Source organism: Podarcis raffonei, chromosome 1, assembly GCF_027172205.1.
Source record: "Podarcis raffonei isolate rPodRaf1 chromosome 1, rPodRaf1.pri, whole genome shotgun sequence".
NCBI classification, from domain to species: Eukaryota; Metazoa; Chordata; class Lepidosauria; order Squamata; family Lacertidae; genus Podarcis; species Podarcis raffonei.
Genome location: NC_070602.1, coordinates 29,195,198 through 29,407,523, shown reverse-complemented (window position 1 = coordinate 29,407,523; position 212,326 = coordinate 29,195,198). Strand labels below are relative to the sequence as shown.

Below are 212,326 nucleotides of genomic sequence, written 5' to 3'. Positions count from 1 at the left end.
AAAACTTCCCCTTGTATAGGTGATTTTTGCATTAAAAATGAGCAAAAAGAGAAGACATGAGGAGTGGCTTTTTTTGTATGCAGGGAGTATTCAGACATGTAGTCCTTTACTTGCATCATGAAGTGATAGATAATCGTTTATCATTTTCTTTTTCAGGACAATCTTTCTCCATTTTCTTCCGTTGATTGAATCAATTGGTCTTTAGTGTTTTGTGGGTAATGCGTGAGCAAGCTGTGAGCTTATGCAGGATATTTGAAATTGGTTATTTGTTTATCAAGAAGATAAAAGCATTCTTCCTTGGCAGTTTTGGATAATCTCTGAATATTTTTGTACTTAAAAAAAAAACCCTGAGCTAGTTCTTCAGGCACCGTCACACAAAGAGGAAATCCAATCACTCTAAGTAGGTGCACATTCTAATAATAGAATAGTTTTGCTTTGATTATAGAATTACCTCGTGTTCTGGGGCACATGGTATTATACAATTGGGGTATTCTTCCTTTGTCGCAGCCTCAGATTTTGATTATTTAGTTAAGAGCCACAAGAAGCAGATTATTTTGAATCAAGAGAACAAATGCAGATAGAAGGCAGATATAGACACATATTTCCCTTTTGGACAAGACTTGTGATCCAGTGATTAAAAGAAAAAGTAGGTTGGAAGTCAAGGCAAATCATGTTCAACATCTGTTTCGACAGATAGCAGAGCACTGGAATTAAAAGTGATTACATCAGTGAAACAAATCCTAAGCAACAGAGTAAGCCATTAAAACCATCAAATGCTCAGTGTAACATTGTAACATTGTGTATGGGTGGGTAGAACAATGAAAAATGAAAAGTAAATGGGACTTCAAGAGAACTTCATTCAGAATTAGTTTTGATAGACTCAGTATGGTTAAATGTGCAAAAGTAAGACAGACCCTTGCCCAGGTTGCATGAGTTATATATTCTAACATTCCAACATTAGTGCTCCTGTTCTGATTATCCTAGCTTAGTGGGAAATGATGTTTTTAGGCTGCTGTAGCACCACAACATGGTAAAACGTCACATTTACACAACTGCAATGCATACAAAAGTCCTAATGTTGAACAATTGGCCAATTAATGTACTTATAGTTGTAGCAACACCCTAGAGGTCCCAGGCCCTTAGGAAGTCAGATTAGCCTTAACCAGAGCCAGGGCCTTTTCGACATTGGCTCCAGCCTGGTGGAAAGCTCTATCTCATGAGGCCAAGGCGCTGCAGGATCTGATTTCTTTTTGCAGGGCCTGTAAGACAGAGTTGGCTTGGAATTTGATCCCCTCCCCCTCTTTCCTTTCTCCTTTCTCCTTCTGTGATGGAATTCCTATTTGGGGACTTCCCTGGCTTTTTTCTGGCCCACATAGGACTAGTCTGGATAGTTGGCCTTGATGAAGATTTGACGTTTTCATCCCAAAAAAAGGTTTTGATTTGAGTTTCTATTGAAATGAGGCTGCATTTTAATGTTGTATTTTAATCTTGTTTTTAAGTTGTATTTTAATCAATTGTTTTTATACCTGGTGTTAGCCACCCTGAGCCCGGTCTTGGCTTGGGAGGGCAGTGTATAAATAATATTTATTATTATTATTATTATTATTATTATTATTATTATTATTATTAAAATATATTGTGGGAACAACTTAAGGATTTACATTAATCTTGTAATCTCACTGTATACAAGTTGTACATGTGACAATAATGTCCAATTTCAAATTAAATTGGAATGCCACAGGGTTCAGCAGCCTGCAAGGCACATGAACATTAGTGGGTACTATTTACTGGACATTCTTCCCTATCTGCTTGGCTGGAGGCTGAAAGGAACTGTTGGGCAGGTCTCCTGCATGACCTCTCCTGATTTGGATGTTTCAAAATCTCCGTAAGCCTCCAGTACTTTCTTCTCCCTAGGAAACTGGCCCTGTAGAAAGTCTGCCCCTGAAACTTCCTACCAAGTGAGGGAAGTGCAAAACAAGCTTATTGGTGTCCCAGAAAGAGCATCTCTATATTGACAATGCTATGGCTCAGTAAAAGATGCTCTGTTCTCTTTCTTGATTCTCCTAGAAAATGTATTTTAAACTTTTAAAAAAAAAAAATCTGTTTAGCATCATCATAATTATTCTAGCACAGCTTTAGAAAAGAAATCAGCTCCATCTTCCTGGAAATGGTGATGTTTGTCATTATTCTCCTTTCTGGTGGTAGGGAGGCCCGAGTTAAAAGCCAGCTGTACAGGAAGCTTCATCCCTCACACCTGCAAATGTTTCCCCTTGTCATCAACACTTCCATTGTTCCTAATGAGCACATTTATCCTTGATTATTGTCAGTGGTGGCAGTGGAGAGATGTTGGGGGGGGGATCCATTTTATGGAGGATTTTGATTCTTGATAAAGATATTGAATGTGAGCTGGGGTATGGGAGGAACTACTGGAGGTTTTGCCTATTATACGGGAAAGGGAAGCAAACGTCGTAAAACAGCATTTTTGCCAAAGTGAGCTGATGGGCAAAGTGCTGCATCTTGAAGGTCTAAGTCCTACGTCTGCCACTGTGTAAAGTGTTTTGCAGATACAATGAAGCCACTCTTATCTTCCTTTCTCTATGGCTTGGTTGCATTTGACGTTTAATGGACAGTAAAGTAGCCCAATACAAAGGAGGCCAGCCCTTCTTGCCTTTTAATAATTTTGCATGAGAGGGAAATTCAGCAAGGGTAGCTCGTCACTCAAATTCCCTCTTGTTGTCATCCATCTGTCTTGGGCGACAGTGGAAGTGTGCACCTTTGGGGGTAAAGTCAAACCATTCGATAGTTACAGTGCCTGCTGTGGCTGTACAGAAGGATATGGGAGAGACATGTGTTATTACAGGTGGGGCAGATGAAGGTGTCCTGTTTTGCTGCTGCAGGTACACTATGGCATTTCTTCTGTCTGCACTCTTCCCAGTGGTAGTATAATAATAATAATAATAATAATAATAATAATAATAATAATAAAAAATAAAAAATTTATACCCCGCCCATCTGGCTGGGTTTCCCCAGCCACTCTGGACGGCTTCCAACAAAATATTAAAATGCATTTGTCTGTTAAACATTAAAAGCTTCCCTAAACAGGGCTGCCTTCAGATGTCTTCTAAAAGTCTGGTAGTTGTTTTTCTCTTTGACATCTGGTGGGAGGGCGTTCCACAGGGCGGGTGCCACTACCAAGAAGGCCCTCTGCCTGGTTCCCTGTAACTTGGCTTCTCGCAGTGAAGGAACCGCCAGAAGGCCCTCGGCGCTGGACCTCAGTGTCTGGGCAGAATGATGGGGGTGGAGACGCTCCTTCAGGTATACTGGACCGAGGCCATTTAGGGCTTTAAAGGTCAGCACCAACACTTTGAATTGTGCTCGGAAACGTACTGGGAGCCAATGTAGATCATTCAAGACCGGTGTTATGTGGTCTCGGCAGCCGCTCCCAATCACCAGTCTAGCTGCCGCATTCTGGATTAGTTGTAGTTTCCGGGTTACCTTCAAAGGTAGCCCCACATAGAGAGCATTGCAGTAATCCAAGCGAGAAATACCTAGACCATGCACCACTCTGGCGAGGCAGTCTGTGGGCAGGTAGGGTCTCAGCCTGCTTACCAGATGGAGCTGGTAAACAACTGCCCTGGACACAGAATTGACCTGTGCCTCCATGGACAGATGTGAGTCCAAAATGACTCCCAGGCTGCGCACCTGGTCCTTCAGGGGCACAGTTACCCCACTCAAAACCAGGGAGTCCTCCACACCTGCCCGCCTCCTTTCCCTCCAAAATGGTACTTCTGTCTTGTCAGGATTCAACCTCAGTTTGTTAGCCGCCATCCATCCTCCAGCTGCCTCTGTTGGTTTGCAAGCCCCCTCCATAGAGGCTGGCCCCTCTCACTGTCCTCAGAGCTTGCTTACCAGTAACCTCCTCTGGCTGATATCTCGGACAGACCAGGGAGATTTTGATAGGCGACATTTTCCCAAGCGTGGGTAAAATGCACAACCCCTCCCTCCTGCTTCCGCAGGGGAAAGAAAATAAGTCAGAAATCTATTTACATGATGTTTATTTCTGACATTACAGCACTAAAGAAAAACACGTCCTTTCAGTTCAGTTCTTCTAGCAAGTCTGACAAACTTCCTGAACATGCGCACACGGAAGGTTTCAGATTACACTCTTCACAGAGACTTATCCAGCCTGTGAACGTCCTGGGAAATTCTTCTTTCCCACAGATAGGTGCATCATGTGATGTCAACAATCTGGCTGTCTGCAGCGGTGATGTTTCCATATACTGACAGCCTCCAGACAGGGTTATTCCTTTGCTGGTCATTGCTGTGGATACACGACCTCTCTGTCTTCAGGCACTGTGGTCGTCTGCAAGGGATTCACATAAAGTGGGGTTAATGTTGTCAGCCTTCATGCCATGTTTGCAGACATCTTTGTGATGCAGAGTTTTTCTGCCAAGAGGCCTAGTGCCTGAAGTTAGCTCCACATAGAACCCATTGGAGTTTCTGCTGTCTTCCATTCTGGCCTTCCTACCTGCATCTGGGTCTTTGTTCCTAGTGCAAACCTTGAGCAGGTCAGCACAAGCATAAGGCTGATGATGACCCCCTCCTTGACTATTGGCAGCCTCTTAGGGGAATTTCAAAAACATTGTCTCATTCTGACCTCACTTAGGGCCTCACTGAGGGTTACCAGTGTAGCAGAATAGTAGAACACCTATGTTATGGTCTTTGTTATTGGCCCTAGCAGGATTCAGATGTGAGCAGCTGGGGTCTGTAGAAAAAGATTTCCAGTGAAGGTTTGTGTAAATTAATACTTTAATACTAAACTGTCTTTCACCTCCTAAGGTGCACTCCTCCATTGTTTCCTGAGACAGATGGATGCCAACAACACATATAATGATACATCAGTGCAAACCCTGACGTAGAACACCAAACCAACAACAACAATTTTTTTATATGCTGCCCATCTGACTGGATTACCCTGACCACTCTGGGTGGCTTCCAACAAATGAAAACACAACTCTGTTGCACCCACTTAATATATCTATTATAGGTTTTCTACCCCACCCTTCAAGTGAATTATCAGACTGGCTTCCACCAAATATTATACTGTACTGGTATATTAACAAATTACTATAATATACTGGTGGCTCGGGGGTGGGGCAGGCAGGTAGCAGTACAATCCTAAATGCGTTTACTCAGAAGTGGACTCTGATGTAAACACAACACAGTCTAAGGCACTGCTTTCAGTTTATGCAACCGGATATTTTAGAAGACAGCAAAAGCCACCTCAAACCTAGGCAGCATTGATATGCAATAATTGTTTAGGATGGCGACTGCCTTGAGGACCATGAGGATTGGGAAATTGTACTTCTAAAACAGGAGTGGGTGATGGGGTTTTAAAAAATAGTTTTTAAATCATTATTTCATTCTATGCACAACATTCTATACACAACAGAAATGACAATTAGACAAAACTTTAAAAATGAGAAACAAAATTATATAATAGGTAGAATGAATAGTTTACACATGTTAAAACAAGTACTGACTATCAACTGTATCAAATCATTAATTATATTTCCAGATTTGCCGGGCTTCTCTTGAAAGCAGGAGCGGTTTGTCCTGTTTTCCCCACTAGCTTTCACAGAGCACGACATGCTTGCCTATTGCAAAACTACCAGCTTTGTTGCTGATACAGGTGAACACATGTAAAAAGGCTGACCTACAAACAGGTGTCAGCGAAGGCGGCCTCTCCGGCTGACAGCAAAACGCGCCGGCCCTTCACCCTCCCCCTCTTCCCTTTCAATGAGCTCGCCCGGTGGCTCCGGCCCTGTAGTTTTTCGGAGCCCAGGCGCCCCTACAGATCCTGGGGCTTTGGCATCCGCGAGAAAACTACAAGTCCCAGCATCCCCGGCAGGGGAAAGCCTGTACTACGTGCGGCAAGCAGGGGGTGGGAAACAGAGGGGAGGAACCTTGGATTCCGCCGAATAAAAGCGTCCCTGTGCCCAGAAAGCCGGTAAGTGTGGAGAGCGGCGCTGTCCTTGTTGGCTGTGGCTGGACGGCTAGATCAGGGGGACGGGGACGGGGCGGGCAGAGGGTCCCCTTTGGAGCCATTCCGGCGGAGGGACAAACCTTTGTGGAATCTAGAACGTCGAGTAATGAATGAGAAGACAGCAGGGGGTTCGAAGGGGCCGAAATGGGACCTCCCCCGCACGTCCCCGTAGCCCAGTCACGAAAGTAAATTTAGGGTGCTTCCGTATCAAACGTTTCCACTTCACCAAGGCGCTGCAATCCTCCGTAGCCCCCCTAATGGGACCGGCTTCTTTCAACGCTCATTTCAGTGTGTCGATCTGCCCAGTAGCACCGTGTCCTGACCTTTTAGTTTTTCCAGAAGTGCTCTCAGTCCCCCTTGATCTTCGTGTCCCCTTTTTACTACCGTATTCAGTCCCCGGCTCGCTTTACGTAAGAGCTCGGCTGTTCATTCACTTCTGAAGTGCTACCTGCCACCCACTTTCGCCCCACCCACAAGAGCCCATCTGAAATTTCCCTGCTTGTAGGTTGGGGGAAGCAAGATCGGGTGATTTGTCAACAGCTTCAGGTACTGCTGGCCATGCTCCTCCCATCGTGTCTCCGTTGGAAGGAGAGTCAATGGTGAATCTCACAGATCCATCTTTGGGAAAAAGAAAGTTTTGCACTGAAGGCAGAGGCCAGTTTAGTGAGTGCTGTTTGCTAAACTGGAAAATGTTGGTCTTCCTTAAGGATGAACACATTTAGGCTACAGTCCTGTGCCCACTTACCTGGAAGTAAGCCCCAATGAACTCAATTAAACTTATTTCTGAGTAGGTATGTATTTTGTTGACTATATCTCATAACCAACGTTCATAGCATAGCGTAGCCAATGGCCAGAGATTATGGGAATTATAATTCAACACCTGGTGGACCACAGGTTAGCCACCCCTTTGTTAGATGGAATGAGGCACAAAGTTCTTCTTGCATGCCTTTAGATGGGCTTGCCACTTGGGCATCCAGCCAGTTGAAAAGTGTATATGGAAAGCCTGTGCTGATGTCTCTATGCCCTTTTTGAAAACCAACTTTTGGCCTTTTTTATTAATAAAAGTTGGCCTAATTCTCCTCCCCAATATTTGTGTTTTTAGTTAAAAAAGTATTTCTATACAGCCATATCATAAAATATCAGGGCGTTGTGCAACAGTAAAACATAAAACACCATTAAAAAACATTGCAAATAATAATTAAAGTGACTGGCTAAACAGCTGCAAAGGCCAGTCAGCACAGAAAGATCTTCAAGAGACCCCTGAAAGTCAAAAGTGAGGATACCTGTGTACCTTTGCTGGAAGAGTGTTCCACAGCATGGGAACAGCAGTGCTAAATGCCTTACTTGTAGCTGAGGCCTATTGGGTGCCCTTAGCGAACACATTTAAATGGTAAGGATTTTGATCATGCTGATATCGTTGCAGGATGGATCTCTTGTTATTCTCGCTTCCTACAATTACATGATTTAAATGGTAGAGATAGGTTGCATCACTGTGACTACAATTGAAACATCTATGCTAGATTTATAGGAGCCCCTTGCTATTTGTCTTTCCTTGCCTTTCTACTGGAAATTAAAGGACCACCAACGTGGATGGTTTAAAAAGAGGATTGGACAAATGCATGGAGGACACAGCTGTCAACAGCTACACACCACAGTGTGTGTCTGAAGACCAGTTGCTGGGAGTTGCAGGTGGGCAGAGTACAGCTGTGCACATGTCCAGCTTGCAGGCCTTCCAAGGGCATCTGGCCGATGACTGTGATAACAGGATGCTGGAATAGATGGGCCATTGGCATGATCCAGCAGGCTCTTTTTATGTTCTTATGACTCAGCAACATTGAACCTGCTTTCTAAAAGAGTTTTGCTGCAGGTGCTACATAGCATCAACTGTGAGACTGTGGAAACAAGGACTGGAACAATCCTAAACACCTAGCAGAAAACTTCTAGCGCACAAAGTCACTAATTGACACCAACAGTTTTAATAATGAAATGAACTTACACTGGCACTCTGGTTCTCACATCTTTTGCAATTGCAAAGCTTCAGTAGGATTTCTGCTGTTAAGAATCGGGGTGTTAAAAACATACATACATTTACGATTCCCTCCAGGGATGTCATAGTCGCTCGTTTACATGCGAGAAGCACACTGATGCCTTGTGGAAAATTTCGAAAGCAATTTATTCTAACTGTTGTTTTCACCTTATATATTTTTAATAACTCCATTTTTATTGCAAAGAGAAATTAGCACAAAACCATGTGTCTTTGTTGCTTAAAAGCTCAGCTGCCACTCTGCACCCCCCCTTGAAGCCGCCATCCTGTGGTAGGTGTTGCAATTAGTGGAGATGGCAATAGTCGTGATGACACAAATGGCACAATATGGCTTCAGGTGAGAATAAACAATGGTAGCAGATGGAGTTTTCAGGCACAGGTTCTTAAAAAATAATAAAAGGAAGGAGGTGGGGGAAAGAGAGCTGAAAAGGAAGGTGGATTTCTTTAAAAGCAATTGCTGCCAAAAAGAACTAGGCCTCAACAGCTACTATAAAAGGAAAGCAATAGGAATCAAAATGTTATTCGTTAAAGAAAAATATGGTTTTGAAGGTCCCCACCCACTGAGTGCAAACCTAAAATGGAAGATTCTGTGACCATCCTAGCTAACGTACGGTACTTGGTGGTTGCTATAGTTAAGAAAGACTTTGCTGTAAAGTTTAGCCTACATATGAACAGAGGAGGTTGTCTTGTACTCACTGAGCCTGAGACCATTGATTCATCAAAACAGAACTGCTTCCTTTAATTTGTAGTGACTCTCCAAGTTCTCAAGCAGGGATCTGCTGCATGAAATCACTTTAACTGGAGATGCAAGGTCTTTAACCTGGTTCCTTCTGCACATGAAGGAAAATTTGACATTGTAATGGGAATGTCTGGGATTCCCATTCCCCAAATCTAGGCCCATGCACCCTCCATTTGTCTTGTAATTCTCATTCTGACAACACATTTGAGAATCTCTCTCACATCTGCCCCATCAAGTCATGACTCCTGCTTTATTTCTCCTCAGTGTTTGCTGCCATGGCCAGAAGGGCTTTAAAACTCGCATCGTTGGCCACTGCAGCAGCAGCCACCACTGGGTTTTACCTGTATGGCAACAAGCACCTGGATCCCAACGATTTTGGAGTTGTTCGAGTAGGCAGAGCATTTGCCACAGTAAGTTTCAATCTGGCATCTTGTGTGAGGGAAAGCATAAAGTCATCTTGAAATCCACAGGACTTACATGTTGCCATGTAATAAACCTGATTTGAGTATTTCTGGTTTACAGCAGGCGTTTTTCATCAGGGATCCATATTTTAGAGCACTTGTGTTGTGACATTTGATGAAAAAGGGAAACTCGTAAAAGGAATATAGAAAGAATCTAGGGAAAAGCTGATATAAAATATGACAGAAATTGTGCAGGAGGTGGGTATCAACATTATTTTAATCGAAAGTACAAAAATCACTGGAAGGACAGATTGTTAAGCTGAGGCTCCAATACTTTGGCCACCTCATGAGAAGAGAAGACTCCCTGGAAAAGACCCTGATGTTGGGAAAGATGGAGGGCACAAGGAGAAGGGGACAACAGAGAACGAGATGGTTGGATAGTGTTCTTGAAGCTACCAGCATGAGTTTGACCAAACTGTGGGAGGCAGTGAAAGACAGGAGTGCCTGGCATGCTCTGGTCCATGGGGTCACGAAGAGTCGGACACGACTAAACGACTAAACAACAACACAACAAAAATCAGTATGCTGGGACCTAGAGATTTCTATTAAAGGAATGCTGTTACCCATTTACTGAGCACTTCTGTCATTCCCTACCCACCCCCCTGCAATAGAGCAGGGATGGGGAGCCTGTGGGTCTCCAGATGTTGCTAAACTACAACACCCATCATTACTGACCATTGGTAATGCTGACTGGGGTTGATGGGAACTGGAGTCCAACAACTTCTGGAGGGCCACAGGCTCCCTAACTCTGATAGAAGGATATGAGTGTTCTTGCTTCCTGAGACGATTGGATGGATAGGTTTAGGTCCACTGTTCTCAAGGTGGAGAGCAATCTTAAGCAAATGTTACAGGTACATTGTGAACACCATTCCTTCTGCTTCCATTCTCCCACAACCTGCCTCTCTAAGTACAGGCTCAGATTTGCACCAGATCCCTCCCTGCCAGCTCATTGGATCCCCAGTAGTCTGGTGTTGTTCTAATTTACATTTGTCACCTTTCTGTTTTCTGAGAGATGGTATGTATGCACCTTCAAATGCTGTCAGAGATACATCAGCTGCAGTTTTCCTCGTCTCTGCCGCTCTGTAGGAGAAACATCACCTGCTGCACTTCTGCCCATTGCAAAGTTGTTAAAGGCACAAAACCTGTGTCAGGAATAGGGTGGAAAAGCAACCTTAATTAGATTGCATAATCTTACAGATACAAAGCAGTGAAATGATCTAGCAAAGGGGACAATTCAGAAAAGACCGTTTTCTGTCTCCTGAACCATCTGGACCTATGCTTTTGGTGTGTGATAGGATCATTATTTGTTGTCTTGGTATCCAAGCAGTATCCATGCTAAGGCCTAATATTTAATCACTATGACAACAGGTATGATGTCACTATAGTAGATTGTGATGCCACCAGCTTTAGGCTCCTTTCTCTTAGGACTTCAGACTGTTGAGTCCCTTGTTGATGAACATCTGACAGGCCAGGGCAGACCATTGTTTCCACTGAGTCCCTGACTTCAGGTTCTGCATGTCTGAATTAGAAAACCCCTGATCTATTTGTCAGAAAGGTTGTACTATTAAGATTATTCCCTAAAAGGTAGTCCATAATTCTTGTAATATTTTTTTACACTTGCCCCATATATTTTTAGGTATGGGTGGGCAGAAAGTAGATAGGGATCTACTTGTAGATCTCTGGATGGCTTGTAGGAGATCAGGAAGGGTTTTTGACTCACAACTCTTTGACAAAATGACATTTTCATTTCAGCTGCTGTAATGGAGAAAAGGCTGAAACCTGGAAGGGACTTTTTGGTAAAGTCATTTTGAGTTCTGTAAAAACAAATTCCCAGGATGAGAATGTGCTCAGAGACAATCTGACCGTTCTGAAGCCTGGCCACTCCTGTTTTTGGGTAAACCTGAATTTGGAAATGAGTTCTGAACAAAGTGTCAAAGGTTTTAGGAGGAAGGTGAGGACTCAGAGTGCTTGGGGTACGCTGGTAACTTTCTGAACTGAGAATGCATTTCTAGACGGGTAGAAGTGGGAACATTGAAGCCCAATGGCTTAAGAAAGGACCATACTTCTGGATCAACCACAAACTAATTTTAGTAAAAAAAGAGCCATAGGATACTTTGCTTATGCTGTTGTTTCTGACTTGTTTTGCAGACAGCAATTATTACTTTTGACTACCTCACTTCTCTCCGGAGTGTTTCACGTGGGACAGAAGAATATGAGTCTGTCAAATCACAGGTAAAGGGCCAACAGGAGGGGGAGAATACCTTACCAAAGGCCATTTTCAAAGCAAGCCCACCTGATTGCTGGCTTTGCAGTCTTAAGGGCTGGAGAAGAAATGGATTTGACTTCCCACAGCCTGGAATGATGCATAGAGTTGGTAATTCAGCAAGGTCAGATGTGAAAACACAGATTACTTGATCGGGTTAGCAGGAATCCTTAGGTAGAGCCACTGCAGGGAAGATCAAATGTGTGTGAGAGAGAGTTGGATTGGGGCATGGGTAGGCAAACTAAGGATCCGGCTCAGTCACCTTCTAAATCCGGCCCACGGACGGTCCGGGAATCAGCGTGTTTTACATGAGTAGAATGTGTCCTTTTACAGTGGTGCCTTGCAAGACAAAATTAATTCGTTCCGCGAGTTGTGTCGTCTAGCGATTTTTTCGTCTTGCGGAGCGCGGATTCGCTGGGTATTAACGGCTTTAAGAAAAAGGAAGCAAACTCGCAAGACGTTTTCGTCTTGCGAAGCAAGCCCATAGGGAAAACCGTCTTGCGAAGCAACGCAAAAAACCAAAAACCCTTTCGTCTTGCGCGTTTTTCGTCTTGCAAGGCATTCGTCTTGCGAGGTACCACTGTATTTAAACTTCATCTCTGGGTTATTTGTGGGGCCTGCCTGGTGTTTTTACATGAGTAGAATGTGTGCTTTTATTTAAAATGCATCTCTGGGTTATTTGTGGGGCATAGGAATTTGTTCATCCCCCCCCCCAAAAAAAATATAGTCCGGCCCTCCACAAAGTCTGAGGGACAGTGGACTGGCCCCCTGCTGAAAAAGTTTGCTGACCCCTGGTTGGGAGAATGAAAAGCAAAGTTATGTGGATCCAGCTTCCTGAAGAAATGAGAAACGACTAAGCAAACGAAGGACAGCATCTGGTGGAGTTGTTTGGATGTTCCTGAGAAGTGCGATTTAAAAACAGAACCTGACACATTATCCATTAATGATAAAAATTACGATATTTCTCCTGATGCCTTACATTTCTTATCCGGAGTTGCTTCTGTTCCTGGAGCCTCTTGTTGAAGGCTGAATGGTGGCAGCTTTGTTCTTTTGTTTGTTAGATTTCATGCCTGCCCTTCACCACAAGATTACCGGGTGGGTTGCAACCATATAATCGTACAATGTTAACATTGAATAAAATTATTTAGCAAAGCATATATATCTCAAAAAAAGGCGTGCTTATACATAAATCTTAACTGTCAAGGGCCAAGGTTAGGAGGTGTGTCTTCAGCAAAACTCCAGAAGCTACATAATGGAGATGCTTTATACACTTGCATGGGGAGGGAGTTCCATTGTTTGGATGCTGCTGCAGAGAATGCTCTCTCTGGGGCCACCATCCCCCCCCCCAAGTTTTTGAGTGTGGGGGAACTTCCAAGAGGGCACCTTGGAACACCAGAGAGGATCTGTGGGAAGACTTTAAATATTTATTTTAAAGTTTTTTTAATCTCCTTTTAGGGTAGCTACTCCCCTGAGGTGGCTTCCATTCAATATAAAAATACAAACCCAAAATAACAGTTGCTGAAACCATCGTACAATACTAAAAAATAAAACTGCAAGTTAAACCGTGGGGAGATATCGAAGGAAGTAATAATCAAGAGTTGACCTATTAACATTGGTGGCTCTACTCTGAGTATGACCTTCTTAATGGGTGGGGAAACTGCATCTGGCCAGTGGTCTCGATCCTTTGATTAGTGGGTGGGGCTGCCCCCCTAACATCACAATGATGTTATGTGAGAAGACACTTTGGGCTTCAAAGTACAGTGCAGGGCTCTTTGCGTGTCTAGGATTGTGGCAGGCAGGGGGTTAATGCTTTCCTCCCCTTTTGTGGACCTGATGCACAATAGTTTAGCTGATGGTGCTATTTGCCCTGGGGAAAAAGGTCCCATTGATGCTAATTGGATCTTTCTTTCTTTTCTTTTTTTTAAATTTTTTTATTAAGGATTTTCTTGTTTTACAGAAGTGTAGTGCCTCGTATTTTTTCTTCTTCTTCCATGTAACATTTTTACAAATCTGTTTCATTTGTTGAGGCATTAGGGGGAGAAGAAAAAAGAAAGAAAAAAGAAAGGGGGGGGGGTGGAGAGAGGGAAGATGGATGGGGGTGGGGTTGGGTGGCAGTGTTTCTATTATGTTTAATGTATGTAGAGTTTGGTGTCAGCGTTGCTTGTGTTGTTCACTTGTGTTCCTTTGGTGGTGAGAGAGGTTGGGGTTGGCCTAGGGTGTGATTGTTTGCTTGTGATTGGCTGTGGTGATCTTTCTTTCTAAAGCAAATAGTAGCTTCAGAGAAGCAAATTCTATTCGGAATCCCAGTAGTGATGTATGGAAGTGAGAGCTGGACCATAAAGAAGGCTGATTGCTGAAGAATTGATGCTTTTGAATTATGGTGCTGGAGGAGACTCTTGAGAGTCCCATGGACTGCAAGAAGATCAAACCTATCCATTCTCAAGGAAATCAGCCCTGAGTGCTCACTGGAAGGACAGATCCTGAAGCTGAGGCTCTAATACTTTGGCCACCTCATGAGAAGAGAAGACTCCCTGGAAAAGACCCTGATGTTGGGAAAGATGGAGGGCACAAGGAGAAGGGGACAACAGAGGACTAGATGGTTGGACAGTGTTCTTGAAGCTACCAACATGAGTCTGACCAAACTGCGGGAGGCAATGGAAGACAGGAGTGCCTGGCGTGCTCTGGTCCATGGGGTCACGAAGAGTCGGACATGACTAAATGACGAAACAAAATAAGCAGGGGAGGAAAGTGTTAACCCCTGCCACCCGGCTGCAATGATACCAAGATTTATCTGTTCTCACCCTTTCTCCATGGTGGCTGCTACTTGCATTATTTAAAAAGTGCACAGTAAATGCAAAGATGCATTTAATGCCATGCCTACTTTGTGCCTGAGAAGATGCTAAGGTAATATACATATATATTGCCACCTAAGCAACTAACTGGAAAGTTAAACTGAGAGCATCCCAAAAGAGTGATGAAAAAGAAAGAAATGATGGTCAGATTAAGTTATGCTGTATGCAGTTCAGAAGACACCAGGGGGAAGTTGGCTGGACAACTGCTGTCCATCTCACACTGCAGAAAGAAGTGGAAAATCAGTAGAAGTAGCAGCAACAGCAACTAGAGAGTTTTGCAGCAATACATGACTTGCACCCAGATTCATTGGAAACGTGACCTGCGTGTGTGTGTGTGTGTTTTTTTCTCTTTCTTTCTGGAGGCAGAGGGTGTGGCACCCACGGCTCTTGCTCCATAATCCAAATGTGCACACAGTCCTGAGAAGGCTGGTGCCCCTTGCTGTTAAGGGATGCAGATTTCTGAAAGATCTGAAGCTTCTAGACTGCAATCCTGCCATTCTGGAATCTTCATTGGCCCTAGTGCAATTGATTAGGAGCGATAATGACCTTGACACCTTTACCTACAGAAGAGTTGATTGTGGTTTCCTTCTGTGCTGCAGGCAGCTTGTGGTTGGATGGTTGTTGCCAATAGCCCCCCCCCCGAAGCTTTGACCCTTGGCCTTGTGTCTCCATGGCCTCATTAACCTCTGTCGGGCGCCGGCTGATGTTTTTTCGGTTAATGTATGGGGGAAAGGCTCAGTTCATCTCAGCTGCATCCTTCTTACTTGGCAGCCTAGTTGTCCATGATTCAGCATTCAAGCCTTGCCAAGGTTAGTGGTTAGTTAGTGCAAAGCGTATCAAGAAGATTTTTGCTGTGCTCTCTCTGTGTGCCTTCAAGCCTATGGCCTTGAACCTTCCCAAGCTAGACCTGGATGGATAGAAACCTGATGTCCAGCAGGCTGTTCAGTGCTCTCTGTAAAAAATAAAAATACTTAATTGAAATCCACTTCACTCTCTGGTGGACAGTGATCAATCAAACCTGTAATCACTACTGGACTTCCTTAAGAAGCTGAACTCTCTTTTTAACCGTAGCAGTATGGCTTCCAAGTCATGGTGAAGGAGAAAAAAAAGGCTGTGCAGGGTTGGAGTATTTCCTTTGTTCCGCTTCCTGTGTGGAAAGCCTTAAACCAAGCTGGTCTTCTTTTCTTTCGTTCTGCCCTGATAATCCCCCCCCCTCGTTTGCACTGACTGCCTGTTTCTTCTTAGCATTCCCTTAGTATAGCAATGCTGCCCAAACCCTTTTCTTTTCCTCTTGAATTGAAATAAAATAGTCCCAAGAAACTGGTTCTATGAATCTTCTAATACTGGAGTTTCATATAGGGCTGCAATACGTCTGGGTTTTCCTGGACGCATCTGGGAATCAGGCAGCAAAATGGCATCTGGGAATGTCTGGGAAAACTGGCAAGTAGGGCAATTGTTTCTTCTTCCAAAAAATGCTTTAAAAAATCAAAGTAAAGCCCCCAAATGTTTTTTGGGGAGATGTTTCCAAAAGAAGTTCAACAACTTTGACCCAAAAACAAAGGAAAAAAGGGGGAAAAACAACTTTGTCCTGATTTTCACTTTTGGGAATATGGCAACCCTAGTTTTGTATGCGCTTCCTTCCAAAACTTGTTTTGTGGTACAGAATATTATTTTGGTGTGCAAGAAATGGAAATCTCTGAGTCGCCATATGAGAGACTTTGCTCTCATGCTTTTAACTAGTACAGGTACACTCTGTTTTTCACTTCTCACCTTGTAGCTATTGCTTTACCCCTGGAGATGGTGTCTGCTGTGATTGTGGACAATGCCCTGTAATTAATAGTCTGTGCTGCTTAATAGAACAGGCATAAATGGTAGTTGGGAGATAGGAAACCTCAGTGCCAGGCCCGGTCCCTGAGCCTGCTGGGGCCAAACAAGGACATCGTCATTAGGAAACAATTAGACAGAAAGAAGATTAAGCAGGGAACGGGCTCCCCATGGGCACCTAGCAGGCTCCTATTTAGCTTCAAGGAAACATCATCAGTTCCTCTCTGTTTTCCTTTCATGTGTGAGCTGCTCTTGCTGCTAATTCTCACAGCCGGGCAGTTCCTAGCACCGCTTTATGGGCAGCAAATTGGGGGACTATTTACTTCTTTCTGTAGGGAAATGAAACCAAACCTGCTTGCTTGGATTCTCCAGAAATATTAAGCAAGCATCTTTCTCCCAGTTAACTCTTTTGGCTTCAGAACTGCTGTGTCAGGGCCATTTGGGGAGGTTAATTATCTCTTTTATTTTGGCGAGCAGAACTGAGATATTCTGTACTCCTGAGGTACTGGGTTTTTTTGAGCTGAAGTTATCTGAGCAATTTGTTCCGATGTCGTGTGAGGAGCTGCAGTGGGAATTTTTTTTATGATGTCAGGAGAATGCTAGGCTGATCCTGCTGAGTTTTTTTGTCTCCTCAACTCAAACTAGGATTTGACTGCTGACAGTACTAATGTACTAAGAATTGGAGGAGACTGAACCTCAGCCAGTCCCTAAAACTGGGAGCACTGCTAACACCACTGCACCTTTTAATTATTTCTTAAGCAAAACCTGAAGTTTATATATTTATTCATTTGTATGCCGCCCATCTGACTGGGTTGCCCCTGCCACTCTGGGGCAAAGTGGGTCACAACAACCATATATACATGTAAAAAGCACATAGAAATTTAAAATTGGATCACCTACTATCATAGAAAGATACTTTCTTGATTGCCTGAATAAGCTTGGTGGCACAGAAAAGTTTCCAGCAGACGTTTAAAGGTTAAAACAGAGCATCCCACAGAACTGGGCTGAGGACTCTGAAGGCTCGGTTTTATGTCACTGTCAGATGAGTCTCACCAACTTGGGGAATGACCCTCAGATAATTTCAGTGAATGAGCTGGAATATAAAGGTTCATTCAGTCCTAAGGTACCCTGAACGTAAGCTGTGTGGGGCTTTGTAAAAGAATACAATGTCTCCAATAACTTCAACAACCATTCCTCCATACTAAACAATAATAAGTTTTTCCATCTTTGTCCACACAAGAGTTTCTCAGCTATGATAATTCATTAAAATAATATTCCATAGTTCTTTACTTATTATGTATTTATTAGTTTTTACCTGGTTCTGTATCTTCTGTTCCCATTTCCTGTTGTATTTGCCATAGTTTTCCATTTTGATTTTTAAAAAATAGTCCATCCATTTACGCTTCATCTATCCCCCCCCCAAGAAAAGTGACAGAGGTTTGATAGCTTTATCATCTGAATTGATTCCAAGTTGTACACAGAGACCTTTCACTCTCAACTCTATCACTGCCAGCTCAGGATGTCTCTTCATCTCTTCATCTCTTCATCCATGACTCCATTCCACTCCTGCAACTTCCCAACTCTGCCATTTGGTTGTTTCATTTCTCTAGTCTAGGCACTTATATGAAGGACTTCTCCATTTCACCATCTGTTGCCTCCAATTTTACCACCTCACCCTGCTGTTCTGGCAATCCTTCATCCATATTGTTCTCTGAAGTCTCTGTGTCCTTCCATACTGTTAGTAGAACAGTTATTTAAACCATGTCTAATTTAATTCCCAAGATAGGATTGAGCTATATGCCACTCACAAAGAAGATACTTCTCTCTGGTTTGCAGGCCTGCACTTGGTTCTATTTATTTATTTATTTCATTTTATCTAAATCAATAAATAAAATTCTGCTTTCCCTGATTTATTCCCATATGTCACCTCCAGGTGGGGCTGTTCCTTTGTTGTTGGATCAAAGATAGGCCTAATAGATTTATCACCTTAAAGGACTTCGGCCCTTTCCATGACAATTAAAAACAAAGCAAAACTGGTTTTCCACCCTTGGGGCTCTTTTCATGTTTGTCCCAGTTCACTGCCAGCATTGTGATGTCCCCTTCTCTTGTACTGGATTGCGAAGTGGCAGTGGTGGGGATATATCTTTGCCGTGGTGACAGGCTGCGCTTGAGTCTCTCTCTCTTGTTTTTAATCTGGAGAGTTTTGGGGACACGTGGCTTTCAAAGAGGTGTACAAAAATTAATAGCCAACAACAATGCCATATAGTTTTCTATTCAATAAAGATTTCACTGATAATGAGCGCCATGTGTACATTAAAAGAGGTGCGAAGGCATATTTGCAATTTGCCAGTCAGGAGAACATCAGTTAATCATCTGCCCTATTAATTCTAGTTTCCTCAATTTCCCCCCAATGGAAAACTTTCCATTGTAGGGTGACTTTGGGAAAGTGGTTTTGCCTTGTCTTGAAATCTACCCTAAATGTAAACTGCTCTTTTGCAAAAGGAAGCCATTCGAATGAAGGCCCCAGATCTACCCAACCCTATAGTTTGATACTCCTCTCCCAAATAATAGGGTCTTTGTCCAATAAATGCAGAGATATTACTCATTTGCAGTATAGGATCCAGATTATTGCCTCCACTCCCACTCAACACTTTTTGTGAGATACCAGCACTCAAACCCTGGTATGCTGTCGCTAGAAAAAATTGATTCTGCTCCCAAGCCAGCTAAGGTTATATTAAGCCCAGGTTGCACATAATGGTAAGACAAAGTCCAAACAAGCAATGCCAGACCATTCATGAGCAGTGCACCCACCCTGCTTCTCCCTCTTATGTGCCAAGAGGAAACAAATCACAGTGCTGGCTTAGCGAACCAGCACTCATGGTTTGTTTCTCTCCAAGCAAACCATGACAAGTAAACCAACAACAAAGCAATGGCTTCCACCAGTTCTAACCCAGTGCTGTGGTTTCTTGCCTCCCTGCACAGCAAAAGCTGGGGTGGGCACAGTATGAGCAGCACTCACCAGCGTGCTGCTCATCCCCAGTAAACCATGGTTTGTTTGGACTATGTTAACAAGTGAATTGCACCACTTTGTGGGCTCATCTGCATTACCAAAGGCAGGAGTACAGATCCATTTCTGTACTGTTGGATGCCTCTGCACGGCAGGCTTCCGCTCAGCTTCCCTCCGTGGTTGTGTATCCCCTTCTGTGCTGAAAGGCACAAATGGTTATTAAAAGGGCTGTGTGTGTGTGTGTGTGTGCGTGTGTGCGCGTGCGTGCTACAAACAGTGTTTTTAGCTGTCTGAGTACCAAATGGATTTTTCAGGCCACAGGAAACATCTCAGCTTGCAAAGCAAAGGTCACTGTGCTCTTGTTAGGTGACATTGTACGGATTGTTGTTGATATCTGGACCTCTTAAATTTCTATCTACCTTGTAGAAGTTGTCCTAGATTCTGAACATCACTTGGGGAGGGGTGAAAGAAGAAAACAATTCTTAACCCAAAGGGATGGCTCCTAGTGTGTGTGTTTTAAAAGGCAGTGCAATTTATTTAAGAAAATGTACCATGTAGCCCTCCCTACCACTGTAGTCACAGTGACTCTAACGTCTTTAACTGTCTGTATGGTTTCTGACAGAAATCTTCGTTTCCAAATAACTATCATAACTTTACTTGGAAAAATAAAACTTCGCAAAAATGAGCAGCTCAGGGGGACGCTCATGCAGCAGTTACTGTGGCCAGATACAACATAGGACAGGGCTCCTAGGCCTCTAATAGTTGTGTAGAACTGGGAATTTCGGCATGTGTAGACTTCATGCCATGCCTGCTGAAATTCCCTCTTCTCCACAGCTGTTAAAAGGGTAAGATCCTTGTACCCATTTGTATTGGGCCACCATAGCAGCTGATAAGGGTGTCCATTCAAACATGGGGATGTGCCATAGCTCATATGCTGTTTGCCAATGCCTTGAACTATAACTCAGTACCTGGGGTCCTTTAGACATGGTACAAAACCAGCCAGACTAACTTTCTAAGAAAGCAAAAGTGATAAGTTGTTCTATTTATTATTAGCTATAAAAAAGGTAATATAAGCTCTCCATCTGTAAACAAAAGTCACTCGCTTTGTAGCCTTGCTTTGAGGAAGGACGAAGGAAGGCTTGTATTTTTTAATTTAAAAATTTCAATATGCTAAAATGAAAATCACCATTTCATTTTGAGATATTTGCACATGCTCAGTGAGTTGTTGGGTCAGGAAAGCATTGATGAATTTATACACAGACTATGAGAGAAGAAGAGGAACAGGACTAAATTGTTTCCCCCTGGTATGCTTACCATATAGAAAAGATGTTGGACTGCTGGTATTAGACCTGTTGTAGCAAGTTAGCCACTGGATCATGTAAAGGATTTTTGCAAGGATTGAATAGCAGACTTAGCATAAATTCTTTGGGCTTCTTCTGCTAAACCAGTGACCTTATCAAAATCTCCCTAAAGTGTATCAGATGAAGGGAGGTGCTTCAGGCTAACACACAATTAGCTTACCTGTCAAGCCAACGTCTTCATTTCACCCTGCTCCGTCAGTGCCAAGGGGATAACTGAAATTGGTATTGGCTTGTAGATGCTTCTCCAAATTAGGGAAGGATCTTAAGGGTGATTCGCACAACCATTGGGTTGATTCATATGTTCGCTGCTTTGAAGCCCTTCTGGTGGAAAGGCTTGACATAGTAAGCTAAATAAATAAATTAAAAAATCGGATGCCCACTCCTTGCCCGTTGCCAGCTGCTTGTGTGCAGCTGCTGCCACATGCAGGATTAAGCTTTGTATGAGTTACTGCAAATGCTGGGAAACTCAGTTTTCAAGTGTTGTGCAAAAGGCTTAGTTTCACACATGGCAGCAGCTGTGTGTGGTTGGCTGACAACTAGGGGTAAGCTGACATGGGCAGCTTTTGGAGTGGCTACCCTTCCTGGTTGTGTGAGTCAGCCTTCAAGGGTCCACCTAAATGTTGGCAGTTAATCTAAGACCTTGGTTAACCTGCTTAGATGAAAGGTACACCCTACCCCCCACCCCCAAGCTACAGCAACTGCGGATTTAATTTGGAAACAATAAAATGGAACTCTGTGTCTGTAGCCTTTGCCTGAATAACTGAGTTGTCCGGGTGATTGATCCAGTAAGATGGGTAAGAATGAGTGTGTTTGCTTCTGTAAATCTAGGCAATCATCTTCGAACAAGGCCATATTGAGCTATACTTGGGAGCATCCCAAAGTCTGGAGATGGTTACAGGATCATAGCTGCAGCATACAGTACTCTTGAAGGGCACATATGTTAAAAGAGTGGGTAGGTGAGCTAGGCAGTGGCATAAAAATCCTAAAACTGACATTTCCCGCTTTCTTCTTCTTCCTCCTCTTCTTCTGTCATTTGTAGCTGAGTAAGATTGTCTTTCATGAACACGGTCCTAACAGTGAGTCTGTAAGTGGCTGTTCTCCAGTTGGGGCGCTCGCAGGCCAGGGTTCTCCACCTGTCAGTGTTTATACTACTTTTTTTAAGATTTGCCTTGAGAGAGTCTTTAAACCTCTTGTTGACCACCAGCATTACGCTTTTCGTGCATTATATAGCCAACGTGTTTAAAGTATGTTTCCGAGCACAATTCAAAGTGTTGGTGCTGACCTTTAAAGCCCTAAATAGCCTCAGTCCTGTATACCTGAAGGAGTGTCTCCACCCCCATCGTTCAGCCCGGACACTGAGATCCAGCGCCGAGGGCCTTCTGGCGGTTCCCTCATTGTGAGAAGTGAGGGAACCAGGAAACCAGACAGAGGGCTTTCTTCGTAGTGGCGCCCACCCTGTGGAAAGCCCGCCCATCAGATGTCAAGGAAATAAGCAGCTATCCTATTTTTAAAAGACATCTGAAGGCAGCCCTGTATAGGCAAGTTTTTAATATTTAATGCTGTATTTAATGCCCAGAGTGGCTGGGGAAACTCAGCCAGATGGGCAGGGTATAAATAATATATTATTATTATTATTATGGAGGCCGTGTGCCATTGGTGGACAAAGCTAGAGGTAAAAATGGATGAAGCAATGGATGTGACCCTAAACTTTGTGCCGTAAGGCTACATTCCATCCATGCAAATGCCACAGGTTTCTACACATATACACACGCTCTTACACTCATTTTGCCTCCTAGGCAAACAGGAAACAGTTGTTGAGGGAGTACACGGAGCGTGTCCAGTGAGGGACGTGGTCTGGCATACAGGTGTGGCTTGAGGAAAGTCCCAGGGGTGGGATAGTGAGGCACGGAGGGCCACATTTAATCCTCAGGGCTGAGGCTTCTTGCACTGGTGTAGACGGATAACTTAAGATATTACATACACTGATGACAACAGAAAGCAGTTGTTGTTGTTGTTGCTGTTGTTAAAAAACAGAGTCCAGGACAAACTGGGATTTTTACTTTAAAATAATTATGTGAGAACAGTATTTTTTATTTGCTCCTTACAATTCACCAGGCTTCAGACAGCAGTTGCTGTTTCTTCATCGCACGCCAGAAGGAGAGTGAATCTGTTCCCTGTTTGGGGGAAAGTTGAAATGGTGATAACATGCTCATAATGAAGAGCAGAATGGCTGTACTCTCCTCTTTGCATCACTGCAGATCTTTTTTTTAAAAAGTGTGGAGTTAGCAACTCAAAGGGGAGGCTTTGGGAAGTCTGCTGCTATATTCCACAAGAGTTAAATCTTCCAAACTGTCGCCAAAGCAGCCCTGCAAAGTTACATTTTATTTCAGAATGTACCCTTAGCTTTGTTTGCTGAGTTCTGGAAGGCTTTGCACAATACAGATGGTCAAGCTATGGCATGGCTTCAGCGGCAGTCATTGGCAAAATCCATGTATGATGATTTGTGGGATTTTAAATAAATCCAAACCCACAATCTCGCCTTGTAGCAAGTGTGTGCCCCCCTCTTTCTCGCTCTGTGTTTTATCTTATCTAGCCCACCTTAACTTGCTTGAGATTGAGTAATTGTGGAACATATGTGCAATTAATGGATGTTTCTTAAATATATAAACTGTTGACTGCTTGTAAATTGTGGGACATATGTGTAGTTAATTAAAGAGGAAGAGAGGCATAGATTAGGCCACTACTGCACCAACCTCCCCCCTCCTGCCATTCCCCAGTGACAGATGCCCCCCCCCAAACCTGGAATGCTTTAAAAAAAATGTTTATATTCAGTTGGAAAATGTCGTTTCAATCACAACATGCCTCGTAATTAATTGCATAGCAATTCCAGTGTGCAGCTCTGTCACCCATGATAGGGACAGGGGAATGGGGGAAGGTGTTGATATTTTTGTTGATGGTTGAACATTTGTTTTCCTCATCATTTTGACATCAGAGGTAATTGCCATCCCTGAAATATTTTTCTTGCCGCTATTACAAGGGAACTGTTAGGGACAAATTAATTATGAAGTCTCTTGCTATGGCAGATTAATAGGCCGATGGAAGAGATTTCTTCCTGTCTTCTACAACTTTTGGCTGGCAGGGTGTTGGGCATTTATGTACTAAAACATCAGGCTTTTCTCAGACACATGATATAAAGCATGTTATCTATATACAGCAGCAAACTAGCATATCAGTTTGTTGCCGAGGGCAAATTGAAAAATTAAGAATAACAATCATAATGGGCCCAACCTGACAGTAAACAGAACCTTTCCACTGCAAGCCAATTCCATTCTTTTTAAAAGCGCTTGTGTCTACCAGGTTCTTTTTGCAGAAATAGGTTCTATAAGGCACCACCATTGTGCATGGTGCAAAGGGATTGATCCCTGCCCTGAGGGGCTTACAAACCAAAATCTGAGATGGGGAGGGAGGGAACTGGAGTCACGGTGCTAAACTAGGGAAGAATATGCAGGCATTCCTGTTACATGTACTTAGGCTTAATTTGGAGAGGGAGGATGAGTTAAAGGACCACTTTCCTCCCCTAGAATAGGGTTGATCTTCTCAAAATGTTCCTGTTGCATGTTCAAATTCAGTAGAGAAGGCTCTGTCGAGAGAGGAGGTTGATTATGTGATGGAGAAGACAGATACTTTCTGTACCACCAAGGCCTTTGTGATCAGATACTGCCCACACATTTCTTAAAGGTCCCCCTCCGCCCATATTTACAAGAGTTAGAAACCTGCCCTGTTAAAGGAAAACATTATTTAGGCTTCCATGGCAACTGCCAGATTTGGAATCAGGTGCCGCCATGGAGACCAGGCTAGCGAATTCGGTAATATTTCAGGTACAGATCAGACTGTGACTTATAAATGGTATTGAGAAGCAAATTGGCTATTAGCTCCAATTTTGCTCTTGTTGTTAAATGGAATAGGTTACATCCCCCCCAATTGCTAGATCTTTAATGCAGACAAGTGGGCTGCAATATGAGCCAGGGCATAGTTAAGCTGCTATTCTCCATGCCAGCTTTCCCTAACCTGGTGCCATTTGGGTGTTTTGCACTAGAAATCGCATCCGCCTCAGCCAGTACACCCAGTGGGAATTGTAGTCCAAAACACCTGGGCGGCATTGGGATTGAGGAAGGTCGCTCCGTGTCAACACTTGACATAATTACATTTTACCCCATTAACCTGATACCTAACCATAGAAGCAAACTTGGAACATACAGTCTTATTTTTAATTAACCCACGGTAGAACTTATGTATGCTTAAACAGCAGAAGCACGATTGGGTTAGCAATTAAGGATTTGATAGCTTATTGATTGCTAAAGGAAAGAAACCCTAATAAGCTTTAGTAAACATGCAGATTAGTCTGGCAATCTGCCTTTTCACTGATGCAGCAAGCATAGCAGAACAGAGACATGCTTTGAATGTGGCCAAACCCTTGGCCAAGTAGGGTATTAAGAAATAACAAATTAAACAGTTCATTTAAATAAAGAACAGCAAATTTAGGAATGCTGGAAGCTGCCTTATATTCAGTTCGGCCATTGGTTTGTCTAACCCAGTATCGTCTCTGCTGACTGGCAGTGTCTCTCTGGGGTTAAAGTGGGATCAAAATGCTTTAAATATATAGTGTGGATAAGCCCATGCTCCCATGGGGCTGCCCTACTCATTCTGTACTATACTATAATTTACTTGGTTCTGGAAAGCAGAATGAGCCATGCAATCAATTAATGCTACAGCCTGACAACAACTGCTGAATATTTAGTGGTGGTCTTTGCATCTGGGGGTTTTCCTGTTGTTATTCTGTCTCTCACAGCTACAATAAACCTACCATTAAAATTATGGATTGGTCATTTCTTCGTCAGAGGGCAAACGGGCAAATTTAGCAGGGGATCAAATACTTTCCCCCCTCACTGTACCTGACTTTTTACCATAAGTGGAGCTTTAGGTCAAAGCAGAAGCCCTTTAAAGGAAGTCTGTTTTCTCACACGCCGAAAAGAAGTCGTGTAGAGTCTTTAAAAATACCCAGCTGCCCAAGAGTTATTCAGAGTTCTAGGTAAAGCCAGTTTTTTGGTGATTAGACATCTGTGTTCATTGATGCACCACAATCCATCCCATTTCTCCCTCTTACTTCATTAGCATATTAAATGCCACCAAAATACTGACAAATCTGAGGACATTCAAAGGAGAGCAACATAAAATGATCAAGCAGCTGGAGGGATTGATCAGTGGAAAATGGAGTTTAAAACATGGAGGGGAGTAGGACAGGGGCGGCTAACCTGCGGCTAGCAATGAATGAATCTGTCAGTTACAGTTTTTCTCAGTTATTCATTCCCCCCCCCCCCAATCTTCAGGTCAGTTCCTTACATTGACTTGTGATCTTGTTAAAAGCCCACATGAATATTCACCTTTATTTTAGTGTGAATTTCTCCTACTATACACATTTTTTGCCCAGTGTGCACATTTCTCCCCTGAAGTAATTTCCTCTCGTATAATATATGCATTTTAACGCACCCCTTTGGTATACATTACCTGGTTGGAGAGTTGCATTGCAAAATTCAGAGAAGTATGAACGTCAAAGGATTTCTGTGTTTCACAGTTTGCTTATTGTTTCCGATAGTGCAAATTAAGTTGGCACGCCTTTAAATGTGAACCAGACTGCATGTCTCCTTCCTACCTGCAACCCCCCAGATATTGCTGGCCTCTCAAATCCTGTCAGCCTGAACCTGCATCGCCAGTAGCAAGGGATGATGGGCTTTGTAGTCAAACAACGTATGAGGAGCCACAGGTGCCCCCCACCCGGTGTAGGTCTTGTTTAATGCAGCGTGTGTGTATTTTATTAAAGCTAGTGAACTTACGAATGCAAAGCAGGGTCAGGGCAATGCTCTACTCAGCTTTCCGTCGAAGGGTCAGAGCTTGAACTCCTTGCCTGATTTTTACTGAGGCCCAACTCCCACTGACTCTGACTGAATTTGCACGCAAGTACGGTCTGTTGTGTCTGTTTCTGAATAAGCAGCTGCCTTAAGGAGAGAAGGTAAAAAGCCATTGAGGTGAAGGTAGTTGGTGAGGTTGTTTCTTTGTGTTTTCATGAAAAAGGATTGTGCCAGCAGTTCTCTTCAAAATCTCTGAAGAAGCAAAAGGTCACCTTCAGCCTCAGTATTTTGCGTGTACTGAAAATTTAGGTTTGCACAATTAAGTGGATTAAAGTGTACTATTGCCCTCGTAACAAATCTACTTAAACAAAACAGCAGCATACATTTTGCAGTTAGGAAAGTGATGAGGAAATGCACTAAAAAGTGTGGAATGAATATGCATTTTGGGATGAATATGCAGTTTGCATTTCTTCCTGCATGTGATAAACTTGACTTTGTTGGGTGCCCAGTTTTAGGAATTACTTTTGCTAGTGTTCTTGGTTTTGCGTGTTCCTTATTCCTTGTTTTCATGGCCATGATTTAAGGAGAACTGTGTCTAATGTATTATTGTTTACAACTGCCTTGAACTGAAAACTACAATCACACAGGATCCAGTTGCCTGAAATGCTTTGTATGGTTTTGCTGCGGCTCTTCTTCCTTTCCATATCATCTGTGATGTACACTTGTTCACATTTTAATTTGCCAAAGCAGCACGCACACATTCAAATAAAAAGTTTTCACAGCCATGAGGCGGTTGGAGAACCAAACACCGTCCTCTGGACACTTCATTGCTAGACTCGTCAATCAGCATTATTGGCTTCCTTCCTAATATGAGGTAATGTCATCCCATTTTTGGAAATCCATTTTGGTTCATGGGTTGCCCTTAATTGGAGAGATTGTGCAAATGACCCTCTGTTCTGTCCTCTAACCTTTCAGCCCCATTAATTTTAGCTGAGCTTGGACCAGTTGGTGGTTTCATGACGACAGATCCTCTGTCTAGAGAACAGGGGAGGTCAAATGTTCCCACCCTTTATGCCTTTCTGAGAGGAGGACGGCAATAAAAATAATAGGCTTTGAAGGCAAGTCCCATCCATGCCAGCTGAAGTATGGTAGGTAGGCTAAGCTTTGGAAGATTCAGGGTTGCCAGAGGTCAGAATATTTGAAAGGTTACCATAAAAGAGAGGGAGAGAACAAATGTTCTCAATTGCCAATGCAGGCAAGACCTGGGAAGTACCGGTATCTGCTGGTGGATTTGCAGGAGTCTGGTGCATCAAAATATGTGGGGTCTGCTTTCACAGGCAACTTTTCCCACCAGGGATCTACAGACCTGGGGCAGTGGCAGCACTGTTTGCTCCAAGGATATAACCAAGCCTTTCCCTTTCTTTGCACGTTGCACACTTAGGTCACATCTACATTACATGTTTAAAGCACATGGCTCCCTGCAAGGAACTGTAGTTTACCCACCACAGAGCTCTGAGCACCCTTAAACTACAGTTCCCACAATGCTTTGTGTGTGTGTGTGGGAGCCATGTTCATTAAATGTGCTTGAAACGTTTGGTATGGATGGGATCTAGATTGGAGTGCAGGAGAGATGCAGTGGGATTTAGAAGGTGGTGGTTTTTAATTCAGAAGCTTATCAATCAGCTTCCCATGTGGTGGCCATTATGTAAAAAAAGTGTGGTTCACAAGACAATCACATTGCAAGAATGATTGAGAGCTGAGCCAGATGTGATGTAGAGAGAAGAGATCCATGATTAGGATTTCTTGCAGTTTTTGTTTTAATTAGCAGTGTCTTTGGGAGAGGTTGCTCAAGCCTTTTCTCCTATGCCCTTTCTGCAGTGTATATCTCTCATACTCTTGAAATGCTGTTACCTCCGCAAGAGAAAAGGAAGAGAGGAAGAGCATTGCCAACCTGTTGCATCATATCTGGCTTGACCCTAGTAGAAGGGAAATTATGTTATACACATTCAGTTTTAGAGACACAACAGAGACCATAATTCTAAACAAATGCATTTTATAAATGAGAAGTTTTACTTGCTGGTTTCTCTGCATAGGAAAAATGAACTGTTCAAGACCAGGAGTTAATCCAAACTCTCTAAGCCCAAATCTAGAGTTCTAGTGCAGAGGTGGCTATCCTGTTGCTGCCAAGATGTTGCTGGGCTCCAAGGCCTTTCATAGTTGACTTTGGCCATGCTGCCTGGGGGCTGATGGGAGATGAAATCCAACATGATCTGGACAGCCACAGGCCAGCCACCCCTGTTCTGAAGACTGGGCTACACTGATAGATGCAGAGATGTTAGGTGGGCTGAAGTCACACGGCTTCCCCAAGGAATCCTGGAAAATGTGGTTTGTCAAGGGTTCGGGGAATCATATCTCTGTGAAGAGGTAAACCATAATTCCCAGGATTCTTTGAGGGAAGCCTCGTGCCCTGAATACGTAGAAGTGACCTTTAGCTTGGGTAACTCTGGAATTGGATTGCAATCTCTGTCCGTGTGTCTGAGAATACCATGGGCCAGATAATTGTGAAATGGGCAGGAGCAGTTCAAGAGCACTGTGGTGGACCATGACTTGGTGTCCTGCTTTGCTCTTGAGCAGTTCCCATTTGTTTCACTGAGTCTTGCGCTGGTGAACTGCCCAGAGTGTTATGTTCTTGGGTATGATTTTTTTATTTTTTAAATTAGGCCTGGCTTCCAAGATTTTCTAAAGAGGCCTTGTAAGAAGGGTTCCATTGTTGCCTCATTTGGATGTAGATGGGGAACAGCTGCTCCCTATACACATTTCGCTCCTCCCCCTTAACAACCCCTATTGATAACTAATCGCAGCCCAGACGCTTCTATTAGCTATTTACCCAAAATCGAGTTGGCTAATGAAAATGTTTCTAATTAATACGAGGCAGATTAAAACTCATTACAGCAAGGTCGTTGGTAATGAGAGATAATCAGAGCGCAAATGACCGAGCTTGGAGCAAAATGAAGATGGAGCGCGAGCCAGGAAATCGGCACCAGCTGTGTGTGCCTCCAACGGCAAGGGAGGAAGGGAACAGGGCAAGGGGGCCGGAGGATTTGTGCAAGCATTGCTGCAGGCTCGGACGGGCGGTGGCTTAGTCTCTCTCTCCAGGTTCCATGGCCCATTTGGGTTGGGCATGTGCCTAAGGTGCTGTGGCTGTGGGAGTGCAAAGGTTTGCAATAGCAGTGGTGACTTTGGAGAGTCAGGATGGGCTTTTCTCTCTCACACACCCCACCTGAAGGTGACCTGAAGTCCCTCTTCAAAGGCCTCCTTTCTAAGTGAATGGGGGATGACCACTGCAGGACTTCCATTGCTACGTGTTCCCCATCTGAGGTTGGCTAAATAACAAGCTGCTTTAAGAGCAAAGAAAAGGATTGCTAGAGTGAAACGGCTATGAGTTAGCTGTGCAACCTTTTCCCTACATGAAGATAAATCTCAATATAAAAAACCCAAAACGAAACAAAATCCATGAGCAGTTTGAAGACAATGCCAAAATTTATTTTGTCACCATCAAGTGTTTTGCTGTGGAGTAACTTCCATAGACGTGGCAGTTTTTCAATATAAATAGGAACACTTTTTTCCAGACATGGTGATGTATGAGGTTTTCTATGGGGAGCTTATTTTGTGTAGGAAAAAGAAATCACATTTAAAGCAATTCTTGGGACACATTTATACTACAGAGAAACTTGTCTTATAGTCATTACCTTTCCACAGAGAACTGTGGCTGTATTTGGGGATCTAGGGATTTCTAACAGAATCTGCAGTGTCCTTGCCAAACTACAGTTCCCAAGATCATTGGAGGGAAGCCATTACAGTTAAATTGGTGTAAAGCCAATATAAGCTTGAAGCTTATATGACACTAGGCACAAGATTCTTGCACAATCTTAGACCAGTAGTTCAGAAATGTATAGCCCCATCTCCTGTTTTGAGACAGAAACCTTTCTATTTATACTCCCTGAGAAGGTTAGCCAACCCATATAATCACAATTACATTGTGCTTCATAGAATCATAGAATTGTAGAGTTGGAAGGGACCATGAGGGTCATCTAGTCCAACCCCCTGCAATTCAGAAATCTTTTTGGCTAATGTGGTACTTGAATCCATGACCCTGAAATTAAGAGTTTCGTGCTCTACCAGCTGAGCTATCCCACAGGCTCAAAGATGTGCTCTGCCAACACATAAGTGCCAACTTCAGTGCCTGGTCAGAGGTGCTTATAGCAGGGTTGCTGAGTTGAACAACTTTGAACAATGAGGGTTTTTTTTTGGTATTTTTAAGGAAATTTACCAAAAATCCAACACTTCTGTCATGATTTCCATACTCCTGGGTTTCCCCAGACAATTTTAACAATTTTTGTAAATTCTGTCCAGACGCTGTTTCCGATGGACAGATCCCAGATATGTCTGGGAAATCCTGGATGTATGACAGCCCTAGCTTATGGGGCAAAAAGGTGTAAGCTTATTTGACTTTTTCGGGTTTTATTTTGTGTGCTTGTGCGCTCACACTCGCGCACCCACACCCACACCCCCCATATAAAGCAGTGGCTCCTTCAGTGATGTAATTTACTTCTTTTAAATCAACCATTTATTTTTAAAAATAAAATTTGTAGGGGAAAGCTTAATAACTCAAGCCCAGTAAATCCTCAGAGCCCAGAAACCAGAGGGCAAACAAAAGCAACCCAATCCAACATACACCTTGCCTTTTTTGTTGTACCACAAAAGTTACGATTCGTATGTCAATCATGTGATTTCTTGGGCTTGACTAATGCTTTCTATTATTTTGACTCTGACACGGGTGGCACAGTCTCATTTTTCAGTGTCATTGTCCTCGTAATCTATTCTACGTTTTCATTTCTGTCCTTTTGTTTTAATGCACCCAAGCACCCTGTTGCTGTTCCAGCGGCTGCTGTGTTATAAAGAAACATCTTTACTGATCTGAATTCCATCTGCCATGGGGCTGCCAGCTCCCCCAGTGTGTTTGACTCCATCTGGAATTTGCCATAATCTTTTCAAAGTCCAATGTAATGCAGATATATAGGCTTACACTGCAGCTTTAACCAGCCACAGCCATGTTGTACTACCTAGTTCTGAGGGCAGAACCACATGTTACCAAAAAAAACATGCGTTCTCAAACCTTATGCTACTGTAACAATATTATGATGGAGTAACAGACTACAAAAACATGTGGAACTTGAGATGATGCTCAGGTCTGTTGATGTGAAGGCTATAAGGTAGAGGAGAAGGCCCTTAATTTATTTTGTGTTGAAGTCAAGATAAAACTGCATTATCTAGACCAGGACTGGCTCACCTTGTTTGGCCTGAGGGTATTTCCCTTAAAAACAAAAAAGCCTTTCCCAGCCTGGTGCCTTTTGCAGGTTGTTGAACACCTACTTTCATCAGTCACAGCCAATATAGCCAATGGTCAGGGAGTTTGGGACTTGTAGTCCATTAACACTTGTAGACCACCAAGTTGGGATGGATGTTTCAGATAATGCACAGGTGTTGGTGGGTTGCAGGCATGGTTTTAGAAGAGTCATTTCTCCCAGTGTAAGAGAAACAGGGGAATACCTCGTTTAAAAATAATCAGGGGTCACCAGCCTTTTTGGGCTAGTGGGCACATTTGGAATTTTGAGAAAATGCCGTGGGTGCCAGTCACAAAATGGCTGCCGCAGCATGTTTAACATAATGCAAAATGGCCACCTCATTTAAAAGAGCAGAGAGAGAGAGGACCATCAGCACCTCCTGTCAGTGGGTAAAACCACCAACAGGCACACTTCCGTGGAAAAGCTCTTCAAATCTTTGCTCTGTTCAGAATGGAAAGGAGGTTGGGTGTCCAATCCTGGCATCTAGTAAAATGTGACTGTTCAGTGTAGGAGAGGGCAAGCCAGTTTAAGCAGGAACTGAGCAGGAAGCATGAACAGTCTCTCATGCAGAATGGATGCAGAAGGTTATTTACTGAGAACTTTTGCAAGTACCATAGGAGGTACCGGTGGGCATTCTGGAGCTTGCCAGTGCCTTGTTGGTGACTGCTTTGTATTAAAGAATAATCTGTTGTCTGTTGAATTGAGGGTAACGGCTGCCATGGAAGTGCAATTCCCCTGCCATTGTGAGTGTTGTTCCAGAACTTTGACTCAAAGAAAATGGAATTCTGTTGGTGCCCTGGCAGTTTCAGAAGGGCTTTAGATCTGGATGGAAGAGGAGGGGAAACAGTTTTTGCTGACTTTCCCTCCCAGGGCTTTTTTTTCAGCCAGAACTCACGGAAACTCAGTTCCGGCACCTCTTAGTTGGGCACCATTGCCATTATAAAAGAACAAGGGAGGCATTCATGGTGAGTTTCAGCACCTCTTTTTCTAGAAAAACAGCACTGCCTACACCTTTCCTGTAGTGTTCCCCAACTCCCCTGGATCTATTTGTTTTTTGGGGGGAGTGGAGGTGTTGCTGAGGGCTGCAGGGCAGAAAGAATCCTGCCCCACTCCAAGCACTTGTAGATTTGACCAAATAATTGCCACTCCAATTTTAATACTGCCCATGTCCTGCCCATATCTATGTAATAAACTGCACATTCAGGCATGACTCTTAAGGTTAATGATCCCAACATCTGTTCAGGTATATGTGTGTATCACTGCACATATGGAGATGAGGACATGTGGTCTTTAATTAGTTAATATAACCAATTAATTGATTAACCGCTGCAGTCGTAGTCTAATATGTATTATTTGTATTATTTTTTATTTGTTTTCTACATTACCCCTTGTTCAACTCTACAGCTGAAGTCAGCTCAAAGTATTTTGCTGATTATGAGAAAGGGGAAAAATGAAACTATGTGAATGGCTGCCATCATTTTATTTAATTAAAATTTGTATAGCCTACCCTAATTCAATTTTGTCTCCAGGGAGGGTACAATGGTGTTTCTAAAACAACAATATATAAAACAGCAGTAATTACAGCAATTAGTGATTACAGATGTAAGTCGGTTTTGGAATAGACATTGGGTATATATCCTGAATCAGTCAACCCCACTGTTGGCTGATAATTCCGTGTGCATGCACACGAAAGCTTATACAGTGGTACCTCGGGTTAAGTACTTAATTCATTCCGTAGGTCCGTTCTTAACCTGAAGCACCACTTTAGCTAATGGGGCTTCCCTCTGCCGCCACGCCACCAGAGCACGATTTCTGTTCTTATCCTGAAGCAAAGTTCTTAACCTGAAGCACTATTTCTGGGTTAGTGGAGTCTGTAACCTGAAGCGTATGTAACCTGAAGCGTATGTAACCTGAGGTACCTAAAACTACTCTGTTGGTCTCTAAGGTGCTACATTATAATTTTTTAATTCTTTTGGAATGATTCTTTTAAAGACCTTCTTAGATCATATAACTTTTTTAAAGACTTGATTCTTTTAAGGGAGTTTTTAGGTTTTAAAAGAGAGTCTTTTTAACTATCTTTTAAAAGAATAGTTTTAATTTATTTTGATTACGGCAGACCAACACGGCTACCTACTTGAATTCCGTCAGGGTTGATCCTGGGATTAAGGATCCCCACATGATGCAGATCATGTCATAGGGTGATCATACCAGATTTCCATTTGGGGTGTTCTGTGGCCCGTAAGCTATTGGAAAGAGCCTTACTGGGCTACCCTAAATTTTGATCCAGAATCTGGGGGTGGGGCATGCACTCACCCCTTAGCATTCGACTGAAGAATCCAACCCAATGGCTTTACCTGCCAAAGTTGTGACAGTTGCTATGAGGAAGGCAAAAACCCCATTTGTCGGCAAGCAAATTCCTCCGTGGCCCTGAGTAATCCCATAGCAAGGCCATATAAGTGCACTGCCCACTTACCTCCAGGCAGAGCCACAGTATACCAGGTGGGATGACTGACCAGGTACGTCACAGCGCAGCCGGCTTTATGCCCTGGCAACGGACATGACAGAAGAACATCCCTGCCACGTCCATCGCCGAAGCACCCCCCCACTAGGGCCATGTTGAATTTAAATTTTGGCGGGCAATTCTGCCAATCCTTGTGGTTGGCTGAGATGAACTGTGACATAAGCCAGTAATGCAGGCTAAGGGCTGTTTGGCTGTGGGGGGCTGCAACTGCTGCTGCTGCTGCTGCTGTCTGGATACGGTAGGTGGTTCAAGAGAATTTGGTGAGTACCAGGTTGGAAAAAGCTGTAGTAGAGCATTAGTTGAATAGAGGGAGGAAGTACAGTAGCCCTGCTTTGAATTTGTGAAGAGAGGGTGCTTAGACTTTTCTCAGTGTTCCCATACCACTAAGGCTGCAGTCCTCTTCACATGGACCTGGAAGTAAGCCCCCTTGAACTTGATGAGACTTATTTCTGAGTAGACATGGATAGGCTTATGCCATGGGTCGGCAAACTAAGGACCGAGGGCTGGATCAGGCCCAATTGCCTTCTAAATCTGGCCTGCGGACAGACTGGGAATCGCCGCGTGGATTGCCAGCGTGCGCGTTCTTTCCCTCTCCCTCCCTCTCCCACGCACGACGCCACTGCCGGTGCCGCCTCCTCCCTCCCTCCTCCTGGCTTCTCTCTGCCCTTCCTAGAGGAGGAAGGGGGCTGGGCTTTGTTGCTGGCAGCCCCTCTCCAGAGCCCTTTTGTGCGCCGGTCATTGTTTTGCTGCTGCCGCCAGGCCCTGCCGCTCACAAGACACAGGAGCCGTGGTTGGCTGAACACCCCTCTCGAGTGGCCGCCATTTAAAGCAGCCCCTCTCTGGAACCCTTTTCTGCGCTGCTCATTGTCCCTCCTCTGCCTTTCACACCCCCCCAATATAGTCCAGCCCCCCACAAGGTCTGAGGGACAGTGGACTGAAAAAGTTTGAGGACCCCTGGCGTATGCTGTAGTCTGACCTGCTGGGAGCCTGAGGGCCCCGTTCCTGCCTCTCTCTACCTGGCCCAGGGCGGGGCCTGGCAGGCTTCATAAGAACTGCTGTTTCTGCTGCCACTGCCCAACAAGGACTGGGGTATTTGGGAGGAAGTCTTGTCGGGAGTTTTTGCTGTTGCAGATATTATTATTTTTTATGTTTATTTTTATGTGGAAACTCTTCAGTTTGGTTATGTAGTTTTTGTTGTGTTTTATTTATTTTTATGACTACTCTGCTGTGTTTGTAACTATGTAAATATTTTCATATTGTAAGCTGCCTTGAGCATTGTTTTAACTGTGGAAAGGCGACATACAAATAAAATGATGATGATGATGATGATGATTATGTAGAGTTTATTTGATATACCACTTGATTGTAAAAACAACAACAACAACAATTGAAACGGTTTACAAGAGGAATAAAGCAATAAAATTACCAGCAATCTCAGTTAAAAACAGTTATTTAAAAGATCCAAAAATGATGAAAATTTACAATAAGTTACAGAGATCAAAACACATGTAAACATTCTACTTATCTGGGTAGGTTTATCTTAACATAAATGTTTTTAGCAGGCACTGAAAAGCACAAAGTGAAGGCATGTGCCTGATGTCAATAGGCAGGGAGTTCCGAAGAGTGGGAGCTGCCACACTAAAAGAACTATAACTCATATCATCCCTGGGGGTCCAGCAACAGTTGGAGGGTCACAGATTCCTCATCCCTGGCATAAGGCAACATCATATCTTGAACTTAGAGCTAGTTTAAAGTGGGGCTGGCAAACCCCCAAGACAGGCACATCTTGCCACAACTTCTAAGCTAAAACACATCAAGTTTGAATGTGGCAAACATATTTTTGCAAGCAGATGTATCAGATAGGTATACCCCCTGGGGGAGTTGGGATTGGTTACATCTCCCTTTTAAGGAGAGACTGGTTTATGCTGAGACTAACTACAGACACGTTTGCTGTTCTTATAAACCACATTTCTGCATCCTTCTAAGCACGTGTGAGTATCTGTGCTACTATTTGATTGACTGACTGATTTTGACTGATTGATTTCTACCCCACCCTTCACAGAAAAAGATTTGCCAGGGCACGGTGACTCAGGCAGGTTCGCAGTGCTCTGTGCAGAAATGCTTACAATGAAATTGGCTTTTGTGAATTTCATTCAATGAAAAGGTCAACTTGTATTAAGAGTGAAAGTCAAGAAAATCCCCTGGGCTAAATGCGGTTGGAGATCTAGTGAAGTGCAGGCCTGGCTTTGGATATGAGGGACTCTGGTTCAAATACAATCGTACCTTGGAAGTCGAATGCCTTGCGACTTGAATGTTTTGGCTCCCGAACGCCACAAACCCCAAGGTGAGTGTTCCGGTTTATGAACGTTCTTTGAACCGGAATGGCTGACAGAAGTTCCCATGGCTTCCTGCAGCCAGTTGGAAGCCGTGCCTTGGTTTCAAAATGTTTTGGAAGTTGAATGGACTTCCAGAACGGATTCCATTCAGTTTCTGAGGTCTGACTGTGCTTGTATGAGTGCTGTATGGTTCCTCTTGTTTTTCTAAATAAAATAACCCAGCTTGTTTCAGTATCTCTTCCTTTGCTAACCTTTATGCCTGGCCTGTTTTCTATTGCTTTTCCTCGAGGCAGGATAGCCAAAAGTGACTGCAAATATACCATCAATTTAGGTGACGACACTGATGGTATTTCTTGTGATAGCAGTCATATCTCAGAGGGGAGGGAACTTCGTAATTGAGGTGTCACCACTGAGAAGGCTCTCCTGTTACAGCATAGCATATATCAGAATGTTGCAGGGCCTCTCTCATAGATCTTAACAGGGACAGGCCTGGGCAACTCACTGTCTCTCACCCTCACAAGTAAAATGGGAAAGTAAAAGGCCTACAGTGACGAACAGGTTTAAGGATTTAGATTTGGTGGACAGAGTGCCTGAAGAACTATGGATGGAGGCTCGTAACATTGTACAGGAGGCAGCAACGAAAACCATCCCAATGAAAAGGAAATGCAAGAAAGCAAAGTGGCTGTCCAACGAGGCCTTACAAATAGCGGAGGAGAGAAGGCAAGCAAAATGCGATGGAGATAGTGAAAGATACAGGAAATTGAATGCAGATTTCCAAAGAATAGCAAGGAGAGACAAGAAGGCCTTCTTAAACGAGCAATGCAAACAAACAGAGGAAAACAACAGAATAGGAAGAACCAGAGATCTGTTCAAGAAAATTGGAGATATGAAAGGAACATTTCGTACAAAGATTACCATAATAAAGGACAAAAGTGGTAAGGACCTAACAGAAGCAGAAGACATCAAGAAGAGGTGGCAAGAATACACAGAGGAATTATACCAGAAAGATATGGATGTCTCGTACATCCCAGGTAGTGTGGTTGCTGACCTTGAGCCAGACATCCTGGAAAGTGAAGTCAAATGGGCCTTAGAAAGCACTGCAAATAACAAGGCCAGTGGAAGTGATGGTATTCCAGCTGAACTATTTAAAATTTTAAAAGATGATGCTGTTAAGGTGCTACACTCAATATGCCAGCAAATTTGGAAAACTCAGCAGTGGCCAGAAGATTGGAGAAGATCAGTCTACATCCCAATCCCAAAGAAGGGCAGTGCCAAAGAATGCTCCAACTACCGCACAATTGCACTCATTTCACACGCTAGCAAGGTTATGCTTAAAATTCTACAAGGAAGGCTCAAACAGTATGTGGATCGAGAACTCCCAGAAGTGCAAGCTGGATTTAGAAGAGGCAGAGGAACCAGAGACCAAATTGCAAACATGCGCTGGATTATGGAGAAAGCTAGAGAGTTCCAGAAAGACATCTACTTCTGCTTCATTGACTATGCAAAAGCCTTTGACTGTGTCGACCACAGCAAACTATGGCAAGTTCTTAAAGAAATGGGAGTGCCTGATCACCTCATCTGTCTCCTGAGAAATCTCTATGTGGGACAAGAAGCTACAGTTAGAACTGGATATGGAACAACTGATTGGTTCAAAATTGGGAAAGGCGTACGACAAGGCTGTATTTTGTCTCCCTGCTTATTTAATTTATACGCAGAATACATCATGCGAAAGGCTGGGCTGGATGAATCCCAAGCTGGAATTAAGATTGCCGGAAGAAATATCAACAACCTCAGATATGCAGATGACACAACCTTGATGGCAGAAAGTGAGGAGGAATTAAAGAACCTTTTAATGAGGGTGAAAGAGGAGAGCGCAAAATATGGTCTGAGGCTCAACATCAAAAAAACGAAGATCATGGCCACTGGTCCCATCACCTCCTGGCAAATAGAAGGGGAAGAAATGGAGGCAGTGAGAGATTTTACTTTCTTGGGCTCCATGATCACTGCAGATGGTGACAGCAGCCACGAAATTAAAAGACGCCTGCTTCTTGGGAGAAGGGCAATGACAAGCCTAGACAGCATCTTGAGAAGTAGAGACGTCACCTTGCCAACAAAGGTCCGTATAGTTAAAGCCATGGTTTTCCCAGTAGTGATGTATGGAAGTGAGAGCTGGACCATAAAGAAGGCTGATCGCCGAAGAATTGATGCTTTTGAATTATGGTGCTGGAGAAGACTCTTGAGAGTCCCATGGACTGCAAGAAGATCAAACGCATCCATTCTTAATGAAATCAGCCCTGAGTGCTCACTGGAAGGACAGATCGTGAAGCTGAGGCTCCAGTACTTTGGCCACCTCATGAGAAGAGAAGACTCCCTGGAGAAGACACTGATGCTGGGAAAGATGGAGGGCACAAGGAGAAGGGGGCGACAGAGGATGAGATGGTTGGATAGTGTTCTCGAAGCCACAAACATGAGTCTGACCAAACTGCGGGAGGTAGTGGAGGACAGAGGTGCCTGGCGTGCGCTGGTCCATGGGGTCACGAAGAGTCGGACACGACTAAACGACTAAACAACAACAAAAGGCCTACAGGTTTGATGCAAGAATAAACAGGGTTATGTTTACAAAATAATTTTTTAAAATTAAAACAAGCTATATCAGACAATTAATAGTAACGATAGTTCAATCATCACTACTTATTTTATTCCACCGCTATATTGTGTCAGTCAGGGCATGACAAATGTTTTCCAATATGTTGGGTTTTGACGCTAGTGTAGGCTTCTCATTTCTCAGTGTCACTCCAATTTTAATAAAGCAACTGGCATTATATCATTGGTGCTATCTGGTGCCTTTCATAATGGCTCACAGTGCCAGAATAAACAGCAATATGGCTTCAGAAATCTTGTTACCCCCTAGAAGTTCCACATCTGCTTTCTGAGCTCAATCTGAATCTAGTGCATTGGCAGATGTTTGGGTGTGACATTGTTAAGGTGAACCTGGCCATGCCTACATGCCAAGCTGGCACAATGAAATCCCATTAATCCTCTGTTGCTCATTCAGCTCAGAAATCCAATCGGGCCCCCAAGATCACCCAGCAGACCTGGGCAACCCACCTCAACTCCTCTGCTTTAGAGCATCAGGAATCAATTCAGGCATTTCAGACCCTGCCCAGTCTGTACATGGAAGGAGTAATGGCACCTCCTTCCTCTTCAGACCTCAGTTCCAGGCCCTTTTTAGTGTGTAGGGCATAGGAGCCAACCTCTAAGGGCTGAGGGGTCTTTGCCCCCCAATAAAATATTTGAGGGAGCTGGGGCCCCCCAAAGTTGATGGGCATTGCCATTCAACTGGTGTGTGTGCACTGCGTCATATGATTGATTATGTGGGTCAGGTCTTACCTGGGCCCCCCAATAATTTATCACCCTTGGGGTGATAAGCAGAGTTCTTTCCATTTCTTTCTCGTCATGCTGATGACATCTCAATTCACTCCAGTTCTAGTAATAACTATTGGGCATTTGAGTGGAATTCAACTTGGAAGTCAAGTACAATGGAAGCTTGGTTCTCAAATGTCTCCGTTGATGAATGTTTCAGAACCCAAATGCCAAAAACCTGGAAGTAAATGCTTCCTTTTTCGAACACGCCTTGGAAGGTGAACGGCTTCCGCTGCATGTTTTTCGATTTTCGCCGTTGAAATTGAGATTCTCCCTTCGCGCCTGGGTTGTCGAATGTTTCAGAAGTCGAATGGTCTTCTGGAACAGATTACGTTCGACAACCGAGGTTCCACTGTACTGGAAAAGTTTAGGCAGTGTCTGATCATTGGCCATGTTTTTGCATCTCATGCATTGATTATTTTCTAACTGTGTGTAGGGGACTTTACCAAAGTCCACTTGAAAATATTCTGCTTAAAAAATCTTCTCTTTTCTCACTGTCTCTGTTCTTTGCTAGAATGTTCACAAACTAATAAATTGGAGAGGAAATGGTTTCCCCCTCTCCTTTGGCAAAAGCTATACTGGTTTGTCACGTATCATATTCAGTGAGGTGATTTATAGCTCTGTCATTAATTATTGTTTCGGCTTGTTTATTTGCTGCTGAAGTAACTGAGAGCCCTGGGATGGTTCTGTAGCTAAAGGATAAAAGAAAAAAAAAATGGAAAAGAGGAAACCAAAGTAAAGCATAAAACAGTTCAGGGTCAGGAGACCTAGGTTCAATAACAGATCAACTGTCAACTTACAGTGTGACTTTATGGACAGAAATACAGCGTTCAATACTGGTGACTGGGAGTTGCCACTGAGACCATATAACACCGGTCCTGAAAGACCTACATTGGCTCCCAGTACATTTCTGAGCACAAATCAAAGTGTTGGTGCTGACCTTTAAAGCCCTAAATGGCCTCGGCCCAGTATACCTGAAGGAGTGTCTCCACCCCCATCGTTCAGCCAGGACACTGAGATCCAGCGCCGAGGGCCTTCTGGCAGTTCCCTCATTGTGAGAAGTGAGGTTACAGGGAACCAGACAGAGGGTAGTGGCACCCACCCTGTGGAAAGCCCGCCCATCAGATGTCAAGGAAATAAGGAGCTATCCTATTTTTAAAAGACATCTGAAGGCAGCCCTTTAGGGAAGTTTTTAATGTTTGCTGTTTTATCAGGTTTTTAATACAGTGGAACCTCGGGTTGCGAACGTGATTTGTGTGGGAGGCGCATTCGCAACCCGCAGTACCACGTCTGCGCACGTGTGTGACGCGATTCAGTGCTTCTGCGCATGCGCGAGTGCCGAAACCCAGAAGTAACCTGTTCCGGTACTTCCAGGTTCGGTGTGTCCGTAACCCGAAAATGCGCAACCCGCAGCGTTCGCAACCCGATGTATGACTGTATTCTGTTGGGAGCCGCCCAGAGTGGCTGGGGAAACCCAGCCAGATGGGCAGGGTATAAATAAGAAATTATTATTATTATTATTACCACTTGGTTTGACTGGGCTGATGAACAGTAGTGTCCTCTGTGTCTATTATCTAGGTGGTTTTGCTGCTCAGCAGAGATCAAGCAAATAATTCCTTCAGACTGTGAGCTGCCCTTGATGGTGTTTTAACTCTACTTCCAGAGTCCCTAGTCTGAGTCCCTTGGCATCTTAGATTGTGTTGTTTCAGATCCATCCCAATCTGATGACTTGTTACATTTTAATTGGTCAATTTACCCTAGGCAGTTCTGTGCTCTTGCAGCTTAAACTCTATTATATTTTTTAAGTTGCTGGAGTGAACAGTTCATCTTCTTTATCCCCATCCTTTCAGATATTTCAAGGCTATCATCCCTTCATATTGGTTTCTCTAAACAAGGCATGGCTGGTTTTTTCTGTCTTTTCGTTAATATGATTCATTACAGAAGCTAAAAGTAACTTGAGCAGTAGGAGCAACTTCCAGGGCATTTTCAGAATGAATTGTTTGAATGTCATTTCAGTGCACTGGACACTTGCATGCTACGTAGGATAGAACTGTGTTAATCTCATTGCTGAATGTTCCTAGTATAACCTACAGGCTGGGAATCAGTAAGATCAGCAGAGTAAACAGCTGGAATTCCTATGCCAATTGCCACCTTTATCCTGCTTTTTCTTAGAAGATTCATTGAGGATTCCTTAACTTACGTCACTCTTGAACTACCATTCTCCGTATTTCCAGTTTAGGACTACACCAATGCATAAGTTGTACAAGGAAACTCTAGTTAGAACACAGCCTTAGGGTTGAAGTAGACAAGATGCCATGCACACAATTAGAAATTACATTAATGCCTTAAAAAAAATGAGGCATGGTGGTCCATTTGGGAATCTGGTAGGGGTGATAGTCGATAAGGAGGCTTTAAACCTTTGCTCTCCACTGTACATAATATAAATTCCCTCCATTGCAAAGAAGAGGTGAAGCAGGCCTTGATTTGAATTGGGACCACCATGAGGGGCAGAAAGGTTAGAGCTCTTCCATCCTCATCCTGCCCCCGCCAGGATTTCAGTCTGGATTGGGGCCCCTGCTGTGACCACTCTTTACTGTTTTAAAAGCCATGCATGCAATAGATAATTGTATGAATGGCATCTTGTTGAGCTTGACCTTTAGTCTCTCTTTAATTCAGTCATAATAATAATAATAAAGTACATAATGCAATCAGTGAATAATGTGCAGGATGTTTGTTTTGTCAAGTAGCATTAAATATTATCTGTTCAGTAAATGCTTTGGAAATGGCAAGAAACAAACTTTTTTCCTCAAGTTATTTATTGCATTACTTGCTGGACAGGTTGAAAAAAAGCTAGTAGCTTGAATTGTATTTTGCAGCGTCATGGCCAGGGATTGTTAATTACCATGTCAGGTACACACAATGAACTGCAAATGGCGTTCAAAATCTTCTTTTTCTTGTTTGGCTGGAGTACCTGGCCTTACAATGTCTTTTGTCAACATGGCTGCCATCTGTTCTGTGGCCTGTTCTTCAACCTGAACATTTAAAGGAGGGAAAATGCTCTTTCAGTACCTATTTCCATGTTGGTGACCAGTGTTATAAATCCGCAGGAATCCCAGTGGGACTTGCTCGCATGAACTTCCTCGTCTCTGGATTGAGGCAGAATCGCCATATGGCAGAACCATGCTTCCTTTGCAGTGACACTTTGGCTGCAAGGCAATCACTTGCTAGTAACTGGCAGTTAAATAAGATTTTGAGCTTACATTTTAGGAGGTGAATCAACATTGGGGTCAGATGTCTCTTTTGCTCCCTTGGCTCAATCTGGTGCGCTCGCATGCGGGCCTAATTGTGTGTTTGCTTTGTGTGTGGAGTGTGGGTGGGTGTTCCCAGTAGCCCTGACACTCTGTACAGTTCCTGAAATTTTGTTGTTGTTGCTGCTGCTTTCTCACCACGAGCAATATCTGGGTTGAAGTGGCGTTTTTCCCCTCAAGTGTGCCCAGCCTGCCCTTCCTTTCTCTGAAATGCAAGTTAATTCCGGACAGCTATAGATAGCCCCTCCCTGCTTTTGCTGCTGATCCCCCTCCCTCCGCTTTCTCCTCTGTTGGAGACAGTGTCGAGGACAATTATCCAAGCTGCATAAAAGCTGTTTCCCTGTAATGGGCTGAACTCCCTGTACTGTGACAAACTGCCCAGCTGCTCTGGCTCCATCCCTCTCTTTCCCCCCCTCTCTTCTCTCCCCCCGCCCTGTCTGCACCCTTTCATTTCCAATCCATTCCAAGCTTTCTTTCTCTCTTGATATCTCTGTCACTCCAAACAACCACATCAAGGGAGCAATGTAAGGCACGCTGCATAGAGCTACTGTACTCATGACCACACATTTCCATGGCAGAAGCTTCCTGCTCCTTGCAAGAGTATTATTTTTCAGTCTAGAGCTGAAAGCTGCCTTTTTGCACACTGTTGCCCAACCGCTGCAAGGGGGTTTGCAGAGGCAGGTGGAATGGCAGCTTCTGCTTCCAGCAGCCCAGTGTAAGGAAGTGGTGAGCACCAGGCTTTCAAGGGACTGGAATCCAAATATCTTGCCTGCATGTCTGTGTACCTCTTTAAAGGTGGGGTTACACAACTTTCTTCAACCTGAGGTCCACATGCCCTTCTGGGGACCACATGACGGTGGTGGGTGGAGTCAGAGTCAAAAGTAGGTGGAGCAAATAGGGGCATCATAGAATTGTAGAGTTGGAAGAGACTACGAGGGTCTTCTAGTCCAAGGAATCTTTTGCCCAACATGGGGCTTGAACCCACGACCTTGAGATTAAGAGCCTCATGCTCTACTGACTGAACTATCCCAAGTCAATTCTTTTTCCTTTGTACAGTAGGCTAGTTTCTACACACACTCACAACCACTCTCTGTCCCCAATCAGGGTTCAAGGACGCATTCCAGAAAGGCAAAAACATTTGGGGGAGGGTTGAAGCAAGGGCACTGAGAGGGGAGGGTGTGTGGCCTGGGGAAGTCTCAAGGGATAGATAGGCCCAGAGAGCTGCATTCAGACGCTGGACCTGAGGTTCCCCACCCTGCCTTAAAGCACTGTCTGCATGGTGCTTATTGAGGAAACTAGATGTGGTCATGTAGAACTTCTAATGCCTGCAGTCTGCATACGCATGTAGGTACTGGCCCACATCAAGCCCTGGTCTGCAATTGTAGGGGCATCCTGGAGAAAACAGTGTCTGTTTTCCCCAAAGATGCGTCCTGTTCTAATGGTAAACACTGGGAGCCTTATGGTAACACACACCCAGAACAAGCAAAATGGCAGCCTGGGAAGACAAGATAGGTAGCATATGGTTGGAAGAAAGGGATTCAGTCAAAGTTTTGGATGTTTCTGAGTCTTTCAACCTCCCTCCCTCTCTTTCTCCCCCTCTTCAGGTGCATCTGCGCTCTGCAGAACGTCTCCGAGACCTGTGTTGTGCCAACCGGGGCACCTTCATCAAAGTGGGGCAGCACCTGGGGGCTCTCGACTATCTCTTGCCTGAGGAATACACTCGCACACTCAAGGTGCTGCACAGCCAAGCCCCTCAGAGCAGCAGGCGAGAGATCGAGCAAGTGATCTTGGAGGACCTGGGCAAAGGGGTAAGTGTGACAACAGGCATGTGTTGACTTGTCTGCCAAGCACAAGCAATAAGAACATAAGTATAGCCCTGCTGAATCAGGCCAATGGCCTGTCTAGACCAGCATCTCACAGGGCTCGTCCACACTACTCCATGCTTTTGAGGCACAGGTCTGGCCTTTCCAGGTGCGTGCCTGAGCAGTTTGGTCCCTTGCTGCATTTCAGCGGTAAAACGCGGGTTTTCCTGAGGAAAGTGCTGGGACCAAAAAAAGACCTGCTTGGATGCTGATCTGGAAAGCCCGAACTTGCACCTAGAAACATGGCACAAAAGGAAGTGTGAATGAACCCACAGTGTGTAACCAGATGCCTTTGGAAAGCCTGATAGCTGGGCAGGGGAAGAAACTAAGAATTCAATATAAGTTATTAACAGATGTTAAAGAAAGAGGGGGCTTCGCCCTGCCAGACTTGAAACTGTACTATGAAACGTCTTGACTTTGTTGGTTAAAGGAATGGATGTTGTTAGAAAATACAGATTTGTTGGATTTGGAAGGTTATGATAATAGATTTGGTTGGCACACATATTTATGGTATAATAAGACAAAAGTCCATAAAGGATTTGGAAACCATATATTCTGAAGATCTCTATTTGAAATATGGGATAGGTATAAAAACCTATTAGAACGTAAAACACCACAGTGGCTGTCTCCATTAGAAGTGATGAGTGTGAAAAAGATAAATATGAGTAAAAATTGGGTTACATATGTAAAATTAATACAAAAGGAAGTAAATGGAAAATGAAATCTTATGAAGAGGTTAAAGGATATGTGAATGACTGGCTGCACTATCGCCAAATCAATGAAATGTTTAAACAGGATTTGAGAGAAAAAGGATTTGATGATAATAAATCAAAATTTGAAATAGAGGTATTGAATAATAAGTATAAAATTTTGTCTAAAATGTATAAATTGCTGTTTGAATGGCATTTGAAAGATGAGGAGGTAAAGTCGGTGATGATACACTGGGCCAAAGATTTTGGGTATAATATACAGTTAAAAGACTGGGAAAAACGGTAGAAAGAAGGATTAAAATTTACTGCATGCAATGCTTTGAAAGAAAATGTGATGAAAATGATGTATAGGTGGTATATTACACCTGTGAAATTAGCTAAAATGTATAAAACAAGTAACAAATGTTGGAAATGTGAAGAAAAGGAAAGAACTTTTTATCACATGTGGTGGGAATGTAAAAAAGTGAAAAACTTCTGGAAAATGATATATAATGAGATGAAAAAGATGTTGAAATATACATTTATTAAGAAACCAGAAGCATTTTTACTTGGCATTGTAGATTATATTAATAGACAGGACTGTAAGTTGTTTTTATACGAAATGACGGCAGCAAGAATATTATTGCACAAAAATGGAAGCAAGAAGAATTACCAACAAAAGAAGAATGGAGGATGAAATTGATGGACTATGCAGAACTAAATAAATTAACAGGAAGGATTCGAAACCTGCGGGATCAGAGATTGTTAGAAGACTGGAGTAAATATACGAACTATTTGAAAAGTAATTGTAATGAACAGATTACGCTAGTAGGACTGCAAGAAGTTTTGTAAGGAGGATTATCTGAAATATTGCAAGAAAGACTATGAGGAGAATTATTAGTTAATGACAATTAAGAGTAATAGAGAAATTAAGAAATGCAGAATAAGTGATAAAGAATGAAAAATCATCAGAGGTGTTGATGGAAGTCTAAAACATTGTAAAAGAAGTTATGTTATATGACTGTTGGAATGATATGTTAAAAAAACCAATAAAGTACATATATAAAAAAGGAAAACCTGCTAGCTGAACAAGTGTGCAGCAGCCACTTGCAATTCCCAGCCACTTGTATTCAGATGCAAAATGCCTCTGATTGGGGAGATAGCACATAGCCATCATGGCTAGTAGCCGTTTATAGCCTTGCCTTCTATGAATTTGTCTAATTTTGGGTAGTACAGTGAACTGAAAGCACTAAACAGTGGTTTGTTGCTGCTTTCTGGTAATAAATGCATGTCCGCTTATTGCTAAGGACACAGGCATTGTTTTCTCAACGTAGTGCTTCTGTTGCAGAAATATTGCATTTTTGCAGTGCTGAAACTGGAGTATTTTGTCACTGCGAAAATGCAGATTCTTTCCCCTAGCTCTCACAGCTGTTACTGTTGAGATTGCTGTGTGCTATATGCAGCATAATGTGATTGTCACAGACCTCTGTTGGTTATTGAGTGCACCATTGCTAGCAGTGAGTTATACCTGCCTCTGCTGTAAACGTGCATCACACTTTATAACGCAGAGGTGGCTAATCTGTGATTCTTTAGATGTTGCTGAACACCTAACCATCTCTGACCATAGGCCAAGCTTGGCCTATCGCTCAGCATCCAAAAAACCAAAGTGCTGTACCAACAAGTACAAAATAACCCCTCTGCAGCGCCATAAATCCAACTCAATGGTGTAACATTGGAAAATGTTGATCACTTCTCCTACCTGGGCAGTTATCTTTCCACAAGGGCCAACACTGGTCCCAAAATCCAGCATCGCCTGAGCTCTGCGAGTGCGGCTTTCTCCCGATTGAAATGCAGAGTATTTGAGAACTGGGACATTCACAGGGAAACCAAAACGCTTGTTTACAAAGCTATTGTATTACTAATCTTACTGTATGCTTGTGAAACATGGACCACTTATAAACGCCATCTCCAACTCCTTGAAAGATTCCATCAACGGTGTCTCCGAAATTTTTTACACATCACTTGGGAAGACAGGCAAACTAATACCAATGTACTGGAAGAAGCAAAGATCACAAGTGTTGAAGCAGTGATTCTTTAACATCAACTTCGTTGGACTGGTCATGTTGTGCAGATGCCTGATTATCGTCTTCCAAAGCAACTGCTCTATTCCGAACGTAAAAATGGAAAGCGTAATGCTGGTGGTCAACAAAAGAGGTTTAAAGACTGTCTCAAGGCAATTTTTAAAAAATGTAGTATAAACACCAACAATTGGGAAACACTTGCCTGTGAGCGCTCCAATTGGAGAACAGCCTTTACCAAAGGTGTCATGGGCTTTGACGACACTCGAACTCAGGACGCAAGGGAGAAACGTGCTAAGAGGAAGGCACACTTGGCAAATCCACCTTGTGATCAGAAGCCAATGTCCCCACTATGGAAGGACGTGTGGATCCAGAAGTGGCCTCCACAGTCACTTATGGACTCAGTGTGAAAACCTTGCTGCAAGATAGACCCAAAAGAGAAAACAATAGAACACCACTAGTAATCACACACAGCTCTCAAGTTAAAACAGTTCAACGCATCATCAGAGATTTGCAACAGCTCTTAGATTAATGACAGCTCTTTTTCCAAAGCTCTGGAAGGAAAACGTTGAATTGCCTACAGAAAGCTACCCAATCTTAAACAGTTCCTCACACACAATAATACAACAACCAGACCTAACATGGACACTGGCACAAGAGCCTGCAATAAATCTAGATGCCAACTTTGCTGCCACATACACCTCGACAGCATCATTATTGGCCCCAATAACATCAAACATACCATCTCAGGCCTATTTAATAGTTCATCTTCCAACATTATATATGCTATCAAATGCCAACAGTGCCCTTCAGCTCTCTATATCGGACAAACAGGACAAAGTTTACACCAAAGGGTGAAGGTAAAGGGACCCCTCACCATTAGGTTCAGTAGTGACCGACTCTGGGGTTGCGGTGCTCATCTTGCTTTATTGGCCGAGGGAGCCGGTGTACAGCTTCCAGGTCGTGTGGCCAGCATGACAAAGCCGCCTCTGGCGAACCAGAGCAGCACACCGAAATGCCGTTTACCTTCCCGCTGGAGCAGTACCTATTTATCTACTTACACTTTGACGTGCTATCGAACTGCTAGGTTGGCAGGAGCAGGGACCGAGCAACGGGAGCTCACCCCCTCGCGGGGAATCAAACCACCGACCTTCTGATCGGCAAGCCCTAGGTTCTGTGGTTTAACCCACAGCGCCACCCGCGTCCCTATGCCAAAGGATAAATGGGCATAAATCTGACATCAGGAATCATAAAACAGAGAAACCAATAGGAGAGCACTTCAGTCTCCCAGGACATTCTGTGTAGGATCTTAGAGTGGCTGTCTTCAGTGGCGGAGCTTCATGCTCTGGCACTGGGGGTGGAGAGCAGGCGGAGGCATGGCTAGCGTGCATCCCGGGGGGGGTGTGTGCATCCCAGGGGCATGGCGTGCTGCCCACAGGGGCATGGCGTACCTCCCAGGGGCGTGGTGCGTGTCCTGGGGGCGTGGTGCCCAGCACGGCCGGGGGGAGCAACCGTGATAGCACCCCACCGGGATCATGGTGCCGGGGGTGGTGTGCTCCCCCGCCCCCCTCTGCCTCCGCCAGTGGCTGTCTTATTGCAAAAGAATTTTAGAAATACACTTGAAAGAGAAGTTGCTGAATTACAACTCATTACCAAACTAAAAACTATGGAGAGACCTGGTCTGAATAGATATATTGGATTCATGTCCCATTATACATACTAAAGCTAATTTTGGTCATATATCCCTTTAAAAATCCCTTGCCCTTCCCTGTGGAACCAACTGCCATAACAGTCATCAACAGTTATAAGGTTGAAGCGACCTCTGCTTCAGAGTATCTGACGAAGTGTGTATTACACACGAAAGCTCATACCTTGAAAGCTTATATTTAGTTGATCTTTAAGGGGCCACTGGAATTACTAAAAAATATTTTTTCATCTTTCATCTTGTTATTTATTATTTATTCGTGTTATTATCAACACGGCTATCCACCTGAATCTGTTAAAACTGTGCTTATGGAAGACAATCTTACTCAGCTACAAGTGATCGCCAAAGAAGAGAAGAAGCAGAAGCAGAAGCAGAAGCAGAAGCAGAAGCAGAAGAAGAAGAAGAAGAAGAAGAAGAAGAAGAAGACGATGACTAGCAGCCAGGACTGATGGGAGATAGAGCCCAACAAAATCTGGAGAGCCCATAGTTTAACCTGCTTTGTTTTAACATCTAATACAGGGATAGCTCTTGGGAGTGTAGCTTGTAAGATGCAGCTGTGGGAGTCTGTTGTTTTTAGCAACTGGAGACAGACAATATTTGCTGCACAGAGTTTCAGAGTGTATTCATGTCTTCTACCTTACTGAGAACGCCCAGTTAGTGAAAAATGGGCTAGGTGTGAATTGTTGAGCCTGGGCTACAGAACAGATACGAGTGGCACAAGTGGAACAAAAATGGAACCCCCCCCCTCGGGAGCCCATTCACTGGACAAGAATAATGGGGGTCAGTTAAATCTACAATATTCATCTGATGTTCATGTTCTCTGGAAAGGGAAGGGTTAAAGTGATAGTGTTAACTCCTAGAGTTGGACTACAGAGAAGGAAAATTATAAAGACCATAACTGGGGGGTGTGTGTGTTAATTATTTGGGGGAGGAGCTGGATCACCTGAGGTCGGTGGGAGGCATGAAACAGAAGCGGAATAGGGAAAACATAGACATTTTTGTTCATTACATGACATCATGCAGATGCCCATTAAAAGAACACCTTGTGGCTATTTCACAACAAGGGCACTATGTAGAGGCAGCCATGGGATCTTGTTTCCTGACCTATAGGGTGATGACCAAGGCCTGGAGGAGACACTCTAGCAGCACAAAGCAGATATCAGGTTCCAGGTACCAAAGGAAGGATCTGCGAGACCCAAAAGATCGCCCACAAAAGACGGGTGTTGCTTTGACAATGGCCTGAGCAAAACTGGCACGCCTATGGAGTGACCAAGCCTTAGCTACAAGGCAGCAAGTTTTAAAGGGACCCACTCTAGCAAAACAGGGCTCAGCAGCTCAGTGTCTCATCCATGTCTCATCCATGAACTCTGGCCCACAAACATTCATATGGTAATAAGGTAGAAGGCCGTCCGTGATTTGCTGGTTTGGATCAATACTGTCTCAGACATTTTTACTGCAATGCAGCCTGCCAAATTGTCTTCTATCTCCTGTCTGACATCATCTAACCAACTGTCTCTCACTGCCCCATCTATGCCTCTGTATATGACCCAACCCATTTAACTGTTCTGTACCCACTTTAGACAAACTCCTTAGCTCATGAACACTGCTCAGCCCCACTGATACATTGGTGGTGCAGCTGCTGAGTTTGCTGGCAATCAGATGAAAATTGTAGATTTAACTGACCCCCATTATTCTTGTCCAGTGAATGGGCTCCCGAGGGGGGGGGGTTCCATTTTTGTTCTACTTGTGCCACTCGTATCTGTTCTGTAGCCCAGGCTCAACAATTCACACCTAGCCCATTTTTCACTAACTGGGCGTTCTCAGTAAGGTAGAAGACATGAATACACTCTGAAACTCTGTGCAGCAAATATTGTCTGTCTCCAGTTGCTAAAAACAGCAGACTCCCACAGCTGCATCTTACAAGCTACACTCCCAAGAGCTATCCCTGTATTAGATGTTAAAACAAAGCAGGTTAAACTATGGGCTCTCCAGATTTTGTTGGGCTCTATCTCCCATCAGTCCTGGCTGCTAGTCATCGTCTTCTTCTTCTTCTTCTTCTTCTTCTTCTTCTTCTTCTTCTTCTGCTTCTTCTGCTTCTGCTTCTGCTTCTGCTTCTGCTTCTTCTCTTCTTTGGCGATCACTTGTAGCTGAGTAAGATTGTCTTCCATAAGCACAGTTTTAACAGATTCAGGTGGATAGCCGTGTTGATAATAACACGAATAAATAATAAATAACAAGATGAAAGATGAAAAAATATTTTTTAGTAATTCCAGTGGCCCCTTAAAGATCAACTAAATATAAGCTTTCAAGGTATGAGCTTTCGTGTGTAATACACACTTCGTCAGATACTCTGAAGCAGAGGTCGCTTCAACCTTATAACTGTTGATGACTGTTATGGCAGTTGGTTCCACAGGGAAGGGCAAGGGATTTTTAAAGGGATATATGACCAAAATTAGCTTTAGTATGTATAATGGGACATGAATCCAATATATCTATTCAGACCAGGTCTCTCCATAGTTTTTAGTTTGGTAATGAGTTGTAATTCAGCAACTTCTCTTTCAAGTGTATTTCTAAAATTCTTTTGTAATAAGACAGCCACTGGCGGAGGAAGAGGGGGGCGGGGGAGCACACCACCCCCGGCACCATGATCCCGGTGGTTTTATCCTAGTATACACATTTTGGTATGCAATTTCGCCTAATAAGCACATTTAAAACAAAAAACAATCTGCCCCAATATTTTTTTAAAAATGTTGTTTTCACAAACATATGCACACTTTACCCTAGCATAGACACTTTTGTACACAGTGTTTGGCTAAGAGAAGTGCAACTTTTGGAAGATGCCTTTGCGTCAGTTTGCACCTTGTTTCAGAAAGTGCGAATTAGGTAAGTTCGCATTGAAAGGTGAACTGAATTGAATTTCTCTCTCATCCCTAGAGCAATGGTAGGCATAGGAATGGAACATCAGAGGCAATATAGATGGCCTGTGGCAGAACAATGGAACCAGGGCCAGTGTCAACATTAGATGGCTGCCTTAGGCAGAAGATGCAGAGAGGCTGGGAGGGACAGCAAGGTGCTGGAGGACACAGCCTGCCCTGCCCTGCTAAGCTACGCTGCAACCCTCACATGTGGTGGAGGATGCTGTCCCACTGACAGTTTTGAACTGAGGTACCATACATTTAAAGCTGTATCCTATCACTTTAAACAGTCATGGTTTTCCCCAAAGAGTCCTGGGAACTGTAGTTTGTTAAGGTTGCAAAGAGATCCCTATTCACACTGACAGAGCTACAGTTCCCACAGTAGTTTAATAATCCCTCTTTCCAGGGTAGTGTGGGAATTATAGTTCTGTCAGGGGACTAGGGGGTCTCCTATCAAGTTACAGCACCCTTAGCAAACTACACTTCCCAAGATTCTTTGGGGGAAGCCATGATTGTTCAGAGTGGTAGGCGGCAGCTTTATAGTGCAGATGGGGCCTAAGACTCACCTGCCAGGCCAGTCAGCTTCTGTATATGGAATGGAAAGAGACGCCATTTTGTCTTTTCCCTCAGTTAGCAACACGTCTTGAGGCTGCCCTACGTGGAGCTCTCCCTCAGTAGAATGGCAGGCGCTGTTAAAATGAACTGCAAGCTTGCTCTTGGTAAAATGCTACACATGGGCAAGTTGTGCTGGCCTTTTGCTGCACTATAACCATTTCCAGACAGCACTGTCAGCCCTTCCTTTTCGAAAGCCCCCTAATTAACCCTGAATGAAAAACAAATAAATCCCCATAATAACCACATAAATAGCTGTTGCCGTTTACACCAAGGCCATGTGGTGGCAAGGAAGGCTATGTCAACCATGAGCGCTTTATGGCTGGTAAATCAGATTACTTTTCCCCAACTTCATTTGTGATCATGCTTCAAGTCTCTAGGGTGGATTGAGAAGGGTCGGCAGTGAAGAATGGGGCTGCAGGGTGTGTAGGCGTTTGGAGGTGGTGAGTGGGGTAGACCTACCTGTAATGCCATGGGGCAGGGTGAAATGCAGTCAGTGCAGCAGGATTGGAACATCTAGTAAATCTGGGGTTGTTTGTTTGTGGTGCAGGAGTGCATATAAAGGAACATGCTGTCATGGGTTCACCTTGTGGAGAGTGAATGATGTTGCCATAGATTGTGTAGTTCAGATTGGCGAGGGCACATCTGAGTAGGTGGGCAGGCCCCCAAATAGCCTTTTGTTGGTAATGTGAGTAGAGATGGGGGAATTTTAGGGTTGTGGGGTATAGAGAGATAGGCCTTTTCTCAGCCAAGGCCACATTATTCTGCCCAAACTGTAGCCTGACCCTTACTGAACTGTGACATCATAATGCAATTTATGACCACTACTGACACTTGCTGTTCAAATAATCCTGCCTGCTTTCTGAACAGTGTTGTGTATGAAGCTGCCTGGTGCTGAGTCAGACCGTTGGTACATCAATATTGTCCTAACTGAATTGACTAGCAATGGCTCTCCAGAGTTTTGCAGGGGAAATTCACAGCTGGGATTGACTTTGGAACCTTTTGTATTCAAAGGAGATGCTCTTCCACTGAACCACACCCTTCTACCATTTTAATCAGAGATACTGTGGATTGAGCTTGGGAATTTTTGTCTTCAAGGTGTGTGCTTTGTCATGAAGCCCAGCTGGCAAATATTTGTGCTTTTTAAGTGTCTGGTTTGGCTGTGGGTGGGAAGCAACAATAAGTTTTAGAAACAATGGCTAAGATACCAGTTAAAACCATATAAACCAGATAACTCTGCTAAGACCTTTGCCCGCTACCACCTCAGTTCCAGCTGCCAGTAGCTAACACAAATGAAATGTGATTATTGCTTTTGGAAGGTGCTCATTTTTGAACCTTGGTGGGTCTGTAAGGGAAGAGATGTGTCTTGGACTGTAAATTCTTAGTAGATCTTAGAAATTATGATTGGCCATAAACTGAAGACTTATGTTGGGTCAAAACCTTGTTTTCTCCTGCTCCGGAGGTTAGGACTTGAACCAATGGGTCCAAGTTCCAAGAAAGGAGATTACAAATAAACATCAGGAAGACTTTTCTGGTGGGAAGAGCTGTTGGACAGTGGAACAGATTCTCTCAAGAGGTGGTGGATTCTCCTTCCTTGGAGGTTTTAAAGCAGAAATCGGAACGGTAATCTGTCTTGGAAGCTTTAGTGGAAATTCCTGCATCGCAGGGGGTTGGATTAGATGATCCTTGGGATCCCTTCCAACTCTACAGTTCTATGATTCTATGAGTCTACGATTCTGAGGGCTTTATGGATTAAAACCAGCACCCTGAATGCCTGTAGCAGGGATGGAGAACCTGTGGCAACCACCTCCCCAATGCTGCTGGACTACAGCTCCCATCAGTGCCCATACTGGCTGCAGTGGATGTGAGTTGTAGTCCAACAACACACATGGAGGGCCAAAAATCTTTCACCCCTGGTCTGCAGGTAACCAGCACAGACGCTGGCCATTGGAAGCCTCTTAGGAGTACATTGAGTTTGGTTGTGTTTACCCAGAAGAGGAAGAATGTGTATTGTTGCTCGATATGTCTTCGATGAATTGATAAACGTATTCGATGAATCTATTCCCTGGTGAGCCCTGCCATACATTAAGTCCTCTCTGTATTATTCATGGCCTCCCCAAAATTGTTCCCCCCCTCACTCAGAACTCTGGGGAGAGATAGAAAGGCGATATATTAAAATACGGCACATGATTTTCTCTCGCTCTGCTTTGGCTGTGTGCGGCTTCTGCGACGGGCCTTTTCTTCTCTCTTGAATACGTTTTCAGCCGCTACTGATCTGCCCTGGTTCCTTTCAGCATTTCAGGCGCTAGACAGAGCCTTCTATGCCTCATTGATTCCCAGCGAGGCAGCTCGAATCCCCTCTCAGCTGCAGACTTTCCTTTCAGCGTTACTTTGCCCGCATGGGCAGAGCCAGGGTGATATTTAATTTTAAAGAGACAGAGAGAAAATGACAAGTGTGTGTGTGTGTGTGTGTGTGTGTGTGTGTGTGTGAGAGAGAGAGAGAGAGAGAGAGAGAGAGAGAGAGAGAAATAATAAATGAGAATAGTTAGAAAGATATAATGCAGGAGGGGTATGGGTTATGGTACTGAGTAAGTGGTGTGGGCTGTTAGCTTTGAGGAGTGATTTATACTGGAATGTGGAAACAGTGCTGGGAACCTCCTCTCTGTTGATGGTTTAGGATGGGATCTTATTCAGCCAAAGGGCCACATTTTTCTCTGGAAAACTGTCTTGGGGCCACATACCAGGGGTGGGCAGGGCCAGAGGCAAACACATGCACCACCAGAGGCAAAAGTGGGCCAAATAACGAATGTGAATTTTACCTTTGTACAATAAGGTTCATTTCTACACTCCTCCGCACAGTCCTCTCTGGCAATCAAGTGGCATTATTAGAACTGAAGGCACCTTCTAGTCAGGCAAAAACACAGAGTGAATGAAGTGAATGAAGCTGAGCCTGTGAGGTGCCTGGGCCGGTGAGGGTTGTGTGGCCTGGGGAGAGTCCTAAGGGCCAGATACAGAGGATTGCAAGGCCACATTTGGCCTCCAGGTCTGAGGTTCCCTACCCCTACCTCAGGAGTTCTTAGCGGTTTTCCTTATTTATTTAACAGTGCCATTATATTGCCTGCTATTGGAAAGAAATATTGAAAGCAGCTTCCAGAGATAAAATATACATGAAAACAATTTTAAACAGGAAAAAAATAATTCACAGATATTAGAGAAATTCAGGGCAGAAGGATCCAGTGGTGGTGGCTGGCCGCTAGCGAAAGCCTGAGGAAACAGATGGTTTTTTAAAATCAGCATTGGAAGCTCCCAACAGTCACCTTTGATTTTTTTTATTTCTTAAATTTGTAATACTGCATGTATTATTAAAGCCCTTGTTGCTCAAACTCCCAGTTCCTAGTCTTCACAAGCAGCAACTATTGGACCTAGATGAGGATGCACACCACCCCCAAGTGCCCTTGGTTGCCAGAAGGTGCTTCCAGCAGGCCCAGTAGGGCCTGGATGAGCACCACAGAGCACATGATGAATCTAGAAAAATCTAGAGCCTCATTCCTCTCATTTTAGTTGTGCATCACATGGATCACTCTTATTAGATGAAGCCAACAATCTTGGGTGGAAGTCCATTCGATTACTGCTGGGATAAATTTAGCCCATGCACACATTTGATTGGCTATTGGTTATGTTTTTATATTTCAGAGATGTACTTTTAGATCTTTGAGCGATTGTAATATTGTTTTTCATGATGCTGGGATCCTATGGGAGGAAGAGAAGGGAAGAAATACACATGACAACAGCAGCAGCAATATTCCATACTAATATTCAGCATTGTGCTATGGTGAATGTTCCATCTGCACAAGCATTGGAGCTTGCCAGAAGGAATGGCCCTTCTCTTCTCCCCTTGTGCACTGTACTGGGGGTTCTCTCAACCCCCTGAGCCATGCTGTATATGCAGAAATCCTTGCATAGTGCTTCTTCTGACAGGCCTGCCTAGGTGAATCCTACCCTCTATTTCTAAAATTAATACTCTTATTAATGGGGAGGGGAGAGTTCTACAAACATAGAGGATTAAATGCTTTGCTACATCAACATTTAAAAGCTAAGATGCACTCTAAGGGACACTGATTATGTTTTGTAGTCCTTTAATGATCTGGAGTTAGAGACATCTGGCAATTCAAAAACCAAGGATTTTAAAATACTTATTATCCTGCTGTTCTGAGAAGCTAGCGTGGAAGCCTGGTGGTGCCCAACAACTATGAAAATCACTATATCTGGAGAATATAATTGATCCTGTAGGAGGTCAAAAAAGCAATAAGCAATGGCCGGTCCATTGCCTTTTTTGCTCCTGTTGCTTTGACCTGCTGTAAAAATTAGTGTCCAAACTTTTGGCTGTTGTTTAAAATAATATATTTACAAACATCCTTTTTATAGTATATTTTAGAATATATTTACTTAAGTGAAAGAGAAAAACATCTGCAAATGTTAACATGGAGTTTTACAAGGTTAAATTTGACAATGGGTAGTGAAAATATCAGAAACGCTGTTGTTTTGTGCTGGATAAATAAATTTTGGTAATACTCAAAAGACAGTACAAAAGTATGTGATTAAATTTTAGAGGCCATTTACAAAAAGTCTTCAGGTTGAGTGTTTCAGGGTTGACCTCATTTTCAAAGAGTGAAGATTTTATCCCTTATCTGTAGCCCAGCTGTGATGCAAACTGGCCAGCTGAGCCAGAGATCCACAGGATCCTAACTCACTGGTGGAACTTGAATTTGGACTGTCCCTTTAGATACCAAGGTGACCTTGCTGATGACAGAAGAAAGTATCACATGTGGAAAAAAACAGAAGCAAGATGACTGTTTGAAAATCAGTCTTCTCCAACATAGTGCCCTCCAAATACTTTGGGTTTCAACCCTGATCCATCCTAGCCAGCATGGCCAATGGTCAGAGCTATAGTGCAAAATATTCGAAGGGTACCAGATTAGAGACGACAGGGCTAGGTGTTACAGAGCCTTAAGATTTCTAGTCTTATCAACCTACTTTTTATTCTACAGAAGAAATGAGATAGCTGTGGAATTAGCCCAGGTAGTGGAAGCCACGCAACAGAAAGATGTATAGATAACCTTGGCAGAGGGCCTTCTCGGTAGTGGCACCTACCCTGTGGAATACCCTGCCATCAGATGTCAAGGAGATAAGTAACTATAGAACCTTTAGAAGACATCTGAAGGCCTTAAACATCTGTTTAATGTTTGGTTATGTTTTTATATATGTTGGGAAGCCACCCAGAGTTGCTGGGGCAACCCAGTCAGATGGGTGAGCTACAAGTATTAAAATGATGATGATGTTGATGTCACTGAACACATGGGCCTCTCTTTCCCACCAGTGCTCAGGGCAGCTCTGGCTTCAGGCTTGTGCAAGAGACTTTCCAGTGGGTCCTCCTGAACTATGGCCCTTCAGTGAGGCCCACCCCTCCTTCAACAAGAGTGCTCGGCTCATTCATCCACAAACTACTGGTCTCCCAAGTAATGGAAGGGGAGAGAATAATGAGGATGAGGGCTTGTCCTGGGTGGGGAGTTTAGCTCAATGGGCCTTGCTTTCCATGGTTTCCGGCAGCTGCCCACCTTGGCTGTGAGTGTAGTGTGCTAAGGCACTGAACTGTGGGCATGAGATATGGAGGCAGAAGCAACATGATTTAGGGCTACGCTCACTGTAGCATTGTGTTGTTCCGAAGAGTGGCTTGTTGTCCCTGGATAACCTCGCAGAGAGCCTGCTCAGAATATATTGCCGAAACCTCGTGACCCTCAGAAATGTGAACATTTTTCAAAGAGCAGCCCAGCTGACAAGGTTCTCGGCGGAGTGACTTTTGAGAAGCGGTACAAAGAATTTAAAACTAGGTACTAGGCACCGCGATAAATTCTTCATTTAACCTCATTTTATCTATGCATGGGCTAATGTGAAATGTAGGTTAGGGGGCACATCTTGCCAGAGGGTTCAAATTCCTACCATTCACTACCTATGACACCCAAACGAAATAATAAATCTAATGGCAGTTGTAAGTATCTGTTTTGTAGGTGGGGGGTTCTTCTGCACATTTGCGATTTCACAATGCAAGTATTTCACTAGTGATAATACTGAGTCAAACAATTGGCCCATCTTAGTATTAGGGGTCTTGTGGCAAACTGCGTAAGGGTGCGTTAGAATTCAGAGAATGATAGAGCTGGAAGGAGCCTTGGAGGTCATCTAGAAAAGCCCTCTGCTCAGTACAGCATAGTCTATTTTGAATGGCTCCTGATTCTGCTTGTTTTCATCCCCAGCGCTGCGTAAAAACTAAAGTTTACTGATTAAAGTAGGTGGTGGTGCCAGCAAGAGCTCCTTGGATGAAAGGGGAATCTCTGGCTTGCGTCTTCCTTCCTTCCTTCCTTCCTTCCTTCCCTCCCTCCCTCCCTCCCTCCCTCCCTCCCTTTTTAAAGCAAAATGAGTAATTGTTATTGCTTTGACCCTGCAGCATTCCTTTCTGTTTGGAATCTTGGGAGTTGAACTACAGGTCTCATAATCTTACACAGGAAATGCTAAACTGGTCAGGAGAGAGTCCCTGGAATCACTGTCTTGAAGTTTTGATGTTGGATGTTTTCAGGCTAAGCAACCTGCTGCTCAGCCAGCCCTTCTCGATACTGTCTCTTTGCTGGTGACCTGCTTTCTGAGGCCATTTTATTTGGATCATATCCTATTGGCTGGGTACTGCTGGACAGGTGGGGAACAAACCTGTTCACTTGGGGATTGTGCAAACACAAATGGCTGCTTCTCTATCATTTACTTCTTTGGTATGTTTCCCTAATGACATAAACAAGTTCCTTTTCTTTATGTAAGCATTCGGGATAATACGTACAGTGATACTATGCTTGACCATTTCTCAACTGCTCTGGCAAAATCTGGACAGTTGGCAGCTCAGGACACCTCCATATTGTCGATATTTTGCGGGAAAGATTCAAGCGCCTACCAGGAAATTTAGGTTTAGAAAAGTGACAGGGATAGTGCATTGAAAAGTGTGGAACGAACCAGTGATTAATGGGATGACATAAAATCCTGCAAGCAAATCAGGGTGATTGCAGGATGACGAGGCATTGTCACAAAAGCTGCCAGTAAGCAAATCAGAACAAATGCTCAGTGAGGACTGGACAATGTGCAAGCAGATCAGGATGAAGTCTCAATAAACAGGTGGTCTGGGGGAGTCCTCGGTGAATAGGGCAGTCTCTTTGCATGACTCCCCTGGAAGTCCTGCTCCACAGTGACCAGTAGATGGCCAGCTAGATCCACCCTGAACGGGACCGGTTACGGAAGTTGCAGGACCAGCATGCAGAAATCTGGATGTAAATAAACTCCCCGCTTATTTTTGTTTTCCTTTATTTAAAATAGTCCTCTTCTAGTAGAAATCTCCTGGTGAGATTCTTCCTCTTCCTCTTCCTACCCGTCTTTGCTGACAGATACCAATCGTTGCCAGATGCTGGTGTTTTTGGAGAAATTCCATAAGAACATATGCTGAATTAGACCGTTTTGCCATTGAACCCAGTGCGGTCAGCAGCAGCTCTCCACCCTCTCAAGCAGAGATATATTCCCATTACTTGGTACCAGAAGTCTTTTTTTGGGGGGGGGGGTTCAGTCTGGAAAATTCAGGAACTGAACCCAGGATTTTGAGTAAGCAAAGCATATGTTCTCATCACTTAGTCCAAACTGAGATAATCAAATATTTGTATACCCCTTTTCCAAGCCATGCTAAGCCAAGCTATTTTGTACATTTTTCTGACATTGTTGAACATCAGAAAAATATACATAATGAAACAGAGCATTTCAAGATAATGCACTTAAAAATTACAATACGTAACAAAATAGTCATTCGCATTTTAACAGGCTAGTCAAAACACCTTATCTTAGTAAAGATGAAATCACCTACTAATATTTCATAATGAGGCCTGAGAACAGAAATACAAGAAAATGGCAGCAAAAATAATGTGTCTTCTCAAAAATTAAAGGTTTTCCACAGCAGCAATCTCTAAACAAGATTGTACACTGACAGCTTCTAGGTCACCTTTCTCCAACCTGGTGACCTCCAGCAGAGGCGTAGGAAAGTCAGGTGGTACCTGGTGTGGAAAATTTCTTGTCACCCCGCCAACTGATTTTTATTTTTTTGCCTGCAATAATGGTTTTACGTTATTCCATATTTTCTTACAAAGGAATGTGGATTCTGGGCCTCTGATAACAAATAGGCGACTATGGACAGATACTTAAATCTACAGGATGGATTGTGTTTTGGCTTGTGTTATTTTATTTATATTTATTGTTTATTTATTTAATAAAATTTATTTTAAAAAACTTACAAAGTGGTTTACCCCAAAACAAAAAAAGCAAAAAAACACCACAGCAGTAAAATTAAGAAAAAGTAAAAATCCTCCCTTAAAACATACAAAAGCTAAAATATTAAAATTTAAATTACCTCAGCTTCCTAAGCATCTAGGTATGCTTGCCCGAAAATAGTCTAGCAAAGGCATGTGCTTTGTTGCAATAGGTGAGGAGTTCTAAAGTGCAGGTGCTGTCACAGTAAACAATGCAGTACAGATGTTATGTGGAACCTGTAGTAGTGCTTGAAACTACTGAAGGGGAGGTTTTATTTATTGTGATTTCGCCATGCTCTGTATTATCTGAAAAGGAAAACATTTATTAAAAAACAGGACTGCACAGCAGCAATCTAGTCTCATCATGATCAGTGGGACTTATTCCCGAGCGGACGGTGCATAAGATAGGCTGCAATCCTATGCACCCCTTACATCCAACTTGTACCTAAAACTCTGCACAAGCCTGCACCAGAGAATTGTAGAGTGGGAAGGGACCCCTGAGGGGCATCTAGCCAAACCCCTGGGGCAATGCAGGAATCTCAACTAGACCATTCCTGACCGATGGCCATCCTTTTTCTGTTTTCCCCCTCAGCCAGGACACACAACAGATAAAGACACAACAACAGAGACTGGAGGTTTGGGAGGGAAGCCCAGCAGAGGGTAGGGCAGTAGGGTGGTTCATAAAAAACTTTAAAAAAATGCATGCTCCAAAGGTCTTATCTTACTAAACTAGGGATTATATAGCTATATCTGAAAATTCATGCATATCAGTGAATATCTTGACCCTGCTCCACTGAATTGAAATTTCAGCCTTCATGACATAGGAAAACGGGCAAGTAAACAGCTATTTTTATGGAGGAGGGTCAAGATATTAACTGATATGCATGAAATTTCATATATAGCTCTATAATCCTTGGTGTAGTAAGATAAGTCCTTTGGAGCAGGCATTTTAAAAAAAAGTTTTTTATGAACCACCCTAGTAGGGCAGTAAGTGTTCCTTGATAATTTGCCACCCCCTCCATGATGGCACCTGGGGCGGAACGCCCCCCGCCCCCCTTCCTACACCCCTGACCTCCAGATTTTTGGGACTCCAGTTCTCATCGACCTCTACCAGGGATGTTCAGGGGTTAGGGATCATGTGAATATTAGTTGCTGGAATCCACAGGAGGGGAGGGTGCCCTTGTGCTTGGGTCTTGCTTACAGGTTTCCCACAGGCATCTGGTTGGCCCCTGTCAGAACAGGATGCTGAACTAAATGGGCTGTTGGTCTGATCAAGCAAGCTCTTCTCATCATCTTACATTGGAAAGGCACCAGTAGAACTTTAGTTTTCGCACCCATTTTCACCATAGATTGGGAATGCTTTTTGAGCTGAACTTTGCAGCCTGTTAGTGTGTCAGTGCAGCCTTTTAGGGTAAGCCCCCTCTAATACATGACTCATAATGTAAAATACAACTGAAATGTATGTGGCTCATAACAGTATTTCCTTGGGCTGCATTGGGACTACTGCCTGCTATTCAGAGTGTCTGTGTAGCACTGTAAAATTGCTTTCTCTCGCTCTCTTTTGGCAGTCTTTTCAGCATTACTTGCAAAAAAACGTTTGCTTGCTTATTTGTTTAACTGTCCTCACTTTCACTTGCCCTTAATGATGTCATCAGGTTCGATTAGCAACATTGTGTTGTGATGTCATCACTATGTGGCTATTCCAGGATGGAGGAAGTAGAAGAAACTGCAGGAGAAAATAATAACCTAGCAGCAGCTGAGGAAAACAATGGCCCTGCATAGAGCTGCAGTGGGTTAGATGGGGAAACCACTCAGTATAAGTGGTTTTCAGGAGAAATTTCCATCCCACAGATATAGCTGCTTTCAACCCCCAAATCAAAACTGGGAAATATTCATTGCAGCCTGTGATGGGATGATGAGCTGCTTGTGCGTGAAATTCCTAGTCCCTCAGAGTTTGGCTAAGTCCACAAACCTCTGTCTGTAACGGAGCTCCTTAAGCATGGCTCCGTCAGTCGCTTGTAGAATCCGACAGTGGGCGTTTACGGAACTTCTTCCAGCATAAAAGTTCTTTAACGGAAACGCGTCTTCTGGACTCTCGGCGCGACAGTTTCCGGCGAGGAGTGGGTGTCCCTATAGGAGGTCCTGAAACCTCCCCACTGTTTTCGCTGGAAGTGTCTCTGAGCCATCCCTCCGACTCACTTTCCCTTGGAGCTCCTCCTCTCCCCCTGCTGGTTCCCTCCTCAGCTGATAAGTCTCTCCCAGCCTCTGTGAGCCCTTTCACCTCCTGTTTTTCCGATGGCAGTTCCCTGACACAGCCCTAGTATTTTCCCACATCAAATATGGAAGATTTTGCATTCTAATCTCAACTTTTGGGACTTTGGGATGGAGTCTTTTTGTTTTTGCTTGCCGCCTCAGTTTATGAAACTGAGAACCTCCATCCTTTGACATTTGAAACTTTCAGTGCTTGCAGTAGAATACTTGAAAGTGCAGCTGTATTATGGCCTATTAGCTCAAACGCCACAAGGCATTCAAAAATAGAATATTACTGTTTAAAATCTCATTCCTTTCAAAACAGTTTTGATTTTAGGTGCCCAGCTCATGTTTTCAAACCGTTCAGGATTCACCGTCCTTAAGGAGTGAGGTTAGCCTTTATTGCAGTCAGGTTTCCAGTCAGAGGAAAAACGATGGGAAATAGATTATGCAAGAAGGCAGATGTAATGTTTTTGGAGCAGTGAGGCGGGTCTGGTAGTAGCCTAACAGCATTTATTTTGAACATTACTGTCCCCTCCTCAGTATTGACCTCTGAGAGGAAATAGCAAACAAACCAGAGTTCTGCAACTTCTTAGCAACAACCTGCTGTCAATGGCATCAATTGGCTAGATATTATGATGTCACAAACCCATATCCTATAAGCCAGGAGGGAGGGACCTTTTCCAGGCTGAGGGCCACGTGACCTCATTGACAGTGTTCTTGGGGCCACATTCTAGCAATGAGTAGGGCAAGAGGGAAAAATAAGCAGAGCAATGTGACTTCAACTTTTGTACAGTGGGATGCAGTTCAGCCACACAAAAGGCAGAGGGGGTCTGTGTACAGGGGGTCCTTGAGATATTTCACTACACACTATTATGCTATAGAGTTACTTGCCTAATAAATACCCTTTCCTCATTGAGTCCTAGAATGGCTGACTCATTTCAGCCTCTGCTTCCATTTTGGTGGCTTCTGCTTAGAAGTGGTTTTTCATTTAAAAGTCCATGCATTCCATTTCATCACTCTTCTGCCCCAAATTGAGGACTCAAAGCTATTGGAGTGGGTGGGGCCACTTTCCCCACCTCCTTTGTTAGCGTCTCCCAGTGGGTTTGTTGAGCTGTCCAAGCATATATCAATAAAAACCACATTTATATTAAAACTAAAATGATGAATAAAAAGGGAGGGGGCGAACCCTTCACATTTCTCCATAATAATGTGGGATATAAAAAGGGAGATTTTTATCAATTATGAAAAAAAAGGATTTCAGCCATAAAAAGGTAATTTAAAGAGTCAGAGATAGATGGGAAGGAGCATTAATGTCAGCCAGAACAAATGGGACCACATTAGTCAACTGAAAGGTGGCATCACCAATGCTGCGCTTTCAAGCGAAGCGCCTACTTTTGGAGCTCGCAGAGGCCTGCCCCACCCTAAAAAGAAGAGAGGTCTTTTGAGGGCAATCTCGGGCAAGCTGCTCATTTAGTGCCCAAGTCCTACCTGGTACTGATACGGGCGTTTGAGGTCAAGCCTCATCTGTATCTCAAGCCAGGCATGGGGAACCTTCAAATGTTGCTGGACTCCAACTCCCATCAGCCCCTGCCACCATGTCCAATAGTCAGGGATGGGGGGAGTTGTAGCCTAGCTACATCAGGTGGGGGGTGTGTGTGTGTGCTATAACTCTTTCGGCCCTGTCCTAGGACAGAGAAGTCAGCACATAGAGAAAAGGTTCCGCAGGGGTTCTAATGCTTTAGGGGTTCCCAAAGTGGGCAGTGCCACTACTTGAGGGGCAGGGTGATAATCTGGGGTGGGGTGCTAAGAGGCAAGGAGGTAGCAGGAGGGTGCTGGAGGTGTAAATGACTACCAGACTTTGAAAAGTTGGTATTGCTGGATCCAGTTCATCAATGTTGCTGCCTTAATTAAACTGAGAAGACCATGAAGTTTGGCTAAATGGACAAATATCCTGTCCTTGTATGTATAAGGTAGCTTTCTTTCCCTGCATGTAAGGTTAGTGGCTGAATTTGCACAAATTGTAGTCTCCCTGACCATCCGGAAAAACATACGATAACACCCGTCAGCCGTGCATCCTTCTCTTTCCCTTTGCAAATTATGCCCCCGGGGAGCAGCGGCAGTGCTGGGCCCATAAGTGCAAATGATTTATGTTAACCGTTGGAACGATAATGTTGAATCTGTAAAGTGCTAATCTATTTTTATGTTGATTATGAATAGGCCAGCTGTGCCTACTTCCCTATTCATAGAGTTTAGCGAACAAGCCCATTTTACAGGCTGGGCTTGGAGGATGATTTACATGCGGGCAGATGCTGCTTTCAGGGGAGTAAATCAGCTGCGCTGTGCTCCCGAAGTGGCACACAGGCAGCTCAGCGAGGATAAAGGTGGGAAGGGAAAGAAAGAGAAGAGAAGGAAAGTGTGGACTGAGAAAGGAGGAAAGGAAAAAGCAAGTGCAAATGGAGTGGAGATGTCAAGGAAGTTACAGTCGTACCTCAGAATTCCGTTCGACTTCTGAAACGTTCGACTACCAAAGTGCGGTTTCTGTTGGCTGCAAGAAGCTCGGAAGCCCCATTGAATGTTCGGCTTCCAAAAGAACGTTCGAAAACCGGAACACTCACTTCTAGTTTTCAATCATCCGGGAGCCGAAATGTTCAGGAGCTGAGGTACGACTGTACATTGCATGGCTAAAATTTGTTGCATTAGCCTAACCATTTAGTTGGGGACCACTCGCTGAATTGGATGCAGATTCTGTGAACAAAAGGGCTTGCTCTGTTCCTGGAAGGGGCTGAGATCCAGTGGGTCTAGTTCTCACACTGTCAAGGAGAGCTCACTGCAGGGGTTGGGATGAGCAGGCGAATATCCGCTTCCTGCAGCACCAGCACCCTGTGAGCAGAGTTCTGCTCCTGGGAACTCTGGATCGAACCCCTAACGCAACAGTTTCAATAAACAGGTTTTAAAAAGAAGCCCTACACACAGTGTTTATTTAGCTTATTGGCACACACCTAAGTAAGATTAATTAACACAAGCTGCTCTGATGGACTGAAAATAAAACTGCCGATATCATAATGCCTTTATTCAAATCTGTGGTTGCAGCTTCCCTTGGAATACAGTGTATAGTTCTGGCCACCACATCTTAAAAAGTATGTGGTAGAGCTGGGGACATGTTCTGAAAATGTGTGTGGCATGGGGAAAGGAGAATAAGGAGAGTCCCTGCACCCCACTCTCTTATAATAATAGCTGGTGGCCTGGTTTTAAGAATGAGTGATCATGGTTCAAACAACAGAGGACTGGTCTTTCCTACCAGCTCTTCTCGCTTCAAAGTGCAGTACTTTTTAATAGAGGTAGTTTAATGGAGCTGTGGAAGATTATGTTTTTAGTAATTCAGTTATGACACATATGGTGATTATACATGCTTTTGTGAAACTGACCTATCCAAATGTAACTCTGCAGCAGCCTGCAGCAGGCCGTGTTACAAATGTAAGAAATAAACATTATTTCCTTCTACATTGCCCAGTGACTTGAATGCTGATCCTTAGGTCTGATGATTTTCTGCATTGCTTCTTCCATACATGACTATTGCTAGTTTTGATACGCAGGGCTGTCATAAGCATATGCGGTGCCGGGGTGCAAAGATCCGCCCGGTGTCCCCCCTCCCAGGTTGCCCAGTCCCAGGAACGCAGGAGGGCGGAGCCAGCCAGCCGTCTCAGCCTCTCGCTGGCTCGGTCGCCCCTGAACTTGCGGCGCAGAGCCGCCCGCAGTAGACGAGCCCGCCGTGGCACTCCGATGGGCGGGCTATTCCCTGGACTCAACTCTCGGGCCCCAGACTCTTGGCCTGGTGCCCTGAGGGCCCGGCGCCCGGGTGCCCTGCACCCCTAGCGCCTATGGGTAAGACAGCCCTGTTGATACATCATTCATTTCTGTTGACTGATAGCAGAAACAAATGAGCAGAGAGCCCATGTATTGTATCTGTTGCTAGAGTATACCATTTCTTACTACTAGTGAGGAAATGACTGAATGCTCCCTTACTAGACAGATCTGTTAATTTCGCTTCTCTGTTTATCATTTTTCCAGTCTTAATTTCAGGTCTCCACATTTCTTTAGTAGTCAGCAATTTTTAGTAAAAAAAAACCTCATGAAAATTCAGTAGCATTTTACTGTGACTTTCTCCTAACAAACCCATTTTTATATGGAGTTTTGATTAATAAGCACATTTTTACAAAAGCAATTTCCCCATATATAATGCATTTTTGGTGTGATTTTTATGTATGTGCATTTTTACACAAACTTTTCTCTATAAATTTAATAAACAATAATAATAGAGGTTTTTTTGGAATGCATTTTAAAATTTGAACTGCATTGCAAAATTCAGAAAAGTGTAAATTTTAAAGTATGGCTATATTTTGGTTTTCATCTTCTTTCAGAAAGTGCAAACTGACTTTCTCCTCCATCTCTACTAATAGCAACATAGGAAGCTGCTTCATTCCATGTCATACTGTACATCTAGCCTAATATTGTTTGCTCTGGCTGGCAGTGGCTTTCCAGGATCTCAGGCAGAGGTGTGTGTGTGTGTGTGTGTGTGTGTGTGTGTGTGTGTGTGTTTGTGTGTGTGTGTGTATGTGTGTATAGCTATATCCTAAACTCTATCAAAGCTGTTTACAGCAAAAGTACGTAAAAAACATACAGCAGAAACTATATAAAAATAGTTTCTATTAAGAAAAAATAGTTTCTTAAATGACGAAAATACAAAGAATGTATAATATACATGGCATTGCAGTGCTATTTTTCTAGAAAAAGATGTGCAAGAACTCACTCTTTTTCTCTTATAATGGCAATAGCGCCTACCTGAGAAGTGCCGGAACTGAGTTCTGGTGAGTTCCAGCTGGAAAAAAAACCCTGCATGGCAGAAAGATCACAGAGAGCTGAAGACTGGATAGTTCTACAACATTTGGGTAACAAAACATGTGGTTCTGCTGAAGTTCTTGCTTTGGTAGAAAGTGCAAATAAAGTGTAAGTCAGGAGTGAGGAACAGACATTGCTGAACTACAGCTGCCATCAGCTTAGTAGCTATGGCCATTGGCCAGGAATAATGGGTGTTTTAGTTCAGTAACATCCGGGCAGCTTAATAGTCTCCACACCTGGTGTAAGGTTGTGTTCCTTTCCTTCTCCCTTTGTGGTGTAAAAGAGATTATTTGTCGGAGTGACAAGGTAAGTCATAGCCAGGTAAGTCATACTCAGAGTAGGTCTATGTATTTCAGTAGGTCTGCTCTGAGTATGGCCGACATTGGAGATCATGTCCCATTTCCCACTGGCAATCAGGAAATCAAGGCCAGAATCTTGCTTCAGAAATTAAAAGAGAGACTATCTGCTGCTGCTTGCTCTTACTTCTAAAGCACATTTGTTTTAATTGCTGCTGCTGTGAAACTGCACCTTCTGAAAGAGCTACAGTTCCAATCTATCTTTGAGATTGGCAGACACAACTCCATCCTGACAGGCATGCTAGCGCAAGATGTGCATAAGATAATATTTCTCCAAAGAGAGAGAAGACAGTGGATTTAATGAGCATTGTTCAGTTCAGGTGGGAGACAGCTGGAGACAGAAGAGCAAATTAGGCAGAGACAGACTTGACATGGCGGGGGGACCTACCCCCCACCCCAGATCTAAAAATGCCTTGACTTTTGGCAAAGGCAGAGTCAGAAGGGCATTGGTGACATCACAGGTCACCAGGTTTTTTATACATGGAATACTGAGGAATTTAAAGGTAAAGGTACCCCTGCCTGTCCGGGCCAGTTGTGACCGACTCTAGGGTTGCGCGCTCATCTCACTCAAGAGGCCGGGAGCCGGCGCCGTCCGAAGACACTTCCGGGTCACGTGGCCAGCGTGATGAAGCTGCAGCTGGCGAGCCAGCACCAGCGCCACACACGGAAATGCTGTTTACCTTCCCTCTATAAAGCGGTACCTATTTATCTACTTGCACTTAGGGGTGCTTTTGAACTGCTAGGTGGGCAGGAGCTGGGACTGAACGACGGGAGCTTACCCCGCCACGGGGATTCGAACCGCCGACCTTACGATCAGCAAGTCCTAGGCACTGAGGTTTTACCCACAGCCCCACCCGCGTCCCCCCACTGAGGAATTTACTCGGTGTTATATATCATCTATATAATATTTTCACATAATTTTCTCTCAAACCGTAACATGCTATAAATTTTATATCCACATTCCACAATCGTTCCCATGCTTCCACATATACATTATAATATATCTATTACCCAATGCATCACTGAAGATTTTAACTGCTCATCCTTTGTCTCTCATTCCAGTAATATACATTTTAGACATCACTTTAACATTACATTGCAACAGATCTCTCTCCAATTATGATATTTGTTCCCCAAACCCTCGTTTCCTATCTCTCTTAAAGGCTTCATTCTAATGATGATATTGTATCCATCATGTTAACTTTCTTGATAAGTCCTTAAATTATTTCAATTTAAACTTGCCTCCCTCCTGTTTTAATAAATTTCTATAAGTTGTCCAACATTCCATCATATTCTTTTTCTTTACCGCTATGGCTTCCAGCAGTGAGAGCCAAAGTGGTATTTTTGTCTCCAATAATTTCTTTATATTTATCCCATACTCTATACATTCCCCCCCCCCAATTATATGATTGGTAAATCCTTTGTGTACTTTCACCTTTTCATACCACAAATAGGCGAGCCAACCAAAAATATTATCATGACCTTCTAAATGTCAGATATGTGGATTCTCCAATGTCATCCATTCCTTCAACCAACAAAGACAAGATGCTTCATAATATAATCTCATATCCGATAGGGAGAAACCTCTCTCTTTTGCATCTATCAATATTTTATATTTTATTCTCAGTTTTACACCTTGCCAGATATATTTAGAGATATCTTTTTGCCATGCATTGAAACAATCTGTTTTGCCAGTCACTGGAAGTGATTGAAACAAAAATAACATTCTTGGTAAAACATTCATTTTTATAGTCAACACTCTACCTAACAGTGAAAGTTTGCAAATTTCTTTTGATATCTTCCCAGGTTTTTAAATAATTATCTTTATATTATTTGCTGTTAACCATACACCTAGATTCTTAATCTTTCTTTCAATCATTCAACCTGACACATCTTGTAAATTATTTTTACTCTTATCATTCATATTTTTTATGAAGGGTTTGGTTTTGTCTTTATTAATCTTAACACCTGCTACATCTCCAAAAAATTTTTATCTCTTGTAATACTTTTGAGATTGACTCTGTTGGTTCTTCAACAGATATCACCACGTCATCTGCAAATTCTTTTAGTTTCTATTGCCTCTGTCCCACTCATACCTTTAATTTCTTGATTACATCTTATTCTTTGTGCCAGTACTTCTAAAACTAATATAAACAACAAGGGTGACAATGGGCAGCCTTGTCTCGTTCTGTTAGTTATTTTGCAATTCTCAGTCAGGACATTGTTTACTATCGGTTTAGCTGACTGTTCAGTATATATATTGCTTTGACTCCTTTTATAAAAGTGTCTTCACAGATCATATATTCCAAAACTTTAAACATAAAATCCCAGGAAACATTGTCAAATGCTTTCTCTGCGCCTAAAAACATTAAGGCTGCTTATTTTTCATTTCTCACTTGTAAATATTCTATTATATTGATTATATTCCTAATATTGTCCTTTATTTGTCTTCTTAGCAAGAATCTGGCCTGGTCGTAATGAATTACCTCTTTTAATACAATTTCAGCCTATTTGTTAATATATCTGCAAAAAGTTTATAATCGTTATTCAACAAAGATATAGGTTGATAATTTTTGAGCCGCTCAGGATCTCTATCTTGTTTAGGACTTAAAGTTATATACGCATTCTTCCATGATTCTGGAAGCTCACCTGTATTTAAAGTCATATTCATAATATCTTTTAATAGTTGTATTAGGTAATCTCGTACCTTTTTATAATATACTGCTGATAGACCAACAGGTCTGGGTGCCTTCCCAATTTTTGCCTGTGAGATTGCTTGCTGGAATTCCATCATTGTCACTGGTCCATTCAAAATTACGGGTGAACTGCATGCATTATTAATTAATACACCTTCAGGATATTCCCAACAATAAGGAATTTTGTTGTATCTCAGTGCATCTGTCTGGTATTTATAATTCGCTCTTTTCTTTGGGGAGCCAGTGTGGTGTAGCGGTTAAGAGTGGTGGACTTGTAATCTGGTGAACCGGGTTCGATTCCCCGCTCCTCCACATGCCGCTGCTGGGTGACCTTGGGCTAGTCACACTTCTTTGAAGTCTCTCAGCCCCACTCACCTCACAAAGTGTTTGTTGTGGGGGAGGAAGGGAAAGGAGAACGTTAGCCGCTTTGAGACTCCTTAGGGTAGTGATAAAGCGGGATATCAAATCCAAACTCTCCTCCTCCTTTAACAATCTCATCAGGATTTCTTTCGAAATTATTATTTTCTGCTCCTCACTCCTGTTTAGGACCTTCATGTAGTGTTTTTTTCGGGGGGGGTGCAGGGGTACGCATACCCCTAAACATTTTGTGAATCTAAGTTTGGCCTCATTGAGGGGCAGTATTTCAATGAGTCGGAAAATGAGAGTACCCTTAAACATTTTTTTTTTAAATAAAAAAAGCACTGCCTGCATGGATTGGTAGCTGCCTGCTGGAAGAAGAGATGATCTACGCCGACCACCTCATACTTCTGGGTGGATCCGCATGGCATCTCAATAGGGTTTCAAGATTCCACAGTGCAAATGAGCAGACCCTGCAGCAAGCACTGGTCCGCCTTAAATTTTCCCAAGTGAAGGCTATTGCCTTTGCATTAACTTTTGCTGCCCATGTGGGCAGAATTCTAAGCGTTGCCATACAGTTGCCATGAGAAAATGTATTTACCTGTGTCTTCCCAGGATGCGTGACAGTCTTCCTGCTAAAAGCTATGGGTGGTATTCAACTAGGTGTTGCTCGGAGTAAACACATTGAAATTAATGGCCCTATTTTAGTTATTTTCATTTATCTCATAGGGCCTACTCTGCGTAAAACATAGTTGAATACTTCCATAGGGCCTCAAATGTTCAAAAATGACACGGACAAGCTAAATTAAAATTAATAATGCATGTGGTTCACCCGTAATTTTGTATTGTTTTATATTAAGCTGTAATCATCACAATTTTTTTTAAAAAATGTCACCACTGTAAGCCTCTCAGGAAAGGACAGGAGACATAATGTTGAATTGTGGAGAAATTCAGTATCTGGAGAGATAGGATAGTAAACAGGCCTTGATAGATAAGAAGGTAGCGTGACACAATGTTGGTTTATTTGTCTGGATTTTCCCAACAGTCTAATGGGTGAGCTAGGATTAGTATTCAGGCCAGTCTTTTTAGAGTAGCATGGTATACATGCTGTATGTGCACTCCAGCTAGGTATCACTGCTGCTCCCATTTCCTACCTCTTCCCTCATGGCATCATCACATTAGGGCATTGTTATCAGCCCAGGATTACTGATTTTTATTGCTAGTGTTGCATTTTATTAAGTATCTGGCCTTAATCAAGGTTATTCTGTGTGTTTGCCTGAGCACAGATGATAAGCAAGAGTAAATTGAGATGGAATAAAGAGCATGTTCCCTGAAGCATCAATTTGTAGGGGGGGGGAATCAAAACAAAACAGGGTAACGGCCAGCACTATGTTATATGCCAAAGCTGTGTTAAGTGGAAAGCAAGACTGTGTAGTCTTTGCTCGTTAAAAAAAAAGAATCATTTTTTATCACAAAAAGTTAAATTTATAAATGATACAAGTACAGAAAATATGCATACCTTTATTTGTTTTGCAGTTTTATTCTGCTTCTGCTCAGCACAACAATGAGGGGGTTATGCAGACCACTAAAGTCCTGCCTTCTGACCACCGGAAAAGCAGGCTGTCTTCTGACCTCTTGAGATTTTTTCAGGCATTGCCAACACAGTTTCAAGACAATCTATCCAGCCCTAGTTTGAAGTTTCTCTTCTTTTGTTTGCTGTTATGCACAGTTACTAGGGAGCCTTGTATTTAAGCAGTAGCCTGGTAGCCATATCTGACTAGGAATTCAGTGTAGATGAGTGAGGTGTGTCTTGCAGATAGTTCACTGCACCACAGCAGGTGTTAATTCAACAGCCTGTTACTGTAAAAGGTCAAAGGTGTGCCCATTTAATGTATATTTTAGCTCTAATCATTACTGACCATAATTTATTAATTTTATATATTAAATTTAGAAAAGAGCCCAGGTCGGCAAACAGCAAGAGACAAAGCAATAAAAACATCTTAAGAACTATCCCAGCACAGACACGGAGTGGGAAAGATCTCAATTTAAAAGGCTTGCTGAAGGAAGAAGGTCTTCAATAGGTGCTGAAAAGAAAACAGAATGCCTGTCTAGTATTCAAGGGGAGGACATTGCCAAGGATAGGTGCCCAAACACACAAGGCCCAATTTCTACGTTGGGCAGAACGGACCTCCTGATGAGATTGTTTCTGCAGAAGGCCCTCACTCCAGCATGCAGTGATCAGTTTGTTATTTAAGGGGTCAGATAACCTTTCAGGTACCCTGGTCCCAAGCAATGAAGGTACCAATGAAGGTACCAGGATGTCAGAGTATACCTCTGTATACCATTTTTCAGGAATCACAAGCAGAGAAAGTGCTATTGCACTCAGTCCCTACTTAAGGGTTTCCCATAGGCTTCTGACTTGTCTACCCTGAGAACAGGATGTTGAACTAAATGGTATTCGTCTCATCCAGCTGGGCTGTTATTTAGAGAGACGTTTTGTACAGCGTCTCAGTTTGGGGTGAGAAGCAACTGTATCACCCACATGTTAGAAAATTATTATTTTAAAATACCTAATAGATATGCACTTTTGACAGCCAAGTTAGGGTCTCATCAATTAAGCTCTGCATTCATTAGTCAAGAAGAAGTCCAATCAGATTTCACAGGCTCAGCCCGGCTTCTATAAATTGTGGGCTGTTTGTTCTGACGTATGATGAATTATTCTTCATAATCCACTATCGGCTGCAATAAATCTAATCTTTCAACTTCTGCTGTCTTAATAACTCCTAGGGTAACAATGCAACACTTGATTTCTGAGCACAGAATGCACAAATTGATGGGGGAACTAGAGGATTTCATTTACTGCCCAGGTTTAAAGTTTAGAGTGGCTGTAGCTTGACATTTGCTGTCACAACAAGCCTAGGTCTTGCAAAAGCCCGTGGAATAATAAATCTTTAATTTCAAGTGCTGAGTACAATATATAGTTTGGAATAGGGTCAGGGTCGGTACATTCTGGCGGTGATCCTTCACAGGAGGATTTTATGAAACTCCAGAAGCTCCCTGAGACCTGGTGTAGTAACAGAGGAAGCTGCTTTCTAGCATCTTACAGTATTTGTCCATCAAGCTCAGGGGGTGGGGAATCTTTTTCAGCCCAAGGCCCACGTACTGCCATTGGCAACCTTACAAGAGCTGCATGCCAGTGGTGTCTAGGTCCAGGGGCAGAAGTGAGCGGAGCATGTGACAGTAGATTACATTCCAGCCATGCAGAAGTCAAAAGTTTGCATCCTTCACTCCATGTTCCATCCAGGCTACCAAGAGGTGTTACCACATATTCCATATAGAACATATTCCAACCAGGCAAAAGCACTCAAGCAAGGTGTAGAACAGGAGGTACTGATTGGTGTGGCCTGGGGAGAATCCTGCAGCCTGAATAAAGAGGCTTGGACGACCAGAACTGAGCCCCCACACTCCTGATATAGCCAAATATTGTCTACTCCGTTCATCAGCCGCTCTCCAGGGTCTCAGGCTCTGTGTCGCAGGGCAGAAGCATTGCCTCTGATTTAGGGGGAGGTGGACTTTATACATTCCTCCTCCTCCCTGTTGTGTTGGAGCTGTGGCTTCCGGTGGTGCAAGATACAGTTTTAAGGAGTTTGAGACCATGCTTTTCAGGCTATCTCAAGCACTTCTGCGTTGCAGAAATGGGGGTGAGGGTGAGGATATGGAAGGAAGCCCATACTGTGGCAAAGAAAAAAGCAGTGGCCCACATTATGAAGCTGGTGCACTGGGGAGTGTTGGAATATATAGACAGTATATGAGAGTATATGAGAATGATTTGCTCTGCTGGGTCTTGCAGCTCACACTGCTGTGTTATCTCAGCAGCACACCTGTTCATGTAGCTTCTATATCTTCCCCTTCCCCACCATTCTTCAGTTCCTGGAGACTCCACCGATCCTGTTTGGTGCCTGAGCTCTTTCCTTTCCTGGCTTTCCTATTCTTACTTCCCTTATGGTCTATCACTGTAGTGAAGTAGTCACTACTGGCTCCGTTTACACATAATGCTGAGGCAAACCATGACATTATATCCAAACTTGGGCTCGTGGTTTGTTTGCCTCAAACAAGCAACACGTTTTAAGCCAAGGACAAATATTGGTAACAGCTCATGGTTTGTTTGGAGAGAAATAAACCCAAGCTCAGGTGTGACAAGGGTGGCATGTCCTGTTTTGCCACTTGAAGCCACCGCCTGTGCCACCCTGCCTGCTGCCTCTGCTGCCAGTGGAGAAGTGATGCCAGCATTGGCATCAGTTTCAGGTGAGACCTCACCGGTTTCAGGTGAGATATTGCACACTCTGTGATGCTGGTGCTGCTTTTCTGCTGGTGGTGGAGGTGGCAGGGCAGGTGGAGACGCCTCTGGGGCCCCACCTCAGGGACATCCGCTGCCTGAGGCCATGGCTTCACCCCACCTAATGGCTGTCCCGGCTTAGTTCACAGCAGGAGCAGGGAGGACTAAAGCGCCTGTGATTTTAGCCCAGCATGCTCTGCTTTCACCTCTAGTCCATATGTTTAACTTGTTACGAAAAAGGAGCAATGCAGAAGCAAGCACCAGGTGGCTGGAATGGTAAACAGGATGTGGGTGTTATTGGATTGTACCGTGGGAACCAGGAACAGTCTATTCACTGCTCTGAGAGCCGGATGTTACCTCAGAGCAGCACATGACCCTGTACTGGAAGTACATGGGTGGAGTTTATTCTCTCTCTGCACTGGGAAGCAAAGTGTACAGACATGTTGTTGGCTGTTTGCAGTTTAGTAGCGCAGAGAGCTTGCTGGGGAGACCATGCATTAAAAAATAAAGGACTCAAAAATAACTTAAACTAGGTTTTAATAAGAAAAACAAAAACTCCTTTTACACTAAGTACATTAACAACCAAACCAGACCCAACCACCAACCCATCCCCCAGGGTAATGGGAGAGCTAGGTGCTGCTCCTTATATACTACACCCAAATGCTGACACACCTTAATCAAATACAACTCAGCAGCACCTGCTATGCTTCACAGCTGTAAAGCTGGGTCTCGTTATCTTACTCTGGCCCTTGCTCTGGCCCCTTAAAGACATACACATTGGGTGCAACAATGATGAACCTTTACATTTAAATAAACCATTCAACATTTCCCCTGCGGTTCATCATTGTGGAACAAAAACATAAAGCATATTTTGTACATGTCTTTCATGTGTAACCTTTGGAAGTGCTTTAGTAAAAATGTCCGCAATTTGATTGTCACCTGGAACATATTCAAATACAATCATTTCATCAGCAATTAGTTTCTTTACAAACTGTAAACGTAACCTTAAGACTCTAGTGCGCTGCGTATTGGTCTCTGAACACAGGATAGCAAGTCCGCTCTGGGAATCAAGGTAAACTTTTACTGGTAGTGTTACTTGCATCTGTAGGTCTGCAAATACTTGCAGATACCATTCTACATCACGAGTGGCCTGAACGCATGCACATAATTCACTCTCTGTTGTGGAGAGACAAATAATGGTTTGTGTCTGGGACTTCCATTCAAATGGACAACCGTTATAACAAAACACCATACCAGACACACCCCTGCAATTATTTTGTTCCACTGCATGAGATGCATCGCAGAAAATTTCAAAACCTTTGTCAATACATGTTGTAAACTGCAACTTATAATGTTTGGTGTGTTTAAGGTAATTTCTGAACATCATTGTAGCTTTTTGGCTCAAAAACTGCCTTATTGGCATACACAGTATTAAAATGTTCATCTGCAAAACGTTGTGGCTTCTGTCTCTTTCTATCTGAACGTCTCAGTCCGGAAGGAGAGTCAGACTCCTCAGACTTAATGGGACTAAGTGAACCACTAGTTTCAGGTTGTAAATCATTGTCAGATTGAAGAGATGCCTGTAGGCTAAGCTCACGATCAGAAAACTCAAGAGAATCTAACCTCCCCTCGGGTGCCTGTGACTTTAAATCATCAAACAAATCAGATTCAACAGACTTTTTGTCTTTTTCCATTAATTCAGAAGCACCATTTCCTGCTGCTGCTGCTTCTTCCTCTTCTTCCTCAGTATTATCTATACCATCAGTATCTTGGAAGACAGCAACTCCATTCCAATTTACAGTTTGTATCATGCTTCTGGTAATATGAAATTTGCCAGTTGCTGGTATGTAAATTCTGTACGCCCCCTGCTGGTAGCCCATTAATTTTCCCTGGACACTACGTTCACCCAATTTCTGCTTAGCGGGATAATGCATAATTACATCTGAACCCCAAATACGTAGGTATTTCAGATTAGGGCGTTTTTTAAACAGCTTCTCATAGGGGGTGACATCTAAACCAGAATGATAACTGCGATTTCTAACATAACAAAACGCATTAAGCGCTTCAGCCCAAAAGTCTTTGGGCAGATTAGCATCGTGCAGATAAGTTTTAACCCCTGCTTGCAGGTCACGCTGCACAACTTCAACAAGCCCATTTTGCCAGGGACTTCGGGGGCAAGATAACTCATGAGTAGTCCCCTGTGCTTCCAGGAATTTCTCAAAATCCTCAGAAACAAATTCCCCGCCCCGGTCAGAAAATAGGTTCTTAATTGGTTTGTTAAAGTGCGTTTTTACCCAGTTGCAAAAAACTTTGTACTTCTCAAATGCTTGGGACTTCTCAGCTATTGCATAAGTCCAACAATATCTACTATACTGGTCTATCAGAGTAAGCCAGTACTTAGAACCTCCTAATGATGGTGGGAGTGGCCCAACTAAATCACAATGTACACGCTCAACAACAACAACAAAACTTTATTAGCAAAGCCAACAGGCCACAGCTGTACAAGAGTTAAAAGTAAAAATAGAGATAAAAGGAGGAAAAGAACAGGCAAAAGATGGTCCGTCGGATGAACAAGTCTGTCACTCAGATGGTGGCCCTCAATTTCGCAGCTCTCTCGATGTACCTCGCGACCTTCTCTGTTATCTGACTTTCCGTATCAGATAATAGAAAATACAGTGTAATGTCTGATGAACGGCCGGGGTTGGAGAGAATGAGTGGAGTAATAATCTCATTCCTTAGGTCTTTGTAGAGGGGGCAAGAAAGAAGGACGTGAGACACTGTTTCCGTGTTACCATCTCCACATGGGCAGAGTCGTTTTTCAAATGGAGTCTTTTGGTAACGACCTTCGAGTACAGCAGAGGGAAGAACATCCCATCTAGCCAATGTAAAGGCACGTCTGTATTTCGGGATGGTTAGTTTAGACAAGTATGAAGCTGGAGAGTCAAAATGAGAAGGGGGAAAGTAGGTATACCATGGGCACAGTTTCTTTAAGATGGTCAGGTTGTTTTGTCGTTCGATGTCTTTCAGGCGCTGGCCTATTAGACTCTTTGCTTTGATGAGGCCCATTGATAATAGGGACTGTGAGTGCAGACCGCATGTAAGGAGTTTTTGATGCACGGTTTTGAACCACTTGCTTTTGTGAGAGTCTTGCATTACTAAAGGCAGTAGACCAGGTGGATTCAGATTAAGACGAAGCCAATAGTTGAATGTTCTCTGCCAAGTCCGAGTTTCCACAGATGGAAGGCAGGCCTCGAGTCTTAATGCTGCGTTGGGAACACAGGGGGGGACACCGAGAATCTGCCTTAGAAATTTAGACTGGACAGACTCAAGACTGGAGCAGTGGTTCCCCGTCCAGATTTGGGCCCCATACAGTAACTGCGCCAGAGGTTTTGCTTGATAAACTTCAAGGGCTGCTGGGATGTATCTGCCCCCCTTCGTGTAGAAGAAGCGGGACAGCATCTTGATACTTTGAGCTGCTTTTTCTTTGGCACATTTTTGATGGACATCCCAGGACCCAGTCGACTGGAAAACGATACCCAGATATTTGAAGGCTTTGACTTGTTCAATTGTCTGGTTATCCATCCTCCAGCTATACTGTCTGTGTTTCCTTGCAAAAACCATAGTTTTGGTTTTCTGATAGTTTATTGCAAGTTGCTCTCTCCTACAGTATGCTGAGAATTCACTTATGAGCCTATTTAAGCCTATTCTTGTTCGAGATAGGAGTATCGCATCGTCAGCGTACAAAAGCACTGATATTGCTTTGTCAGCCAGTTTGGGGGCGTGGAAGTCCGGAGATGACAAACAGTTAACCATATCGTTGATGTAGATGTTGAATAGAACTGGGGCCAGGATGCAACCTTGCTTGACCCCCTTACTGACAGAAACTGGTCCTATAAGATGGCCGTTTAACGAAGTTCTTACATGCAGCACCGTGTCTTTATACAAACAGCTCATCAGAAATAATAGTCTTTTGTCTATACTTGATGTGCTCAACTTATCCCAGAGTCTTACACGTGGAATTGAATCGAAAGCAGCCTTTAGATCGATAAAGGCTGCATATAACACCCCACGGGATTTTTTGGCATATTTGTCAATTAGATAGGCTAAGATGAAGCAATGGTCTATGGTGGATCTGCCTTGCCTGAAACCCGCTTGCTCTTCCGCTAAAATGGCTTCAGTTTCCAGCCAGCTAGTTAGCTTGGTATAAAGATGTTTGGCATATAGTTTGCTCGGTATAGGCAGAAGGCTGATTGGTCTATAACTCGCCGGGTCTGTCATGGGTCCTTTTTTATAGATTGGGATAATTATTGCCTCAGACCAACCATCTGGGAGTAAACCCGTTGAGTCGATCCAAGAAAATAAAGACGCCAGCAGGGGGGCCCACCAGCCAATGTTGGACTTCAGAAGTTCGGCAGGGATGTAATCATTCCCTGGGGCCTTGTTGTTCTTTAGTTGTGCAATTAAATTCTCAACTTCCTTCGCAGTTACTGGTGGCCAATGAGGTAGGTCCTCCAATTGGATGCATAGTTTGTAATGTTGGGCTTCCTGGTCATAGAACAAAGATTGAAAATGGCGCAACCACTCCATTGGTTCCACTGTACAGATGGAATTAGTACGCTCCTGGTCCAGTAGACCAGATATGGTTCGCCAAAAACAAGTAGTATCTTTCTCGTGCGATGCCTTAACCAAACTGTGCCAAGCGGCTCTTTCAGCTTCCAATTTCTTTCTCCTTAGTAATTGTTTGTAAGACCGTCTCAGATAAATATAAGCGTTAAGTAGGGGGGCAGTCCCTGATTTCCTGTATCTCCAGTAGGCTGTTCTCGTTTGTCTCCTTGTTTGCCTGCACTCCAGGTCAAACCAGCTAGCTCCGTCCTTTGCCCTCTTTGTAGCGGAGCAATGTATCACTGTTGTTAAATGGGGTTTCAATCTTTCCAAAAGTAATTTAAAGCGTTCCATGATCGCAGCTACTGAATTGCCTGATACGATAGCGGAGCGAATACGCTTTAACTCCACTGACTGAAGAAGGAGGGTTAGATTTTCATTCAGTATTGGGGACCATTTAAGTCTTTTGGGGGCAGGTATAACCAAATTTGCAGAAGGTATATATTGTGGCTCGACAATAGAATAGTCAAAAGGCCGACCTGCAAGCTCTAAAATTAGAGGCAGGTGATCACTCAGAATATTGTGGCCCACTTGGAACTTCCTTACAAAGCTGTGAGCAAATCTTGAGATTAAGATATAATCTATAACGCTTCCCCCAGCCTTGGAGAAATGGGTATATTCCCCGGGGCGGTCCCCCTCTATATTGCCGTTTAATATCAGCAGTTCCCTCCGTCTGGCAGCCTGCACCAAGCAGAGACCTGAGAAATTACTTCTGCTATCTTTGGACAGTCGTGTCGCGCCAATATCCGTCAGTTCTTCGGGGTCCATAAATTGGTTGAAATGAGTGTATAGACTGTTGTCATCTGTTCCTATGCGAGCGTTGAAGTCTCCGCACACAATGGTCAGGGCAGACGGGTAAGTAGATTCGAGAGGCTCTAAAAACGCCTCTAGCTCAGCCCATGTAGCCTTGACAACGGGGTTTTTTTGGCCTGGGGGAATATAGACATTGACCAGCAAGAGAGTAGTTCTCTTGAAGCTAAGTAGAGCGGCTGTTGCTACAGAATTGCAGCTAGGTAGGGCTGTTAGAGAATGCGCCAGCTCCGTGGAAATGAAGCAAGCTAAGCCACCACTAGATCTGCCGCCCCTCAGAGATGGAGAGGCAGGCAGGTAGTGGCAGTTATACCCATTAAGAAATATAGGGTCATTCTGCCATGTCTCCTGAAAGAAGATGATGTCAAATTGCTTAAGGTAACACAAAAATTGTTGGTTATTTTTCTTGGCGTGCCAACCCGCGATGTTCCAAGACAGCACTTTTAGGCCCCGGGCCCTTCGGGGAGCTGGATCTATGACACCACCATGTCCAGCAATTCTTTGGTGTCTAAAAAAACACACCCGTTGGCTCTTTTCGGGGCTGACTGCTTGGAGAGAGTGTAGTGGTCCTCTTTTCTTGGTGATTTGGGGCTAGTTTTTGGAGTTAAAGGGGAAGCTAATTCACTCGGAGACAATTTAAGATAGCTGTGCCAGGAGCTTTGAGGTTTCACACCTTGATTTGGTCTTACTTTATTGTACATCACAGGGGGCTCAGATTGTAATTCCACGTCTACACATTTAAAGGTGCCTCCCACTGTCTTCTTATCCACCAGACATTTGGGAGATATGGGTTGCACATAAGGGTCCTTCATTGTCTCACCTTGATCATCCTTTTTTTCTAGTCTGCTTCGAAGTAGATCAAGTCTTTTCAGGATCTCAGTTTGAGCTGGGGAATGCAGTGACCAAAATCGCTTTATCAGCGAAAGTTCTTCTTCCCAAGCGGAGTCCTCACTATCCCACGTGAGAGGCCCGACGCTAGTTGGATGAGAGGCTTCCTTTTTTTCATTTGGTGCTGTTTGGTGGGGATGATCCTGCTGGAGCTTATGCTTTCTATTTCGATGGTTTTGGTGGTTGGTTTTTTCCCCTTTGTGAACTTCCATTCCTATGCTCTTGGGCCCCATCAGAGAGGTTGCAGGTGCTCTATTTTCAAATATTCTTAATAGGACTATTCTTTCTTTTTTGAATAGGTTTTTAGCTCTAAAGATGAAACTGGCCAGATTATGATCTAAAAAAGTAATCAATGCTCGTACCGAGCAATCATCTTGATGTAGATACTCTATAGCGGCTATGTCAATTGCTTTTACTACCCCCGGTAGAATGCCACTTATAATGGACAAAAAGTGGTCTATACGGTCCAACCCTGCATAAAATCTATGCGGTTTAGGGTAGTTAGCAAAGACAAGCTTTTGTGGGATTAGGACTAAACTCCATTCTCTTTTGGGACACAACATCTGTCGAACTTGGGAGGAGTGGTTCCCCTCAATAGTTTGGGTCGCCTGCTCACCTCTGTCTGCAGATTCTGTGCTGGCCATAAGAGGACTCTGGGGCGGTATAACTGCAGATGGATTAGTTCCTTTGTCCCAGCTCGGTGTTGATTCTTCAAAGCTTGATTTGGATTCTTTTATGGGTGTATCTACTTTACATGTCTCTTTGATGGCACTCGAGTTGGATTTGTTTGTTCCACTTGTGGAAAGAGATGGAAGAAGGTTAAAGAGCTTCTGCCAATATTTTTTACAGGTGCGGTGAGTTATCTTAAGCCGCCTTGGGTTTTTCATGTTTTTGCTTTTCTTCATCTTAGGCTTGGCTTTTTTCCTCCGGGGTTTGCTGGGGAGAGGTGGATCCGGGCTGGCTAGGGGATTTGTATTCTGGTCTGAAGCGCTCACATGTTGTTTGAAATTATCCACTAGGGTCAGGAGCAGCCCGTTTGTTATCGCTAAGAAATTTTTAACGTTAAGGAGATCCTTAGAAATCTGGTATATCTGCTCCTGAGGATAATCACCCCACATTTTTGTTCCGCAGTCATTGGCTTTCAGCCAATGGGTTGAAAGATTACCTCCAAGTTCCAGCGGTGACAAATGAGGATTGGCATCAGGTGTGTTGGCTGTGTTAACCTTTGTAGCATTCTCTGCTATGGCAAGTTCTTGGGCCAGATTTGTTGGGTGGTTTGTCCTCTTGTTGTCTGTTTGCAAGTCCTTTAGCTGTGTTGACCAATCCAACACTGTGAGTGGCAAAGGCATAGCAACATCTAGGATACTCTCATTCTGAGTTCTCTTGCTCGAGTCTTTTTGAGGAAAGTAGCTGGTAATTTTACTTTGTCTCCTTCGTCGCTCCATCGGGCTCTGCGGTGAATTAGGCAAAATTCCTTGGTCCTTGTATTTTTTCCTAGTGAGGACCATAGTGGGTATATGGGTATATATGGGTGTATGGTAGGGGGTGCTTGCTTAACGACGGCTTATCTCTTGTTCTAAGCTGGAGTAAACAGTAGCAGAAGTGCCGATTTCACAATGTACATGACTGAAATGGAGTAAATAAAGTGTGCCTGTGAAGCATTTAACTCTGTCTTGATGGCCTTTTCATCACTAAATATAAGAGTTTTGTACACTCCATAAAAGTCCTGTCTGCATTACAAACATCTCAAATTTTAAATATATATATATATGAAGGCAGATCTTTCTTACCCTATAGGATTTTAAGTTTATTTTATTTTATTTTTAGGTAGCTCACCTGAAAGTAGTTTTTACATTCTGAGCGTTTTCTTTTAAAATCACAATTCTAGCAGACACTTGAAAACCTGATAAGCTCTCCTTGCCCAGTTGTCTTCGTTTTGTTCTGTAGAGCTATAAAAATGACTAGCGGCAACTTTGTTTAAAGAGGTATGAAAATCTCACGTGACTAAGCAGCAGAAAGTGAGGAATGCCAGTGATTATCAGATGGAGATAACAAGCTATATATAACTTTTGATTCAATCAAAATTAAGTGGGGATGGTTAAATTGCTCTTCCCATATTTTCTGATCAGCATGTTTAATGACTTCCTTCCCTGCATTGTGCTCACAATGTACACGCTCAAATGGCTCAGTTACTTTCCTATCTGAGCACCTACCCTTGCGTGCAACCTTAATCTTATTCTTGCAACAGGATAGACATTGCATAAAGAATTTACATGGTTTTAAGTTGAGGCCATTAACAATATTCTTTGTCTTAATTACATCAGCAAAATTCAGGTGTCCCAGAATTCTGTGTGCCTCATGGACACACCCGGAATGTGGCCTTACATTCCTCAACCCCTGGCTTGACTGTGCTGCTCTGCAATTTATAGGCAATTGTGAGTAGGTGCGGAAATACAGTCTATATAAACCATCAGATTCCCAGGCATACAATAGACGTTTGTTCCCATCGAAAAACTCACACATTGACTTTAAGAAACGCACAGTTATGCCTTGACGAGCAAAGCACCTTACTGACAATAAATTGTCCACTGACGGGCAGTAAATGCAGTTCACTATTGTAATGTTTAAAGAGTCAAGTTTAACAGTACCCCTGCCAAGCGACTGCAAGACTTGTGAATTGGCTAAATGTACATTACCAATTTCCTCTTCGAAAGAAATAAACAAGCTTCGATCATTGCAAACGTGCTGAGATGCTCCTGAGTCCACAACAAAAGACTTCCACTTGGCACGTTTAAGTCTTTTACGATCTGTTGTCCTAGCATGGAAAACTCGCGGCTCGTTTCTGTCTCTACTATACGATGTCGGCTGCTGGGCTGACGACCGTGACTGACGAACAGAAACAGGCTTGGGAGTACTTTGCTTTCTTTTGGATCTGCAGTCCTTTGCAAAATGTCCTTGTTTATTGCAGAACCAACAACGCTTTGCAGCTTTAAATGCAGTTGTATCACCACAAGTTTGCATATGGCGTTCCTCATTACTGCTTGAAATAGGAGTGCTTATGGCACAAGCCTCCCTTCTGTCCAACTCGCCCAACAATGATGAACCTTTACATTTAAATAAACCATTCAACACATGTTTCTCTGTACTGCTGAAAGACAGAAATAAAGACATGTAGATATATTTCTGTCTGTCTCATTCCCCCTCCCTGGGGGAGGAGTGGTGTGTTCTTTTCACGTTAGAAAAGAATCGCCGAAGAGACCTCCTTTGATCTTGCCGGGAGTCGCTGGCAGGGGAGGTCATAAGGAATCAAGCCGGGCACCTGGAGGGTGGCCAAATTCCTCTGGACTAAGAGCTAAGCTGGAGGCTCTTTTGGCTTGAATTCCGACAACTGGTAGCAGACCGATGGTTATCTGATCTATGAGAATCTGCATGAGAGGTGAGAGGTCGATGAATCGTTGCCATCCTCTGCACCTAAGGAGATAAAGAAAAGCGTCTGCCTGCAGCCAGAAGCTGAAACAGACAGCTGGACACTGAGAGGAGTGTGTTTCAAGGCAACGGAGCCAGAAAAGGTATGCAGCATTTTGGGAGAGAGAAAAGTGAACGCAGAAAGGTTTAATTCTCTGGTTCACGAGAAAGAGCTGCATTTTAAGAAAAACAGCTCTGAAAGAGCAAGCTTGCATACCAGGAATTCCTGTGGTGAGATAAGGAGTTCCGTCCTGAGCAGGTTGCTAGGCAACGTCTGCCAGTTAAAGAATGGCTAAAAAGAGCCTGGGAAATCGAAAGTGTATCTGCGCAGCTGTGCAAGGGTTTTGAAAAAACAGCCCAACAGTTTGCCTGCCAGTGAAGCAGTAAACAAAGACTTTTGGAGTTTTACTGGCTTGAAAAGTGAAAGCTGGCTTGAGATTGAGTGTAAAGCTGACCCTTGGATTCAGCATGGATTCCAAGAAGGCGGGAGGTTTGCCCTATCCCCCTCCCCTCACTAATGACAATTATTCATCTTGGTCTATAAAGATGAAGGCCCTGCTGCAGAATCAGAGGGTCTTTGACGTGATTGAGAACCCCATCCCAGCAGCACCAACCCGAGGTTGGGAGTCACAGAATCTGAAAGCCAGAACGGCTATAATTCTGTGTGTGTCAGATGACCAATTGGTGCATATTCAGGGTTTGGAATATGCACGGGAAAATTTGGGATATGCTGAGAAGAACACATCAGAGGGATGCTGGTTCTTCAGCGTTGCTGTATTTTGAGAAGCTGACCAATCTGAGGCTTGCGCCTGATGGAGATGTTCAAGCGCACCTGACGGAGATGAAATATCTGCGCCAGCAGATGGTGGAACGCAATTTCCGTCTGCAGGAGGAAGTGTTTTGCTTCATGATGATCAACAGCTTAAATCGGACTTACAAAACGGTTGCCAGTCAGCTTGGTTCCCTCCCGGCTCAAGATTTGACCGCGGAGAGGGTGTGTGCCGTAGTTCTGAATGAACAGGACAGACTTGCTGCACTGGAAATAAAGGACAGGGGGAGGGAGGAACGGAGTTCTAATTCCCCCGCAGATGAAGCTACTGGAGAAAAAGCTCTAGCTTTGGACTTCCGGGTTAGCGCCAGCGCTGAATGGCGGATTTCTCCCGGAGCTCCGGGAGAGATCTGCTTCGCGGGTTCGGGTCCCGTAGCTCACGGCGGAGCAAGGACCCTTAAAAGTCACAGGCGCGTAGCCTGTGAACCGGAGACTCGGCGGGCACCTTTGCCCCCCCCGACGTTGTGAAATAGCCTTTTTAAAGGCTATAGATCAGCGGAGGGTGCGTGGAGCGGTGCTGAGAGTCGCTTTCACCCAGCCTGCGAAGCGAAGCCGCGTCGCCATTAGCGGAGAGCGCTGACTTCTTCCGAAGATTTTGGATTAAAAGAGAGCAACTTTCCGTGAGTAGGATTGAGCTTGCATTAAAAATTGGACACTAAAATTAAGGAATTTGGGCACCGAGACGGATAAGCATTAAAAAGGAAGTCTGCTTTCCGTCCTGCAGCAAGATTAAAGCGAAAGGCAGCTAAGCTGTAACTTTTGACAGGAGAGTTTACGAGCCAAGAACCCCAACACCAAGTAAAGAACTCCCCCCCCAGAAGGCAGGAGAGGGGGGGAAGAAGATTTTAAAGGGATTCCCTGCCTGTTTTAAAGGAGACTGAACTGTTTACCGCTGCTTATCTACCTGGGGGTCGGACTGCCGGAGGAAAGGAACCGGCTAAGGACGGTCGTTACAAAAAAGGTTAGAAAGTAACTGATATATAGACTTTGGTTACTCTCAACTTGAAACATCGTATTTGGCTACATAGTAAGTTATTTGCAGGACACTATTGATTTGGATCTTTTACAAAGAAAGGGACTTGGAGGGCTTTTGCTTTTTGGAAGTGTGGGAACAATTCAAAGTTTAGGAACTGACTTTACGCCCTCTAGAGGATTTGGACAGTTTCAGCAACCAAGTGGAATTTAAAACCTGAGAACTTTTCTCTATTGACAGCTTAAGAGTGTGGGAATGACCTTGAACGAAAGACTTTGTTATGGCAGATGGTAAACAGAAAGAAGATTCACAAGAAACAACTTTGAGATCTGGTAGACAATACAAAGTGGACTCTTCTATGCAAAGAAGGGCCTCTGTATCAGGGGCCTCGGGAACTGCAGCTGTCACAAAGGCAAGAGTGAAAACAATGTCTTCGGAAGAAGCGTTTACAAAGGCCTTGGGAAAAATAAGTGATTCCTTAGAGGAATTAAAGAAGCAAGGTGCTGAAACAAATAAGAAAATTGAAGAAATTTCTGGGAAAATTGATTTAAATACTAAAAGTATAACTGACCTCGGGAATAAAGTGAACTCCAACGCAGAAGCAATTGGGAAACTACTGGAAGATTCATCTACAACGCGAAAGATAGCTGAAGAAGCCAAGGAAATTGCTACTGCTGTCGAAGGGAAACTTCCACCGGTGTACAGGAAACTGGATGAGTATGAACTGACACTTTCTATGCAGGATATGCAACGCAAGGAGAAAAACCTAAGGATTAGACTTGTGCCGGAAAAGGAAGGAGACAACTTGGTGGATTATTTAACAAAAGAGTTTTCTGACTTCTGGAAGCAAGACTTGAAAGAAGAAGAGTTCAAAATAGAGAGTGCATTCAGGTTGGGAATAAGGCAGAGGAAGAATAGACCCAGAGATTGCTTGATAACTCTAAGATCCAAAGAAGAGAGAGATAAAATATTGAACCTGCACTACCAAACAACCCTTCGAATTGAGGATTTCCACATTGAGATCTTTAAAGATATCCCTAAAAGTATCTTGGATGCAAGAGGTCCTTACAAGGATTTGGTGACACTACTGAAGAGGAACTACATACTATTCAGGTGGGAGTTTCCCCAAGGCCTGTCTTTTAAATACAAGGGGAAGAAAAGAAGAATAAAAACAGTGAGTGATAAAGACAAGTTCTTGGGAGAACACGAAGAAGACCTACAGAAAGAGACCTATCCAGGAGAAGGACATCCTTCAAGACTAGATACGGACACAGAACCACCGACAAAGGACGAACAACAATTGGGAGCTGTAGGAGGAACTAAATAACCCCATCATGGCTTTGCAACTTCTAACTTGGAATTGTAATGGTCTAAACAATCCCCGAAAAAGGAAAAATATATTTCATGCTTTAAAGAAAGACCAATTGGACTTGATTTGTTTACAAGAGACCCACGTGACAAGAGCACATAGAAAACTATTAATAAATAAGAGATTGGGACAAGAATTTATATCTTCAGACAAAGTAAAAAAAAGAGGAGTGGTGATCTACGTAAAGGAAAATTTGCAGCCGAAACAATTTTTTAAAGATGACCAAGGAAGATATCTGGCAATTGAAATTCAATTTCAAGGAGAAAAATTCTTGATAGTGGGGATATATGCACCAAATGAAGGGAAAGCAGAATTTTTTAAGAAGTTGCATGAGACTTTAATGGACTATATGGATTACAAACTGATTATGATGGGAGATATGAATGGAGTAGTTTCAACAAATATGGATAAAGCACAAAGACAGGTAGTTACAAAAGATGGAAGACTACCAAAAACTTTTTTTGAAATGACTGACAATATGGATTTGATTGACATTTGGAGAACAAAACACCCATTAGAGAGAGAGGGAACCTTCTTTTCTGAAGCCAAAATGACATGGACTCGGATTGACCAAATTTGGGTGACTAGCAGTATGGCGTCGAATATAAAGAAAGTGGAAATCTGCCCAAAAACTCTCTCCGACCATAACGCAGTAAAGATGGTGATGAAGCAAACAACAACTGGTTCCTTCAGATGGAGAATGAATGACACCTTATTTAGAGACGAGGAGATCTGTAAAAAGGCCCAAAAAACTCTGAAAGATTACTTCGAAATCAATCTAGGGACTAAAGTAGAAAAAAGAATAGTATGGGACGCAAGTAAAGCCGTGATGAGAGGGTTTTTGATACAACAAAATACATTAAAGAAAAGAAAGCAAAACGAGAGGAAAGAGAAAATCTTGGAAAAGATAAAAGAAGGGGAAAGGAAATTAAGACTGAAGCCAAAATCGCAAGAGATTTTAAGAGAAATTAAATTGTACCAAACACAATATATGGAACTGATGAATCAAGAAATAGAATGGAAAATTAAACAAATGAGACAGAAGACTTTTGAATCTGCAGATAAATGTGGCAAGTTATTGGCTTGGCAAATAAAGAAGAGACAAAAACTCAACACGGTAACAAACTTAGAAGTGGAGGGAAAGAACATATGCAACCCAGTGGAAATTAGGAACTGTTTTCAGAGCTACTTTAGACAACTGTATACACAAGGGCCGCAGAAAGAAACAGATATACAACAATTCCTCGAGAAAAATGGGCTGAAAAAGATTTCGCAGGAAAGTAAGACAATTTTGAACCAGGAGATATCAGCACAGGAAATAGAAGATGCCATTCAAAACATGACGTTGGGCAAATCACCTGGACCGGATGGACTGACTTCCAAATACTACAAAGTTTTGAAGGAAGGGCTTATACAACCTTTGAAGGAAGTCTGCAACGAGATCATGGAGGGGAGAAGGGCACCCGATACGTGGAGAGAGGCTTACATTACACTTATACCAAAGACAGAGACTGAAAAGACCCAACTTAAGAACTACCGACCCATCTCCTTATTAAATGTGGATTACAAAATCTTTGCTGATGTTTTAGCAAAGAGACTGAAAAGAGTTTTGATGGAGGAGATTCATGGAGACCAGGCGGGCTTTCTCCCGAAAAGGCATTTGTCGGACAATGTAAGGAATATAATTGACATTTTGGAGAAGTTGGAAGTGAACATAAACACTAAGGCTGTTTTGATATTTGTGGACGCCGAGAAAGCCTTTGACAATATTTCTTGGAGCTTCATGTTGAAGAACCTCCGGGGGATGGGGGTAGGCCAAGGGTTTGAAAATGGTATAGGTGCAATATATTCTGAACAGAAAGCAAAATTAATTGTAAATAATGTGGTAACAGAAGAGTTTAAGATTGAAAAAGGGACACGACAGGGGTGCCCTATCTCCCCATTACTTTTTATATCGGTCCTGGAGGTTTTACTTAATATGATCAGGAGGGACCAGTTGGTTAAAGGGATTCAGGTCGGAGTTAAACAATACAAACTGAGAGCATTTGCAGATGACCTAGTACTTACATTGCAAGAGCCAGAAGCTAGCACGAAAAGAGTTTTGGAAATAATTCAAGAGTTTGGTCAATTGGCAGGATTTAAATTGAATAAGTTAAAGACTAAGGTATTGGAGAAAAATTTAACACAGATTGAAAAAGAAAGGTTTCAGAATGAGACGGGGTTGACTGTGGTTAAAAAAGTGAAATATCTGGGTGTGAATATGACAGCTAAGAATGTGAACCTATTCAAAGACAATTATGAAAAAACTTGGACAGAAGTGAAAAAAGATCTGGAGATCTGGTCAAATCTGAAGCTTTCCTTGTTAGGTCGAATTGCAGTTATAAAAATGAATGTATTGCCAAGAATGTTGTTCTTGTTCCAAGCATTACAAATAATGGACAAAATGGACTGTTTCAAGAAGTGGCAGAAAGATATATCTAAATTTGTCTGGCAGGGCAAGAAGCCCAGAATAAAATTTAAGATATTAACGGATTCAAAGGAAAGAGGGGGGTTTGCCCTGCCAGACTTTAAATTGTACTATGAAGCGGCAGCTTTCTGCTGGCTAAAAGAATGGCTGCTTCTTGAAAACACAGACATTTTGGATTTGGAAGGATTTAATAATATTTTTGGGTGGCATGCATATTTGTGGTATGACAAGGTTAAAGCGCATAAAAGTTTCAAAAATCATATTGTCAGGAAAGCACTATTAAATGTCTGGGTTAGATATAAGGACTTGCTGGAAAATAAGACTCCAAGATGGTTATCACCAATGGAAGCTAAGGCAGTTAAAAAGCTAAATATGGAGTCGAAATGGCCAAGATATTGGGAAATCTTGGAAAAGGAAGGGGACAAATTGAGATTGCAGAGTTTTGAAAAACTAAAAGGGAAGGTGAGAGATTGGTTACATTATCATCAAATAAATGAAGTGTTTAAATTAGACAGTAAAATAGGCTTCCAGGTGGAAAAATCAAAATTAGAGACTGAACTGTTAGAATCCAGTACTAAGAATTTGTCAAAAATGTATAATCTGCTGCTGAAATGGAATACACAAGATGAAATGGTAAAATCAAGTATGATTAAATGGGCTCAGGACATTGGTCATAACATCATGTTTGCTGATTGGGAAAAGTTGTGGACCACCGGGTTGAAGTTTACGGCGTGTAACGCCTTAAGAGAAAATATAATGAAAATGATTTATAGGTGGTACATAACCCCAGTCAAGCTTGCAAAGATCTACCATTTGCCTGATAATAAATGTTGGAAATGTAAAGAAAAGGAAGGTACATTCTTTCACCTCTGGTGGACGTGCCCGAAGATTAAGGCATTCTGGGAAATGATTTATAATGAACTGAAAAAGGTATTTAAATATACTTTCCCCAAGAAACCAGAGGCCTTTCTCTTGGGTATTGTCGGCCAGGGGGTGTTAAAGACAGATACAATTTTTTTTATGTATGCTACAACAGCAGCTAGAATACTTATTGCAAAGTACTGGAAGACACAGGATCTACCCACACTGGAAGAATGGCAGATGAAGGTGATGGACTACATGGGTTTGGCAGAAATGACGAGCAGAATCCGAAACCAGGGAAGAGAAGCGGCGGAAGAGGAATGGAAGAAGTTTAAGGACTATTTAAAGAAGTACTATAAAATTAATGACAGTTAGAATGATGTTGGGCTTAAAATAAATGGTTACTATTAGTAATGGTTAAGACAAAGAGAATAAGGATGACTAACATAAATTTATAGTAAAATAAGGGAAGATTCGCTGAATAATTATAAGAACTTGGAATACAGAAACGGGAAGCGAGAGGAAGTCGAGGAAGTAAGGTTTAAGAAATTAGGACATGAAATGGTACTTGTTTTTTTTTTTTTGTTCTGTTATTGTTTGTTGCTTGTTTATGTATGTTTTGTTTGTGTTATATAAAAATTCTTTAATAAAAAATATTATAAAAAAAAAGAGAAAAAGCTCTAGCTTTGAACGCTGTCCAGTGTTACAATTGCGGACAGGCTGGGCATCTTCAGCGGAACTGCAAGAAGCCACGTCAGCCTAAAGGAGCGAAGGGCCGCTCAGCAAAGCTTGAGGCGTCAGGCAAAGGTCACACCAAGACTTCGGTGAAACCTGGAAAAGCTTTGATGGCGAAAGGAACCACGCCAGACGTTGGGAACTCGTTTATTATTGACACGGGAGCCACGGTCCATATGTCCCCACACAGAGGGCTCTTTTCATCGTTTAAGAAGCAAAGCTTCACTGTGACACAGGCCAACGGTCAGGAGCTAGAAGCGGCCGGCGTGGGGACTGTCTATCTTAAGAGTCTGGACTTGACAATAAACAATGTTTACTTGGTTCCTGAATTGAAGTTCAATCTGCTGAGTGTTTCGCAGATTGCAAAGAAAGGACTGAAACTGTCCTACGATGCTGAAAGCTGCAAGATCTACAAAGATGGAGAGTTATTTCTTTCAGCCAGGGAGAAGGATGGACTTTATTTGTTGACTTTTGCACAAAGTGATTACATGGAATGTAATTCATCTGTGTCTAACCTAGTTTCTCTTGCAGGTGTGAGCAAGAAGAAGACCGGGGTCAACAGGGCATTTCAGCGGGTGTATGCTGATGTGATTGGTCCTCTAGAACCATCTAGAGGCAATGCAAGATATTATCTTGTGTGTGTGGATCATTTCTCTAACTATGTCTGGGTTTATGTGTTGAGAAAGCCACAGGAAGCCTTGGAGAGGTTTCAGGAGTTTTGTGACAAAGTTAAGAGTATGCATGATGCTAACATTGATTGTCTATTCACAGATGAGAAGCAGATTTTTCTTTTACAGGATTTCCAAAGGTTCCTGCAGATGAAGGGGATCAGACACAAGATTGCTGTTTCAGCGGAAGCGTGGAACAGGGGTGTCTGTGTACGGGTGAACAGAGAATTGCAAAAGGGGATGGAAGCGCAATTGCTAAGTTCACATCTGCCACATGAGTACTGGGCCGAGTCTCTAATGTCGTTCAGTTATACGAAAATGAGAAAGGTTTCAAAAGAGTTGGGAAGTTCTCCTTTTGAGAAACTGTTCCACAGAAAACCTTCTGTTGCTCATTTCAAGGTTTTTGGGTCTCATGTGAGAACAGAAGCTCCAGGTGGAGTAAAGAATGCCAGAGGCATTTTTGTGGGGTATGAAAAGGGTCTCTACAGAGTAATTTTGTCTGAATCTGGTCAGGTGATTCTCACAAAATTTCTAGAGAGTGCTCCTGAACAGGAGAGAGTGATAGTACACACATTTCCCACTGAGGACGATTCAGATGATGATGATTTCACTGATTTCAGCTGTACAGAAAGTGATGACACTGATAGCTCGGAAAGCTCAGTTGTCACAGTCATTGAGAGGAAGTCTCACACAATAGATAGGCCTTCACAACTGAAGGATGAACCACTGTTTACCATTGGAACTGGTTCTCCAAAGAGTCCTGAGACTGGACCAGTGAGCAGAGAGGATCAGCACGTAGGTCTGAGAGAGTTACAAAGGGTCAACCACCCAAGAGGTACTCAAAAGAGTTTGCTAACTTAGCTGTTGCATGTGTTGCTGTTGTAAACAACCGAGGACAGGTTGGAGCTGTGTCTAAGTCAGAGACAAAGACACAACAGAGAGTTGCTAGCCAAGGTAATGCAGATGCACTCATTCCTTGGAAACCAGACAACCAGAGAGGTACACTGGGGAAACCAGTGGCGGGGAGTTCCAAGGGTGGAACTGAAACAACAGGGGAGTGTTATGTGTATAACAACTGTTTGTTTTCTTCTCTGGACCATGCTTTGCTTGCTGCAACACGCATTGATTCTTTTGGGGGAGGATGTTACGAAAAAGGAGCAATGCAGAAGCAAGCACCAGGTGGCTGGAATGGTAAACAGGATGTGGGTGTTATTGGATTGTACCGTGGGAACCAGGAACAGTCTATTCACTGCTCTGAGAGCCGGATGTTACCTCAGAGCAGCACATGACCCTGTACTGGAAGTACATGGGTGGAGTTTATTCTCTCTCTGCACTGGGAAGCAAAGTGTACAGACATGTTTCTCTGTACTGCTGAAAGACAGAAATAAAGACATGTAGATATATTTCTGTCTGTCTCATTCCCCCTCCCTGGGGGAGGAGTGGTGTGTTCTTTTCACGTTAGAAAAGAATCGCCGAAGAGACCTCCTTTGATCTTGCCGGGAGTCGCTGGCAGGGGAGGTCATAAGGAATCAAGCCGGGCACCTGGAGGGTGGCCAAATTCCTCTGGACTAAGAGCTAAGCTGGAGGCTCTTTTGGCTTGAATTCCGACTGGTTTAAAGTGAATGTAAACAAGGCCAATGTGTTGCTATGATTAGATTAGGAACTGGAAGAAGATCGAGCACCAGCAATTGTAATGGAGAGTTTTGGCGGGAAACTTCATCTGGCCTTAGCTTGCTAGATCTCTCCACTCATCACTTCCAGACAAAATGGAAGCTGTTGTGCCAAAGTAATATTGAAGAGAAGGCACAGTGGAGGCAGCTAGTGTTCTCTGGTAGTACAGATGTTCAAAAAGATTTCTGTGTGTGCTGAATGCCCTAAGCAAATTGAGTATATAATTTAGGAGTTATGGGGAGGTAGAAGAAGCCGTGGAAGCACCTATATTCCATTTATCCATGCCCAGTGGATGCTCTGTTCACCATCTTGTTTTACTTCATTACAGCCTGTATGCTTTTCAAATTCACCTCTGTAAACCTATGGGCTAGAGGCTTAGTTTAAAAAGAAAAGGAAGCAAGCTGAGATTTTCAGAGTGTTGTACCCAAGTGTTGGGTTGTAGCCAACTAATTTCTACTCATAGTAAACCCGCTGAAATTGATATACCTAAGTTAGGCAGGTCCGTTCATTTCACTGGGTTGTATCCAGTGCTAGAGTAGACCCATTGACATTAACGTGCATGACTAACTTAGGTTCATTAATTTCAGTGGTCTATGAGTAGAACTTAGCTGGATATCATCCAAAGTGTCTACTCTGAGTAGGACTAACGTTGAATACAGCCCGGTGTGACAACAAATGTGTGGAATACTCTCTGCTTTACATTTGAGGCAGGACCCTTTACTCAAGTGTAGGGGTTTCAGGTGTAGGTAAAAGTCACTTGCGGCTTTTACCCACCCAAACAGCACCCAGCCCACGTGAGTAGTTCCCTCAAGCCACGATCTGACTCTCTGCAGAATCAATCATTTGCTTTGGCGGTGTTGGTGAGGAAATGAATAAATCTGAAAGTGAAAAAGAAGAAGAAACAACATCTAGTAAACTGTTTGAGGGGAAAGAAATTCCTTTCTGAAGGCAAGAATGTCAAAAGGTTTGAATCATGGATCTGCTGTAATTAAAAAACACATAACTAGTCGTTTTCAAATGTGGTTGTTCTACTTAATTGATTTTGCCGCCGGAGGAATAAAATAAATAAATAAAAGGCGCCTTGCCTGTGAATTACTGGAGGCGGCTGAGACTCCGTTTGAATCTAATTGCTGCAAATGTGCCAGTTTGTTGCTGGTAATAGTTATTGTAAAAGAAGCAGGGGTGGGGGTGGGGGCGATGGGGAAAGAGAGGCAGCGGTGTGTGAGGGGAGGGAAAGTCACTGCCAGCAGCTGCATGTAGGCATGTAGGCCTCCTTCAGAGATGGTGTTTCTCTCTCCCCTCCCCCCGCAGCTTCATCAACACAAAAGATTTCTGTTGAATGCTTTGCATGTAGGCTCTGCTTAAAAGTGTTTTATTCATATTTAATTGCCGGCTTGCCGCAGCTCCCGTCTTTAATTACTGTGTAAAAAAGTGGGATATAAAAATGCACCAGCATTCCATTTGTTTTCTTTTTCCCCCATTTCTGCATAAATTATGTGTTCCTTGACTGCTGGCCCTGGTGAGATTCGTGTATTGTGTAAGCAGGGAGAAGGCGGTCTTCTTCTAAGCCAACTCTATTGGCCATTTTTGCTTTAACATTGGGTTGGGCTTGTGGAGGGGAGGCAAGATAGCTCTGGAAGGTTTCCCCAGCTATACAATAATATTTCTGAAGGGCAGCTTCTGCACTGGAACCCCACCGGTGTCTGATAAGCCTCATTTCATACCTGCGAGCTTTATCTGACTGATCCAGTTTTGCTTCCTTCCTACGCAGCCTTGTATTTAACAGTTCGCCTGGTAGCCACAGGTGGCCAGGGATTCCATGCAGGCCAGAGGGGTAGTGGGGGAGAAACAGATTCCCTTCTCTGTCAGCTTACATGCAGTGTTTCTCAAAGCTGGGCCTCCAGCTGCTTTTGGACTACAACTCTCATCATCCCTAGCTAGTAGGACCAGTGGACAGGGATGATGGGACTTGTAGTCCAACAGCAGCTGGAGACCCAAGTTTGAGGAACATTGGCTTGGAGGAAAATCAGAAGGTGCCTTGTACCAATTCAGTTGCAGCCATGATGAGATGAGAGCCAGTGTGGTGTAGTGGTTAAAGTGTTAGACAGGGGGAGACAAGGGTTCAGACCCCCCACTCAGCCATAACTCTCGCTGGGTGGACTTGGGCCAGTCAATGCCTCAGCCCCATGTACTTCACAGGGTTGTTGCAGAGACAAAATTGGGGGAGTGTATGTCACCATAAGTTCCCTGGAAGAAAGGTAGAATTATTATATAATAAATTATAGTAATTAGGAAGTTGCCATATATCAAATCATACCTGTGGTCCCCCTCCTCTGTACTGCCTACCATGACTAGCAGTGGCTCTACAGGGTTTCAGACTCAGAAGATTCCCACTTTTACTTGGAGATGCTGAGGATTGAACCAGGATCTTTCTGCATGCAAAGTTCATGCTCCACTGCTGAGCTTCTTCAAGAAGCTGGCTTGGGTTTTGTGCTGGATGTGAAGAAAGGAGACCCCCCTGCCTCACAAACAGCACGGAAGTGCAGAGGGCTGTCAGAAGAGAGATGGCGTGCTCTGTTCCTCCATTGCCAGCCTCCTTCGTAGAAGCCTTTCTTTTCTTTCGCTAGCCTAACAAGAGGCTAGAAGGCATGGGGCTTCCCCTCTTCCGTAACTTTTGTGGACCTCTTCACATAGCTCTAAATGCCGTGTAGCTTCTGCTTGTTAAATCATTCCCTGTGATTTTACCTGCTACCTGCCAGGAAGGAATTCAGTAGTTACAGCTTACCCCATTATGGAGCTGCTGTGACAGGAAAAACTTCGCCTACTATCATTTTTTCCTTGGCATGCAGCTGCTGAAAGCGCAGGAGCACTGCCAGAGCAAAAAGCTGACAACCCTACCCAGACTGACTTCCCACTTTTGCTGAGGAGCTTGCCTATTGAAAAGGCACACACCTTTTCTGGCTGAAATATACTGAGAGAACAGGAAGCTTGGGTTGCAGTCCCCAGGCTGTCAGGGCTCTCCGTCTGTCTATGGTAATTAATGTCTCTCTGCATCCGAAGCATACCTGCGGGCTGTTTCTTAGGAGGCTGACAGCTTCCCTTCTTTCTTCCCCTTGCAGATTAATGAGTTGTTTATAAGTTTTGAAGATGCTCCATTGGGGGCGGCATCCCTGGCCCAAGTCCACAAGGCTGTGCTACACGATGGGAGAACCGTTGCAGTGAAAGTCCAGCACCCGAAGGTTCAAACACAGAGTTCAAAGGATATTCTGTTGATGGAGGTAAATGGCTACATTCATGTATCTGCCCCCATTACAAAACGGACATGTGTCACCTTTGGCACAGGCAGGCTCAAAAGCTGGGCTGGATCTTCAGAACTCTGCCAGCACCATGCTTCCTTTTGCTTCATTGAGGGTTGTCTTTAGTTTGTTACATGCATGAGAATCATGGAAGCACAGTCGGAAGGGACCACAAGGGTCATCTAGTCCAACCCCTGGCAATGCAGGAATCTTTTGCCCAGCATGGGGCTTGAACCCATGGCCCTGAGATTAAGAGTCTCATGCTCTACTGACTAAGCTATGCTAGGCTCCAGATTTTTTTTTCCAGATTCTGCGGAAAGAGAAATAACATGGGTAGAAGTTAGCGCTTGGCTAACATTTCTCAGAAAATAATTTTATTGATTGATTTCATTCATGTATAAATCATTTCCCACAAGACATCCCAAAGCGATTAACGGTAAAAACATCAACAAACACGTCAACAATAAAAACAATTCCAAAGCCATTACAGATACAGGGTCCTGTTTGGTCCTGATGGTCCTGTTCCGCTAGCTGAAAAGATGCATGCTAGCAGAACAGAACTTTCCCCCATCTCCTCTGCCCTGTAAACCCTTATAATCGGCTCTAGAGGGTAGGGAAAACCTTTGGAGAAGATTAGGGGTGGAGGGAAGAGGAAACAGAAGTGGAGCAATGAATATAAATGTTTCCTTTGAACAGAAGGCTAGTTTCTACACACATTCGACACATGTCTCCATGTCTTCCATCCAGTTAAGGAAGGGGCATTATCAGAGTTTTCATCCAGGTGCAAACACTCAGGGTGTGGTTCAGGGCCAGTGAGGGCTATGGCCTGGAGAAACTTTCAAGGGTCAAACATAGCAGCCTTGAAGGCCACATTTGGGCCCTGGGCCTGAAATTCCCCAACTGTGCATTAAAACACAATAGTAAATCCACATACCTGTTTTTCTATCCACCTTTACTCCATCAATCATCATTTTTATTAGATGGGCTGTTTCCACACTAGAGCTTTTTGCACAGCTTAGGCACCACTCTTCCAGTCATCTGAAGCCACTTCTGTCATTGGAGCTAACTGGAGAGGAGAATAGTGCTCAGGGAGGTAAACTGTGGCTTAAGCCCCCTTCACATGCACACCCCTATCACTGAGAAATTAGAAGCCACTCCCCACATCAAACTTCTCCCATCATCACCTAGCTTGGCCTTCAGTGTTGGCTTCTTGTTGCTGCCTGGTACTGCAATGTAGTTTAGGATCCTTTTGGAAACTTACGATGTGACTACTTGGTTCCAGGTCCTTGTCTCGGCCGTGAAGCAGATCTTCCCAGACTTTGAATTCATGTGGTTAGTTGAAGAATCTAAAAAGAACTTGCCTCTTGAGCTGGACTTCCTGAACGAAGGGAGGAATGCTGAGAAGGTGGCCCACATGCTCAGAAAGTTTGATTTTCTAAAGGTAATGTGTGCACATGCAATCTGCATGTAATCTTATGAGCGTCCAAGTGAGCGTAAGACTGGCATTCAGTAGGGGCAGTGTTGTTATTAATTTGCTATTGGGGGTGTGTGGGTGGGGTATCGAAAGTGAATGTAATTCTGCTGATGCTGCTGAATTAGATATTGTAGGGATATCATTGGCCCTCACCAGAATAGCAGGGAAGGGTATGTGTGTGTCTTACATTGGTCCTGCAGGCACTGCCTGGAGGAAGAAAGAGGTAGTAATTTTTAATGACTAGTTTTGGGCGCCTCAGCAAAAAAGAGGCAAAGAACACAGCTGGGACACTATTCTCTGCACAGCTCAGTAATTTCTGTGCTGAACGATTATTTCAGCCTTGGTACAACAGCTCCACGTAAACTCGGTCCTCCAGGAAAACTGAGTTCTAGAGCACTGGGTGGCCTCTTGATGCACAGAATGTTCTCTTGAATTGCCTGACTGTTGCCTGAATATTCAGGCTGAGAGCATTCTGGGGTGGTAGCCAGCAATTCAGAATCAGTGTCTGGACCTGACATTATAAGCCTGGCAGTGTGGATACTAGGAAGGAGCATCATAACCATTTTGTTAGAACTCAGAATGAGTTTAAAAAAATAACAACAAGAACCTACAGCAGTGCTTGGAAAATGGAGACATCCCTATCCTGCTGCTGCTTTGCTGAGTCTACCGCTTGGCACTGTAATGAAATAATGTCTGATGCCACAGTTGGTCATGCGGCTAAGGGCATGCTTCACTGGAAGTTTCCTGAACCCTTGGTTTAGTACTACTTTTATTATTATAGTTCTAAACCAGAGGGGGAAGGAGGTCCTACGGGAAGCAAATATCCTTTTTGCTCTTTTCAGCAGAAAGCTAGTTGCATGGCTGGCATTGACAGTGGCCTGATCTGCTTTGGTGTGCATTGCCAGGATCAGCTGGGGGTGAGGGTGGGGATCCACCATTCTAAACAGTTCAAGATTTCTTTGCAGGATTGAAAGGTAGGGAATCAAACCTAATAATCATCTTAGGGGTGAGCTGCTCCTTAGGACAGATTTCAAGTCCCCCCCCCCACTTATTCTTATCAACTATAGTGGTACCTCTGGTTATAAACTTAATTCGCTTCGGAGGTCCATTCTTAAGCTGAAACTGTTCTTATCCTGAGGCACGCTTTCACTAATGGGGCCTCCTGCCGAGAACGTGCCTCTGGCGTGCAATTTCCATTCGCATCCTGAGGCAAAGTTCACAACCAGGAGCAGCTACTTCCAGGTTAGCAGAGCTTGTAACCTGAAGCGTTTGTAACCAGAAGTGTTCATAACCAGAGGTACCACTGTACTAGGCCGTCAGAAGGCCCCTTTCATTATTTCCTCACAACAATGGAAAGGAACTGAAATAAAAGTAAGAGCAGGGGTTGCATTCCATAAAAATTTCTCAGTAGTGTATCTCTATGAGGTAGGCATTTGAATAGCAGTTGCTGGAAATCGCAAGTTGGGAGAGTGCTGTCCCACTCATGTCCTGCTTTTGGGCCTGCCATTTTGGCATCCTAGTTTTATTGTTGCAAACGGCTTAGAAGCCATTTTGGCATGTCAGGGGTATAGAGATTAAATCATCCCCATCGTCAGCCTTTGGTTGACTGCTGTGAGACTAAATGGGCCTTTGCTCTGACCCACTGGGACTCTTCTTATCTGTGTGCATATATATATATATATATATATATATATATATATATATATATATATATATAAAACACTCACTCCCCTATAGCAATCTAGGCCAGTGCAATCACACATGGTTGCCAGGTTGCCATGTGCACACTAATATGAGTATACTGCTACCATAGGTATAATCCAATACATAGATTTGCATGTGTGAAGATAGAGGCTGAATTCCTCAGCTGCCATTGCTGAGAAATGGCCAACTTTGTAGAGTGCTCATATACTGATGCTGCCACATTTCTCCTGCACATAGACCTATAGTGGTCTGTGCACTTGCCAGGTTCATGCCTTCATAAACGATTGTAGGCCCCTGCACAGGAGCAATGTTGCAGCTCCTACATCGCATGAGCCAGGCTGCTCCCTCTGTGCTGTGTGTGTGCCCCCTCTGCTTTTGTGTACATTCATTGACACATGTACACATACCTGGTTATTGCAAACAGGCACACTTATGCAGGTATGTCTTTGCCTACATAAGCACTTGTGCAATTTGCTGCTACCCTTTTGTTTCTCTCAAAAAACATTAGGCAAAAGCCTTTGCTTATACATTCAGAGCCCCATGAATGTAAGAGGAGCCTGATGAATCAGGCCACTATGTCATCTAGTCCAACGTCCTGTTCTCATGGTGGCCAAACAGATGCCAGCTCTTTCAAAACTTGATTGCAACCCAGCGACACTCTGCAATGCTTCTTCCATGTGTAATGCTAAGCAAACAGGCCTTAAAAGGGCGGAAAAGGCCAAAGGCTGATGGCTTGTCCTAAGCGAATGTTTATCAAGAGTGTTGCGCCTTGGAGAGCAGCTCTGCTGCTGCTGTAACAAGTAAGAGTGTGTGGAGCAAATCCCCATGGAGACAGCCAATCACATCCTCTCTGGGTTAAAGAGCCACTGCAATATCGATTCAGGGAATAATAACAAATTGCTGCAAAAATGGCTAAATAATAGATTTCCCCTGTCCAACCCGTCGATTCCAAGACGTTTTCATCAACCCCAAAGGCAACAAGGGAGTTGTTTCCTGGTAATTCCCCCTACCCCCAGAGTTAAAAAAAAACCAACAACAACACCCATAGCGCAGCAGGGAAGTGGATTTCTTACCATGAACCCAGTTGAGCTTGTAAAGCCAGAGATAAATTGTTTCCATGTGCAAGCATTAGGGCCAAATGTCTGTGCATCATTTAAGCTTTCCAAGGACTATGACTTTGTGCGAGTGAGACTTATGCACAGCTTAATAAGGACCATTGACTGCTGCTGTAAATTTTGGAATGGGGATAAATGTTGACGCAGGGTTAAAATAAGCTACAGGCTTTGGTATCAGTGGATTTAAGAGCCAGCGCATGGTAACAGCAGGTGCTGGGAAAGTTGGGAATCGGTGTGCTATCAATGGCAACTAGCCACAATTGCTATGCTCTGCCTCCACAGTTGGAGGCAGCAATGCTGCTGAATACCAGTTGCCGGAAACCACAGAGAGGGCAGTTCTCTTGTGCTCAAATCCTGCTTGCTTGTTAACCACGGGCATCTGGGAGGACAGGTGGGGCATTGGCCTGATCCAGCAGGCTCTTCTTCTGAACAGCTTTAGGTACCTTCCTTTCATTTTGAATGCATGGCTTCAGCAAGTATTCTGCAATGTGCTATAGTCTGAGAGAAGGTGAAAAGTGCTGTAGTTCTGTAGCGCTTGAGAAAGTGAGTTTGCAAACCCAGACTAAGGAGCAGTGGCACAGAAATGGAAATTTCTGTAATTTTGGAGCCAGGGCAGAGGCTCCCCACTCTGCATGAAAAAGAAGTTGGAGTGGGGCATTGAAATATAGTTCTCTCAATCCCAAACGTACCTGATTATTTTAACAGGCAAGTGTATGTGTATAGTTGGAGTAACTAACCTTTGGCTCACCTGATGTTGTTACAGTCTAGCTCCCACCAGCCCCAGGCAGCATGGCTGATGGAGAGGGATGATCGGAGTTGTAGTCCTAAACTTCTGGAGAGCTATAGGTTAGCCAACCCTGGTGTATAGGATTCAGCCTACAATCTTGTACACATTTACCCGGGAGTAAGGAGCATTAAATTCACTTTTGTTCATTCATTCTTTCACTTCATAAATAAGTTCCAGGAAGCAGAGCAAAGCAGCTGAGACATCTCTCTCTCTCAGTGTTCTACTTCCTGTTCTTTACCCAACTGGTGCTGTGATGGGAGTAGTTGGAAAACCACAGTAAGAAGATGAAAAAACACCAGGGGGAGACAATCAGTAATTGGCCAACAGTGGTTGGAAGACAGCTGTTAGATGCACCTGATAGAAAGACCAGGAATGAAGATCAGTTAACACATAGGTTTATGGAAGGCGGTGTAAGACTCAAAGAAAGGGATTCTGGCATCTAGGCCCAGGTGCCTTATGCTCTGGCCCAACCTAAACTCACCTTGCCATGCCTTTTCTTCTCTTGCATTGCTGACAACTCGAACTTTGCTTCTTGCTTGCTTTTATCAGATTACATTGCATGCCTCAGGGCCTTCAGGCATGTGGTTGCTCCCTTTGGGCTTTGTCCACTTGCCTGCCTCAGACTATCTTGCTTACCTCTGGCCCCTTCAGCTGCCGTCTCTAGGAGTCTCTGGCCTATCCATTGAGCTGCTTGCAGGCCTGATCTCACTTGAGTCCTGACAGGCAGATGAAATGGAAGATGCCGCGATTGAAAATGGTGCTCTGTATGCAGGAAGGGACTTAATGATCTCTCAGGATTTTTGCAAGGATCCTCCTATTTATGAGGCACTACCCCCCCCTGCCAATAGCTGATGTGATAGCCTGGAGGCCTGTGCATGGGTCTTGTCAGCCTGGCTGCATCTGTGCTCAGAGGGACGCTGCTGAAATACAGATTAGGATTATTTATTACTGACAGAACAATGCTGTGTGTGCACTGTGCATAACAAACAAGAGATGTGGGCTCTCCCCTGGACGGTGGTTTCTGCAATTCAGACATATGCAACAAGTTGTTGTTGTTTAGTCATTTAAAGGTAAAGGTAAAGGGACCCCTGACCACTAGGTCCAGTCACAGACGACTCTGGGGTTGCGGCACTCATCTCACTTTATTGGCTGAGGGAGCCGGTGTACAGCATGTGGCCAGCATGACTAAGCCACTTCTGCTGAACCAGAGCAGGGCATGGAAACACTGTTTACCTGGAGCGGTACCTATTTATCTACTTGCACTTTGACATGCTTTCGAACTGCTAGGTTGGCAGGAGCTGGGACTGAGCAACGGGAGCTCACCCCATCGTGGGGATTTGAACTGCCGACCTTCTGATCGGCAAGACCCGCGTCCCTCTATTTAGTCATGTCCAACTCTTCGTGACCCCATGGACCAGAGCACGCCAGGCACTCCTGTCTTCTGCTGCCTCCCGCAGTTTGGTCAAGCAACCTGAAAAGGGTTACATATTCACCATGCTAGCTGCAGATTCATGACATGCTCAGACACACATTTGCAGGTCTTTGATAATGCCATGTCCTCAGGTGAATCCAGGCACACTTGTATAATAAGTATGTGAACAAAGAAAAATGCCTTAAATTGAATGAAACCATTGGTCAGTCAGTATTGCTTAGACTGGCTGGCCGTCTCTCTTCAGGGTTTCAGACAGGATTTTTCCTGTGACTTACTTGGAAGTTACAGGCATTGAACCAGGGATCTTCTGCACACAAAGCATTTGCTCTACTACCAAGCTCTAACTTATGCATAAAGACATAGAAGAAGAGCCTGCTGGATCAGGCCATTGTCCATCTGGTCCAGCATCCTGTTCTCACAGTGGCCAACTAGATGCCTATCAGAAGCTCTGAAGCAGGACCTGAACACAGCAGGACTCTCCCCTCTTGCAGCCTCCAGCAACTGGTATTCAGAAGCATACTGCCTCCAGCTGTGGAAGTAGAACATAAGTAGCCACTGGTAGTTTTCTCCTCCATGAATGAGTCTCATCTTAATAAAACCATCCAAGGTTGTGGCCATCACAGCCTCTTGTCAGTGGCAAATTTAGGGGAGCACAGCCAGTTTGGTTGCACTGGGTGCACAGCCTTGGGGACACCACTTGGGATGCCATAACTGTTACTTAGAATGGGTGCAAGAGGTACGGGGGCACTGAATTTTGGCATCACACAGGACGCGGCTGAAATTTGAGACCCCAAGGTCTGCCACTGCTCTTGTGGGAGCAGATTCCATAGTTTAGCTGTGTGCTGTGTGAAATACTTCCTTAGCACTCAAAGTTCCTTAGCACTTAGCTTATAACCATTGTCAACAATACTACTTGAGATCAGTGGACTTTAGCCCACTATTTTCAGTGGATTTACTTACCATTATACTTAGCTGGATTTCACCCAGCTAAGTTTGGAGAGTGACGTGCATCTGTCTGTTAAGCAAGCAGAATGTTACGTTTACTGGAAGTTAGTTCAGCTAGCATAGCATTGAGGAAAAGTTAGTCAGGCAAGTTTGCTCCATTTGAAAACCAGAAAGATCCAGCTTGCTTGAACTGGCATAGAAATCACTGACTCTGCTTCTGGGCCGCTTAAAGAAAAAACACAATATGCTCTGCTTTTCCTCTAAAGCATGAGTCTGCAGAATTCTGGGACCTTTCCACTGTGTCTTTTATTCATCATTCAGGTTTGGGTCTGTAAGGTTGCTGGCTGGCTCCTACAAGAAACAGAATGCTGGCCTTTATTTTACAGGGCCGATACAGTAAGGAAACCTCAGTCACAGAGACTAAAAGAACACCACAAGATTTCAACCCTTTCCTCACATTTTGGCTTTCATAATCATTCCAACCATATGCTTTCTGACACATTCAAACACACACACACACTGAAATGATGGTTCCAGGACCAAGGTGGAGAACTTACAAAGGTGGCCTAAGACATTTTGCTGCTTGAGGCAAAGGACCAAGATGGCACCCCTCCTTTCCATGCATACAAGCTGACTAGCTGTTGATTCTTGCTTCAATGTGGGTGATGAGACAGTGTCCTCTACTACTTTTGAGGGCAGCAGGCTAGTTTAAGGTATGCAGGGCAGGTTGCTTGGAAGGAACACAGAATTCTGTCCTCCATTACTTTCCTGTCTCCCTCTGTATCAGCTGCCTGAGGTAGCGGCCTCCTTCTGCTTAATGGTAGGGCCTGCCCTGAGCGCTTACTTATGTCAAGTTATGATAAGGCCTTTGTCAAAAGTTTTGTGTGTTCTTCCTTCGAGGACTTGGATGAGCTCATTTCTCCTACTTCTTGGCACTTCATGCATATACACTTTCTCTTCTGTTCCCCTTAATCACACGGTGTTCAGAGAGTTGTATTCTTTTTTCAGATCCCTAAGATTTATTGGGAGCTCTCAACAAAGCGTGTTCTTTTCATGGAGTTCATGGAAGGTGGGCAGGTGAATGACAAGGCCTACATGGAGAGAAATTGCATCAATGTCAATGAGGTAATGTTCCCTCTGTCCAGATCTGTCCGTCTTTCTATCTACCCATCCATCCATCCATCTGGTATTTATAGGCCATGCCTTAAACATTTTACATTAAACAATTTAGAATGTGATAGCAATAAAAACAAAAGATGTAGGAACCCTTTCTGCATTCCACAAAAGCACTATTTTTGGCCCACAAAATGAAATGAATGAAGTTTCAGCACAGCTTTACATACAGTTCCATTCTTTGTTAATAAGTCCCGGTTCTTTCTTTTAATTTATTTCCTAAAGGAAAGATGTGTGCTTAGAGATGTCATAGTCTGTTCCAGATGTGGTCATATTTCATCGCCTGGTGAAATGATTCCTGTGTGCTGGGTGCACATAGCTGGCTTTTGGGGGATTAAAGTGTTTGTGTCCGATGGGAAAGGAACCTAGTCTTTATTTGCAAGAACCGGGCAGGTTCAGCCTGCCATCCTTGCCTTCCTCCAAGTCAGTGAATTCTGATTGAATCACTGCTGCCTACTTTCCCCCCTGTGTGCTATTGATGAGTGTCGAAATGCCATTTGGTTGACTAGCTATCAAAGAGCTCCGGCACAAAATCAATTGTACTTAATCTGCCTGTCCGCCTGTCTCCGGAGTCTGGACGCTCCCTCCTCTCATCTTTTTTTATTCTGTGGCAGAGTTCACTCCGCGTCAATTATAGACATTCCAAAATATATCCAGAGGGGGGAAATAGTCATGTGTTCATTGCCCTCCAAGAGGTTACGTCTTTATTCTCCTACTTCCCACTAGAAGGAATTGCTCACAGATGTAAGTAAGCTCACACAAATCACATTAATGCACTAATTGCCAGTAGCATGAAGGGAAATTAGTACTTAGAACCATTGCCTCATTGCCTTCCTATGCTTCCAAAGCTATCATTTAGATGCACTGTATATAACAGTTCCTAGCATTCCTGTCACATTCTGGTGTGACCAAGAAACCCTACCATGCAAACTGTTTGATGGGGCCATGCAAATGAAGGGGCAGGACTGTGCAGAGAAGTAGACTTGGGTCTCTGTGTCTGCTGTCATTGAGTTCACCAAGGGCCAGGGAGCAGATCCAGCACCAACCTTTGTGTTGACCCTGAGTGCGGCACTTTCCATTCCGAATACATGTTTGCTGTTCATTCCTGTGTAGTAAAGGAGAGCCATTCACTTGGGGACACTGTTGCAGGGAACGCAAAAGCACTCACTGACAACATGGGAGGACATATTGTCTCACACTATGCAGAGGTCCTTGATATTTACGTGGCTATTTTATCTGAGAGAGTAAAGTTAGATTTATTCCATCTTCTCAGGTCTTTGTTGCTTTGTCGCCAGAGAGGCTTGCAATTTTGGAGGTATAATTTGTTAAGGTTACTGGTTATTTGTACCCCCAAGTATCTTAATTTTGTATGGCAGAGTTTTATCTTTGTGATGTTAGTGAATCCTTTTTGGATATGAGAGGGAGTGTTGAAGCACATTGCCTCAGATTATCAAAGTTCACCTGAAGGCCTGATACCATTGCAAAAGTACTGAGTTCTTTGATCCGTGTCGTTGCTTTTATAATGGGGTCTGGTGTCGTGATCATCAGGTCATCTGCAAAGAGCCCTAATTTATTTGTTTCAATTTTAATTCCACACCCTTAATATTAGGGGCTGCCCGGAGTCAAATTGTTAAGGCTTCCAGGGCCTGGATGAATAGAAAGGGAGACAGTGGGCATCCTTGTTTTGTGACTTTTTGGATTGTGATGGTGGTGGAGTCCATATTGTTGATTCTGCATTTAGCTGAGGCTTGGGAGTAAATTTGTTTGAGGGTTTGTAGTACAGAGGGATCGAAATTCATACTGGTTAATACTGCTAGTAGGTATTTCCATTCTAAGCAATCAAAGGCTTTAAGTGTATTGAGGGATATAATTGTCAGTGAGCTTTTAGTTGTTTTGCTATGATTGATCAGATTCAGTAACTTCCTGATGGGATCCGTTATGTTGTGGCCAGGGACAAAGCCAGCTTGGTCTGGGGCTATTAGTTTGTATAGGAAGGCTTTTAGGCGATTAGCCAGGATAGATGTGAATATCTTGCAGTCCTGATTTATCAGTGAGTTTGGGCGATATGATTCTACTATGAGGCTATCTTTGAATGGTTTTGGGATAGAGAATATTTTGGAGGAGTGCCAGGTTTTGGGGATCATGTCATGTCATTAAATAGGCAAGTCATGTAGGACGCCAGGGTTTCCTTGAATTTTTTTATAGAAGTCTGCTGTGAAAAGCAACTGGGCCTGGGACTATGCGAGGTTTCAGATTTTTGAGGACCATCTTAATTCCTCTGGGGTGATAGGACTGTCCAGGGATTCTCATTCCTCTGCAGTTAAAATTGGCACAGATAGTCCTGCTAAAAAGGTTTTGATTTCTTGCTCAGATGGGTTCTGGGAGGGGTATAGATTAGAGTAAAATTCCGCAAATGATTAATTTATTTCTTTGGAGGAGAATGTTGTGTTTCCATCCTTTTTTTAGTAATGCAGTGTATTCTTGTTTTAAGAGATTTTTTTCCTGCACCTGTTCACTAATAGTCTGGAGTTTTCCCCTTCATACTCGTAAAATCGTTCTTTTGAATATAGGATGTTGATCGTTGTTTTATTAATTTCTAGGGAGTCAGTCTCCCTCCAGCAGGGATATTCTTACATTCTTTAGGAAATATTTGTGGGGAATGTTCGTCTGTGAACGGCATAGCCTACCTGTTAATAATATGAGCTGTGTGTATTTATGTGTGTACTGTTTTTCCACACATGCATACCCACACCCTTAAAAAAGCTTAATATGTATAAATATATAGAGGGGAGAGAGCGAGAGTTAGTGGTGTGGCCAATCTATAAAAGTGGGCCTCAGCCATCACTCAGTGGTAGATTACATGCTTTGTCTACAGCGTTTATTTATAAGACACCTTTCTCAATCAAATCTACCACCAAAAAACCAAAGAGATCTCAGCCTGGGGGAAAACTCTTCCTGGGGTCTTGGAGAGCTGCTGCCAATCAGAGTGGGGTGTGCTGGGCTTGTCTCTGTGTAAAGCAATTTCATATGCTTTCAAAGATCTCAGTTTTTCTCAGCTTTGCTACCTCATATAAATATATGAAAGTCCCTTTTACTGGCTCAGAACATTGTCCCTTCCACCCAGCAATGCCTACTCTGCCTTGCAGTTAGTCTCTTAAGTCTTTCTCAGCCCTGCTGAGTGCTATTTTGTTCTCTTTTTTTAAAGAACAAAAACAGACACTGAGTGTGCTGGGGATTAAACACAGAGCCTCCTCTATGTTCTAGCATTGATCTGCAGTCTCTCTGTGGACCCACAATGGCAAGCATGCCACCTCACTCTCCCCTGAAAGAAGCCTTGCCATTTTTTTTTTTGCTGGGAGGGGCTCAGAGGAATCTGTGCTAAGCAGGCTTTCTTTTGTAGAGCAACACAGCCTTGAAAAAAGCAGGCTGAGCCTCTCTCCTCTAAATGGAAAGGATCCCTGAGGTGAAAGCTCCCTTCAAACCAGGTTACTGACATTTACTTAATGCCGTCTGTAGCGGGATTATCATTAAAGCTGCCCAAAAGCACATTAATCTCCCTGGATCCATCCGAGCGCCGGACTGTAATGGCATTTAATCAGAGAAGCCTTTGATTTCTAAAGACAAGTGCAAACACTGAGATATCTGCCTGTGGAACAGTTACTTATTCATGTGCGAGTGCGGCCTAGAATGAGAACATAGCTGGAGGACTAAGGAAAGGCGGGAAAAGAACTCGAGAAGACGCATCATGAATGTAGAGGGCAAGGCAAAGGGAAGGAGCAGGGACGTGTGTTTGGGAACGGAGATCTTTAGGCAAAGGGGCTTTCCCTGGATCAGGCGGCCGGATAGCGTTGGATAATATAGAGACAAGCTGGTTGAATGTATTAAAATCAGAGAGTAGCCAAGTATTCTCACTCTGATCTCCAGCCCCTGTGGTCCAGGGGCTACAAGGATATTTTTGCATATAATTCCTCAGGATCCATCACAAAAATGATGTTACAGAGCTGCAAGGGCTTTGTAGTTGCAGAGCGCATGAACTCAGCTGTAGTGGTCACATTACGTCCCGAGAAAGGAGATACATGAACGCAGCAGGTGGGGGGAAATTTGCAGACCAAGGGCAATATTCCCCTCTGGACGACCTTCCAAGGGCCACATGCTGGTGGTGGGCAGAGCAATAAATTTTAATGTTGCCTTAGTACACTAGGCTAGCTTCTTTCTGGGACCTCCATCCAGGCAAGCAACAGGAGTTTGCAGAGTTCAAGAAGACATTCAGCCAGGTTGGGGGTGTGAAATAGAGCGGTGACAATAGAACTGAGATGAAACCTGCCCTCAAAAGTAATGATGATGATGATGATGATGATGATGATGATGAAGTGTAGGTAGATGGGTTCCCATGAGGCAAAACACAGTGATAACAGCAAGAACCTTAAAAAAAAACCTGCATTGAATTCTTTAAGAGACCCCAGTAACCAAAATCACATGCAGTTTTATTAAGAATAAAAGAGAAAGGAGGATGTGAGTGGACAAATCAAAATTCTGAAGCAAAAGGAGCTCTGTGGTTCAAATCTGATTGATCCCAAGCTGTTTATTTACAACACAACATTCTGGACTCTTTACTCCCTAAGAGTAAAGCAGCAAGGACAATGAGCTGCACATTTCCTGATGGTCAGTGATAAATAGGGGACCCAGAGGCTAGCAGCGAAACCAGTGGGCCCTGGTCTGAGGGACAAGGACAAAGGCTTGCATCCCACAGTTCACTTTTAAGGAGTCTCTCACCCACGTTGGTTTGAGTGACAGCTGCCACTGCAGTCACCAGTCAGAACCCAAGTCACATTAGGCAGGTAACCCTTGTGACGCCTGTTGAGAAGTGAGGGGATGCTAGATGCCTCCTGAGGTCAGTGGGAGATGGCGACCTTGGTGTTAACTGACAATCCGGATTTCCCCCAGATTTCTGCAAGACAGGCTCAATAATTGATCTATGGATTTGGAGGCTTGGTGGGAATTAGATGCTGGCCTTGCTTGAGGAAAATGGAGGACCAAGTAAACAGGGTTTTGTCAGTACATGTGATTTTCTGCTACCACCCCAGAAACACAGAAATAATATTTTATGTTCTGTGATGTGTTAGAGAGATGGTTCATGTCAAGCAAGAATTCTGATTCAAGTAATAAAAATGTAAGTGCATCATCACAGGTATATGTGCTCTGTATCGCAACTATTCTCTTCCCCTCCTGCGTGACGACTGAATTCAAGCTTTTCACAGCAGAGTTTTGAAGCCTTTTTGTTCCCTCTGTAAATAGTCAACAGCCTTTTGTCCTTCCTTAAGCCTCCTTTTCTCAAGATCTCAAAGCACCCCTTCAAACATCAGTGGACTTTGTCAGGAAATGGCAAGATTCTGGAACTGGCTTATAAGATTCTACCAGCTAAGAACATGACAATAGCTTGCTGTATCAGGCCAAAGGCCCATCTATTCCAGCATCCTGTTCTCACAGTGGCCAGCCAGATGCCTGTGGGAAACCAGGGAGCAAAACCTGAGCACAAGGAGGCTCCCCCCTCCCGTGGCGTCCAACAACTGGTATTTAGAAGCATTACTGCCTCCAGCTGTGGAGGGAGAGAATAGCCATCATGGCTAGTAGCCATCAATAACCCTCTCCTCCATGAACCTGTCTAATCCTCTTTTAAGCCCATCTAAGTTGGCCATCATTCCTGGGAGAGTGAGTTCCATCATTTGATTATGCTCTGCATAATCTGTCCTAAACCTTCCAACATTTGACTTCATTGGATGCCTACAAATTTTAGTATTATGAGAGATGGAGAAAACTTTTCTCTATCTACTTTCCCCATGCCTTGTATCATTTTTTTATGAACGTCTATCATGTCACCTCTAAGGGCTCATTCACACTTCTGCTTGTCCTGCGCCTGAAAAGCACAGGGCTGAGCAGTTTTGCCTTTGACCCACCGCTTTGCCCCCCTGGAAAACCTGCTCTTTAGCACTAAATCAGAACAAACAGCAATCCATGGAAGACCTGATTGCTGTTTGATCCAACTTGGCTTGGTGGGTGTTCGCAGGGGAAAGTGACAGGGCAAATGGAAGTGTGGATAACTCCATTTTAGTTTAGAAAAAGGCAAGCAAGGGCTTATCCACACCCCAAATGCTGCAACCATTCTTCATAGGGGAGTCACTCCATCCCCTTGATCATTTTGGTGGCCCTTTTCTGAACCTCTTCTAACTCTGCAGTTAGGAACTGGGAGCACTGAAGAAGCAGAGTTTGCCCTCAGACCTGAAAGCAAACTTGACCATATCGCGAGATTCAAAGCTAGGAAATCCTACTGCCACTCCCTTTACCATCAGTATATTCTTTCTTGTCATATGCCATCTCAAGTGGGGTGATCTGGGCAGTCCAAGTGGAACTGGTGAATCACTGTTGCAGCATGCCAAAAGATAGGCCTAAGTTGGCCAGAGACCGTAGAACAGAATCATGTGAAAATGGAACCACTGCTTTGACCCATATCATAATGATACTTTAGGAGGCACATAATGAGAGTGTGGAACTCAACTCCTGACTTGAGAATCAAAGTCTCATGTTGTAGTACAGATCTGATATGAGGTAGTGGACTGGATTATGACATGTGCTGTAAATTAGATATCAAAGACTGGTTTGTTTGTTTTTTACGCTTTCCTAGATAAGTATCACATCAGGGAGAAAAGTTTAATTTTACTTGGAGTTCATTTTACCTGGGGTAAAATGGCACCTTCCCCTCCTGCAATCTGAAGTTGAACAATTTGTTCTTCCGCATCATTTGGTTACAAGTATAGACCAAGTTGAAAATGCTGGTTCTCTGATTGTTTTTTTTAAAAAAGCGGGCCTTTCTCCCCATCACTGATGAACCAGGGTTGTGGGGCCAGTTGCCTAGTTGTACACATTACTTCTTTGCCTTAGCCAAGCTTTGCAACCGCAGTGCAAATCTACCTCCATAATTCCTCACCAAAATATTGTTCCTTCTGTGCGTTGATCTACTGTCCTGTTTTCTGATGGTGCTTTCTATGTGGTTCCATGAACAAGGGATATTGCAGAGTTGAGATGATGCGCAAGCAAGTAGTGTCAGGGCCCCTAGATGTCACACAACCTTGGCTAATTTCACACCAATGTGACTGGGGACCTGCAATGGCAGGGTGTTCGTTTTTTTAACCATGCTCGCTAATCCTATTAACCTTCGATTAAAGTTCCAAAATCAATGCTATTCTTTTGGCCTGAGGAGGTAATATTGAGCCCTGAGAAATGAGCTACCTCACGACCTTTACTTTTAATGAGATCAATAGAAGTTAGTGTCGCCGTCTCTTAAAATAATTGGCAAATATTAGGGCTGAATTCGGGCCAACAGCTAGTATCTGTTCTAAATTGAAAGAGACAGGAATAAATAGAGGAAAGACACAAACAGATCTGGTCTTGAGCTCCTTGTTCCTTTTAGGATTTTCGAGTGCTCAATGTGGATGATATGGTCAGCACAGGCACCATTCCAGAGGTAGGTAACGTGAAACACCCACAAGACACAATTGTGCACTGGTTCACATATTGCCAGGTTAGAATTTTGTTGTTGTTTAGTTGTTTAGTCGTGTCCGACTCTTTGTGACCACATGGACCAGAGCACACCAGGCACTCCTGTCTTTCACTGCCTCCCGCAGTTTGGTCAAACTCATGTTTGTAGCTTTGAGAACACTATCCAACCATCTCATCCTCTGTCATCCCCTTCTCCTTGTGCCCTCAATCTTTCCCAACATCAGGGTCTTTTCCAGGGAGTCTTCTCTTCTCCTGAGGTGGCCAAAGTATTGGAGCCTCAGCTTCACGATCTGTCCTTCCAGTGAGCACTCAGGGCTAATTTCCTTAAGAATGGATAGGTTTGATCTTCTTGCAGTCCATGGGACTCTCAAGAGTCTCCTCCAGCACCATAATTCAAAAGCATCAATTCTTTGGCGATCAGCCTTCTTTATAGTCCAGTTAGAATTTTACTCTTAACTATAAATCAGTTTCTGGCCCTCAGAGGTTGGAGTTAAGCAATGGGATACCCAACACATACCTTAATCAGCTTAATGATTGGTGTCCTAGAAACCAGCAGAGCATTGTATTTTCTTTGCAAGGGCCCTTCCTGTGCCCTTTAGAAATTGTGTTCTCTGGGAACTGCAGGATACCTGAGCCGCCACAGGTCTGGGATTCCTGGAGGGGTGCAGATTCTTTCTCAGTGACACCTTGTTGGGAGTTGTCGGTGGCAGAATCTGTTAACCGAGGGCCACTAAGTTGCTTCTGGTCAAGCTGGCAGCCAACCAGCACCCCCAAGGCCACTGGGCACCTGTCCTCAGGTGGAAAGGCTTTCCTACCCTGGGCAGCCTCCCCACATGACACAGGGCAGCTTCCAAGGTGCAGATGGAGCCGTCTTAACAGCTGCAGTTATCCCTTTCCTGCAAACTGCTCTGGATTTGCTTCACTTTGTTCTTTCCTGTTTCCTGGATTTGCACAGCCCAACATACAAATTCTTGGCTTGGATATCATTCTCCCCATGTCAACTGATGGCATTTTGCTGCAGTTGCACGTACCGTATTTAATGTTATTTCTTTTGTCTGGAACAGCAGCTATTGGAGATTGGTTCCTTGAAACATTGCCGGGTCCAACAGTCACTGTCCCAAGCACCAAAGTTGAAATAGGTTGGAGTTTTATTTGACAGGGCATCAATCCTACAGATTTATTCGCATGTAGTAGGCTGTCTTTTCTCTAAGGAACTTTGGGAGCTGTAGTCCTGTGTGTTGGGAGATGGGATTGCTGACAGACAATTCTGTAGTGTAGATATACCCACTGGAGCTATGAGGAAAAAAGATAAAAAGTCAGGTTCCCCAATTATTATTTTTTTTACTGGTTTGTCCGCAGTTTGCAGCATCCTCAGCTTCTGCTTTGATCCCAATACACATGAAATTCAAGCTTTTTTGCTTCGCACTGATTGGCCGATTGGTCCAGAGAATTAAATGTTGCAGCTGCTGTTCCCTAATTAAATGAGCATTCATCCTGTCATTAATACAGTGTAATATTTTGACATTTATCTTATCTTTTCTTTTTTTAACCATTGGATTTTGTTCATGCCTGAAGGCAAACTCAAAAAGAGGCAAATACAGCCAGAGTAAAGTTTTGAGTGATATTTCACTGGAAATTGTTATTCTCCAGTCTCTTGACAGGCACAGATTCACAACTGGCGTCAGATTTATTAGCACTTTAGGCTAAATATGTACCTAACTGTCCATTTAAGATCTTCAAGGGCAGATCTCCTACACCATCTAAGATGCCAGAGAGGGGTCCTTCCCATTGGTGGCACCCCAGTTCTCCCCAGAAAGGTTAGCTTGACACCCACTTTATGGTTCTACTGATGCCAAGCAAAGACCTTTTATATCTTGCCAGTCTTATTAGATGCACTTTTAAACCTGCCAACCATTTTACATTTATTACCTTGTAATTGCATCTTAATTGTTTTATCCGGTTTGTAAACCATCCATGGGACTATGATCAAAGAGCGGTATGAAGCCACCAAGAGTAAATAAATGCAGACTCTACTGCAAATTCACAGTTGCATGTGCACAGTCATAAAGCAGCATATCTGAGCAGGCATATTTGGATACACTGGCATGCACAGATGCTTTACCATACTTGCTTTCTCATAAGCGCACCCAGAGCCTCCTCAGCTTGAACAGGGAAACCCACAGGGAGAGATGGGCTTCATAGCTGGGTGACATTTGTATGCTGCCTCTCCCCACAGACTGGGCCCGGATAGTGCCTCTTATTACTGCAGTCTTGTGATTAATGTTGATGAACGAATTTAAATTTCTGCCCTTGCTGTCGCTGCTGCCTGGCCCTGATGTGCTCAGAATTGCAGCAAGCTGCCTGCTTTCTGGGATGCAGCACAGGCAGGAGGAGCCTGTGTCTCTCTGCCTCCTGCCACCTCCTTGAATAATGAGCAGCGTCCATGAGAAGGTGTCCACGAGGTCTCAGAAGATGGTGGTTTTCCTTAAGAGGGAAATTCACGCAAGGTCAGCTGCCGTTGTGGTGGGATTCCTCCCCTTCAGGCTTCAGCTTCTGAATGCAAACTGTTGCCTGGGATTCCATAAAGCAGCGCAAAGGCTCTCAGCCTTGGTCCACAAAACACGTACAATTGCAATCCTAGGGTGCCAAAACTTGTCCTCCAATTCTCAGGTTTTTCCTCCCTTCATCTGCAAAAGAGTTTTTCTGCTTTTCTGCCTTATTCTCGAGGCACTTGAGAATTTCTTTAGGATTTCAGCTGGTGTGTGGTTTTAAGTTCACGATCTTGTGAGACGACCAAGGTTGTTTGTGGGAGGCGGAGTTATTGTTTTGTGCTGTTTTTCACTATTTCGTGCTTCTATCCTGTATTTCTATCTTGTGAACCACCCTGAGATCTTCAGTTGAAGGGCAGTATATAAATTTTAACAACAAACAACAACAACAACCTTGGTCATCTAAAAGGCTATAGAATATTAACCAGCCAACAATCTGGTAGAATGAAGGCACCAAGTGAACCTCCCCAGGGAGAGCATTCCACAAATGGAGAGCTGCTGCAGAAAAGGCCCATTCTCATGTTGCCACCCTCCAGATGTCTCATGGAGGTGGCACATGAGGAAGGGCTTCAAAGCATGATCACAAAGTCCAGGTTGATTTATATGGGGAGTGGCAGTCCTTGAGGTAGAGCCAGTGTGGTGTAGTGGTTAAGAGCGGTAGTCTCGTAATCTGGGGAACCGGGTTCGCGTCTCCGCTCGTCCACATGCAGCTGCTGGGTGACCTTGGGCCAGTCACACTTCTTTGAAGTCTCTCAGCCTCACTCACCTCACAGAGTGTTTGTTGTGGGGGAGGAAGGGAAAGGAGAATGTTAGCCGCTTTGAGACTACTTAAAGGGAGTGAAAGGTGGGATATCAAATCCAAACTCCTCCTCCTCCTCCTCCTCCTCCTCCTCCTCCTCTTCTTCTTCTTCTTCTTCTTCTTCTTCTTCTTCTTCTTCTTCTTCTTCTTCTTCCTTGTAAGCATTTATGCAGCACTTTGCAGCCTCCCTGGCTGCCTGCGCTTCCTGATCTGGAAAAGCCCCATGGCAGCAATTACTTTACAATGTTTCCCCTGAGCTTTAGTTGAGGCACACGTCTCAGGGAAGCTGCAGAGCACAGACTGCTAGTGAGATGATTTGTTGAATTAAAGAAAAGATGCTCACCAACGCCCCTTGGCCAGTTCAAAAATAAAGTCAGCGTAACAAAAAAACGTGGATGAGACTTTTGCTAAAGTTTTCCGTCCCCTTTGATAACCAAATGCAGTTTCTTTCCCATTTACTGATGGAGAATGGTTAAAAAACCACATACACATGCAGGATAAATGTTTGGCACAATACCAATTCATATTCCACCAGCTCCCTTTCCTGAGTACCCAAAGCCTCCTGGGCCATATTCTGGCCTCTTTTCTAAACACAAGTAGAAGAAGCTGACATTGAAAGCATCCTTTATGAGTTTGTCTTCACTCTTCTGTTTGCCCGACCCAGCCCACCCTCCTCTACTCTAGTGGCAGCCCTGGGACCAAGAGATAAGTGCTAATTAGATTAAAGATGCTGTCAAGGGCTGACCTCTGTGGGACTATAGGCAGAGGCCCTAGAGGGCATTGGCTTCTGGCACTCAGCCATTGTGAGTAACCCAATAAAGAAGTAAAATATACCAATTGCTCTCTGTTCCCTCAGGGAGTTTTCAATATTTGATCTGCTCCCAACCTTCTGTGCTGAGTCAGCTTCAGATCTGAACATTCTTTCCACTGCCTGCAAGTCAGCTCTTCCACGACTCTTTCCCTTCTGCCTTTAGATCCCATTCTTATTTTCTGTGGGTGGCCTCTTTGGTTGCTAACTGTGCCTGTAGTCTATGCAGCAACCTTAACTTTGCAGAAACTGATTCCAACAATGAATCCCAGTGACTGCCGGCCTATCCTGGGTTTTTAAAGCTTGCATTAGTTCGCATACCTCTAAGCCCTGGGGAGTAAACATTGACATTATGACCCCCGCCCGAGCTGTCATCAGTCACCACAGCTTTTTTATTATTTATTTTTTAAAAATGATATTTATTATGCAACTTATAAAGAATCAGAGCCTAAATTTGCTTGTTTTCCAAATCCTTCCCAGTTCCTTTTCTCTTTTGCATTGTGTATGTTAGACCGTAAGCTTGTGTTGTCAATCTCTGCATGACACATAGTAATAATGACAACAGTAATATATTGTTAATAATTATGGAGTATAGCACCTCTCAGGCCCATCATGAATTTGATCATAGGAGTTTAAGAAGATGCTTCTACCTTTTCTGATTTTACATTTTAATTTTGAGTACAGTGGTACCTCGGGTTACAGACGCTTCAGGTTATGTGTTTTCGGGTTGCGCACCACGCCAAACCTGGAAGTACCGGAATGGGTTGTTTCCAGGTTTCGGTGCTCGCGCATGCGCAAAAGCACCAAATCGCGACCCGCGCGTGCACAGATGCACCGCTGCAGGTTGCAAATGTGCCTCCCACACGGATCACGTTCGCAACCCGAGGTTCCACTGTATTTATAACATTTATAACATGAACTTTATGTCTGCCATCCCGGTAAAAGACCACTTGGGAGTTTCTAGAGATATGTTTTGATCTGCTAGTTCAGTGAAGGGGACTGTTTCAAATGATACTGTAAAGATACACCTGCATGTCAGGTTAGGAAGTGAAATAGAAGAATTTGGCATTGAGCACAAGATGCTCTGCAGTGGAATGTCTGCCGTGGAATCCCAATGGGTTGCAAGGGATTTTGCAACATGTTCTAGGTGCATAGAACCCTTCCAAATGGCTGCTGTAACAATGACCTAGAACACAACCAACACTCTCCTGCAGCTGTCTGCTCCAGAGGAAAATCAGGTTTTTTTGGGGAAAGTTCTCCTTCCAGGAAGATGCCATTATTAAGGAGTCTTTGATGAGGATCCAAAACACACCAGGATTTCCTAGACCGCCATTTGAAAAACCATGGACTGATATAATTGTTTCTTTTTACTCTGACTCTTTCCAGAGCTTTCAAAGATGAGGTCAAGGTTTCTTTATCTTTTCTTTTTTTTTACATTTGTGGGAAGTAATTTCTACAACACAATATTGTGTCAACGTATGGTCTGGATTCCTGGAGTTTGAAACACGATTCCCTGCTCACGGCTCACCTCACCCACCCTTCTATTATTTTTTTGTTCTTTCTGTTTCTCTGCATTTGCGTTGGGGCTACCTGGAGGAAAGAGGTCAAGAGTCGATGACGGGTTGTTTGATATTTTGTATGAAAACAGTGATTGCTTTATTAAACTTTAAACCAAAAAGCAGAATATTATAGGATTAAGTGATGATGGTGCTGACGAATGGCAGCAACAGGTCCAGCAGATTTAGTTTTTTGCAACCTTCTGTGATGAAATAAATATGCAAAATTAGCTGCAGCCCTCCAGCTCATGCTACGTTCCTGACTCCAGTGCCATCCCATCAGGGTGCAGAAAGTGTGTTCCATACTTGTGCATGCTTGGTGTGGCAATCCATGCAATGTGCTCCAGAATCCTTCTCCTACATGGAAGTGTTGGGTCTGAGGTTTGTTGCTGGTGCCTGTGCAGACTCTCCTTCCTTACCCCGAAACACTTTGAAAGTTGGTTGCTTATACTATGTGCTTGTTGATGTGTTAAGGATGTTTTGTAATAATTGTCTTTTAATTGCCTCTTGGGCAACCTGCTGCGGGGCTGTTTGTGTCTTGCTGGGGGAAGAGGTTGTAAGGCAATGGCTAATGTATGTGTGCTGTTTGTACGTGCTCTTTTGACGCATAAGGGGGGGGGAGTGTATTCACACTCCCCAGTGAAAGTGAGATGCAGAGCTCTGGGACCCTTCCCTGCCTCTGAGCATAGCTGTCAACTTTTCCCTTTTCTTGCGAGGAATCCTATTCGGAATAAGGGAATTTCCCTTTAAAAAAAGGGAAACGTTGACATCTATTCCTCTGAGCTAGCTTTTAACTTTAATAAAATGGTGTGGCGATAAGGGGATGATTGGGGAGAAGGGTTGATGAAGGGGGATCACAGGCAGTGACAGAATGATTTAAACAGCCTCATAGTGCTGCTTCATCTTTGCAAACATCACAAATCAGACTAACACCTGACTGAGCAAGGAGGTGTGGCAGTAACAGCAAGGAAGGGGCAGCGAAAGGCTGATGTGCATTAGAAGCAGGAGGAGGGAATTGTGGCTACTATCAGAAGAAGCATTTATATCATTGGAAAAAACATTTCCCATGGCGGTGTGATGGCATCACATCAGAGACAAACAATTGCTAACGGGCTGTGAGAGTGGAACCAAATATTATGGTGAATGTGGGGCTTCCACTGAAACGGGCAGCCTTGTGTCAAGTTCTTGCTCCCTCTTCTTAGTCATAGTAATGTCCTGCAATACCATTGTGTGTTTTCTTGCCCTACTGCTGTTTTCACGGGCAGTTCTACTCTGATTTCGCATGACAAAAAGGAGACCAGCAAACACTAATAGGTATCTTTAAAATTGCAAGTGTTTGCTATAATGGGGGGAGGGATTGAACCCACCAGATCTTTTGGTCACAATAAGCATATTTGTTGAAACTATAGTGTCTGTTAAAAACAACAATTTCCTGCATTATGTGTCATATTAATTATGCTCACCTATGTTAAAGACAGTGTTCTTTCATCACTTATGAAAGCAACCTGTGTTATCTCACTGAAACTCATGCGAAAAGGTTGATGCACTTTGTCTGCACTGGGGCCACTTCTTGTACTTCTTTCTATCATTTTTAGGCATGCACATAAGATAGATAGATAGATAGATAGATAGATTCTTTATTGTCATTACACACGTGCAACATTGCACAAGTGCAACGAAATTGGATGCCATCCCTTAAAAACAACAAAAGCAAAACAACAACAACAACCAACAAACCACATTCCAGCCACACCCACACCCATCAATCTCCCAGGTCACACTATCGAGTTACAGCATTCAAAAGGGCCACAGCTCTCGGGTAAAAACTGTTTTTCAGTCTATTTGTCCTTGACTTGATGTTTCTATATCTCCTGCCAGAAGGCAGTAGTGCAAACAGACTGTATCCCGGGTGAGATGAATCCTGCAGGATGTTGTTTGCTTTCCTAAGACAACGGGAACCGTACAATTCTTCCAAAGATGGGAGAGGTTGACCAATAATCCTTTGTGCTGTGGTTATGACCTTCTGGAGCACCTTCCTCTCCCTAGCTGTACAACTGGAGAACCAAGCACAAATACAGTATGTAAGAATGCTCTCTATGGAGCCTCGGTAGAAGGACACCAGCAGTCTCTCACTCAGATTGTTCTTCTTTAAAAGTCTGAGGAAATAAATTCTCTGCTGGGCCTTCTTCACCAGAGCAGTGGTATTTGCGCTCCAAGTCATGCCCTGATCGATAGTTACTCCCAAAAACCTGAATTCCGCCACCCTCTCCACCCGTTCCCCATTGATATGCAAGGGCTGAATGTCCGCCTTTTTTTTCCTGTAATCCACCACTAATTCCTTGGTCTTAGCCGTATTAAGAGCCAGATTGTTCTCTCCACACCAAACACAGAGCCGCTCCACCTCGTCCCGATAGGCGGACTCATCCCCTCCTGAAATGAGCCCTACCACCGTAGTGTCATCAGCAAACTTGATGATTTTGTTGCTGGAATAGGTGGCTGTACAGTCATACGTATAGAGAGCATAGAGCAGGGGACTCAACACACAACCCTGTGGTGAGCCGGTGTTAAGGCTAAGGGCTGTGGACATATGTGACCCTACTCTAACCCTCTGAGAACGTTCTGACAAAAAATCCAAAACCCAGAGACAGGTGGAGTTGGAGAGTCCAATCGCCTCTAGCTTGGACACCAATCTATGGGGGAGGATAGTGTTAAAAGCTGAGCTAAAGTCCACAAACAGCAGCCTCACATAACTCCCCGGCTGCTCCAGATGGGACAGAGCAGCATGGAGAGTAGTGGTGATAGCGTCCTCTGTGGATCTATTTGCCCTGTATGCAAACTGGTAGTATATATTGTAAGTGTAAATGCACACACATATTCACAAGGACACTGCATCTCTCTGTTGAGTGACCGTTCAGTTTTATAACTCTGTACTGTAATATATGAAGCTGCACTCAGATGGGAATTTCAGTTCTGCTTTTCATGATTCCCCTTTCCACCTTCTTGGCTTCCTGCTAATTCCTGCACTTTCACCCATGTTAAATCTTTAGGTAGATGCTCACACATTTGCCCCCTCTTTGGAGAGCCTAAGAATGTGAGGAGGATGCCTGCATTTGCTACCTACCTACCATAGATATTGGGGGCAATTCAGCATGGTGCTAAGGTGATGGTCCTGTCAGGTCAAACATTTCATCTGGCAGATGGAATGGTCCCCTCTCTCCTCCTCCTGCACACTGTTCTGAGGTTTTTCATCACCCCCTCCTAGTAAATTTCAGGCATGCATGGGGGAGAAGAGGAGTGAACATCCCATTACACAAACATAACTTCTTGCACAGGGTTTCTGCTGACACCGCGACTCATTAGTTGAATGCTGCCCTTTGTTCCCTGGCACGTGGGCTCCCCTGCCCATAGCCCTGTTGCTTCTCAGAGTCTAATATGGTGCCCCCCTTTTTTGTTCAGATATCTCACAACTTGGGGAAGATGTACAGTGAAATGATATTTGTCAATGGCTTTGTGCACTGTGACCCACACCCTGGCAACGTGTTGGTGAAGAAGTGTCCAAGTACAGGCAAGACGCACATTATACTTCTGGACCATGGGCTCTATCAGGTAAGCAGAGAGCAGTGAGAGGACATGGGGAGAGAAGGAGGGCTGCCCGTACTGAGGTCAGAACTTTGCCAGGAGGAATTATTTTGCCACAGTAGCAGATGGCAACCTTTTTCTTTCCCAGTGAGGTTTTTGTATCTACGTTATTCTGGTTTAGGAACCAGAATGGATGAAGAGGAGACAGGTGCTTTGATGATGCAGGAAACAGGCAGGCAGTAGGAGAGGCATGGGAAGGAGTCCACAACCTGCTGCCTTCCAGATGCTGTTGGACTACAACTCCCATCAGCTGTAGGCAGCATGGTCGGTGGTCAAGGATGATGGGAGTTGTAGTGCCACAATATCAGGGTAGTGCACCAGGCTGCAGAAGGCAGATCTAAGGTGAGGGTGCCTGAGTAGCACCAACTCGTAGCCTGTGGGCTGTGGCTCATAGAGAGGAGGTGGACAGCTGTCTCAGCTGTGGGAATGGCTGACTGGCTCATTAGGAAAGATAAGCTACGGGGCCCAGCAGAATGAGTGAGCAAGACTGTCAAGAATATGAGCTGCTGGACCCACAGCAAGGAGGGCACCATATCCATATTCCACCTGGGGTGCAGCTTAGAACTATGCTGGAGTAGTAGCCAATTGCCTCTGTGAATTAAACAAGTGACACAGGCCAACCTATTTCTTATTCATAAAGGTACCCCTGCCCGTACGGGCCAGTCGTGTCCGACTCTAGGGTTCTGCACCCATCTCACTTAAGAGGTCGGGGGCCAGCGCTGTCCGGAGACCAGCGCAGCACACGGAAACGCCGTTTACCTTCCCGCTATAAAGCGGTACCTATTTATCTACTTGCACTTAGGGGTGCTTTCGAACTGCTAGGTTGGCAGGTGCTGGGACCGAGCAACGGGCGCGCACCCCGCCGCGGGGATTCGAACCGCCGACCATGCAATCGGCAAGCCCTAGGCGCTGAGGTTTTACCCACAGCGCCACCCGCGTCCCATTTTCTTATTCATAGTTGTCACTTAATCCCAACTGTTTTCTTCTCTTATAGAATTTTGTATTTTCTGTCCATAATGTTATTTAACAGTGCTTTGTGGGAAATTCCTCCTCCTCCTCCTCCTCCTCCTCCACCTCCTCCAGGTCCTGTCAGAGAATGTCCGCTTGGACTATTGCCGGCTTTGGCAGGCCTTGATCAAATCTGACATGAAGCGTGTCCAGAAATACAGTCGTCGGCTGGGAGCGGGCGACCTGTATCCCCTCTTTGCCTGCATGCTCACTGCCAGGTCTTGGGAGTCAGTCAACAGGGGCATCGACCGGCTGCCAGTCACTAAACAAGAGGTACATCTTTTATTATAGCTGTCTAGTAGGTTAATGTAAGTAATAAACAAGGAGAATGCCCTAAGAACACTCTAGTGAACAGTCATAGATGCCGCAACTAAAGAAGGTCTGCATAGGAGCGCAGGAACCTGCCTTATAGTGAATTAGTCCATGTATCTCAGTACAGACATACCTCAGATTTATGGCGGATTCAGTTCCAGACCACTGCAATAAAATGAATATCGTAAGAAAGCGAGTCACACAATTTTCTTGGTTTCCCAGTGCATATAAAAATTATGTTCACACTATATTGAAGTCTGTTAAGTGTGCAATAGCAATAGGGTTGGGAGGGGAAAACCTGGCTCCGGACCTAGACATCTCTACTTCCGTGGCCAAAAGAGGCGGGGCAAAGGGGAGCTCTTCCTTCCTCTGGAGCAGTTGGGCTGCACCCGTATCCTTGTAAGGAGCAGCAGGAACAACTGTGTGGTGGGGACAGGCTCTTGTAGCCTTGTCTTGACCACAGCAGCACAGTCACAGTTCCTCTGGTCCTTCAATTTGGAAAAAAAGCAATATCTGCGAAGCGCAATAAAGCAAGGTGTGCCTGTATTGACTGCACTGACTGGCAGGAGCTCTCCAGGGTTCCCGACTGCCACCTTTCCCAGTCCTACCTGGAGATGCCAGAGGATGTGTGCCCTGCCACTGAGTTATGGCCCTTACCCAGTTCTTGTGCTATATCTTATGCAGAGGCCCATGTAGGAGAGCCCAGGTTTCTCAAGAGGGAAGGGCCGTTCCTCCGTCTTAGAATACATTTGCTGCATGCAAAAGGTTCCAGGTTCAGTTCCTGGCATGTCCCATTAAAAGAATGCTCAGTTTGGGAATGATCTCTGACTGAGACTGTGGAGAGCTGCTGCTGCCGCCTGGAATAGACTGCACTGGACTTGATGGACCACTGGTGTTGTTCTGTATAGGGCAGCTTCATGTCATTTAGATTCTCCTTTGACTCTCTTCTGGATTTTACTAATTAGCATGCTAGCTGCTAGAGGATGTGGAGATAGCTTCTGTGTTTGTGAGATGTTCACCAATGCTCTGGATTCATTGAAATGTTTGCAGAGTGTGATGGGCAGTTGTCTCCAGCAACAGACCACAGAGGGTGGGTTTACACTGACTATATTTCCTATTCGTTGAACCTGGGCTTCTATTTGTTGAGCTCTGGATTGGCCTTCCCCGACCTGCTGCACTTAAATTGTTTTGGACTGTGTCTCCCGTCTGACCCAGGCACCATGGCCAGTGCTCAGAGATGATAGGAATTATAGACCCAAACATTTGGAGGTACCCGGTTCAGAAAGGCTGTTCTACAGAGCAAGCCCTCTTTGCAAAATCTGTGGTAGATTATGGCTCAGGGATTATGGATCAGCTCTCCATTGTGAACCTTTCTCATCCCCATTTCACTTACCGTCTGACTGTGCCAGGATGTGGAAATCCGGACGAACGCTGCCATGTACCTACCTCAGATCACCAAGCTGCTGAACAGCGTCCCCCGTCAGATTTTGCTGCTGTTGAAGACCAATGATTTGTTGAGGGGGATTGAATCAGCTTTACAGACACGGGCCAGTGCCAGCTCCTTCCTCAACATGTCTCGCTGCTGCATTCGAGCTGTCTCCACGTGAGTTCCCTTTGCCCCTTGAGGCACGATCCTTGGCTGTTGTTTAGCTAGTGATTCCTACTTCCTGGTACCCTGCAAAGGAGCTAAATGTAGGCCAGAATTCAGATCCATCTGGATGTGGAAGATTTACCGGACCCAATCACTGCTGTTCTGTTTTATGGTGGAAGTGGAATAGCAACTCCCTTTTGAATCTTCTAACACTTTGTAGCCAAATGGATAGTCCCCCTTTTCCCAACACCATTATTACTTTTTTTTTTTGAGGGGGGAGGCAGAGTTAATTGGGATTATTATTTGGGGGTAAGCACTCCCTCCACACCTCACTGCACTTCAGATCATGATTGTCACCTGTGATTTGGGGGCGGGGTGAGCAGGGAGGAGGAAAGAAAAAGATATAAAGTAATTCTATTTGGCAAGAGGCAATGTGATAGAGCTGACTCCTAGAGGGGAGGAGAGATGGACCATAGAAAATGAAATGGCTAGAGCACAGTCTCTACAAGCTATTACCAGCCTACAGGATACAGGCCTGAACAGCTGTGAGATGGGCCATCTCATCTAGGCCATAGGAATCTGAGCAGCTGTTGCATTGTGTAAAAAACAAACAAACAAATTTCTGAGCTCAATAAAACTGAAGCTGAATAGGGGAAACATGAGAAGAGGATGTTTTGATCGCTATGTTGTGCAAAAAGTGAGTGGCAGAACGTGGCTGTTCTACAATACATGTCCAGAGTGTGGAAATAACATTGGCCATGAAACGTTTAACATCCTGAGGTGTCTTCAACCATCTTTATAAATCTCCTTTAAGGTGGCGCAAGCAGAGGAGAAGGGTTGAGAAGTTGTCGGTTTGGGGTTCAGTTCTTTATTTGAGTAATGAATTTCTACCCCCTTCCTCCCCTTGTTAAGAGGGGGCAGTTGGTTTGCTTCCTCAGTTCTGCCTTCATTGCTACCCTATGGTACCCACTGTAGAATTGTCCAAAGTTGACAAAGGCTACTAGTAACACAGGTGGAGGTGGCAGGTGGAATGAAAAGGTAGAGGCCTGCCTGGTTTTTATGAAATACTTCCCCAAGGGAGGCTCACCTAGCACTTTCATAACATAACTTTAGGTGCAAGGCAAAAACATTTCACTTTAACCAGCCCTTTGGTTGATCAACATTCGATATCCTTTTAAAAGTATTTGTGGGAAGGCAGGGGGTTATTGGTTAGTTCTTGTTCTTGCTTTTAATATTTATTTTGTCTTCTCATTTTGCATTTTTATGTTGTGAACTGTGATCTTTGGATGAAGGGTGGTATATCAATTTAATAAATAATAATTTTGGCCCAAATGGGGTTCAAATGTAAGCCAGCAGTGACTGGGGCAGTGTATTTCACTTGACCCAAATTTATGAATTGGTTCACACAGTAAACTCCACCAGAATTGCTCTTTCACTGGCTTCCTGTTGCTGGGCTTTGTCCCTGTAAGACAGGGGTGGGGAATGTTCCCCCCCCCCGGCTGGCCAAATCTGTATCTGCCCCTCCCCTCACGGACTGATTTCGAGATCTCAAAATTGCTGCAAGATCTCACACGTTCCTTTTCTGTGTTTTCTCCAGGCACCAGAGGAGCAAGAGTGACTCACTGTACAGGAAGGCACAGATATCCATCTCTGAGGCCCTGAGCTTGTGGCAGATCAACTTGTACGAACTTTTCCTGCGGCTGAAGGGGTCCCAGCTGGGGAACTGGGTCATTGCTTTCCTGAGCTGGATGCACCATTCCTCATAGTGACATGAACTGGTGGCAGAAGCTGGGCCTGATTATATCCTTGCCTTTCTCAGCTGCGGCATTCTATTTATTCTGCTGGAGTTTTCTGGGTCTGTTTTCATGTAACACACGGTGCTGTCCTTGTTGCCTTTTGCAGGGTCACTTTCTTTCTGAGGCAGAGAAGGCGAAATCACAAAACAGCATCTAGAGCTCAAGGGAGCCAGAAGTCTCATGCTTCCAGATATAGTTCAGGATGGTGGCAGCTTAGGGAGAAGGTTGCAAATTTCTCTGTCGGCAGATCTCCAGCTGAAGTCCTAAAGAACTGCACAGGACCAACGAGCTTCTAACAATACCATACAGGTTTCCTGAGCAGATACTGCAGAATTGTTGCATTAATTCCCCTTCAGTTCTGCTGAAATGTTCCAAAACAAAATGGATTTTGCCAAAGAATTGAAAGCCAGAATGTCTAAACAGTACTCCCACTTCTGGGAGATTTTGAACGCAAAGGCTGGGAGTGAAACCAGTGAGAATTTCTTTTCTAATTGTCACCCTACCCCTCTCCAGGTGACAGTTTTTAAAAAACAAACACAACCACAGACATGTCTAGTAGCCATGGAATTCAAGTAACCTGTTTTGGGCCTCTCTGGTTGTGAGGTTTGGGAAATTTGGGGATATTTTAATTGCCTTAATTACCTGAGATGTAAACTAGAGGCAGCAACACCAACCTGCAGTGGAAGTGTTCAGAGAGAGACACTGTTGAATGGCAACACATTATTGTCTGAGAACTCATTCACAAGTCAGTGCTGGTCATGTTTTGTGTATTTGCAAGGGGAAATAAACAAGAGCTTCCTCCCTTTGGGAAGTAAAAAGAGCACATGTGCCTATTCGGGTTTTTTTTTTTTTTAAACAACCTTTCTTACAAGAGTAACCTGTCACTCTCTCTTGTGTTGGCAGTGAAATTGGATCTATTCACCAGCTCCACAGATGGAAGCAACCATTCTGAAATCCTATAAATATGGACCTACTTTGCATAAAAGGGTTTTCACTAATGCCTCTTCCTTGAGTCTATAAAGACAGTTTGATAAAGGAGGAACAATAGACTTGTTCCCATAATAAAAAATATTAGCCTTTGCGACCATTAATTAATGACCATTTGGAAATCATTATCATCCTCCAACTGCTGTAAACAGCTGAAGAGCACTCACATATAGAGAATCTGCAGGAATTCTCTATTTAGAGATTTGCTCCAAATGCAGGAATTCTCTATTTAGAGATTTGCTCCAAATGTAATATGACTGCACCCCCTTTTTACTTGTTTAAAAAAACAACCCAAAAAACACAAAACCTTTAACATGTACAAAAAGTCTGTGAAATTTTCCATGATACCACTGATAACCAGACATCAGATTATAAATTAGTTTCAGTTTGTTTTTTTGGGGTGTGAAGAACCATTCATGATAGACATTTTAAAGATTCTCTTTCCAGTTCATTGATATAAATCTTTTAGGTATATTATACCACAGCCATTGCCAGACTTTTGTTTTTATTGCTACCCCTAAATCTTCCCACCATTTTATTTGACAAGCCGTAGGTCTTATCAGCTAAGAGATTTAACACTGAATAAATTCTACCAATTTTACAGTCTTCTACTGCACCCGGTACACGAAACTTATGTTAGATCTCTCTGACTGAGAACTGCATTTGACTGAGGGTCAAAACAAAACATCTGATTGGAAGGTATGGGGGGAGCTGTTGAATTCGTCCTAGCTTTTGATTGCTCAACAATGCCACTTTCAATAAAGTCCTTCAGGACCATTCAACCTTTGGTCCTCTTCCAAGCAGACACAAGGCCACGTGTCTTTTCTGTTCATATGTTACAGAAACATGAGGAATGCTGGAAGTGCTCAACGGGATTTTGTAGACTTGCCAAACTGAAAAGACCGCTGTTGCACATGTCCTCATGTCTTAGTGAATATTGTATTATAGCATCTGGTTCGTGAAAGGGCTAGAGGGCTGTTTTATACGAAGGCACGCTGTTTTGTCTACCAAGCCCAGTATTGACTTCTTTGAATGGCAGTGGCTGCTCAAGGTCCCAGGCAGAGAAAGGTTTTCCCCATCACACGCTGCCCAGTCTTTTCAAATGAGAGTGCCAGCGATTGAAACGGTGACCTTCTGCGTGCTCCTCCGATAGTGAGTGGGTCTAGAAACAAAAATTAGGCGGGGCAACAGATGTACCACTGACCTTTGTATAGTAGGCTACACACCATGTAAAAAGTCAGTGGTCCTAGGTATACACATGCCCCTCTCCATCCAGGTATGCAAGAAGCATTGTGACAGTTCTAGCAAGGCAAGAACACTTTGTGGAGGGGATGCCGAGTAAGGCCAGTGATGGATATGACCCAGGGAGATTATGGGTGAGAGGACCCTCCAAAGCAGTCTTTTTTTCCCTCAGGGGGTGGGCAGAAGAGGGAGAATTGATCAACACCTCTTCCCTCCCCATTAAGCTAAAGAAGCATTAATGTCAGCTGAGCGACACTGCCAGATATATCTCTCTTATTTTGTGTGTGTTTCCTCACCTGGGTTTTAATGTTTTATGCCTGAAACTAGCTGTAGGATGCCTTCTTGGTAATGAAGAGAAGGCTTTAAATATTTTTCAGAAGCGATCCCATTTTTTCCATCAGTGCTCACACATTCCTGCAACCTGGCATTTCAGCTAGAGCTCTGAGGGCTTCCGAGTGCCCCAAAGTTCCCTTTTTCTCATTTACGTGTCATATTCTTTCCCAGCAGGAAAAGAGAGATAAATGGGAACTTCCACTCTCTTCTTGTGTTTGAAGGAGGAAGTAGGAACAGAGAGGAGGGGGAGTGTGTAAGTCCGAAGCTCATAATCACATTTTAGATCAGATTTAGGCAGTCGCCTGAATTGGGCCTAAGAGCTGGAGCCGTAAAATCTGTCATTCATCTCTTGCTTTTGCCAATAAACTAGGTGGTCTTAAGAAAGCCACAGTCTCTTAGCCTTTGCCCTCCCCCTGAAATCTTCTCTATGAAAATTTTGGCTTAAACAAGTTGTTATAAGGATTGCAACAACGTAAGAGCAATGCTTTGAACATTAAAAAGCACAGAATAGATTATTATGGTTAGTCGTTCAACCCACATTTCACGCATGCCAATTTGGTTGTGTGAACTGGCCCACACTGTAATCCTAACAGATTTCTGTTTAAACGTCATACATTTCTTTCCTGCAAATCCAGATTCCTGCCTTGTTAGTTAATGTGTCAGAACTGGAACTGCTTAAGGATCTCACTAGCTAAGCTGGTTTCCTTTTGTGGTAATAGCAGAAATGCAAAAAAGGACTTAGCCTTTTGTGTTATCAAATGGCAGCTTTCAGGGTTAGCGTAATAAAGGGTCTCCCTAATTCATTTTGTCTCCATTTTGGATTCTGGAACTGGCTATTCGAGATCAACTCTTCCGTGTTCCATATTTTGGAAAAAGTTCTTACTGCTCGCTGAGAACATCTTTCTAGATGCCTGCTGTTTGCACAACAAAGTCTAACCTTTCAGGGGCTACTTTTCAAGGAAAATGACATTTTATTTGGACTGCTCCTTCTGTCTCCACTGACTCCCTCTGCTGGCCAACAACATAATATCAATCAAAGTCCAGGGCATAAAAATGTTTGCAAATCCTGCTGGCATTAAAGCATATTCCAGATGCCAGTGTTGCTTTAGAAAGAAATTCTAAGCACACGTCTTTGCTTCCTTCAACTCCCTCTTCAGAAATCATGTTTTCCCAGAAACTCTTTAGAACAGCCCCTGGTCCTAATAGGCCCCATGGCAACTAAATCAGTGTATATGTAATTGAAGTCATCACATTTTCTTCCCCTGCCTTCACTCCCCTACCTTCCTCTGTTGTTTCTCTGTGTCTATTTTAAGATGTTAAGCCCCTTGGGGCAAGGACCTGTCAAACCTGTACTTTGCAAAGTGCCATGTCTAGAGATTGTACCATAATAGCAATAATTTCCAATTTATACAAAATGTAAAGGTAGCCAAGCTGACACGTAAGGGGAAAAAAAAGCAAAAATGCATACTCGGACAATAACCAGAATACCATAAAATAACATGTGTGAGCTTTTGAGTTCCTCGGAATGGCTGATCTCGTGTTTTCTCCTTTCCCAGTGGCCTGGGTGCAGCCTGAAACTTGCAAAGCACTCAAAGGAGCCTCATTTGAATGCCTGCTATCTCTTCACACACTTTGCCCTAAGACTCTAAACAGATGCCGACAAGGATAGCTTGAACAACAAGCCTGCACATCCACCCTGCTCAGCTTCTGCTTTTTGGCATTTGGCTTGATGGGAGTTCTGGGGCAGGCAAACGCTTGCTCACTAGTTTCTGACATTTTGGTTGGCTCAATAAAAGTATCGCCCTAATATGGATTTTGGCGTAAGCATGGATGAAGTGCAAAATATGGCAAAAGTGCAAAATGGCCGAAGAGTGGAGTAAAAGTGCTTTAAATAAATAATAAAGAAGTTCTTAGTTTTTGTACATGTATGGGAACTCTTGCACATCCATGCAACAGATGTGAATGATAACCATGGGTTAATATGGGAGAAACTAAAGGAGTGCTGCCAGAGACAACACACTGCAGTGGAACTAAACTTACCCCCTGCTCAGTGAACCCAGTGCCTGGGATAAGGGGCAATTTTATTCCCTGTATAGTTACAGTGTTTATATGCATAGAATTGCAGAGCTGGAAGGGACCCCGAGGACCATCTATTCTAGTTCAACACCCTGCAATAAAAAGATAAAAACGGAAGTATTGTGGGTGAGCATAACATGTGTGGGACTCACAGAAAATAGGGGTAACAGCAAATAATATACCTAATCCAGAAGCCCTAGGCTCAGTGTCAGAATCAATACTTAAATGCTTGCAAGAGTTAAGCTCTCCCCTCTAAGACCATCACTTTTTAAGGAAACAGACGTATCTTACCTTTCCCTAGTCTGCTGTCTTGTAGGGAGCTTCAATTGAGAGCAACGTGGAGTATGAGAGAAATTGCTGGAGCCTCACGCTGCTGATTTGACCCATGCAAAACCTTTACCTTAAATAAGTGTCTGGGTCTCATTGACTTCTATGTGAAATGGGAGAGGGGAGTGCATGATGTGCAAAAGAGATACACACATGAAATGATCCCTATCCCTTTGAAATGTACAATTTAATGTTTGTTCCTTAGTACTATTGCCTGCATGAGGTGAATAGGGCAAATTCCCACATTGGTGGGGGGGGGGACCAACCTTTATCCACTGCAAATTGCATGGTGTCATAAATTAAGTCATAGTGGGCATCAGTGTTTTTTTCTGGAGTCAAACTCATCTCTCAACAAACTGATTAACAGGATTTCCGGGTGGCCAAATTGTTTACCAATGAAATCCTCCTTGCACTCTCTGGAGCCAGGAAGTCCGATGTTGCACTCTTATGTCACAAACAGGGTAAGGATTGAAGAGAGGTTGAGTCTACAATGCAAGCAAGGTCGGTGCCGTGATCCATTTAACTGAGCCAGAGAAAAGTTAGGGCAAGCAAACCTCTGTTTCATCCTGAACCAGCAAGAATTACCAAGAGAACAATTAGGACTTAGATCTCAGTGCAGGGCTTCTATTTTACAACTCTTCAGCCATTTTAAAAAGGTTTTTGTTTTTTTTAAACCCAGGAACAAGTGCTAATGTTCTCTGTTCCACATCAAAGAGCCATGATCTCATTTGATGTCTGCAAGGCCTGCCTTAGGGCATGGCATTGCTACTTCAGGACTATAGAGCTACTTGGCTGTGGATCTTGCAAAAATTATACTGTTGCTTTCTAAAAAAGAACTTGAGGGTCTTTGTATCCCAAATGAGGAAACATTGCTTGTAAGAGAATGGCACTGATTGGCTGGGGAAAACAGAAGCACGAGGATCTGCTGGATCAGAATAACAGAAGCATGAGGACGTATGAGTTAGATGGATCAGGCCAGAGGTTTACATGGGTCTTACATTCTTCTGTTTTATCTAGTCCAGTATCCAGTTTCCCATCATGGCCAATCAGATGCCCATCAGAAACCTGCAAGCAGGATAGGAGATAATAAATGATGAATAGATGGATGAATGAATGAATGACTATTAGGCAACCTAAATACTTATTCATGGAGTGTGGATCCTTATGCAGTTTAAACGACAGCATCCACATATAAGAGGGAGGTTATCAGGGGAGTCTCAATGTTTCCGGAAACACAGAAATCGTCAAGCGGAAAACTCTAGAGAGATGAGAACTGAGCATGCTTAGCATCTACAGAAGCTGGAGTGTTACTGGGATCTGGGAAAGAATGGAAAATAGAGGTGAGAGTTGAATGGAATGGAAAATCTTGGAAAAGGGCACAGCTGGCCGGCTGGCCCTGTAAGCAGGAGGACTCTACATTGCAGCCCACTTGCAGTAGCTGTAACTGGAATCTTCATGTTCCAAGGCTTTATCACTCTGGTTATCATTTGCTGGCAAGCAAATACCAGGGGATGGCTATCATCATCATGCTCTGTCCCCTGAGCTTCTAGGGGCATCTGGCTTAGACAGTTTTGGGGAAAAACAGTGAACCTGAAGTATTTATTTATTTCTTAACAGTCAGAGCTATCCTCCAGGAGTTCTTGGCCTATCCCTGAAACTAGCAAGGAATACTGGCAGCAGAAGAACAAAAACTGCAGTGACTTTACTCAAAGGCCTGTTGCAGAGAGTTTATCCAGTCATTGCACAAGACAGCCGAGGCTGGTGCCCCGATGCACGCAATGGGAAGCGGCACTTCACAGAATTAATTTACGGAGTACATTGCCGCATGTCGTGGTTAAGGCCACCAGCCAGATGAGTTTAAAAATGGCTACTGACACATGTGACACAAATGGCTTATTACCCAATAAACAAGGGTCTTATGTATTTCAAGTAGAGCTGTACGTGCAGCAATGTAGTCCGTAAGTTAATTATGTGAAGTACTACTACTTTCGTCCTGAACCGACTGTCAGTCAATTTCATCGCATGACCCAGAGTTCTAACGTTTGGAAATGGAGAGAGGATAATTCTCTCTACTCAATCTCTTCTGGTTAATAATTTTAATAAACATGTATCATGTCCCCCCTGCCTTAGGGCCAAAATTGATGGAACACAAGGGATGCACGAACAGCCTCCCAGTGTGTGTGTGTGTGTGTGTGTGTGTGTGTACGTTTAAATGCAATGCAGCTTCAGGCTACTGCATATTTGATTAGAACAGTGGGGTGGAAAGCTTAATTCTTTGTCTATGTGGGCTGTTTCCTCAGTCAAAATTCACTCAGCTGGTTTTCCACTTGCAAGGTCTCCATATGTTTCCCCCTACAGGGAGAAAAGCAACATGAGGGGAGTGGTTTTGATGGGAAAGGGCTCAGCAATCTCTCTCTACAATCAAATTCACAGCGCCCTCGCCACCTGCATCTTAAATCCAGGAAACTGTCATGACATTTACTGGTCCAGTCTATCTTGGTCCAATTCATCTTTTCTTTTTTACTAAATTAGAAAGTTCCATCGTATGGGAGGGTGATGCTCTGCTTGCTTGATCATTGTAGATGCTCCTTTTGGTATTTTCTCTGGCTCTACAGTATTTTTGTGGGCCATCACATGCATGGCTCAGAGGCAAACCTGGCTTTACCACTGAGCGCACACTTAGCAGCGAGCTGCTGCCAGTCACAACTCCATGATGAGTATGCCTGTGTATAATGCATCTGCTTGCATATTTGTTGCATTCATACACATGCTTATTACGCTTGTTCATTTGGCAAGGCTGGCCGAGCTACTGCCCTCCAGATGTTGCTGAACTACAACTCCCATCCTCCCTTGCCATTGGCCGTACTGGCTGGAGCTAATGGGAGTTGCACCTCAGCAGTATCTGCTACAATGCAAGAGGTGGCATTTGACTTTTTACACTAAAGGAATGTGTGTGGGGAAGGGCAGTGCAAAGCCACAGCTTCCTTGTGCTCTGTTTCCTTCCACAAATGTAATTTTGGGACTTCTTTCAAAGTTTGCATTTCCAGACTTGCATTCGAGAATGAGGGCCAACTAGATGTGGTGTTAAATGTTCCTTTGCATTTAACAAACACTTTCTGAAAAAAGAACTGCAAAAAGCTGCTGCTTAGGCATGTGTGATAGCCCTTTCTCCCTCTGTTTTTGGTCCTGGGCTAAGCTGCTATTTGTATTGGGTGGAAATCCCCCAGCAGCTGCTATTTTCATTTTTTTTTTTTAAATGTGCACATCAAATCACAGAATCACAGAGTTGGAAGGGACCTCGAGTGTCATTTGGTCCAACCCCCTGCAGTGCAGGAATCTCAACATGTGGTCTAATTTGAAACAGTACCAGACCCTGCTTAGCTTTGCAAATGTGCTAGCAGTTTTATTGCTGCATGGAAGGACACCTTCAGCGCCACATCTAGTTAGGCCCCCGAGCAACAAGCTGACTCGGGGAAGAACCACGGCTCAGTGGCAGAGCACATGCTTTGCATACAGAAAGTCTCATGTTCAACCCTGACAGCTCTCATTTAAAAAATGGCAGGGTACAAGTGATGTGGAAAGCCTTTACCTAAGATTCTAGATTGCTGCTCATAGTAAGGGATACTGGGCTAAACAGATGGGCAGAGCGATTGCCAGTGGCTTTGGAGTGGGTGACTCAGAGCGATGTGGTGGCATGGGAGGTGAAAAGGTGGCGTGGTTTCTTCATAATTTTTCACTACATCAGCTCTGACAGGTCCAAGGAATGCTGAGGCCTCCTCCATAAAACACCCTGTTTCAGGGGGTTCTAGTTAAAAGGTAAAGGGACCCCTGACCATTAGGTCCAGTCATGGACGACTCTGGGGTTGCGGTGCTCATCTCGCTTTACTGGCCGAGGGAGCCGGCGTACCGCTTCCGGGTCATGTGGCCAGCATGACTGAGCTGCTTCTGGCGAACCAGAGCAGTGCATGGAAATGCCGTTTACCTTCCCGCCGGAGCTGTACCTATTTAACTACTTGCACTTGATGTACTTTCGAACTGCTAGGTTGGCAGGAGCAGGGACCGAGCAACGGGAGCTCACCCCGTCGCGGGGATTCAAACTGCCGTCCTTCTGATCAGCAAGGCCTAGGCTCTGTGGTCTAACCGATAGCACTACCTGCGTCGCCATTACTCAAATACAGTGCTATTTTTCCAGAAGAAGAGGTGCCAGAACTCACCATGAATGCCTCCCTTGTTCTCTTATAACGGCAGTGGCGCTCACCTGAGAAGTGCCAAAACTGAGTTTTCCAGCTGGAAAAAGAAACCCCTTGCTCAAACAAGTTGTGCTGCAGGTAGCTTTCTACCTGCCTGGCTAAAGGCAGGGGCTTCCTGTGACACAGCCCAACTGTCAGGGACTGTGCAGAGGAGGAATGGTGGAGACCGCTTCCCCAGCCTGACTCTTCCAGGGAAGAAGGAAACAGTTCAGAATTACAACAGGGTTTTGAGGGAGGTCACAGCTCAGAGGCAGATGGGGGGGGGAGCTGGAAAATAATGGGAGAGGAGGAGGAGGAGGAAGCACCACCAGGAGAGAGACAGCTGATGGACTCAGTGTCTTTAGAAAGCATTCCAGACCCCCACCCCAGAACCTGGCAGGCATTGAAAGTAGGAGAGCAGAGAGCTCAGAGGCAGAAGGCACAGCTCAGCCACCGTAGCGATGATGTGCATCATGGGAGAGACAGAGGGGGTAGGGTTTCACTTGGAGCAACACCATTACTCCAAGAGGCTGCATTTCTAAGCCTCTCTCTGTGAATATTGAATAAAAAGCATCGGTAAGAACTTTCCTTGTCTTATCCATTCCTGGCAGCCTACTGCGGGGGGCTGGATCCTCTGACGCTTGATAGCACCCACAGGTGGTGCCACTGTCAGAAAGGCACCTATACACCATATTATCCCCCAGCTGTCTGCATCAGGACCGGTGGTGGTAGGATTGTGCTCAAATAGTCTGGTGGTATAAATTCCTCTACTCCTTACTGGCTTCTGATGGGTGTAAAGTGGCAGTCTTGTAATAAATATCTCCCGTTTCACATTTCCAGCCTCCTCATAGTAGTTTTTTTGGAGGGGAAAGGGCATATTTCCCCAGCAACTTATTTCTTGCAAGCCCCATTAACATGAACAAGAGTTACGCAGAAGCACAGCTGTTCATTTTTCAGCAGGGTGCCTGCGGTTCACTTAAGACTGAGCCCTAAGCTGCGATGGCATACGGAGCCACTATCACCTTCCATGCTTCTTTGGAGAGACCTCACCGGAGCCAGGATACACGACGAGCCTCATACAGCAGTAGACAAAGTAAACCTGAAAGGGCCAAATGCTGTTTGCTTCGTCTAATCCCTAATCCTTCTGTGTTAGCCGCTTGAGGTGGTAATTACCATTCCACTTCTGTCCACGGCTCGGGGAATTATCTTTGGCTGATTTGCTGCAATGTTGCAATGTCCAAAGCAATAATAACTTTGTTGGCATTCCAAACATGAAGCGAAGTCTATTTGAAAAGCAGCACGAGGACTCGCATGGGTCTCTACGCTGCCGCTGATATTAGTACTCCAGTTGGGAGAAGTGAAAAGGGCATCTGGGAAGGAGAACAGAAAAACAGAAGTGCTCTTTGGAGTAAATAATATCAAGCAGAGAGTTTGATTTACATGTGTTAAACCTTTCTGCACTAGATTTATCCATTTGCGCTCTAGCTTAGATGTTCTAACAGACAAAATAGATCTGATAACTCAAGAGATTCCCCACCTTGTAGGCTAACATGCTTTCACTTTGAATGTGATTTTTCTGAGGTTTTCCTTCCTCTGTGGAGTTTCAAAGCTTGGCTGCTTTGTTTCTCCCTTCCTTTCATGCAACTTCTTCATCTCCCTCCCCCGCCCCCTGTGCATACTTGTAGACAGTAGGAGTTGTCAGTTGTGTCAGAATGATGAGATGTCAGATAAAAAATAAAAAAAAGCATGCCGGTTTTGCAGTCTAGGAGAGGAAGAGCAGAGCTTGCCTCTCCTCCCAGGCTCCTCAGATGCAAGGATCTCCGGGAGGTGGGACAATCTGGGAATGTCTGGCCTTGCAAGGCATCTGCCAGGCTGCTGTATAATAATCAAGGTCAAGGAGGTTGCCCTTTTAGGGTAATTGTATGCAAATTTATCTTTGGTGCACATGGCAATAGTGGGAGGAGGCGCAATGTGTGCACTGGCTGAGGGTAACCCACCTGTGTGAACCCACCTGTTGCTCTCCTTAATAGGAGGTGACAAAATGGGTCATATGCAGATGTCTTCTTCTTTGGCGATCATTCATAGACGAGTAAGATTGTCTTCCATGAACATGATCTTATGAACACAGTCCGTAAGTGACTGTGGAGGCCAGTTCTGGATCCACACTTCTTTCCAAAGTGGGGACATAAGTTTCTGCGTGGGAGTTGATCACGGTGAGGGTTTGCCAAGCATGGCTTCATTTTGTCCTGAGTTCGAGCATCTTCAAAGTCCATGACAACTTTGGTAAAGGGTGTTCTCCAGGGTGCACAAGTAGGCAGGGAATACACTCACCACTCCAAGCTTCCTTATCAGAGTTCACTGCCTGGCCCTGGAGGCAAAGGCTCCAGCATGCAGAATAGCCCGCAAGGAATTTAAGAAACATTATACTGATGCCTTTCCGTAAGCCTCCCCTGTAGACACCACAAAATGCCAGGGATGTATAAGTTACATGGCTTGGAAGTTGTGCCTCAGTGAGTTGATTCCTTGGCTTCTCAGTGTAGCTTCTCAAGGAGAGGGAAGGGCCATTGGAGGCAGGGAGGTTTGTGTGGGGTGCGGGCACAGCAGTGGAGCCAGTCCAGTGCCCCCACCACTTGCACCCACATCACGCTGACTTCCCCTTCACTTGGCTACCAGCAACCTCTGCACTGGGAAATCAGGTAAGCAACACTGCTTCCCTCTGCTCAGCTCAGTGGCTGCTTCTGCAATTAAGCACCAACTTGGTCAATGGTTCCTGATGTAGTATTCCACGTTGTTGGACAGCAACTCCCTTCAGCCACAGCCACCTTGGCCAGTACCATCTGGAGGGCACCTCACTGACTTCCCTCCAATGGGCAGAACCCTTCTAGCCAGAAGTCTGGGCGATCAGGAAGAAACAGCTCCCTCAAAGCTCCTCCTATATAAATCTTAAGACCGATGACTACTGTTTGGTTTGAGCACATTCTCATCTAGTGAAGTTGATCCACCAGTGGCTTCTCAGGGCTTCACTCCAAAATCAAGATGGCGCCTGAGATGAGGGATACAGCTTTGGTTTAGCCTCATCAGATTGCCCCAATTTAGGGCCTGCTTTAGTAACGTGTATGGAATTTGGTGTAAGCTGTGGGATTGCTCTCAAGACCATCCTGTTGTTGGCGTTCAGCACTTAACTTATTCCACAGGGCCTATGTATTTCTTTAAGCTGTATGGATACAAGGCTTTCTTACACGAAGGAGGACGTATATACGAAAATGGGGATCAGTCCATATGATGGCTACAGCTGTGAAACTAGCATTCAGTGTCCCATCACTCCACCCCCGGCAACCTCTCTGGCAGCTAAAAGGAACCTTTGAACGAGAGCTTATTGTTTTCAAATTTGCTCAAATTTGCTCAAAATGACTTGCTATTGTCATTCATATACGGATGAGTGTATCAGAGCACATTTTGCTTGCAAAATGTGTATTAAATGTTTCTTGTTCATGTACCTGCAGTTCTCAAGATTGTGATCGGCTGAAATAATTGCTTTTTTTCCGAGGATGGGTGCCCATTGGAACTGCTTGCTGCGAGGCGTTAAGTCCTGCAGAGAGACTAACCTCATGTCAGCTGACACCCTAATAGTGTCTCCAACTTTAATAAAAGGAGGATTGAAGCAATTGCTAAGTGGTTTCTGAGAGATAAAGCTATATGCCAGGAGCACAATAATATATTACTGCCATTAAAGAAATTATGGAAAATAGTAATTGTACCCATTGTTATCACTATCTTGTCCTTCAACGTGCTTTAAAAACAATCCATCACATTGATAAGGCTGAATGAAACTCCTGGCACTTAATAAATAGAGGGAAGGATCTTTCTCTCTCTCTCTTGAGGCATTTAGTTTTCAACACAGAGTATGCAACTTCATTTCCCACTTCCATCCTGTAGTAGAATCATGCCTTGTGGATGCCAGATGTGTCTTTGCAGCAGAATTCCACTTCTTTATCCTCCCTTTGCTGAAAAACCTGGGGGGGGGGGGAATACCCTTTGCCTGAACAAAAGGAATTCTGAGCAAGATTATGCCAACCCTCCGTAGGCTGAGGAATTTATTTTGGTGTATCAATGCATCTTTGATACACTTTAACAAGCCAGATGGGCCTGGAAGAAGGTGGTATCCAGTTTTAGCTTAGCCTTGGGTGGTAAAAGTCAGCAGAGAAAGCTTTGTGTTTCTGCTAGCTGTGGGAAAGATGCAAATGTTCAATAAAACAGTCGTGTAATCTTGCTAAGAAGGAATTATTGGCTTCTTTAGCATGTATTTTCCAGAGAATGAGTGCTGAAAAAAGAAAAGGCACTGAAAGGCCTATTAGTGATTGCTGCTCAACACCTAGTCCAGAGATAGTCAATGTCAATGAAGCACGTGAACGTAAGCAGGTACTTGCTTGGTGTTAAATAAGGATCAGGCAGACTCAGCAATGGAGAATAAGAAGGTGAAGTTTATTGCCAGGCAATAAGGACCCAGTTTGGAATCTCTTCCAAAAGGAACTGGGACCCCGATTGACAGAAATCCAGAGGTCTTATACCTGAGCAGATCACAGCAAATCATAGATCATGAGACAACCATGAGACAGTCATGATATTGTCAGCAAAAGAATAGCCAATTAGCAAGCTTCTAGCCATGCTACCAGCTCCTGGTCAAGCACTGGTCAAGCACGGAGTTCTAGTTCTGCTTTCCGATGCTCGCAGTGACGCTCTGTCTAACCTCTCCCCTAGTTATGACAGGACAGGGAGTTTGGAGATTTTGCGGTTTTGCTCTTCCTGTTCTGTGGATTAATTTAGCCTGTATCTGAGGGGATTTTGTACCAGAATCTCTGATTCACGTCTTCCCCATGTCCAGGGTACACAGATGTTTGTAGGGGAAAGGTCAGCTCCTAATTTTGCTGTTTCAAGCAATATGCAGTTAGCTAAGGCACAGTTTCCCTTTGATTCAAAATGGATTATAAAATACTGTAAGCCCTGATTATGTGTGAGCATATATGAATATATTGATTACTGATAACTGATTATATGGATAGCACAGGGGTAGCCCTTCTTCCTTGCCTCATCAGCATTTGTTATTTTGGCTTTGCACTTCTGTTTCAAAGAGGAACTTGGCTAGCTACTCTGTGGGCATCTTTTTCATATGCAGAAGAAGCCAATGTGGAAGTATTTATTTATTTAATTATTATTTATTTCATAAAATTTATATACCACCTGATTGAAAAACAAACAAACTCCCGAAGCAGTTTACAAAATGATAAATTTATTGATCAGCTAGGAACCAATAATCCACTAGAGGGAAGTAGGATGAGGCAACAGAGGCAATGGGAGACCAATATCACCTCTTACACCTCTCCATTAATCTTCAGCATAGGGCCTATGACTTACCTCAGGCTCAGCGGTTAGAGTCATGTTAGGAGTCATTACTGTCCCAGAAAGTGTAATAAGCACATCAGCTATAGTCACAGTAGGCAACTACCACATCTACAGTATGTCAGGGATGAGGGAGTTGGAGTACAAGAATATCTTGGGGGTCATAGGTCCCTATTCCTGGCTTAGATCATTATTGACCTGGCAAACCTGTTGTCCTCCAAATGTTGTGGGGCTCCCAGCAGTAAACCTTGGCTGTTGACCATGCTGGCTGTGGCTTATGGGAGTTGGAGGCCACCATGTTGGCTACCCCTGTCATGGATTATTGGATCCAGCAGGGCTCTTATTATGTTCATAAGAAGCTCAACCTCCCTTTCCCCTAAATGATGGTGAAGGAAGGCAATGCCCATGACAGGCTGCAAACAGCTCCGTGGGGTGGAGTTTGGGGAGAAGGTGGAAACATTTCAGCCTTCCCGAAAGCATACCTTTCACCTTGAAAACATTCAGAGGCCCTACCTAATACCCGCAGCTTAGGCCACATTTATATGCATTGTATTTGTAAACATGCTCAGGGGTTATTGGTCTTTAGGATTTATGTTGACCATGACCATGAATTCTGCCAGTTGTTGCTAATATCCCAGCAGCTGAGAACTTCTGTTCTCTTCAACTCTAGCCAAGCACCATGGGCTACTGGACTTCCCACTTTTCTGTGTGTTTCCTAGGCCCCACCTAGTTCTTCTCAGATGGCAACAGTATATGGCAAAGACAAAAATTACCTTGCCACCAAGTTAAATCAGTGCAGCTGAGCTCTCTCTCTTTCTCCCCTCCCTCCCCCCCATAGCACTTACCTGAAATTAGCTGTGGTCGGCGGTTTTCAGAGGTGAACCTGGTTGCGATTATGAATGCACTTCTTGTTTGTCTTTTCACTGCTGAAATCCTGTCAGTGAGGAGAAGTGATAATAGCATGCTATTAAGTTCTTTCTGTATAATGTAATTCAGGAGTCAGGAGGCTGTTTGGTCATTTATGCCTTTGAAAAGCTCAGAATAATTTTCAGTTATTATCTTCCATTTTAAAGAGCCTGTTTCAAATATCAATATACAGACCACCACCCCTCTACCTGCTGCTTCATGCTCTGTTTTGTGATTTCCTTGCATCTATTATTCTTATGTGCTCTGAATTTCCAGGGATGTCAATTTAAAAAAACAACCAAAAAACAATCCTGCATCACCTTTTCCCTTAGTCACTTTTTTATATTGACTGTAGCAAGGGACTAATATTTATTTAGTGCCTGTAAACTGAACTCAGAGTTTCATGCATCCTGGAAATCAAATAAACACCCATTGGCTGTGGTAGCCCTGAATGCTGGCTCAGGCCTCTTTAACAAGAGAAAGGCCCAGCTCCTTGTCAATTCCTGTCAAACCGAGCAGCCAGGCTTATAACCAATTTAATGGGAAGTTTATTTTTCCCCAGTGCCATCTGATAGCCATTAAAATAGTTGGTTGAGTATTTAGTGCCATTTCTGTTAGGTTATTTATTGAAAGTAGAAATGCTAGAGGGGCTGGATAAAGCCATGGGGCTAATTCAGGAGCAAGATCAGCTCTGGAGAATGTAGGGTTATATTCTGTTTAGATTACAGGTGTAATGAATTTAGGTACCTGAGCTTAGTCCTAGGGACACATAAATCCATATCAATGGGTTGTCGTGATTTGTCATTTCTCCATGTTCTGCAGTGGCACAGTCACAATTAATCCAGCAAAGGCAGCAGTTTCAAAATGCAACATTTTTGGTCTGTTGTGGCATTTGGGAGCAGAGTGCCCAGTTCTGGGTACCACATTTTTACGAGTGGCATTGACAGGCTAGAAGAAAGGACAGAAAGCACAGCAGAGGATGGAAATAAGCGCAGAGCAAGATAAGTCTCTCTGTCTCCAGGTTCCAGCATCAGCCAACACATTATCACACGCAGCCCCCCTTGGCCTATTGTTAAACTTCACTGGATATAGGATCACAGGCCTGGAAGGGACCAGGGATATCATCCAGACAGACCCCTTAAACCTATAACAATAAGAAGAGCCCTGCTGCGTCAGAACAAAGGCCCATCTCAACCATAATTCGTTTCTTGCAGTGGCCAGCCAGATTCCTATGGGAAGCCAGCAAACAAGACATGAACACACAGCACTCTCTTTGGAGTCTTTGGGGAGGGCCTTCACCAAGAACTTTTTGACAGTTTAAGTACACAAGGTCTACTGAACTGCTCCTACGCATATGCTTATTGACATTCTGAATGAACTAAAAGTTTAGCCAGGCAGGACTTAGCCTTGCAGAAGTCGTGCTGGTTCTTCTTCAGCAAGACTTCTTCGCCTATATGCCTGGTAATTCTGTCTTTAATAATGCTTTCAACCTGTCTTCCTACAAAAGATATAAAGCTAACCACCTGCAGTTTTCCAGATCCCTTCCCAGTCGCTAGGTATGGAGGCTGATAGTAGGGAAAAGTTACATATTTTTTTTAGCTTCAGCAGTTTTACATTTGAGTTATTTAAGAACTCTTCAGGTAGATGCCATCTGGACCCAGTGATTTGTTTGTTTTTAATTCATTGTTAATAATAATAGTAAATTATTTATACCCCGCCCATCTGGTTTCCCCAGTCACTCTGGGCGGCTCCCAACATTATTAAAAACTTCCCTAAACAGGGCTGCCATCAGATGTCTTCTAAAAGTCAGGTAGTTGTTTATTTCCTTGCTATCTGATGGGAGGGCATTCCACAGGGCGGGCGCCACTACAGAGAAGGCCCTTTGCCTGGTTTTAAGGCATAGAACCATCTCTTGTCACCACTACTTGCCCGGTTCCTCAGACTCCCCTCCTGAAAAAGCGATTTCCAGTACAGGGATCTGCGCTATACCTTCTGCGGCAAAGACACTCAGAGATCTAACCTCCTCTGTGGACAGTTTCCAGCCTTTAATGAATTTAAATACATACATTTTTATGGTCGGTCTTAATGTTTTTCATAGAATCATAGAATTGTAGAGTCTGACCCCCTGCAATACAATATGCTCCTCAGTTTTTTGTTTGTTTGTTATGCACCCTTTGTTGTCTGCTTGCACCTTTTGTTGTTGTTGCCAGAATTTGTGTTCCTCTTCATTCTTCTCATTTGGGCAGATCTTCTGTTTTCTGAAAGATACTTTCTTGCCTCTAACAGTTTCCTTGTCTCAACACACATTTTGCCTCTGTCTTCACCCAAAAGGAAAGCAGTGCCCAAACCAGGCAAGGAGGGAGCTGCAGCCCAAGAGAAGAAAAGAGGTGATAAGAGAACACCTAGCTACTGTTTTTTAAAGCAGAGGTTGGATGGCCATCTGTCATGGATGCTTTAGTCAAGATTCCTACATTTGCAGGGGGTTGGACTAGATGACCCTTTTATTGCCCCACCTCTACAATTCCATGATTTTATGATACTCCATTAACCACACCTTCAGCTTCTTGACCTTGGTGATACTCTCTTGATCTGTGGTATACATTGCAGATGAGCTTCTTTTATTGTGGTTACTGGCATTTCCAAGATCCATCTTTTTAAAAAGGAAGCTTTTGTGGACAGCAACAGCTAGACCCTTATTTCATTTTTAAATGGGTCAATGAGCCACCTGGGAGATCTCAGTGCTTTTGAATTGCTGAAGCTAAGCAAATGTGGCCCCAGTTCCCGGATGAGAGACCCTGAGAGCCTCATGTAAGGCCCTATAAATGTTCTGAGGAATAGTGTGATGAAATTAAAGTACACAGCATTCCTGCCAGTATTGTCTGGTGCTAGTAGAAAGAGAATCAATTCCTCATTTCATAGCCTGTGTTTATCCCTCTGAAGAGTCTTCAGTGCACACAGCCAGATGCTTATAAATAAGCCTGTCCGGTCCAGTGTCCATTGCAGCAAAGCAGGAGACACACATAGATACCAATATGTGCTGAAGGATGATCAGAGATGAGGGACTAGTGTGTCCTCTGACTCACTCTGAAAACCATGCAGGTATCAAAGGATGCTTGTGAAGAAGGACCACAGCTACTGTAGAGCATCTGCTTTGCATGCAGAAGGTCCCAGGTTCAACCCCAGGTGGAGAAGGGGAGGCGAAGACAGGCAAATCCTACCACACTGGACTTAGTGGGCCAATGCTACCTGGAACAGGGACACCCCATATGGTGCTCTCCAGATGTCATTGAACTCCAACTCCCATCAGTCTTGGCAAGCATGGCTATGGTAGAGCAACTGAGGGGGGACCAAAGGGAAGTGTATCAAGTGCAGCATTTTTGCTCTATCCATGAAAAGCTGCCCTTGCCAGATTCTAGAGTTGCTCAAGGTCCTAGAGTCTGGTTGTCCTTTGCATCCGATCATCCTCAGAAGAAGAAAGTGGGTGGAAATGGACGTCATAGGACATGTGAGTGGGCCCCGTGCTGCGTGGATAAATTGGGGTGCCAGGTATGAAAGAAGCTCATGTCACAATAGACTTATGAGCTATTCAAAGTATAAAATAAATGATGTGAACATTAAAATAGAAATAGCCATAATTAAATAGTAGTATGTTGTTGTAAACTGTTTTGGGGAGGGGGCTGCAGCTCAGTGGTGCTGAGCACATCTTTTGCACGCAGAAGGTCTTGGTATCAATACACGGTATCTTTAGGTGTAGCACCCTGCTTGTGGTTAACGCTTAGCTGGAATGAAATATTCAACGCAGCAATAGAGAAATTAAAATAATAATTTATTTGTCAGACAAATAAATGTGAGGCACAGTGGTATATGGTTACCAAGCTCTGGCCTGGTCTCCTGCCATTATGGCCAGCACTTATATTCCCTCAGCTCAGCCCCCTTGCTCCTCCTTTGGCTGCCTCTGTCCAATCAGCCTGGTTAAAATTCCTATTGGCTGTTTGCTAGAACCAATCATAAAAGATACACCCATTTCCTATTACCTTTTATGGGAGACAAAGAGCTATATTTCCTTCTATTTATAATTGGCAAATAAGTAGTCATATATCTTACATTTACCTCGACCAGGCACCTTAATTACCAGATAACCTTTTGCCCTAGACTAGGCGCCTTAACTAACATTTCATCTTTTGCCCTATTGCCCTATTCACTCCAAAACAGATGATGGCTAATTTTATCTGAACAGATCTTTTTGTTCATCTCCCCACACATTATCAATGAAAGATCTCCTTCTTTGGAGGTCATTAAGCAAAGGCTCGACAACCATATGTCAGGAGTGCTCTGATGGTGTTTTTCTTGCTTGGCAGGGGTCTGGACTCAATGGCCCTCGTGGTCTATTCCAACTCTTCTATGATTCTATGATTCTATGATTTCTTACTTTCTAAATCCTTTGCATAATTACATTTAAGCCAATATTTCATACATAACATATATAGATTTTTAGAAGCAAAGATCTTGTCTAAGTAAAAAGGAACTTAGTAAAAGCTAGGTTCTCTAAATTCTCTGAAGCTTCAAAGCAGCTTCAGAGAGAAGCCTCTTCCCTAGCCAGCTGCTGTTTGTATTAGCTCTTGCCCTAGACCTTAGGAAGATGTGGCTCAAGTTTAATGGGAGGCACAATAATTATTACTATTTAATTGTGTTTTTGCAACCTTGATTGTATTCTATAATTTGTATGGTCAGTGTGACCTTTTGCTCCTAGCCTGTAATTTCCTTTTACAACCCTGAGACACTGCTATAGATCAGGGGGGCCCTTGATCAAGAAGATAAACAGCTGCCAGAGTATGGTTTCTGCCTGGCATGAGAGATACAAACATTTACAAATATATTTCTTTAAGGTCATTTTTAGAATACAGGAATCTGATCAAAATATAAGCCTTGATTAAAATGCAGGCTATGATCAGATGCCTCATTCCCCCCTTTCAAGCTCAAGGACCTTCCCAAGTGTCCTTGATAGCTTGACCTTCATCATATTCCTGAGGTAAAGCTCTGTATAGGGCCATGATATGAGGTAGAGTTTCATTTGAAATCATCTTGCTAATTGTACTTCTAAAACATGAAATGATACATGGCACCATACACAAAACCATTACTACTACCGTCAAGAAAAACAAGCAAGACAATAGTATCCCTTTGAGTCCTGCGACATTTGGTAACCAGTTGGTGAGCCATCCCATATCCCATCCTTCCCATGTTTGTACTGGGACATGTGCTATATTCTCCATCTTTGTGGCCAACACACGGATTGCCTCACCATTATCAGAAATGTTAAAGCAACAGGCATTCCCTGTCAAGTTCAAGACTCCACATAGGCCTCCCTGCCTGGCAAGTACATAATCCATTCCCATTATCAGCTGCAAAATGGCGGCTCTACTTTCATCCAACTGTTGTGCAATAAGTCTCAAACTCTGGGCCGTTGCATTGGTTACAAGTTCCACTACTGCTTGCAATTGAATTATTCTGTTTAGATTATAAATAGGATCCCGAGCCCCTTGTATGAGCTCATCAGGATTCCAGGAGGCAGGTTCATAATAGGCTATAATGCGCTCTGGTGGCCAATCATCAGTATCGCTCCAACTTTGGGTACTTCCTCCTGCTATATGAGAAATATCAGCGTTTCTTCGTGTACGCTTGGCTGAACTAGTGGGCATAATCCACATTGGTGGTAATACCCATCCCAGGAAACAAGTCCCACTCCATTTGGAAGGGAGTTTCTTGTATGCCCATTCTCCACATATCCACCACAACCATCGGGTCTGAGGTTTTTGGTACGTGGAGTGCATAAGGCGAAATATCAAAAGGGGCATAGAGCTCACAGTGCAGTATGTTAGATTGCCTTTTTCTGTCACAGTTATGTTCCACACCATTTTCCATGCATGAATAAAAGGAGGTGCACAGGGCAAGGTATTCCGAGTTCGATAGGTAGTACCGTTTGCCCAGGTTTGACTATTCTTAATATAATCCCAAGTATAGTGGCAATTTGAAGAGCCTATCATGGTAGAATCAGCTGCCTCTGATGATTTATGTACACAGAATTCCCTTTGTACAGGTATAACTCGTATTGGTTTAGTTGAGTTCCATCCGGGGAAATTCTGTACTTCTGTTTGGTGTGGCATTTCGCTTACCATACCAATGGCATTTAATGGTATTGGTAATAAGGGCATACCTCCCTCTGAATCATCTGGCCCAAGAGAGCAAACAAGGCAATTGGTCCTATTTGTAACATTGTAACATCTCAGCTAAGCCTACCCACATATTGTGGTCATGGCGGAATCCATATTTAGCAAATTTGCTCAAATTCAAGGACCCTTCCCCTTCCCAAGGGATCAGGATTAACAATAAAATCATGTTGATGTCTAGTATATGCATTCCTTCCACAAAAGATTACCTTATTGTGATAACAAAAAAAATATTAGCCCCAATATAATTCCTCCAGTGACAGAAATGGGGAACCACCAAGACCAAAACATATATCCCAAGGATCCCCAATGAGTAATATCTCTGATAATTGTTCCACGGGGGGGGGGGCAGTCAATCAATTGTATAAGAGAATCTTCCCGTTCACAATCGCTGGTTCAGACGCTCCTCAAGCTTCAGGCGTGCGCAGGTCAGCCAGCTTCCAGGTTGTGGCTGCAGCAGGCCAGTCGTCTAATGTTGCCCGTGACCTAGCCCGTTCCCCGTAGGGCTAGATACAGGGGTTTTTGGAGAGAGTCAGTTTTAAAGGATTAAAGGGGTCACCTTTGCACGTCCAACTGCCTTCGGACTTCTTCAAACGGGAGTGATGAATCCAGGGGGTCACCTCAGCTACCTTCACCGCTGTTGGAGTAGAGAGCAAGATGGTGTAAGGTCCACGCCACTTAGGTGCAAGTGGATCACGTTTCCACTCTTTCATCCATACGCTATGCCAGCCTGGAACTGATGAATCGGCTGGGCAATGCTGCAAGGCGTGTGCTTGAGGGCCCACCTGTTAAGATAAACAACAACAACAAAAACACGGGAGAGAGACAAAAACACGGGAGAGAGATTGCACTTGTCCCTGTGTCACATGGTCTCCTATTTGTTTGAGGTCAGCTGGAATATCCTGAACAAAGGAGGGCGGCCTCCCATACAGGAGCTCAAAAGGTGACAACTTAAGTCTTTTGTGGGTGCACACTGAACACGAAACAGTGTTATGGGTAACACATCACTGCTGTGGCCAGCATTACCATCTTTTCCTTCTGCCACTTCTTCTTCTCTTGTTTCTCAGCCTCATCCCTATTCCGATAAACTCGACGTGCAATGGCCATAATTTGGCTCATCAGCATCCCTTCCCATCCTTCTGATTTCTGAATTTTCTTACGAATGTCAGAAGCACACTGGGCCACAAAAGTAGCAGTAATCATTCTGCTGTTTTCAGGGGCTTCAGGGTCAAAAGGAGTCCATATACGATAGGCTTCCTGCATCCTCTCTAAAAAATCTCCCGGACTCTCATTTGGTTTCTGTTCTACTTCTGAGACTTTAGACATATTAGTGGGCTTCTGGCATGCCCTGCGGATACCTTGCACAAGCGTCTGGCGGTAGGTGGTAAGCCTGGCCAGGTGAATTGCATTGTTTGGATCCCAATTAGGATCTTCCAAGGGAAAGTTATCCTGGAGATGACGGGCAATATTAAAAATATTTCCCACTCTGGCCTGCTCACGCAAATATATCTGTGCCTTTTCAATTATGTCTCTCCTTTCCTCAGTGGTGAACAGAGTATTCAGGAGCTGGCGACAATCTGTCCAAGTAGGACTATGAGTATTTACTATTGAAGTCACCAAGTCCATCATAGCCTGAGGTTTTTCTGCGAAAGATGGGGTGTGTGTTTTCCAATTCATCAGATCCGTAGTTGTGAATGGAATGTACTGGAGGGTCGAAGTTCGAGGTGGCCGTGGTCTGGGTTGCCCGTTAACCAGCACAGGCTCCTCAAGTGCATCAAATACTCTTCTAAGAGGGGCTACTACGTGACCTTTCTCTTCGCTTTGCTCTAGGGGCCTCAAATCATAGGGGATGGTATCTGTCCCAAGGCGTTCTTTTAGCAGCTTTATACGCCTTGCTGTATTGCTTGCTGACCGATCAAGGTCTCCCTGTAACTTCTGTAATAATTCTCTAGGACTTGGATGTACAGGGGTTTGGGGTGGGCAATTGGTTGTTCCACTAAAGGAGACTGTAGATGGAGTTCTACTGGGACTCACAGGTGGAATAACCACTTCTGCTTGGGCTTTATTATAGGACTCCAAGGCCTCCTGAAGATATTTATCATAATCTATCAAGGAATCAAGTTCTGTGACTCCACCCCCATTATTCGTTCCACTTTCTTGCCTTGGGGTTACAACTGGTGGAGTATTTGGATTAGGCTCCCTTCGATGTGGAGCATAGGGTGGAGGTGGAAGCACCTCTTCCTCTGGTCCCTCAAAAATGGGTTTGAGTTTATTTGGCAAGATTCCTTTCCTAGCTTCGGCTTTTACAACCAATAATTTGCATCGTTGGACTTTGCATTCCCTTATCCATGGAGGATTTTTATTTAATGTGCTCAGCCAAGAATCTATATATGAAAATTGTTCTGGGCACCCTCCAGTTTCTTTGGCGATGTTAGACCAAAGTTTGCTTACTAAATTTATATCAAAGGTTCCCTGAGATGGCCATTCAGTATTTTGTTTCGGCCACTCTAATTCACATAACGTTCTCAAGCGCTCTGGCGTCATTTTGACTCCATATGCCCCTGAGAAGGCTTTCTTAAAATTATTTAACATACATTCAAGAGGTGTATTTTCCCCCTTTGAACCTCCAACTCCCATTATATGGGCCTGTGAAGTATCCACTCAGTCACTCACACACTCGCCTTACTGGGAAACGAAGTAGTACCCACTCCACACTTACAGATTGTACTTTCTCACACATACAATGCACTGGATACTTCACCACACTCTACCTCCCAACCTTTCCCTTTTCCCTACACCAGATCACCATCTGATGTACCCAGCCATGTAGCGTACTCAGTTTCCCCTTACTGAGACGCAGAAGTTTGATCAGGACTTCTCTTCCTCCTAATTAATTGGAGGGCCAAACCCTTTGTGCACTTACCCTTAGCTGGTTCCCAGTTTATTTCTCTGGTTACCCCCGGTCCGTCGCCGTCGGTGGGCAGGGTATCAGACAGACGAGACTTCTGCGTTCCCCTGGAAAAAATGTTCCAGTGCGCGCTGGGTAAGCAGTCAGTGGTCCTCCCTCTTGTACCCTGCCCAGTAAGGCGAAGGGGCTGCGTTCCAGCAGACCACTTATCCGAGTCACAGAGGCACCATAAAATGTAGCACCCTGCTTGTGGTTAACGCTTAGCTGGAATGAAATATTCAACGCAGCAATAGAGAAATTAAAATAATAATTTATTTGTCAGACAAATAAATGTGAGGCACAGTGGTATATGGTTACCAAGCTCTGGCCTGGTCTCCTGCCATTATGGCCAGCACTTATATTCCCTCAGCTCAGCCCCCTTGCTCCTCCTTTGGCTGCCTCTGTCCAATCAGCCTGGTTAAAATTCCTATTGGCTGTTTGCTAGAACCAATCATAAAAGATACACCCATTTCCTATTACCTTTTATGGGAGACAAAGAGCTATATTTCCTTCTATTTATAATTGGCAAATAAGTAGTCATATATCTTACATTTACCTCGACCAGGCACCTTAATTACCAGATAACCTTTTGCCCTAGACTAGGCGCCTTAACTAACATTTCATCTTTTGCCCTATTGCCCTATTCACTCCAAAACAGATGATGGCTAATTTTATCTGAACAGATCTTTTTGTTCATCTCCCCACACATTATCAATGAAAGATCTCCTTCTTTGGAGGTCATTAAGCAAAGGCTCGACAACCATATGTCAGGAGTGCTCTGATGGTGTTTTTCTTGCTTGGCAGGGGTCTGGACACAATGGCCCTCGTGGTCTATTCCAACTCTTCTATGATTCTATGATTCTATGATTTCTTACTTTCTAAATCCTTTGCATAATTACATTTAAGCCAATATTTCATACATAACATATATAGATTTTTAGAAGCAAAGATCTTGTCTAAGTAAAAAGGAACTTAGTAAAAGCTAGGTTCTCTAAATTCTCTGAAGCTTCAAAGCAGCTTCAGAGAGAAGCCTCTTCCCTAGCCAGCTGCTGTTTGTATTAGCTCTTGCCCTAGACCTTAGGAAGATGTGGCTCAAGTTTAATGGGAGGCACAATAATTATTACTATTTAATTGTGTTTTTGCAACCTTGATTGTATTCTATAATTTGTATGGTCAGTGTGACCTTTTGCTCCTAGCCTGTAATTTCCTTTTACAACCCTGAGACACTGCTATAGATCAGGGGGGCCCTTGATCAAGAAGATAAACAGCTGCCAGAGTATGGTTTCTGCCTGGCATGAGAGATACAAACATTTACAAATATATTTCTTTAAGGTCATTTTTAGAATACAGGAATCTGATCAAAATATAAGCCTTGATTAAAATGCAGGCTATGATCAGATGCCTCATTGGTAGAACTGGGGAAGACTCCTGAGGTGGAGTGGAGGAGCCTCAGGCCCTGCCTGGCTCTCAGAACTGTCTCCAAGGCTGACTCGGCTTGACAACCCGAGTATTTTTGCCTGGCTGGAATCTGTCCTTAAACCCTGATCATACTTCTTACTTGTCTAGGGGTGTGTGAGTCTCTGCAGAAACTAGCCTACAGTGCACAGGTAAGATTCACATTAGTTGCTCCGCCCACTTTTGCATCTGGCCCTGCCCACCACTGGCATGTGGCCCTTGAAAGGTTTCCCAGAAGGGCTTGTGGCCCCAAGCTGACAAAGTTACCCACCCCTACTGTGGAGACAATACTGAGAGGCAATAGAAGACAACTTTCTCTGTGGAGAAAGCAAAGTCACGGCAACTATTCCCTTGTTCTGGATGGGTTCCTTCTGCCCCTCTGATCGCAGCCTCTCTAGATGAGTTATGGGCCAAGCTTGATGTAGCATCACTCTTTTTCATTCTGCCTTTGTCAAGTGGGTGCTTCGGTGTGTGCGGTTAATGGATATTTTTGCTCTGAAATAGCCCCCAGGAAAGAAAACAGGAAGGCTCCTTAGCAGGTGCAACTACACCAGCCTACACTGCAGGCGTGAAAACAGATAGATGTCTCCAAGAGAATGCAGCAAAAATTACCATCCCAAACTGATGTACTTAAAAACAAAAAAAAATAAAAACCAGTCTCTTCTCTGCTGTGTACATGCATAGGGCAATACTAGAAAAAGGAGAGTTTTATTTCATTAAGTTAATTGGAAATGGGCGATGAACTATCAGACTAAACATTGCCTCTGGGTCCTGGAAAATGCTTTGCTAATCCCTGCGTAAAGAGGTGGGGGGGGGGAGGAGAGACACAAAAGCTAAACACTGATTTGGTTCTTTGCACACCAAGTCTGAGGTTGCTTTTTTGGAAATGTCCTTGCCTTCACTCTTGTGTTTGTGTGCTCTCCTCCTCCAGCCCTTTTTCAAGCGAATTGCCACAGCTGAGCAGAAACTTTGTCCTGGGCAAAATTAACATTAGCTCCTCAGGCAAATTAAAGCTTTCGGAAGGCGTGGCGGGCAGTATGGGCACACCCAAGACATTTCACTGCTTGCCCTGAAACAAGATGGGCAAGATGACAACCTTTTCCTATTCCATGTGCACAAATTGCCCAGATTGTCAGCTGAATCCTGTTTTAACATTGGGGATGAGACACCATCTTCTACACACCTGAGGGCAACAGATTGGTTAGGAGGCGCAGGGCAGGCTCTGTGGCACACATAGAGCCTCCAAGACCTATTGCTGCTCACCTCCCCCCTCCCCCATCTGGCCCCTGAGGCAGGTGCCTCACTTTGCCTAATGGTAGGGCCTGCTCTGGACACACAATTGCTTATACTGTATTGGTAATTTTCTACACCAGGATTGAGGAACCTCAACCATTGGCAGACGTTGGGATTTCAAATTTCTCTGCGATGCCAAAATTCATTGCCCTTCTGCCTCTCACCTCCTGTTGTTCATCATCGATGATAGTCCCCTAAATCTGCCTCTGCCTCAGCTCTCCAAAAAGCCGGAGAAGCACCAGGGTCAGATGGCAGCAGTGGCGTCCTCACAGTGGTGGCGCTTTTGCTTGCCAGAATGAAGATGGGGCAAGGCAGTGGCAAGGTCAGGAGAGCTACAGCCCTGCAGTGTGATTAATTTGGATTGCTCGGTGAGTACAGGGACACAGCCCAGAATGACCACTCAGCACTGCCCTTGGACTCACTCTGAGTCCCAGCAGGGTAGCCTAGAGGTGACACTAAGCACAGTTCCCACGTACACTTCCCAGGTCCGCCCCCCCAATGCATGCATACTGGGGGCATTATAATTAACCTGATGGCACACTGTGTGGGCCCAGCCATTGGCCCAATGCCACCAGCTGGGCCACAACCTTACCATGCCCTGCCAGGGCTTGGGCAGTTATCTCTGCATGCCACAAACTGGCATCAGGACAGGAGAAAGATTTGCCTTTTAATTTCAGTCCTCTTTTTATTCTCTGCTTTTCAACTTTATGCTGCATCATATTTTGCTATTTTATGTCACAGTGATTGAATTATAGCTTTTTTATGTTGTAAGGTGCCCTGAGAACTTTGTCTGCAGGGCAGTCTATAAATTCTGTTAATAACAATATAAAATATTACACTGGATCTGTGCACTGCATCAGAACCCCACTACTATGTGCCCCAATGCAAGTGTGTGTGTGTGTGTATTGCATGCTCTACCCTGAGCATTTTTACTCTGCCTCCAGATGCTCTTGCTAAGGTGCTTACCAAGCCATAGCTCTTCCATGTGGAAAGGAACACCAAGGTGCTTTTCCAAAACCTGGTGCCCTTTGAGATGAGAGAAAGACTCACTGTCTCTGTACAAGCTGAATTCCCTAAAACACAAGGCTGGGGAGAGACAGCTGTTTCTAAGAGAGCTAGAATGATTTGCAAGAGGCATCATTTCCCCCGTGTACACACACATTTCTTTTGTCCCACCGTCAGCTCCTGTCAAACAGTTTTTACAGGTTTTTGAAACAGTGCAAGAAAAACCCTGCCAAATTGGTTTACCAGTTAAAACTGGGATGTGTTTACACATCACAAGCAGCGATCCCTCTCCCAATTCTCTGACAAAAAAACCCCTCTTCAATTTTTCACCTGTTACACTTTGCATCAAGTCATAGAAAACCGGAATAGAGTTTATTGCATGTACTGAAAGCATTTGGGTAAGGGCAGTGGGAAATGGATCTGTTATATAGCAAGATGAATTATCTGTGTGGGTCTAGCCAACATAGGATTCTATACTGCTGATATCACCATTACTTTCCTGCATGCTAGCCTGTGGTTGGGGTTGCTGTGTCACATGGAGGATGGAGCAAATTTCTTTTCTCCTGCTCTGGAGGCTGGGACCTGAACCAATGGCTTCAAGTTACAATAAAGGAGATTCCGAATAAATATCACTCAGAGCTTTCTGAAAGCAAGAGCTGTTCAACAATTGGAAAGAATCCCACAAGGGGTGGTGGACTCTCCTTCCTTGGAGGCTTTTAAGAAGACGTTGGATGGCCATGGACACTTTAGTTGAGATTTCTGCATTGTGGGGGGCTGGACTAGATGACCCTCAGTGTCCCTTCCAACTCCACGATTCTCTGCAACCCCAAATTAAAGGGCTATCTTGTAACCATACCGGCTTGCAATAGGTTTCCTAAACACCAGGGGGCAAAGAGCCACACCTCCGCTTGACACACCGGGACGGTGTTAAATTTGCATGCCCAATTTTTCCTTGAAATCTTCCTTGATGTCTGTTTTGTTAACATTCAAAATAACCACTGCCGCCTATGACTTCATCCCTCTATATCCTCAGCCAATCAAATGGCAAGAGTCGGAATGAGAAGTTGGAGCATGTGAGAGCGCCAGAGGATTTTAATCAGTCCTGTTTGTGGCAGTTGGCCAGTTGGTTGATGGGATTATCTGTCCCTTGCATGAAATGATAATCTTCAGAGGAACAGACTAGGAGGAGGTGGCAGTGGAGTTAATCTCTATTAAGCAAGGACAGCACCATAGAGGGAAGCCAAGGGGAGCAGGAATCTAAGAAACAGAACTGCACTCAAGAGGAGATGATATGTAGGAAAAACTAAAGCAAATGGGCACACAGGAAACCTAAGCACTGTTGGCTGTGAAAGAGAGCTTTCACCATTCCTTTAACTCTTATAATTGCCTTCCCAAACATCTCCATATGAAACAACTGTCAAGGATCTGGCCTCTTTGAGCCCACAACCAAGTGCCGGCTGTTAAATTTGTGACCTTTTGCTGAGAAGGAAATAGCATTCAGTACATCCCATAGAATAAGGTAGCTGCTGTGGCCCTCCAGGTGTTGTGCAACTTCAGCTCCCAGCATCCCCAGCCAGCATAGCCAATGGTCAGGGGTGATGGGAGATGTAGTCCAGCAAGTTCTGATGAAACACAGGATCTCCATTCCTGGCCTTGAGTCAGCCGTTTCTGCCTCTGCTAGAAAAAACGAATAAGAAACCCCTGAACTGCCAAAAGCTGATGAAGACCCTTCAAGAGTGCAAATGGCAGAGATATTAACAGAAATAGATTTTCCAACCCCTAAAGCTAGGCCAAAATTTATACACTTTTGGCCATGTACCTTGGAGTGGAAGGGTGTTGGGAAATTATTAGCTTGGTTGTACATGCTTAGTGAAGCTGCTTCATTGTTGGGGTGAATTCTTAAGGCACATAGAAAAGCAAAACCTCTCAATTAGAGGGTCTGCAGTCTCCCATTTGCAGCCACACAGGCCTTTCCCCAAACGAAAATGACTTTAGAATATATGGGTCTCTTTTTATGCTTGGTCAATTATCTGATACTGCCAGCAAAAGGGATCATTTCCACCAGCTGTGGTGGTGCTATTTATGATATGGATGCCTGCCCACTAGACTAAAAGCCCATTAGCTCGTTTTACAAGCCAATTCTGATTATAGGATTTATTTTTTTAAAACACTTCATATTGTAATTTCCAATTTGACACAGATACGTGCTTCTTCTTACTATCATCTTTGCCTTTCCCACGTTTCAAAAAAAGTGAGGCCTACTATTTTTTACTTCTTGGTGTTTACAGGCACACCTGAGGAATGTGGAGGTGACATCTCTCTTCTTCTGCCACTCCTTGGTGCAGAATCCTAGAGGCAGCAGTCTGCAGATGTCCTGAGCAAAACATGAAAAACCAGGATTAACTGAGAAGAGAAATCATGGGATAAATATGGACATTTGTATGTCTCACACAAAAGCCCAATGGGGAAAAAGGGGGAGGGGGACACATTGTCTTGGCAAGCCTTTGGTGGAATTCAAGATGGATCCTCGAACAATAGAACTATGTCTGAGACGGAATGTGTGGAAAAGGCAAATACCTATTTAATTAACCTGAGACTGCGAGGGGCATGTAGATAATGGCAGTAGAAAAGTCCCTCTTTCTAGGACTGCAAAGAACCGAAAGAAAAGGGTTTCTAGAAACCATCCTGCCATTGCTTACAGATGGGACAAAATGGGAGCCAGGCCAGCCTGCTCTTATAATAATCAGGAGCTCGTTAAGAATTCTAATCGGGCAGAAATATTTTCCTGTCAGCTCATTACAAACTATAACAAGGTCACAGCTCTGGGTTGTGGATGGCTTTTTCTCCTGCTAGAGATAATGAGTGTGTCTGCTGTGAGAGCTTTTGCTGGGTTGTTTGTTATAATATGCATGGAAGTTGGCATCCAGACGGCAGCTTCCTTGCCTGGCTGATTTAGGGCTTTAGCACTAAACTAGAGGTGTGCATTTTTGTGTTTGTGTGTGTGAAGTTGCCTCAAGGCAACAGTCCCAAGCAGGGCAGGGGTTTTCTATATCTTTTACTCTTTGGGCCATACCACTTAAACTGGTCATTATGACACACCCAGTTTGCCACTTGGGCTAGCAATGATTAGCACAGGAATTGATGCAGTCCCTAGCTGATTCTATATCAGCTCATTTAGCATTTGAAAGTGAACAAAAAACCAAAAACCACCCCATTTCTGTTTGGAAATGCGAAAAAGAAAGATGGGTGGGGCAGGCAATAAATAGGGAAAGGCTGCCAAAACCGTTATTTTCCTATGACATAACCAGCAGCCCAATCCTAATTGCTTCTGTTCACATGTAAATCCTATTTAATTCAGTGGGGCTTATCTTCAGAGGTTAGGATTGCAGAGTCGGTGCAAAGAAGACATGGTGTGCCATGAGGAAAAAAGGACATCTTCATCTTTGGGGCTGGCCCAACCATGAGGCAAGGGAAGGCAACTGCTTTAAATTCAAAGTGTTGGTGTTGACCTTTAAAGCCCTAAAGGCCTCGGCCCAGTATACCTGAAGGAACGTCTCCAACCCCATTGTTCTGCCCAGACACTGAGGTCCAGCGCCGAGGGCCTTCTGGTGGTTCCCTCACTGCGAGAAGCAAAGCTACAGGGAACCAGGCAGAGGGCCTTCTCGGTAGTGGCGCCCGCCCTGTGGAACGCCCTTCCAGCAGATGTCAAAGCGATAAACAACTACCTGACATTCAGAAGACATCTGAAGGCAGCCCTGTTCAGGGAAGTTTTTAATGTGTGACTTTTTAATGTATTTTTAATCTTTGTTGGAAGCTGCCGAGAGTGGCTGGATGGGCGGGGTACAAATAATAATAATAATAATAAGAAGAATAAGAATAAGAATAATAATAAATTAATTAACAGCAGGACCCATAGGGGCAGCAGTTCCACCCTCCAAGGAATGCATTGCCCGCTGCCACTGCCGCCATATGCTCCTTGGAGGTTGGTTCTGCTACCTCCTTGGCAGCCCCCCCTCCCAATATTGCTTCTACAGCGGCCTCTCAGTGAATATGAGATGCTGCTGGTATCCTCTCACCCCCAGGGAAGAAATGGCAGGGGTTGCCCTCTGAGGTCTCCTGAGCTCTAGGCCCATCCAGTGTGATTCAGAACAGGCTTTCCCCCCTTGCAGCAGCCTTTGATTCTCACTTCAGCTGTTGAGTAAGGTTGATTTGATTGCTTCCCTTGTTCCTGCAGTACATCGTCACTCACCCCTTCTTTCCTGGCAGGGAGGCACGCCACTCTGTGGTTCACCTCAGGTGCCATAATGCCTTGAGCAAGCCTTGTGTGAACTACCCCATTGCTGAATACATATGACCAGAGCCAAGGAACTGGACTTGTTCAGATCAGTAGCACATGAAAATTAGGGCTTCCTTCCCTCTGTCTGGTCCCAAGTTTTGTTTATAGTGTGGAGTTGGGGAGGGGGAATTGTACATTTGGAAAGCTGATAATGTACAATTGGAAAAATGGGGGTGGGGGACTAAACGCTTGATGTGTTACGGATTTAGAAAGCACTTAAATGCTGTATTGTTTTTAAAACTCAATTGGGAGCCGCCCAGAGTGGCTGGGGAAACTCAGCCAGATGGGCGGGGTATAAATAATAATAAAATAATAATAATAATAATAATAATAATTATTATTATTATTATTATTATTATTAAATGACAGGCAATGTGAGAGACAAATTATATAAGGGTAGAATGCATTCAGTTTCCATACTTAAACTGACCTTGTTCTTTTTGGCCAGAACCTCCTCTACTTCACCTTCACCTTTAGGCAGGTAACACTTTGTCATACCCTTGTAAATGCCCTCGAAGTAATCCTGTTTTTGCACCTGATACTTCTCTTGCTCTCTGTGTTACTGCAGCCAATGCAAAATAGCTGGTCTGGAGGTCTGCTTAGCCCACGGTGGCATAGTATAATGGAAGTAAAATTAGGAGTTTTCTGCTTCCACAAATAGTTGTGCCTTGGTTCTACTTTTGAACTCATCATTTGCACTAAAAACATATTTAAAAATTGATTAGTATATATTTGCCATAATATGTGGCTAAAACTGTATAAAAATATTTTTTTAAAAAACAATTAAATGTTAATAGAATTAAATCAATCTATCCATCTATTAAAAATACAGATAATCACAACAAAAACAGCATGGTGCCAGCTTCCTCATTAAAAGCAGCCAGTTTATAACAGAAGAATAATTTTGCTTTCTGTGAAAAAAATCATTTTTGATTTTAGTACAAAACTGGGATAAATTGACAAAACCAGGTAAATAAAAGGTAGTATTTTGACACTTCAGGTGTATATTTTTAGGACCCCTCTTATATTTATGAATGTAAGTTGTCTTAAACTCTTTATAATATTATGTTTTAAAGTTGTAACCTGCTCTGAGACCTAGGTGAGAAGGGTGGGTAATAATAATCATTGTAATAAAGAGTACGTCCACAACAAAATATGAAGAAGCTTTTAAAGTTCCTGTTGCATTCTCTAACACTGGTACAAGTTCAGAGTTTGTGTGCCTTGGCCATATTATTTGAAGCAGCTATTTGAGTTTTTCTTGCTGCTTTTCTTGCTAGCCAAGTACAAGTTCCACTGCCATCTACTGGCAGGGAATTCAAAACTCTGCATAATCAGCCCTACCCTGGAAAGAAAAATGCCTGTTTTATCCTTAAAGGGTAAGGCCAAATTAACTTTGGGGTGGAGGCAAGAGAGCTGCATTTGCTTTTTCACGTGTCTCCTCTGTTTGTGAGTAAAGTGAGTGCTGGGGGTGTCTAATTCTTAGAACCAAAGGTCTGCTCAGGTGAGGGGAGCTGCCTCTGGCCTCCTCCTCCTCCACCTTCCCTTGCTGTTCTCTGAAGTTTCAAACCGTACGACCCCAACTTGCACTCCCAAGGCATTTTGGTATTGGAACTGGACTGGAAGAAAACTGCCTGCAACAATAAGTATGGGGAGGCTAGGGAGGTGGGGGGGGGGAGATTCTGTTCCCCTCTTCCATATGCATTTTTGGTACTTGTAAAAATTAGACACCCCTAGTAACTGGTTCAGGAATGTAGGAAGCCACCTTATACTATAGCAGACCACCAGTCTATCTAACTTACGCCAGACCCTTTCTCAGCCTGAAATAGACAGACAGTGAGCATGTGCAGAGTATCTCATTCTTTATCATTCAGTATGCAGAACAACCCCACAGGAATTTGGATATGTGGGGGGAATAGCTTCCAGGTATGAGGGTGTGATGTTCGGACAGAACTGGGCTACAGCAATTCTTTTTCTTTTAAAAGGATGGCCTAAATTCCTAAAGCTGCACATGTATATAAAGGTGCATTAGATACCATCCTCTAAACACTTTCGAACACTAAAGTGCAGCATTTTCATTAGGTGACCAAGCACTCAGAAAGATGCCCGCCATTCTGCATGTTTGAGCCCACATTTATGCAGCAACCACCATCCTCTTCCTTGGCGGTTGGTACCTGTTTAAAGTTACTCTGCAAAGTTGCAGCAGGCAAGGATATTTTTATTTCTAGAGCACTCCCCACCCCCACAGCTGATCCTAGACTAGAGTATGCCACATACATATGAAATCATTTCACAAGATCTGAGTCTTCCCCGCTCTCTTGCGTTTATGAAGTGCTGCTCTCAGAATTCTCCCCTCGCCTTGGCACCTGTGCTTTCCACCCACTTGGCAGAGACCGAGATGCCTTGCAGAAGGCTGGCCACCAGTTCCTTAATGAGCCTTCAGCAACCTGATTCTAGAAATCTCATTTGTGTTGCCTCTGGCTTGCACCCACTTCAGGTTACTCACACAGAATGTTTTCAGGGAGCATTTATGTGAAGTTGGTTGCTGATTTCAGGGAGATATATGAATTCCTAGATTACCGTGACTCACAGTGCTCCAAAAGCCACTAGTGTGCAGTGAATTCATTTCTAGGTTTTTATTATTCTCTGCATGTAGAAATAAATCACCCAGCTAAGGATGCCGCAGATTTTCAAGTGGAATGTAGGGAACTGCTTTCAGCCAAGTCAGGCCCTTGGTCCATCAAGCTCATTGTCTTATGCTGACGGGCAGTAGCTGTGCAGGATTTCAGAGAGGGGGCGCATTTGGAGAAGCTGGGAGTGGAACCTGTGATTCCCCCCCCCCATGCAAAATATGTGTGCTGCCTCTGAGCTACAGCCCTCCCAAAGGTGGAAGTATTTATGTGAAAGGGAAATGTAGACATGTGAGAACCATGGGCGTAGCCATGGGCAGCAAGAGCTGCCCCAGCAAACCAAGTAAATAAATAAATAAAAATACTTAACTAAAAGTAGAAATCATAGAAAGGTTTTGACAGATTTTTCTGAGCACTTGGGGTGACAATAAAGTAATTTGAAGCAACTGTTGTTGAGACATTTCTTTCTGAATCTGCTAGAGAGGATGGTGACAGGTGCGTGTCCTGCACCCCCCCCCCAAATAAATCCTGACTTTGCCCATGGTGAGAGCCAACATACTCAATTCACTAAAATAGGCTTTGGCAGCATTTAGAATAGTGTTGATTGCTTATAAAAGAAAAATTAAGAACCTGCATTTTACAATTCAAAAATACCTGATATGCAGAAGCACCATATCTGGAGGAATAAAATTTATTCCATTTCTGCAGTTTGAAGCTGCAGTTTTAACAAATCAACATGAGTGTTAAAATATACTGAGTAAATGTGAGAGTGCAAATGTGCTTCCACTCTTTGCCTAAACCTAAAGTCAGAGGCCATCTGGAGTCACTTCTCTTTGGTGTGTGTCCCCATGTTACCACCTGCTCCTGCACCTTTAAGAGCAGGGGAACTATGCAGTTTCACAAAGGCAAGCCTTCCCCATCACATTACCTCCCATGCCAGAAAGGGGGAAAACCCACACATGTTGCATTTCTTTATATAAAATGTTGGCAACGTTTGTGGCAAAATTTTGAAAAATTCAGATTTGGGTTAGGAACTGGAAGATTTAGGGAGTGGAATTATTTGTCCTAGCCACTAGGTGGTGGCGTAACTCTGAATGTGACAGAAGTGGATGGCAAGTATGTGGAGCAGCAAAATGGATGGTTTTTCAAACAACCGACCTTCCAGCCCAAGACCTCATCATAATTAAAGCAGAACTGTAGCCACCCCTCCTCTTCAAATACATAACCCAATACCATAGTTTGCGTGTGCACACAAAAAGTGCAAAGGCCCCTGATGGCATAGTGGTTATGGTTAACAACAACAACAACAACAACAACAGCATCTTTGCTGCTATTGCTCTGCATTAGCATAGTGGGGATAATATTATGTTCAACTTTCACACACTGAAGGCCGAATATAAACCTGCTGTAACTCTCTCTCTCTCTCTCTCTGTGCCCATAATATTTCAAATTCTTCAGGACCAAGTTGACAGAAGGCTATGAAGAGTCTTTGCTTTCTTGTCAGCAAAAAGTACCTCAGGGGGGCTCACTGTGTTCTTTCAGGAGGTGAGAGGGAGATTGTGTGCCCTCATTTATAGAGGTTGGTCCTCTATTTGAATGAATTTTTGGGTCCACATTCAGTTTAATGATAAGAAACGTATAAGAAAGGAACATGGGGTCCTTATCACCTGGACAGCAGACTGAGCAGATGCAAAAGCCACCTGGTCACTCTATGATGAGATACATATTGCATTTCTAGTTAATTATCATAATTATTTCCGGATCTGTATGGGAACATGCCTACTCATAAGTAAGTAGGCAGAATCTCACTCTCCCTGCATTTGCTCTAGACACAGAGTGACTTTGTGAAAGGGGTTCATGGGCCAGGCCATTCAAACAAGAACACTCCCCACCAAATCATAGGACCCAGTAAACTTGGCAGCCAGCCATTAAGAAAGCTACAGCTATATTTTGAAGCTCCTGGCAGGATAACCGAGGGCCCTGTATACCTGAAGGAGCGTCACGCCCCATCATTCAGTCCAGACACTGAGGTCCCGCTCCGAGGGCCTTCTGGCGGTTCCCTCACTGCAAGAAGTGACGTTACAGGGAACCAGGCAGACAAACCTGGCCTTCTTGGTAGTTGTGCCCCCCTTGTGAAATGCCCTCCCATCAGATGTCAACGAGATAAATAATTATGTGACCTTCCATAGACATCTGAAGGCAGTCCTGTATTGGGACACTTTTAATGTGTGATGTTCTGTTGCGTTGTTGCTGTTGTGTTTTTCTGTATTCCGTTGGAAGTTGCCCATACTTTTGAGATACAAAAATACCGTCTTCTTCTTCTTCTTCTCCTTCTTCTTCTTCTTCTTCTTCTTCTTCTTCTCTTTAATGAAATAAAAGCTTCAGATAGCCACATTCCTCATGTGCCACAGTACAAGACTTGCAATGAAATATTTATTTGCCTGGACAAGAATCAAGTTTATTATTCCTGAGATTTCCCCCCCATAACTGACAGTTATAAGATGTCATTAACAGATAGAATAACTGAAGATCAGAATAATATTACCCTCTATTGACGCTATTCAAAATTAAATGTAGGTTTGTTTATTTGCTTTCTGATACACTGAGGTTTAGAAAACTTGGATGAAACCCCAGAGACTGTAAATTGAGTTGTCATCTGAACATTCCTCCAAGGATCCAATCACTTGTTCAGATTCCATTCACTCAGAAGGGAGGATGTTAAAATCTGAACACAGCTCAAGAAATGATTTGTTGTTGTTGTTTTGGGCAGGTGATTCTGCTCCCTGCTTTAGGACTGACCCCAAACATCTTTCCTCTTAGGCACAGTGGGGGAGTTCACAACCCCAAAAGAATTTAGGATTTAACCCAAATTACCCACAAATTTGTGGCCTTGTCTCAGGTGGCAAATAGAAAGGGACATTTCCTTGAGATTTTCAGAAGAGGGAATGAAATTCACCACCTTGCTATTAGCTGTAGTGACAAGAGTCTTCCTTTTTTCTTTCTTTCTTGCTGTAACAAGTAGCAATAGTAATAGAACACATCTTTTACAACCCACCGTGTTGCTTCCCCCAGAAGTAACATTATTCTAAGGCATTTGGGGTGGGCAGGAAAGGCGTCTGCCATCAAACCATTGACTCTTACTGGTGGCTGCCATTTTCCTACCCATGATGCCACATTGAGGACATGACAGGGAAAATAAAATGGTGGCCAGCCTGTTGAACAAACTGTTCAGCAGCAAAGGATAAGGGAATGCACCTATTGCTGTTTTTTGTTTTTTTGCTGCTGCATTGTTTTTATGTCATGGCTATTTATTTTCCCTGTTCAACACGGTTGGTTAGTTTGGTTTTTTTTGTTATTAACTGAAGATTGATTTTGTTGTTGTAACTTCATTTTGATCTCCTTTGTAACCCACTATGATTTCTATTTGAAGAACATACTTTTTTTTTTTAACCAAGAAGCAATAACTGGAGATGCTGGGGTCTGAAGATGCAAAATAATACTATTACTGCCACTGCTATTACTACTAATAATAGATCACAGAATTTGCATTTTCTTGATGCAGTATTTGCACTGTCTTCTTGAGCATAGAATAATACAGTTCTGGTCAGTATTGATGCTGAAGGTCAGGGTAGCCAACATGGTACCTTCCAGGTGTTGTTGGATGCCATCAGCACCTAGAGCAGGCATAGGCAAACTCAGCCCTCCAGATGTTTTGGGACTACAATTCCCATCATGCCTGACCACTGGTCCTGTTAGCTAGGGATGGTGGGAGATGTAGTCCCAAAACATCTGGAGGGCCAAGTTTGCTTATGCCTGACCTAGAGGGTGCTATGTTGACTTCCCCAATCTATGGCAAGAGTCTTGACCAGGATTCCCAACATGGGAGCTGTAGCTGAGCAACATCTGGAGGGCACTTCATGGGCTAGCCCTGTTACAGATAGACAGTATCCAGCTGGGGTCCAGGACAGCAGAGTGGCAGCAGAAATAGCCCAGCGACAAACTACTACCATTTGAAAGACCTGCAGCACATGAGATTGTCCGGAGTCACCTGTCTCCAGGAACTCTTCTCGTTGGGAGACTTTTGTGGGTGACCTGAGAGACTGTTTGGAAGCTGGAGGTTGAGAGGAAGGGTGTGTCAGAAGGAAAATGAATTTATATAGATTTATATATATTAGTAACTTTGTATTGTTGTTGATGTCAGCATACATCAGTCTTGAGAGACAATGGCTCCAGGGGTGAAGCCAAACTGCTGGAGAATCACAGCACCTGCTGTGGCTGCAGAGATTGGTAACTTGTAACTGCTGACTCCCTTGTTGTTTTTGCTGTGTCAGCAGCACCAAAGTGACCTCTCTGGGGCGCAAGCCCTGGGCAGTGTGTATGGAGGTCCTGGGCTGCCCAGGCAACCAGACTGCCACCCCACCTGCCCTCACTGGTGTGTACATTTGGCACCAGTTTGGCTGCAGGAGTTGCCAGAAGGAATGTAACGTATGTAACTGTGTGGGGTTTTTTGTAATATTTTGATTAAATTGTCTGCTGCTTCTTTTTTGTACACCACTTAGATATCTATTTTTATATATTAAGCGGTATAGAAATTAAATAATCAATCAATCAATCAATCAATCAAGCCTTAAGGCTTCATGGCTATGAATGCAGCATCTCTCTATATGAAGTGGTACCAAATTACCACATGAGTGAAATACTGTGGCTGCCACCCTAAGCAACCTTGCTAGGATTGCTCTGTAAGGCTTGCAGGTGCTAATTTTCCATGTTTGGACATTTACAGTGTCTGAAGGCTAGCAAGGCTCCAAATGGCGCATGTGCTGTGGGTATAACAAAACACTACATGTTCCTTGGACAGCAACCCCCTTCTCAGCCTTTTCATTTCCGTGTCCTGTTCTATTTCCAAGGAGGTCAGACGATAAAAGGCTTTCCTTTCTTTTTCGGTCATGCTGCTGGGGGCCTATTAGAGGTCTCCCCATCAGTAAATAGGTGGCAGTAGAATTGGGGAGGGGGTGGGAAGGATGAGGCGCAAGCACCTGTCACTGCTTGAAAGCTTCTTGATTACTGGGGCTTTGCTGCTTTGAAAATTGCCAATTTTGATCCCCTTTTCTCTGCTTCTCTCCCATCCCACTCGGAGCTCCTCTCTCTCTCTCCTTTTAAAAAAATGTCACTGAACGATTAGATTTGCAAATAAGCAGGCAGGAAAACAGCAACAAAAGGGAGCTGGAGCTGAGGAGCAAGCAGGTATAATTACTGTAATTAACTCGAGCAGCAGGGGCACAGCCAGAGTCAGTAGCAAGCAAGGCAGTTGCTGCTGAGAGAGAGATAGCACAGGCCAGTGACTGGAGAGGAGACAGTGGCAGACAGGCAAATGTAGGCATCCCATTCTCACCAACCTCCCTTATCTGACTCAACTCCTCTGGGAAGGAGCAGCTTCAAATGGCCACAAGTAAGGTCCTGGGACTACAGAGTTGGTCGAAGCGTAATCCACATGTCTGGACTCACCTGATTCTGTACAGCAGCTTTTGCCAATTTGAAATATTTTTAGAAATGTGGCTTATGACTTAAAATATTTGCACAATTTTGCTTTCAGCATGGTGTAAGGTGTTGGACGGCAGGGCAGGACCCAAATGTGCTCCTTTGGGTTTTTCAAACTGGCACAATCCACTGGAAAATTCACTTGCCCAAGGCGTATGGAAACAAGCAGGTAATGTGCAAGATCAAAGTTTACAGCGTCATTTTTCTTGTGTTTAGTTTTGCAGAATCAGACAGAGAAATATTTTGGCAGCATCGGGAAAAACAAGCAAATCTAAGTAGTATGCACTCCCCTAATGTAGTCAACAAAGCCCTTCAGATAACTATGTGAACCGTGTGTGTATGTGTGTGTGTAATAAATATGAATAAATATGTCTCTGGAATTTTATTGCACCTCTTTGAATTCACCAAACTTACTTAGTTGGATGGATTTGCATTTGCAACCAATTTAACTGTGTTGGGAATAAAACAACATTCTCATGTTTCCACTTAAGCAACACGTCAGCAACACAGAGAGATACAAATATCTCTGCCTAACTTGCTGAGCTGTACAATTACAATGACTAGTACAACTATGGCTGTGTAGTTAGCCACCTGATGAGAAAGACATGAGCACACAACTTGTTAAGTCACACTGTCAACAACGGTTGTTGGCAGGCGTTTGCTCGCCTTACGATGGCACTGCATGTGGTACTCAGAATCCAAAATGAGTTTGCCAGCAATTTTTCTGTCTTCATTCTGGATTTGTGGAGGATATGATGCTCTGTGATTTGAGACTGTTACCACATGGCCTTGTCTACAGATGCTGTTACACATGGCCACCCAAGGAAAACATGCACCAAATGCGCCATGGCAAGAACCGGGTTTTCTAAAAGGGGGAATTAGCAACATATAAAGCCAGAGTTTAGAGTAATCAAAGTTGTGCCTTATTTCTTTGTTACCTTTATTTTCAGATAATGGAGGTCAAGCATTGCTTAGAGAAATAGTCATCTTCAAGCTTGCAGAAACAAGTATGGAGATGGCAAAAAATGGGAAGTCAGTAATACCAAACCAAGTTGATAGATAGGTGTTCTTTGTCAGAGGTTACCATTAATTACAGAGATGCATCTAGGCACACCCCCCGAAATATGTACCTGTTTTTTAAATATATTTCAGTTAGTGAAACATGCCCACAAAGGGAATACAGAACTTAACAGTTCTCCAGGAAAGAAAGGAAAATATCAGCTGATGGTTGTGGTCCTAAACATTCCAGTTTAGGCAGTCAAATGAAAGTGTCACTTTCTCTCCACAGGTTTCCATGTGTCAGTGGAGGGGGAATACAGCGGTACCTTGGTTTACGAACTTAATCCTTTCCGGAAGTCCATTCTTAAACCAAAACGTTCTTAAACCAAGGCGTGCTTTCCCATAAAAAGTAATGGAAAATGGATTAATCTGTTCCAGACGATGAAAAACAACCCCTAAAACAACAATTTCACATGAATTTTACTATCTAACGAGGCCGTTGATTCATAAAATGAAAGCAATAATCAATGTACTGTACTGTAAAATCAATAAAACAGCATTGATGATTTTTTAAAAAATGAAAATGTGATTTTTTCTTACCTGCACTGATGATAGTCATTGTTTGGATGGGGAGGTCAGGGTGCTCTTCCGGATTCACAATTGGTGACTCCTCTCCTGCCAGTCCTTCCCTGGCTTTTTTTACACCACTTCCACCTGGTTCAGACTCACTGGATCTTTTCCTTACCTTACCTTTAAAGAGTGTGAACCTGTGGTAAGGTCAGCCCTTATGCTGCGCATCTCAGTCTATCCGGAGTGAGTCAGTCGATGGGAAACAGGTGAGGCGCCTTCTGCCGGAAAGAATGATCTATCTGGGTGTTGGATCTGCCCATAATAAAAGGATCTCTGGCCGTCCAGGTATTGTTGGATTCCAACCCCCATCACCCCTGGCCTGGGTGTGTGGCGGGGCCTACCTCTGTGCTTACCTAGGCCTTCCGTGGCTGGGGCCCACATGTTTGCATTCTAAAAAAAAATCGCAAACCAGAACACTCATTTCCGGGTTTGAAGTGTTCGTAATCCAAATAGTTCCTAAAGTAGGCTGTTCGTAAACTGAGGTACCATTGTACAGTGGTACCTTCAGGTTACAGACTCAGCTAACCCAGAAATATTACCTCGGGTTAAGAACTTTGTTTCAGGATGAGAACAGAAATCACGCGGCGGCCGCGCAGAAGCGGGAGGCCCCATTAGCTAAAGTGGTACCTCAGGTTAAGAACAGTTTCAGGTTAATAATGGACCACCAGAACGAATTAAGTTCTTAACCCGAGGTACCACTGTACTATGCTCAGTTGTCTTAAGTCAGTAAAATGATACCATGTTGTATAGAAGGCATGAACAGATCAGTGTTCCTTTTGTGAGATGGTTAATTTGTTGATAAGCATGTCTATACCATATGCAAAGAATATTTGAACCAGGGGGGGCCACCAGGTGGCGCGTTGGAAGATGGCCGACAATAACATCTCTCTGACCCATACGAGGTAATTCAGGGGCTGCTATGGGAAGTAGGCAGCCTTCCCTTCCCCCCAGGAGGTGGGGGGACCCTGTCTTGCCAGCGGTGTTCATAATGCACCCCCTGATCCGAGAGATGGGGGTGCCGAACACTTGGCACGAGCCCTCGGTGAAGTCAGCTCTTCCTGACGCCGATTCCAATTAGCACGTGCTGGTTGCTTCAGCTCGGAATTATATTTGGAAACATATGATTGGAAATGAAGCTGAAGCACATATATCAAGTAAAGCTCGACGATAAGGCTGCTGAGTAATGGATCTCTGTGACCGGGAGCGACGGATGGATAAGTAAATCTTTTGATGTGTCACCACTAAGAGACTGTATGTTTGGAACGAAGGGGGGGTGGAGGAAAACCCCCCTTTTCCCCTTTTATATGCTGTGATAAAATAACCCTCCACCCCAGAAAGAAACAAGATCGTCGCGTTTTTTAAGAATCATAAGCAGGATTTTAAGAACTGTGTGGGGATGGATTACAACAGGAGAGAAGATTTGAACGGTGAGAAAGTGGAAAATTTTTATGACGCAGTTAAAAAATGGCGTCTCGCCAAGACAGGCTTGCCGGAGAAAGAAGGACGGGGGAGGAGAATCAGGAATGTTGGAAAGAGAAGGAGTGTCGGAATTGAAAGTTTGACCTGACAGAGCCCTCTGACCTATTTGATTTATTTGGCTAGCCTGGAAAAATAAAGGACAGACCGAAGATTAACCTTGTTTATGGAAGTGTTAAACAGAGGCTGTCCTGGACTGATATAGCTTTTGAAGAGTACAAAACCCACACAGAGACGCCAGCTTTCAGTCTGCTTGTGAGAATCATCAGAGATCGCAAAGAAAGGAATATATGACTACAACAAGATGAGAAAGAAAGTAATAAAGGACTATCCGGATTGAACTGGATAGAACTGATTAATTAATGCAGTAAAATAAGTGATGTCTGGACTTATCCGGAATTTTGGACTCGTGCGGAGCTTGATATATGGGCACCCTCAAAAATTTAAAATTTGGCTGTATAATTTAGAACCAATGTGATTTGAATAATGTGATGTGATTGGCCTGTTAATAAAAATTATTTTTTTAAAAAAAGAATATTTGAACCAGGCACCTTGAAATAACTTCTTGAGGGGGACAGTTTCCCAGTGGCAGGGGAGTATGATTTGCAGTAACCTAAGGCTTATTTCAGGGTGAAACACCCCAAGCGGAAACTTCCAGTTACTTATTCATGGGTTTATTGCCAAGGAAATGATATAAATGGCGTGGAGGGATCATGCTTGAAAATAGTTTGTGTGGAGTGGAGAAGCCTTAGACTGGATATTATGTTTGGGTGGCTTTCTCCAACCTCTCCAGGTGTTTTGGACAACATTTCCCATTTAGCCAAAGCCAGCATCAGGAGGGCATCAGGTTGAGTAAGGTTGTACCAGTGCATCTCAAACCAGTGCATCTCAAACGTAGCGATCAAGCACCTGGGTGCTGCTGCTGCTGCAGCAGCCCCAAATCATGTTCCATGAGCTGGTTCTGCAAGGTTGAGTAAGGTTGCACCAGTGCATCTCAAAGGGGCTTTGAGTCTCTGGGTGGAAGTAGTGTACCAGATTGCTCAAGGCTTATCTTGCATTGCAAAACCCTCTCTAATAAAACTTCAGTCTAATGGGTTATCCAATGAAGCTGAATGGTGGGAGATGTGGGACAAAAACCTCCAGCATATCCAGGTAGGGTTGTGTATACTTCCTGCCTGAAACCCAGGAGAGCTTCTACTAGTCAGTGAAGAATACACTGCTGAGTGGAGCCTTGGACTTCTGCCCCAAACCCTACCCTGATACTTCCACTGCTATAGATATTGTGTGGAAGCCAAAATGAAGGTTTGGGCATGAAATGATGCTAGTGTGTCTAATGAAGGATGGATTTGGGGCGTGCCGGTGATAATTTTGGTGATCGGAGGCATGCAAGCTGGGAACCAGGAACTAATATAGTTGGTTCTGTTTCACTTGTTATGGAAACCCCATTATTTCCTCTCTATTGCAGAATCTTCTAGGGACAGCACCAATGTTTTATAGCAGTTGTGGGGGCTCTCTGGATCCTTTACATGGTTTGACATTGGGGTGAAGTTGGATCCCATGGCCAGGAGACAGTGAAAAGTTTCCTTGTGCTGCTGGACCCTGTCCCTTACTCATGGTTGTATCAATGCAGCAGAAGATCGGATTGGGCCGTTAGGCTCCTTTCTGCGTGTCTCTCTCTCCCCCCCCCCCCAGCCAGTGCTGAAAATAAAGCCAATCAAACTAGGTCAGGTATTCAAATATTTGGATTAATTTGGTATTCAGCCCAGGTGATCTGCCTCATGTCTTTTTTTTGCTGTGCTAGCTGTGAGAAAGAGTACTTTCCTTCCCACTGATTTAACCCGTCTGGTTGTTTGACTCTTTATCTGTTGTGCTTTTTTTGCTTCTTCTTCTTCTTCTTCTTTTATAATTCAACAGACGCAGAAACTTAAGAGCTTAACACTTTGCAGGGAACTGTCAAGGAACCTCAAATTGCAATTTTCTGCTTTTCTCGTCACCAGGATAATCGGATGATAAAAGGCAGAAATGCTGATTTCCCTCCTTTACATTAAAATAAGTAGTGCATTTAGGTATTTTTAGAATGTAAATGCGACAAAATGCAGAAGCTGCTAAATATAGCCACCCCGATTCTCTCCCCCCCTTCAATCGCATCAGTGAAAAAATGCCCCCCATGTCTCTGTGAAGGAAATGGAACAACCCAGGAGTATTTGATGGGATGGGGGCGGGGGAATCAGAGAACCACTTCTGTACCATTATCTCAGAATTATAGTGCAATGTTATGCTGGGCAAGACTCTTCTGGAAATCTGATGGCACATTTGTTATCTTTGCCAATAGGACAAACTCCACTAATACTGGAATGGGAACTGTGGGGAAGGGTCATAACTCACTGGTTCATTTGCATGAAGGAGATCTCAGATTCAACCCCAGCCATATCCTTGATGTAGGGCCAGAGAGTCCTCTGCCTGAACCCCTGGAGAGCCGCCAGTAGCCAGTGCTTACCTGTCAACTGTCCCGGAAAAAATAGGGCATCCCGTTTTGTTTCCTCGCGCGAGGACAGCAGCCAAAATGGCTGCCGCAATCTTGTGTGATTTTGGCCTGCACTTTTTTCATGCATGCCCACGTGTTCTGGGGCGCTGTGCCTTAAAAAAGCACTTTCTGTGGAGGACACACACACAATTTTGTGCAGGTCATGTAACTCACACAGGAGTGCGGACCTAGAAGATGGCATCCCAGATATGGGCTGCCTTGTGTTGGAAGGTATGGCCAGTGTAGTCCATTGGTAGCCAACATGGTGGTCCACCTACTTTCCCTGACCATTGGCCACACTAGCAGGAGATGATGGGAGCTGGGGTAGGCAATACTGAGCTTGATGGATCAATGGTCCACCCTGGTATGAGGCAACTTCCTGTGCTCATGTAAGTGAGCAAAAATGTGACCATAGTGTATAGTATTTGTGGTAACAGCAAGACATTACACTAATTTCACCTCAGGGTGTTCTTGTGTTCCCCAACGATACATTCCCTGAGAGGCATGGCCTAGCATCCTGGCCTACTAAATGCAGGTGGCAGTGAAGAGAGGGGTTAGAAGCTTGACCAGTGGCAGAAGCCATCTTGGTTTCCCTATGTATATCATGTGGGTTAAGCTCAAGTGCACGAAGCAAGAAAGACCCAAGTATGTGAAAGGGTAGCTCAGTCCTAATGGGCCTCTCCCTTCCCCCTGTTTCTTTTCTGAAGGCAGAGGCTGACTCCAGCTGTTCTCACTGCCGGATAGGCTTGTCACACTCCATTAAGTCAGTCATGTCTCACAGCCTGGGCTTGCCACTCCCCGCACCCCCATTTGGTTTGTGATGTACAACAGGGAAACACAAAGGCTTTGCTAGGCCACGGCCTTTTCTTCATCCTCTCTTTCTCTCTGCCTTGCAAAACTGACAGGAGTAGGAGCAATGTCAGATTTCAGTTTGTTTAAAAAAGAAGAAGAAAGGAAGGAAAGAGAGAAGGGGAAGAAGAAGCCAGAGTAGCTTATTTTTGGTGTTGAAGTAGCATTCTCCAGCAATCGGTCCTGGTGCAACGGGGCTGAGGTGCTCCAACGAGAGGTCCCTTAAATAGTTCACTTCTCTGTCACTGGGCTGTGCATTGGGGCCCACTTGCAATTCATGGCAGGAGCCACACAGTAGAAGTCATGTAATGTTTGCTTTACAAATGTGACCACTGTTATAATTGCTAGCTCTGCTGGACACTAGCTGCTTTGACTGTGTAAATGACACTTAGATTAGGTGTCCCTCTTATCTGGCTCCCACCACCCCATTTTGGCCAAATAATGCCCCTCTGTACTATTCTAGAAACCGTAGCTGCAGAAGGAATCACAGAAGGTAAGGGAGCCAAACCCCTTCTGCTTCCCCAGCTTCATGCCTTCCAACATTTCTCTGATGAAAATAGGGACGTCCCATCCCATAATGATAATTTTACTATTTATACCGCACACATTTTACTGGCTTGCCCCAGCCACTCTGGGCAGCTTTCAACATATATAAAAACATAATAAAACATTAAACATTAAAAAAATCTCTTCCCTATACAGGATTACCTTCAGATGGCTTGGGGGTTGGATAACTCCATACCCTCCAATGAAAATAGGGGTGTCCTAAGGAAAAGTGGGACTGCACTGGAAAAATTAGAAACTGGGACGGCTTCTCTAAATCAGGGACATCCCTGGAAAAAGGGACTGCACTGGAGGTGAAAGATGGTGACAGTGATATAGAGTCATACCTCGGGTTGCGCGTTTTTGGGTTGCGGACCGTGCCGAACCCAGAAGTACTGGAATGGGTTACTTCCGGGTTTTGGCGCTCGCACATGCACAGAAGCACAAAATGTCACCATGCGCATGCGCAGAAGCACCTAATTGTGTCACACGCGTGCGCAGATGTGGCGTTGCGGGTTGCAAACGTGCCTCCCTCATGGATCACGTTCACAACCCAAGGTATGACTATACTATAAGTTTTTACTGAGCACCATTTCACATAGCACAGAAATGTGAGACATGTTTCGGTGGGAAGTGAAGTTGTTTTATTTATTTATTTATTTATTTATTTATTTATTTATTTATTTATTTATTTATTTATTTATTTATTTATTTGGAACTCCCTCCCTAGGGAAGTTTGCCTAGAACAACCACTCCACGCTCCTGAGCTATTATCTAACAACATCGTTTTAAATGTCATCTTACGATCTGCTCAAGGGATGAAAAATCCTTTGATCCTAAAAGAAAGACTTACTTAAATGAACTTATAGCACTTTTATGCTTTCCATTAACAGTATGTTTTGGGGAGCAGTGTATGAAAACAACCTCCCTCCATTAACTATAAACCTACAACATAAAATCACATAAAAATGCAGCTATAAAAATACAACAAGACAAACAAATTATTACATATCCCTTGCTCTCTATTTAGAAAGTGAAGAGTTATATCTGACTGATATGTTCACATTAGTGTCTTGAAGCTCTGCGAGGTCATTGCTGTGTTTTCAAGTCACTTTCTTCCACTGTTGTGCACACCAGAGCAGCAGAGTTAGTTTGGGGCTCATTTGGGAAGGGGTGTCAGAGAAAGAAGGGGCTTGGAAACTTGTGAATCCAGGTCCCACAGACACATCCCTCCAATGTCCTGTTTCTGGGCAATTTCCTCTTCCAGTGTCCTCTGACACACTGAAGAGGCCTCTTTCTCCATCCATGGACATTCCTTGCCACCAGCAGAGAGGGAGTTTTGTAGCATCTTAGCCCTCCATCCACACCTGCCTCTACCTGCTCTCCCAATTAACCCAATATCGCTCCCTAATTCTTGTTTGTCCTTAGGGACTGTTTCTCGAGTGTGTCCCTAATATCCCACTATCTGCAATTTCAAGAAATAATAGAAGACATTTTTGTTCCATTTTGTGTTCTGTATTGTTTTAAACTGGGACTTAATTTTTTTTTTTTAGCAATTCTAGGTAAAGGTAAAGGTAAAGGTACCCCTGCCCGTATGGGCCAGTCGTGTCCGACTCTAGGGTTGTGTGCCCATCTCACTTAAGAGGCCGGGGGCCAGCGCTGTCCGGAGACACTTCCGGGTCACGTGGCCAGCGTGACGAAGCTGCTCTGGCGAGCCAGCACCAGCACAGCACACGGAAATGCCGTTTACCTTCCTGCTATAAAGCGGTACCTATTTATCTACTTGCACTTAGGGGTGCTTTCGAACTGCTAGGTGGGCAGGAGCTGGGACCGAACGACGGGAGCTCACCCCGCCACGGGGATTTGAACCGCCGACCATGCGATCGGCAAGCCCTAGGCGCTGAGGTTTTACCCACAGCGCCACCCTTAGCAATTCTAGTGCATCTTTAATTTTGCCTTGAGATGTGTATATGAAAAAATAAATAAGCAAAATCTGAAAAGCCATCTTAGTGGTGTGTACTGTTATCACATATCTGGTAAGTTTTATTTTTCAAAATAACTTCCACAATTTCTTTCCAATGTAGTTGTGCTTTTTGCTCATTCCTGCCACCTATAAAAATTGTCTGCTCACAGAGAAGTGCATCTCCAAGATAAACTTTGCTTCATTTTAAGGCTATCAAATACCTATGATAAAAATGTTGACATGGGTTTCCCTTAGCAGAGAAGAGGTTGATATTTCAAGTATTTTACTTAAAAAAAACACAACCAGCAGTGCTCCCATTTCCTCCTAATTTATCTGTACTCTGCAACAATTACTCCATTTAACTTCCAGCGCTGAACATTTTTTATTCTCCTTTATTTTTGTCCATCATTAACAGAACTTTAAGCTCCGCCCTTGTGCAATGTTCATTGTCTTTTGATTTCAAGAGTTGGCAGCCATTTGGGATGAGACCTCTGCTTTCTTAGACTTGCTCCCTCTTCCCTACATAAAGTGTTGTCTGCTGGTTTGTTTTGCAGTTGGGGGGGCACTAGGCAACAAAATGGCTGATATGAGCTGTGTGGACTGTGGGCTGTGTGGCAGAATATATTACCCCACCTAAAAAAGCAGGAAAAGAGACAGGAATACAAAATAGTGCAGGTATCCCCCCCTCCGCCAATCAATAACAAAAGGACACCACACTAATAATAATTATTTTTTATTATTTATATCCCGCCCTCCACAGCCGAAGCCAGGCTCAGAGCGGCTAACAACAATAAAAGTAACACAGTTTACATAAAATCACAATCAATTAATTGAAATGCATTCTAAAATCAATTCATTCTAAAATCAATTCAAAATGTAATTAATGGCAACCATTGGGCTAGAGTTCTATGTGGATTACTGAAGGAGGGGGTCAGACTGTGCCTTGGCCAAAGGCCTGCTGGAACAGCTCTGTCTTGCAAGCCCTGCGGAAAGATGTTAAGTCCCGCAGGGCCCTAGTCTCTTGTGACAGAGCGTTCCACCAGATCGGGGCCATGGCCGAAAAAGCCCTGGCTCTGGTTGAGGTCAGCCTAACCTCCCTGTGGCCGGGACCTCCAAGATGTTTTTATTTGAAGACTGTAAGGTCCTCCGTGGGACATACCAGGAGAGGCAGTCCCATAGGCACGAGGGTCCTAGGCTGTATAGGGCTTTAAAGGTTAAAACCAGCACCTTGAACCTGATCCTGTACTCCACCGGGAGCCAGTGCAGCTGGTATAGCACCGGGTGAATGTGATTCCGCAGTGAGGACCCTGTAAGGAGTCTTGCCGCAGTATTCTGCACCCGCTGGAGTTTCTGGGTCAGTCTCAAGAAAATCACTTTGCAACTCTCCTCTGCCCAGAACAGAAGGGAAGGAGGGTGTTCTCTGTTGACAGTCAATAAATATGAGCTTGTTTAAAGGGGTGTCTTCAATGTAGGAGAGGCTGAGCAGATGCAAAAAGCGACTGAGCAGCAAGAGTATACAGTCACGAGTATTGTGGCTTTCTGAGGGGATATTACCGAGACCTTCCACTGGTGCTGTAGGAGGTATTGGTGACTTCTGCCTTACACAAAGCCAACTTAGTACTGTAAATAAATGGTGCTTGCCTTGCCTTAAAGAGTTCTGCCTTGGCCCTCTGAAGCCCTGGGATTGTAGCTGCAAAAACTCCTGGCCTCCACCTCCCTTTCTTCTTCCTCCAGAATGAGGTTCCCTGACCCCTGCGCATTAAGTGTTTCACTAAATGATGACGAAGTGCGTTGCTGGAGTTCACTTCAAGTGCCTGGGGATCTAAAATAAATACCACCATGTAGTAGATTTTTATCCACTGCCTTGCTGTAATCCCTGTCTGAATCCCTTCCAAATAGCAGTCGGGCGGCTGCTCGTACAAGTCAAACATTGATTCAGCTGCCTTTCGGAAGGTATTCAGGAAAGGAGTCGGGATAATGGGATTTCTTGGCTGCATGGAGAAGGGTTAAATTCTTTTTGTGGGGCTCCATACAAGAGTCTCTCGGCCCGTTACATGCATGAGGAAGAGGAGGAGGAGGAGGTATTTATAGAAAGGAAAATTGCTTAAGCAGTGAAAGTGGCAACTTAAGGAGCTCTCCTGCTTTTCAAGGAGGATGCGAAGACCAGGTAGCTCAGTGCCTGGGCTGGGGAAAGGATGGAGAAAGGCATGCGAAAGAAGGTTGTAGCAAATGGGGCTACCAGATGGGTCTTAAAAGGGCAGCTCTCCCTCCCAACATATGATTCTATGGCACATCTGTTTAGAAATTCGCCACTTTGCTGCAAAGAAATATGCAGAGGCATGGATATGAATGCCCAATGTACTTTACAAGCACTCAGAAGTAAGCACCAACGAATTCAATGATGCTTATTCCCAGGACATAGGATTGCAGTCATTGTGGTACTCATAAACGGGGTATTATGATACATACTGCTGTTCTTTTGTGTGTTTGTGTCTGTTGGTCCTCCTGTCTGATTATCAGTCTATCTGTCTATCTGTCTATCTACTTATCTACCAACCTACCTACCTACCATCAACCATGGATGGACACAGCCGCTTGCATCTTTGGACTCCCCTTGGGGTGTGGCTATGGCGCTTCTTAATTTCAAAATTTCCCACTACAACACTGACCTCCCTTATTGCCTGCAGCATCATTCTGTGCCATACTGTGCGGCTGTCCTCGCATATTAGCCTGGGATGGGCTTCTACAGGTGTAGTCACGTTGCTAAAATAAGACAAGGCTGAACACGAGACTGGTGGATCCATCATTTTGCAGGTTGCACCAGCCTTTTCAGATGGGCAGAGGTTCTACATGAGCAATGTGATGGCAGACTTCATTCAGCAAAAGGAGGGAACAACCCCCTCACCGTCACCTGCATGTTGCATTAGAACTCTGGGAGTGTGTGATGGTTGCTAATGATTTTGAATGTGAGTTCAGCAGGGCAGGAACATTTGCCCTAGATTTTGTTCAGCTATGAATACAATATTGATGATTAAAATAACACCCCATTCTCCCGCCTACAGTATAACCCCTATAACATAGCCCAATGGAGGGTGGGGATTTCTTGCAGCAGTGGTCCTGGTGATTCTTTTAGATGAGAGGACTACCAAGATATGCTTTGGGGGAGAGGAGTTGCAGACTACCCTCTTATTTTTGTCTGGGATGACTGCCTTCAAAAATTACCATGTTTGATGGCCTGGGATTCGGACTCGGATGCTGAACCTGAGGGATCCCAGCCTGCACAGGATTCCCTGCCTCCAGAACCAGCTGAGCCAGGGCTGGGGCATGAGCCTGAAGGGTCCTCACCTGTGCTGGATCCTCAGGTGCAGGCACCAGCTGAGTCTGCTCTGGCTCCTGAGGTGATGGAGGACCCATTGCCTGCACGTGCTCCACTCTCGGCCCCGTCAGAGGAAGCTGAGGTTGCCTCTGGGTCCAGTAACCCTCCAGCCTCTCCTGAGCTGCAGAGGCTCAGGGCAGAGAGGCGGAGGGAACTAAGTTCCCGCGGCAGGAGGAGTGCTCGCCTCCAGGCCAGGAGAGGCGAGTCACCAGATGATCGGGGCTGCCCTATTCCTCGGGGCAGATAAAAGCCAGCCAGCCCCAGTCCCAAGTTGCAGGAGCAACATTGTTGGTTGCTAGTTCCTGCCTGAACCCTGTCCTGCCTGAGCTCCTGACCCGCCCTGGCTCCCTGCTTGCATGCCTGTTCCTGACTTCACCTGACTCCCTGCCCTGCACTCAGCTTCAGCTACTACGGATTGCCTCCTCGTTGCACCTTTGACCACAGACCGGACTTGGACCTCGCCTCTCGGGTAACCCATGGGACCAGCACACCATGGGAAAATTATGGTGGCTGCCATTTCCCACGAAGGAATTCCCTCCCCTTGATACTATGCTATCACATAGCGTCTTGCTGAGGGGATGTTTGGGTGTTGCCATCAGCCACTGGGAAGCGTGTTTCATTCCCAAACATACCCCCGGTGACCCAGCTTAGCTGACTGCAAATGGGTAGTGAAATTACGGGGGAGCATTCCAGATCAACTTTAAGCAATTCTAATCTACGGCTTCCTTGATGCCACAACTCCTCTCAACTCTGCTTGAAAAGGGCTCTCTTCCTTACTGTTCTCCCTAGGGTGAGGTTGTTTCTGAGTTGATGGTTTTTCACAGAAATTTCATGAAATGTACAGTAGTGACACTACTCCTTCGTAATACTTAAGGTGTGATCAGTCCAGCACAGCTACCCTAAGTACAGTGTAAGTAGAATGATGCGATTAGTCCCTAATTTGGATTTGACTGCTTGTGATGACTCTTTTAAAGCTCTTCTTCATAAAAGGAAGACATCTTTGTGGGCTTTTTTTTACACCGTTAACTAAATATACTGTATTTCTCATTACAAATGCCTTTTACTTGGTGTACACACGTCAGCTTTGCTTGACACTGCTGAGAGTGTTAACTGTTTTGAGGTGGCTGAGAAATTATGTGAAAACTCTGAATTATGTGTGGCTGTTCCTGCCTTGTGGCAGAGAGATGGTACTAGAAGGATGGGTACTCTGATTCTGATACATGATCATCAGATCTTAAGCATCCATGGGCACCTGGTTATTAGTGTGAAAACCATCCTGGCCTTTCCCCACACTATAAATACATCACTGAGGTGAACTATAAATAAAACCAGCTGAATGAGATCTGATTCATGAAGAGCAATGTGGTCCATGAGCTCAAGCGCAGGAAACCTAAACCCTAATGCATATTTCCTAAAAGAGAAGTGTGCAGAATCAGTGCTGTAACTAACCATTGCTGCACTTGGTACAAACCATATATTGTGTGCCCCCGCCCTGTTTAAATTTGAACCATAGCTTTTGAATTAGAATGAAGTAAGAAATGTCACAATAAGTGGCGCCTGGTAACATGTTGACTTGGTAAGGCTGCAAGTTTTAACTTTGCTGTTTTCATCACAATAGGACTTGCACAGCACTTATTGAGGAAAGTGTGCCAGTACTCATGCGCAGAGTGCCACTTTCACCTCACTTTAAAAACACACACACCCTCCATCAATTATTCTATGCACATCTATGGACAAAGAAAGAAGTTCCATGCAAGAGGGCCCAACTTTGATTTTCAGGCAAGATTGACTCCATTTCTCTTATTTAGAAATTAAGGCATACCATGTGACATGGGTTTTCCAATTCATGTATTGATTACACCTAAAACTGCATTGCCAAAAATCTAAACAAGCACACAAACTTTAAAAATGTGAGTTGCACTGGCATGGAGTTGCACAAGCTTTCCTTACCTAAGAAGCTGCTTCCTCCTCCCCCAGCCTCCCCTGCTGGAGGCAGATTCTCTCTCCTTCTCCATACTCTGAGCTAGTTTGAGTCGGGGGGAAGTTTAACTATTGTTATATATTTATTTATACTCCGCTTCCCCCCCCCCAACAGAGACTCAAGGCGGCTTGCAGATAAAAATGAGAACACCTAAAAGCATGGGGGGAGGGAAATAATTAAAATATAATTAAACATTGATAGAATTAAAAGTATATATTCTTTGCTGTTCAACAACTTCTTCCTCCTCCTCCTATGATGATGATGATGATGATGATGCCCTGCCCTTTCTGCTGACAGGGACCCAAGGTGGCTTACAGAAAGAAATGAGAACAACTAAAAACATGGGGGGGGATCATTTATAAACAGTTAAGCATTAATAGAATTAAAACTATCTCTATATAGGATTTATTAAAAGCATACAGATAACTACCACAAAAACAGCGCAGCACCAGCCCTTTCCTTAGAAGCAGTCAGTTACCAAAATCCTGTTGCAACAAGAAGGACAACAAGGATAACCCTCTTGCCGGATCCGCAGCGGCCCTTCCCTGCTCCTTCTAATGCAAAGCCAGTTCTCCCGGACTCCATCTATCTCGATAGATAGAGCATAAGCTGTTGGTTCTGCCAGAGTGGAATCAAGGAAGTCTATGCCTATGCATTGTCCCAGCTTATCATTTTCCTCTTCTATTTTTTTTTTAAATAATATTTATTAAGATTTTCAGAGATACAGAAAGAAAAAGAATAGAATACATTCAAAGCCTTCTTTTCAAACACCCTCTTTCCGGGACTCCCTCCTTCCCCCACCCCTACCATATTCCCCTATCGTATTGTTGGCTCCACAAGTTCTCAGTTCTAATTAAAACTTAATTTGTTACCCTTAATAAAAGACAAGAGTTCTCTCCCCAGGGCCCACCCCCTTTCCATTCCACAATTTCCCCTTTTTTTTAGTGATAAAGACACCTCACACAATAAAGAAATAAGAAACAAGAAATAAAAAGTATAGTAAATGAAAAAAAGCCAATTCAAAAAATAGTTGACAAGCCTTTGGATTCTAGTTCTCCCCCCCCCGTCCCCGGTTTAATTTCCCCCTGACCACTAATCCATATTGTCTGCCTGGAATTCTTAAAGTCCATAAATCACATTTTCCCCCCGATTCCTTGCTGGCTTTTTTCTTTTTATAATTATTTTTAAAGTTATTTTTAAACCATTTAATTTCCAATCTTTAATAAAGCTCCCCCCATTGTTCTTTCCAAGTTGTAGTCCAGTTTCCTCTTGTTCCGCTGCCAAAACGTTCTAATTCAGAAGTTTAGTAGGTCTGCAGGGATTATTGTTATTCAGGAACAAAAACATACGTTCAGTCCCTTCCTTTCTTCAATAGAAAATTCTATTGTTTAGCTAAACACCCTGTAGACACAATATTGTTTCCGTTTCGCAGCTTTCCCAGAAGATAACCAGTCCTGTAGAATTCCAATGGTATTTTTCCACTTACGACCTTCTTTGTAATGTCCCGAAACTCCTCTAGGGGGATTGTTGTAACTTTGTTTTCTCTAGTCCAAAAGTCCGATTGTTATCCATGTTTTCGCCATTTTATATCCAAGTTTTGACAAATTGTAACAAATTGTAGCAAAATTAACCAGCAAAGTCCTCATAATCAAGTCCTCTTTAAATTTCGGACTTTGACAGCTACTTTGACAGCTGTCAAAATCTCCTTCGCTTTTCGCCAGGCTCTCTCCTCAATCACCCCGGTTCCCAGGGGGGGGGTTACGTTTTCCTTCTCCCTCAATTCTTCCTCCAGCACAGTTCTTGTAGTTTCCCATCGTGGAATTCTTAGTTCTTATCAGCAATTCAATTCTTTTTGGACCTTGGTTTCCCAGTCCTTGTTTTGGAAGGTTTACAGTAGGGAGGGGGACTGACTTCCTTTTTGGATCCCCCCCCCGCTCGTATCAAATCCGAAAAAAAAATTCTTTTTTTCTCCTTTTAAACCCGGTTTCCAAATTACTCACGGGTTGTTGTTACAAATCCGAATTCTCAATGGAAGAAGTCAGCGCTCTCCGCCGGATGGCATGCGGCTTCGCTCGGCAGGGATAGCAGAGGACTCAAAGCACCACGCTTCTCCCCGGCACCCGATCCGTAGCCTTTAAAAAGGCTCCTTCACGAGTCGGGAGGGCGCTAGCAGTGCCAGCCGAGTCTCCATGTCCACGGCCTCCGTGGCCGTGGTTTTTAAGGGTCCCCGCGTCGCCGATGCGGTAGGACCCAGCCCCTGCCGAGCAGGCTCCCTCCGGAGCTCGGAGGGAGTCCGCCATTCGGCGATGGCGCCAACCCGGAAGTCCTTATCATTTTCCTCTTCTAGAGTCCCCAGAGCTATCTTGTTCTCTGGTGTTGTTTTGGCCCTTCAAAACACTGCCCCCCACCAGTAATGAAAGTAACAGGCAGCATCCGCATGGCACACTACAATTCTGAGCCCAGAATCTTCCATGCTTCCATGGTGACCTTTGTAACGTGTGACCGGGGACATGTGCCGGCTTGGTAACAAAGAATTACTAAGTACACACATTGCCCACTTTACAGAAGGAATGTAGAAGTCACTATTCGTTTTCAAAGGAGTTCCCCCTTGTGACATGCCTCATTTTCTATTGGTGAGAATTTGGAGAGTATCATAGAGGCCAAGAGTGAGCTTTGTTGTTTGAGTAGATGGTGCATCTCTCCGAAGGATGGAGAGTACGTACCAGGGATTGTTAACTGAGCTGAGCTTGCTGGAGGAGACCAAAATGAAACCAACAGGGTGATAATGCACACACGTCTGGCTTCCTTCTCTTAAGAATCATGGTCAAGGCTGAGCCAATGAAAGCTCTGGGGTCATCTCAGGAGCACGGAGGGGGAGGAACAGAGCTGTCCACTCACAGAGAGAATGAGAGGCTTTTGGCTGTTCAGCACTGGAGAAAGAAACTGACTCGCCTGGAGCTTGCAGCCTTGCTTGAAAATGATGGAGGCTGACAGATCTGGGATTAATCTAAAAGTTTCAGCTCTTTGCACACCAAATGGAAATTTGCCTGGAAACCATAGTGTGTGAGCCGAGAGTCTCATCAGAGACTCTGCTGGGAAGAGGGGCCTCGTGTTGGGGCTTCCTTGCACCCCCATTTTCCGTACCCTAATGCTTCGGTTGCCGGCATGCAGAACTAGAAGCCAAACATGAACACCTGTCTAGAAAGAAATCAAATAGCTTCCCTTTCTATACAAGTTTGCCGACATCATTTCCTTAGCTAAATGACTTTTAAAAAGAAAAAAAAGAAAAAACCCTCTGTAATTAGATGTGAGGGGCTATGCTGCACAGACCATTCTTAGCATCTGCAACAGTACCTAGTTACCAGATTGCGCACAGTCCCAGCAGATGGAGGATTAAAAGGGACAATTATGATGGCAAATAATTGTGCCTGTGATGGTGATCCTGCATTTAAGGGAAAACACAAAAGTGCACCTGCAGCATCAAAAGCAGAGTTGTAATGAATCTTGCTGAGGCAGACCTGGATGTTACCCCTCTCCCTCCGTCCCACACTGGCAAGCCAGCCCCCATTAAAACATTTTGGCCACTGTCCAAAGTCATTGTGTGCAATTAATACCCATTAATATCAATGGGACCGAAGGAGGCATAATCATGGCTAATTTCTCGAAAGCAAGGTGCAGAATTTGAGTCTGTTTTGCGACCAGCGATGGGTGATTTGATTCAGCTCAATTTAAAACTGGCTGGGGAAGCATTCATGAAGAGCTTATCTGTTGTCCATTTAATTCTTTCCCGGCACATAATGTTAGTGCATGCACACTGATGGGACCAAGTGCAAGCTCTATTGAGCATCAGTTGGCTTTGGGGTGCCTGGTCTGCGGATGCTGCCTTCATGCTTAGAATCTTGTTTAGCAATCTGAGCTGGAGAAAAGTTTTGCAAAGAGATGGGTTTGTATTATGAGATTGGCATTAGGAGCTTGACAAAGTCATATGCCAAATCAAAGAATAACTACAAACTTTTGCAACATCACTACTTCTTTCCCCTCTGGATTTTTTTTTTTTTAAAAAATGAGTTTATTGACAGCGTACGAAGGTAAGAGGATCACAAAAGAAAGCAATGTATCAACATAAAGTGACACAGAGGCTTTGAAACAGGCTTAAAGATCAATTTATTTTATGTTGCTTTTCATAGAATCATAGTATTGTAGAGTTGGAAAGGAATCTCTTAAGACGGATGGCCATCCAACCTCTGCTTAAATACATCCAATGAACAAGGGTCCACCACCTTCCAATATAGACCATTCCACTGTCGAACAGTTATTTACTCAGAAAGATCTTCCGGCTGTTTAGTCAGAATCTTCTTTCTTGTAACTTGAAGCCATTGTTTCGAGTCCTACTCTCCAGAGCAGGAGAAAAAAACATGCTTGCTCTATCTTTCATCTTTGAAGATGACTATCATATCTCCTCTAAGCTACACTGCAGACAGTGGGACTTGAACTAGCATGTTTAGGATTGCACTGGATTAAATTGCTCTGGATTAAAAAAAATAATAGTTGTAATGATAGTTTTATATTGGTGGGGGTTGATGCCTATTGTGTCTTGTGAGACAGGGAACAGGGTCTTTGCTATGAGTGTGTGAGGGTGAGATTTGCTCACCCCCTAGCTGTTTCTGGTGGTGCTGCCCCCCTCCACTTATGGAATCAAGGGAATTCTCTATTGACTTGCATGGGGTGAGAAAAGCTATATCCTCACAATTGTTGGGGGGCAGAAGTAGCAGAATTGGACAATCTCACTTACCCTTTAAGAATCATTTTACCCTAAGGGTCCTTGGTGGGCTACCAGCCATTTTTTAAAGGGGGGAGGCCCTGCAGTTTGTTCTTTCCCCGTATGCAAGTTAATGGAGAGAAATCTCTAATCATTACACTGCACAAGTAGGGGAAAGAATTGGCTGCTATCCAAAGTGTTTCTAGTGATGAGAAGACACCTCCCCCAAATATACATGTTTGGGTCTGCAGCCTCTCTCTACCACAAGCAAATGGAGCAACTTTTACAGAGGAGCAGACAAAAGTGGAGGGAGGAGAAAGCAAGGCATGGATAACAGGGAATGACTATGATCAAGTGGTTACATCTTCATCTTCTTTGTTGATCACTCTATAGCAGGCTTCCTCAACCTCGGCCCTCCAGATGTTTTGAGACTACAATTCCCATCATCCCTGACCACTGGTCCTGCTAGCTAGGGATCATGGGAGTTGTAGGCCAAAAACATCTGGAGGGCCGAGGCTGAGGAAGCCTGCTCTGTAGTGAGTGCCCTTCTATGCACCCTTCTTATTGTGCATTCATGAATATTTGTGCTCAAGACAGTATCAAGGTTGTTATCCACAATCCTGCTTCCTATACTGTTTACATCTGCAATGGTTCAAGGTAGACATACTGTTTCACTTGTTGCACTAGAAGAACAATAATGTGGTGACATTGGGAAAGCATTGCAAAACAACCAATACAGCAGAATGTGTGGATGGTCCAGTATAAATCCATCACAAATGCCCTACTATTGTGTCAATGGCATGTTGCAGAAAACACCCTCAAGCGAACAGGAGCCTGGAGGGAGCCTATGTTAGGAAAAGGCCATGATTTGTATATGCATGTTTCTTTGATCATTGACCTAGTGAGCATGAAACTGTCACTATTTGGAATCTGAGTATTATTATTTATTATGCAGTACCATTTACCTAGGGACGCGGGTGGCGCTGTGGGTTAAACCACAGAGCCTAGGACTTGCTGATCAGAAGGTCGGCAGTTCGAATCCCTGCCACGGGATGAGCTCCCATTGCTCGGTCCCTGCTCCTGCCAACCCAGCAGTTCGAAAGCACATCAAAATGCAAGTAGATAAATAGGTACCGCTCCGGCAGGAAGGTAAACGGTGTTTCCATGCGCTGCTCTGGTTCACCAGAAGCGGCTTAGTCCTGCTGGCCACATGACCCGGAAGCTGTACTCCGGCTCCCTCGGCCAATAAAGCGAGATGAGCGCCACAACCCCAGAGTAGGTCACGACTGGACCTAATGGTCAGGGGTCCCTTTATCTTTACCTTACCATTTACCTGGCATATTGCAGCGTAACGTATGCAAAAAACAAAAATTAAAAAGGCAGGTCCTAATGTCATGAAAGAAGCAGCCTTTGGAATCATGATAGATCCCACTTATGATTAAAAAGAGAGAGAGAGAAATCCCTGCTAAATGCCAACAACGCCATCAGCCGCACCCACCACAGTGCCAAAGATTAGCAAACCAGCAGAAATAACTATCATTACCATCAACTGCTCCAAGACACAGACAGCCCAGAATATTCTGTTCCAATTCAACAATACCAACACAGTCAATGTAAACATAAAAGGACTGAAAAAATCACATTGTAGTGAAGAGCCCAATCTTTTAATTTACTGTGTCATTATGGGATGTATTATTTATATGCATACAAAATATGTTTGGGCATGATTTTGTTTAGCAATGTATACCATGTAGCTGATCTGATTATTTTAAAGACAAAGGGCCACAAATAAGCTGGTGGAAAGTACCCCAGTTGTGTTGATTGGTGTGGAGAGACGCCCGTTTACGCCAGTGGAAGAGCTGGCCCACTTATGTCAATCTCTAATAGAAGCTTGTTTGTATTTCTAATAAGCCAAGACATTTTGATTGTGTAATCAGCTCTGCATTCTTCTCTCTGCCTGCGCAGGGTATAATTGTAGCTCTTGGATGATAATTGTTATTAAATTATTAAATAATGGAGGATTGGAAGGTCACTTTAAGGTTGTGCTTTGCAGACTTCTTTGGTCTCAAGCGATGAGGGAGAAAGTACCATTGAATCGAAATGGGAGTGCGTTGGTCTGCTGAGCACAAATTGCACACACAAGCAATTGTGAGTGTACCAGTGCCATTTCAAAGAAATACAGTTTGCCTCTGGAAAATGCACCTCCTTTTGACACTAGCAGCTCAGTCATTCTCGCTTCACTAATCTACAGACTGAGTCATGCTTTTGGGAGGACACCATCATAGTTTTATCCCAGTTCCCAGGAATATTTAGAAGGCCCTGACTGCAAAACATTAGCAATCTTGCTCTGTGGTCTGGAACAAGGGACATTGCACTGTTCACTAGGCTTTATGGTCACTCCCACGAGTGACACAGAGAACATCTTTGAATAGCTAACATCTGAAGGAAATGAATGAAACTCATGAGCATCTTTGATGTAGTATGAAAAATGGCCACCCCTCACCCCCTCCATTAGAATGGGACCATTCTAAAAACAATGCTGGTGACAACTAGTTTTACAAGCAGGACAAACAGAGGATGAGGGTAGAAATTGGTGGCCCACTGACTCATTCTCTCCCAATCCTGCAAACTGGACTGGCAAGAAATCATCCACATATCTGGCAGTTCCTCTGCATCTAATATATAGAGTGAAAGAACATCCATTAAATCCCTCAACCCCTTTGAAAATAAGACAAACATAACAGGAAATGCTGTACCTCACTCATGAGCAGTTAACTGGATTTTTCTTTCTCCTTTTTTATAATTTTCAAATGAAGTTCCTTTTCTCATTAATTGATGGAAAATAGTAGGAAAACACACTGGATAATTTTTTTGGCGCAGCACTATCTTGGAGCAACACAGAACTCTGACTGGGGGAGAGTCCCAACAGGGTATATATGTAAGTTCCATTTTGAACTGTATTTTGCATCTTAAACTTCCTCGATCAAAAGTATCCCAGTAAGCCTTTGTCCCCCTGGAACAGGTGCCTAGGCTTGCTGGCCCCTTGCTTGGGATCTCTGCTCATCTGTGTCTTCATATGTCTGTTTCCATAAAGGTTGAATCTTGAAAGGCTTATTCATGAGCCTATTCCCTGAAGGAAGGCCAGTCAACCCTCTCATTCCCAACATGTAGTAATGCTTGACTAGATTCAGACCCAGTAAGAGGAGGTCAGCACGGCTGCTTCTTGCCAAGGAGAAGAAAGGAGGGAAGCAGCTCCCCCTCAGTGTGGATCCCTTTCCTCAAATTTAATGAATGGATCCCTTTATAAACAAGATAAAATTAAACAAATCAAATTCAGTTGCTCAGTTACTTTACAGCAGTTCATTATTTGGTACAAATGTAAGGATCTATACAGCTATACAGACAGATTACTTGAGTGACTGCCTTATCTTTTATGTAAATACCCTGTAGGTCACTGTGGTCTGTAGGAGATCTGCTTCTTCAAGTTCTATAGATATCAGAAGACTGTTCCACAGTAATTGAGAGCAGGGCTTTCAATGTGGCTGCCCCTGTTGTGTGGAACAGCATACCTGTTGAGATACGAACAGGCATCCACTACCTGTGCTTCTCAGAGACACTTGAATATATTATTGTTCTGACAAGCTTTGCCAGTTTGAGTGAATATGTCTTGCCATGGCTGTCCACTTTTTATTGTTTTAAAGTTCACCTTCTGTTGATTTTTGTGCAGTTTGTAACTGTTTTTTTAGCATTTTAAAAAATACTTTGCAGCTTTCACAAAATAGTTCCATGATTCTAATCTGTGTCAACTCAGCACAATCCTAAGCATGTAAGACAGACTGAATTCAATCGGGCTTTCTCCCCAGCACACGAGTGGAGAATCTCTGGCACACAGGATGAATTAGGCCCCCAACTGGCTCACCAGCTCATTTTGGGCAAGCCATGCTCTCCTGCCTACACCTGACATCATAAGGACATCAGGTGTGGGGCGAATGAAGCCATGGCTCAGCCAAAGGGGTTTGCAACCACATTGTTTTGCAAACACTGACAATCAGCTGATTGCTGGGGCTTTAATAGTTTAGGACTTGCCCTGCCCACCAACCCAGCTTGACACACTGGTTGTGTGGGAGATCAGGATTAGCCCGCCAACCCACATAGAATTGCAGCCTTGTTTCCTTGTCAGTGCCCAATTCTGTACATGTTTATTTAAACATAAGGCCCACTGAATGCAGTGGAGCATGTTTCAAAGTAAGTATGCATCAGACTGCAGCCTTAGAAGAATAAAACACGCCAAAGTTATTTTTTCTGTTTTATTATCTCTGACTCACCTGCAAATAACCTGGGTCAAATGGAGCCCCTTCAAACAAATGACGTGTGTGCTTGACACACTCCAGAGTTTTATGTTTATATTCATCTCCACTAGAAGTTGTGTTTCAACTCAGGTCAGCTGGATCTAAGTCACTCACCAAAGCCAATCTTTAATTTGTCTCACAATGATGAAACATCCCCTGATAAGATTCTGCTGCCTTGATGTTATTTCCATTGCATTGCATTCCCTGCTTGAACAAGCCTCCTCTGTGGAATATATATATCCTTCCCCCTAAGCAACTATCTTACCCTCCTCTTAGTTTGTCTTTTAATTATTATTTAAATTATTAATTGCTATTAATCCTGAATGAGTTCATGACGGGGTCTACCTTTAAACTCCTGGAACCCTGCCAAGCTGTGTATATATAATATTCCTTTCGTCATAAACCAGTCCTTGTAGCCCTTCCATAATTTATGGCTGCTTTTCTCTGAAGTACCTCAAAGTTATCTGAATCAATTCTGAGGCTGAAAAACAGCACAAGATTCAGCAAAGGAAGGTGAGTGACTTCAGAGTCTCTGGCTAGAAGGAGGGGAGTCTTTAGGAATGTCAAGAAAGCGATCAGAGGCCACTGGCTTCTTTGAACAATCAACATTACCATTCAGACATGGGGATTGCTGTGTTTAATTTCCCTGGATGCAATACTTTCCCAGTTGTTAACGTTCTTTTTACACTGCAGTACCTGCTGCATTATGGAACTGTGGCTTTCTGATCAATATGCTGCCATGTCATGCTAAATCGTGAAACTATGGGAAACAAATGTATGCGGAGATACTGCCCCAAATTTTGTTTGGTGATTTTCTGGATCAGCAGGTTTGCAAACAGACTTTTTTCTTCTTCCTGGAAGCAGTTAACATAAAAATGAGCCACTAAACTTCCAGTAGTTTCCGCTGGATTTCCAGAAGTGACTTCTGCATCGTGTGAAAGATTGCATAAAAGGCAAAACAAAACAATTAGGTGAGGAAATGTCAAGAAAGTGGAATAAAGTGCTTTCTGAACATAGCCTGTGTTTTGGCGGAGGCAGGAATGGATAAGCATATTGAGCCCATATATTAAGATCATCTTCAGAGTCTGTCCTCCATGTGCCCCCACCATCCATGATATAGTGACCAGTGACCAGAAAGAGAGTCCTTCATTCACAGTACCCCATTTGTGGACTTAACTCACCTACCTGGTACCCACATCTTTTCAGCTCTAAGCCAAAACCTGTCTAGGTTAAATTAGAGCTGAAAAGATGTGGTTCTTCCCCCTCCCCATTTGATCCTCACCACAATCCTGTGAGGTAGGCTAAGCTGAGAGACAGTGACTGGCTCAGTGGCTCAAGAACACCCAGTCAGTTTCATGACCAAGTTGGGATTTGAACCGTGGTCTCTCTGGTCAAAGTCCAGGACTTTCACATTTCTTGGCATGAGGTGTTTGAGCTGTTGTTCTGTTCAGTGCCTATTTGAATTCTCCCTCTCCCTCTCTCCCTTGTATTCTTTGTAATTTGCTGGATTTTATGTAAACAACCCTGGAGGCATGTCTGAAGGATAATATATAAATTTAGTAAGTGAGTAAATCAATGCAAATGTAGGAGCGTTCTGACTTCATTGTGTAGACAGACAAGCTGTGTCTCATCTTTCCTCTAACTGTGTGGTAGCTCTCATCAAATAGCCATGGAAGAAACCCCCTGTCAGTGGAAGGGTGCTGCCCTGGCTATTCCCAGATCCACCTGTGGGATTTTGCGTTCACCATGTTGCACATCTCTCCTGTTTCAATGGCACTGGTATGCTAATAGGGCATCACTATCTCCTCTGAAACAGCAAGTCTGCCCATCCTCACCCCACTGCTACCAGTGAGGATGTGAGAGACATCTGCGAAGAAGCGATGGGACTGTCTAGGGCCATTTGGAGGTGGTTCGGCTATCTAGTTTGCTTACTCAAAGGAGAGGATGCTTGGCACTCTTTGTTTATAAGAATGGGGGTGGGGTGGAGCTGCTTTGATATCCTGTGTGAGCTGTATGAGCTGATCTGGTATTGAGCATATGGTTACATGCCTAGGACTGATAGATAAAGAGAATGAGCAGTGTGTTTCTGTGTAGTGCAATTTATGGAAGCTGCGTCTACAGGGACAGATGAACTATTATTGAAATCTTGGGTTCAGAGAAGCCTGTCATCCCCCCCCCCCATCCGTTAACAAATACAGTAACATTTAGTCTTTAACTATGCGGGTGAAATAATAAAAATAGGATTCTCCTGATTCACCTTGCATCTACACTGAAGAGTCATTGGCCTTGTTAAAGGGAGGACGGGACCTGACAGCAATTCTTTACTCCAATGCCTTTCAGGTGCCCTCCCCTACATAATGAATTGCTTGAAAATTGCTGCACATCAGCATAAACACCATTTTTAATTTGAATTTGCAACACTTCTCAGCAGAGTTCTGCGAATCTTTAGGCTGAGGAAGGCTCTAAAAGTTCAGCAATATCTGTGGTTCAAGACAGCCAGTGTGGTGTGGTAGGTTTAAATTTCCACACAGCCGTGAAGCTCACTAAATGGCCTCAAGTTAGCATCACAATTTCTCAGCCTAATCTACTTCACAGGGCTGTTGTGAGAATAAAGTCAGAGGACCCTGTGGAGATAGCCCTGAGCTCCTTGGATGAATGCAAAGGCAGGAGACAAATGTGACAAACACCCTGCTGCAAAATGATTGCTTTCAAAGCCCTTCACTTTGCACATTTTGTGTTTCCTCTATCCTGCCTGCATCAGAGTGAACATGCATTGGAGGTTTTTACTGATTGATAGGAGGTGAGATAAAATGCTTTAGCCTGGCTGTGCGGGCGCAGAAGAGTGTCTGCCTGTCACCAGGTGTTTAGACAATAAATCACTTGGATTTACTCTCCTCAGGACACTATAAGGCTGGAAGTGTAAACAATGTGGCTGTGGCAGTGATGGAACATCACAACGACATCACAATGGGGGCAGCATGTCATGTGCTGACTCTGTGAGATGCATCCAAGTTGCACAGGAGTCTCCAGGTACGGTATCAATTAGCAGGATGTTGGGGGAACTTGGAGAGGGAGGAGAAACTACCCATTCATGGGGCCACATTTTATTTCAGTTTTCACCTGCTCCAGAACGAATGCAAGGGCTTCTGATCCAATTTTGTTTTGTGCTCCTCTAAGCTCGCAAAAGTTGATAAATATTGTAGAGGCTCAAGCAAATGCATAGCATGCGTATGTTGAGAGCCTTCCTTTCCCTGGAGCCGCTGTTTCTGAAGCAAATGAAACAAGAACTGTGTTAATAATCCTACTTGGCACTTTTAATCTTCAAAGAACTTTGCAGATTTTAATGAAATCACTTGCCTTTCAACAAACCCAACAAGAGAGGTGGGGAAAATATAGAGAACATGCAGAGACCCCCCTAGAATGAATCTGAAAGCGGAATTCGAGAGACACTGGGTCTCTTCCTTTTTTTTTACCCATAATGTTTTATTGATTTTCATACAGTTCAACACATTCAATTCAGTTTTAATACAACATTCCCTTAGCATTTTGACTTCCCATCCTTACTTCCACGATGCTTTTGTTCAGATCCTTTATCTGCTACCATAAATACAGTACCTTTTTCTAAAACATATATCCTACATTACATTCCTCACTCATTCTTTTGCTTATAGGCACTAGGTCTCTTCCAAGGGGTGCAAAGACTAGACTTCCTTGCCAAATGCTAGTTGCATTCCCTTCTCTTGGGCTACATTCACACTACATGTTTAAAGCACTATGATAGCACTTTAAGCACCATGGCTTCCCCAAAGAATTCTAGCAGCTGTAGTTTGTTAAGGGTGTTGAGAGTTGTTAGGAGACCCATATTCCCCTCCTAGAGCTATATTTCTCAGAGTGGTTTAACAATCATTCCCTATTCACAGTGAACTCAAGGAACCCAGCAGTTTCATGAAGATGTTCAAAAACTGTGGGAGGTAAGTTGGGTCATTGTAGGACTCCATAAGCAAAAAAAGATCAGCTGAAGTTGGAGTCTATCAACATTCCCATTCTTGGACCAATCCTCCAGGCATGGTGGGAACTGCTGCGGAATAACATCCTTTCATTCCGTCCCAGCTAAGTGGAACCTGAACAGGTGCACTACACACTACAAGAGTCCACTAAATACGGTAAAAGAAGTACGAGTAGATGATTTATTTATTTATTTATTTATTTGCTTGCTTGCTTGCTTGTTGCAGGTCCCACTACTAGTAGTAGCAGTAGTAGTAGCAGCCATGGCTGTGTCTGTTCATATGGCCGCTCTGCTTTTGTGCTGAGTCAGCTGAGGATTTCCAACATTTGTTTGTTTTTTTCCACTTACGTGCTGTTCACACATCCTTCTTTGCCTCCCATAGCTCTGGCTGTGAAGGCGCAATTGTGGCCTCATTGATTCTTCACCTCCTGGAATTGTCCCACATGTGCCAGTGCAGTGTCAGAATCAATATTGCAGGCTTCATGCAGAGACTGTGTTGGGGCCAAAAGAAGCAATTTGCTTACTGGGCAGGTTGCTGTGAGATAATATTGTGTCAGGAGGTGAGGCTGCAGTAAGAGTGGCAATAAATGTTTCTTTTCCTCAACAAGGAGAAAGAGGGGATTGATCAGCTTCAGCTTCAGATCCTTCTAGAGATAAAATGTAACTGGAGGAACAATAATTTCATGTACTAATGCTCCCTTAAGGGGAAGCCCTTGCAGAGCTTCACATCCCTAACTCATTGCAGGTGTGGCAGTGGGGCAGCATTTCGCCTCAGGCAGAAAAACATCTTGGGCTGCCCCTGCTCTCTGGCAAATCAATCTGAGCTTTACTCGCAAGTGGCTGTTCACAGGCAAGAAGCGTAGAGTGCTATCTGGCCTCTTTCTGTGTTGTCCAGCTGCCTATCTCAACCTGTCAACTATGCTGATCCAACACTGTTGAAGGAAAGATCCAGCTACGTATGAGCAATATTCTACTCCAAGGGCTGCAAAGATGTGCACCCCTCTACTCATTGCTCACTCAACCACTGCATGGTGCCACTGCACAGCTGTTCTGGGTGTTCACTGGGTAATACTGCGGCAGTGCCAGCTGGGCTGAACTGAGACAAAGATCAACATGGGAAACAAACTACGGTGGGTATCACCAACTGGAACAACTGCTTCAAAGTAATGAAGCACGTTATTACTGTAATGCACAAATACAGCACAGAGGAGAAATGGTGAGGAGGACTTCCACTCAGGCTTGGCTCAGCATACCTCTCCACATCAATCAATCAATCATTTTCATGGGATTGTATATTTTAATTATATTTCGATGCTTGCATAGTAGGCTTCTAAGTTATTTGCAAGTACAAAACCAGTTTTGGCATTAAGCCATCTATAATGTATTATTTCTTTATATATTTTCTAATTGCAATGTGGTGTTGGGAACAGGAAGTCAAATGCATATAATAAATACATGTGCATGCATCTTTCAGTATGCAGCCCCATTTTATAGCTGAGAGACACCAGGGCACACCAAAATGTGGGTATCCTCGCTGAATTGGGACATCTGGAATACATGCTTTCATTCATATAGCACTGACATATGATGGCCCTTTAGTATAAGATAAAAGCTAAGATTTCGCTTCTCCAAAATTAGGGTCCAGAGAGGAAGTGCATTTGTTACACTCTTGGAAAATTTGCCCAAAATATGTGGAAGCCATGCAGCAATCAGGGATGGGGATGAAATTTGGTCCGATTCACATTTTAATGCAAATCTATCTAATTAACTGTTCCCAAAACAGTAAGCAAAATAAAATACGCTAGCTTTAGTACTTACACACAGAAAAGAATACCCTCCATTGAGGAACTGTTAACACTTCACTGGTATCTTTGCATATTCCTGGGAAAACTCCCATTCATGCAAGTTTTGCCTGTCTCCGCTATGTGCTTCTCCAGTGAGCATTTAGCTATATAGGAATCATGGCTACAGATTTTGTTCTATTTTTGGGCCATGTCTTTGAATGCCTTGCATTGTGGTGTACAGGAAAACAAGGGAGGCGCACACATGCTTCACATGCTGGAAATAGAAATTCCACATTTATAGGCTGCTTGTTGCTTTCTCACAGCTTCTGGCATGCTTCAGTCTGCCAGTCACAGTGAACACAGTGTCCTGGGAGGGATGATCATTGTGAACAGATGGTCCCACGAGGGACAGACAGATGGCCCAGAGACTGGAAGCTTCTAGGGATTTTGATGGAACAGAGAAATCAGGCCCTATTTCTCACTCCAGGGTTCCACGCTAGGGACAGGCTAGAGCCCACCTTCCACTCCCCCACCTTGTCACCTCCAGCAACTTCTTGTCATTTGTGCTATTTAGTAGGAGCTAGTGAGTGCTGGTGCACTAGATCCCAGTGGTAGAGCAGTGCTCACCCTTCTGCTCTGCCTGTGTCTTCAGAGCAGAAGACATTTAGCCCAGGAAACAATGCAATAAGCAAGGAAAGCACTTTGACTAGGGGGAAAAAACCATTTCTTTGGGTTTCCCAGGTAGTTCACAACATTGTTTCAGACTACTGCCTTAGCAGTGCAAGCCACTTAGTATTGAGACCGGAGCCCCAAACCTTTCTCTTAGTCACTCCTCAGAATTTCATCTCAAGCTACTTGTTCTCTTCCTAGGAGATTGCATGACCCACATAACTCACCAGACTTGGCATCAGATGTTGAATTCCTCATATCTCTTTGAAAAGGGGGAACATGTTTCTGGCTTTGAAAACAAGCTGGGTGGGTCAGAGCTTCTGGGATCTTAATTGGGGCATTCAACCCTTGGCAATTTAATCTCTAAGGGGTCTCCAGGGGAGAAAAGAATCAAATGGCTCTTAGGTCACGCAGCTGCAGCGCAATGCAATACTTTTGGACATCTAACTCTCTGCTGCTTTGATTGAGAATTTGGGCTCTGGCAGTCCTCACTAAGGATAGAAGGTTCTCTCAGCTTTGGTTCATTCCACTTCTCTCTTCCCCAATCTCAAATTCAGTTCACATTTGTGTAGCAACTAGTGTTAAAAAAAACCACACCCCTCGTGTAAATTCTTTAACGTTTTAGTGCAATTCAGCAATTAGTATCTTGCGGAGCAGTCAGGGGGGTTGTCAAGTGAAATAAGCAGTGGGGCAGAGCCCCCACAGTACCTAATGAATGCTTTTAGACACACATTGGTTGGAGACCTGTATCACAACATTCAGGTAAGTGCAAATTTCAAAGGATGGCTGTGTTTCACTTCTCATATTGTTTCAGAAAGTGAAGATTTGATCGTTCTGTGAAGAGAATCAGATTTCTTCCCCATCTCTAGTCCTCAGCTTCTGCTGGAGGTTATGAGATCTAAGTTAAGCTATTGCAGGGACTCCGACATGTTGGTAGAGCATTGGCTATGCCTGGGAGCTGTCCCAGGTCCTGAACTTCTGGGTCCCCTGCTGTTCCTAATCTTGTTCTCCAACTCTGTTAAGCGCAATGCAGAAGTTGCTTCTGAGTAACTCTAGCTGATAGGCAGTACCCATGAGTTCTAGCTTACTGTTCTGGAGGCATATAGCCTATCCAGAAGAGGACACAGGGCACAGCAAATATGCACAACAGGTCTGCTGCTTCATGCTGATGGCAGCTCTCTTTCATCTTCATTTGCCTCCTTTCTATGTCCAGCAAGAAAAGGAAAAAAAGAGGCAGGCCTCTGGTAGACAAAAGCAGGAAACAAAACGAAAAACCAATTGCAAATGTACAGAAAGAATATATAATAGAAATAAATCACAAATAACAACAAACAAGAATAGCACGTGCATCATGCGCTGGTGCAAATTGATGTAGCACACAGTAGGACATAAACAAAGCAAATGCTCAATATGCATGTACAATAATTATGAATTCACTAGTTAATATAGTGATTTTACAGAGTAATTATAAATTCACATGCTGGATATAATTGTTTGCTGGATAGCCTGAAAAGATCCATTTTGAGAAATTCTTCAGCATAAACCATCCATGTATTATGAGAAGAACGACAATCGGAATCAAATATGAGGCATACATTTATTTATTTTTTGTTAAATGTGGAATTTATTCCCCCAACAATGCCAGCCACACAGCATTGTGAGTTGGGTGGTAGACCTCAATCTTAGTGCCTCCCAAGCCAGGAATATCTGCTCAGACACATGGGCATTCTTACTAGTCAATCTCTTTATAAGGTGATTTTTCTTATTTCATCAGTAACTTTTTTTGGAACGATTGTTGATCAAATATTTGCCATCTTCAAGATTCAGGCATTTTTTAAAAAATGTTCATTAGGAAAGCACTTAATGTTTACAATCAATCAATCAATCAATCAATCAATATTGTATTAATCTGAGGCAAAATACAAGCCTATTTCACTGGTCTTTGTTGGGGTCAGTTTATAATAATTGGGCAGTTGTGCCATGACAAAATCCATATGCAGTTTGGTGTGTGTGTGTGTGTGTGTGTGTGAGAGTGTGAATGGGTTCACAATTGGCTTACAGGGCACCATGTTGGCAGAGCGCTATGATGAGGCCTCATAGTGACATTTACATATTTGCCCCAGGGTGACTGGACCAAGTGGCAAAACAGCTGAGGGGAACCCCTCCTCACAGACCCTTGAGATTCATGATGGAGATTCCTCAGTCTCCACCACCCTTATCAGCTACAATCATTACTCCAGGTTTTATTGTTGAACTAGAGCTGCTATCAGCCCCAGCCAGCATGGCCCATAGTCACAGATGATCAGAATTGGCACCAAAGATTTTGTGCGCACCAGTGTCTATCCAGGTTAAGACTCTACTGTCCATAAAACCTCTGCTTTACTTTGCTACTAACCCAACTGCACATTGATCTCTTAAACTGTATGCAACATAGCACTACATCTATGGTTCCATCGGGACAAAGATTTTCCTTTAGCAATGGAAACTTTCCTCTCACTTCCCCCTGCATCCCTCAAATCTGTTCTAGGTTCTACCCAACCTTCTGGAGTTCTGTCTTCAAGTACTGCCTCTTGACTCAGGAAGTAACTATTTGCACATTATCAAGGCTTCATTGTTCCTAGGTCTGCTTCTGCCTTCCTTGAAGCAGACTAGAGTTCCCTGTCACACTGTTTGGTAATTGCTGGTGTAGTGTGAATATGCAGAGCCAAACTACCAGCTAACTCAGAGTGTCCCATTGAAAGGCACAACTGCCCAGAGGGTATGGCTTGTGGAGGATGCTTGCTGTGGCCACAAGTGTGAATTCCACAGGATCTTAAATTTCTTTGACACTCGGCTTACATTTGTAGTTTTCTCGCTTGTTCAACTTGGCAAAAGAGACTTGCATCCTCCTTCTGGCATGTATATATGCAGACATTTTTTAATCACATAGTTGTGTTTTGTAAATCTGGCAAACATTCTCACCTTGCAGCATAAAAGAACTCAGACATAAAATTTAGACTAAAAGCTGTTCTAAACCCAGTCTTCTTTCCTTTGCTTTGTCAATCCAAAGTGCATTAAAATTAAACTCCTGTGCTTCTTGAAGCTGCCTCTGTTATTATTGGAACTGATGCACATTTACTATAGCCAATCTATTTTTATTTGAACCACTTATGCTGTATGAAGCCGAGCATAATAACTCGAGTCAATACAGATATATTTGTTTTTATTTAAACTTATAAGTGTGCTAAAAGCAACAAATGTTTTCCCCACTGAAAACCAATACAGATATATAATACATAGAGAAGATATGCAGCAATCAAAACAGTGGTGTCCAGTTGCTCCAGGGGCTGTTTTAAGAAACCATTGCATCTTATTTTGGACAAGTTTAGGAAACCAAAGTTAGCAGAAGCTGCATCCTGAGTGCAGTGAGTGGTATCTGGAGTTGGTCCCTTTTAGTAAAGCTGCTATGAGTAAGCAGGGAACTACTCATTACTAGGAGAACTAAAACCAGCAGGGGCAATTTCATGAGATCAGCTTGGGTCTGAAGTAGGAATTCAGCTTATTACACCTTGGCAGAGAAAGACCTTCTAGAATTTGTGGAAACTGTTGTGCAGTTTACCTTATGTTCACATGAATTATGTTCCATTTAGTTAGGCCATGCATAGTAATCAGTGGTGCACATGTGAACACACTTCCCCCCACAGCAAGTGATCCTAGATACACTGTGCAACATTCACTTTTGATAAGAGAAATACTAGTTCACTAGTTGCATATTGTTTCCTAGGTGCATTGCATAGATTCCACCCCTTTTGAAGAGAGTTGCAGGTGTGTTCTGGGATGGGGATGGAGACATGACTTAATTGTGCATGGTTCCTCAAGTATTATTTCATTTATTTATTATATGCATTAATATTCCATTCTGAAGGTGTGGACCAAATAAATAAAACCAAAAAGAGACCATATGAAAAGTAAAACCAAAAATTGACAATAGAATTTAGACCTTGACCAGTCTGTTCATTTGGTTCTCCATTTAAAATCCTCTTTTACCTTTTACCTATAGCTATTATGCTGCTCAGAGCAGAGGTTGATAACATGAGGGCCACCTCCAGATACTGTTGAAGTTCAACTCCCATTAGCCAGCATAACCAATAGTCAGAGATTATGGGAACTCCATACCTTGGGCTTAGAGAGACGCTTAATAAAACCATAGAACTATAGAGTTGGAAGGAACCTTGGTTATCATCTAGTCCAGTGGTTCCCAGTTGGTTGACCATGGACCCCAGGGGGACTGCATAACCCACCCATGGGGTCTGTGGCACCATTCACATAACAAAATACCATAGAGATATCAAAAATTTCAAAATAGGGGGTCCGTGGCTTGACTTTTGCAGGGGTGCTCAGTACTTAGCTATTTGGGAACCACTGATAAAGCCCAACTCCCTGCGATGCAGGAATCTTACATGGTCCCCTTACATGGTCCCCCATACTGGATCCCGTGGAACTCCCTTCCATTAGAGGCTAGACTGGTCCTCTCTCTACTTTTCTGTTGCTGGCAGACAAAGACAGGTCTTTGGCCACTAACTGCCTGTTGTGAGAGGGTCTGCTGTTGTTCTGTTTTGTTTTGTGTGTGCCTTTAAATGTCTTTTTCAGTGCTGATTTTTAATAGGGGGAGGGAAGACGTTTATGCGTATGCATGTGTGAGGAAGTGTCAGTGAGGAAAGGCATGGTTTGCGCCTCTGGATCAACCCAAGTTACCCTCAGTTTATAAAGATTCAGCAGCAGATTAAGTTCTGATGTTTCCACGACTCATTTGGCCTGAACCCAACAATTGACACCGATCTCATGTGATTTTTTTTCTCAGCCCTTTAAAAGTCTGATTTCCAAGCCGTCTCCCACCCAGGTGGTGGTGGGAATGCCTGCTTTAGAAAGGCAGTGGAGTTTCCTAATGTGTTTTCACAGCAGCTGCTCATGGGTCCCTCCTGCTGTGAGTCAAGAGGTTGCCCTGCAAAGTTGGATGGTGTAAAGGCTTCCATTGCTGTGAATCTTTGCCTCTCATCTCTGCTGCTTTCACACCTCAGTGGATCTCATTCTTCCTCATGCCTTCACCACTTATATTAGCATTTCTTTCTCAACTGAGGAGCCTGGCATTCAGATAACGCCATATTCCTTTGTCCCAAATCATTCTCCCTCTCCTCTCCATGTTGCAGTGAGCAAGTAATACTCCTGTGTCAAGTTAACCATGAGAGACCAGGTCTGAGCAGTACAACACGAGGAAAAGAAGGGAGACAGTGTCTGAGTTCTGGCATTAATAACACCCAAACCTCCACCAATACAAATACAGTGAGCTCCAATTAATCCTGTGGCTAGCAGGGATCCGTGCCAACACAGAGTCTCTTGGTGTCAAACTAAATCTGAATCTCACATTGACAGTATTGGGCATTGTTCTTCTTACACAGTAGCTAAGTGCTGATGGTAGAGGATTGGGTAATGCTGGAATGGGGAAGGTGTGGCCCTCCAAATGCCATCAGATTGCAAACCTTGTCTGTCTTCATGAGCAGGGCCTATAGTTGAGTATGAGCCACAGGCTCCCCATCTCTGATGTAGCAGATGACGGGAATGACATCTGCCTGAGACCCTGGAGAGCAGCTGCCAGTCAGAGCAGACAATGCTGGGAGGTGGATGGACAAAAAGTCTGACCTGGTATGAAGCCATTTCCCATGTAATCCAAGCTATTCATAACAGTAGAGCAGAACAATAAAAACTGTAGGAAAACAGCATAATTTATGTCAGGGTAAGTTATTCTGAAGTCACATGCTCCTATGACACACTCCATTTGGCAGTGAGGCTACGGCCAGCTGAACTGAGCATGGCAGAGGGAAAGCAAGCCTTTAAAATAGGGGTTGATTTACACCACCTCTTTTGCCAGTGTGGCTTCTACTAGGTTGCTAGATTATGTGACCAAGCTCAGCAGAATATGGAAGAGGGGAAGCAGGGGGGCCAGGGCCCCTACAATATTTTCATGAAGGGGGATAGGCCCCCACAAAATTCCATGGTGATCCTCAAAAGGATGCGTCAGGACAAAGATGCTTGGCCTTGCGGCGTCATTTGGAGGCTTGCCAGAGTGCCCTCCTGGAAGGTGCTCTGGTGATCTCTACCTGGGATGCATGCGAAGAAGCATCTTCACTCTGTGCATCCCTTTGGGTAAGGCAGCTGGCAGTGGGTGAGGGATGGTGGGCTGAGTTGGCCTGGCCTGGCTAGGGGGAGCATGATGTCATGCTGCACCGCCATGATGTTGTGGGGTGGGGTGCATTGGTGCATTGGGGTAAGTCTTCTCCTGCGCTGTCCCCCCCATTTTTGAGACTTCCCACAGCCTAGGCTTAGTGAGCTTTAACTGGCCTATGCTGACATATCTCTGGCTGAGTTTGGACAGCATAGCCCTTGTTGGCCCAAACCCAGCCAGAGATCTATCTATTCCAAACTCCACTCCTCCTGCTGGATCTTGGGTCTGGATTGCTCCCTGATCCCCACCATGTCTTCTCTTAACCATCTTTGCCTCCTTTCCCTCTGTGTTGCAGTGACCAAACAATGCTTCTTTGTCAAATTCCAGATATGGCTCTCCCCTTGAATCTTTAGGGGCAACTTTATGCTGAGTTTTCCATTACAAAAGGAGGAATATTATGTCAAATATTTACCAAAATACGAGCTTCAGCAAAGGGCATATTTTGTTGCTATACCCCCGCGCTCATTCCTCCTTTGTAAAGTCTCCTGCCCATTCTTTTCATTTCCTGCTTCCTTAAGGGAAACAGGGGTATTCCCTACAGTGCTAAGTTTACCCAAGAGAGATTTTATAGTGGGGCGGGATAATGTCATCAATACTGAAAACTAAAGCTTCCTCTTCTTGTTCATGCCTGTCTTTTTAGCTCACTTTGGCTTACCCGTTTGCTCCCATTTTTGCAGTCCTCCCCTCCTTGCAAAAAAAGAAGAAGAAAAAAAGAGAGGATCTTTATGAAGGAGAGTATTTATTTGAAATGATGAGAGGAAGCAAACAAGATAAAAATGGAGAGATAAGTGACGAGACGGGATTTCAGTCCTGGCCTAGGTTTCAAGTGAACGATTGTCAATACTAATAACATAAACCTAACTGTGAAGGGGACCCAATACACAGTGGCTTGGGAATGCTTACAGACATCTGAAAATTTAATCAGAGGGTGCCATCAGAAATGTAGCCAGTGTGTCTGGAATTTGGGTTTAATGCATTTGTTTGAAATATTCTACATTAGCGAGGGGGGAAAGTGCAGGAGATATTTGCATGAGGTGCAGTTGCTTTGCTGTGTGGGGAGAAAAAATGTGTCTTCTGTACAATCATAGAAACAAAGGAGAGATAACTCACCTTGCGTTCCACAATAGTTGTGCATGGTCCATGTGAGAGCCAGTGTGGTGTAGTGGTTAAGAGCGGTAGTCTCGTAATCTGGCGAACCGGGTTCGCATCCCTGCTCCTCCACATGCAGCTGCTGGGTGACCTTGGGCCAGTCACACTTCTTTGAAGTCTCTCAGCCCCACTCACCTCACAGAGTGTTTGTTGTGGGGGAGGAAGGGAAAGGAGAATGTTAGCCACTTTGAGACTCCTGAAGGGGAGTGAAAGGTGGGATATCAAATCCAAACTCCTCCTCCTCCTCCTCTTTTTCTTCTTCTTCAATGATAAGTGTGGGATTTCCCACTCAGACATTGGTGTGGTCCTTCCTTGACCCTCCATGAGAAGGTACTATCCATCTGTTTAACCCCTCAGCTCTGGATGGCGAAGAAAGAAAACTACTCTGAAATCTAAATGGTAACTTTGCAGCTCTAAGAATAAATAGATAAATAGATAAAATCCTCAGAAACCTAGTAGATTTCTAGGCCTGCACCCGTGAAAAAGTGTTGTTGACATTAAAGGCTCATTACCTCAAAGAGGAATAAACAGAAGTCATTTATCATCATCATTATGATGATCATAGCCATCATCATTAGCGCTGCCATCTTGAAGTCAATCTCACACTTGTCGTTGGACGGAAGCAGATTTTAATGTGTGCTTATCACAATTGTACATAGCGAGGTTTTGCATGCAACAGATTACTTTGTGACATTGAAAATAAGTACATTTCATAAACAGTAATGGAGCTGAAACACAGCTTGATCCCAGCAAGGTACACAAAAATGATTAGAGCCTGAAATGAGAAATTAAGTTTCTTTTAAAACAAAGGACACAAAAGTTATTCACTGTGGTAAAGCTAAATGAGAATGTGCTTATAAAAAAATATCTCCTTCAGTGACTTTCCCCCATAATGTCTCATTGTGGCTCAGTGGATAAATTATATGGATTTGGAGGGGGGGGGGAGGTTGTCCATGAAGCTCAATCAGCGGCAAGGGCCAAGACACAATCACTCAGAACTAGCCTACCTCACGCCAGCTGGCTGTGGGGTTAGGTGAAAACTTTAAAATGTACTATACAAAGAAGGGATAGTAACAACATGAGGAATGCATTAGCTGCAGGTGTAATGACTTTTTTTGCCTTACGGGTATTTAGAGGGCTTGTCCTATCATTAGACAATGTGAGGCAAATGCCTCAGGCAGCAGATGCTGGGGTGCACAATGGAAGGCAGAACTGCATTTGCTACATAGCATCTCCTGACCCGCCCTCCAAACTAGCCTGCTGCTTCAAGTGTGGCGGAAGACACAACACTTTCATCAGTGTCAAATAAAGATTCAGCTGCCAGTCCAGTCAGCTTCTCTGTGTGGAAAAGCAAGAGTTAAAACCAACAATGCGTAGACAAAGATTTCATTGCAATGTTCTGAATGAAAGCTTTGATGCATGAAGGAAGTATCAACAATAAGTGCACCTTCCTGAGTTTGCAGGCAGCCTGAAGTGGAGACAATTCGTGAGTTTGGAAAGGATATGAGGTGAAAGGGTATTGTTCCTGAATGTGCAGCCATTAGGTCCATTTTAAATATTTGTTTATTTTTATTTAACAGGATTTATACACTGCTTAATCATCAAAAGCTCTAGGTGGTTCATCGCTGCTTTTGTAGGCAGTGGGGACAGGGATAAGGAGGCAATCATGTACAGTGGTACCTCAGGTTAAGTACTTAATTCGTTCCGGAGGTCCGTTCTTAACCTGAAACTGTTCTTAACCTGAAGCACCACTTTAGCTAATGGGGCCTCCTGCTGCCACCGCGCCGCCGGAGCACGATTTCTGTTCTTATCCTGAAGCAAAGTTCTTAACCTGAAGCACTATTTCTGGGTTAGCGGAGTCTGTAACCTGAAGCGTATGTAACCCGAGGTACCACTGTACTCCTATTCGTGTGGCATTGTGTTCAGCAGAGGTTCGTAAGTCCTCGTTTGCTAATGTGTCCAACAGCATGCCAGGGTATAATTCTTGACAGGGGCAACATGTCCTGTTCTACTGCCTAAGGTGATGCCCCCCCGCCACTGCCCCAGCACTGCCCTACCCCACTGCTACCTCCCTTACTTGAGAAGTGTTGCAGTGCCTGTGAAGCAACGATGCTACTACCAATGGTTTCTAGTGAGATCTCATGAGATCTCGCCAAAATCTCATGAGATCTCATGCACTTGAGAATTTGTGATATTTTGTCAAGATCTCAAGAGATCTTACTAGAAGCCAGCATCACTGCCAGTGCCACTTTTCTGACCATGATGGAAGAGGCTGGAAGGGTGGGGGCACTGCTTCATGGGCAGGCCAGCCCTGCTTCTCGGACATATGTCAACTAGAGAGATGAGACGTGAGCACTGAAGATGGGTGGAAATATTTGCACCAGTATTTCAACCCACTTATGACTATTTCTTAGGAGTACTTTGACTTTCCGGTTATCAGAAGATATAAAAATGAAAATAATAGATGCTCTTAAAATACACTGCCTTGTTGAAAAAATTGTTAGTTTGGTACATTCGTAAGTTAGCCTTTGAATCTTCTTAAGTGAATCTCCCCTTGCAGATCCAAAACTCTCTTTATGCTTTCCTTCTAAAACCTGAATCAACATGTTTGGAAGCAGAGCCATGGGAGGATGCAAAGCTCTGTTTTGTGCAAGTCTGGTAGCAGGTAAATTTGGATTTCCCTCTAACTTCCTTTCACTTTTTGTTACGGCTGCTGTGCTGCTAGATCTTTAGTTAGAGGTATGCTGGTTCACTTCCTTATCTTACTATCTTGACAGCACTACTTCCTGCTTGTTGGGTCTCTTCTCATTTCCTGCAGATTTGCAGAAGAATTAGAAGAAAAAGATGAAGTGAAGCAAGTCAGAAAGCAAGTGAGAGGATAGAAGTAGCTGTTTCAAGAGACACAAACGTGCTGCCACTTTTCTCTCTCTTCACACTGTTATCTATAGAGTGCAATGAAGCCCCATCAGAGACAGGAGAGACACAACTGTTAGAACAACTGCAGAGCAGGTAAAACATTTGCCATCTCTTAGAAACATTGAGTCATAAGGGACCCAAGGGTCATATAGTCCAAGCCTCTGCAATACAGGAATCTCAACTAAAGCATCCATGACAGGTGGCCATCCAACCTCTGCTTAAAAACCTCCAAGGAAGGAAAGTCGACAATGTTCCACTGTCAAGCACCTCTTAATGTCAGAAAGGTCTTCCTGATGTTCCATCAGAATCCCCTTCCTTGGACCTTGAATCCACTGGTCTGAGTCCTATCCTCCAGAGCAGGAGAAAACAAGCTTGCTCTATCTTCATGTGACAACCCTTAAGATATTTGAAGATGGCTATCATATCTCTTCTCAATCTCCTCTTTTCCAGGCTAAACATACCCAGCTCCTTCAACCGTTACTCATAAGGCTTGGTTTCCAGACCCTTGATAATCTTGGTTGCCTTCCTCGGCACACGTTCCAGCTTGTCAACATCCTTCTTAAATTGTGGTGCCCAGAACTGGACAAAGTATTCCAAGTGTGGTCTGACTAAGGCAGAACAGAGTGGTACTATTACATCCCTTGATCTGGACACTATACTTCTGTTGATGCAGCCTAGAATAGGGTTAGCTTTTTTTTGCTGCTGCATCACACTGTTGACTCATGTTAAGCTTGTGGTCCACCAAGATTTCACATGTACTACTAGTAAGCTAGGTGTCTCTCATCTTATATTTGTGCATCTGGGTCTTCCTGCTTAAGTGCAGAACCTTACATTTGTCTCTATTGAAATTTATTTTGTTGGTTCACTTTTCCAATATGTTTAGGTCATATTGAATCCCGATTTTTCTCTTCTGCAGCTTTAGTTACCCCCTCCCAATCTGGCATCATCTGCAAACTTTATGAGCATCCCCTCAATTCCTTCATCCAGGCCCTTCATAAAGACGTTGAACAACAACGGGCCCAGGACAGAACCCTGCGGCTCTTCACTTGTCACTTTTTCTCAGGAGGGCGAGAAACCATCAATGAGCACTTTTTGGGTTCAGTCAGTCAACTAGCTACAAATCCACCTAACAGTTACCTCATCCAACCCAGAGGCAACATGCCTCTTATATCAGTTGCTGGGGATCTCAGGTGGAGAGGGTGCTGTTGTGCTCATGTCTTGCTTGTGAGCTTCTCAATGACATCTGGTTGGCCATGGTGGAAATGAAATGCTGGACTAAATGGGCCATTGGTTAAATCCAGCAGGGTTCTTTTTATGTTCTCATGAGCAAGCAGGCTACTGCAGCCAATACTTTTTTTAAAAAAGAAAGAAAGAAAGATAGTTTAAGGTTTGAGCAGCAGAGAAAATAAAGGAAAGGTCAGGATGGTGCTGGATGGTAGTGCCAGAGTTGCAGAAGTGGAAGAGCAGCTGAACGCCTAGTATCCCTCAGGGAAACAGCAGTGATTGAAAAAGGCAACAGCAGGCAGCTCAATACGGGTGGGTTTGTTTTCATTAGCAACAATCATGATAATATTTCTCTCCATGCTCCACTGCCTTTGTCC

General features: G+C 43.9%; 1 protein-coding gene, 2 long non-coding RNA genes and 1 other non-coding gene across 10 annotated transcripts; 2 read left to right on the top strand and 2 right to left on the bottom strand.

The window, feature by feature from the left end:
- Positions 1 to 5,889: 5,889 nt before the first annotated feature.
- Positions 5,890 to 130,388, top strand: ADCK1 (aarF domain containing kinase 1). Of its 7 annotated transcripts, none has more exons than XM_053378184.1 (11): positions 5,893 to 6,010; positions 9,094 to 9,239; positions 11,439 to 11,522; positions 45,101 to 45,304; positions 99,150 to 99,308; positions 100,609 to 100,767; positions 107,792 to 107,908; positions 124,679 to 124,828; positions 125,945 to 126,142; positions 127,591 to 127,784; positions 129,370 to 130,388. In XM_053378184.1, exons 2-11 carry the CDS (start codon positions 9,105 to 9,107, stop codon positions 129,536 to 129,538), a joined length of 1,569 nt encoding a protein of 522 aa, XP_053234159.1. In that variant the 5' UTR covers positions 5,893 to 6,010; positions 9,094 to 9,104; the 3' UTR covers positions 129,539 to 130,388. The 7 variants fall into 7 exon arrangements, with proteins under 7 accessions (XP_053234176.1, XP_053234198.1, XP_053234159.1 ...); XM_053378191.1 differs by lacking the exon at positions 5,893 to 6,010 and adding an exon at positions 6,658 to 6,837; XM_053378201.1 differs by lacking the exon at positions 107,792 to 107,908 and having other exon boundaries at positions 5,890 to 6,010.
- Positions 42,961 to 54,088, bottom strand: LOC128408482 (uncharacterized). Its single transcript, XR_008329104.1, has 2 exons — positions 53,820 to 54,088; positions 42,961 to 43,394 (listed from the first exon to the last, which is right to left on the bottom strand). It is a non-coding gene; the product is annotated as an uncharacterized LOC128408482 (long non-coding RNA).
- Positions 99,541 to 99,614, bottom strand: TRNAK-CUU (transfer RNA lysine (anticodon CUU)). The gene has a single exon. It is a non-coding gene; the product is annotated as a tRNA-Lys (tRNA).
- A 67,477-nt stretch (positions 130,389 to 197,865) lies between the features above and the next one.
- On the top strand, positions 197,866 to 212,295 carry LOC128402434 (uncharacterized). Its single transcript, XR_008327692.1, has 4 exons — positions 197,866 to 198,105; positions 209,390 to 209,423; positions 210,692 to 210,818; positions 211,642 to 212,295. It is a non-coding gene; the product is annotated as an uncharacterized LOC128402434 (long non-coding RNA).
- The last annotated feature ends 31 nt before the right edge of the window (positions 212,296 to 212,326 follow it).

Coding starts and splice junctions, on each gene's coding strand:
- ADCK1 (XM_053378184.1), top strand. CDS start 9,105: ATGGCCAGAAGGGCTTTAAAACTCGCATCGTTGGCCACTGCAGCAGCA. Junction 9,240..11,438: donor TAGGCAGAGCATTTGCCACA/GTAAGTTTCAAT, acceptor CTTGTTTTGCAG/ACAGCAATTATTACTTTTGA. Junction 124,829..125,944: donor TGGACCATGGGCTCTATCAG/GTAAGCAGAGAG, acceptor CACCTCCTCCAG/GTCCTGTCAGAGAATGTCCG.